The sequence below is a fragment of the Oryzias latipes genome, chromosome 14, assembly GCF_002234675.1.
Source record: "Oryzias latipes chromosome 14, ASM223467v1".
In the NCBI taxonomy this organism is placed as follows: Eukaryota; Metazoa; Chordata; class Actinopteri; order Beloniformes; family Adrianichthyidae; genus Oryzias; species Oryzias latipes.
Genome location: NC_019872.2, coordinates 8,098,892 through 8,317,775, shown reverse-complemented (window position 1 = coordinate 8,317,775; position 218,884 = coordinate 8,098,892). Strand labels below are relative to the sequence as shown.

Genomic DNA, 218,884 nt, shown 5'->3' with positions numbered 1-218,884 from the left:
CTTCTCAGTGCATTCCAGCAGAAAGGCTCCATGCACAGATATATTCACACAGTCAGAAACACTCTCCGTTACAGAGCCTAATTATCGACACCTCTCCCTGTCGGATGAAACAGAAAACTGCTCTATTTTCAGGCTGATGGATTCTGAAGACGTTTGCTTCTTCTCCCCCTCTCAGCGTCTGTTGTCATCTCTTTATGATGCAGCGCCAGCCGCCCGCCCCCTCATCTGATGTTTGATTCTCAACTTGTTAAATAAGACTCAAATTAAAACAGACAATGAAGAAAGTTTCCCTCTCTCAGCCACTTTCATTTGTTTTGATTTTTATTCAGAATCGCGGAGGGGACGTGTGTGTTTTCTGAGCGGTCGCTGAGTGAAAGTGACATCTAAGTCTTTGAGGCTCGCTTCATTAGTTGTCAAACAGAGCAGCTGTGCTCACCCCTGGCCCAGTTGTTCATTTGTGAGCAGCGGGTTCAGTTTGGGATCAAGTAGAGCTTCTGCTCTGCAGAATATGTTTCATGGGAGGTCAGTTTAACTTCATTATTTGTCCCTCAGGTGACTGTTTAACTAGTGCATCTTCTGCTTATGTTTGCCAGAGGCTTGCATTCTCAGTCAAACACAGGCTTATAATAGATTTATTTGTGACAAAAATGGTTTTGGCACAGACTGGATCATAAACATTTTCAATATGTAGCATGTCTTTATAGGAATTAAGGAATAATGTTTATTATGCTCATTGTATATGTTCTTTTAAAGCTATAATTTATTTTTATTAATTTATTAACCAGAAATTGTCAACAACATACTCAGAATTATTCAAAAAGGGGACTTTAAACAAAAATCTGTTTTGTAAAACCTTACAGAGCAAACATTTGTCTTAATGTGATTACTCAGTACAGGAAAAGTGGAGGATACAGTGCAACTGTGTACATGAAGGCACACAGGGAGAGTTTACATATTTGCTATACATTTTATCTGCAGTTTGGACCTCTGTTCATATAACATTCTCAAAGTTTGAACAGGGAAAAAGAGCTGTAGTCCATGGTATTATCTTAATGGATAAATGAAGTGCTATTTGAATGCTTTGGTAACCTTATTCTAAAATTCACATAGATTAAGCGTGGATTATGTCATTTAGAATGCAGACTCAGTTTTGTAACTTTAATTACAACATAATCAAATGAATACTATGGCTAAAAATGCAAGACCTACTACGGTATCAAAATTTTTACCAGTTCAACTAATGGGCAACAATTTTATTTTTTCCTCAGAGCCAATTTAAAAATTAAAGTACTTGAAACCAGATCAATGCAACAGGAAGCCCATGATGCTTGTAACCCCTTCATCACCTGAGCTTTAGCTCCAGTGTTTACATCGTTTTGACTTCCATAACTCGTCAACTGTTGACTCAATTAACCAAGGTCCAGTGGATTCTGAAGTGCAGGAAAGCCGCTTTGCGTCGATGTGCAACGCTTTATTTTAGTAATGTGTTGCATATTGCAAAGCTGATATGAAAAGTTTTCTCCACGCCAGAATCAGCGATTAACATTGATCGCATAAACGAGTGTTAAGGCCTGTTCACACCGGGACGAATTTCGCCGGCGATTTTCGCCGACGTTTAACGCCTCGTGACTAAACAAAGGGCACCAATGAGAGTGTGCACACCGACGCGAAAAAACGCCACGCGCCAAAGCGTCAAAAAAAAAAAACGCCTCGGGTTCGTTTTTTTTTTCGACGCGTCGCGTCGAAATCTATTCGACCAATGAGAATGGCGCTTTTGCACACGTGTCTGGAGCTTCTGAAGTTACAGTAAAACACAACTTGGGGGCGCTCAAACACAAAACTGCCTTGCTGAGCACACATACCAGCGAAGAAGATAGACGCCAAGTAGCGTCAACACTGCCGCAAAGAAATAATGACGGACATTCTAAAATATCCCCTTACCAAGTACCAGTTGGAGCTACTGGTGCTTGAAATATTCATGTTTTCTTTGTATGATTCTGACAAGCGCGTAAATATTTGCTCTCTTCTTCTGAGTGAAAAGCGACTTTAAGAATCGTAAAGTTGCGCAGCGCCACCTTGTGTACAGGAGTATTTCTGTTTACATTAAGCGCCATCTAATGTCAGGGAATGAAATTGCATGTTCACTCCACTCATCGTCAGCGAAAATCGCCTGGGTGTGAACACAAAAAACGTGGCGAAAAACGCTGGCGAATAACGCCTGGCGAATATTCGTCCCGGTGTGTACGGGCCTTTACAGCCCCGACAGGCAAACCTGTCCCAGTCTAGGGGAAATCACAAAGGGGCTATTATATATGAAAGATTGGACAACAATAAGTTAAGGAACATAGTTTATTGAGTGGAAGAACGAACCTGTGTCCTGTAAAGCAGAAAATAAACAATTACTGTGCTGGTCCCAACAAAAGACAAAACAGAGGGATTGGAGCCTTGGCCAAACATAAAATAAGTCAACTGACCACTGACCCAGCCACCATGACTGTCGGAGTCAGCAGCTCCCTGCTAAGGCTGCCTGACAAAATCGAGCTAATGAAAAGAAATAAACAAATCCCGCAAATAAAGACTACCGAGGTCCAACCCCAAACTAAAATAACAAAACCCAACAGTATAAGACTGCCGAGGACCAAGAGGGGATAAAAAGGAGAAACAAACCAACCAGCACGGCTCCAACTCAAACTAACAGCTCCTCAGCCTCCTGCTCTGCTCTCTGCATGCCTCTTTGGTTGAGGCCTCCTCTGACTTAAATACCTGGCAGATGCTGATCAAGATCATTGAGGTGGGCAGAATGATAGGGGATGCAGCAAAGCAGCAGCAGCAAGACATAACAACCAGTCACGGTTCGTCAAAGAGCGTATTTTATTCAGGTGTTGCCTGCAACAGCTTCAGTGTTAAAGGGTTAAGGGTGTCAGTCTACTTTTCCCCTACAGTAAAAAACAACTAAATTTGACATTAAAATAGCACTTTTTTTACTGCTTTAACCCGATTTAATATCCAAGACATTCAGGGATTACATTTATTTTATGAACCTGTCACTGTCAGGGTGGTAGTAATAACTTAAGACTTTGAATCATAATAACAAAAAGTCCAACACACTGTGGGGGGAAAAATCCAAGAATAAAACAACTGAAAACTCAAAAATCCTCAATGTGGTTGAAAGAGAAGACGGTGAGGGAACAAGTACAAATTGCACCAACAGCCTTTGAAAAATTAAAGCCTTAAACAACCTATTTAGTTTTCATTAATTAAAATGAAAAAAAGTAAATATTTGCAACAAAAACAAATTTCTTGGTTTCAAAAAGCTTTGTTGTCTCCATGGTTAAATTTTTGGTTTATTAGTACTAAAGCTTTTCTCCTTGCACGTTTTAAATTTTTTACTTATTTATTTTAATTTGCCATCAAAGTTTTAATGCTGCTGAGATCTTTTTATTTTGACGTGATGCCAGATTCTGAGCCATGCATGTGGGTGTGTTACTAACACACCCAGCGGTCATGGGAATTTCTTTTTTTAATTTCAAGGATTCTGTGATGTCATATCCTGTCAAAATGGCGTCAAAAAGGGAGCTTAAAAACCAACTTAAATTAGTTCTGACGTAACTGAAAAGGACAGAAACCAAAAGGTCACATGACCAAATCCTAAGTCCGTTAGCTTTATTTTGGTAATTGCTTTTAACATTGAGTAGATTGTATTGCCGCATTTTGTGGTCTGCTTTTAAAGAATTTTGTTTTTCTGAGAGGAAAGTTGTTTTTTTTCCCACTGACATCAGTGTGGTTGGCTTTCTCAGAGGCCTTTCAGAACTGCATGCGCTCAGTTGGATTTAGACACTTGGCTCATGGTCACTGGCTTCTTAAATCTCATTATTGAGTTTATACACTGATTTAAAGGCATGACAGGTTGAAATATGGGTGGACCAAAGCTACGTCACTTTGTAAGGATGCTGTAAGTTGGAAAGCCAGAAAGTGGTTCTCACAGGATGGAAGTTTAGCCCTCAAGCTCATTCAAACAGAGTCCAAGTGCTGCTTTTGCCCTATACGACTTTCCATTCCATTCATCACCCCTGCTCTCTGGTCCCACGCTGCTCTGCCGAAGTAAATAAATAAACAGAGGGAGTAAGGATTTTTGTAGAGGAGGAAGGTGATGAGGAAGCTGTTGAAGTGGGTGTTAGCTCAATCATTCACCAGCTCATGTATCAGATGGTCTTTCTTATTTATTTCTCTCAGCAGTAAACTGACGGACTGGACATTTTTTTCCATCTGAGTATCCCCCTTGCCTCTTTCCTGTTCTTCTCATCTGCCCAGCTTTTTTTCAGCCCTCTTGAGGATGGATGATAGTGAATGAGGAGCCAGTAAAGCATCGATCACTGCTGCATCCTCACAGCAGAATCACGGGCAGCTCAGCCACAGGAGGGGGTTTAACCTGTATTCACTCAAGACATCTGATCTCAGACCACTATAAAAAAGACGCAGGTACTTGGCTGGACTTCTTGAATAAGTATTTGTTTTTAGCTGCATTGCAGTAAGTAAGACTGACAAAAATGTTGCGCAAAAGAACCTAAACTTTTGGGTTTTTGAAATTTCTGATAAAACTATAATATAATAGAAGAAAACAGAACAAAACTTTGAAGTTTGTTTCATCGATTTCATGGTTGAACAGTTGTTTTTCAATCTTTTTTTTTCTTTGAAATCATGTTCCTTCATCTGCTGTTCATTGTGGGAAATGAACATTAAAATGTCAGCAGTGCTATATAACATTCCCTTTTCTCAGATCAGAAACTTTTTTTAGACCCTTTGGAAATTCTTTTTTCTTTTCTTTTTTATTGTTCAATTTAGTTTTTGCATTTAAAAGGTCAGATCTACTACACATTCTATTTCCTATGATTTCTTTTAAACCTCTGAGACAGCTCACCTGAACAATTAATGTTGCTTTACTTGTTTTTAAAATTGGGCTTTTAGTAAACTATGAAAGACTAAGATACATCGGTGAAAACAGAATCATTTTTTTTACCTTAATCATTCAAGACAGAATAGGGTCCCAGACCAGAAGAGGGCCCCCAAGAGTTAACCGACTTTGACTTCTTACTGCTGTAACAATACAGACTAGATTTAAATTTGAATAAGTGGGCGCACATGTCACGTGCCCGGATGGTTTATTTTGAATGTTTTTGAACCAGTTTTCCGCTCGCCATCTTGGTCTGAGGCAAGTTTTTTGGTAAATGGACAAACGGGCCTGACACTTGCTAGAGGAAAACCCAGTAAGACGATTGTTAAATTAAAGATTTCTAGGTCAGTTGTCGATCAAAAAAAAAACAAACAAAAAAACCCACATTTTGTTACTTGCTTACATTTGAACATGATTTAATCCGGAAGTCCAATTGTAGGCAGTCTCACACACTACATCTCCCAGCAACCTCAGCGCACACTTCCTGGATGCCGCACACCTGACTCTCAATTACACAATCAAGCACAGTATACTTAAACACTGCACTGAGTAAGGCTCAGTGCGAAATATTGTTTGTGCCACTCTGCCTTTCATACCGAGTGGCACATTTGGACCTGGTCTTCTGTTTCCTGACTTTTTTTGCCTGCCGCTTACCCCCTCTCGCCTGCATCCTGACTACCCCATCTCTCCTCTGATGATCCAATGCCTGTTGTTGACCCCTGCCTTCCTGACACTGATTTAGCTTTGTGGACTTTTAGCTGAGCTAATAAACCTGCTGCATTTGGAACCAGACTCTTCTTGTGACAATTATCAGTGTAAAGTAAAGTATTAAGGAATCAACTTTTGTTGGAAGGAGAACGTGTACATTTTTTCTTTATAAATACTCCTACTTCTAATGTCACGTGTTTCAATGTTTTTAAAATTCTGTCACAAGTTTAAAAATGGGGAAAATTGTCATGTTGGCCTTAAGTTGCTGCTTTGGTGTTTGTCCTGGTTTCATGTTCTGAGTCATAACTTTCTGTAAAGGACCGTGGCAAAAGAAAACTAACACTGTGCATAGAAAACAGAACCGGAACATCCTCTTACATATCTGGGCATACTTTGAATTATTGTATTAAAAAGAGGGAATATAACAAGGGTCCTTGCTTTTGGAGCCTTCAAGCACCTTTCTGGATTGAGGAAAAGGAAAAATCAGAACTAAAATAATAAAAGTTCTAGAGAACAACTGACTGCTCAGGAACCTAAAACTAAGTAAGACTTATATGAAAAGTATATTTTAAACAAATTAATTTTACTTTCAATTGATCTTCTCAAAACTACATTTGTATTTTAGAGTTCTTTTAATTAATTATCTGAGATTAAAGTGATGATGAAAATGGTGCACTTTGCTAACACATTTCTCTGTGTTTGTTGTTCTTTTTTGGCTGTTTAGTCACTTGACTTCCATTTGTCATGCACAGTGTTTCATAGATATTTCAGTTTTTTAAAAAGTAACTACCGATAGTCATAGTGGTTTCATCACATGTTTAAGTTAAGCAGGAAAAAAGAAAAAACCTTAAGTTGCATTGGTTTAGATGTATCCTGTGCTCAGCCACAGCGCAGCTGTTTGATAGAATACAGAACGCTAAATGCTAATCATGTTTACTTTGTGCACATATTACAAAGGAAGCAACTATGTTCATTTTTTGTTAGGTTGGTAATTAAGCATTATTTTCCCCTTTTTTATGTTTTAATTCTGTTTTTCCTCAGTTTCATGGATGCTTTCTATTTTCCTTTTTAACTCACACATGCGCTTTTGTACAGTGCAGCAATGAAGAAAGTAATGTAGTCCAGTTCTTTCTAATGCAACACAATTACAAGAGATTACTGAGAAATCGCTTCCACATGGGTCACAGAATGTCGGATCACCCACCCTCAGAGTGCAGTTGAGTGAGTGTGGTGGGTACTTTCCTAAGTGGCACCAGCGTGTGCCTGCAGTGGTGCACTGGCATGGCAGGAAAAAGACATGCAAGGGCACGTTAAACTGTGGCCCATCTTGCATAAAATTTAAAACATTTGCATTTATCATCTTGCTTAAAAATGGAAGCCAGGTCTGTGTCTGATGGTGATAGTTGCTGTAAGACAGCAGACAAAAGACAACCAGATCTGCAGTTGATGAACCACACTCAATATTTGCAAGAAAATTTACATTCTCCAGTTTAGTCCAATTTTTGTCCAAATCCGTTTCATGTCATCCGTTCACATCACAGTTTATAGATATATTTGCGAAACATAAAAAATAAAAGGTTGAGCAATGAAATGTCTTCATGTCTGCTAGATAGGTAAATGATGGATTAACCCTTCAACCAACCACAGGGGAGAAGATTTCACAAATCCATCAGCAAAGATGGCCAAACACCAATCACTCTGCAGGGTGGAAAAATGCTATCAACAAAAAAGAAAAGCCTTTGGAAGCCCAGCTTTCTCCTGGGAAGAACCTGTCTGCTTTCAGACTCCCCTTTTTTTCCCACCACAACAAACAAACAGACAATTCTCGACTAACTCCTTTTTTCTGTACTTTCTTGCCACATTCCCAGGCTGTCCCACTTCACTGCCAATGTTTTCAATACAGCTACATGTCGGATCTAACCTAAACCAGAACCTGACACTGAGGCTGTAACCGCAGGAGAAAAACAATGCTTGACTTAGGGGGTGCCGAGCACACATGACCCCTGTGTCCTTGCCAGATTTTTGTCTCTGTTCTGTCTTGCTGTTCCTCCACTCTTGTGTCTCTCTTTACCTTCTGGTGCTGATGTGTGGTAGACCTCAGACTATTGTGTTGCAAATGTGAAAGTTTTCCTGACCAGACCCTGGTCGTTTCTATTTATGGAGGAGGGCAAACCTCAGCGTGATTTTGAAATAAACGGCTCAGGTTTTTTGGATGCTTGTGGTGGGTATGGTGCGTCCTCACTGCACGGAGGTCCTGTTTAAATCTCAGAGGAGGCCTTTCTGTGTGAAGCATTTGCTCTATGTGTGGCGTGAGTTTCCTTCAAGGACTCAGGACTCAAGGACTAAAAACATGCCTGCTTTGGAGACTGGTGACTTAAAAAAAATGCCATTAGCGCCCGTTTGCTGTATGTGTATGTGGTCTGGTCGCGTGATGTTTAGGTTTTGCACTGGGCTGTTGGACAGTGATGGATGGAGCAGACTCCCCAATTTAAAATAGTCTTAATAGACTGTCATCAGACTTAAAGGTACATTTGCACAAACTATAATTAGTACAGTTTTTATTTCCTTATCGGCTATTTTGCGAAATTTGTATCTTACAAGCATGCTTAGTGTTTTTGCCCTTGCCTCCAGTGATTTTTATTTTTGGACAGCTCAAACCACAACAGCAAAATCAACACCTCCATCTTTCAGCAACTGAAGATAATTACAAAAGGAATTTTCAAGCTACAAACTACATGAGTGCTCCTGTCCTCCGGGCCGTGGACCGGTATCAGTGCATGGGACAGTTGTTACTGGCTGCAGAAAACAATAAGCACAACCTTTTATCCATCATATTTATAATCTGATTCTGAAAGAAGTTTTATTTTGACAAAATACAGGATTCTTTTCACCACATCTGACTCATTATTGATGCGTGTCAAGTTTTTAGGTCACATGTCGAAAATCCATCCACCATTTTCTAAAAGGAGCTGCTCTGACCGCTAAGTTGAATCCCCCAAGCTAGCAAATTTAACAAAAAAACAAACATGTTTGGAAATGATCTTTCTGCAGAAAAGATCCAGTGAGGAAACAGAAGAACAGCATTTGACGACAAAGAAAAAATAAATCTCCATTTAACAGACAAAAAAAGACATATTCTCAAAATATTGACTTATTGAGACAGTTTTTCCCTACACACCCTAATAATAATTCATAATATTCAGCAGTCGACTGTCTAATGTTATAAGGATGCTGCTAATAAAGTTGTTTAAATGGTGGATTCATGTTTATTATTAAAAATACCAGTTGTTTTGACTGTTTTTCTTCCAATTTCTAGCTTCTACTTTAATACTTATGGGTTAAGGGAAAATCTGTTCCCCATTTTAATTGTTCCATGAAATCTAGTGTACAAATAAAGTTTGAATTAGCTACAGATATATTTTACAGAGGATAAGGATAAACTTTACCCTCAAAGGTTAAGGGAAACTGGAGGCTACAATTATATCCATTTCAGCCTCATACAGAACAGTCCGTAATATTGTTTGACATCAAACCAATCTGATCCTGAAAAAGGAGCTGTGTTCTTTTATAAGGAACAAACTAAACCCCATCCAATAATATTTATAAAAGCCAGTACATTTACATAGCACCCATACAATGTAAACCCGAACAGTCCAATGAGCTCAAAAGTTTTATAATCTTGGAACTCAAAAGTGGCAACCAAGTCAAATCAGCTTAAATCCGCCTGCTCCTCCCCGCTCTCACCCAAACAAATATTGCACACAGTCACATAGGGCCCCGGGAACTGGATGGGAGGGTTATGCTGGCGGGGCTCACTGGGGATGCCCCTCTCTGGGTTCTCGTTGGCACCCGCCCTCCTCGCCGCTTTTTACTTGCATATTAGACACTCTGATTCATCTAGGGCCTTGTGGAGAGGGTCTGGTGGAGGGGGGCACGGTGAAACCTCAGTGCTCACCTTTCGCTGGCACCCCCCCACAATTTTAACTTCCTCTGTAGACACACACACAGCAAATACACACCACTCACAGAGGGACCCCGGAGTGGGGGGCTTTGCGGCTTGGCAGCGGTGGAGCCCCCCACACTGGTGACCTCCTATTTTACCTGCAGCACACACACAGCACTCCCACACCTCCATACATGGGTGGGGTTGGGGGGGACGGCCGGTCTTCAACTGCCTGGTCCTCTCAGGGCGGCCGGGCTTATGGGTATCCTGTCGGCTGCGGGAAGGGTCGGACATACGCCGCTGGAGGTCAGCCGGCTGGGGGGGGGGGTTACTGCGTGGCGGCGGGGGTAGGCAGGGTAACCAGATGATTGTGAGTATGTGTGTGTGAGTGCATAGGTAGGACGGACCTGGGGGCTGGCTCGCTGGGACCCTTTGGGGCTTTCCCTCCCCATCACAGAGAGGGGAGGGCACTGAGAGGGTTGGGGGCTCAGATATTATGGCGGGGGGGGGGGGGGGGTTGTAGTGTGTAGGGTTATAGGGTTATGGGGGGTGGCTGTGGGTGCGTGGCGATCCCTGGGTTGCTTAGGCCGCGTGCCGGGGCTGGCTTGCGGAGACGGGGCGCCGGTCGGGTGGTGGCCGGCTCGTGGGTTCCGGGGGCCCTGGCTTCGTCCCTGGCCTTTGTCTCGGTGTCCGGCGCCCGGTGGCCCCCATGGCTGCCGCCTGGTACGGCTAAGCGCCCCTGTCTTGTGGCCTGGGGGCCGGACACTGGGTTCGCTTGTGCCTCTGGGCATTGGGGGGGCCCCTGTAGGGGGGCCCTCTCTGTGCCTGGCTGGTGGGGTGGGCGGTCCCCTCCTCCTCCCCTCCCGGGCTGCCTGGGTCCGGATGCTGGTTGGGCTTCTGGCCTGGGGGGCTCTCCTCCCCTCTCCTGGTCTGGCTGGGTAGGATCTGGTTCCCCTTATGAACACACGGTTCACGTCGGCAGCATGCATGTATCTCCACCCCCACGTGCACGTGCACACTGCCACACTGCTCCCTGTCTGCTTCATCCCTCCTCCTTACCTACAGTATATTGATGGACAGATTTTTTTCGCTCATCTTAGTGTCAGATTTTCACCTTTGATGTAACATTCGTCTTTCCAGCAGATCTGGTATAATTGTTACAGCTTAAAATAATAACTTATTCAAATCAGTGCTTGTATCCCCCACCTTTTCACCTTTCTTCCTCTTACTCTCTTCCACCCTCCCCTCACATTCTTCCCCTCTCCCTCCCCACACACACTAAATGTAACAAATAAATAAAAAATAATACAACAAAAAGGGGTTTATACAAATCTACACTTTAGTTTCTTGAAGCTATATAACCTTTTTTTGTGATAGTAAAACCTGTCCAACACAAAAAGCCTTCAGCTCTAATCTGTTTGCTCAGCTGTTGGACAGAACAAGTAAAAAAAAAAAAAAAGTCAGCTTAAATCAGTCGATTTAACCTTGACTTGTTATATATTTATTGGACTAAAACATTTTGAGTAAATCAAACCTTGGTTTCAAAGCTTATAAGTAAAGAGATGTGATTACGTGCGTAAAGATAAAACTTGTGAAGATTCTTCAAGTTGCAAAGGCACAGTGTTAGTGCTCCTGTCTCAGAACAAGAAAGTCCCTGGATCAAGCCCTGGCCTGGATACCTAAAACAGCAGCCCTTTCTGTGTGGAGTTTGCATGTATTGGAACTCTGTCTCTCTCAATGTGTATGAGTAAAAAGTAATAGTTTAAATATAGTTAAAGTGTTAAATGACAACTCAAATATTCTAAGTTCCGATTAACTTATAATTTGTAAGTAAGATAACTTAAAAAATATGATGTAATCAGTTTCCTCATAACTTTTGAGTTGACTGAACCTATTCGGGTTTACAGTGTTACATCAAGGGAATTTGGTACATTTAGAATAAAAATGTTCCTACTTTTCATTTTATAAACACAGATTAAGACCAAAAGGCAAGAAAAAGTTACTATAAGGACCAAACACACATGTGTTTTTGTTAGTAGGCAAAAATGTGAAATATCTTAAAAAACAAAAACAAAATGCCCAACCCATAAAATATAAAGAAAAAGTTTCAGAATCTAACTGAGATTTACTCACTTTAATGCAAAGTCTCCTTTTATTTCTGTCACTCCTCAGCCCACAAACGTGTTGGAATAAAAAACAACTGATTGGTCCAAGAAATCTCTTGTCTTGTCCAATCAGAAGTTTTCAGAAAATTGGACTGTCAATAAATGTTGGCTTTTGTACTTTTATTTCAACCTAAGTCTTCTAAGTGTCAATGAAATTACGAGGAAAACAAAGACGTACATGGAGTGGATGCATCAGAATGGAGCGGAGCAGGGAGTTTGTGGCTCGCTGAAGTAGCTTATTCGTAACAGCTACAAGCTTTTTCCAATGGTATTTTTTCATTTGCTCCTGATTCACAACAATTTCAATAAAGACATACCCAGAAATGCAGTTTTTTTTTTGTTTGTTTTTTTTACTTTTTCTGTCCAACAGCTGAGCAAACAGATTAGAGCTGAAGGCTTTTTGTGTTGGACAGGTTTTACTATCACAAAAAGAGGTTATATAGCTTCGAGAAACCAGGGTGTAGATTTGAATAAACCCCTTTTTGTTGTATCATTTTTTATTTATTTGTTACATTTAGTGTGTGTGGGGAGGGAGAGGGGAAGAATGTTAGGGGGGGGTGGAAGAGAGTAAAAGGAGAAGAGGTGAGGATGTGGGGGATACAAGTGCTGATTTAAATAAGTTATTATTTTAAGCTGTAACAATTATACCAAATCTGCTGGAAAGACAAATATTACATCAAAGGTGAAATTCTGACACTAAGATGAGTGGAAAACATCTGTCCATCAATACACTGTGGGTTAGGAGGAGGGATGAAGCAGACAGGTAGCAATGTGGCGGTGTGCACGTGCACGTGGGGGTGGAGATACATGCATGCTGGCGAAGTGAACCATGTGTTCATAAGGGGAACCAGATCCTACCCAGCCAGACCAGCCAGACCAGGAGAGGGGAGGAGAGCCCCCCAGGCCAGGAACCCCCCCTGGCACCGGACCCAGGCAGCCCGGGAGGGGGGGAGGAGGGGACCGCCCACCCCACCAGCCAGGCGCAGAGAGGGCCCCCCTACAGGGGCCCCCCCGACGCCCAAAGGCATAAGGGAACCCGGCGTCCGGCCCCCAGGCCACAGGATAGGAGCGCTTGGCCGTACCAGGCAGCAGCCAGGGGGCCACCGGGCGCCGGACACCGAGACAAGGGCCAGGGACGACGCCAGGGCCCCGAGAACCCATGGGCCGCCGATCACCCAACCGGCGCCCCGCCCCCGCGAGCCAGCCCCGGCACCCGGCCGGAGCATCCCAGAGATCGCCGCGCACCCACAGCCACCCCCCATGACCCTACCCTCTACAACCCTCCTCCCCCGCCATATTATCTAAGCCCCCCTCCCCAACCCCCTTAGTGCCCTCCCCCCTCTGTGAGGGGGAGGGAGAGCCCCAGAGGATCCCAGCGAGCCAGCCCCCAGGTCCGTCCCACCCATGCACTCTCGCACACATACTCACAATCTTCTGGGGCCTCATTTATAAACGTTGCGTACGCACAAAAGAATGCGTACGCCACTCTCTACGCAATAGTTGAGATTTATAAAAAGCAAACTTGACGGGAAAATGTGCGGTCCTCCACGCAAGCTCTGACCCAGGCGTACGCACAAAAACGGGTGAAATGAGAAACGGCGACGCCGTCGGCAGATGGAAGAAACACGTGAAAGTGAAAATGACAATCCTGCCTCTCAGAAATAACATGAAGACTTCACAAAGCAAGTCTTACAATTAACAGCTACACAAACACCCGTTTGATCGATCAGCAGTGAAACAAAAAAAACAAACGAAAATTACAACAGAAATTCAAATGAACACATATTTGCAAAAAGAAAAGTGAAATATGTTCTGCAATATTGGCATGTTGTGCAATTCATAAATAATATAGTTAACAGAACGAAATAATGTACAAAACTGATACTCTCGTCAGTGTGTCCGTCTGGAGGAGCAGACAAAGGTGCGGGCGTGCGGACGGACGGACGTACTAATTGTCCACTGGGGAAAGTTATTTTCATATTAAAACATTTCTTCATAAGCTATGGAATTATGGTATTCATGCATATGCCTTTAGTTTGTTTTATTTTTGATAAAGCAATGTATGGCGTATGTCTCAGCCATTCAGAAAGCAACAAGAAATTACATTTGCGCTGATCAATTTCCCATTTCCACGTGGATTATTACCGACATCTGTAGCTTGTCAGATGTAATTAAATGGAGGGAAATAAAATGCCCCATCACAATGCGTAATGACGCGCAATGGCTGATCTTACGCTCTTAGATGATGTGGCAAATGGAAGAATTCGGAGTGAACGCATCTTTAGACAGCAAGAAGACGTGCTGGCAAATGAAGACGAGTGGCTTATGAGCCGGTTCCGACTTCCTCGAGCCGTCCTGTTGGACCTCTGCGGGCTTTTGGGCCCGGCGTTACAGAGGAGCACTCGGAGGAACCACGCGTGTCACCCGGTGCATCTGGCGCTCCGGTCCCCCCAGCGCATGCATCTGGCGCTCCGGTGTCCCCCCCGCCCCCCCCGATGGAGCGCTGTAGCCTCACAACCTCGAATGGTTGTGAGGCTACAGCATTTACGGCGTCCGCCACCGTTTGCCGCTCACGTGCCTTTTTGGCATTAGTAATGTCCACACTGTGCCCTCCAAACAACACTTTTCTCCTTTTTTCCACCTCGCCAACGATAACTTCTACTTCACATTGAGTGAAGTTACGTTTTTTTGATTTCCTCTCGGTGTTTGCCATGGTTCCGCAATCAATGAATATTCATTTGTGGGCGTTTCACGGACTATTTATGGGCAACTATGGGCGTGTCATGAAGCCGCAAAAAGCTGCGCTGCATTTAGAATCGGTTGTGATTTATTAAGGGAAAGATGCGTAGGATGTGCGTGCGCACGGTTTTATAAATCCGAATATTTCTTTGCGTACGCACGTCCCATGTTTCATCCGTACGCCATTTCTGACGCAAATCCTACGCAAAGCTTTATAAATGAGGCCCCTGGTTACCCCCCACCCCCCGCCGCCACGCAGTAACCCCCCCCGGCCAACCGACCCCCCAGCGCCGCACGCCCGACCAATTACTCCAATTACTGCAGCCGACGGAATACCCACAAGCCCGGCCGCCCTGAGAGGACCAGGCGGGTGAAGACCGCCCGCCACCCCCCCCCGACCCCACCTATGTATGAAGGTGTGGGTGTGCTGTGTGTGTGCTGCAGGTAAAATAGGAGGTCTCCAGTGTGGGGGGCCCCACCGCTGCCAAGCCACAGAGCCCCCCCACTCCGGGGTCCCTCTGTGTGTGGTGGGTATTTGCTGTGTGTGTGCTGCTAACATGCAGTGTGTGTGTCTAAAGTGTAAGTTAAAATTGTGGGGGGCACAGTGAAAGATGAGCACGGATGTTTCACCGTGCCCCCCTCCACCAGACCCTCCCCACAAGGCCCTAGATGAATCAGGGTGTCTAAAATGCAGCTTTAATCTTGTATATTTCACACATCAAATCCTGACAAAAATCCCACAATAACATATTAAAAACACCAAAAATATGATTTTTGTTAGATGTAATGTAAGGAAACTTGATTGAACAAGTAATTTCATTGTGTGCTTTTGTGTGTGTGTGTGCTGGTTTCTGCCTCTCCTGTCATCACTAACTGACCAGAGATTGTCTTTACCATCCCCTCTCATGTCCTTGTCCATGTCCGTCATTTCTCTACTAAATCTTCTGATGTCATTTGGGAGTGGATTCATGGGTGGAGAGGGCTTAAGGGAAAAGCACACACACACACACATGCAATCTGCATGAGTGTTAACACTGAATTATGAGTTTTTAATGTCTAACACTGTCCAATCCAGAGAGAAAAGTCAGGACAAATAGCTATCAATCAAAACATTTCTCTGCAACAGCATGTGCGTGTCCATTTGTCGAATTCATTCTTGATGCCTGCGTCTGCACAATGACTGGCACACATCAGGAACCTGTGCATGATGAATGTGCAACAAAGCTAAACACAAACAATGAGAAATGAAAAGAAGAGGGAACAATGAGGCTGGAAAGTCATAGGATGAGGGTGGGGGTAACTTAGGAGGTGAAGATAAATAGAAATGGAAAGTGATGTAAGTAATGACTTCCATATGAGAATGTTGGAGTGCTTTTCTGCTTGCTTCTCAGTGTAATCATATCAGCAGCATGGCTGTTTCCAGCTTTCTTAAATGTGAAGTATGCAGCAAGGCCCAAGATCCAAAATCCTTTACATAAACACTATTCAGAAAAAAAATCCTATCGGACGTGACTAAAAGAGTGTTTGAAAGATTGTTATGTGTTAACCTGCTGGCTGTGTATCATGTGCTGCTGCAAGAGTCTGAATGGTGATTGAATGTGAAGGGGGGTAAAGAGGTCAAGTTCCTATCAGGAGGTTTCTTCACTTCTGTGTCGGCAACAGATTCAAAAGTAACTTTTTGAAAGTTATCCTTGATAGATTATTCAAAGGGAGAAAATACAATATCTGCTTTTACTGGGAGAAATCACACAACTTTAAATAAAAGTAATGCAGAAGTCGTTTTGTAAAAATCCAAAGCAGCTTCTCTTCTCTCCCCGGGGGTGGTCTGTGGTTTTCGCAGCAGGAGGTTAAACCCACCTGTATCCCAGTTTTGAACACTTAAGAAATGACTTTTTGAGAGAAGCTGCCAGAGTCCTCTGCAGGGGCCAGCTCAAGAATGCTGCACAAGTGAGATTCTGAGAAATGAAAGTGTTTTCTTTGTCAGTTATGTAGCCCTAATGCCAAATATGAGCAAATATTAGAAATTAAATTACACGCATGCCACAGATTCCAATTTGCGACACTGCTATAGGGTGAATCTTGTGAATGAATGTTCTGTTGCATATTTGTCAAGTACATTACTGCTAAAATGATACCAATGGAGTCATGCAAAGAGTAGGCATAGAATAACGGTTGGTATTTCCACAAGCTTTTTTGAAGTGGGAAGTCTGCTGTCCAGGGTGCTGATCCTGAAGGAACTGCACGCAACAAATCTTCAAAATTCAGGTTATCAGAACATTATGCTAATGAGGATCCCTCAGGAAACCCTTGCTGCTCTGTCATACTGAAGAGGATTCCCCAAAAGTGGTCATGACCTTTGTTTTTTCTCATTTTGATGATTCTGATTTGACAGCCTATTTTGTACGGTGGCCCTTGAGTGTCAAATCTACGGAGCCCGTGTCCTGACATTAATATATAAAAATATATCTTGTTCCCACAGATTAATATCTTGATCCCACAGGTTATTATGTCGTTCGCACGAAATACTATTCCGTTCCCACAAGATACTATTCCGTTCCCACAAGATACTATTGCGTTCCCTCAAAATACTATTCCGTTCCCTCGAAATGATTAACTCGTGCGAACGGAATAATTATGTCGTTCGAAGGCAATAATGAATCCGTTCGAACGCAGTAATTATTCACGTCATAAGTCATTCACGCGGATATGCTCTCTGTACACCGGCAAAACTAAGCCGCTTTCAGCGGTAACTTCCGTGTCTCTGTGACCCATATTCGTTCAAAAAAGGAACATGAAAAACAAAAATGATCACTTTATTACCGTCTCAATGAATATAAGAAAAATATCAAAAGATTTATGATAACTAGGCTGCTTTGTCATACAATAGCTCCTGCTAGGCTACTACTAGCGCCGCCGCAGAGCTCTTTGATGTATGCCGGCATTTGGGCAACTGGCTGGTCGGTTGACAGACAGCTGATATTGTAGTTTAGGGTCGAATAGGAATAATAATATTCAAGACTTGTCTGTTATTAACTTTAGCAGTCAGTTGCTTTACATTCGAAGGCTATCAGGATACATGCTAACTGACTAGCCGATCATTGATCCTGTTATTAATTTACGTCATAGATTTACAGCAGATACCTTCACATTTCTGTCTGTGTGTGTCTCATTACATTACATTGCATTGAAGACACGGAGGATGTTTAGAGAACAGATTTATTTATTTTTAAAAGCACAGAAGCATCCATCGTATTCACGTTCACATCATCTGGTACGCCCTCCGGTCATCTTGCTGCAAAAGCCGCTTCCTGCCTCTACTTCCGTGTCTCTGTGAGCATTCAATAGGGGTAAAAATAAAAGCAAGAATGGTCGATCTGTTATTGTCTCAATGAAAATCTGAAAAATATCATATTAAGCTGGCTGCTTCGCCTAAAGCACTTACCTTTAGCTCGTAGCATATCAACAATAGCAGTACGTCACGTTTCCCAGAATGCTTTGCTGCGAATCATTGGTCTTGTTGTTAGACCTTGGTCACAGGGACACGGTGATTGGCCATCGAATGTAAAGCAACTGACTGCTAAAGTAAATAAAAGACAAGTCCTGAATATTATGATTCCTATTCGACCCTAAACTACAATATCAGCTGTCTGACAACAGACCAGCCAGTTGCCCAAATGCCGGCATACATCAAAGAGCTCTGCGGCGGCGCTAGTAGTAGCCTAGCAGGAGCTATCGTATGACAAAGCAGCCTAGTTATCATAAATCTTTTGATATTTTTCTTATATTCATTGAGACGGTAATAAAGTGATCATTTTTGTTTTTCATGTTCCTTTTTTGAACGAATATGGGTCACAGAGACACGGAAGTTACCGCTGAAAGCGGCGTAGTTTTGCCGGCGTACAGAGAGCATATCCGCGTAAATGACTTATGACGTGAATAATTATTGCGTTCGAACGGATTAATTATTGCGTTCGAACGACATAATTATTGCGTTCGCACGAGTTAATCATTTCGAGGGAAGGGAATAGTATTTTGAGGGAACGCAATAGTATCTTGTGGGAACGGAATAGTATTTCGTGCAAACGAGATAATAATCTGTGGGAACAAGATATTAATCTGTGGGAACAAGATATATTTTTATATCTTAATGTCAGGACACGGGCTCCGTACAAATCACACAAAAAAGCAAAAAAATAATTATAAAAAATAACATTACATTTAGGAAATACAAAAAAAAGAAGAAACTACGGACCCCGTGTCCTGACGTGGAAAAAATAAAATATGTCTTGTTCCCACAAATTAATATTCCGTTCCCACGAAATACTATTTTGTTCCCTCGAAATAATTAATTTGTGCGAACGAAACAATTATTCACGTCATAAGTCATTGATAAACATGGATATGCTCTCCGTCCTGCCGCAAAAGCTGCTTTCAGCGGGAACATCCATGTTTCTGTGACCCACATTCGTTCAAGAAAGAAAAAAGAAAAACAAGAATGATCAATTTATTATTGTCTCAATGAATATAAGAAAAATATCATAAGATTTAGGATGCCCAAGCTTTGTGCTTTGCCATACCGTCTACCAGCTGCGGAATGGGATATTATAGGAATAATAATATTCAGGACTTGTCTTTTATTAACATACTCGTTAGCAGTCGCTTACTTACAAAGGCTAGTAGGCCACATGCTACCTAGCCCATCGTTAACTTGTCATTCACATCCTAAGGCATTCATAAACACGGATGTGAGCAATATTTGGATTTACAGCAGACACCTTTACATTTCTGTATGTGTGTGTCATTACATTGCATGGAAGACATGGATGATATTTAGAGATTGAAATTTATCTATTTTAAAAAGCACAAAAGCATTGGTAATCACGTTTTCATGTCTGGGTTCATTCACATCCCGGTACGATCTCCGTCCTGCCGCAAAAGCCGCTTTCTGCCGCTACTTCTGAGTCTCTGTGCATTCGTTCAAGAGGGGGAAAAATAAAAATATCAATATCAATATCTACATACTAATAAAGTTTTATGATTAGTATGGAGAATATCCAGCAATGCTTTATGTTAAGTACTTTTTGGTTAAAATGATGGACAAACGTCATCATCCAGTATTTTAGAACAGCATCTACCAGTGTTGCTCCACAGACTTATTCGGATGCTCTCTGAATGGTCTCTTCCACCTGAAATATTCGTTGAGCCCTTGTTTCTGCCCTGCTTGATCCCTTAGTTTTTTTTTTTTTTTTTACCTGCTTCCACCTCGAAGTGAGTCAGACCAATGTTTTAAAGTTTACTGCCTTGATTATCTTTTCAAATTTTTGCATTTTAGAATGGATTTTATGTGAAGCTCTGTGAACAGAGGAGGAGGAACCAGAGAATGACTAAAAAAAAGAAAAAAAAAACTCCTTCCCCCCCAGAATTATGTTAGGGAACATTTTTGGACTTCCCTTTTTTTTCTTAATAATGAAGTTTATAATAATAATGAATGTTTTCTTAATAATGAAGCGCCGCTCTGGGTTAGCCATATTAAAAATAATGGACACACAGCATTGAGCAATACTGGGTGATATCATTCTTCACCATACTTGCTTGGTACACTTGGTCTTGGGGATTAGATCACTGATGTTGTCGCTTTCCTGGCATCAGGCGGTGATATCAGCAGGTAGTAATTAATGATGCTACAAGCAAAAATCTACAAAAGTCCACTCCTTATTGGAGATGAAGCAAAACTATGGACATTTAAAATAAATAAATAACTGTATTTAAGTTTTAAAACCCATTTTAAAAGAAAGGGACTCAATCTTTAACTTTTATAAATACATGAAAAAGTGTTTTCAGTAAGTCATCCTATTTAAAAAGCATGGATAAACGTCAATCATGAGAAACAGAATACACTAAGAAAATCCAGGAAATAACATTGCATACATTTTTAAAAATTCATTTATATCTGCATAATGATGTCCAGTCTTTTAAAGCACTGAATTTCTAATTGTGTTTTTCAAGCTCCTTCAGGGAGATTCAGGTTCGGAGACGGTGACTTTCATAGCAACCTTCTTCTTCTTGACTTCCATAACTATTTAATGGCTTATTCACATAATATTGCATCCTATTCAATTGAACTTTTTTCAAGTTTTCTTGGTCAGTGTTATGTATGTCCTAAATCTGTTTTTGCATCATAGCAATTAAAGTGCCTTTGGCAACTCTTATAGAATTTCATGCTTTGCTTCAAAACAAAATACCTTGTTTACTACAGCTTATGCATTTTCTATGCTGTTTCTCTTAGAGTAATAATCTTTGGCAGCACATGGTGCCATGGATTTTCCATTTATGTTCTGCCATGCCGAAGTGTTTCCACTGCATCCGTCCTTGTGTGCTCCTTCATGCTCAGCAGGTTTTCATCCAACGCTTCTGTTTATCAACCATCCAAATAAACGTAATTGCATATATTGCTGTATTATAAACCACAATACTATGGAACATACGTAACCTTGTAAATGTTGATTTTGAGTGTAGAAATAATTTTTTACTGCAATTTTAACATTGCATTACATTTATCATCAATTAGTGATGCATTTCTAGAAAAAGGGCAGAAAAGTTAGCGAGCTAGATAATAATTAACAGACTAAATGAATGTGTTGTCTAAAGTATTTTATAAATAAAGAATTCCAGAAGGTCAGTTTTAGATATTTTTTGTCATTATAAATGTTAGGAGGAAAGAAAAGGGATAAATAAAAGGAAAAATGAAAAGGCGGATATGAAAATATTCAAGAGAAAAGCATTACTTGGGGAAGAAGAGAAAGATGATTGTTTAGAGCTTTGACAAGTCCCAGCTCAATTTTAAACCCTCCACTTAAGTGAGTGTGCATGATTGTGGTGTGTTTGACTATGTGTTAGAGTGAGTGTCAGTAGTGGCTATGGAGTGTTATCAGTGAAGAGTGTCATCCCCTGTACTTAACTTCAGTGGGACTCATTCAGATGCATGGGTCAAAGCTTTAGCGCTCATGTTTAGTTGTATTATTTCTTGTGATGGAGAATCACACACATCAGCTTTCTGTTCAGGGAGATCCTATCAGCTTTCTCCTGAAACTGTTAATTTGTAGAATTTATCAATTGACTTTTTAGTCTATATTTGTTTCCTCTCAGAAAATAAAATTTCTCTTAATTTTCTGTGACAAAAATGTGCTCTGATAAGCCATGACTTGCTTGGCAATTTTTAAGCTTCACTGGGTCATTTTTACCTTTTGGGTAAATCCTACAAAAAAAAAAAAAACATCGATACTTTGTTTTTTCATACATTTCTCTAGCATAAAAGGTTATAGACTAGTCACCAAAGCAGCAAACAGAAAAGTCTAAAATCTAAACAAAGGACTTTTTTAATTCACAAACGCAACACACCTTTATTACCCTAAGATTATTCTGATTTTATTTTTACATTTAAAACACAGTTTAATCAACCAAAGTTAAAAAATAAGATGCACACAAGCTTGCTGCAGGTAGTTGTTGTTACAACCATACATTAAAAAAAACACTTATAATGTCTTTCCAAAAGAAACAATTATGTGACAAACTTCATTAAAAGGTTTGAGCGTTTTTTTTTAATCTTTTTTAACAAATGTTTCTTTTAAGGCCTTTAATTAGTATGATTCAGTGTTGCTAGTTTAAACATTTATTGAGTTTGTTTAGCTAAACAGGCATTTAGCCTTAACACCCTAGGGAAACAAATGATCCAACAGCTTTTTGCTGTTTTTTTTTATATTTGCATCAGGCAAATGTAATTTTTTTTCTGTATTTCAACAATTGTGGTTTAACCCTTGTGCTATCTTAGATGACCCCACACTTACTTTGACATGTTATTACTACCATGACAAAGGTGGATAAAGAAGGAGAGGATTTCATGTAATCCGTGGACACCAGTGAAGATCACAAATCATTGAAGAAAAAAGGTTCAGAGCACTGTCTAGTGGGTCTAGATGACCCAACTTCCAATGTTAAAATGCCTGGAATAGCACAAGGGTTAAACACCTACATTTATATTTTGCTAGCTTAATAACATTTTTATTCAGCTAATTTGGGAATTTCTGGTTCACATTCCAACACTGTTGGCTAATAGGTATCATACCACTTATAACAAAACTGGTGTTTCTTCTTGCTTATGTTCTAAATACCAGTTTATGGTTGTTTAATTTATTTTAGCATCTGCAGCAATATAACCAGACATGTCCGCATATAATGAGAGGAACATGCAATGAAAATATTTAACTGTAGTCCTGCTTTTGAGTCCAGTGGTGTTAGCAGAGCCGAGCCAGTTGTCGAAAGGGGGTTAGGGTGTGTATTTGTGTGTGCTCGGAGCTGTGTGAGCTTCTTTCTGATGGGGTTAAGTGCACCGGCAGTGGCGTGTAGTAATGGAGGAAGGATGAGAGGGATAAAAGAAAAAAAATGACGAGCGATCCATTAGCTAATGGATGTCTTCAGTCCGTGTTGGTCCTGGTTTGTCACACTCTGTATCATCCAGCAGACGTATGCACAGAGGCAAGGAGCCCCTGAACGATTAACACTCAGGCAAACTACAGGCCACAAATTCCCAATCCTAACTCAAGTGAAAACTTGGATAAAGCCAGACTACATTTTCCTCTTATGAATGTGTGTGTTTAATTAAATAGATGCTAATTGGTTTTAATAAGACATCTGTGGCTCCTCTTTGATTATGCCTTCAGGCGAGGAATATGAGTGTAACACCTCTCACTGTTTTTTGCTTCTCCACACATAGCCTGCGGTCATGCTGACAGCAAAATAAGACATGGCCTGATCTGGTTCATTAGAGCAGCAGGCCTCACTGGAGCGTTTGCATTGTTCACAAAGCCAGTGTGTGTAACCACATTGTTGGCAGTGTTGACTGCCTTGCTCAACAACAGAGCTGCTGGAGACAAAAAAGAGTTTGACATGACCCAAAAAAGAAAAAAATAAAGAAAAACAGACACAGAATACAAGTTGGAAAGTTGTGCAACAGACTGACCAGGAAAAACTGCACAATTCCCTCAAACTATCATGTTTTTAATTCTTCTTATGAAATTTTTTTTATTCTTTTTCCAAATTTGAAGTCATTGGTTTACCCTTTCTGAGCTTTATCGTTTGCAAGTCTGTGTTCTGAAGTTTTGCCACACTTCACACACACTGCAGAAACCCAAACCCTTTCCCAGCTCTGCTCCATTCTGATGCATCCACTTGCAGAAAAAATAGGTCCATTAACCCTTGTGCTATCCTAGGCCCTTTACCATTGGGAGTTGGGTCATCTAGACCCACTAGACAGTGCGCTGAACCTTTTTTCTTCAATGATTTGTGATCTTCACTGGTGTCCATGGATTACATGAAATCTTTCCACCTTTATCCATCTTTGTCATGGTAGGGAAACACGTCAATGGAAGGGTGGGGTCATCTAAGATAGAACAAGGGTTAATGTCTTAATTTTCCTCATCTGAGTTGGTATCTGTCTCAAAACTGTATGCTGGATGGCTCCAATATTGCTTGTTGATTTTGTTCACCGCTAGTGTTAGATTGGGGTTGTGAAGGGCTGTGAGCTAGAGGGAGAGAGTGTAAACGAAGGAATAATGGGATATCAGCGGAGGGTTTCTTTCCACGTCCACTCAGAGGCAAATTTTTGATGAACTACTGCTGCTCTGCAGAAACTTTGTCCTAAAAAACAACAGTTTTTTCTTTTAGATTGGCTAAAAATAGCATAGTCATTATTAAAAGACCACTGGAAATGCTTTAAAAATAAGTTTGAGCGGGAGCTTAAGAACTAAAAGATCTTTCACTGATAAGTTAAAGTTACAGTACCGTTATCTGTCACACACCTAGGTGTGCGAAATCAGGTCTTAAACTGAACAGTCATGTTAAGTCTGAATTCTTAAGACCTGTGATTATATATATTCTTTTTTTTCTGTCTGGTCCAGCAGGAGATGTTTGCAAACATAGTTACTATAAAATAAAAATAAAAATAAAAATATAAATACATATATAGTTAAGCCTCAAATACAAAATGGGTTAATATAAATATGCATCTTGTGTGTCTGAAGATTCATAACCCCCAATTTTAACAATAAAATCTGTCGGACAAAAGAGGCCTTCAGCTCCTATCTGTTTGCTCAGCTGCTGGACAAGACAAGTTAAAAAAGTTGTTGTTTCCCTTTCGGCTTTTCGCATGGTAAACTTGGCAATGTTTTACGTCGGATGCCCTTCCTGACGCAACCCTCTCATAGGGACTGGCACAGAAGCAGAGAAGGGACCGGGGAGCAGCCCAGAGTCGAACCCCAGTATCACAGACGGAAGGCGCCGCAAACCAGCACGAGCTTAACCGGCTCCCCCAAGACAAGTTAAAAAAGTAATGATGACTATTTCACAAAAATGTCAGTAAACTCCCTACAAATTGTGTAGACAAAAATGTAAGCAGTTACTGTGTCTACATTCACAATGCAAAAACCTTAAAAAAAGAGTATTTTTTTTAGATAGGACAGCAATTAACTGGAGTAAAAAAGTAAGAATAAATAAATGAACATTAATCGCACATAAAAACACAAGTCTCAAGTCAGGTTTCTGCACGTGAGACTAAAGTGCAACTTAAGTCTGAGCCTAAGGTCCAACTCCCAGTCTACAAAATGAGTGACCTTGGTCGTCTTTCAGGCAGATTACTCAGCAGTGTTTTACTCGGTTACTCCCCTAGGGCGGTTCAGTTAATCAACTCACCTGTTCAACGTCCTATTTAAGTTCAGGTGTGCAGTTGTTCACTCTCTTCCTTTACTGCAGTGCTGCGTTCGTCGCCTCAACCTCCTCCCCGGCTTCCACCTGTGAGCTCCGTTAGGGGTAGTTATTATTACCCAAAAGTTTTATGGAAATCTTATCTCATGGAATTGGATGGAGTTTATGCCAAACGAAAAGAATGTGAATGCCAAAACTAAAAGGATGTAAAATAAATAATTTTACTGCATGAGTTGTCTGACTGAAATGACCTGATTACAGATTTTGTGGGTTTCTCTGATGAGAAAAAGGTATGAGTGTGAATAGGAACAAAAATCTATGTCAGCACAGAGATTACACAGATTTTTTCTTTCTAAAAATGTTTTTTTCAGTTTTGTTTTTTTTAAATGTAAACAAAAAAGTATTTTCTATTTTGTGTCCATTAGGTTATGAATAGGTCATAGGTTTTTTTGCTTATGGATGAATCGCAGCATTAACCAGTGACTTTACCTCTCTATGGCTCTTTACATTTTATGTAATGCTTTGACTGAAATGAACACATTTTCACAGAAGATGAAAGAACTTTAATTAAATATAGTAAAAGTCCAAAAAGGTATTTTACACTCCAAAATAAAAAATAAAACCAAAATCAACATTGTAATCTTTACAGTAGTTTCCTCTTGCTGTCCAAACAAATACTGTGGATTTTAAGTGTGAATGATGTGTCGACATCTGTGAGCCTCAACACAAACAAGCCATGATAAATGACGGTATCTCTGTTAAACAAGTGTTCTTGATCTTCTTCAACAAAACCATTTTATTTACTCTTCCCTACATAAAGGCAACAGTTTCAAAAAATGAAAATCATGTTTCTCTTTGTGAGGAAAAACTGATGACGTATGCACATACACACACGCACACACGAGCGCTCTGAACAGACAAACAGAAAAAGTGGTCTCCAGAAAAATAAATAGGTGGCTCATTTTGAGGAGGAAAAAAAAAGGCAGAAACATGCTGGGCAAACATAAAAAACATTATAATAGCACAACAATGAAAACGTCAAATGTTAGGACAGAAAAGGCGAGATGTAAAAAGGAAAAAGTAAGGAAAGCGTTCCTTCAATACTTTGAGCCTTCATTGAAAAGTTGTTTCACCTTAAAATCCATTACATGGAAGGAAAAACACACATTAAAAACAAAGGCATGTTTGCATGTTTCTACATCTAAATGTTTCGACAAATGCTGATAAATGCAACCGAAACTATACATAATACAATATGAACAATAGAAATGATGATCATAGTCACTTAAAAAAAACACAACAAAAAGGGTTTTATGGTTTGTGAATAAGATCAGATTTCCAAGTATGGCTTTTGACACACAGACACCTTTGTACAAAAAAAAACTTAATAAACATTCAAGCCTGACAAAAGACAACTGTTGTTTTTGTTTGTTCTTGAGCAACAACCCTTCCAGCCATTGCAAGACATTCTGTTTTTCAGATTTCAGATTAGAACAAATTTCTTTTAACTAATTGTCTTCATGTAAGAAGTCTCACAGTTAAATGACATGGCAACATTGCAACTTTTGATTAGCAAGAAGAGTAAAGACCAAAGACTTTATGTCATAAGACTGTTCAGGTATTTTGTACTTTTGGGTTTGGCAAAATTAAAATGACTCTTTTTGTAAACTTCAAGCACTAAAAGTGAGTAACATCTTTTACAACAGGCCACTACACTGCTGGCATTTTTAAGACAATATCCAAACATAATATTCAATTAAAAAAACAGCAGCATGACATCATTTGTCATTTAAAAATATGTAACTTTATGGTAAGTTAGTTTTGCTCTTGATTTAAAAAAAAATAGCTAAAACTGGAACCCAGCATGTGTCCTTGGTATAAGGGAAGCTTTTTCACGTTTCATTATAATGATGCAAACAAGAATTTTGACATTTGTCAATTTTGGGAAAAGCAACTTTATTAAGAAACATGACCAGCTGAAGGTTTTTAGGATTTTTTGTGCATTAAAAAAGAAGTCCAATTCATGATCAATACTGGCTTTCCTCTGACAGAAGTTTGCAGTTTTTAATTCTTAATCCAAAGTTTATTATACCCCAAATCATTAAGCACAAAGCTGATCAACTGATAGAGGCAACATGAAAAATTTTTTCGCCCAAAGACGCAACAATGAAAGTATGACGTAGTTTTATATTTCTTTTTCTCAGATTTCTTGCATTTCAGTGCTGCCTTTTGTTATGTTAACTCTCCCTCCATCATCTATTATACACAATTAGTGTCTCGGATGCATTCGAGAGTAAGGTCACATGACCTGGCTTTTGAGGTGAGAGCTAACCTTTTCAACCATTGTCATAAAAATCAGGGTCACCTTTGGACATTTATAGTTTTTGACATCCCTCTGAAATCTCTAACGTTGTTCTTGCAAAACAATCACATATTCTTTAACTCTGAAGCAAATGTGTAAATTTTTTAAAAAGTTGCCGTTTAAAACAGAACAGCTACTTATCAAAAATAAAAACAGGCAGATGTCATTATGCTTTTCTGTTAGTGGCTGAATCAGATTATTTTTAGCTGACAAAATGACCAGAGTGATAGATGTATTTGAGTAAATGTCTCAGATGTTGCTTATGCATCCAGGTAATTGTACTCATATGTAAACTTTGAAACTTTGCTTTTCTAAATCTACTTAAAGCACTTAAGAAAATCTATTTTTGTGATTCCAGAATGTGCTGTTTTAGACATTTAGCACCTGGGAGCAGCAGATTAAAGAGGGAATTGGACTCCAAATAATGCCTGGAAATTCTTGATTCGGTGAGGCTTCTTCAGATGCAAAATGGATGGATCTGTAGGTTTAAACGAAAGGACTTAATGAAGTGGAGAAGTTCTCAGTTGGTTGAAGTTGAAAGTGAGATTTTGTCAAAGAGAGATTTGGCTTGTCTGTCTTGGCTGGACCGATTCTGAATAAATATTCCTTCTACACCGTTTTGACTCATTATCATTATCAGGTCTTCTTCACATTATATTCCTTCATTAAACAGAAAACAAAAATTCATAAATAGAAAAGGCTTCATGTAGGTTACAGTTTTAAAAAAAGATTATCACACATTAACTGTCACGCAAAAAACAAAAAACAAATCTGTCAATCACTCAAGAGGAAGTGAAGTTCATTTCCTGTGTCCATGGATAGTCATAATGTAGGCGTGGCCATTCTCCTGTAAAAGCATTATGGTGTACAAAGTCTTATCTTGTTTCCTTCCACAGAGTTTTTTGTTCTCACTGTGTTCTCCTCGCAGTTGTTCTGTGATACAAAGGGCCTGAGTGGGGTTTTGTTTCTTCAAATCGGGACAGTTGCTTCCATCCCTGACCGGAGTCCGACTCGCGCTAAATCCTCCCGCAGGATCGGCGAGGGTGTGCTTGTTTCAACTCACACACATACACACAATCATGCAGTCACAGCTTTACATGGGTGGGACGATCATTCCTGGGATGGCTGTTGGGTGGAGAGAAGAAAGACATGAGTGTGTGTAGGGGGCGGTGAGAAAAAAAAACTTTTAAAACAGAGCCAAATATTTTCCTCATCATAAAAAAATCCCCTTGTAAATATATCAATATGTTTTCTTCCATCTGCACAGCTGTGACTAAGGCAACACTTTAAAGGAATTAACAAAGGAATCAGTGCAACATGCGAGATGCCTCACAAATACGCACAGTTCATTCTACACAACACCAGTTGGTGTTACTTTATGCCATGGTCGTATGTGCGCCCGACGGATTGCATCACTGCATCTTTAAAACCTGCGGTAATGTGCAAAGAGCGAAGCACAGCACAGTGTGTCACACAGTCATGTTTCCATGACTACAAACTATACAACAATGATACACAGGAATTCCCTGCAGACTTAACTTACTGTAATCCAAATTAACAAAAAAGTGACCATTAAAGCTTATACACGTTACTTTGTAAAGGAGTGTTGAAAGCGGTTGCAGTCCAACAGCTGACATTTTTGAATGGTTCCCAGTTAGCTGTCAGTGCCCGATCACCCCGTGAGTGTGTGACAGAAGGAAATGTGTGCGTGTCAGCTGCGCTTTGAGTTCCCACACCCCCGCACATGCTCACTCCACACCAACAGCTAAACAAAGTCTCTGATGTTGAGAAGACCATTTTCCATGCCAAACGTCTGTTTTTGTTTACACAAATATATGACTTCCTTTCTTCCCAGCTTATCGCACAAGAAGGGAGGAGTTACCAGGCAACCTAATGGGTTGATGTGCAACATGAGATAGGACGAGAAAGTGGCAAAAGATGGCAAAGTGATATACAGGATTAAGGAGATCAAAAATGGATGGAATAGTAAAGCACCAGAAATGTCTGGTTATTTAGGAAACAAGTCTGAAATGTGACAGACGATTGGGTACATAAAAGGAGCAAATCCATGAACTTAAAAGCATTTCAAAAAGAAAGCAGTCGAGGAACATACTTCAGGTGAAGGCCAAGCCTTGTAGTGAGCCGGCCGTGGAGTACTTGCTAGAGTCCACAAATGTTTGATCTGGTAGAGAAAAGTAAAGGAACGAGAATGGAAAATGGTGAGGAAGGGCGAACAGGAAAAAGACAATTAAAGATAATTTAAATTCAAATCAAGTTTTTCTTTAATGAAGCACCAATTCAACACATGGGCTGTCTAGTAGCGCTACACAAAAGCAGGAAACATCAAACCTAGGAAAATGTATCCAGATTAATGTTCTCCAGTTTATTCCTAATAATTGAAGATCATTTTATCCAAGTATGCTTTGCCATATTCAGTCCAGATCATTCCAATAAGTAGTGTTTGAATGATAGCCCACAGGTAACCATGTTTTTCGTGGAATCCCAAAGGAAAATGTGATAGTAGAGAGAAAACTCCCACTAAATAGTAGATTAGGAAGAAACCTCCAGTAGAACCAGACTCAGCAAGAGAAACCATCTGCTGCGACCGGTAGATGTATTGTTCTGTTCAGAGATCAATACATCTACTACTTGTATGGCACATCCTGAAAGACCCACTCCAATGAACATTGTGTTTTTGGTATTTTTAACATGTTCTTGTAGCATTTTTCTCATGATGGAGGACATATACAAGGAAGATTAAGATTAAAATTGTGTTTCTGAGTATTTCTTTATTCAAGTCATAGTGAATGTAGACGACTAGATCCATGTAGGTCTTGTTTTCCTCGTCTAAGCGGACATCTGGCTCAAAACTGTACGGCTTGATAGCTCCAATATTGCTCGTCATTTTTCTTGCACCGCTAATGTTACCTTTGGTGAGTGAGGGGCTGTAAACTAGTGAGAGAGAGTGTGAACAAAGGGATGATGGGAAAAGAGCGCAGGCTTACTCCATGCCAAAATGTCCCGCCTACAACTTACAGGTACATTTCTATTGAACTACTGCTCTTTGGAAACTTAGAAAACAACACAGGTTTTTTTTTATTTGGTTATAAACAGCATAATCATAAATAGAAGACCACTGGGAATGCTTTTACAATACTTCAAGAGATGACTCGATCAGGACTTTAACAATAGTGGACCCATGTAATATCAGAACAATATTGTGGATGTAACACAAAGTATGAAAACCCCAACACCCTGCTCACCGCAATTCTCAAGAAAAAACTAACTTTAACTTGAAGCAACTTAAAACGTGTCTTAAGTTGACTACTCAGAGCAAAAGTCCATGCAAAAGCTCTACCATTTTTTAGGCTTAGCTGTGTAGTGTTCATCATCCTCAGATTATTTCATCGCAGGACCGATCCAATAGTTGGATCATATCAGAGACTATAAATAGGACTTGCTGCCTTCACTGCTTGGAACTGTGAATTACCTTGGAGTCCGTTGCCATTAGCACTTGTACATGAAGGCGGCGGAGAAGATGAGGGTCTAACCACCGGAGCAAAGGCAGATTTCTGCTTAACAGCTGCTGAAACCATGTTGGCCGGGGAGAAGGAGAAGACGCCAGAAGAGGAAGAGCAGTTGGAGGGTAGAGAGGTGGAGGAGGCCATAGTGGGACTGGATGGAACAACTGGAAGGAGAGATCCAAGAAGGTTGTTACACAAATAAAAACTTTTATGGACTCCACAAACACTTTCCACGAATCTGACAGTTATCTGTTTTCATCACCATCGATGGGAACTTTGGCAAACAAGTGATAACATCTGTCTATTCTGCTGTTTCATCTCTTCTTTCCTTGCTCTCTTCTACACTAAGTAGAAGTACGATGCAATTACCTAACAGAAGGAGAGGAGGTGTGGCTGTCAGATAAAAGGCAGTGAGGAAAAGGAGATGGACTGAAAACAAAACGGAGCTACGAGCTTTTGCTGGTGATTGTTTTTGAAGATTGCTCTGCAGACATACCCTTGGGACGTCACTTTTATCAAATGTAGGACGTATGTTTTGCTCATGGAGATTTTGTTTGCTTGCAGTTCAATATACACTCTTTTCATTCAACATATGCAAGTACAACATGATGTTTAATGACTGCTTTCATGCTGAAAAGTGCAGACTGCCAGTGAATAAGCTGGTCCTTGATGAATAAACCCCATTCATTCAATCTGTAGAGAACAAGAACAAATCTAGAACTTAACTCCTTGAGCAGACTCAAAGTTACCACTGTGTTGCATCACGCCTTATTTAATTAAACCTCCTGATCAATTAGGATCTGAGTGAATTCTAGATTACAGCTGTCATGGTCTGCAGTGAGGCCCGATGAGCACACAGCCTCTGTGCCTGAGAGTTCCTCAGAGTGGAGTTTGGCATTTTATTCCTCCAGGAGGACGTTTAGAGGATTAGAAAACCACTTGATGTTGGCAAAAAATATTTCTTTAATCAACAGTATCGACACCCATGAACCATTTATTCATCCCATGGGCATTGAATCCCCCAATTCTTGCACAGATGTTGGTCTTTGCACCTTTCACTGATAAAAACCTGGATAGTCTTTCTCATGGGAAAGTTGTCTTGACACTAGGATGAACTCATCCCCAGAGGTCTAATCCAAAAAAACCAGAGTTGCTAAAGGGCTTACTCTCTGCGTAATATGACCTGAAGTTTATTTCCAGTAAAAAGCACCAGAATGTGGTGTGGCACAATCGCTTTCCAAAGTACTCCCACAATTCCTTGTGGTTTTTAATAAGTTTTGTCATCAAATACAGTCAGAAGTCTTAGAAATGGCTTTGATCAACATTGGGATCTGGTCTTGGTCGGAAATGTTGCTAAATTAATGGCAGTGCAGATGCAAAATGAAAATGACTGAATTGTCTTTTTTGGTAGTTTTTCTGACACTTTGGGACAAAATGGTGTTCCTTCTTAAAAATTTACAGTTTATAGTCAGTGAAATTAGTTTAAACGTCTCTAATAACGAGGTCACTTGAATGATCTGAAAAGCTTCTCTAACATTTTTTGCTTCCATGAAGTTTGGTAGTTTGGAGATAGGAAAAAAAGTTAAAACATTACAGAAGAAGAACAGATTTGGTTCAGCTTTTGTTAATGAATGTTATGCAATGTGCATACACTCACTAGCGTAAGGCGAGTTAGCTGCAGAGCCATTGAGGAAAGTGGGTGAGCCTCCAAGGTTGGTCATGCCTGTGTTGTTGGTGTAGCCGTTCATGGTGCTCGTGACTGAGGAGTAACTGGTTTGCTGAGGTGTGGAGCTGGGCACGTAACCGTGAGGCGACACACTACTGCTGCTGCGCACAAACCCTGCAGGAAATGGGATGAAGAAGAAAAAAAAAGACACTGGTAAAAACTCGTGTTTTGTTGGCAGTAAAGGCAGTATAACTTGTGATTTAACACATTTTGCACCTTTTTTTATACTTCCTCATGTTCGGGGCCTCAAGTGAGATGGAAATTTAATTAATAATATTAATACATGACAATTTTTGATATTCAAATGAAAGCAAACAAAAATGTGCCATCTCATAAAAAAAAAAAACCTAACATGAATGTTATGACAGGGAGGGAGTCAGAGCATCTAGACGAAACCCATGCAAACTTTACAAAAAAATGATGTAATTATGTGAAATTATTTACAAATCATTAAAATTTAAAAAACAAAACAGACTTTTTGACTTTGTGCTTTTGCATTTTTAAAGAATTTTCTGTCTGGAACAAGTTACATTGCTGTCTCTTAGCAACCTTTGTTATCTAAAATGAAGTTTCACCCAAGAAAGCAAAGGATGAAAAAAATGTGTTTTTTTAATTTCCTTTACCCTGGTTGGCTTGAGAGGTTTCAGAGACGTTGACGGACAGCTGCCCGGTGAAGGAGTTGACTCCCATCATTCCAGTGTGAGCTGAGCTGGAGAGCTGGGTGTGTCCTCGAGGAACGCTGTATAAAGCTTCTGCAATATCGGCCGCACGCTTCAGGATGATCTCCTACAGGAAGAGGAAAACAATCATTGCAATAATAGCAATGGAGTACGGTTCTCCCCTTACTTTCCCGTTTGAACACTTGTACGTCTGAGTCCTTACCTGGTTATTATGAGGCATCCCATAAAGCGCTTCCACCAGATCGGCCGCTCTCTTCAGAATAACCTCCTGAGACAGAGAAAAGTTTAAAAAGTTATCCTTTTAATATTTAATTCAGACTTTTTCTTCAATGTGTTTTTGCAGGTATTGGAAAACACATTTACTTAAACTACTCAAGTAAATGCTGTCTTCTATTCCACTTGCAAAAAAAACAAAAAACAACAACCCTTCAACACATCATCAAGATATTTCCTTTTCACCACTTCATCATAAGAAAATAAATTGCTCGTCACTTCTTTTAAAAGTAGAGATTAGCTGCTGTCAGCCAGAAAGCTTTTATGGTTCTTAATGACCTCTTGAAGTGACAGGTGTTTAAAATATGCTTTAAAGTAAATCTAAAGTGCTTTGCTTCACTGCTTTTCAAACCAGCACATCGACTTAGAAAAATCCTGCTTGGTTTTGAGGTTTTGGCTTGTGTTAAGCAGCAATTAGTTCTAAATTTGAAGGATCTTTCCAGGATTTCATTGCAATTAACAATTAACACCTAAGCTTGTGTTTTATAACTTTATCACCTTTCATTCTGTCTCTATTGTCTTATTTACTGTTTGTCCACTGCTCCTTATCTTTGATTTTAGTCTTCTGACACTGTCCTTTCTACAAGAGTCGCTGCTTTCTCAACAGCGGGTCCCTTTTATCGTTTTACCTCTCTCTGGGAGCCCACCCCCAGGTTGAAGGTGTCTTGTTAAACAGGTAATGTGTTGTGTGCTGTTGACAGAGAGAAAACGACTCTGTTCACGCTGTTAACCTGCACCGCGTGACACCTTCATGCACATGCTTACGGTTCACTGCATGTGTGCTCCCCTTTGAGTTAGCGGCTGGAGGAACATATTGCCTTCCCATCAATATGTGTGTGTGTGTGTGTGTTTGTGTGCCTGTGTGTGAGTGTGTGGCGATATTAAAGGTCACAGATCCAGTCAGCAGTTTAAGTGTGCCTGTCAATGGAGCTAAATTCAATCTTTTGCACATTATTACGTTCCTGCTGGGTCTCTGTTAACCTCTCATTATTTGACCGATGAGCTGAAATTCACACACAAGCGTGCACGCGCGCACACACAGAAACCCGATCCTGAGTGTTGAAGTGGTTCCAGTAAGGCCAGTAGCTGATAAACGGGAAGGAAAGATGATCTGGTAACGTCATCATCATCATCATCATAATCTTGAAGTCTGCAGGCTTCTGCTGCCTCTGACTGCCAGAATCGATGCAGTTTCCCTTTGTCTCCTTTTGCTGTGAATTTATAACAAACACATCCGTGACCTTAGCTATACTTTTACAAACCTGCCCTCGCTGTTCATTAGTCAAAACGGTAAAGATAATCGGTCTATACACAAAGTAACTTCACCTTTTTGCAGATTTTGTGTGATGTCACAAAAAAATGTGGTTTAAGATTACAAGAATGCATCTACAAAATTTAATAACCTTATAAAAGGCCCTCAAGCATGTCTTTTGGAGTCATGACAGTTTAGACATCAGAAAACATATTTCTTTTTCTTCCTAACCAAACAGAAAATTGCAAGCATTGAATGGTGTAATGTAATAACAATGTAATAAGAGTGGGTTGGTTTTAACCCACCACCCCACACACATGTACTTTGTGTTCACCATAAAAGCTATTTATTCATGCTCATCCTAAACCGTTACAATTTCTCTTTTTTTTCTTAGTATCTAAAGAACTCAATCTGTCATGTTTAACTCTTTAACACCGCAACTGTCGGCAACAACAGCAAATAACTTACGTTCTTTGAACTATCGTTAGCAGTATTAACGTAATTTCAGTGGATTCTGACGCAAAGAAAAGCGGCTTTGCAACAAAGCATCAGCTGCTTTTCTCACGGCAGAATAAGCTGGTTTACGTTGATTGAGTAAACACTTCCGTGCTTCAGTGTTGCTTAATATAGTGCTTTTTTTACGCTTCAAGATCTATTGGAATTACGTTAAAAGGTGGAAATGGTTGAAGCATTACAGTAGTACGAAGAACCTTAATACTGGAGCCAAAGTTCACCATACTAAAACCAGAATAAAACTTTTGTAATGTTGACATGTTTTATTTAGAGTCGGTATCATGTGAAAATACAGAAAAAAAACATCCGTTGGGAGAATTAACAAGAGGAGGATGAAATAAAAGCGCATCTTGAGGAAAGATGGAAGAAGAAGAGGAATCGTTGATGATGCTTTTACTGTCTGAGTTACGAGCAGCACTAATTTCATAACCTTGCATTAGATACACACACACACTGTGTACATTAGCACTTGGGAAAGCTGGATCGGTGGTCACAATTGTGTGTAATGTGCGTGTGCCAGACCAGCAAAGCTATGACACACACATGACTTATTCCTCCCTAATGTTGCCACATTAGCTGCTTGATCTGCTTCTAATGTGCCATTAGGGATGCCTTACATGCACGGTCATACCTTACACAGAGATGATGTCATCCTAATATGTTAGTGCACTGGGTCATGGCGCCCAGTAGTGCACATATAAAAAAGTATCGACATGTATGCTTCCATGTCCTTTGGGGGAAATTGTCTCTCTAATGTGATGTGAGATGGTGGTTTCAGATAGCATCTCCTCTCAGCGGAGAAGTGAATTTAAGTCCCGTATAGGTTTGCGTATGACACATGCAGCCAAAGACGGTGTATAAAGCAGATGGTTTTATGTACAGTACGTGTTAATGCATCACCAGAAATGACTGATACTGCCGATGCCAATGACAAAGTTTTTTTAACATGTGATTTCGTGTGCAGACATGTCAGCTGCAGATACTTTAAGGTGGTTCAGTTTTTTTGTGTTTAAATGCAGTTTGCAAAATGCAGTTCCAGCTATCCATTCCAACGTAATTACTAATCAACAGATACTCATAAGAGCACCCTAATTTATAAGGTGTTGTACAAGCATAAGGTACGAAGAACTGAAATCTTCACAACCTGAAGGTGTGGACAGTTAAAACATATAAATGCAGTTTTACTTCTTGGATAAAAATGTTATGCATAGCTAATGGTATGTTTTCTTTGAATATTTAATCACAATTTTACCACCTGTTATGCTGCGTTCACAAAGAGCATGTGACGGTAGGTGTGAACGTGTGCGTATATGGTGTTCATGCTGGAAAAACCTTTTTTTCCCTTTCCACTGTTTACTAGCGCAAGTCCACTAAATGGTGGCAAGTGGCTCAGGCGGTAGAGCAGGTCGTCCAGTAACCGAAGGGTAGGCGATTCGATCCCTGCTCTCCCCAGCCAGCTGTTGTTTCCCGAGCGCAGCACGTCTGCAGCTCAGCGCTCCCCTAGGGGATGGGTCAAATGTTACGAATAATTTCCCCACTGCGGGATAAGTAAAGTAACTTTTGTTTATTTATTTTTTTGAAGTTGGAAGAGGCTGGTGCAAAATAAGTGATGCAAACCTGGCAAATCTATCTTCAGGCTTTTTCTTTCCAGGCTTCTTTCCGATACATGAAAGACTTGGTGTCATAGAATTCCAACTAGGCATAAATTAAAAATTTTCTCCTACCTGATGAATTGTCAAATGTTTGTCAAATCTTCTGTGAATTAGAGGGGATGCCATCCATTTGTCAGTGCCAAATCTGAGTCCCTGAATGGTCAAAGTTCCCTTCAATGACAGCGTGTTTTTGTATGTTACAGTAGAAACTTGCATTGCTTTGTGTGAATGCGAGAAGCCCGAAATGTGCATTTACACACGTTTACATAGACTTTTCATTGAAAGCTGCTGCTTGACTGAGAATTTCCAAGTGTTAGGAACCTGACCTTTGGGTTTTTAAAGAAGCTTGAAAGTGAGTCTTTGTTCCTGTTCCAGACTGGTATGAGGATCACCGCTCACCCGTCTAAAGAAGTTAAGCTGAAAGAGACAAATCCTCAACTCTTTTTGTAATATGTATGTGGTAAAACAGGAAAAGAGAATAAATCTGTTTTCCATTGTAATTATGTTTCTTTACCTTTCTCGTATCTGTACTAAGACTGATGGAAACAATGATTCCTTCATTTTAATTCCCATTTTAAAGGTATATAATTACTTTAAGGAGTTAAAAACATTTTTTTATTTCTTTTTGCAAGGCCTTGGCAGACCTAGAGGTTCATCTGAACTCTGGTTCACCTGGAAACCAGAGTGAGTAAAAAGTTATTCTAGGATGTGCACAGAGATAGACTGCTCACCTTGTCACATTGTTTTTTTAGTTAGGTATGAAAAGTCGATTGCTTGAAAAGCTGTTGCCTTAGGATTTTACAAAATATTACTTTTACAAGAAAAATAGTATTACTATATATATTTACATTCTTATAACATTGAACATTTGTTAAACATGATTTAAAACCAATAGCTTTAAGGAGATGGTGATGTTACTGGATGTGAGCTTCAATTTGACTATATTTGCACATATGGATGCTGAGGAGATCACAGTGGCGCAAACTGGCAGTTGAATCTGTGTGTGTGTGTGCGCGCGTGTGTGTGTGTGCATATGTGAGTAGTGAAATCCACTGAATGTTCAGTGAACATTCAGTGGATTCAGCTGTCCACTTGTAATCCTCTTACACAGTCCACTGCCCTGCCTGTCTGTCATCCATGCAGGTCTGCAAAGCAACTCTTAGAACTTCAATGCACAAAGTGATCGATACTCAATGAGCACCCAACAGTGTCTAAAACATGGCAAACATCTGTCACTCAACAAAACCAACGAACACTTTTAAAGAATCCAAATCAGGGGGGTAAAACACGTGCGCTGAAGCTCAGTCGCATTTTTCTAAAATTCAAGTATTAACCGTTGAGACAGCTAACATGTGTCCAGCTCACAGTTTAACTTTCTGACTTCTCTTTTGTCTACAAGGTGGCACTGATTAAGTTCTGGGAGGAGGAGTGTATGCGTGAGTTGTGCTAAGAAAAATGCAAACTCCACCATAGAGGCTGACTAATTCCTCTTTCTTGACACACTGGACGAATTTGATCTTTCATAAACAGAGTGAGGTGTTTGCAGCTGCAAGAACGCCTTCCTGAGAGCAATATGGTCATCTAGAAATCAAGACCTCTACATTGGTTGATGATCAAACAATAAGGAAAATCAGAAACGGACAACATGGTTAGGTTAAAGCAGGCGGAGAGGGGGTGAAAACAAACTAAGATACGAAAATGTGCGGACTTGAATGTTTTACCTCTTAAGTGAAAATAAACCAGAAACTTTAGAAAACTCTGTTATTGCACAGTTTGATCAGTCTTATGTGAATTTTTGTAGTCTTCGCAGGTTATGTTTGAGTTGGTTTACAAATTGAGGAGCACAGAGAAAACTTTTATTTGTCAACATTAAAAACAGAAAAACTGAAAAAGAATTGACTGTAAATAGTTTTGACATCCTGAAAGGTGAAAGGAAAAAGTCAAATAATTCCAGATTTGTGGTCAAATGTATGACTGAACCATTTAATTTAGCCTCTTTGTTGAGTTTTATTTTAAAAAGCTTCAGCCCTTAATAAACTAACAGTATGTTAGAAAGTGAAAGCAGCTCTTATTAGGTGTAAAGATGGTTATGATGTTTTGCACATGTTCCCGCAGTAATGATGCACATTGCATGCAATTGTTAACACATGTGCAGGATCCAGGGTGTCGGTACATTCATGATGACATCACATAATCACCAAAGTATCCCATCATGACCAGCGCCCATCGGTGAATGATGTCAACCCTAAATCAGCCAATCCTGGACCGGCTCCCGCAGGAACAGAAAAGTAGTCCGCAGCTTGTGATTATGAGGTTGTGAACCCCCCCCCCCATCCTTATACAGACGCAAACTCAAAAAGCCCACACTGAGGGGAGCGGCGAGCTGCCAGTTCTGCTGAGGATGGCAGGGCTTCATATCAAAGCAGAGCTCATCATTTGGTGCTAATTGTTTGCATCTGCTGATGTTTTAGATGCTGCGCTTGATCTGCAGCTGATAAACAAATAGTCAGATATGACTGTCTGATCTGGAAGGGATTGATATGCTCACCCGGTGAACGGGTGTTTTGCTGTATGAGGCTTTCAACACAAGAACACACAGAGGTCTGAAAAGAGAATTTCTGCTTAGAGAAAGTAGGAAAAAACACATTTTTGTCTTAAGCTTACGTAAGAATACGTCTGCGGTTGAAATGAAGAAAACCCGAAATATTCTGTGTAATTATAAAACAGCATCTTTCTAAAGTGCTTCTGATTGTCATAATTTGTTTGCCATCAAAGGCATCACATTTATTTGCAGGCGATTAAAGAATTGCCACCACACCTTTGGCAGCCTCTCTGGGTCCCCTGGGTGCCGAGGGATAACTTTCTGAAGCCTCTGGAAACCGTAGTCGATGGTTGGTTCATTCAGTGCTGCAGAAGAAAGAGAGATAGAAGATGAGAGTGGAGGAGTGATTTAAATAAAAGCTTAATGGAGTTAACTGGAAACACGCCTTGCATTGTTTTGAAAGGGTGTTTCATGTGCAGATGGAGCTGCAGAGCTTCCAGCTACAGAGCTGCCGGTTCATGACCGGCTTGTTGGTTTAATAATTTGTAATACCTAAGATTGGTGCAACAACTGACTTTTTAACCTCTCACATACTTTAGAACATCAGAGGAATTGGACTTAGTGGGCCCATTAAGGTATTTTTTAAAACTGTCAGAAAGATTTTTCTTTTCTTTTCTTTCTGCATTGTTTTTATCTAATAATTTACTTTCCTTATTGTTCATCTTCCACAAACTTTCACCTGCATTTATACTGTACAAATGAAAGGTTAAAAAATATGTATTTCCAACTATTTTATTTATTTAAAGCTTCTTTAAGCATTTGCAATGCTTAAAAAAGCTTGCATTGATGAATTCTTAATCTTTATCAATATTGATACTAATATTGACTTAAAAATTGGGGGCTAGAGTGAGCTTTTTTCTTTGTTGCCCACCTCCTTGCCCCACAGTAGCTTCGTCCCTGATTTAAGCCCAGAGTTTGTTTTTCCCAGACAGAACTGTTTGATTCTAGAAAATTCTGGTCTGCAATTGGTCTATAAGTTTTCTTGCATGTAAAAAAAAAGACAACTTTTTTTTTTCTAAATATAACCTATTATGATTATTATTTCATTTTTCAAATGACAGTTATAAGAAAGACAAAAGATAGAAAATACATAAAATAGAGAAACCTACAATAGAGAAAACTAAAATGGAAAAGTAGACTTAAAATCTAATATTAAATTCGACTCCTTTCAGGACTTAAAAAATATGTTCTCTTTGGCATCTTCTTTAGCATTTTTGTTGCTCAAAGCAATCTCTGATTTTCACAGACATATCAATGGTGTCTTATAACCTCAAGAAGCCTCAAGAGCAAAAAATCAATGATTGCTTCCTGTCCTTTATATTTAGGAAAATGCATGATTTTCCTTCAGGGTCTTCATTTGACAGATAATGTCTTCACATATTTTTTGACACAGTGCCTTATAAACATTGCTCAGAGCACCACAGAAAAACACATCACAAACCAATGACAACTGTTTCCTATCCTTGACCTTGCAATCTTTGCTAACTTGTGACTTTCAACAGACCTGCTCTAGAGCTTTTCTATCCTTGCTTTACCTTCATGCTGTCACTGCTAGTGTACATCATAAGCTTGCATACATGACATACAGATGCAAAATGACAACATCTGTAGGAGCCAGCAGGAGGGATTCAACTCATGAGGAGAGAGGCTCATTTTTCATTTTATGACACTTTGTTCCAAAGCACCATGCTGCTATTACGTAGGTCTCTGTGTGCAAAACTGGGTTGGAAAATAATGAGCCTGCTCTGTGTGTTCTCTAGCAGTTGACAGAAGCCTTCAGGTTTGAAAAAGTGACTTGTGACTGAAGGGTTGACAGTCCAAATCTGAATCGAACCCTGAAACAGCAACCGAGGAAAACTGTTTTCCCAAGAATTCCTTTGAGGAGCCTCAAAGCAAATGTTCACTCTGCAGATGAAATTATTTCCATTTCTGAAGACAAGCGGCCACTGTGGCTTAGTGGGTTCAATTCCTGGGCTTTGGTTTTAGTCTTCGTGGGGTAGATATGCAACGATTCCCCACGATTCGGTTCAAACCTCGATTTTTGGGGCAAAGATTTTGTTTGGGTCTGATGTAAGATTTGTGTATTACAAAACTATAATAACAACAAAAAAATCCAAGAAATCCTTTTTTTAAATTTGCTAATAAGCTGGTAACAATGAAGAAAAACCTTTCATTTGGCTTATACTAAGCCTGGTGTAATGTAATAAAACACAATAAAACATTATACATTTAGTACAACAAATTTTTGACTCTTTCAATGTAAATATATTCAAACATTTGCAGTACAGGGAATAAGGTACCAATATAACTAACATACGGCCTAGATTTAAACCGAGAATTGTAGCATCCCTTTAGTAGATACCCCTCAAGGTGCCACCAACTGTAAACATTTTGATAATAATTTAATAAAAAGCTTTGCAATGTATTTACAAAAAGTATAAAAAAAAGTATGAGAGACTGGAAGTCTGTTCTTCTTGCCTAAATGTGCAAAACATTACAAGAATCAGCAAACAACACTTGAAAATGAATTATTGGGAACTGGCACTAATCACTGCACTGAGGCATAAAGTCTTAAAGTGGACAATGATGGGAAAATCCACTTCAAGATGTTTTTAATCTTATCAAAAAAGTGGCAAAAAGGTTAAGAAACTGCCATCAGAACCCGTACAAGAAAACTTGACATGTAGAGAGAAAATGGGAGACAGATCAGTTAAAAAAAAGAGCTCAGTTGACACTGGGCTGTGAATTGTAGCATCTGGCTGCAGGCAAATACGCAGCAGAAAATCTTCATGTGATGCTCTCAAAAGCAATTACATGATAATAACAATGCAGGAATAATCTAAGGGGTTTTAAAGTGAGCTCAGAGTTCACTTTAATGTTCCAATTACTCTCCTCTACAGTTTTTACCCAATCAATACATCAATCAAGTGGCGCTCTGAAAGCTCTGTCACTCAGATGGGCTGTTTAAAAGAATGTGTGTGTGCGTTCCTGCATTTACTGATGCGTGCTGAACACGTGTCACATTGTTGAACCTTGTAATTTTCAGTGTGTGTGTGTGTGTAAGAGAAAAGGAAGTATAAAGTTATGCCAGATGCATGGATGTAGGTGTGGGGGGAACGGAGGGTGTGTTTGTGTGCATGATGTCCAAAGAGTGCAGCTGCACTGGTGATGTCTGGTACTTTCCACATCCAGAACTGATAAATTACTTGCAGCCAAATGTCCTGCGCAGCTTTGCAATTTCTCTTCAGCCTTTTTTTAGATTTTATTCTTTTAGATATATATCTATGTTTTATCATTATCTCACACCCTACTTTCTGGTTTCTGTTAGGTCCTGGACCACTTAATTTGTTAGCAACATAACTTCATAAATTGTAGGCTGTAAAAATTCCAGATGTTGAGAGGGTCCCGGACAATCTTCTACTCCGAGGAATGTTTCTGGGTGCAACATGATTTTACGATTTGTATGTGGTGATTATGTGAACATGACTGTGTGGTCCTAATGGGCAGATTATGAAGAATGTTACACATTTTTTTGCTTTGTGGGTTTGACTGTTTAGTACCATATTTTCTGCACTATAGGGCGCTCTTAAAAGCCATAACCCATTAATGCCTGGTGTCTCAAATTTGCGACAAACCACTTTGGTACCAAAATTACCTAGATGTAGCATCTACTTAAAAGCCGTAAGTGATTTTTTTTTTCATAGCTGGAAATAAATTCAGGCATTAAGGGGTTATTTTTGCCAAAAAATGAAATAAACCACAGTGCACCTATAGATTAATGCTGGTATGCGCCAGACTGTGTTTTTTTAGGTATTACAAACAAGGTTGGGAGTTACATGTATTATGAATACGCTAACGCAGCTAATGCTTTTAACTTGGCTAACGTGTGAAATGTTTCAAACAAGTTCTAGAGTTACTGTGTACGTAGTCAATAAAGTTTGACTGATTGACGGATTAATCTCTGACTCGCTCGCTCAATGCACCTAATAGTTCAGTGCACCTCATTCATGACAAAAGCTTGAAAATAGACTTGATAAGACTTTGATAAGAATCTGTCATTTATTTTGACTGACTTTTAGCTTGATTAGTGTAGAATAGATTTAGTGAAATGTTAGGTTTTCTTTATATTTTCTGTATGTTGCATGATGATGTTGCCTTGTTGTGATAAACTTGTGGTTACATGCTTGCTGCTTTCTCTGTATGCAGTAGATTCATGCACTTTTTACAGGTGTCTGGTTTTTCTTCAATGAAGTAGACTGTCTATTGTTTTAGGATGTATCTAAAAATCTGATGGGTTTAATATCCCACTCCAATCCTCTTTTGAGCTCTTTTTAAAGCATTCTCAGAGGTATTTTAATTAAGATTATTCAGATTTTAAGTCAAACTTAAACATAGTTTCTGCAGAGCAGCAGGAATTGATCAGAAATTCGCCTCTGAGTTGTGGTCGCATATGAGCACTCTTGGCGCTGAGCAAGTCTGCCCTCATTTCCAATCATCCCGTTGTTTAAAAGCTCTCCTGCAAGCTTAAACCCCTGACAACACTAACCAATATTACCGGTGCAACAAAAATGGCAAACAACATCGGAGCTTGTGGCCCGCTGATTGTTGCACTTACGAAACTGCTAAAACCTTTATCAAATCCCATATTTATTTGTCTGTAAGTTGTTAGAAGAAAGCCGTTGAGAAAAAATTGCAAGTAAAGTGAATGTGTTCAACAGGGACAAAAGAAAAGAAAAAAAATCCGTCATGGCTGAGACAAACAATTACAAAAACAGCTGCCTAACAGTCGGCAAGCTATCAACTGTCAGAATCAACTGCCAGCGTCAGATCAGCACTCAGTTCATCTCTGGAGACATAACTGATGCCAACACTAAAATTACACACACTCGTGCTCCCCACACACCTACAAGTTTGACAAATTCTCTGAGCAGGTTGTAAAGCCTAAGGATCTCCTGCGTATGAATTGTTTGTCCATGTTTTCTGATTCTCAGAGGTCGAATTTCTGTAAAATGTTTATTCTGGATTTTAAAACAGTAGTATTGGCTTATTCACTCAAGCATACATCTCATTTAAAGGCACTGGTGGAGCCAAAACACTGACCCCCGCCCACCAGATATAGTGAAACAGAGGGGTGTTGATGGGAATTGTTTGTATTCCAATTGGAGACAAGTGAAGAACAAAATGTTCCCAATAAAAAAGTTTGCTTCACAGAAATATTTATTATTTTATTTGTCAAGTTCAGTTGTTAGAGAAGACAGAACTTTTTGAGCAACTGCATAAAACCAAATCTGCCTGTCTCCATAACACTGCCTGGGCAGCAGAAATCGAAAAACAGCTCGGACACCTGAGCAGAGGAGATGACATGGAGGAATGAAACTGTTTCATCTCTTTAAATTCTGCCCCCCAAACACCCCCCACTGCTCCACAAACCAACCCAGCATGAATCCCTCCGGCTCTGTCTTAACTCCCCTCCTTCCTGTCTTCTGCTTCATCTCCTTCTTCCTCCTTCTTAACTACACCTTCTGCCACTTTCACCCACATTTCTCTTCTTCCATCACTCCTCCAGCTTTGCTCCCTCCCCTCAGAGTCCAGAGCCGCTGTTAGATCAATACTCATTGAAGTTTCATGAGGACACACCATCCATTCCTGTTTCACAATAAAATGTGAACAGAAGAAGGAGGGAGACGGACAGATGAGAAAAAAGGTGGCAAAGAGGGAAAAAAAATCGCAAATGATGTATGTTGGGACATTGTATGTGCATGTAAAGCACAATAATTATGTTTTTCCTGTCTTCACTTGGACGGGCCAAAACAAAGGAATGCACAGATGAGAAAAAAAGGAAGGGAGAGGCAGGAAAACGACTCAAGCTGGGTGAAAGGACAGACCGAACTGATGTAAGAGGAGTAGGAGTAGGAGGAAACAAATAGGAGGTGTGGTGGTATTGATTCTCTGGCCAGCCAGCAGTTCAATAGCACTGAATTATTGCTTCATTCTTCCCCTTATGAGATGAGATCTCTTTCTCGTGCTCTCGTCGGCTCTGCGACTTTCTGAATGATAGTATATGTGTCTACGTGCATGTGTGTATCTGCATGTGTGTACTGCTGTACTGTATGTGAGATCCACTTAATGCCAAATCAATACTTTACAATCTGGTTTTAAAAAATCCACACTGCTTCACAGGGTTTTTTTTGTTTCGTTTTTGACATTGTGTTCAACTCTATTTCTTTTTTTTAATCAGAACAACTATGTACAAGCCAGAAAAAGTAAAAATATCTGTAAATTTTCAGTTTTGTGCAGCTTCTCTATTGAGAAACCTACATGGAATCTAAAACAGCCTCTACATGAATGAGTGTTCATAATGTTTATGTGTGAATCTGTGCACAATCATCATTGATTACCGCTTTGCACAAAATAATTTTTAGTGGTGTTTATTGGTAAAAAATGTTCATTTCCTCCATCAAGCAGATGAAAGCTCCATATACAAGCATTTTATGTTGCTATGTTTTACAATTACCTTTAACTCCTGTTTAAAATCTGTGCAGTGGGCAAAATATAGTCCAGTTCATGTGTAGCTTTTTTCGTGAGCTTCATTTTTTAAGTGCATGCTTGTCAGCATGCTAAATTGCTTGGTCCTCACACCCAGAGGCTACCACAGCTGGAGCACAGCAAAAGTCACCGCAGTCAATCCGCTTTCATTTCTTTTTCTTTTTTTTTGCCAAAGACTTCCAGAAAGGAGCCAACCTTAAGGTGGGGTCAGGTAACCGCACTAACAGATTGTGTTTCCCGGGACACATTGAAACAATCATGCCAATCATGAGGTCACCAGGGTCTACCTCTGCCCAATAGGAGAAATAGTTAGACACCAGAAAGACCAATTACAAGTCGCCTTGCCTCGGGGTCATTGCAAAGATGTTTTGACTGAAGAACACAAAAGCAAGCTAGGGAGGGGGGGGGGGGTAGTTTTTGTCATACACAATTAAAAAAATCAAAATAATAGTAGTTTTCTGTTTGCTGACAGCTTTTACTGTTCATTTGTTTTGAAAACTACAATTTAAGAAAATTTTCCAAAATCTTAATGGTTCTTTATCTCATATCTCTTGTGCTAAGTTCACACCAGTCGTGTGACCAATCTTCAAGAACTTGCTAAAAGCAGAACGTGGACCCGGTTTCTGCTTTTGCACCTTCGCCATCTCTTATGACATCACAGATCTGCTTAGATTCACCATTTAGAGAAATACCACAAAAATCAACGAAACATCTCCTTTAAGCTTTACTTACTTATATATGACTTTTTTAATAGTATCTATTAACGCAAGTTTCACCTGATTTAGCTAAAAAACAAACCAAGTCGGCATTTTTCGACATCGCATTCTTGAACGCGCGTTTAGGATACGGTGTTCACACTGGACTGTCGCTACCAAATACTAGCGCATGTCCACGTCCTACAGTTGGAGGAGGGTTGGTGTGAAATGTTGAAGTGTTGCAAATCTCGCAAATCTTCTTCCAGGTTTTTTTTTTCACAGCTCTATTCCGATGAATGAACGAATGAAGCTGGTGTTGTATAACTCTAGCCAGGCACAAACCGCAAGTATATATTCCTACTCCATGATCTATTTTCAAACTGTTTGCATTTTTTTGAATCAAAAGGAACACCATCCATACGTGACAACTAAATCTGAGTCCCTGATTGGTCGAAGGTTTACCTGGTTTAACTAGCAACATGCGTTCAATGGCCGTGCATTTTGTACGTAGAGCCTGAAAACGTTCTTAGAAATGTGCATAACTATGCGTGAACATGAGAGTTTTGAACACGTAAGACCGAAACATGAATTTTTGCGTGTTTATATATAGACTCTTCCTTAAAAGTGGTCGTTGCAACGTGCGTTGCCGAGGGTGATAGCTTTATATCTAAGTTTCTTCCTGTTAGAGGATAGTCATTTATTTCCACTTTTGCATCATGCACGTTCAGAAAGATGTGTCTGATACTGATCTTTATAAATACATTTTAAGAAAACTTGAAACTTTAATTGAACTATAAAAAAGAAAGATTATTTTAATAACTTTTTTTTAAATTAAATATGGGTTGGATTAACCGGGGTGCCACCTACTGGTAAATAAGATCTCAATTACTCAAGTTTATGTCAGAACAAGTTAATAAATCAAAGCTGTTTTTTCAGTGACTCCCATTGCGTAGACATGTCGGAAAAAAGACTAAACAGAAAGTTCTATCATGTCTGTATGTCAAACCAAATATAAACTAAATCCACATTTAAATGCATATGACTAACTTCTACAAAGACACTGCAACTTATGATAAACTAAGAAAAATGAATAGATGCTATTTTTTTCAGGTGAACATTCATTCTAAAATGATTCTACAAAATAATGATAAAAGCACCTTTTTCAACACTTTTTACAGTTGTGGACATCGCACCTGGCACTATATCACATGATAAACCGCATAGAAATTGAATTAATGATCTAAAAATGAGGAGCTTTTCTTTGTCAACAACTAAAAATTTATTTTAGCAGCCATGTGATCTTTACTGTCAAAAAATAAATTAAGAAAAAGGCATTTTCTAAGGAAGCAGGATTGTTCTTTAGTCTATTTCTCGGTTACTCGTGTTAATGATCTGGCTTAAACACTGACAGTTCATTCGTGTTTCTTCCTCGTCATTGATCAGGTCCTTTATCTTCCCTTAATTACTGGCATCATCAAATTTTCCTGCCTCCCTGTTAACGACGTCATCATTATGGTGTGATGGAGCCACGACGAGCAGCAGATCAATACCAGACATCACATCACCACCATCCATTTCCACATATATGTGCAGAAATGACATACATGCTCTAACTTCTCCTCCTTTTCATCCTGTTTTCATTTCAACAGGAAAACACTTATTCCAGTCAGCAATTCATTCAGGAGTCCTCTTTTTTTTAAATCATTGTGTGTTTGTGGGTCTTTTTAGCCTTTGTGTATGTGTGTGTTGGTAAACTGAGTGTTCTGCATGATTTCACTAATAGTTCCAATATGTAGGGCTATAAAGAGCAGACTGTTTAATTGTACCTGGTTTTAATGAGCCACTGATTATGGCAACATTCTAACAGTGTGGCTCGTTAATGTTGACTAATCTACAGTCATTAGTTCAACACTGTCTGGCCTGAGAGTGAACTGCAACTCATGAACGCTGTGCACAGACGTGCACGTGACGGCAAACGCAGAAGTTTAAATGAAAATACAACATAGTTCTTTTGCTTTTTGTGTGTACTTTGGACAAACCTGTGTATATGAACCTTCCTGGTGTTCCTTTGCAGAACTGCTTGGACTTGTATGACAGAGTGACCTCCACGACCCCCGGGATGTGTCTAGGAGGCGTCTGCACCCGGATGGCGTGTGGCGTAATCAACTAGAAGAACAAGGAAAACTGAGTAGGTGCTCAGAAGAACTCCCTATTAAAAAATACATTTTTGTTGAAGCAAAAAAATGTAATTTACAGAAAGGGAACAATGTTTAACTGTTATTTTAAGAAATAAATCATGTAACTACATATTGGTTTGGTTATAGAATAGTTATAGAATGTAAAGTTAAATAGTGCTCAGCTTCAGAAACATTACTCTGCCATCCAGTCCAGTCTTTGTCAGACAAAGTACTCTATGTATGGTTAACGTTGATTTAAAACGTTTGCAAAAGTGTTGAGCTTTATTTAAATCTAGATTGACTAAACCAAAGGAAAATCTGTTTATGTAATCGCCTACAGAAAACGGCTGACTTTAAATAACATTGCACTGCAAAAACTGAATTTTCAAAGCAAAAAGATAAAGAAAATCTGACTTGCAAGAAAAGTTATTTTATCAAGAAAGTTTTTCAATAGCAAAGTAATCTTAGTTTGAGAAAACAAGTCTAAGGGTGTTTTCAGACTGATGGTCCGACCAGAGTCTGCTTATATTTGGTCTCTATTCGGACATTTCTTATTCGAACCAAAGCTTGTAAATGAAACCACATGACTAAATATCTCTTCAGTCGTTGACCAGGAATTACGACGGCAGGGCAAAACAACGATAGAAAGAATATTGTAAGTAACGCCCTATGCAATCCTCATCAGGATAGTTCACTTATTCAAACTGACCCATTTTGAATGTCTGTATCATGGTCCGGGTACAACACTTACATTTGCTATTTTGGTATGGCGGAGTCATGCTGCAAGGCAGTTACTGAGGAAACAGCTAAGAAGGTACGTTGATAAGTGTTTATGACACATAGATTGTCAGGAAAACAGTGCGAGAAGCAATGTGTATCATGTTGAAAGTTGTTTCAATGAGCCTTCTTTCATCCGATCACATTTCAATGAGTTGCTGTGTCTCATTGTTGCTTTGTTACTCTGTTTACATTGCAATGCCCGGCTACTGTGGCCGTTTTGGTCCAGTTGTTCCACAGCACGGAACGAACCTCAGCGAAACTCAGAGCGAACCAAAGCTCAGTCCGCGTGGAAAAGAATCAAGACAAAAAAAGAGACAAGAACTAGGTCAGAGTGCACCCGGATCCCGGACCAGTGTCCGCTTGGGTATATTCAGACCGAAAACATGTTCCGGATTATCAGGGGAAACCCTAATTCACTATAATTCTTTTCTTAAAATAATAATTCTTCGTAAGACATTGTTTTACCAAATTGGCAGATTTTTCTGGGCTTATTTAAAAAGATTTGTTCAAATTTTAAGAATGTTATACTTATTGCAAGGCCTGTTTTTGCAGTGTTTTATCTTTTCAAATTGCAAATTTATACACAAAGTATCAAGGTAAATATTTCAGTTTTTTTAATCTTAAAAAGTCTAAAAAAATAGATATTTATGTGACTGTACACAAACATTACATTTCTACAGCCTTTAAAAATGTAAAATGAATGTTGTTTTGGTTCAACTTCTATATTAAATATGTTTTTTTTTTCTAAATGAGGATTATGATAATCCTTACAGCTACAGTGGCCCTTCACCCTCATTCTGATGAATAACACTTCATAATGACTGAATATTCAACTTTTAACATTCTGTCATGGAGGTGATTTGAACAAATAACAGTTTGACCCAGATTTGTGAAAACACTGCATGTGGGACAAAGATGTAAACAAACTGAGCTTGCCAAACGTGCAGTCAGGTTCCACCAGAACAATATTTCAAAACGTGTTTTCTTGGTTCAAAATCAATAATCAGGTTGAGTGCAAATGAAACATTTGCTTGGCAAAACATTTTTCGGAGCCTTTCAGAGGAACACCAATAGAGCTGAGATGGATTGAAGCGAACTGAATTGAGAGTCTGTACACATGTTAGTGTGTGTAAGTGCAGCTCTCAACACTGTAAACAAACCCCTCAGCTCTTAACACACACGTACGCAAATTTCTGTATTGCAAGTATACACACACTCTCACACACAGACACTGTTGTTGTTGGAAAAGAGCCACAGTTGCTCGGCACACACGGTTAGTGGAGTCAGAAGACAAATAAACATTCTGTGGAGAAGTGGGACTGCACTGTGAAAAAGTATGATAGCTAAATGTGAGTTTGTATGTGCGGATCAACACGCACTGTTTGGACCTGCATTCATACATGGAAGCAGAGGCCCATTAGGTAAGAAAAGCTATGAGGGGTGGCTGTTGCTTGTTGGTGGGCTCTCATTAGATCAGTAGACATCCTTTTAACAAACACAACACACACATGACCATGCATTTGACTACACAAAGCTAAGAGGCTGTGCATGAAAAAAAGTATGTTTTAATTTCGAAGGGCTAAAACACACAGCGGAGGGGTTGAAACAACACGCAGGCAGAGCAGTGGTAGCGGCCAAACTCACCTCGCTCCAAACCAGCATGGTACCAAAGATAACTTGGAGACCATCAAAGAAGTTGTCTCCTATGATGATGACTGTTGCACCCCCTGTGGTCCACCCCTCACTGGGACTGATGGCTTTAATGCATGGAGCTGCTCCTAGAAAGAATGCATTTTTACAGATTGTTAGATTTGACTAAAACCCAATTTTTGCCATAAAAAGTTCACTGGACAAGTCATGGCACTGGCAGTCAGTTTAGGGAAAAAGCTAATCTGTTGGACCATCAAAAATATTCAACAGTGGTCCTCAACCCCCGGCTGACGGACAGCTATTGGTCCATGGGACAGTTGTTACCGCAACGCAGAGAATAAAAAGATTTTAAAGATAAAAAGATCGTCTTTAGGAGTTTCCATTTTTTCCATTTTATATGTACTATCTGATTCTGAAGGAAGATTTATTTTGAAAAACTACTGGATTCTAGCCACCACATCCAAGTCATTTTTCTCATTTTTGATGCATGTCAAGTCGCTCAATCATGTGTCCTAAATACATCCGGTACTTTCTTAAAGCGGTTACGCCAGCAGATGAATTGAACCCCCAAGCTAGAAAGGTCAACAAAAGACAAACTTATTTGAATGTTTCTTTTCATAGAAAAGAACCATTGAGGAAACAGAAGAAGAGCCTTCGACTTCAAAATAAAATAAAAAAACCTGCATTTAACAGACAAAAACCAAGAGTCATTACTCTAGATACGGATTCATTGTGGCAGTTGTTCCCACACACCATAATAATAATGTATAATATTCAGCAACCAGCTGTCTAATGTTACGAGGATGCTGCTAATAATTTTCCTTTAATGCTGGAATCTTGTTTATTATTTTATTAGTAAAATACAACTGTACTTTTTTAGGAGTTTTTTTTTAATTTATCTGTCCCACTTTAAAAGTCAAAGGAGGCTAAAGTTGGTTTAGTTTGCACTTGGACAGTTAAGGGGAAATCTATATCAGACTACTACAAATAAAGATTAAACTAGCTGCAGATATTTTACAGAGGATGAAGATAACCTTTATTCCCAAAAGTTAAGGGATACTGGAGGCTAAATATAAATTGGACGCCCACTTCTAACTCGTAGAGACAAGTCCATGATAATTTTGCCTGACATTAAAGCGGTCTGTGGCCTATAATAAGGTTGGTGACCACTGCTATGCAAGATTTAGTTGAGACATTTTCCATGCACAGTTAAATAATATAAGAAAATCATTGACAATCAAAAGTAAAAACAGATAATTGATCAGTCATCTCTCCAGTGTAGAGCAGGTACATGTTACTTTTAGTTTATCTAATTTTACAATATATATAAATATATAAATTCTGTGAAAATAAACACCTTAAACTTTTTGGATTTTATTTGCTTATATCTAGACAAATTACATTGTAATTCCTCTAGATATAAGCAAGGCAAGTACATTTAAAGCAAAAACTCTTAATCTAATTATTTAGATGTGGTCTAATCCAATCTAACATGTAATAACTCAATTTGCTATCCATTATTTTAAAAGCGTTTTGGTTTAAAAAGGATCATTTTGTGTTTTTCTTTGTCCAAAGCCTGATTGATATGAGATTACACAAACAGGCTAGTCAGTCAGTTAAGCTGGCATCAGAATGGCTTCAAACAGAAGGGATTCAGTCATCTTATGTCACTTCAATGCTGAAATGTGGTGAATTTAAGCTCATATGATCCTGTCCCACAGAAAACAACAAAAGCCTGTCTATCAAAAAACAACTCTCCCTGTAATGGAAGCCAATGATTATTAGAAGCTATCTGAATTACAACTTTCACCCCCAGTCTGGATTTGATTTTGACAAAAAAAAGCTTAATGATATTAGATCTAGCACATACATGCCCACGGAGCTTCATGCATTGTGTGTGGAGAGCTGGATTAGCCAGATGGAGGGGCAGGAATCACCTGATAGGATTAAACCATCAACCATCTGGCAGCCATGCTGCTTGCATTCACACACACACACACATATTTCTGTTACCGTGTTCTAGGTAAGACGGCGTTCCCTCCACAGGGTCGAGCCTTCGGGCCCGTCGGCCGTGTTTTGAGTTGTTGTGGACAAACATGTTGTCAGAGACGGAGAGGACATGTCCTTCCACGCTCACTGTCGTTGATACAACCACCTGAGGAGATGTGGGGGAGGAACAGGGAGCACACAAGTGATTGTGGGAGAGATGCGCAATAGGAAGGAAGAAAATGGGATTTGAATAAATGTGATTCAAGCAAAAAAAAAAAAAAAAAAAAAAAAAAACGACACTAAAGCAAAGAAGTACAACATCAAATAACCCCAAGGAGCTAGAGGGCATTAAACTGTGAAAAGCTCTTGATATGTAACCAGTTATCACTGCTATTACCATCATCTTCTGTGTTCTCTGTTCAACAGTTTCTGATGGGTCCAGCCTTTAATTACCTCCTCAGGAAACAGAGCTGTCTTTTTCTGGTTCCACTACAATAAAGCTGCACAATTAGGATCACTGATGCGGTCGCACTTTTTTACTATGAGACTGTCCTGTCTGTTGCACCCCAAACCCCCCCCCCCCCATCCCCCATCACACACATGTGCACCATGCATGCACACACACACACACACACACACAAACAAACATGTCACTGTAATAAAGCTGTCCATTTTTCTTGTACGTCAAGTATCTCCACTCAGCCTCAAGTGTTGCCTTCCTGATCTTGTTGCATGTATGGAGATGAGGAAGTAGTGGTGATCACTCTTCCTTTTAGTTATTTTGTTGTTCATATCCACTGTGTTTGCACCAAATGGAGAGACAAACAGTTCTATGTTCAAGTTTTTGTAACTTTAAATCAAAGTATTTTATCACACATGATGTCCACTAAAACTGTACAAAAACCCTCAGAAATGATTGTGAAAAGAGTAGAATGTGCATAAACACAAAAAATGTGAAAAGTGAAATTAGGTGAGGAAAATGATGACTGAGTGTACCTGAAACCTCCTCATGTCTCTGGGGTTTCCTGCATTCTTTAAACAGTTCTGGTTGCACTTGAGGAAAAACTTGAGGAAAAATCTGTGAATGACAAAGAGAAAAAGCTTGTGTTTAGGAGTTTATGGCTAACAAAGGATTGTGAATGAAAACACTAGTTTTTGAAAATCGAAAAAGGTCTTTTGAGGATATTATTCTAACAGAAAGGAAAGTATTTTAAGATTCACAAAAGTGTTTTTTTAGCCAAAAACAAAGAACCTGTGTGATGTTTTGGGACACTGTTTCTGCAGAGCAGCCGGAGTTTATTAGGAATTCGCTTTTGAGTTGTAGGTGGGACCATTGGTGCAAAGCAACCCCCCCCCCCCCCCCCCCAATCCCTTGTTGGAAAGCAAAGCAGGGAGCTTGTGGCCCGCCCAGCATAGTTTTATACATAATAAGCTCTTTTCCAAATTACATTTTTTTCGTCTGCTCCTGATTCACAACGGCTTGAATAAAGAGCTACTCAGAAACACAATTTTAAGCTTCTTTTTCATAATATTTCTCTTAAAAGTGGCAGTTGATAGCGCTCCTGCCTCATAGCAAGAAGGCCCTGGTTCAAATCCCGGCTGGGACCTTTCTATATAGAGTTTGCATGTTTTCCCTGTGCATGCATGGGTTTTTTACCGAGTTCACCCCACCCTCACCCAACAGTATCCAGGACAGGCTCTGGCAACCTTGTGATCCCAAAAGGGATAAAGCAGATGAACTAACACAGAAATGGATGGATGGATGAATTTTTTCTCTATCATCAAGAAAATGTTAAAACACAATCAGAATGGGTCTTTAAATTAAAAGTTCAAGATCAACACTTTAAACTTTAGAGTTTGTAATCGGGATTCCTGGTGATTCACAGTAAGTCAGAAACAAGCATAGGAAAATTCCCATTGGATGTTTCCAAAAGATGAGCATATGTCATGAATTCATATTACGGAATGAGTCAAACTCGCAGATGGTCATCAACGACAGCAAAACACATCCAGGTTGTGTTTTGCTGTGAGCCAGCTGGCCCGCCCGGCGAAAGCTACTCTCAGATGAAAACATAAAAATGTTCATGTTGCAGCTCAAACAAAAACAATATCACACAGTACAGCTGCATCCAGCAGGAAATGTTTACCTCACAATGAAGTTTGTGAAATCCGCAGTGCCAACACATTTATTTCAATATTATTCTGCTTATAAAGCTACATAAATGTTAGGAGCAAATTATCTTTTGCAATATTAAATAAATAAAGATGGTAAATGTATTTATTGGACTTTAAGATTCCTACAACTTTGTATCTTCCTCAGTCTTTCATGGCTGAAAGCTGTGTTCCACTGTTCAATAAATGACAGCTTTTGCACAGGACTACATTAACAAAGTAGAGGTGTGCAATTATGTGTGTGTCCGTGCAAACATGCGCTGTGCATGTGTGACGGTGCAGCACAGCTCAGTGGCAGGTCTGAGTGTAAAACTCTGCGTTAACGAGCTCAGGCTTCGTTAGGACGCCGGCACAGGGATACTGCATGTCTAATTACCTCGACCCCTCACCCTTGGGTGACAGCCTATCACAGCTGAGGACAGCCACGGTGACCTCTGCTGACCTCTCACTGTCTAGTCCTCCTCACAACACTAGCATAGCGTTAACACAACCACCTCGGCTGACCCTCCGTTGTAGATCTCAGTGTAAAGGAGGTGATTTGGAGGCTCCCACATTCATCCGCCTTGGTTATGACAAGAATACAGCAACAGCAAAAGTGGGTCTCTGATCTGTGAAACTGTTCTTTAATGTAAGTTGCAGTCCATTATTTGCACTAAAGAAAGTTATGTAGACAGCTAAAAGAATTTCTTCAGTGTTTTAAAACAAATCAAATCAGGGTTGTTGTTCAAAGTCTAATTTATGGTATGCCATTACATTACCCACTAATTTTGTTAACGCTGACAGTGTCCTACTTCATGTGCTTCTCTTTTGCTGGCACTTTATTGTCTTTTTCCACTTATGTCTGCCACTTTTCTGTACATTTTAAAAAGATCTGGACTATTAGAGATAGGAAGAACCAAAACCTTTTGAAAACAGCTCCAATTTGTCTTCAAAATCAGTTTAAAAAAATCTATCTTTTTTCTTTTTTCAAGCTGAATAAATGTCACTATTTTTCATATCTACCACTTAACTCCATCCTTCTATTTGCCATAAGTGTTTTCTCTCATTGATATTGGGGTTCGTCCTCTAAATTGTAATGCAGTCCTAAGCGCCACTCTTCCTCGTTCACTTGATCCCATCTGGCCTAATCAACTCTGGTATTAAAAAAAAAAAGAAAGTAAAAAGGCCCCAGTGGCACACATACAAACACACACACCTCAACACCTTGGGTGAACTGATTAGCTGTTAAAGTAACTGGTCGTTTAGAGCCTTCCAATTAAACCAGGCAATTATTAAAACCTGGATGGTAGAGGAGGAGGGACGCTCTCTGCCCTCCTATCCTCTTTTTTCACCCCCACCTTATAGTCGAATCATGTTCAAGTGATGACCCTTGTTAGGTTTTGAGGATCACCATTAGGCAGATCACCCTGTGGTTTGTGATTACACAGATACACAGGGGGATCCGATTTCAAAAGGAGTTTTAGAAATAAGTTTTCATTTTTACTTGTACTATTTTCTAATGGTGTCAAAAATCGCATGAAAAGGGTAAGATAAACAAATGTTTACCTAAAAAACAAAACAAAAAGAAAACTGATTTAATAGCCAAAATTACATTATTGGACTTTGGGGAACTTTTGTTGAGGAATGTTTTCTTTTCAAATCCACCTTAAAGTTATATAGAAAATACATAGATTATTATTAATAAATATGAGCCAGTTTTGGAAAAAAGCAAACAAACAAAAAAGTTTTTACACTCTTCTCTTTTAAAGAATGCTACAATAATTTTTCACCTCGCAAAAAACTGGTATGAAATGTTATATCCCCACTATAAAGAGTAATAAAAAGTTAGAACTATTGTCCATTATTATAAAGTTTGAAATCGTGTGAGCTGTCACAAAACAGGCAGACAGCCAGTTCCAATTGCAGCAGGTTTATTAGCACAACTAAAAGTGCACAAAGCTAAATCAGGGTCAGGCAGGCAGGAGTCAATAATGGGCATGGGAGCATCAGAGAAGAGACTGAGGTAGTCAGGATCCAGGTGAGATTCAGGGCAGGCGGCAGGCAAACGGAATCCGAGACAAAACAGGGTCAGGAAATCAGAAGATCCGATCCACATTAAACGCTCAGTTATGCAAGCAGTGGCACAAACAATACTTCACACTGAGTGATGCTCAGTGCAGTGCTTAAGTACACTGTGAGTGCTTGCAAATGAAAGTCAGGTGTGCTGGGAGATGTAGTGTGTTTAGAACTCTCGTAATGGTTCCCACCGATGACCAGTGGAGTAGGCAGAGCCCTGACTTCTAACAGTGAGTAGAAACAGAAAAGAAGACAACAATGAAAATGTTCTAATAAATTAGAATAATGTTCACATAAATAAAAAATATTAGGCTAAGCATAGGAGCTATAAGATAGTTTTGTGTTTAGATTCTAAACTGAAACTAAAGTTCTATTTGGAAGTGTTTGATAAATGTAAATGTTTCACATGTATACAAAAAAAGGCTTAGAGGCTTCTTTAAAATACCTGCATTAAATCCTATTTATTTTTGTTTGGATGCAAAACTAATTAAACACAACTTAATGTTTAGCTGATGTTAGCTGATAAGGAATATGTGGGCAAAATTGAGGCTATTTTTATTTTTTTAATTATGACAAAGTTTGTCAGCAAAAGACAAAACATTTTCTATCCTAAAGTTTGTTTATTTCTTTTTATTTTAGTTAGGATAATCACAAAATGGAATAATGTACATCTATTCTGCAAATATGATTGTAAAATTGTCCAGGCAGTCATAATGCAGAAAGTTATGGCTGAGTTTTAGTTTTTAGGCAGACATGGTGTAATTGGGCAAGTAGCATAATCACCCGTGGTCTTCCTATAGACTGTTAGCCACAGCAAACAACAGTTGGATGCAGCTTTTTCATCATGTTAGCCTTGGTGTAGTGGTGAACAGCAAGTTACATCTATTATTCAGAGGCCAGGATGGCAATTATGGCTCGGAGCACAACTGACATTAATATTTAATATATAGGTCCAACACAGACCTGAGAGAGAGACAGGAAGTGACAGAGTGAGGGGATGGAGAAGGCGCCGGGATGCCAACAGATAAACACAGTGAGGAAGAGGAGGGGGTGAAGAGAGTTTGTGAGGAAGAAACAAATAGCAGGAGAGTAAGGAGAAAAGATTGTGAAAGTTTATTTTGATCACTCTCCTGTCATTAAAGTAGTTAAAATGCAAACAGGGTGGGGGTGCCATCTGGCGGAATTCCAGTATCTGTGTTTGTAACGTATATAAAAAAGACTGAAAGAGTGTGTCCATTTTATTCCTTGTGGACCTGCTACTTTACTAAGCCAAAAATAACAATGCAGCCTTAGAAGGAAGAAGAAAAAAAACACAACAACTCAGGAACACACAAACACACACTCAGACAGCATTCTTTTAAGTTGTTGCTGACAGGTAGAGAAACTGCAGAAAGTCAGCTTGTGCAGACAAACTGTACAACAGATCAGTGCTTTTGCTGCTCCTACACTGCCTCCTCTGTGTCTCTGCTCCTGCTTGCTTTCTTTAACGGCCTTGTTTCACTTGCCTGCCAAGTTTCTTGTCGATGCTTTCTGACAAGATCATGATATTCACCATTTTCTATATGAGCACAGAGAAAAACAAGTCACCATTTGTGTGTCTTAGTAACTAATATTAACTGCTTAGATACTGGCAAGCTTTTATAGCGAGTGCAGGGCTGTGTGATTTCTTAATATTCACAAGCGTTTTCACAAATTTGGTAACAAATCCAGGCATCTTGATTCATCCAACATTCCTCGAGTGTTGACCTGTTAGTTGAAATTCTACATTGTCAGTTTATTGTGAGCTTTATTCAGTATGTTGACTTATTGGAAATCAACTTCCTGTTTCCTGTTTACGCTAACGTTGGTACTGTTTAATGTGACAGCGTCAGATCGCATTGCCGGACGTCCAAGTCCAAGTGGAAGTTGAAACAAGGTTATTAAATACTATTCTGTCTGTTCAGGCTCCCACCACAATAATAGTGTGATTATGTATTACTTCCTGCAAGGAAGACACTTGTTTTGCTCTTGAAGAGTCTTGTACATAAACACTACATGAGCGGCAAAAGTTATAAAACGGAGACAGTTTGAAAAGACTGTTCACCACATGCTGATTTATTCGTCATGGGGTGATTTTACGAGACCATAGAAAGAAAAGCTACAGACTAAAGCAACCATGCAGACCACTACAACAATAGTTTTTAGGTTTACTTTAAAAACTAAACTGTTATGTAACATTACTTTAATAGTGTCATGCCATAAAGTAAAACACACTCAGTACAATAAAAAAAAAAAAATTTTTTTTGGATCTCAGGTTCAAACAAACCATCAACTGACTACATGTTTTTGTGTGTTTCCTCTTCCTTCTCTGTTACCTGGTGACTTGTTTAAGTTTTACTAACTCTAATTTTCCCCAGTAATGCTTCATATTTGTTTTAAATTATATCTTCCATACCTAAAAAGCTTCAGAAACATTTTAGCAACTCTACGACATGCATCTAATTAGCTTAATTTCAGTATTTGAGTGAAACACGTAGAAGCGGATTTTATATTTTCATAATGAAGAAACATTTGTCAGAAAAAAAGAACTCGCAGATTATTAAAACTCACCAGGGATTGCATGTGTTCATGGGTGTGTGTACATGTATTTATGTACTTGTTAGGACCCACCCTTGATAAAAAAAAAAAAAAGTGAGGACATTTATTGTGGTTAAAGTTAATAAAAGAATGTTTTTTATTTTACTTTTTTTACTTTTTTAGGATAAAATTGTTTTAATGCTTAGTGTTAAAACTAGATCACAGTTCATGGTTAGACAGTCATTTGGGATGTTGGGGGTTAGAAGCCAGGAAATACTATTTGTGAATGTAAAAGTCACATGAAGATACAAAGGCAAGAATGTCTGTGTCTGTGTTTTCAGGCAACTCATGGGACGCTTTTGAAATACAACTCCTCTGACTGTCGCACACAAAACTAAACAGAGCCCTGTTACAGGAACCCAGGGGCAGGAAACTATTAAAAATACCAGACTTTTCCTGCAGATCTGCATATATTTTATAGTTACAATCAAAAAAAGAAATGATATGACAGATTTTTATAAGCAATTCAAAATTGCACGAGGAAAACACCAAATATTAGGTTTAAAAAATGTTGCTAGAGAGATACTTTGGGAAACAACTTCCCCTCTTCATACTGTGATCCAAAGACATCACCTTCCAGTGATGATTATGTAACTGTGACCTCACTCAAATCAACAATAGAGGACTGATCCGTGTTTCCATTTGCAGTCCCAGGCTGCATTGACTCAGTTCTATCCCGTGTGTGTGTTTTCTCTCTGCGCTTGAGGCACATTAGAAGTTTTTTTTTTTATATAGTTTAGAGTGACTTTAGCATTTAGGTCGTCCACACAAATCAGATATTGTGACTTAAATGTTGGAGTAAGAGGGGAAGGAGTCAAGAGTCTGAGAATTTAAGACAAAAAGAAACTGACAGCTGGGGGGGGGGGGGGGTGAGGGGGGGGGGGTGTTCAGGAGAGAAATGGAGTACGGAGGAAAGAATAAAGGATGTGGAGGAGGGAGGGGGGGGGGGAATTATGCGAGGGAAAAAGACTTAAGAGAACTGAGCAGAGCCGAGCGAAGCCGATGTATTTTACATAATGATGGTTGATATGCTGAGAGGTAATTGATAGCTGAGCTGCAGCAGCAAAAAAATAAAAAAAAAATACACCCAGCTAGCTGTCAATCAGGGCTCATCTCCCCAGAGATATGATAATGATGACGATGATGAGGGCTTATCTTCATATTGCTATCATTACTATTAATGCTGTCATTGTTGTCATCTCTGCATATTTAAATGACAGCACAGACCAGATTGGTATATTAGTAGGGGTGCATGATATCTGTGAGCAGGGCAATACTTTCTGCCAAAGCTGAGCTAGTATACTAACTAGTGCTGGGTGTCTTGTTCAAAGTTGTTATTGTCCTGTATGAGCATTATCTAAATGCATGATTGTGACACCTGCTGCACAGGTGTCTGTGGCGTCACCACCTCGGGACAAAGTAGGTAAACAACAACTGTTGAACAAAACGAGGAACTTCTTTGACAAGCTCAATAAATTCAACTATGAATTAAAACCTGAAATAAACATGTGCAAAGCATAACTTTCTAAATATGATTTTTTTTACCACAATACAACAAAAATACCTTTTAAACCTGAAAATTATTTTTCTATTTTGATAAAAGATCTACAAATAAAATAATCTTATTCAAGGGTTATAATTATTTATAAAACAGTAGCATTTAAAAGATTTTAGCTAGCATTTGGATCACTGCTTTAAATTTCTTCTAATTAAGACAAAAAAAAATTGTGGCGGGAACTTTACTTTAGTGTTGTTTGTAACTTTATCCAGCTGTGATTTTACCCTTTAAATAGGCAGAATATAGCTAAAGTTGATTGATTTGATTTACCGGTATTGGTTTATTTCAAACATTAAAATAATGAAAAAATTCAGTAAAAAAAAATAAAAATACAAAACACAGATATATCAAACCCATTCCAGATATTAAGTAATACATTGAAAATAATAAAAAAAAGATTAAAGAAGATGATGGCAGCGTAATTATTCAATATCATAAATAGATGTATTTGAAGTAATGCATAGAGTACACACATAAGTTACATTAGATTCATTAAATGATAATCAAATAAAGTCGAGTAGAATCAGAGTTGTTGCTTGAAAGGGAGTGGGTGGAAGTGATTTTACGTAATCCCACTCCTATTGTGTTTTTTTCTTTTATATGCATTTTTTATATCGTTGCCTTGATCTTTTCAGATCAAGTGTAGGTTTTTCATCAAATAACCTCAGAAAAAATTCCTACATACCTTCAATAAACATCAATATGAGTAACATTTCATGAAACAGATATGTAATACTCACTGATTATTATCAGATAAATGGTCAAACGTAGCGATTACTAATGTTTTAACTACTTGTCATGTATTAACTAGTTGTTGTGGTAATTGTATTGTAACCTAAGGTTAACCATATAAAAGTGAGTTGAATAAAACAACTTATATTCGTTGTAAAAGAAAAAAATCTGGTCTGATAAATTGAGATTTTCTCTGCCCTGCAAGCTTGTGGAGCTGTGATCAGGGTTTTTTTTTCTAGCTGGTTAGGTCTGGTTAGAAATGGGGCATGCCTGAAAACATTAGACCAGCTGGCTGTCAGATTCTTCTAAAAAAAGAAAGAGGATCTCTTCTGCTAAATTCCACAATGACAGTTCCAGGATTCCCCTGATTTGTGAAAGCGTAGGAGTTAGATACTTCATACTTTCAAAGAGTGAGATATCATTTCAGCTGGTACATTTTCTCCTAAGCAGTCCTTATTCAATCCCTCTGAGAATCTTAGAGATGTGCTCAAGTAATCGTCCAAATTGAACAACGGTGATGGAGGATTAGTCCTGTGGTCCTGTTCTACCATTAAAGACCACAAAACAGTTTCATTAATTTCATTTAAGAAGCCTGACTGACTTAAGAGAGCAAAAAAAAAAAAAAAAAAAAAAAGAGAGGAGGAAAAAACAGAGAAGCACAATGAAGAGGTGGGGGCCACAGATGAGGCACCAGACAGGGCGGAGGTTTCTGTGGTGTGTGTTTTAAAGGCTGAAGGCATACTGCTGAATTATAGATGAGTGAGATTGATTTGGAAGGAGAAAAAAGAGGGAGAAGGTGAAAGGAGGTAAAGAGGAAGAGAAGAGAAATGAAAAGGGGGAGGTGTGAGCATGGGGAGTAAAGAGTGGTCAGTGACAGGATCGCTCGCTCCTGGCTGAGCAGTTTTGTGAATTAGGAGATAACTGGCGAAGAGCAGCAGAGACCTGCAGAGCTGCAGATGGTTTTTCTTTGAGTGTGCGCTTCGTTGTATGCGCTCCTTTGTCACCGGTTGCAGAAATAATTCATAGAGGGCGGGGGCAAGTGAAAGAACAGGGACGGGAAAGTGAGTGATGAAGGAAGTGATATTGACAGGGACCTCTTTCTCCTCTCTCCTCCTGTCTCCTCCTCTCTCCGTCAGTCACTCACCAAACCGCTCTCTCTCTGCCTGTGAGAGTACATCTTTCACTCATGCACACACATGCTGACGACCTGAGGAATCTTCCATTTAAGCTGAAGCTGGTTGAGAAAAGCATTCATAAGACTCTTCTCTGGTGAGACAAGGGATTTTATGTTGCTTCGGGTTTTGCATTCTTGGTTCCCCCCACTTCTTTCGCCGAATCTCACTGTTAAGCTACGCTCACACCGAGCATGTGACACATGTTCAAGAACCTGCATTTAGCGTGTTCTTGAAATAGCTCATGGTGTTCACACTGGACAAGCAAGGAGGGGCTTTGTCTTTATCTACTTTTTACTAGCGCATATCTGCCACCTGTAGTTGGAGGAGGCTGCGTGCGAAATGTTGAAGCGGTGCAAATCTTGCTCATGCCTTTTCTATTCCAACATATAAAAGACTTGGTGTCACATATTCTAATTCCGGTAGGAAAAAATGCAATTATTCATTTCTCCTCCCTAATCAATTTTCAAACAGATGGCACTTCTGTGAATTAAGGGGATGCTATCCAAACGCCACTACCAAATCCAAGTCCCTGATTAGTCAAATTTTGACCTGGCTTAACTTTTACTGTGCATTCAAGGGCCGCTCGTTTTATACATAGAACCTAAAAACAGTTGCAGATACTTCAGCAGCTGCACAAGAACTTGAAAGTTCATTTACCGAGCGCATTCATGTGCATGTACGTAGACTTTTTATCAGAAGTGGCATCTGGAAGAACGGTGTGAACGTAACTCAAGAACATCACATCAAATTCTTTGTGTTTATGCTATTCATGCTGTTTTTGAGAACAGGATTGTGAAAGGATGAGACAAACATTTCATCACAAAATATTTTTTTAAACATTCCAGAAATCTTATTAATTTAGTATATTTTCAAAAAAATGTTTCCCGAAAAAGGGATTCAGCTGGTTTTGGATGGAGAATGGTGAATGGATGTCTCAGCTACAACTTTAATATGCGTCTGTTTTTATTGTTCAAACAGTGTCCAAATCTTGGAGAGTTTAGCAGCATTTCATTGGAGTACAACTCAAAACTAATCAATTTGGGTACAAATGTGCCAAATTTGGGGGAATTATGATTATTTTGTACTATTTTACCTTTCTATCAAAGATTTTTTAAGGGAAGTATTTCCATCTTAAAGAAGGTTGTTTGATCCACTGTATTGAATAACTGCTGTGACATTTTATTATCCTTGTACACATTTTTCTCTGTTTTTGAATTGGATTTAATTCTAAATGTCTTATCTACTTTTTGATTCCAATGTTGATTTTTAAGGATCAGCCTGTAGGTAAATATTTACCTAATTTCTTCAACCGTGTTACTACAATGAAATGCAAATGATTTGTTTGACAACTTTATTTAAAACCCACTGTTACATGCTTAGTGAAATGTCAAAACGCCAACATAAACAGAAAGTAGACTAGATTGGAAGAAGTTTGAAACCTTTCTTTACTTTGATTTTAATAAGGATGCCTTTTTATTTTGCATTATGTGAGCTCCAAGTCTTTGGTTGCAGAAGAAAACACATTTAGGTTTACAATTTGGGGAAAATGTAAAGCTATTAAAGTCGGAAAATGTTGAAAATATCTTAGGAAAAGTAGCAAAACAATAAAGGGATTCATTTAGTTTCAGCCAAAAATAAAAAAAAGTAAATACGCTGGAAATGCATGTGCATACCTAAGCATTTAGTATGTTTACAAGGTAAATTTCAATATATCTCTGAGAGAAAGTCATTAAGTTACAGTGTATATAAGAAAAAGTTACAGTATATAAAAATAAAGATAAATAAAACATCAAGCAAATCAAAGTTTCTGTATCTTATCAGAGCAGGAGCTACAGTTTGTGTCGCACCATAAGAGACTAGAAGAACTTCACTCGGATATCCTGTGTATTTAAAGGGATGATATTTTATTTACTCGCCACATCTTGGTGGCATAAAAAATTTAGTAAGAAAATGTCTTTCTCTTCTGAGGTCTGATCTGGATGCTGAATGTCCCATTAAGGCTGTCACTTTAAAATGAACAACTACAAATTACTTGTTTAATGCTATTTTTACATCAAATTACTGTTCCCTTTCAATTCAAATTTACAGGATGACAGAAGAACGAACAGACTACATGTAGCATCAAATATTCACTTGGATAAGTTATGCAATCATGCCATAAAGAACCAAAAGCTCTCTAAAAATGTCCACAAAAACGTTTCTGAATGGAAGATGATGAAAGGAGTTAAGGGAAAGGACTGGTTGAAACATTTTGCCCCCATCCCGTTTGTCAAACAAATTAATGTTGCTGAGGTTCCTCACCTGGGCGTGCATCTCTCTTAAACACACACATTAGCTGCCGCTGCAGTGTGCATATGGCTCACCCTTTCCAAATAAGGAAAATTGCATACATTACCATAACTAATGTGCAAACCACTCCATTTAATATGCTAATTCACTGAAATATTACTGAGCGCCGTCTGTTGTGAATGAATAAATTTGAATTGCAATTAGAATAATCCTTTATAATTAATGAAAACTGTCAACTTTGGTTCAGGAGTAATTTGATTAACAGGTTGATGGGGCACCAATTAAGTGGAGGATGAGGATGAGCGGGGAGGAGGATGAAGAGAAATAAGATGACAAGCTCTTCAGATAATCAGGACCTTTTTCAAGTCTAACGGGAGATTAAACCAAAAATGATGTAAGACCCACATTTAAGGACAAACTTGTCTTACCTTGGTGGGGGCAAAGGAGCAGCAGCGTGGCATCAAAAAGAAAAGATAAACAAGATCAGAAAGTGGAGCCAAACATGTTCAAGACCTTTAAAAACAATTTCTGCATATGCGCTTAAGAGTTTCATTTCAATATTTAATGGTGCTGCTGGGATTCTGTATCAAAAGCACCTCCTACCACTAATTAACCACATCCATGTTGCTGTTATTAGCTAATTACAAGACTGGACACATGCCCTGCTAATTAAGGCTATTAAATTTGTGTGAATGAAAACAACACAGGCTGTACATCAGGGTGCACGAGGAGTTAATGTTTTAATGACAGAATTTAACCGGGGCCTGCATTGCAACAAATCATGGGATCCAAGCTCCAGTATGAAAATGCCGCTGCTCCCACAATTCCCAAATCAATAGCCAAGGTCATTACGTGCAGCTGAATCATATGTTTCACTAAAGTTGCTGCGTGTTAATAATATTTCAACAGAGTTGCAGGAAAAAAAGCTTCTAATTTAGCTCGTTTAGTCAACACTGTCATCCATCATGGTGAAAACACAAAAGACCCCCCTGACTGATGTTTTTTTTTTTCTCTTTGGCTTCTCCCTCCTGACTGTTGTCTTTTCCTCCTCCTATTTTCCCTCGTCCGCCGCGCCTCCTCATTCAACGCTCTTCCTCTCCTCTCTTCCTCTCCTCTTGCCGTTCCTCATTTTCCTTTCATTAGAACAGCGTGTTTTCCCTCATTTGAGCCATCTAATCTTTCTGTTCAGACACTTGAATATTCATGGAATTGTTTTGTTTTGAATATTCAAGAGCCAATTAACATGCCGGGTATGAATAATTAATGATCATTATTTTCTCCCTTATACATTTTTAATAATTCAAATCTATAAATCTGAAAACAAAGTGGCTCGCTTTTCACTTTCTGTGTGCTTTGTGTGTCACTTTGACAGACTATTTAACAACAGCTCAGGAACTCTCCCTTTCATCTGCCAGCAGTCTTTCCTGTTGCCACAAAACCAAGGTGTGTGTGTGTGATTGTGTGTACGATTGTGTGTGCGAGCATGTTGGCTCTCATGAATAAATGAACTTGTTAAAGAGAGATGAAGGGGAAGAAGTAGACAGGTTCTGCTGTCCTGTTCAAAACTACCTGATCCAGCACAACGGCAAGTATGCAGAAACACACACTCACACGGAGGCAAACATGTCAACGCGGTCTCGCTGAAACATGAATCAGTGCTGCATCACCGGCAATACAGGGATGAGCCAGACAGTGAGATGGGTATTTAAAAAGGACTACGAAGAAAAGGGAGAGCAAAGAAGCAGGTGGGATAGAGTGTGGGATGAAGCATCGTCTTTAGCTTCCTTGACGACAGGCATCATTCCTTTTAATCAGAGTCGCTGCTGTGATCAAAGAAACACCAACTCCACCAAAAGAGACAGCAAGAGCTGCACTACAATGGAAGACACTTGGCTGCATGTTTGTGTGTGTCTGCAAGCGTGTGAACATCGCCTGGTGCCTGAACAACAGCAAAGCCATCATGTCTACATGCAGTCACATAACTGAGGTCTTCCAATGCAGTCGGGCTCACCTCCTCCTTCACTGCCTCCTCTCTCCCAAGCATGCAGACCTTCACAGTCACAGGGGGGGGAAAAAAACGGCGCTGACAACTGCCAAACTCTCAACTCCCAAATCTCACTCACTTCCCAACTGAGGTGCAGGTAATTAACTAGACAAAACAACTCAAAACACCTCAAAGATCAAGCACAACCAAGAAGAACTACAAGGAATACACCCAACAATAAGAAAAGGGAAAGATAGGGAGGCAAGAGAGGAGAAAAAACAAGGCGCTCCCACTACAAAACAAGCTCCTGCTCCTAAACAAGGAGCACCAGTCAGGAGCAGTACAACGGGGATGGATAATGATGGAAATAGATACAAATCTGCATGCTGCCACATATTCACCATTTTTTCCCGAAATACTTTAAATTTCCATCATAGTGACAGTAACAAACCAGAGTTTTTACAGGCTAGAAACAAGTTTAAGCAAAAATGAATTTCAGCTGCTAATGAAGGCCAATTCAGAAACCAACTACTGTTGGTAGTTTAAGTCATAAGTCATAGTTTTTGTGCATAATTTGGCCAAGAATTCGATTTATACTTTATGTTTTGTTAAAAAAACATAAACATGGACACACCCCTACTGTAGGTGTATGTATTGGTATTTGCTACTGACAGCAATGCAGAAGAAGCGCCGCTCAATCCGTTGCATCCACAGCGACACAGACAACTTAATGATTACGAGTGATATAAAGAGTTTAGTTGACTTGTTAACATGTTCTTAATACTTATCTGAAGAATTGTATACTAGATATACTAGATTCCTCATATGTTTCTTTAAGCTACATAAACATCAATATGTTAAAGAAGGGAAGCATGCATATAATCACTCTTTTTTTGTTTTCTGTTCCATTATAATAATTTCCCTGTTAAGATGAAATGTCTTGTTCCTGTATTGTGTTTAATAAATTTTTCCCGAAAGGGCGACGTATTTAAAAAAAAAAAAAATTCTTTATTGTGTGGTGTCTACGACTTATACTCCCGTAATATAATACGATGATGGTACTTTAGCCCAAAGTGATCCAACTTGGTTGATTTTTTTTTTTTTAACTGGAGAGTTTCAGGTCACAATGTTTGTAAAAAAATTTAATAAACCATTTCAAAGAAAGATTATTTAAACCTTGAAAGCCTTCAGAGCTGTCGCTGATCTTCTCAAAAGTTGTTATATTGCACCCCGTCACTGTTGAAACAGAACCTTAGGTTCAGCTCATAGCCTTTATCAAGCATGGGCATGGAGGTCATGGAGAAGCTGTGCTTTTTTAAGTCATAAGAATAAACTAATTAATTACATACAGATAAAAGGGTGTACTGTCACTTGAAAGGTTCACTTTACAGGGCGTGCAATTAGCTAAAATCCAGTGTGGGTCCTTATCCAAGGCTCCTAACAGGATGAGCTGAACGGTGAACAAGTCTTTTTTCTGCTTTTTAAAAGAAATAAAGTCACCCACAGTTGATGATTGAGAACTGAGTTTGAGCTTAAGGGTTTTATGTTGAAAGGACAGGTCCCTACCAGCTTTAAATTCAGTGTAGATGACCAGTACAGCCAGTAGAATAAGCAGAATAAATTCCCAAAACACTGTTTGTTTAACATGCTAAACGACATACAGTATATTACATTTTTAAAAATATTCTGAATTTCACTTACAGACATTGTGGAAGATGTATATATAAGGTTATTATTAAATGAAAACAAATAGAAGGAAAAAATTCTGAAGATACTGTAATGAAGACTTTATAAAAACATGAATATTTATTTATGGGTTGGTATTTCATTAAGTTACTTTCTTTTAGAAATATGTCTTAGATGTTAAGAACTCTTAACCAGCTGTCTGGAGCCCACACAGAATTATCTAGACTTTTTGAGGCTCAACTAAACTGGAAAACTGGACAATCACATGCTGTTTTTTGTCAGTGAAAACCTACCAAAATAGTGTATTTCAGTTATATAGATCATTTTTTTAATGTGCATTAATCTGTTCTTCACATACACATATATGGATATACATCATAAAGTGTGTAGTGACTTAATTTTGTCCACCTTTGATCAGAGTATTTTGAATAAGCATAAAGGCATTTCCACTCGTGTACGTGGTCACACATTTGTCTGAATGTGTGTGTGTGTGTGTGCATGTTCACACAATGTGTGAGTCCCTGACTTCTGCCAGTTGTTCCCGTTGTGCCAAACCTCCCAGTGTACAAGAATGGCAGAGCGTAAAACCTCTAATTAGCTCCCACTCAAACCAGGATCACACAAGCAGCATGTATGTTTTTTTTATTCTTCTCTATTTAATCTCTCTGTTGTTTCATATTTGTTTGGCTCATTATGTGATCAAAGACATTAACGTGCTTATGGAGCCCCGATTTAATGTTGAAGCACTAAAAAGCTATTTTTTTTTATTGTCACGAGACGTTAAAATAAAAATGCAAAGAGGCCAAATATGTGAGGAGAAGGTGCGTTTGTATCTATGCACATATAATTGTGCGTGTTTGACTGTGTAAGTGAATAAAATTTCAACTGAGGGGAAACTCCAATTGAGGCGGAAAAAAACGATGAGGAAGACAAGGGGTATTTCAGCTGCCTCTGCACACACACACACACACACACACACACACCCACACGTATATGGAAATACATACACTGGGGCAGTAACTGTTAAATAATTCAGCAAACACAAATACACACTGGAGGGAAGGTGAGGGTAAAAGCACAGCAAAGCTAACAGGCATGCCGAGTGGCCCATAGTGTCAACAACCAATCAGGATGAAGCATAGTGGCCAAAGAGAAAGATGTGACCCACAGTGACCCCAGACTCTAATGACTTATAAACAGGAGTGAAAAATGTGTGTGTGTGCCTGAGTGTGTGTCCTGCAAACCCTGCAGCTATTTTAATGTGGAGATTAATTCTTATTTATTCACACAGAAAAGGAGTGAATGTGAAGACCCCAAGGGTAAGGTTCAAAACAATACAGAGAGGGGGAGGCAGAGACGGATGGATATAGATCCGAGAGAGAGGGCGAAACAGAGAGTGGAGGAGATGGAAGAAGAGAGGGAAATGCAATGAAAATGCAAGAAGGAAGTTTAAAGAGGTAAAACTGCACTCACAATCACGTAGGGAGAGGAGGTTAGAGGGGTGTAAACGACCCTCTTTACGATCCTAAAGGGTGTGGGCATACGCATATTCCTCCTCCCAGCCCCCAGCCCTGCATGTGTGTGTGTGTCCTCATGCAATATTAAATAGTCAGTATGTGTGGGTATAAAGAGTGGTGGGGCTGGGATGCAGTGAATTATATATCACTATTGATTTGTGCTCACACACACACACACACACACACAAAACACACATGTCCTTGCAAACAGGTTTTATTAGATTAAAACTCGAAGCGAACAGCAAGTATCTTGAAGTGACGATGTGCATCTGCAAAAGCAGAAGTTTAAATCCTGAAAAACGACCGTTCAAACTTTTCAAGTTTACAAAGTTTCCACATGGATCAGTGGTTTTGGTTTGGGCTCTTCAGTTGGCATAAATCCTGAGCCACTCCACAGGAGCAAGAAAAACAATCTGTCCTGATGAGAAGCTGGATCTGAGCATCATGAAAAAAGTCCACTATTGTACAGAAAAAAATCTCACTTTTCTTTTACTTGTTATTCCTCTCTCTTGTATTTATGTTTCCCGAAGAAAATATTTTAAAACTCCGCTAATTAGCATTCCTGTGTAGCGCCAGATCAGTTTGCATCTGTACACGCATTGTGCAACATGTTTAACCCGCAGACATTTTTCATTGTTCTCTGTACAAAGAACAAAAACACAAGACAAAAAAAGCATGAGCCATATTTAGGTCAATGGCAAAAACCTTTGCATTTACAGTTTAGTCCAAATTGTCATCAGGGTTTCAAACACAATGGAGTCTTTTAAACTACCAACTGGGGTTAATTGTGGTTTATGAAACACAAACCTGTATTTTCAAGGACCCAGATGCCAAAACAAAACTTCTTGCTATTCAAATCTTTAATGATTGTATTTTTTTCTTTGGATTATAAAGTCCCCGACTTTGAGAAGGACAAACATTGAAATAAAAAAATCCCACCCATACATAATTTGTGATCTACAGAAACAAATACAACTGGAATAAACTGCTGTTAAAACAGTTACCTTGGTACATGATGTCCATTTCTCAAGTGCAAAAGTCTGGTGTCAAAACCTGCTTTAAAGACCCACTGTGATGACAATCATGTTTTGGGTGTTTTTAACATGTTCCTTTGACATTTGTGTCATAACAGAGAACTTGTATTGTGAAAATTCAGCTCAAACTTGCATTTGTGAGCATTTCTTTAATCAAACTGTGAATCAGGAACAGACAAATAAAATGCAGTTTTAAAACAACCCTATTTGTGACAGAAAAATGTGCTGGGTAGGGCACAAGCTCTTAGCAACAGGGGGGCAGGAGGGTGGGGTTGCTCTGCACTCATCAGGTGAATTCCAATGAACTACTGCCACTCTGCAGAAACTATGTCCTATAGGAAATGACATGTTTTGTTTTTTGCTTAAAACCCATAATTAAAAGACCACTGGGAACACTTTAAAATTAATCAAAAGATGATCAGAGTAGGACTTTAAAACACAAAATATTTCAGTTTAATCATTCACTTAAAAGTATTTACTTCATAACACCTAAATATTTCATTAGTACATTGGTCGGCATGAGTTTTTCGTTCCGGCAGCTGTTTTCTTTTGGATTTTAGTTTATAAAACTTTCAACTTGTACAATTTCAAAATGAAAGATCTAAAATAAGATGATTTGGAAATCGGCTCCTATAGATGGAAACATTTCTCTGAATTTTAACTCATGTGAAAAGTTTCTTGTTTGTTCGGCTTTGCACAGAATTGTGAAACATACCACCATCAAAGGATGAAGTCAAGTGACTAATTCATACATTATTCCCCCCATTTCCTACCAACCCTCTCATCTTTTCTCCTACTATCTAGCATTTTAATGCATCTATAGTCATGCTAATGGTCTTCTGAATTCCAAATAATTTCTCCTTTGTGTTATTCTGTCACTCAGCACTGATGGAGAGGAGGTATCTCTTCCTCCTTTCCTCTCTTCATCCTGACAGAATATGATTTTTGACAGAGTCCTGTCAGTCTTTCTATCACACTTATTGTGGGTGTCAGATAATGGAGGTGTGGGGTGGAGAGTGCTGACAGGGCATGTAAAAAAAAAAGAATCGGAGGAGGAGGAGAAGGGCATGCGTTTAACATTATGAGCAGTTTCAACCTCTTTTCATGCTGGTTGACCTTTCCATCAGTAGGTGATCGAGAGGAAAATGTACCTTACCATCAAGGGTGGATGTTAAGTCACGCTCCTTTCTGTCTGGAGTAGATGGGGGGGGGGTGATGTCACTGCTGATGTCAACACAGCTGCAGGTGAAATTGTGCAGGTGGTGGAGGTGAACGAAGGCCCAGCAGTTTGGGTGAGATGGATAGAACGCAGAGGATGCAGTCATAGCTATGGCAATGTATGCATGCCTGTGTGTGTATAAGGGAGTGTGTGTGTGTGTGTAGACGTGTGGGTATGTGTGTGTGTGTGTGTGTGAGAGAGAGAGAGGTGGGCAGGGAGCGGGAAAATATTGTTTTGCCAGTGCAGGTCATTGTAGGGAAAACATAAAACATAATCATCCATTAAAATGCAGCTTCACACCCTCCATCATGTCCACAGTGGGGCCGCTGCCATAAATGCTGTGTGTGGTTGTGTGTTTATGCACACACATTCACATGTGAGCCACGCAGCTATGATAGATCTACGCCGGAAACGACAGAGAAAACGTTGTTTCTGCAGGTTGGTTGAAGATTTGTCTGCATGTGTTTGTGGGTAGGAAAGCATCATGGAACCTCTGTGTCTTTCACTTCAAAGATTAATTCTTATAGTTGGCTGGTTTTTGATCTGTTTACCATAAATTGGTGCATCAGAGTAAAAATTAGAATGTGACGTGAATGAGAAACGTTTACTCTGGATTACCGGACCCTGAATGTACAGTTAAGGAGGCCTATACACTAATACAGCAACAATCCTTTCGTAAAAGCCCAGAAATGTTTCTATTTTTAAAAAAATGTCAAAGAACTAGAAAAACAGATGTTCAGAACTACATCTGGAAATCTGGATTCATTTATGTTCCAAGTGTATTCTGTGCAGTTAATCACTTGTTTGATCACTTATTCATCTGTTGTGATAATAAATCAAACAAAGAAGGTATTTTTTGCATTTTTCCTTTTTTATCCACAAATTCAGTTATTCATAACAGAACTTCATGAATAGACCCAAACTTTTTAAATACAAATGTTTACGTATGTTTGTTTGCTTGACATTCTTTACTGTGTTTAAATTAGATTAAAAAAGCATTTTTGTATGAACACTTTTTATAGAACCTAGAGAAGTGACAGCATATGAAAAAGCACCATCAAAGATATAACCATGTGGCCACTCTGAAAACCTGCATGGATTCTGGATGGGAATCAGTGTTTTGTGCCAGGGAGCGAGACGACAGCTCAACACTCCGACAAATTAATAGAAACAAACCATTAAGCAATGAAACAAGAAGCAAAGAACAGCATCCAAAAGCCAGAATATCCTGCAGAAAACATGTAAACCACTTAAGTAAACAATGACAATCGAACATAAGAAATTATTTAAACAGATTTTATCCTCATTTTCCATCCATCCATTATTAGAACCAGTTGATTCGCTTTCGGGGTCACAGAGCTGATGGAGCCAGCCCAGCTCCAGTTGGGTGAAGGCAGGTTACACCCTGAACAGTTCTACCGTCTGTCACAGGGCTAGACACACTCACATGCATACCTTTAGGAACAATTTAGATTCACTAACCTGTAGAGCATGTTTTTGGACTGTGGGAGGAAGCCAGACTGCCCACAGAAAACATGCATTCAGAGAACATGCAAACTCCTCACAGACATTATTCTAAAATAATGCATTAAATTGAAGTTTGGAAACAAAAATATAAAAAACACTCATAGATAGGGGAATTAATACCTATAGCATTTTTTGATTAACATAATCAATTTGTGCCGATTTAGGCTAATTTAAATATGGTTTTTGGGCTGTATTGACCCCAAAGTTGAGCTTGTTAACCCTTGTGCTATCTTAGATGACCCCACCCTTACATTGACCTCTTCTCCCTACCATGACAAAGGTGGATAAAGGTGGAAAGATTTCATGTGATCCATGGACACCAGTGAAAGATCACAAATCATTGAAGAAAAAAGGTTCAGAGCACTGTCTAGTGGGTGGAAAAACACAACGTTAACGTGCCTAGGATAGCACAAGGGATACAGAGCAGCCGTTTCCTTTTTCAAATTTGTGCTGACTCAGGTGAGAAGTTTCTTTGATGAGTCACTGTTGATAGAACTCGTTGGAATCGTCCCAAAACATGAATGCGATCTGTCACCTTTCTGGTGTGCATTTCAATATTGTCTCACCTTTATTAACTTTTCACATGATCACGTTGAAGTGTAGCAAAGTTGGGAAGAACTGTTATGGCTTTCTGAGACTCAGAGGGAAGCCACTGAGACAAAAACAAAACATACAACCAGTGTGAATAAAGTCCGAGAGCCAGGCTAGACAAGCAAATAATGAGCGTTAGACTCAGATATCCACTAACTGAGTCTATATTTTAAACTTGTACTTTTAATGGTGTCACAAAGACACCATCAAAGACTACACAAGCATGCAACTTCTGCAGTGACACAGTGGTACGCTGTAAATCTCCACTGATGGAGGCGAAGTGAGTATAACTGGCTCCAGCCCGGCAGATCAGAACTGCTGCCAGCGAGCTTACATGTTTGTCATCTAAAAGCTATTCACCCTCCACTTAGCCAAGAACACAACACAAAACAATGGATGGCCCGATCACAATGTGCCATTATCTAAAGCGCGAGCGGCAAGAGGGATGTTTTTTGGGAGGATGAAGAGAAAGAAAGAGGAGCGGCAGAGCAGGCAGTAAAGAAAAAAAAAGAAAAAAGGCAGATGGATGAGAGGGAAGACTGTAGAGAAATCCAACTGTTATTTAAACCAGGCAGCCTCGAAAACATCACAATAAAAAACTTGGCTGTTTGGTCTCCACCTCAGACACTTTGGGGAGGGGGGCAGAGCACAACATGTTCAGCAGAAGGAGGGAGGTGAATGGGGTAGAATTCAAGTAATTAAAGAAGGAATGAAGTGTCAGAAGAAAAGTGGGAGGGTTAAATAAAAACGTATTAAAAGTGTCGTCAGCCTTAAACAAATACCTAGAATCCCCTCTCCTCTTGACTAGAAGAGCCGCCTCGGCATCTAAAGTTCAGGATGATCTGTGCAAACACACTCAGATGCTTGCCAAGATGCGCACACGCTTTCACGCAGAGAACTGGGTCTTCAGCACCACTGTGTCACCGCCACATCGCTCCTCTCTGCTGTGACACACATTGCAGTGGCTCAGATTCTGCTTCCAGACAGAAAACGTAGTTTGATCTCCCCCATGTGTCAAAGTGTCCTCGGGCAAGACAGCGGACGCCACACCGCCCCCAAAATGCTCACAGGTGTGTGCTTTTACAGCTCCGCATAGGAGTCCACACATGCAATAGGAGGCACTGTGCCCGAATGGAGGTTAAAAGATGCTATGGAAGTGTGGAGCATTTACATGTGGGCAAACTACAGCTCAGTGCACAGAAGGCCTTTAGTCGTCCTCAGCAGAAAGACAAGCTCAGTGAGGACACCTTTGACTGCGCCAGCGAGGGCTGTTGATGAGAGGAAAATTGTGCTAATGCAGCAAGGAAGCTGTTCTTTCCCAATTAAGCTAGTAAAACACATGCTCCCCTCCTTCCTGTAACTGCCTAATAAGCCATAAACACAGCTGAACATTTATAATTCTAGCTAGTCTATAAAAAAAAAAGCACTTTCCATGTGTGCTGGGGTGAGCCATAAGAGGAGAGGGTGAAAGGGATGCCGAGCGCAGCCCAGGAAACCCAGGAAAGAAATCTTTTCTTTTTTTTTTTCAGTAAAAGCTACTTTTTTTCTGAAATTTTAAGGAGAAGCATGAGCAATAAAAGGACAGGTCAAGAGCAAAAGACCCTTTTCCTTCTTTTCTTGTATCTTGTGAAACTGTGTCAACAGAACATGCACACATGGCATGTTTCAGGAGCAGGAATAGCTGGAAAAGTAGTTAAGGAAGTTACAGTAATACGGATGAAGAGCCAGGAAATGGGGAAAGGGGGGGAAAAACCCAAGTTGACACTGACATGACAGAAAAAAAGATCAAAATAATAAAATAATGCTTAAAAGCAGTTGGAGCAGAAAGAAGTCACTTTATCAGCCCGAAAAAAGCAGATGGAAAGGAAACTGATTTTTGATGCATCCTGCATTTCTTGGCCTCTTCAGGAGCTGGCTTTGCTTTTCCTCTCTCGGGCAAGAGGACTCGTAAACACATGAGATTGCTGTAAAGGACTTTTACCCCCCCACACACACACACACACATTTTTCGTTTAGTGAGTGCTGAAGCTGTGGTCTAAAGGTAGAACCCCGGTCTAAACCCAACAGAATCTGAGTGAACATTATCACCCTGAACTTACATTAACAGCATTTTACCGCACTCATTCCACATTTGAAATCAAGTTTTTGGGTTTCATTTTTATGACCCATGTTGATTTGCAAAATACATATGTGAATGTGCCAGTTTGACTGTGTAACCTTTGTGCTATCCTAGGCACTTTAACATTGGGAGTTGGGTCATCTAGACCCACTAGACAGTGCTCTGAACCTTTTTTCTTCAATGATTTGTGATCTTCACTGGTGTCCATGGATTACATGAAATCTTTCCACCTTTATCCACCTTTGTCATGGTAGGGAGAACACGTCAATGTAAGGATCGGGTCATCTAAGATAGCACAAGGGTTAAGATGTTCCAGAGAATGGCATTTGAACATTTTTAGGAAACATTATTTTAGGTGAAACGTACAGCTAACTGGTTAATATGTAGCTTTAAATCCTATATGAAAAAATGTCAAGCTTTATTGGATAACTACTGTCTATAAGATTTACCATTTAGAAAACAATGTGCTGAGGGAAGTAAAGAATCAGAGAGAGAAAATCATTTGCAATCTGCAAATAAGAGCTGCCAAGATCTTCAAATGACTTGCCAAAAAGGATGCTGTGCAATGTCAATAAATTCTGGTGCACATTCCCAGTTTTAGTGTGTAAACAACAACTTGTTTATTGTTGTGTAAACAATAACTTGTTTACACTTCTGGCTGATAACGTGTTTACACAGTGACAAAAAAAAATATTATGAAAACAAAAATACATCAGAAGCTTTTTTCCCCATGTTGAGCATTAATGCTCTTTCCATGGCTGTAATTTGGTTTTCTTTTCGGCTTTTTTTGTTATTTTATTTTTAAAGTAATTGTCATGTTGACTGGCTTAAATTATGAAAATCTGGAGTCTGTTGAATTGATAAAAAGACCCACTCAGAGGAAGATTGTGTTTTTAACATGTTCTTGTGGCATTTTTTTTTAAGATGGGGGAATTTTATTGTTAAAACTTAGCTTAAAATTGCATGTCATAGTATTTCCTTATTCAAATCATTGCATCCTTGTGAATCAGGAGGAAATAAAATGCTGAAAAACGCTTGTTGCTGTGACTCAGATGCATCCTTCTTGCAGATAAATAGATCCATGTACATCTTTATTTTCCTTGTCGGAGCTGGCATTTAGCTCCAAACTGTACAACTGTTTGTAAAACCAGTGTTACTCGTCATTTTTGTTCCATCAGTAATGTTAGGTCTGGGGTGTGAGAGGCCGTAAACAGATGGATGACGGGAAGTGTGTGTGTAAGACTCAGCAACAATTATTTTGAGGAAGAACACAGTCTCTCTGATAACTTCGAAATGGGTGCGAAAAGTAATACACTTTCTAATGTTAGACGTAAAAAAACAACAAATACAAAAAACAAGAAGGAATTAATAGTCAATCAATGATATTCAGTAAAAAATACTTCATATTGAATCTTGTTTCAGTGTTATAAACTTTAATAAATTATTCTGTTGTTTGTGTATGTGGTGCCATGGGATTTCATTTGTTGCAGTCTGCGACATTATTTCATCTTAAAGAAAAAGATTTCTACCTCTGCTGCCCTTTCTTTAGTCCAAATTACTGAGGTATCTGGTATTTTTGTCAAGATGAATCACAGAAAGGTCCACGGTGGATTTACCGACAGCTCCAACAACAGAGCAGAACGCACAACTTTGTGTGTTCAATTGCGCACGAGTTTGTGTGTGTTTGTCTTTCCTGCTATTGTCAGACAGAGATTGATACCGCCTCTTGTTTCTTACAGACGATTGTCGAGGCTTCCTGAACTAATTATAAAAGGCAAAAACAGCATCTTACACACCCTGTCTGCCCGCCCGCATGTAAGTCAGTCTGTCATGTGTTTGTCTGCCTGTTTGTGAGGCCTCACATATCTGAAAGAATTTTTTACTTACTAAATTAGTTCTTCCCAAGGGGACAACATTCTGAAGCCATATTTCGAAGGGGGCAACATGGAACGTTTCATAATGTAAATCAGCATCAAACTAAACAGAATTCAATTCAATTCAATTTTTATTTACATTGCCCAATATTACAACAACAATTGTCTCAATTGGCTTCAATGGGTACCTGCTTTTACAGTTTATGTATTCTTATGAGCAAACTGAAAAAAGCGAACAGAATAAAATGGAGAGAGGGATGGGAAGTCAGAGGCCCAGACAGAGAAAGAGCTACAAAGATCACTTTGAACTCACCTCCTATTGTCTGAGTGTCTGGAAAAAGGAAACTGCATGCTGCATTTACACACACACTGTATACGCAGACATAAAAGCTACAAGTCCTATAAATCATGGCAGTAAGAATAAGCTCGTCAGGTACATGTTTACCGAGTAATGTGTGAGAGTTTGTGCGTCCGGGTGCATGTGTGTGTCCCCTCATGCATTGGAGCTGTATTCACAAACTCGGCGTTCTGCACAGGAAGTGGCAATGATCCACTTCCTGTTCGGATGGAAATCTCATCTGTTTCACAAGCTGCCCAGGGTGTTACCACACGCAAATGCACGCCGGCTGGAACACAAATATATGGAAGAACAAACACGTTCACACACAGAACACCACCCAGTTTATTTCGGTTTACCGAGTATTGTCACCTGAGTTCAGGGTAAATACTACCTCTTTGTTCTCAACCCAGCTCAGCACAAGGGGTTTTGTTTTTTTTGCTTATGCACTCCTGTGGAATAATAACAACAAACCCATTAATAAATGTCATCCTTTCTCAGATGTATCAACTAAAAGGCATTTGAACCATTTAAACACTTTGCCATGAATGTTTCCGATTTACTGCAAAGGGAGTTTTCAGCTAACTAAAAAGTAAAAAGCATCAGACTAGAATCATAAACTGATGGAGACTATAAGTAGTTTAAAATAAAAACATTTTATTTCAAGTAAAACCTGGTTGTCTCTTCAGGGCTGTTAAAACACATAAAAAATTAAAAAGTGCAACAAAGAAAAAACATTTTTCTCACATGCGCCGCAACTGCAGCCAAACAGCACAAAAAAGCTGTTTGTTAAAATACAAGAAGTGGAATTTTTTGGAAATCTTGCTTTTGCTACTAGCTACCTTCTGCAAGGTCTTTGTGATCGTAAGTTATGTTCACTGCATCTTTTACTAAAAGAGGGATTACCAAGAAAGTTGACTATTTATAACCGCTTTATAAAGCATGCCCCTGCATATTGTTTGCATCCTGACTGTATTCTTTAGCTTTGACCAGAAAACGTAATGGCTGCTATTCAAGTCTTACGGATAATGTTTTCTTTTACATCTGTAAAAACTCTGACAAGTTAGTGACAGAAACAACTGAAAGTCTCACTCCAATCATCTTCTGATCTATTGCTAAAGCGTTCCCAGTGGTCTTTTAATTATGATTATGCTTTTTTTAGCCAAAATGAAAAAACTGTGTCATTTTCTAGGACATAGTTCCCATCAGCCATTTGTTTACACTCTCTCTCCTGCTAGTTTACAGCTCGTCACAACCCCAAGCCATCATTTCCCGTGCATCAAAAATGGCGAGCTGTACTGGAGCTATCCAGATGAAAAGTCTTGAGCCAGATTCCTGCTCAGATGAGGAAAACAAACATATACATGGATCTGTTGGTCTGCAAGTGGATGCATCAGAATGGAGCGAATCACTGAGCATGTGACTTGCTGTTGTAGGTTCTTGGTCACAGCTATAAGATTTTTCCAACGGCATTCTTTAGTCTGCTCCGGACTCACCACAGTTTGAACAACTGTCCTCCAAAAGGAGAAAAATGCACACCAAAACACAAATAGACCACATTTATCACAACAGGTCCTTAAATGTTCGGAAAAAATAAACCATATTGTTAGGAATGTTAAATAAAAATACCTACTTTTGGATAAAGAAAGGCTGTTGACCTTTAAATGTCTAAAAAAGAGGTAGAGGGTGAAGTTTACATTGTAAAATATGAATATAACAATAAAACAACAAGCAAAACCTCATAGATATAATGTGATGTGGGGTAGTGTATCCTGTCTTTAGAAACATTCTCAGCACCATGGGTGCAGACCCAACCCACAACATGTTAAATTAAGTTTATTTGCAATAACAGCTCAATTATGCTGCAGGGGAATCACTAACCAAAGAAAGTCAAAACATTCTTTAATTGTTCCTCTGATGGCTCAACAGAATGCGGATCCGCCTCACAAATACGTGCGTTCTAAAAGTTAATTAAGAAAGAATAAGAGAAGGCGCTGTGCACTCCTTTCTCTACTTTCTCCAGTGTTCCCTTTTTATGAGGCAAACACACACAAGCAGTAAAGAAAGACACAACACTCGGGCTGTTCCTCCTGAGATCTAACCTTAACTCTAAGGGTGTTGCACAACAGCAGCAAAACTGTCAGATAAAACACAGGCCATTAGTACCCCCTGCCACCCAGCCCCTCCCTCCCAATTGTTCAAGTAGACAGCAGTACGCAAACACAGGGACTCCTCACTACGCTGATTTTACTGGGACTAATTACCGGCTGGTACTGAGTGTAGACAGATGGTCGAAAGAGAGGTGGAGACAAAGCGCAGGGAGCCAGTGAAAGATCTGTTTTATTGTCCAGAGTGCTGGTGTGTCAGTGTGGTGGTGTGGCCGGTCTCATTTGTGTCAATGATTGCACCCGGCAGGTCTCAAAAAATAGTAAACAGGCAATTTTTGTTTTAAATTTAAAACCAACTAGGACTGGGAAAACCAGTTTTTTCAGACCCAGTCCACTTAATTTGTTCCGGACTGAGCTCTGAACGATGCGTTTGGTGTGTATTCAGACTGCCATTAAGTGGCATTTCTTGATTCGAACCAAAGCAAGTAAATAAAACCACGTGAATAAAAATCTCTTCACTTATTGGTCAGGAATTATGAGGGCAGGGCAAAGCAATTACAGACAGAAATGATGGGTAGTTCTGAGGGTAGTTCATTCAAACTTCATATTTTGCTGACCAATTTTAAACGTCTGTATAAACATCAGGCTCAACACTTCTTACTGGCTTTTTTGGTCCGGTGAAGGAATACTGGATGGCGATACTGGCAAGAAGGTACACTGATTTGTGTTTATGACATATGGATTGTGGGGAAAACAGTGAAAAGCTATGTGCATCACGTTAAAAGTTGTTTTGATGAGCTTGTATTCATCCGACTACATTTCAATGAGTTGTTGTGTCTCATTGTTGGGGTGTTGTGGCATTGTTTTAAGAGAATTCTGTTGAGGAACTACAAGGTAACTTAGGATGACGTCATAGCAAAGAGACAGTAACAAGACACAGAAAAGCATGTTTTCAGCGGTGTGAAAATACACATTCTAACAAGTAAGGAGTTGCACTCTTTTTTTCTGTTAGATAACACAACAATTGTTGCTTTACTTTTGTCCACAGCTCATCTGTTGCTACATTTTAACTGTTTAGATCAAGTGACCACCTAAGTACGATTGCAAACGAACCGAGACCACCTTGAAAGAGGGTCGGAGAGCGGTTCCTGGTCCCAGGCACACAGTAGGTGCCTATGAAGACTCTCATTCATCCAGGTAGATACCATCATAGTAGTAGGTTTAAAGGTTGTCATCTGGACTTGGTTTTTAACGTTAAAGACGCTTCACCTCTTATCCAAAAGGCTTTAAAAACACAGCAGGTGCAATGTGCAGTCCTTGTGTTGTTTTTTGATTTACAAAAAAGAAAAAAAAACCTTCTTTCACTGTTGAGCTTCGGTTTTAGGGTCTGGGTATTGTACATGTTGACTAATTAGGAAAATCTTATAAAATGACAGTAATTTGTGGTCCTTTTCTTTAGTGTCTTTTCCTGCATCAAATGAATACAAAATACAGAAGTGAAATAACAAAGTAAGAAGGGATTTCTCAACTTAATTTATAAAGCCTAAAACAAAATGCAGCACAGATGCAAAAAAATCATAAAAGCAATAAACCAAAAGAAAAAAACTAAACGTAACAAATAATAAAAACAAAATAAAACAAAAAATTAAAACAAAATATTTTGTCACTGTTTTTTTTTGGTGCTGAAATTTATAAAGACAGTGGCTGTTCTGTTTATTCTTTGAATGTTCTGGTTTATTGGTTTGAACCAATTACTGCCCATTAGTTTACAGCAAAGAGTCACTCAGACCAAACTAAATGAAATAATTTGTGATAAAAAAGTAATAATAAACCTAAAGACCAATATATGCTCACACTACTCGTGCCAAACATGTTAGGATTGTTAACAATGCTGGTGAGAGAAAATACTGCAAGAAAAGGTACTTGGATTGATGCTAAAGAGCTGTGGCTTGATTTTAAAGTCCCTCTCCGATCATCTTTTGATCTATTAAGGGTTCCCAGTGATCTTTTAGTTATGATTCTGCCGGTTTTAGCCAAAATCAAAAAGGTCATTGTTTTTTGCAGAGCGGCAGTAGTGTCTTAGAAATTTGCCTGTGAGTTGTGGGAGAGAACATTGACGTGGAGATACCCCACCCCTTTCCCATCACCCATAGCTGTTTACATGCTCTCCTGCTAGCTTACAGTCCTTCACACATAACCTACTATTACTGGTACAACAAAAATGGCGAGCAATATTGGCGCTTTTCAGCTGTACAGGTCTGAGCCAGATGCCAGTTCAGACAAGGAAAATGAAGACGTACCCAGAGTATTTTTTTATGTCACAAATAATCTCCTTTTCAGACTTTAAATACTTGTAATACCAGATACTTGTATAATAAAAAAGTAACAATGATGAGACAAAATGACTGGTTGAGGGAATTGAGGATTTCTGAATACAATGGCTGATCTACAGCTCTGAGTGTCCTTAGATATTAATGCAAATAATACTTTTCATGACTAAACTATTTTTTGTTTTGTTGGCAGTGACAAATTGAAAAAATCTGCACAATTCACCACTTCAGGATTTTGAACAATCACACAAGCTTGACTCTATTAAAAAGTTGCTTCTCTGTTAGAAATGAAAAAAAGGTTCTAATGAAGCAAATCTGTCAACCAAAGCAGGCTGCAGAGTCTCTGCTGATGTTGGCGGTAAAATGTACATTTCCAAGCATCTCAGATTTCTGGTTGAAAGTATGCAGCTGAAGGACCTTATATAGGTTTGCTTGTGCAAATAAAAAAAAAAGTCTCAAACTCTTCCTCTGCTCCAGCTCAACCCCTCTGCTTTTTCCACCTGAGCCCACCTCCTCAGTTATTCTTTCCCTCCCTCCCTCGACACTCTCCCCACGCATTGCTCTTATTAGCTGGGCATAAATCTACAAAACTAACCCAGTAATTTAACCAATTAGGGTCTCAGATATGAAGGTGCCGCCTAAATATGCCAATGCAGGATGGTGATCTATGTAGTCCCGCCGTGTGAATTTACAACCTCTAGTTACATATTCAAGCTGTATAAATCAAGCGCTCCCCGCTGACACTCGGCCTTATGGGCCGGCACGGGCCGAGGTGCAGAAACAGTCTGAGGGATGCAAGTTAGTTAATCATGTGAAAATAAGATGCATAACCCAGATTCACATTCAGACAAACACCTTCATTTACATACGCATTATTTCATGTGGAACAACGGTCTATGGGCACTCATGGTGTTTCACACACACACGTTAGCATCAAACAGACCCAAACACCTCCATGAGCAATAGATTACATAAACAAACACAATGTAATTACGCATTTAAAAACAATGTAGCAGGGAATCTGAGCACCCCCTTCATCCTGCTTCACTTCCTCTCAGTCCTGCAAACACACACACACACACACACACAAATACCCACTCCTGCTTAAATGAGTGTTTCCGTGTCTTGATAAGCGAGAAAAAGAGCGCAGGCAGCGACTGCTGTGCATGTGTGAATGCTTGTTGGGCCTCCGGTGTTATCTCAGCACGTGGTTCCAGCGGCAGCACAGGGTGCCGGATCGTCGCGGTGACAGCCGGTGAGTGATGACTGTAGTAAAAGTGCAGTAAACAGACTGAGTGATGGCGACTGTCGGCGGGGCCAATTGAGCGTGTGACATCAGCCGTGACACATCAGTGGAGAAGCACAACGGTAATGACAGCATCACAACGCGGCGCGCTCAGGCTATCTGTTACCACTTAACAACCGCCTCACACACACACACACACACACACAGAAAATGAGCTTATTGTCACAGACAGGAATAAATCAGGCTTTCAGGTGCACTTACAATCCACAATTTCTCTAAAATCGTTCCTGAGTCACGAAAGGAAATTAGTCTTTTGCAGTGTGAGGGAATGTGAGTGGCAACTCAAAATATGTGTGTGGGGGGGCATCTTTGGTTGCCTGGTTTGAGTGTAGTTAGGAAGGGGAGAGGTCATAAGCCTGGGCCAGACGAGGAAGACAACAAACACTGCCGCTCCCAAAGGAAGAGGCTCGGGGAATCATTATAAAACACACACAGCAACTGACACACACACACATTCACACAAAGGCTCCATATATCAGAAATCATTAAAACATGTAGTCATATAATGAGGTGGTCACCTTCTAAACCTCCTAAAAAAGTAATCCCCTGATGTCTCCAACTCTCACCTAGCAGCCTCCCGAGAGACTCGCCAACAATGAGGAGATCATAATTAGACCGACAGGGAGGCTGGGACTCACAACATTGGATGGAGAGTCTGTTCCATTGTTAGACAATAATTAAAGCTAAAGTAAAGTTATACTTTTCTAACCTGCATGGAAGCTGGATTGCATAAACACACACCACTTGACTATGTTCACTGAGTCGTGTTGAATGAACTAAGAGAACATTTTTAAGGCTGATTAGCTCACCTAAGAAAAGCTTCATGTACAAGCTGCTCCTGCCTCATCAAACTTTTGAAAATTAAACTTAGATGCAAAGATAAACTTCTTTTTCTTTCCGGACAGACAGATAATGTGAAACGACAGAAACTAGACTAACAATTCTGATTGTTTTCAGCTTCTAATAATGTCTGTCTGTAATTCATTTTCTCATCAGGAAACACAAAACTTTTTTTTGTCAGTGCACTTCATTCACCAAAAAACATCAACAAACAAATACAGAGTATATCATCTACACTCCAAAAACGATTGAAAAACTCAGCAAATTAAAAATGTATCTTAATAATTCAAAACATTTTAGGGAAAAAATCAGTCAGAGAAAATCAGAGCATGATGATTTTGGTGTATGAAAACTGAACATAACCCTCCAAAATAAAAGGTTGCAACCTATAGCCTAAAAGCAGTGTTGATCATATAGTGTACAGAATAAGTTAGCTAATTTTTGTCATTTTTTTTAAATACTGCTTAATATTTTTTCTTCTAAACTGAATAATTTGTCACTCCATTTTAAGTATGATTTTTGCTATATATTTGTATTTAAGATAAGGGTAAAGGTTAGTGTTGAAGTATTTAAATAAAAATGTGATGTATATTTTTCCTTCTTTTTTGTAGGTGCCAGGCAGGCTTTAGGTAAGCTAATCTAAAAGTGTATCAGTTTCACATAATAAAAATATCTTTTGCTTTGGTTCTTTGCTATTTTTCTGGATATGGTTCAAACAGATTCAACAAATTCTTCCATGGACTTTTTCATCTTTTAAGCAATGCAGAGTCACATTTGGAAAACTTTATTTCTCTCTTGAAGGATGATTCATTGCAGCAATCTGTTTAGATACCATCAGGTGTCTTTGAGCAGCCCAAACCAGTACAACAAGATCAAACAAGTGAATGCTCTTTGTCGAACACACAGCTACAACCACAATTAATGCCAGTTTACACAATTTCTGTGACAAATTCTTTAAAATGGCAGGAAAAAGCTCAAAATGTAATTAACAAAAGTATTCAAGATTATGGCACTTAAAATGAAAACATGGCATTAAAAGTAATATTAAGTAAACATTTGCTTTAAAATATGCTATTAAAACAACAAGCAATGATAATAAAATGTTTTATTTCTCTCCATAATCATGGCTGGGGCAGCAGCTGGTGGACAAACTCTTGCCGTGTCTGTGTAATTCTGCAATCCTGCATTAAAGTCATCATATTCATAAGCAAATAGGTGTCAAAATGTTCTTTTTCTTAAATTAACAGAGGTATTCCTTCAACACAGGCGGAGGATGCATCGAGCTGCTGTCATCCCGTGGCTTCCAGGGCAGTTTCCCGCATAAGAAATACTCAGGAAAGAACAGACATGTCCATGCCAAAGCCACGGGGCACCAAGAAGAAAATGCAGATTTACAGAGATTGACTTTTATTTTAAGTAACGTCCCAAATAATAGCAGGAGGTTTGACACTGAGGATAGCTAACACCTACGCAGTGTAACCTGAGTTCAAGTGTTTCTATCTTACTTCCTCAGCGTGGAGGGAGGCAGAAAATGAGAAGAAGAGGGAGAGAGCGGTATTTAACCCCAGAGGGTCAGACCAAAAAACAGAAAAATATATATATATATATATATGCAGAAGTCATTTTAATCAATAAATCCAAAGGATACTGGCACCCACACAGCGATGCTGGAGCATGAGCACACTGATATGCATAATGTGTTTCTAATGGGAAGACTCAAGCAGAAAAAACCTAAACAATTTCAAAACACAGAGATGTGGACACAGCTGCACTCTCCTCTCAAGTGGCGCACTAACTAACGCCTAATCGATTAGTGCTAGGTGACCTCTGACCCGGCTGGCTTCCTGTCTGACAGATTACACCTCCACAGCTCTGTGCTCTCCTCTGCTTGTGCGGTTGTGTGTCTCACTCAGACGGACAACACAAAGACAACAACCTCAGTCCGCCTCATACATGAACATGCTCTTTACATGATGGACAAGAATTTTGCGGCCAGAGTCAAGCAGTACGTTGTGTTTGTTGTTGTTTGGGCGTGTGCTCTGTGTTACTATGGCAACGCAGACAGTGTGCGGATCAGACAGCTCGGTCTGGGAGAGGTAAAGCCCTGGTGTGTGTTCAGAGGCGAATAACAATGTCCCTCTCTGCGGGACACTGGTGCTCTCTTTTCCTGCTGTGCTCTACTCAGGAAACATTGCCATAGCACACACACATGCACACACACTTTCAGATATTTATACCTGAATGGGCTGCGATGACTTCACCCACCGTGCACAGCCCCCCAAACAAAGACAAACAGGACCTCATTGTGGAGTAGTGTGCATCCAGCACACACAGGACACTATGCAGCTTGCAGACTCAGCCGTCCGTTAGATCAGACAAGGTTGGCGATTTTATTCCGACATGGCTATTAATAATGAAATGATGCATGGCTGGCATATTTGTACTCCCCCTGCACACCCCCTCCCTGCCACCATCTCCTAGACCCCTCTGCAAATTTCTTTTTACAGTTGTACAAACTCTCATACAGTAAGTAAACACACTCACTCGGCCTCCCCAAACACCTTAACCACCGGTTCACAGTGTGGTAAAGGGAAAAATTCCCACTCTCATCAGTGTGTCTTTTAACGAGCATGTGTGCAGTCTGCTGGGAGTTTCCAGATAAACTAAATGGGTTTGCCTTTTCATGACAGAGCTTACCATATTCACACACACACCGTCGTCGAGTACCTATCGTGAATGAGCCACTGTACTTTCCCCCTTTAGCTCCAAGTGTGTGTGTGTGTGTGTGTTTGTGTGTGTTTGAATGTGAGAGAGACTAATGGTTGTCCAGTAATGGCGGTGGGGTCAGAAAAAAATTCTGTGTAGGAACCTAGAGGCATTTTACCACAAGCTCATCGCTCACCAAGAGGTTATCCCCATACCACATAAATACACACACTTGCACATCGGCTAGTCTTTTGTTAATTTGCCTGACAGTCACTTACTCTGGTCCAATAGTGGATTACATAATCACTCCAGGTTAATTTAACTGTAAATCCCTTCATCAATTAGCCAAATAAGTCAGTTGGAAAGAGGGAGAGTAAATTATTTAGGATGCCACAGCAATTAGTGGGCCGAATAAATGTGTAAAAAGCATAAATGCACTCTTTTTTTTTAATGTTGGTTAATCTGGATTTTCTTTATGAATATTTGCAGTTTTTAGCTTGTTTTATAATCTGTAATTCAGTTTTACTCCTTGGTTTGTTTTAGCCATGCTTATGCTTACACTTGATATGGATTTTTATTTAGGCCTACGGCAGCTGTTTCTATCATTACCCTTAGAACATTTGGGTAGTTTTTGTTGCGCGAATCCTCTGGTATTACAAATTTGTGTCTTCTATCTTGTTATATATCAGCTTTAGTCTTAGTCCCCCCCCCCCCTTTGTTATATTTTCCTGACTATACATCCATTTGCCTCTGGTTTCTCCTGCCTTTGGGTCCTCCAGTATTCAAATTCATAGCATGTACTGACAAATACACTAAGAAGTAAAGCCTTTATCTTTGATATTTATTATTATTATTATTTATTATTATTTAATCAGGTTTACAACTGTCGCCTTTCTGCACCACTTTTCTAAATAAAACAGGTATCAGGATTCAATTTCATGGTAGTTGGCTAAGGTAAGAAAAATGTATGTGTTGTTAAACTGACGTAGGGGTTTTGACTGATGGCAGTCCTCTTCATCACTTTGCACCTGAACCACTTTCAAATAGAAATCATTACTTCCTGCCTTTTTCTGCACTAAAAAAGGCAGAAACTTTGAAGGTAGAGAGGTTGATAAATGAACAACCACAGAGAAAAGAAATAAAAAATAATGTAGCAATTTTCCCACAATCATGTGTGAATATTTTACATTGACTAGTTAGACAACTATGTGTTTGTGCTGTTTTTGTTAACTTGTTGAGATCTTTCATGGAACAATCAAATATTTTTAGAAGGTAGCAGGGTTCACTAGGATACTGAAGACCTATATTGTGGATTCTATTTCTGGGCTTCTGCTTTCAAAGAACATGTACAAATCCCCTTTTCAAGGTTCCAAGTTAGGTGTTTTAGTTTTTTTTCTCACAGGTATGAGTCAAGTCTCAAAGTTAAAATACGCATACTATTGTTAAGATAATATAAAGAGCATCTCTGGCTGGTTTGAGGTCTCAAGTTCTTGGCCAAATCTCCAAATCTAGGATAAAGTTAAGCAAAGGCATTGGGTCACGATGGACAAAAAAAAAGTGTGCAAAATTGTGCAAGTGTGTATGAAGGGTATTAAGGCATAGAAGGGGTAACTATTTAAGTAGAAAACTTAGATACATGAAAACATATTTTAAAGACAATTTATCAAAGGTAAAAAAAACAAAAAACAAATAAACATGTTTTTAAGGATTTAAAAAAAGAAAGTGTTACCTACTGCTGCAAAAATAGCAAAAATAAAAGTAAGGAAACAACGAAATATAGATTTAAATACAAAAAAAAATAATAAAGCACAACCTGCATCTCCAAGAAAATGACCTTTACATTAGACATGTTTGAACATCCCAGTCCAAACAAAAGTAACACTAATTTAATACTAGAAAACAGCTTGACGGAGTTAATGAAATAAAATAACAGGGAATCAAACTAAGCACTTAAAAAGGCAATGTCAAAAGGTTTGGTGTCATTTCATCATGATTAAAATCATGCTTTGAGTCTACTAAAAAACCTCTCATTTATCCTTGTGCAGCCTGCATTTTGTTAATGGAACAGATTGCAAGTACCCACTGAGCATGAGATTCAAAACAAAGCTGTAGATCCTAGACGTAGTCAACTATTCCCTGAATCATTCAGATAAATGCAGTTTTTGACAGTTTCCAGTCCCTACAAGTACAGTAGACATGGCATCAACAGTTTCAACAGGAAAAGATGGGGAAGGTGAGCGTTGGAGGCCATTGTGTCAGTGTTTGTCACTTTCAGGGTAACGCGATCCCTGCCTGAGGGTGAGTGTCTGTTATGTATAGTGGGAGGCAGGAGTGGGAGTGGAGGAAGGGGAGGATGAGAGAGGTCAAAAAGAAAGAAACAAGGAGAGCAGAAAAAGGAAACAGGGATCTGTGTGTGTTTTTGGGAAAGGGGGTTGGGGGCACAAATTACACATCTGTGCAGACCCTCACCAGTCATGCCCCATGGCAGTTTCCTAATATTTCCCGCCTGATTCCCATACTGTGGAGTCATGCATATGAAGAAAGTGAAGGGGAAACTGCCATACGCTTAGCTCAATTGGTCGGCCTTTTCCTTTACGAAAAGTTAACGAAAAACAAACAGAACTTCGATTTTGAGGACACACCCTCAACTAGAAAAGTCTGGCCCTTGGTGGGAGATGGAACGGAAGATGGGATTAAAGACAAATACTTGCTCTAATACAGGGATACAAACAGCCAGAATAACAGCCAGATAATTAAAACAAGACAAACTGAGAGAGGTAGAAAAAGGAAGCAGAAAAAAATTCATTACTGCTACAAAAACAAACAACTCTATTCCCCAGCTTTGACCTGGAATGAGCTCTGCAGAGTTAGGTCAGACCCTTTGGCATCCAAATATGCCATTTGTGCATGCACACGTGTGTGTCCATTAAACTTGGCAGTTAAACTAAATCACCAAGTAAAGAAAATGTCGCGCTTCTAAATGCGAGGACAGGTGCACAATGAGACCCTAAATGAGAGAAATGAATAAAACATTCTCCTCTCTCTTTCGTTCTTCCCTTCTCATCTACCCAATCTCACATTCACACACCATCCACACACTCATACACACAAATACAGAGGGAAATCAGGCCGGCATTATGACACGGGTATGAATACGCTTTAACGAGCCCGTGTCTATGAAACCGCTGACCTTTATACCAGGAAGTAATATAAGGAAATAAAAAATACCCAATTTTTGCATTTAAATTTATTTTACTATTTAGCTGTAAAATAATGTTTGCATTAAGATCCAAAAGTGTGTCTTAAATCATTTTAGCAGAATGACTTCAGTAAAACTCTGTAGACTATGTCGTAAAGCTCAAAGTTGATGAGAGCGGACAGAGAAGACGTGCGTGTCAGAACATCATAAAGCTACTGAGGCAAGAGGGTAACTAGCAAAGTAAGGGGCCATTGTGGAGGGGGTTTATGCCAAATCAACTGGTGTAAACAGAGAAAAATGGCATAAATACACCATTACCATCTGACATTTACACTTTAGCCAAAAACAAAACTTAGTAAACCTCAATTGGATTCTCATAAAAGCTTTTAGACAGTGTTTCATGAAAGCCCTTATTTCAATAGTTAACCTGCTAACCAGTGTGTGCTGCTGTTCTTTGGTTTCAATTATGTCCCTAAAAGTTACTCATTGTGAGTTTGCAGAGTGATGAATGTGATATTGCTTTGATTTGGTCTTTCACAGACTGATGGAAAGCAATATTTCATTCAATTTACTTACTGTGTTTTCCGTAATAAAGAACGCACCAGATTACAAGGCGTAAGGCTCTTTAAGTGAGACAAAAGAGTCTGAGATAAGTCAGTCAGTCAGACTTTGTTAACTGCGTTCACAGTAAATATAGAACTTGTTTGTGACATGGTACGTGTTAGTCACATCAGAAAGCAGCTGGATAGCTCAGTTGGCTGGATGTCGGATTGGCGCGCTACAAACTAGGGTTCAAGCAAGGTGCAATGAGCCTAATTCTTTGTGGCAAGACCCTTTAAGCTACTGCCTAACTACGTACCCACAAGGGGCCCAAGTCTGGGTCTCCCTGTCCCGGTCCCCAGCCCAGGTAAAATACAAGGTTGTGTCAAGAAGGGCATCCAACATGAAAATCTCTGCCAAACCACACTGGGGCTACCCCTGACGGGATGTGCTGAAAGGTGAACAACAACACCATAGCCACGTTAGCCTCATCAACGTATTCACAATACCTGTAACTGTAACCTGTACATCTGAAATAAAACCCAACTCATAAAAAAACCCAGAGAGACACCACTACATTAAATGTTACAGGGACTACGCTAACTCCCAACAATGTTAGTAAAACATTAAGAAAAAATCATCCGCCACCCCTACACATTAGCTGCATCAGTTTTTTTTACAATAACAGCCAACCATTTACCTCTCAATCGCTTTGACATTAGTAAGCCCAGAATTAATCAATTTTCACGGCACCTCCGACTAGAAGGCGCACTGTCAATTTAAAATAGAAATGAAGGCTTTGTGTGCCTATAAGTGTGCCTTATAGTGGAGAATTGTAATTTTATATACTTTTGCCCAATTTAATTTAGTTTAAATCAAAACCTAAGGCAAAAATACCCCAAATGAAAACATTTTTAAGGTTAAAAATATCCGCTTTTAATGTAATATAGTTCAGAAAATTAAACCTCAATTAGATCTCTTTTAATATAATCAAGGTGATCAATTGGAGATCAAAATGATTAACTAAATCAACTATTACTATCAATTATGACTTTGCTTTAAATGAAACATTTGATAAGACATAAAAATGTTGTTAGCGTTACGCTTTGCATGATTTTTAACGGTGTTGTGGTGATAAACTTAAAAGAATAAAGAAGTGAAATGAAAGGAGGACAATAAAGTAAAAAAAGCAATGAGGACAGGTCAAAGAAAACTGAGCCAAATTATCTCTCAATCTATTTAAGATGTGTATATTTCTATGTGTGTGTGCGTGCAGGCAAACACATGTCAGACAGTGACAGTTGAGCGAACAGTGACATACCAGGTTGGCAGAGATATTTTGGTATCTAGGGCAAGTGAGGGAGAGAGAAAGACAAAGGCAGAAATGATGAAAAGATCGTTTAGAAGATCCCACCCACTCCCTCTGTCGCTTTTCTTCACCTCTTCCCCCTCCTCCTCCTCTCTTTCCTCTCCCAGCTGATTGATGGCACCCCCACCTCTCCTACTCAATCCTCTTTGATTGACAGGACTCCCCAGACTGAGTCTCTCATCCCCTGAAACAAACCGTGCTCCTCCGTTCCTCTCTTCTATCTGCTTCCACAAACCTTCAGCCTCCTCCTCTTCCTCTCTTACCTTTACTCTCTGTAAATGCTGTCTCATCATCACCACATCGGCGTTCTGCCGTACCCCCATTCCTTCCTCTTTCCCATCATCTCTTTCTCAAGCTCTGACCCCTCTTAACCCTATAGATTACACACAGACACACATAAACATGCACACAAGGGCGCATGTGCACAGGGAACCCTTTAAACCCTCAGGCTTATGTGGGCCCCTTTAGACTTTGGGGCGACACAAAACAATTCACATAACACCCTGTGCACGCGCACACACAAAAACTGCCCTCCTCCAGTCTTGACACTGATCTAAAGCCTAAACACACACTGCTTGAGACCATAACACCCTCAAACTACACACACATGCACACAGCCTGAGCTTATTAAGTCAATTGTGGAAGTCTAAACATGCAGCGAGCTGAGCGGTGATGTAGGTAACCCCCGAGGGCCACGGAGAGGCAGAAACAGAGTCAAAGAGGAAAGGAGGCGAGAAAAGGGAACGGGAGGGATAGTTAAGATGCTGAAAGGCATGGAATGAGGAGGAAAAGGACAAATGCAGAGGAAGGGAGTGGGCCTGGCAGAGGACAATGAAATGAAATAAGATCCAAAGCGCAAAATGATAAAGAAGAGATACAAGAGAAAACTGAATGGAAGGTAGACGCACACACTTGCTCAGAGATGGGGAGTGGATGTGGCTCTTTATGAGTCAAGCAGGCGTATGATAGGATATCATTGCATGTCGTTAACCCTATATTAACCCTGAGAAACAGTGAGACACTTACCGCACCATAACTAGGATTAACTGGGCCACACACAAACTCTCTCTCACGTATACACATGCACAAGGAAAGACGATCCAGCTGTCAGTCACCCGCACACAAACACACTTACAATCGCACCAAGCTAGGCCCCGTCAGTCACTCGTAAACGTTCTGTCTCTAATTTCTCAACATTTGAACAAAAGCCATTCTAGGATTTGTTAGAGTGCCCCTTATTTTTCTTCATAATCCTTTTTAAATGTGTTTAGATGGAAATTATATAATTCCTTTTTGGAAAACAATCTTTTTCCACTGGGTCAATTCTAATTGACAAGAATGTACATACGTGGAATATTAGATTACATCTGCAATATAATGTGTAATATACATGCCTGGGTTGAAACTGTCAGGGCATGAAAGTTGTCAGCTTTCAGAAACTCAGATTAGATGGGCTCACAGTGCATTTCACTGATTTAGATATAAGGATGACTGTGACACATCCCCTCAAAACTCAGCACGTAACCCCCTCAGTGTAGGCAGGGGGGCATTAGCAGCACCACATGAAACTGCAGGAGTTAGTAATGTTAATACTATTGCTCTATCAACGGCTCCAGCTGACCTTTGTCAGAAGGAAGTGTGTCTCCACCGCAACAGCTTCCCATGACTTCTTGGTGTCACACATAAGCATGGCATAAACTATTAACATACTGGCATAGCTTGACCCTGAGCGATGTAAAATGTTGCACTTGTATGTCAATGAAATTAGAAACTGCTTGAAATTTTAGAAATAACATTACAAAAAAAAAAAATTCCATTCATTCGTCTTCTTCCGTTTTGTCCCTTTCAGCGTCACGGGGCTGCCGGAGCCTATCCCGGCCACTTGTGGGCGAAGGCAGGGGACACCCTGGACAGTTCACCAGTCTAGCACAGTGTTACAATCACACATCCATTCACTCTCACACTCACACCTATGAATAATTGACCTATGAAGCATGTTTGCATGCACGGGAGAACATGCAAACTCCACACAGAAAGGTCCCCCATTGATGTTCTGTTTCAGGTCCCCCAGCCAGGACTTGAACCAGGGGCCTTCTTGCTGTGAGGCACGAGCGCTAACCACTGCGCCATCGTGCAGCTAACATTTAAAAAAAAAAAAATTTACATAAAAATTGAATTTACATGAAAAATGTAGTCAATTTTATGATGCATTAAACAGTAAAAAAGTATGAAAATGTGAAAGTAAATGTTTGGCTTTTGTGTAAGACCTTCCGACCAATTAGAGTGAGTTTACTATCCCAGCAAAAAAAGTTTCACTAATATTAGCTTGCATGCTAGTTAGCCAAATAGCTTCACAGTTTCCACACCACACACAACTACTTGTACTGGCAGCATGAAATGTGTGTTTATGGAGGTGAAGGAGTGTTTATGTTGGCAACCCGTCTTGCAGCAACAAGCTGTTTCACTCTTGTTGACATAACTTTTGGGATAGCCTTTTTCTTTTTTAGTTAATGTAAGCACACAGAATTTTCTAGAATAATAGATCTGAATTTATGATCCACTTCAAATCAGCGTGCAGACAACTAAGTGGTTTTAATGCAACAAACTAAAGTGTATCACATTCCAGCAGATCACATTTATAATTGCATTTGATCTGGATTTCAATAAACAGATCAGTTCACCTGCAAGAACACTTCAAGTACTTCTCAACCAAGAAATGTTAGTTAAAAAAAATACTTTAAATTGTTTGGATTGTTATATAAAATTGTGCTGAGGTGGTTATAGACTGGTTCATAGATTAGAAATCCTGTAGTCATGCCAGTGACTGTTTGTTATAAAAAAACCAACAATAGGTTGTTTAGCCTCCGGGAGAAAATGTCCAAATCCGTCAGCTTTTTGTGTATCTTTAAATAACATTGTATCAACACAAACATGCTCCAAGTAAGAGGAAAAACCTCCCGTGAAGCTTTTTCCAAAGACCTTTCTTCCTTGATACTCTTAAAAAGTAAGAAAGGAAATATTGTTTTTGACTACAAATGGTTTAAGCTGGACATTATTTGTGTTGACCATCATTGAGACACTTAAAGCTCTCATTTTTCTTGTCTTATTTTCCACATGTTTGGGTCGGTCTGCACAGTTCCAGATGTTGCTCCAAGAGGTTGTGAACCAGAGAGAAATGGAGGGGAGGGGGACAGGAAGTATCCCACGGTATCCACGGTAACCTTGACATTCCATCCTGACCAAGTTCCCTGAAATCTCTCAGAATTCCCTCTGTTTTTCTTCTTAAACTATAAATGCCTCCTCATCCCATTTACATGAACACACACCCACACGCTATAGCTGTGGAACATCAGTGGTTGTTTCCATTATCTCTTTTTTGGTTAATGTCTGTTCTATCAGATATAGTTTCGGCCTCACGATCCACAGCACAGCCATCCACACATGCACAGGCCAACACTAACACTCCTTCCAGGCATATTTATAATGAGCTGTAAGCTGAGATGTCCAAGATAGCCGACTAAAACAGGCTGGGGTGTAACTTTTCGAAAGTCCATTACAAACACACAGTCAACACAATAACCCGTATGCTGCCCTCAGACTTTTAAATCCACATGTAATACATCTTTTGCTTTACAGCAGAAGATGATAGTTGCCAATAAAGGCACTATAAAAAGGCCGTCCTAAAGCTGTATAAGAGATTCTTATTTCCTGGAAATGGAAAAAAACCTGATGAGGACTCATCATCCACTCAAGGATGTATATACTATTTTTACATACACTGTAAAGTCTCCTGATATTTTTCCATTTTCCCACTGAGTAACAACACAACATTGACCTTTTTGACTTAGAATGCACATGTGGTTTATAGTGTGAAATTACAATAAGATTAAATCACCAACCACCCAAGAAAGAGATAAAGATGTTAGAGAGTTGAAGAAGGGAGCAAAATAAAAAATTCAACTTTTCCATTTTTTTAAGAATTATGTCATGATTAAGGTAAGTTATTAATATGTGAGATACAAATATAGACTTGAATTATAATCATGATCAATAGTCATAATGACTACTGATTAATAGCCATAATCAATGACCTACCGGTATATACATAATATAGTAAACTCCAAAATGGAGACAAGGTCTATTTCCAGTTTTAGTGAATGTAATACTATTCTGTTAAAATTAAACCCCATTCACGCCATATGTCACTAATTTACAACATACTATTAAATCTTAATCATACTGTAATTTCACTTTTTGAGTTGGAATTACCAGCAGGTGTGGGAATATTATAATATTGTTTTTAATAACTGGAAATAAACTCGAGCACGAGGGGGTTAATCTTCTAATGAGTCAAATCATCTACTTCATTAAATTGAGTTACAAAAACTTTGTATTGAGCCATCACACTATCCATCGCACAATATTTTTTAGGCTGTGTGATGTCATAGTCTTCGTCACGTGATTTTTTTAGGCTCCGCCTCTGTCACACCAGTTTGTCACAAACTTCTTTACCATTGCACTAGTTTTGTAACCGTCCTGCCTCCCGTTTTACATGGATTGACCATTGACTGTTGACCACTGACCATAAGAGAACTGGACAGAGTGACACCCCTCCTCCTTGCATTCCTAATAAACACCCACTAGCTCCAAGAAGCCAAACTCCCATAGACTTCTATAGGAAAAAAGCTACTACTTTGATTATATTTTTCAGAATAACCCTTCTTGCTCTATTATCTTTTTTAACATCTTGCAAATCCTATTTTTTTCCCATTATATTGTTTTTTTTATTGCAAGTTATAAACTGGCCAATCAGATGCATCAATAAAAGCATGTGGTGCCCGCTGGCCTCCACCTTGAACATTGAAAATGTTAGACAGATTTTCTCCAGCTCGCTGGTTAGGGGTGTGAACTTGCTGGTTATCGACAGGGGTTTGAACATCCAACAAGCTCACTCTTGTTTGGCGACAGTATTCGCCGTAGAAACATAGATTCAGATCGACTCAGACTAATTATTGCCGCTAACCTTCCAAATGACGGTGTCTGTATCAAGAGAAAAAAGGCAACTGAACTGAGTTCATTAAAGTTCTATAGGTAACGTCACATTTTTCAGTGCACTGAGGTTTGCCTCAAGGCCCCGCCTTTTTATACATCAGATTTTCAACAGTCCTGCCTTCTTCACACCAATACCTTCACCTTGGTCACAATAGCATTTGAACTTTGGATATGTTGTATTAATATGTTGTATATGTTGTATTCCTATGTTGTAGCTTTAACCAGTGAATAGCCACTAAAGAGAAGACCTACTAGGGAATGCATTCAGGAAGACATACTCGTATCAAAGTGTCACACGCAAGTTTTGTCTTTCCATGAGATATAAAATAATTTTCACATATGTGCTGCAGTTCGTTGAGGTGTGTTTCACAACAAAAACCGGGTTAGATTGTAATGTGGTGACAGTGATGAGAATATTTTACCTGCTCGCCCTATGAATTACTCAAACGCTCACAGATGTGTGCACAGCCAGAAGCTCTGACGCAGGGTTAAAACAACTGCTAAGAAAAATGTGATTAAAATGAGACAGGAGGATCTCCTGTCAGTTTTTTTCTGTGACTTATTCCTTTGCTTTTGATCCACTTTTCTGCAGAAGGGGGACTGTGTTGAGAGAGGGATAAATTCAGCCCTTCAGTTTGACAGAAAAAAGAGACATAAAAATGCAGGAGAACGGTAGAGAACTCCTGCTGGTATTTTGCTCTATACCAGAGGTAACAAACATGACAGCCACTTGTTTGTGTTTAACGTACACATAAAACTTTATGTACTATATATTTGGCTGCTACCGTGCAATTTTGTCCCTGATCAATAACATAACCGAAGCACATTTGGACACACTGTAAGTGAAAGATTTATCCCTTTAATTGCTTGCTTGGGCACAGCTCAGTATTTAATTGCAGACTTTGTGTCTCAGATGTTTCACTGTCTCACATCAGTAGCCATTGATTCAATCTGAGAAGCTCGTGTTTCTGGAGACACAAACATAAGGTCCCATGCCGGCATTCAAACAGGTCACCATAGCTCTTCATCCATTGTGTGTGTGTGTCTGTGAGTGTGTGTGTGGCAAGGAGAAAGAAAGGGGCAAAGTGAGAGTCAGTACCTGTCGATGATAACAGGGTCTGAGGGTGTCTCATTACGGTTTCCACAGCTCTTCTTGTCACAGCACCGACTAAAAGAAAAGTCACAAAAAAAAGAAAGAGAAGTGAGTTTGACTCACAGAACATTTGGTACATTAATGACCCAGATTGGATGTTTAAAGCACAGCACTTTATATTCTTTGACAACACTGATATAAAATCTCTTACCAAATTTACATTTGATCAGAGCTGTCAGAAGCAGGCCAACAGGAGTGTTAGTGAAATGCTGTCGCAGATCTAAATGGAGTATGTGGCTAAAAATAGTTTTCTATGACAAAGAAATTCAGTATGTAGGAAAGAAACACAGCTAGCTTTAGAAGAACATGCCAGGTTTGGAAGACACGAGAGCTTCAGGAAAGGGACAAACCTGGTTATAGTTGTTGGAACTATCCTGGCTTCAATGCACTACAGATGCATCAGATCAGAAGTGTTTTGCTGTTTGTGGTATTTTTCTGATGATGGAGGACATAGAAAGAAAATTAAGTTGGGGTTGTGAGGGGCTGTAAGCTAGCGGGCGAGCATCTGGATGATGGGAAATGGGGGGGAGGTTGCTCTGTGTCAACGGTCCCACCCACAAGTCAGAGTCAAATTTCGAATGAACTCTGCAGAAACTGTCATAGAAAACGATATAGGTTTTTTTTAAATGTTTGCTCCGGTCTCCGCATAGCAAGCATAGCAAGCTCCGCCGCTCTCAGTGTCTGGGGACAAGCTCTGCTGCTCTACGGAGCGGACCGAGCTCTGCCTCCCTCTGGAGTATTTAAAGATGGATGGAGCTTTAATACTTGAGCTGCAGAACATAATGACGAGAAACTTGTGAAATGACGTCGTGCTTAGACCAGTCGACCAATCACGCAATTCAACTTTACTACCTCGTCTCAACCACTAGGGGCAGCACACCGTTTTAGACTATAATTTCAGGAATTAAACAAGTTTATTTTAATTTGTCAATCGGCCAAGACCAACAGTCAGCGCTTTTAAAGCCCCAATTGCACAGGTAAACAGCTAAAAAAGGATACCCTTTGAAAGACCACTGGGAACACTTTAACAATAGATTAAAAGATGATCTGAGTGGCACTTTAAAGAAATGCATGTCCATCAACAGCAGCTACGGTGCGCATCAGTCCCTCAGAAGTGGACCAACAGAGGAAGGTGGTCTACACTGATAAATAACATTACATGGGTGTTTAGGGTCATTCCGATAAAAGAAACATGGCAGAAGGATGTACAGGGAAAAGAAAGAAGCCAAAGGAGGCTGAGTGATGCTTTAGATAATATTTCACTGGAACTCAAACCCATGTGTGGGTCTAACTTTGACGACAAAAAAGCTGACCAAAGCAGCTTCACGCCACTGCGGTTAACAGGTCTGCAGCAGCCTCACTACTTATTTAAGGGCAAACAATTTTAAACCTAGCTGTAGTTTGCATTTTAGAAAAAGATCATAACATTCTCGCTTCCCACTCATAAAATATAAAAACCTTTTTAAAAAAAAATAACAGAATGGCTTGTTTATTAAACCTTGTTAAACTGTTTCAACTTTCAGATTTGTCAGGTTCGGTTTTAGGGGAAAAAAAGACAGTTTGAAATTTTTAAAAAAGCTATTTTAATGCTTTGACTTTGAAACATAGGCAGCAGTCATTAAAACGCTGCTAGAGTTTATTTTTTGAGGTTTGCTGTCACACCAGTATTGTGGTCGCGACCACACCAAGTGAGTTGAAGACAAGACCCAGACTCTGAGAGGTGGAGACTGAGTCAGGACCGCAGTGTGTACAAACGAAAGGTTGCAGAAATCAGAGCAATCGTGTTCCTATTTTTCTAGCTGACTCAAACTATAAACACGCTGACCAACGTCTCATTAAAGAGAGCAAAGTATTTAGGAAATTTGACAAATTGCAGCGTAAATGCAACCGAGTTTGTGTAGGGCGACACAACATATAAATCTGCTGTTACCGCAGCAGTCTCTCTATGACAAAAGTCTATCCAGACTACAATGAGAGGCCAGTTCTAATGTAAAAGTGCCATGTTCACATTCATCTGTTTGCATGATTCTCATTCTTTTATTTATTTTAACAGTGATATTTCATATTTTGTTAAGAATATTGAACTTTCCATGTGTTTCTCTGTGAATAATAAACACAAAGCAACTGAATCCTGTGGTTTCTGTTCTCCCATGTCTAGCAGATCCAGTGATGCTTTTTAGAGTTTATTGTGCTTATTGGCTTATACTGTTGTCTCAAGTTATGTTTTGTAGGTAAATGTGTTAAAAAACAAGTAAGATTCTCCAGTTATAACTGGTATAATTTGTTTGGCAAATTTTGTGTCAAAAGCATGGACAATAAGAATGGACACTATGTATTCTGTTAGACTCTGATTAGGGGGGTTATTGGTCATTGGATTCCTTTTTCTTTTTGTGATGGGGATGTATCTTTATGTATTGTGTATTTTGTTTTGTTTTTCAGTGTCATATAAGCCCGTGTGGGCTGGGCACATTAGTGCATGACACTTAATAAATCAATCAATCAAAAAAAATATATATATATAACCCCAGATTTAACTCTCAGTACTTCCTGATACAAAAGAAGTGTATTACGAAACCGTACAACCTATTTTAATTTACATTAAATCATATTTTGCGTCAAAAAAGTGTTTTTAAATGTTTTCCGTTAACTTCAAATCATTAATCATAATAGCTAAATTCATGTTTGGATATTTTCAGAAATCAGAGAAAAACAATTTTCAGCAAGCACATATATATTTCATATTGATTATTGTACTTATGAAGCTAATGATATAAATACATAAATCTAATCTCAATGATGAGTCTAGGGAGGGAATAGGGAAATTCAAATGTCACTACAATGTTAAAGATTTAAATATTACATTGAAGGGTGTAAGCTTAATTCAGCTACTAAAAAAAATACTTGTCTTTAAAAAATAATAATAACTCAAATAAGGCTTAATACAAAGCTAACATAAAGGATGGAGAATTCTCGAAAAGAGGAGCAGAAATACGTGCAGCACCAAGAGCAAAATAACTTGGCAGGCTTACAAATTTTCACAGATCTGTACTACACGTGTGTCAAAGAGGCTTTCTTTGCTTGCATCAATTATGAATAAAAGTGCACACAGGAGGGTGGAGAATAAAGCGGGGCAGACCTTCGGTAAAGAGTGAAAGCATGAGTGTGGGAGGAAAACTAAGGATGGGTTTGGGTGGGATGAAGAGGAAGGGGAGACATCTCAGGTTTCCCACTGTCACAGATGGCAGGGGTGGAAAGAAAGAGACTGACACGTTACACCATACTCATTGTCCCACCTATCTACTCGCTGTGCTGCTCTTTCTACCCCGCCTGTCAATTGTTGCGCCCAATGAACTGGGTCACTGCACGGAATCTTTCAGAGAGCAGCACAGCATCAGGGAGAGGTTCGAGAGGGATAAAAGAGGAGATGTAAGGGAAAGGAAAAATAGGGAACTGGGAGGCAAAGATCGAGGAAGGGAAGGTTAGAAGGCAGGTGAGGAAGGTGGATCTGAAGTGATGCTGTAGATGAAGAGATGAGATTAAGTGGGAGAAAGAGGAGAAAGGAGCAGAGTGGAAGATGTTATTAATGGAGAGGTGGTGGAAAGGAAAACGAGCAATTGGGGGGGGGGGGGGGGGGGGTAATGCAGCGCTTATTGCTTTGGATCTTGGTGATCTAATCATCCTGCCCCCCCCTTCTTTCTTTTTTTTCTTTTTCGAACAATAGACTCAACAGGATAAACTGGTGATACATCCTCTCCCCTTCTTTACTTCTTTGTGTGAAAGATGTTGACGAACACTTTGGTTTCTGGGGCAATTTGTCAAACTTGATGAGGTGTTCAAGAGGAATTAGAGAAAACTGTTTTTAAAATGATCATCCAGTGGAGAAAAATGAGCTCTTTACTCATTAGAAGCTGTTGGATTGCAGTTTTGTACTGTCAAACGTGGTATATGGCAGTGAAACAGAAACAGTGCAATAACATGGTTGACCTTACACGGCCTCGCAGTTTGGTAGATTTGTTTTGTTTTAACTAATTCCAGTGATTCGGAAGCGGAGAAAAGCAGCCTTGCAATGAAATGCACTTCACTGTAGTAAAGTGCTAACGCAATCAACAGAAATCAGATGATTCTGTCGCGAAGTAAAGTGATGCATATCGGGGCAAAGCTGATATAAAAAGCCACTTTTCTCTGAGTCAGAAATGGTCAAAGTGCTAAGGCTGGTTTATACTTCACAGCGATCAGCCAACGTATCAATCCTTAAATATGTTAGGGAGACACTTTGCCATGTTTTCTTTGATTCAAGCTGCTTCCAAATTTACACAGTGGCATTTTTTTGCAATTAAAATGCACCACGTTTGCTCTCTTAAGTTTACTTCCTCTCTTTGGTCTGTTGGATTGACCTTGCACTGTAGTTTAACCACACCGAGTTCACTTGCAAGTGAACTGAACTGAAGTAGATAGAACAGCGGTTAAGTTCAGATAAATATTTTATATTTTCCAAACAAAGTTAACCAAGAAAATGATTTCTGATGCTGACGCAAACTGTGTTGGAGTACAGCACTGAAACATTACGAAGCCAAAGTAAACATACCCTATTTTAGATGATCCACTGGGGAAACCATTATTTATAAGTTTACAGTAATCAAATTTAACAACAAAATTTTATTTATCAGAGGTAGGTCTGTTTAAAAGTAACTAGTCTAAAATGTGGTAATCCTGGCTTGTTAAGTCAAACAAAACATTAAACTCAATCAGTGCGGGTAGTCTGAACAGCGTGGGGCACAAACTAGTAATCAGTTTTATAGAAATCAATCATCTCATAAATGCTTACCTCATATTAAATCCTTGAATTCTTTTTAATTCTGCAAGTGCTACAGAATTTTTTGGGGATGTGACCATAATTTTGTTTTAAAACAGTTGCTAAAATTCATCTTAAAGAAAAAGAAAACTGTGACTGAGCTCCAACCAGGTTTTTGAGGTGACAGATTGTCTGGGAGCATATGGCTAATAGCAGCACCATGACAATGAGCCACCCTGATTAATGGACACCCAGAGTCCTTTGTATAAATGTACGTTTATTGTGTGTGCAGCTCTGGCTGCAGAATCAGCACATGGGAGCTTGACTGACCTCAGCTGCTGCTGAAGAAAGGCGCGTGTCCACGCCAGATGAAAGATTTGGAAAAAAAAACATCTGTATCTAAAATAATCAATTATGTCAGTAGTAACACTTTACCAAAAGTTTTCAATAATTTATTTTGCAAAACAGAGTTTCCTGTAAACCACTTAGGAATTTCACCTTTTTTTAATGCATGATAAAATATTAAGTGCTGCTGGTTTTACTGCTTAAATCCCTGCTTGTGCATAAAGATGAACCCCAATTTATATTGTTACAGTTAAAGTTGTTCAGCGACAAGGTCGAGGAATGGGAACTTAAATCGTGCTAAATTTGAATTTTTATAACTGCGGGTGTGCAGACCTGAGCGTGCATATGCACGCTTCTTTGTGCCTTCAGATGTGTGCATGCGTGTGTGTGTGTGTGTGTGTGTGTATGCATGCGAGTCCTGGCCTATATTTTATAGTCAGATTGTGGAGGAAGGCCCATTTGTTAGCCACAAAACAACAGAAGGACTCAGATTGACTAATGAGTTTCTCTGTGTCTTAATTAACCAGGCGTCTCTTTTTTACACACACACACACACACACACACACAGAAGTCATGCATGTTTCGCACACACATGTCCATTGTATATGTTATATTAGTAAAACGGCTCTATAAATAGAGCTCTTTGCCTTCAACCTACTTCCAAAGAAATTTATCTTTAGGTTCCAATTAATGTTGCAACTATGAGAAGCCAAACTCATCTTCCTTAACAGATATGGCAATCTCTGTGAGTAAGAGAGCAGGTATGTGTTTGGGAGAGGATAATTAAAAAATGAAAAATTTTAAAATAAATAAATAAATTGGTGATTTAGGTCTCTCTTTGCAGCAAAGAGACTTAAATGGGAAGGGTGTGAAACAGAGGGAGAGGGATATTCTGGTGAGATGTGAGGAGTCGTGTCTCACCTGCACATGATCTCATGTGTCAGCAGCACTCTGCACATCTCTGGGTTCTTGTCTTGGCCTTCATAAACAATCGCCTGGAAGAGACAGACGGGAACATAAGGAGGAAAAGATACCGAATTGTGAGCTCAATGGTTTTAGAGTGCATCATCACAGCTGATTGGAACCATAGAAACAAATCAACGCATTCCTTCTTGGACAATTGGCTGAAAAAAAATGGGTTTTTTTCAGCATTTAAGACACATTTATTACATGATTATTTGCTTGTTGCTCTTTTTGGGGGATTTGCCTTAATAAATACATAAAATATTTCTAGCTGCAGTTGACATTAAAAGGAACACTGTGAGAAAGGAACGAGGCATGACACAACTGCCAGATTATTGCAAGAGCAATGAAGCTCCACTGTCACTCAGACTTGTTGGAAAGTGCCAGTCACAGCCTGCAATGGAGTATGCATGCATAAAAGTGTTTTTGCACATTTTTTTCTGTACATTTTCTTAAAACTTACCAAACTACTGAAAGGAAATGTTGACGTCTTGAAGCACAGCACTGTTTGCAACACAGCGAGACTTGATTTTTGTTTTGTAGCTTTGCGGGTTTCTTTCTCTTTATTATTTTTTGTCGGTTCCCAGGAAAACGGAAAAGGTGTTGTTAAGGTAAGCAGGTGAGATTCCACTTCATTGGTGTGAATCCACAGTTCAGCAGTAACACTTTCAAATCACAAACGCTCGACTTGTTTGACAAAGAGAAATTCACACCAAAACCATCTCATCAGCATGTCAGCTGATGAGAAGCAAACGGGAAAAAAAAAGCGGAATATTCTCATTGGCCGATCTCCCTTCACCTGCATTCCTAGCTGAGGCACTGGTCTATGAAAGCATGTACCCGCTCCTGAGGAAGCTCAGAATAAAGCAGAGACATAAGTCACAAACTAAGCTATCCATCAATCAGCTCACACTCTCAGTGTGCCTTTGGTCTATTCCAGTCCGTTTGATCTGTCATTCCAAACTGCAGCAGATCTCACCAGGTGACAAGCTCACTTTTCTCAGGGAACAGCGAGGAAGTTTCTATGTCTTTTGTACTGATCTTCATCTCAGGCTCAGGCGACCTGCTGCCACCAAGTGAATGTCACTGAATTAAACTCCTGTGGTGAATGCTAACAGTGCTGCACAACACTACCCCTTTTAAGACCATGTCACACAGCCACTACGTACATTTTGCACATTTTAAATTTTGGTCTTTTATGGTACACACATTATATCTGTAGTTCATGAGTGTTTCTGGCGTTCGTCATTTGTCGATGTGCACAGACGTCCGTCAAGGGTTTTTGGCCGTTGGTTCTTTACGTGAATTTGGTTTTGAGCTGCTCAAAATTTTTGGTCAGTTGAGTACTACGCAGTTTATGCATATTTTATGTAGTAAAATCTTAAATCTTACGCAGTTGTTAGATTTTTGTAAGATGCATACGCAAATAAGTGACTTCCCATGACCATTGCACGCATCTCAATGTATGGCAAACTGACTGTTCATACATGTACCACCGATGTATAACTTTTATATCGCAGCACACACATCACTTTAAAAATACGTAATTCACGAACAAATCCCTGTTGAATTGCATATAAACAGCGCATTAATCACACACCTTTCATCTTCTACATTGAATGACGTGTTCTTTGTGTAGTTTTAACATTTTTCATTCATAATACATTGTAAAGATTTCACGTTAAGACCACAACCTTTCTCACTTTTTCCACATGTATGTTTAATTTTCATCTCTGCAATATGTGCAAAATGTACATAGTGACTGTGTTACATAGCCTTCATTAAGGCCATAAAAGGGAAACTGAAACATTACCCATCCTGAGTAACCCATTGTTTTTTTCTAAGCAATACATTTATCATAAAAATATTACATAAGGTCTGACTTGTGGGTTATGGCACACAATCATTACTCTTAGATTATGATTGTTTATGGTACTGACTGTTTGCAAAATAAGATGTAGAACCAGTTGTCTATAAGAAAGCAAACCACTGTTTACACATACTTTGGCTAGGGTTTTTTTTGCTGACGTCATAGAAAAGAAAAAGAAAAGGAAAAAAACTGTGATCTTCAATATCAACAACAAAGCTGTGAGAAGTTTTCAATAAACAAATCCTGCAGACATTGAAAGGGACTTGAGTCCCCAACAACTAAGCACTAAGTCCAACCAACAACTAAGCACAAATGTCCTTATCTGCAATAGTGGTTGTTTAAGATCCTCCATAAGAGAAGCTGAAGGGCTGCTGCAGCTCTATCTGCTCTATCTGTAAAGTCTGGGGGCCTCATTAGAGAAGCAAAAGCATAGCTACCATCACTGCCTCCAGGACCCCTGCCCTCCCTGTGTTTATGAACCAGGGGCACCTGTCAGTCACACTTCACTGTGCATGAGCATATCTTTCATTTAAGCTCCCCAAAGAAAAGGTATTGACACTTAAACCAGGAACCTGAAAGGCTTTTTTGAAAGTCTTGAACTTCAGGGATGTGTACACACCGGCCATACTGGCAAAATTTGCAACATAAAACAAAAATAATATAAGCTGAAGGCACAAAATGTAACCATATACAGGCTCAGCTAATGATAATATTTGTAAAAATGGTTAGTCCATCCAGAAAAGAAAAGAAACTTTATCCAGACTGAGAACATTTAAAATTACTTCAGACATAGCTAAAAAGCTCCTGTTGACACTCCACAGCCTCCACTCTGCCAACACTAGGAACATGAGCCTTCAGAACTATCTTATCTAGACTAGAACTGAAAAAGTGCCCTGATTTCCATCTGACAAAAGCTAACTCTGGTATGTGAGAATTATGAAACGCGCTCTTTCACCCAACAAATATGCATTTTTATATATTTACTGCCTTATCCTGCAACATCTTTGCACTTATTCAGTTGTTTTTCCTCTGCAACACCCACACATACTACTGCATAAAAGTGAACTTTCAAACCTTGGGTCACTTAAGTGCAATAAAGAACATAAATATGCATATGTAGAAGTTAATAATTTATGCATTTAATTAGTTTTTCAGAGGTGTTTTTTTTCATACAAATACTATAATATTTTTAAATGTTCAGAATGTATTCTTTACTCCAAGAAAATTTGACCTACTGTGCCTAAAGCATCCCTTTTTTCCCCCTTTCTCACGAGGTTTTTTCTTACAGACTTCTTGCAGTGATTAATCAGGTAACTTTTAACAACCATAACAAGTCTCTTTTAAAGATCCACACCTACAAAAAACGCAATTTGTTTTTTTTAACATGCTTTTGTGGTATTTTTCTCACGATGAAAAACATGACTGAGAAAGTTAAACTTAAAATCGAATTTCTGGGTATTTCTCTATGGAAATTGTTGTGAATTAGAGGCAGACGAAATAATACCATGTAGTGCTATCCTAGGCACTTTAACATTGGGAGTTGGGTCATCTAGACCCACTAGACAGTGTTCTGAACCTTTTTTCTTCAATGATTTGTGATCTTCACTGGTGTCCATGGATTACATGAAATCTTTCCACCTTTATCCACCTTTGTCATGGTAGGAATAACATGTCAATGCAAGGGCGGGGTCATCTAAGATAGCACAAGGGTTAAAAAAGCGTATATTTGTTAGAAAAAACATGTAACGGGCATGCCACAGACTCCCTGTTCATCTCCACTCTGAAACAGGGAGGAGAAGGATGGTGGGGTTGCTACATGTCAATGGTCCCACCCACAACTCAGAGATCATTTCTATCGAACTACTGCCGCTCTGACGAAACTATGTTTTAGAAAACAACACAAGTTTTTGGATTTTGGCCTAAAATGCCACAATCATAGTAAAAAAAAAAGCAAAGGAAACACTTTGAAAAAGCTCAAAAGATGATTAGAGTGGCTGTTTAAAGACATCCTCCTGTAGAGGGTTAGATCCGAAAAATTCTATCCAAACAGTGAATATAGTTTGTGGATATATAACTTAAAATGTTTTTTCTATTGTAAATGATAACCTTGTTCTTGTGAGAAAATACTTGATCATGTTTGTGTGTTTTCTTTGTATAACTCCTGAAGGATAAACACCTTATCATTTAAACTTCTGCAGAGAGGATTTGAAGTAAATATTTTCCATTTTACTTTGCAGAAAACTGACTCATATTTTCTTGTCTATTGACTCATTTTAGTCTTTAGCAACAATATTTTCTCTGTTTGGATTTTGGGAAGCATGCAGCTCTTTTCATTAATCCAAGGTACTTTTAATCAAGGTAATTTTCAAATGACACTAAGACAAACTCTTCGATTTGATGTCGTCTGCCACCCTGACTTACCAATGTTATCTTGTCTTTAATTTTTCCTGCGCTTTTTCATCTGTTAGTTTGATTTTCAACCCATTTCACCAAATGAATCAGTTAGTTCAAAAGGGGCCCAAGTCCAAGAGGTTTATTTTTTCCAGGAAATGATTTAATTGCATAGCTTAAAGGGAGGCTACACCAAATGATTACAGTAATACTTTATCCAGATTTAGCACCAGTTCCTAGCTTACAAATGCTATAATATGAAGCACCTCACTTTTATCATTTCACAGGACTAGCAAACTAAAGTCTCTGGACTTGGGCCCTTCTTGAATTAAACAGGGGCGCTGCCATATTGGATAACTAGTGCTGCCATCTATGGGATAAAGCTAAACCCATGCAAGAGAGGCCCACGTCCAGGAATTTTGCACTCAATGCATTTTAAATGTCAAGCATAGTCAATACATTACACAGACTTGGGACTTTTTTGCACATAATCAGATAGCATTTCCCTTGAAGACCATAGAACATATAATACCTCCATTTTGAAAATTGTGGACTTGGGCCCCTTTTAAACTAACCGATTCAATTTCAGTATGGAAGCAGCATGACATATGGAACATGTACACAGAAACTCTAAAGCAAGGGTGTTACTCGTTCTTGAATTAGGAAGTTAGTCTTGCATCCATGAAGACATTAGAAGAGTAAAAGAGGTTGGTGTTTGTATATTTTCTGGATATCAAAAAGCAAAACTAATAATTTTAATTTTTTTTTTACATTATTACCCCAAACTCGGAACTATCTCCTGCTCCAGTTTTCTTGTCTCCCTATAGAGTTCCTGAAGAAATGTACAACACTGTGGGTGCTAACTATTTGCATTCTGAGAGAAGTTTATCCAAAATCTCAGTTTGAGCATTCAAATCCTTCGAGATCCTGGCAGTTTATCCAAAGGAGCAGTGAGCATATTATACCTCATTACAACTGTTTCATGGTTATCCTCTGTTATCTCCTTCTATTTTTAGACTTTAACGGTCTTTAAGAAATCCATGGGGCATGCTGCTCTGCAGCCTTGTCTAGACCGGGCAGATTTACAGGTCCTCTCTTGTATCTGCAGCAACTTGACTGCTCTCACTGGAGGAACATAGAGATGTTCATCAGGTTTGGTTATGTGGGAAATCTTAAAAGATGGTCAAGGTAAAATATTAAATATATATATATTTATATTTATTTATATCATTTTTTCTATTCTAATATATATTTATGTCTTTTGTGTGAAATACCCTTTTTATCTATGATGGAAAAGAAGAATCTTTGTTTTTTGTTTGCTTTCCTCTTTTATCATCAGCTCTGTAACTGAATCAATAGACAGTGGTGCAGTCCCAGACTAATGTGTGGCTCCAGTGTAGCAACACACCAATGATGAGGAGCAATTGTGTGTGGTTAGAGAGACAGCAGCTATGACATCACGCAGCAGCTAAGCCTACCACACGGCTGTTTTGGGTTGACCACCTGTTAATTTCTCATTCCTTTACTGCTGGGAATAACATACAAAAACTTAGACCCAAGTCTTATTCGAACATTTCCAATCCATCTTCAGTCAAACTTTTTACTCCAAGTTCACAAGTTAAACCCCCTGAAACAAGGACCTTAAAAGTGACTGTTTTAATTGTGGGCCTCCAGAGAACACAAGAACAAGTATACGTGCGCACACATGCACACACCATAGTGAGCATCATTTCGTCAAAGTGCTTACTCATGCTGTAAGCATATAGCAACTTCAACAGACTAGTGAAAAAACGAATACATACAAACAACCCCCTTAACAGAACTTTCATGTTCTATCTGTCAGTAACCATGAGTGAACATGTTCCGATGCTTCCAGGATGTGAGGCCTAACTGTTGGCGCCCACAAGCTTAAGCTGAACGGTATTAGTAAGTAACAGTGTGTTCTTGCAGGCCTGTCTGAGGCACACAAGCCCACACGGTATGTGGTGCAGTGTAGCAGCAGTAATGTGAGATGCTGTCAGGGCCTGGAGTCCCATTAGCAAGCATTCAGTGCACAGAGTGGCTTATTGGCCCCTCGTACCCCACCACGCATGCACAGAAACCGCTACACAAGGTAGACTCTCATTCACAAAAAAAAAAAAAATCTTAATTAGGGGTGTTTTTCTGTCCCCAGCTCTCTCCATCTCTGTCTGTGACAAATGTACATGCAAACAAAAACAAAAGCATTAACAGCAAAATTGGAACTGATCAAAAGATGCTTGGCATTCAGCAAACCGAGTCCCAGAGGTGCCGTTACATCTTTCCACTTCCCACAGGGAGCAGCAGAATTATACTCCTGTTCCTCAACACCCGCCCGCTGTCTCCCTGCTCTAATCACAGCCAGGGAGGCTCAGGCAAAAATGCCATGTGGTGCTCATGTGTGTTTTTTTTTACACTCATACACACTGTGGAAACACCTACCAGCTAAATCACACACACACACATGAGGAGTAGGTTCTGTGTTTGCAGGTGCACGCAGGTAGAGGAAGGCGGCGGATCAGTGGAGCGGCTCATTGTCAGGGAGGTAACAGCAGAGGTGACAGACTGTTGACTGCTGACTGCTGTGCGTGTTTATATGTGTGTGTTTGTGTGTGTGCGTGCGTGCGTGTTTGTGTGTTATTTTACCTGTTTAGTCATGGAGTCTATGAGTCGAACATAAAAGTCCTGCTCTGTTCTGATGCCTGTTGGAGAACAGAGAACATAGACCGTTAAACGCCCATTTAGATGCATTTTAAAAATGTTGTCTCTTACAGGATTGTTACACTTTTAATGTAGGAGCTCACCCATATTTTAACAGGATTAAGATAAAAAAAAACAAGTCAGAATTACAGTTTGCATACATAAAAAAATTACAAATTAACCTTTTTTCCTTCCTATCATATGTGAATTTAATCCAACTGTATCCCCCCTCAGATACATTGCCTCTTACAGCTTAAAATATATAGCTGAATTTACTTTGGTGGAACAGTTTGCACACATCATTTCCTCATAAATACTGTAAAGTACATGTATAGTACAGTCGTACATACTTAATCATTACTATAAATAAAGATTTCACTAGAAGGGTGCAGGCCAAAACCATTGCATTTTGCAGCTACGATTATATTTGTACTTGTAACAAATTCCTACAGTGATTTTTTTTAACAAAGGTTATTGAAATTTGGATAGAAAAACGTTTACATTTTAAAAATTGTGGAGGATTTTTATTTGACATCCCAGTGGGACACTTGAAAAATCATTTTTGTATATTTTTAAATAAATTCTTAATTTAGGCCTATAGAAATACAAAGTAAATCTTTTCTTAAATTAAATGCAATAAACACAAATCTGATTTCAATGAATGGGCCAAAGATCTTTTCTGCTGTTAAAGATACAGTTTTGTTTTTTTATTTTGAAATGTAACTTTTCTTCTGAAACTCTATTTCTCCAAATAAATATTATTTATACTCTGTGGTTACGTGAAGTGTTGAAGACTATCCCTTTTTTTAAGTGTGGGATAAATAAAAATAAGTGATTGTCGTTCTCCATAAATAAATAAAAATGAATAAAAATCAGCACAGGTATTGCATCATTTCTGTGTTAATTTCTCCAGTCTCCACGTTCATACAAACTGCAGCTACAACTGTCAAAAAATAATTATTATTTTTTGACAATTATTCAAAAATGTAAGAGTGGACAACCTCATTCCGGGACAGTGACAGTGACGAACCACAAAGCTGCTGCAAATCGGCCGCAACAGCTGCGCTGAAATCTGACTGGATAGCATGAAACTCTGTCCTGCAGTTTGTGTGACATAAAGCACTTCTGGCAGCCTGTTGGTTCTCTGCAGCATCACATCTCACTGCTCCGAGGACAGCAGGACATTTTTCCAAATTAACTCTTCTAAAGACGCGCATCTTCTTTCAGCCCGCGCGCGCACTGGGGGAGGGAGGGAAGGAGGGGAGGGGGGAGCAAAAACTGTGAATGATGCGAGTTGGATCCACTCACCGTTGCTGTAAAGAAGCTGGAGCCGGTAATGAATCCCGTTGTTGGTCTTCTCTCCGCTGGTCTCCTTAGGTAAAGAAAAATGTATTTACAATTTAAAAAATGAGCTCTGAAGAGCGCATGTGCAAGATCATGCTACTGAATTATGTACAACCGCTGTATAGGTTCAAATAAATCAGTGATTTAATGTTTCACCCTCGTTATTATTGTTGTTGTTGTTATTTTTTTATTAATAATAAAATTATACTAATATTTTTTTGTTTAGAGGAAATGACTTTTCTGCTCTGACCTTCTCCTTTTCGATGAAGTCAACGAAGCTCGTCCTCTCGATCTCCACCGGCTGACCCTGCCGGTCGTACAGCGCCAGGACGAAGTGGAAGAAGTTGGACTTCCGCAGGTTGGAGGGCGGCTGCTTCTCAAAGTGAGCCCGAGCCAGACCCACGCCACTGCGGACACGTGAGACGCGTTTTAGGGGAAACTCAATAAATAAGATCTAAATATCTGTTGTTCTTTTCTTTTCCAAATACATGAGAAAAATGTTGAAGACTTAAAGAAAATCCAATGTGTTTGAACTTGTTCACTTATTGGAATTTCTTTTAATTTAAACTCATACTAAATGTTAATTTCTTCAAAGTAAGTTGCTCGATTTCTTTACTTAAAATCTATTTTTTTAATAGATTTTGACTTACCCATAAAAGCAAAATGAATGTTTATATTTTAAATAAGTATATTTTCACTTCTGAAACATGAATGTTAATCCAAACTGATCCAACAATCTATGAACTTGATGCGCACAAACACGAAGCGCTCAGCATCCTGTAGATCCAAAAGTTTCTCTCCGGACAGCAGCTCTCATCTGCAGCATCCCTGACCGCGTGCTTCCCCGCATGGAGGAGAGGTGGGGGTTTAGTGGGGTAGTGGGGGCAGCCTCACCTTTGAGCGGCCGTGTTGGCGTCCAGCACGCCGCCCCCCTGCATCCAGCTCCGGACGTTCATCCCTCCGAGCGGCTCCTCTTTCAGGCTGCTGCCGCTCCTCTGGATGCTCTCCTGAATTCCAAACATGAACAAAACTCCCCTGAATCCGCTCCGCTGCTCTCTCTGTGTCCTTCAGCCCGACTGATGTTCACTTTCTCTGCTCCGGATCCTGCGCTCTGATCCGCGCTGGTGCGCTCCTCAGCTGCTGCCGCGCGCACTTCTCTCAGAATCAGTCTTTACTCCAGTTCCCAAAAATAGGGGGTGTTTATTAAAACAGACGGAAAACCATGGCTGTAGGCTGAGGCCAAAAAAGTCCAAACAGAAGCAGAACCGGCCTGAGTCACTGTGGAGATGTTCAGAAGTGACTATTTGACTTCTGCGCGTTGCGCGATTTGAGCCGTCAGAGAGGGAAGAAGAAAAAAGGATCAAGGTGTAGCCGGATCAGATGTCCGCATTATCGGACACTTCTTTCCTTTTCTGGCTCTTTGCTGTGAATGCCAAAGCTTCAAAGCTTCAGCCCGGGACGTGAGGCACACGGGCGGGCGTGGTGCTGTCCGGAGCAGCGCTGAGTCTCCGGAGCTCTCAAGACTCCGCGCACTCTCAGAAGAAAATCGGTTTGTGAGTCTTCCCGGAGGACCCACTCTGAGAGGAAAACGCACAAGCTTCTCCCGCCCCGGGGAGGGAGGGGGGAGGAGGTGAGAGAACGAGAGAAAGAGGACGGGATGAGAATGGAGAAGAAGGGAGGGGATCGATGGAGAGGAGGGGATGGGACAAAACGAGGGTGAGAGCAGCAAAGCGGGCCCCCCACCCCTGCAGCTGCCACGGCAGGTTTCGGAACTCCTTCTTACTTTTTAAAACTGTTCCACGTCGCGACAAAACCTTCAAACACGCAGGTGAGGCTCTGCGCGCGCGCGCGGAAAACGGACCGCTGCAAGCACTTGCTCCACGCGGGCGCACGCTGAGGTTTAAAACTCAAAACCGAGCCACGTGCTGAAGAGAATCAAACATCCCAAACATTTAACAGAGGGTCCCGGGACTGTTAGCCAAACGGACCCACAAACTTTAAGGATCTATCACTTAAAAAAACTGTTTCTTCTATAAAATCTAACTTTAAGTTCTATTGATAAGAAATACAGGTGGAAGACATTTCCTCCAAACCGCAGCTTTTAACCGACTTTTATTTACATCACCGGCTTGGCTCCATTTAAAAGCCTTTTTTTCATCTTCATCATAACATATTCCTGCTCTCCATTGTCTTCAGTATGGGCCCTCGTCTTTTTTCAGTCTTGTGCCGCAAGACACACAAACAAAAGTGACAATAACAATAATTAGCTCAAAATAACAATGAACATAATTGAGGATAATTGCTACCAGATTTCCCCGCTTTGTCTGTCCGTCTGGCACCATCTGCTCCTCCAAACTATTTATCACGTCGCCCAGAGGGGAAACCAAAACATGCAAATATTTTGATGATGCTTTGATTAAAAAATGTAATAATATAATAAACATCTATGTTGAGGTGTGAAAGGTCAGCAACCTTCCATTCTGCTGGCTGTGAGAAATGATTGGCAGCGCGTTTTCTGGCTCGAAATCCCAAAGGTTGTTGAGGAAACGATCTTGACCTTGATTAGCGCGTAAAGGAACCTTTGACGCTCCTCTTGCTTATTGGGAAAGTGGCGCAAAGTCCTGTGCGGGATTTACGATGGAGATGAAAATAACAGACTGTGGAGCGCGATGACCAAATTCATCTATCATGTCCTTAATCATTGAAATAATAAACGATATGTTTTCCTTTTGATTTCAAAACTGCATAAATCAGTGTGAAAAAATGATTTCTTTTGATTGTTATTAGAAAAATTTAGGAAGACCATATTTATTTATTTTGATCATTTGTAGTTAGCTGCAGTTTGGAAAAACGAGGATACTGGAGAAATTAATACAGAAATGATGCAATACCTGTGCTATTTTTTTCTTCTGGATAATGACAATCACGTGTTTTTATTGATCCCACACTTAAAAAAACGATAGTCTTCTGGTAACCACAGAATATAAATACATTTATCTGGAAAAAAGACATAAAAATCACTTGTCACCTCAAACAGGATGCAAAAAGGTTTTATACAAGTATTGTTTGGAAGTCATTTTGATTCAGAAGAGCAGTTTCAATTTTATTTTAAGCATATTAGGCGACCACATTCAGGTGAATCTGGTTAAATTGGTGCCAAAACGCCTACGAAAAACGTAGAGACGTAAAGGAGGATCCGTCTAAAACAGAAATAATCAGGCAGGATAAATGAAAATAAACGTCAAAAGATTGGAATATTTCATAAAGTCACTAATTCCCCCTGTTTCTGCACAAGAATGCGGCTCCAAGAACGCACGGCGTTTTGGAGAAAAGGTTCATCTGTCCGCTGCCGCACACTTCCATTTCAGTGGTAAAACAACGCAACAGCACCCTCTAGTGTTTCACTAGTGCAACAGGATCATTGGGCAAACAAAGATTATTGCTAATCTGATTTTTGCAAAGTATTTTAAAAGCCAAAAATCTCTATAAATAGAGTGATGGGTGTTTGGCCAAACAGGGTAAAAATGCATGCAAAGTGAAGCCTCTTCATTTCAAAACTGACATCTCATAAAAGCTCAATGCCAAACTCCTTATGTTCTCACCATCCCACTTTCTTAAACTAAAATCATTTCAGGATTACACCTAAAAGGCCCTTTCCATGGAAAAGGAAATGGAATGACAACTTAAAGCTGTTTAAGTGCAATAGAAGTTTATCAAGTCTTAGGTCATTTCTTCACGAGTTCCAACTTTTCTTGATTACCTTCTCTGCCTAAATGACGGTGACGCTGGAACACATTGTGATGCCAAACCCTCATGAGCTTCAGTAAAACACAATTGTTCAGCTGAAAGTCTGAAGAAGATTCACTTTCCATTGAAAGACTACAGCAGATGTGTTCACATCTGCAAAAACTTGGAAATGATCAAGTAAAAATCTAGAAAGTGTCTTGGTTTATAAATTGATTCTAGGAATTCTTTGCCAATGTGCAGTTTTTTATTTTTATTCATACCATCTGATCATTTCAAATTGTAATATGATATTGCACTTTTAAATATTTTTAATACCTAAAACAATTACTAACCTTTAGCATAACAGTGTAAGAATTTACTCAAGAATTGAAAATTAAAGACATTTAAACAAAACAAAAAACACTAGTTTACCATTGAAATTTTGTTATGAAATAATTCAGGTACTTCCTCCAAGGGTTTGTTGGTGCTCTCTTTAGTTTTTATGCCTAACAAGCAAACCAAACATCAGCTAAAGTCCAAAGTACTGTGGGCTGTACCTGGGGAACAGTCTGCCTGAGGATGTGAGGGTTTCATCACTGTGGGGGGTTTTGAAGGAAAAACTCGAAACTCTTTTTTAGCTAAAGTTTTTCATTAGTTTCTAATTTGGTTTTATGGACAGTTTTTTGTTGGTTTGTGTAGAATGTCTTCTTTTTAACTATTGTTTAAATTATACGTGAAGCCCAGAGGCGTTCTCTAGCAGGAAAAGTGATTTAATAAAGTTGAATTTGAACTTGAAGTTTTTTCAAATTTGATTTGTGTAGATCATAAAAAGATGAGGCTTAAGCTCTAATATCTGATTATAGAAATGTAAAGGGATTTCTGTTTTTATCAGCTGACGTCATTTAACATTTTCAGAGTAAATCCAGTACATCTTACATGAAGGGATAATTAAAAAAAAAAGGCCCACTTATTATGTTTTCATGAACATGTAACCCATGTTGTGGATCTAAATGAAACACACTCACACCGTGTCTGCAGTGGATGGTTCATTTATTGACAGCTTCTCTTTTTCTTTTTCTTTAATTAAACCAAGGCGATGCCGGGTATCGAGTCTGAACCGGTCAGTCTAAACCAAACTGTTGGGGTGGGGGGGGGGGGGGGGGGCATTTGAAAGCAAACATTACTGGCACTCGTCACCAGATTTCATAGAAAACGTTTCTATCAAATCTGAAAAAGATCCCTGAACGTGACCTTCAATTCAGAGTGAAATCTGTCAGACAGGACCGATGTGGACAGCTGGTAAAGATGCTTTCAGCAAAGACAGAAAATCTGTTAACAGGGAGAAAGTTGGCAGCTGTAGATTCAGTTTCTAGATTTGCTTGACGTCTAAAACTGATATGCACGCTCTTCTAAATATTCACACACTTTAAAACTCATGGTAAAGAACAGAAATGTTTAACATTAGAAGCACCAATAATGAATCTGTTGGCACAGCACATAAAAAAAAAAGACCTGATGCATTTTCTACGAAGTTAATCCTACAGAGGACATCTCACCTATGCAACAAAATGTCACAATGCACTTTGTTAAGATGATTTAAAAACTGATGTAGATCAGTTTTAGTCAAATGAAGATGTGAAAAACTGGGCTGAGCTTTGAGTAGTCTGTGGAGACTGCAGCAAAAAACAAGAAAAACAAGCAAATGCAGGTGGAATCAACAGCTGACAAACTCCTGCCCAACAATATTCACATTTAATACTGAAATGCACATTCACAAACAGCTGCCAAAGACATTTATCCACTTCACACTTCTTTTTTTTATCTTGCGGGTAAATTTCTCGACTCAAAAGCCGGGAAATCATTAAAAAAAAAAAAAATTGCTGATGTTTTTCTTGGTACAAACACGTCATTAGGTATTTAAATCAAAGGATTGGAACTGAAAAGAAAAAAAAATACAAAGTTTTTCTGCCAGTCTTTCAAAAGAAAATGTGCAAAATGCATCAACCCCTACATTTCATTTTAAAGAAAAGAAATTGGCCAGGTTTGATCATACAGTCATGTATTCATTCTCAGTCCTGAAGCCAATGGTTTTACATGTAATAGTAAAGTAATATAGAGTAAAAGGACTGTTAATTATAGAGGAAGTAATACTTTAGGGGTTAAACAAACATCTCCAGATTGTCAGCACCGGGCAGATCCCACCCCTACCACTAGAGGGCACCAGAGTGATCACACCTGCCTGAACAATGCTTCATTCGGCCTGGAGAGGCAGCAACACTGACTGGTCTAGCTGATCAAGAAACCTCATCCCCTCAGAGCCAACGTGAAGCTGTGAGGAAGAGGAGGTTGGCCGGGTAAATATCAGCACTCGACTGGTTTAATACAGCTTCTTACAGAGTGACATGAGTACACGTTACACACAAACGGGTCAGGCTGTTTCCATCAGAGGGTTTTTGGTTGCCGACAGCCACATAACAGCTTTGGAGAACTGCTAGTATAAATGCCATTAGTGCAAATAACAACCACAAAGAAAAAATAAAAGGTAGAAAAAGATTGGTAAGCGAGGTCAGAGCACATTGACCAAAACGTAAGACGGGTCAGCGTGCATGCTCCACATACAAGCGTGAACGAGAAGCTCCAGCTTCAACTGATTCCTCGCCCCCAACGCCTTTCTGTCGCATCCCGCCTCGTTTGCCACCACAGCAGAGTGTGCGAGTGAGTGTGAAAGAGGCATATGTGGGATCCTAACGTGACAGAAAAGCTGCCAAACGGCTCGCTCTGCTGGCAGCAGCGTCTCACGCCTAGAAAGGAGCGAGAACGCAAAACCTCTGTGATGTGACTGGACGGAGCGAGGCGGCTCGGCTCTGGCTCTGAAGGAGGTTCAGTCGTCACGGATACGGAGTGTGTTTGTGCGTCGGCTGGGCTCAGGAGGAAGCAGGCCAGAGCGTACATGAGTGAACTCTTTTGAGATGCCACATTCCCACCGTTCCGTTCAGTCTAAAGCCACTCATCAGCGCCCTCGTCCAGTCCAGCTGTACAGTTCTCAACAAAGCGGTGCAAAAATCCCCTCAAAAATAAGATTTCTGTAACCGTATTACAAAAGCTTTGGCGGTGAGGGACATACGTGTGTTTGCTGGGACCAGCCTAACAAGTTGGTTTCATACATTGAAGCAGGAGAACAGTGACGTGTGAGATGAGTCATTGCATGTGAACCCGCCTCCTTCTCCCACACAGCAACATAGGAGTAGACCGCAGCATGTAAACCTGCAACAGGCTTCAGGTCATGTGATGGCCTCCAGACACATTCACGCTGTTAAATGTTTACTATGTACTAATACACAAACCTACAATCTGTGAGTTAAAAGCTCCAGAAGGTGTAGATTTTTAGGAAACGTGAGGACTGTGATGGTTTCCATAGCAACCATGAGTCCCACGGTCTCACAAAGCTGTCTCAACCTCTGATCCGTTCCTGAAGGAAGTCATGGCACATACGGGACGAAGCGTGCAGCGCTTCAAGTTAAAGCTGCACAAACAACAAGGCAGGAGGTCTGTCGGTAAAACGGCGTCGACGCTCGTCAAGTTCAACCTTTAGGATTTCAGACATGATGAATTCTTGTTTTGTTTTTTTTGCAGCGTTTAAATCAGAAAAACACAACAGAAGAAATGTTGACCTTTGACACGGAGCGATGTTACCATATCTGAAGGAAACTGCCTTTAACGTACCAAAAGCAATAACAACTTTCAGACCAAGTCAGGAAAATCTGCTGAGAGATCTTTTCCTCTTGGAAACAACATGACAGAGTTGGATTTTCTGCATGACGACAGAGCCAGAAGCTAAGACAGGTAGAGTACGGATGTCTAGATTGTGTTTTGATGTTCATGCATGGGCGGGGTTGTGGGCGGGGCTCAGAGGCTGCACGGCAGAGGGGAACATTCCTCAGAAAGGCCGGCGAGTTGGTCAGATTGCGTCGGCTGATCTTGGCGTGGCTCTGGTCTGTTCAGAGGACACACAGAGCCTGGCTGCTTCATCTGTGAGGATGACTGCTTCAAGGTGGAGGCGGGGAGCGGGTGGGGTCGAGATGGAGGAGTGCAGGGCATGTCTAATGTGTCTGGGGTGGAGGAAGAGGAGCACACATCATCTGTTGTCTGATGTGAATCCGTCTCACGTGAAGAAGAGGAACAAGCTGAAGCTGAAGATGCCTGACTAGCAGGGTGGTGGTGGTCAGGGTGCATGCCTGAGGGTCCCTCCTCTTCCTTTCTTGTTCCCTCTTCTCTTTCTTTTTCTGTGGCCTCATCCTTCTTAGCGTTGCAGACTGCTGCCATGTCTCCTTGTCCTCCAGGATTCTGATTGGCTGGAGGGACGTCGGCGGGGACACTGGCGGCTGGGGATTGGCTTTTGAGTTGTGCGTGACAGAGAGGACATGTTTCTTGGACATACAGCCATTTCTTCAGACAGCCAGCGTGGAAGAAGTGACTGCATGGAGTGATCACAGCACTCTTCATGTCCTGAAAGAATCAAAGGGAATTTAGGTCCAGAACTTTATGAGTTCTTGATTCTGATTGGTCAAAAAAACACACACACAACAGTCTACGAACCTGGAAGCAAATGGCACAGATGTCGTTGTACTGTTCCAGCTGAGCGTCGCTGGCTGTGGGGAGACTTTTGATCTTGTTTACCGCGTCTCTTCTGAGCAGGAAGCTCTGCCAGCCCAGCTGGGCTCTGAGCCACACGTTATAATATGAGTGAACCAAGATGATGGTGCTTCCCATGACGCTCCACTCCCCAAAGACAGTTTCTGAGACGCCGTAGCACACCACACAAACAGCAACCTGGAAAGGTAGAACGTCATCCAGCAACGCCTGGCTGTACGCTAGAGCTATTCATTGCCAGGACTCTGGGGTTTTGTGCGTTCATGAGTGTGTGGGCCATGTACCAGAAACTCCAGCAATCTGTAGGTCCCATTGACATAGTAGATGACCTCATCCATGTTCTCCACCGGAGCTTTCCGAAACTCCTCCACCATGAAAAGGACGTAGATCAGCAGAGTACCGAGAACCTGGAGGTCACAGAGGAGAAATGTCAGTTTTTATCAAATATTTTTTAGATCCACTCTGATTGTCTTTTAATCTATTTTTAAAGCATGCCCAGTTTTTTTTTTAATTATGACTATGCAGTTTTTAGCCAAGATAAAAAAAACTGTGTTGTTCCCTGAGACCATAGTTTCTGCAGAGCCGCCCCTCTGTCCCTCTTGTCCCCCCTGTTACTAAGAGCTTGGAGCAGGAAGCTTGTGACCCACCCACTGTATTTTCTACGTCACTTTGTCACAGCTTTTTTTTTTTCTTCTGCTCCTGATTTGAATAAAGAAATACTCAGGACTGCAATTTTGAGCCTAATTTTCTTTAGATATGTTTTCCATTATCAGAAAAATGCCAGAAAAACCGAAAACAAAATTACAATTTTCATTAGAAAGGATCTGTAAGGATATTTTATAACAATCAGTACTTTCAAAAGCATTCTTCTCTTTTCTTTTCTGTAAGAGTAACTAAAATAAAGTAATAAAGCAGATACATTAGAGGGATTGTTGCTGTTAGTAAGCTTGAAGTAGAACATGAAATGATGTGGGCTAAACTTTTGCATTTTCTTGTTTAGAAAAAAAAACATTTTTTAGCATTCGGGTTATTTTTGGACTTAAGTGCATTACCTGAAGAGAGGTGAGGATTGAAGAAGAGATGATGATGAGGAGCCAGAAATCCATATGGAAGAATTGACAGATCATGTAAGACATGTAGGCTGGAAAGATCAGGAGGAAGAGGCACAGGGACACGGCTCTGAAGTGCTTCCACAGACTCCTGTGGGGGGAAGAAAGAGTTTTGTATTTTGTCCAAATAAGGACAGTTTCTGTCTTTCTTATGCGTTTTGTCATAAGAGAGAGAAAACTAATATATCTATATATAAGGGCTGCACGAAATGAGGAAAACTCGCGATTTGCGATATAAGGGATCAAAATTGCGATGATGATATAACTTGCGATACATGAGCAAATAGCAAAACAACCCGAAACATAATTTACATTTCACTGCAACAGTTAAATTTAGAGTCAACACAACTTCAATTACACTCCAAATGACCATCGTCTACATAGGAGGCGAGCATCTAACATAAAAGGGCTCCATCTGATTGGTCAAATGCATGAACGGATTTGTTTGATCCGTTAAACATTTCAAGCTGCTTTAATATTGTTTAAGCACATTTAAGGTTATCATTTATCGCAGTTTTCGCTGACGTTTGCGATATATGTATTGCACAGCTTGATACTATACTTATTGTGTAGGCCTAGTATAAATATACAGTGTGTGGATCTTACTTGTCCCTGGAGGCCCCCAGCGCCAGGACTATGGGATCAGCAATTTCAAGCATAGACTGCAGGATGGAAGCAACCACAATGAAGAGGATGATAGAGAGAAGGAAGGCTCGATGGATGACCTGCAGCTCTATCAGGCCGGTTTGGACGGCGAGGATCAGCAGGGTGATGCCCTCCGTCATTCCTCTTTAAAGATTGCAACAACAACAAAAAGAAGAGGTATTAAAAAAACGACCAAAGCCATTTCTAGCAAAAAAATACTAATAAATAAAACGCCCACTCATTTATTGACCAACCTGTGCATGGTGTTGTCATTCATAAAGGCTCTGTAGCCCTGCAGGTAGAACTTGCATAAAGTGAGAACTCCAAGAGCGATGAAGGAGACTGTGAAAACTAGACCCAGCAGAGAGTACGGAGTACTGCAACATTCTGCAACGCTGCAGACACGCAGGAGATGGAGAAACATTTAACTCAACATTGGCAACAAGAAAGTTTTTTTTTAATTATTTCTTGCCTTCATGCAAAACATCAAAAATGTCCCTAAAGCAACATATTTTCCACATCATTTCAGTAACGCAAGATTCTCTCAATAAAATCTAATTTCACATACTTTAGAGAATAAGAACAAATCTCTTATTACTCCACTCTGATCATCGTTTGATCTGCTGTAAACGCATTCCCAGTAGTCTTTTAATTATGATTATGCCATTTTTAGCAATTTTAGGCTTAATTTTCTTTGTACATCTCCTCCATCATGAGAAAAGTTCCACTCGAACTTGTTAAAAACACAATTTTCATTGGAGTCTTTAGGAGATCTTTAAGCTGCTTTAGGTTATCTTGTTTATCTTCTATAGTTTTGATTTCTGGAGAATCCAAATGTATAGAAGGAACTAGGCTTCTCATAGGGAGAAAAATAGTCTTGATATGTTCCATACAGTTTGAATGGTGGTGTTCGAGTCTCACCTGGTGAGGAATAAGAAGAGAAGTCTCTCCCTTGAGGTTGGCTGGTCTCTGGTGCTAAAATATGTGTAGATCTGCAGGGCGAACAGCAGCAGCCAGAAACACATGAAAAGAACAGGAAGGACCAGCTGGTTCCACAGAGACATCCCCAGGGCCAGGAGACCGTACACTTCCACAACCTGAGAGAAAAAGAATCCACAGAACCACTTTAGAGAAAGAAAGGATGGAAAAAAATACCAAGCACCACCGATCAGCAAATAATAAAGTCGTTTCACAAATGGAAAGGCTTGCAGCATTTGGCCATGCTGATTATGTATTACCTGAGCAAGTTCCCTGTAGGCAGTCTTGGCTAGGTTGTATGGTACCAGCAAGTTTGACGCCAAAAAGTAAATGACCTCCAGGCCTGTGAAGATCATGGAGAACTTATTGATGAACACAATGGTCTCCGGGGGGACCAGACACAATCTGGCCACCAGAGGGAGGAGGTGAGCAGAGAAGAGCCAAATCCTCTTGGTTTGCATTACACAGGAACACAGTGTGCACACCACCAGCTGGCCTGGAAGACACAGGCACAGACATGAATGCACCATTACCAGAAAACCATTACAACTAATGCCCTAGGAGCATTTTAAACAGCTATTTATTAACCATAAAAGTGTTAGTTTCCTGATACTTCCATTTCTCTAAACTCAGTACAGCCTATTTAAACATATAAAGCAAAAGGTAAACATTAAGTCTAGTCTAGATTATGAATTAAATACTGGCTTTTTGAGGATTGGAAATAAAAGTTAAGCAGTAATTGTGACACTTTATGACAATTATGTTACATTTCAACTAGAAATAGGACAATTTTTCTTAAACACTAAGTTCAAACAGCTTTTAACTTCAAGTGTGTCAAACTAAAAAACATGTCTGAAAAAAAAAAACACAGTGATTTTATTGGCCAAGAAAAAGTGTGTTTATACGAATAATGTCTCGATAGTTCTGTTCAAGCTATGACTAAAAAGCCAGTGAGATAAGAGCCTAATGCTAAAAGCCTGGATCACACTGATGTGTAACAGTATACCTATGAGAGCCGTGGAGAACCTGTTCATAGAGAGCGGTTCCAGATAAATAGGTCCTTCATAACCAGAATCCAGTTCACTGCGAACATAATCCCTGAAAAAGAAAGTTCAAAAATAATAGACAGGCTTGAAAATCTGCTGAGAGCTGAAACACAACACCCTACAGTCACATAATAGGCTCTGAACAACACGCACCAGGAAACTTTGATTATATATGGCTCATTCTTTTCAGAAAGATCCTTGCATAGAATCAACTACTAGATACAAATATAAAACACTTATGTTAAAGTAGAATCAACTCAATATTAGTAACTTCATATGATAAGGCAAGGCTAAAAGATTTAAAACTTTTGTATCTGAAGCATAAAAAAACTGACTAAGAAACAGATACTGGAAAGCGTTTTCGGTGGGTTTAAACAGATGAGCAGCTATTTATACCTTGAAACCTGGTGACCGGCGAAAAGGAGCAGGGCAGTCAGAACGTACAGGTACAGTTTAACCAGGTGCTGACGCGGCAAAGTCAGGAGCACCAAGCTCAGGATGTAACCTGAAAGAAAACCAGGAGGAGTCGTTAGACAAAGAACAAAACATCCTACAGCATCTGTGCATGTTCTTGTTTGCAAACCTCATTCCATGCTAAGGCATGAAGGAGATACGCTCAATATCAAATCATTTGAACATGCAGAGTAGTGTTGTATTTCAATCAAAATATGGAACCACCTTTGAGCAGGTTTATCAAGCATTTGTAATCCCTAAAACACAGTCCAGACCCTCTTGGTTCAACAGTAGTTCTTTTATTTGCTCTCTGTTTATTGTACTGGTCCACTCAGTGTTTCTCTGCACAGACAAGTGTACAAATACAAAGCTATTTAGAAGGAAAAATAATAAAATTAAAGAAAAAAAAGGTGCCTCTTATTTCTCTTCAATTACATACCAGCTCACAACCTAACAATGCAATTTTACTGTTTAAATCTAAATGGTATTGGAATCTTGTTGGTCAGTAAAGGTGCAAACACTAGAGCTTTCTACTGTTTAATAACTGAAATGTTCATATTTGAATCCACAAAAAGTACTTCAAACACTACTTTCCTTTTTGACTGAACTGGATTAATGTTTAGAAAAAGTGTCCATTCACAATTTAAGAATTGTTTTGGTAAAGAATGAATGGTAAAGACAGGAATCGCTATCTTCACAACCTGGACCAAGCAACAAAATGTAAGCCTTCTGACAGGAATCCTGTATTTCACAAAGGATATGACAAAGAAGACGGCAAAACCGAATCCCACATTTGATTTAAGGAAAAGAAGAAAAAAAAAAAAATCACACGCATGTGCATGACGTTTAAAAACAGTTAGACCCTAGAGCAGGGGTCGGGAACCTTTTTGCCCAAGAGAGCCATAAACGCCACATATTTTTAAATGTAATTTCGAAAGAGCCATACAATAATGTAGTGTCCTTTTCCCACACTGAGACTTAACCTCTTTTAAGGTTCTTTATTCTGGTTAATGCAGGCTGTAACAAATGCCGTAAATTAATTCAGCAGCTCCTGAATCTCTCCCGCCGAGACGAGAGCGCTTCTCCCAACTTTATATTCCCCTGCTCCCGCTGCAGCCCTCCCATTTCCCTTATTCGGCCCATAGCTGAACCCCATTGGTCCAAATTAACTAACAACAGGCTGAGCGACAGAACTAAGAGCCAATCAGATCTCTGCTTGATGCGTTCAAGGAACTCCAGAACTTTTAACGCGGCCCAACAGCCAAGTTAAACTCAGTCCGCGACAATATGTTTAAAACTAAATATTCAAGTGAATGTGTGCATTTGATATAATTTCAACACTTTTAAAGGACAATAAGTCTGTGGATTATTTTTAATAACATTGTTATGCTGTTGTTAATAAATGATGAGTATTTCTCGTGGTAGTTTTGCTGATGGTTTAGTCTGGTTGATACGTGGTGAGTTTCTGCTTCATGCAGGCGTTGATACTTTAAACGTGATCATAGGTCTGAATGTTCTGTAAATGTGAGACAGACTGCTCACATGCAGACGGGGAGCCAAACACACACTCACTCGCTGTAGTGAGTGACAGGCAGCAGGTTTTACGTTTTTACAATCCCTGCGCGATTCACCTTACTGACCGAGCCCACAACTCCACCCCCACCCTCTGCTTTCTCCCTCTCACATCCCGTCCCCGCTACTGCGCGCTCTTTCTCAGAGACGGGGGCGCGCAGTTTTAGGCACGGCAATTCACAGGTTTCCGGGTGGTACAAACTCTGTGAAATAATAGATAATAGTAAAGTGATAGTGCTGGCGCAGATCCTTCTCTCCAAGCACCGCTACTACTGTGCGCCTCTGGCATCGCATCGCGCCCGAGAAGGACTGGTCTAATGAAAAATAAAAAAATAAAAATGTGTCTGCGAGCCACATGTGACCATCAAAAGAGCCATATATGGCTCGCGAGCCATAGGTTCCCGACCCCTGCCCTAGAGGTTATTCTGAGTATGAGTGGAAAAATAAAAGCCACCAAAATCCCAAACCACTTTGCAGTTCGTTTTTTTTCCAACAAGTTTTAGAACATTTGTGTATTGTTGTAAGTGCATGCGTCATTACTTTCTGTTTTCGTTTCTCCAGCACTGACCTACGTAATGCAGATAGAGTGCCAGGTATTTGTACTGAAACAGGGGGTTGTTGGACAGGCTGGAGCGTTGGATCTTCTGGAAGAAGGAGCTGACGTCCCAGCGGTAGAGGACATCGAGCAGCATGATGCTGGGAACACGCAGACCCACATTGAGCACAGCCTCGACGCGGTCCTTCACTGCCATGGCCTCAGGTTATTTGCTGATCTGCAGGCAGAACTGACCACTAAGACGTGTTGTTGGCAGTGGGCACTCTGTACAGAAAGATAATACAAAGAGAAAAATTGGAGTATTAAAATAGTCCTGGAAGGTTGGAGGCAGAAAAGAAAGAAAAGAAAAAGGGGAGGTGTGATTGGTCCAAGTCGGAGAAAGTTGCAAAGCCACGGGGGAAATAAATAGAGATGGCACAGGAGGCAAAACACACACAAAAAGTGTCTTTTTTTTGGGTAATATGATGATTCCAGGGTTTACCTTAAACACTGGCCAAATAAACCTCAGTCAGCGAGGCAGAAACTGGTGCCAGCTAGTCAACCAATCGCAGGCTTATTGAGCGCAATTAAGTTTTATTTGAATCTAAATCTGCTTTCTCAGCAGCACATTGTTCGCTTCAACAACAACAGTGCTGCTGAGAAAGGGGGGCTAAGCTGAGCAGATTTTATGGTTGCCTTAAATTCTTGTGAGCTAAAATGATCATGCTGACTCAGAAAAGTAATTAGAACACTGTTCAGTTTAAAGAAAACAAACCACATTATGAGGAAATGCTTTTGCTTTCTCTGAGTCAACAACCATTGTCTACTAAAAACTGTAGTACAGTAGTTCTCAAAACTTTCTCTTTGGGTAAGTTCTTATTTTCAAATCAATCACATAGGGATTGACACAGATACATTTCTGTGCAATTATCCCTGAATGGCAGGAAGCAACTTATACATCTGATTTTAAACAGACTTTTCTTCCTACTTTTCAAATGTATCTAGAAAACGTAAAGGAGAAGCACCAACACAGACGATGGAAACAACTGATGCTAAAGCTTCAGACCAAATCTCAATGTAGACACATTTAGGTGTTCTGACACCACAGTCCCGCTTGTACAAACAGCAACAGACGCAGTTTTGGTGACATGAAACCTGTGTCAGTGCTACACTTCTTAAAGAGCAGTCTTGGTTGTGCTTCCTGTGTCTCCAGTTTACCCCTTTTGCTATCTTAGATGACTCCACCCTTCCATTGACGTGTTCTCCCTACCATGACAAAGGTGAATAAAGGTGGAAAGATTTCATGTAATCTATGGACACCAGTGAAGATCACAAATCATTGAAGAACAAAGGTTCAGAGCACTGTCTAGTGGGTCTAGATGACCCAACTCCCAACGTTAAAGTGCCTAGGATAGCATAAGGGTTACAGAGTGGTCCTATCGTCAGCATCTTCATGCAGCAGAACCACTCAGCTGCATTCCAAGCAAATGTCTACCACCCAAATTTAGTCTTATGTGATCGAGTTCTCCTGGAAATTACATCTCCAAATAAAATATTTAATAAGCAATTATTAGTGTAATTTGAAATGTATAAATTGTATTTAGTAATGCTTATATTTATTACACAATTCCTTACTGATCCTCAAAGAGCTGAACTGTTATTTCAAAGACCCTGCTGGTCCTCCATAGCTGATGTCACTCTTAGTAAAAGGCCTTTTATTTAATTATTCCATGTATTACAAATCAATACTTTCATAAGCAGACCACTAGCTAAAGGAAAAACTGTTTGTGCTAATGCTGCAATTCTCTGCAGACAGGCAGGATTTTAAACTATAAGCAAATGTCAGCGCTACGAAGAAGATGGTGGTGTAAAAGAAGTAAAAGAGGCTGCAATTTAGAGGAGGGTGCCTTTATAGTAAACTGACAGGTAGGCCTGCACAATAAATCGCAAATTTATCATTAGCACGATATCAAGCTGTGCAACACGCATGCAAAAGACGGCAAAAATTTGTGATAAATGGTTTCCCTTGAATCTGCTAAAACAATCCTGTGGCAGCTTGAAGAATTCAGCAAATCAAATAAATCCATTTATGCATGTGACCAATCGGATGGAGCCCATTTCTGTTAGATGCTCGCCTCCTATATAGTATAGGGTCATTTGGAGTATAATTAAAGGTATGTTGACTCTTTAAATTAAACTGTTGCAGTGCAACTGTTTTTGGTTGTTTTGCTATTTGTTTGTGTATCGGAAGTTATATCGGCATCGCAATATTCATCACTAATATCGCAAACCGTGAGTTTTCCTCACATCCTGCTGCCCTACTGACAGGTTATGTCCAAGTCTGTCGCAGACTCAATGATGCAATCATGGCAGGTGCATAGACAGAGCAGGACTTCACAGGTAAAAACTATTATTATCAAAAATTAATGGCTGATAGGGATAGTGTTCAGTTTATATAACCATTTATTGATACCATATTGATCCGATGTCATAGTGTATCCCAACAATAAAAACTAATTGGCACCTAGGAATGTCAGGAAGACGAAGATCACAGGATAATAAATCAAGACCTACCAACTTTCTAGAATAACCGATAACAAAACATATCTAGATTGACCCACATTTAAAAATGTGACTTCTTCTTTCTATGATTGTTAAGGTGGAAGAAAGCTTTTAAGACCCACTCCGATAAAAATCATGTTGTTAGTGTTTGTCACGTGATGAGACATTTTCCTCATAATGGAGGACATATATAAAGCAAATTAAGTTTCAAATTGCATTTCTGAGTATTTCTTTATTCAAACAGTTGAGAATCAGGAGTAGATGGGAAAAAAGAATTAGTTACAAACATTTGTAGCTGTGATGTAGAAACTACAGCCGGCGGCCCACAAGCTCCCTGCTCTGCTTCATTCCTAAGCTTCTATTTGCAGACAAATAGATCCATGTATGTCTTTGTTTTCCTTGACCGAGCTGGCATCTGGCTCCAAGCTGTACGTCTGGACAGCTCTGATATTGCTGACCATTTTTGTTGCACCCTTAATGTTAGGTTGGGGGTGTGAGGGGTTGTAAGCTACTGGAAGAGGGTGTAAAAAGATGGACGTTGGAAAGTAGGAGCAGGCTTACTCCATGGCACAGTTCTGGACACAATTCAGAAGAAAGTTTCTAATGAAATACTGCCACCCTGCAGAAACTATGTCTGAGAAAATGATACAGGTTTTCTTATTTTTGCTACAAAACAAAAAAACATAATTACAATTAAATCCTTTATTTCTTATTTTTAAAAGACCACTGGCTTTTACAATGGATCCAAAGATCAGAGTAGGACTTTCAGAGCTTTCACTCAATAAAAATAATCTTGCTAGGTTTAAAAAAAACTTGAGCTGAGATGGACAATAGGAAATCCCAAAGCGAAACGCCCTCTTTCTTTTTTTGCTCTCAGTGATGAGATTCCACACAATAAAAGTGCATTTATATATTTTTAAGCCCTCAATTCGTAAGTATATATTTAAATGCTCAGAGAAAACACATACAATTGAGTTTAATCTTAGTATTAAACTCAGTATAATAGTTTCCTAAACAAAAAAATCTTAAAAATGATGTAATGGTGACATGAATAACAAAGTTCGGCTGCTCTTTGCTGACATTTTTGACTACATCTAAATTTTTAAAAAGTCATTTGGAAAAAAAGGAATTTTCTATCTGTAATTATTCCTGCACCACTGGGACGATACCTTATGTAACTGTGAATTCATTGGACAGAGATGGCTCCGCAGAATCCAACCTTATATAACAGAATTCTACCAAGGTATTTTTATCTATCCTAAGCCATTCATGGATACATTATTTACTGTAGTAAAACAAGGGTGTTCTGGGTAGCTAAACTGTTTGATTGCTTAACAGTGACATGAAATTATGTGTCGGAATTCACATTGGATTGAGATTTTGCTTTAAATTATTACAAAAAATGATATTTTTAAGATATTAACTGTTAATAAATAGGAAAGAAATTAGGCATTTTTAATGATAAACATGAAGTTGAAGTACAAACAGTGCAGTGCTTGTATTTAGGGTATTATTTGTGACTGCAGCAAACAAAATGAACACAATCAGGCTTTCGTGGGACCACAATCATGGATAGATTACCTTATATGTCAAAAACTGGATGGTTGAACCTCAGTCTGCAACACAAACATGTTCCTTCTAAGGAAATACTGAAACCATTGACTGTAAAGGGGGGCAGGTCTGCAGTGTTGAACTACAGTAACCCATTCATCTTTGTAAGAAATACTGTCTCAATACACTTTACGTACTGAGGGAGTTATCATACTGACGGGGCTAGGCAAATGCAGCAGTTATCCGAGAATAAAACACAATTTGAATAAATGACTTGTTTAAAATAGGTGAATTTGTTCAGGGGGGCTTGTTTGTAGTAGCACTAGTCCTGTATACGTTATTATGGGTGAGTGCTGCATCGGCTGCTCTACGTGCCATGATGAACTCTAGTAACCCCATCCGTCTCAGCCTCAACGGAATAAATATTTATTTATATCCGCTGCACCGCAAGAAAGACTGCAGCGCCTAGCTATAATTCTGGGTAAAACAATTAACAATCCAGTTGTTCGTGAGTAACCGGAGAGCAGTGGCTGACTTTGGAACATGAGGGGAATGCTCTGAAAGCAGTGACAGTAGTACGTGAGCTGCGTGGAAGGCATGATGAGCCGCACCGCGCAGGCAGCAGCAGCAGCAGCCAAGCGCATAGCCGACGGCTAAGAGGGTTAGCGTTGTTGTCAGTTAGCCAACTCGCTACAACATCAACCAAACACGCTTGGCCACAGCGCTAAGTGGGGGAAAATACGTCCTCTAGCAATTGAATGCTGCTAACAAACAAGCTAAAATATATAGCAGTGCAGCTTATTGAACAAAGTTCCAATAAGCCGCCGTGGCTAACGAGTCCAGAAGCTAACAAATAGAGAACCTCCGCTAGAACCTTCACCCGCGCACAGAAAACTAACAATAAACGGGTTTAGAGAGAACCTTACTTTTCGGAAACGATGTTCCCACGATGAAAACCTCTTTCGTGGTGCTTGACGAAACGTTTATGGAGCATGTTAACTCGGAAATGTCGATGATAACGGTCCCTTGCAAGCGAGCGCTCTAAAGTAAAAAGAGGCTGCCCGTTCGTTCATCTTTCCTGGCAGCCATTACCGAAGTACTGGAGGAGGCAGGCGGCTTGTGTGCATGCGCAACATGTCGTCCCGTTAAGTGTTTCAGTTTCGGCCCAACGGGGCTGATTCAACATGACAGAGTTGTTAAAAGACCTTACCCAAAAGTAATTGAAACTTACTGAAAGTGAAGCAGTATAGTTGAAGTTTACGTTTTAAGAAGTATTCCTTTAGTATACTTCCTATACAACACACGTGGCATAGGCCAACTTACTCTAAAATAAACATTGTGTTGACACTGTCAATAGAAGACACAACTTCATTAATCAACAATAAAATTGTAGTTCGAAGCTAAAAAAAAAAACCCATGAAGAATCTTTTTTTATTTAAAAAAAAAATCCATCCTCATCTAGCTGCCAAAAGTATCCTGAAGGTAAAAACAGCTTTTTCAGACCTCCCCTGAATCCGATTTCCCCCGCTCCCCACTGTTCTGTTACATTATGTTACGCTACAGTTTATTTTATTTTCCTATTTGGCGTGCTTTATTACAATTTCCCATTGCAATTTAAAGGGCTTATTCTATGTAAAAATCAGTTATTGAGCTTTTAAGTGTATTAAAATGTTTATTCCTCACAAAACAAAACCTCAAAGTGGTATTTTGATCCGTTCACACATTTCTGAGCAATCCTCTAAAAACCTTTGCTCTGAGCACCAGCCCTTCCAGCTCATGAAAACAAGCAGGTTCTCACGCGCTTGACTTAAGACACCGGGACGAATATTCGCCAGGCGTTTTTCGACACGTTTTTTGTGTTCACACCCAGGCGATTTTCGCTGACGATGAACCGAGCGAACATGCAATTTCATTCCCTGACATTAGATGGCGCTTAATGTAAAACAGAAATACTCCTGTACACAAGGTGGCGCTGCGCAACTTCACGCTTCTTAAAGTCGCTTTTCACTCAGAAGAAGAGAGCAAGTATTTACGCGATTGTCAGAATCGTACAAAGAAAACATGAATATTTCCAGCACCAGTAGCTCCAGCTCCAGTTCCAGCGATTAAGAAATTATTGTTGTGTTAAATGATGAAAGACGCCGATTTTGGGTACATCCCATAGTTGCGAGAAGAGAAGAACATGGGGAGTTTTATCGACTGATACAAGAGCTGAAACTGTATCATGAGCGTTTTCAGGGATATTTTAGAATGTCCGTCATTATTTCTTTGCGGCAGTGTAGATGCTACTTGGCGTCTATCTTCTTCGCTGGTATGTGTGCTCAGAAAGGCAGTTTTGTGTTTGAGCGCCCCCAAGTTGTGTTTTACTGTAACTTCAGAAGCTCCAGACACGTGTGCAAAAGCGCCATTCTCATTGGTCGTATAGTTTTTGACGCGGCGCGTCAAACCAAAAAAACGAACCCGAGGCTTTTTTAAAAAGTGACGCTTTGACGCGTGGCGTTTTTTTAAGGTCGGTGTGCACACTCGCAGTGGTGCCCTTTGTTTAGTCACGAGGCGTTAAACGTCGGCGAATATCGCGCGCAAAATTCGTCCCGGTGTGTACGGGCCTTTAGACCAGTGAGAACAGCCCCTTCCCGGAAGAGTCTGCGCTGCCAGCCTCGCCCCTCAGGTTGACAGACACTCACTTTCTCTGCAGGGCTAGCTGTGTTTAGCAAAAACATTTTCCTTTTATATGTACAATATGCACATCCATCTTTGCAAAAGTTTAGATATTTGTTTTCATGGGCAAGACGAAGACACACTGCCAATGCCAACTCTAGGTTGATGTCATGAAATGGGCAGCACCCACACGGAGGGAAAGCCGGTGCTTCAGAGGTCAAGCCGTCTTACTTCCGGCTAGGAAAATGAGTTGCGAAAATAACTAGTATTTCAGGGGTTTTTTTAATAATTCTTTTGTGTGCCAAAGGTAATCATATACATCATGTACATGTATCATATGCATGGATATTATTTACTACAATAGGCTTAAGAATAGTCTGGTTTAGGCCCTTTAACAAAATGTGACCAGTGACAGTCATCCAAGCAAGAACCTCAGGTATGAAAAACCGAACAGTACCAGTCCTAGACATGATACACCCCTACTGGCTAAAGAAACTCACTGCACTCCATGTGCGCCTTGCAGCACAAATTAACTAGCTGCTGAGAGATACAGCACAAATTAACTAGCTGCTGAGAGATAGGACTCAACCTGAAGGACAAACAATTATGATCCTGACGGATCTCTCAAAGGGTTCAGTCCCATCCAATTACCACCCAATAACTTGTCTCTCCAAAACATGGAAAATCATGACATGCATCATTGCAACCATGTTGAATAGGCAAATGAATCAATAAATGAGTAAAGCACAGAAAGGGATTGGTAGAGATACCAGAAGAGCCAAACACCAACTCCTGGTTGACCAACCAGTTTCTCAAGACTGGTGGTCACAGCACAATGATAAAAAGTAAGACTATAGCACAATGTCACATACATAGGTCACTGAATGCTTGGAGCTGTACAACATCAACAGGACTATAAGATCTTTTGTATCAAATTCAATGAAATCCTCATTTGAAGCCAATGGCAAGCCACTTCCATGACTGTCCATCAGATGTGGCATATGGGTTTCCTCTGTCCCCACTGCTGTTCTGCATAGGTCTGAACCCCCTAAACCAAATAATCCAAAATATTAGCTACAGATGCTGATTTAGGAATGGGGCCATTATAACTCTCTTCCTATACATGGAATATATCAAGCTAGATGCTTAGAGTGAGTGGATCCACACCACCAGGATCTACAGTAGTAACACTGGGATGTCATTGGGGGTTGAAAAATGGAGTCGGACGCTTACACAGAGAGACAAGGTAGTCCACATGGAAGGGGTCTCGCTCACAAAAAGAACAATGGCGGATATTGAGGACAGTTACAAGCACCTTGGAATTCCACAGGCAAATGGCAACTTGGAACAAGGAAAGCCATTACAGCCAAATACCTCTAACAAGTAATACAATACCGGCTCAATGGGAAGAACAATACTCGGGCAATAAATAGTTATACACTGGCAGTGATCAGATACCCTGCAAGAATAAAAAGGTGACCAAAGGAAGATATGTGGACCACATACGTTAAAACACAAAAGCTCCTTGCGATACGTGGAGGGTTCCATCGCAATTACAGCACTTTGGGACTATACGCTAGCCACAGAAAAGGACCCAGGGCTAGTGAGTATGGAAGGCACTATCCAGGATGAAACATCTAGGATCCATGAATACATCAAGTACATTAGCTCAACTGACAGAGGACAGATCATCATGAGAGGACAAGCCCCTTTATAGAATTTACCACCAGAACATAACTGAGGTGGCTGACATCAAGACGTCCTATTAATGGCTAGAGGGGGCTGGTCTACTGGACAGCACAGAAGTACCTACTCATCCTGGCAGGACAGGAGCAAACCCTGAGCACCAGAGTGATAGAGGTCTAGATCTGATACACCAGACAAGGTATAGGGTGTGCAAAGAGATGCCAGCACATAACTTTAGACTGGCAGGGAACACATGCATAGAGTGTTGCAACCAAGTGCCTGGAGTATTGTACAGGAACATGTGTGTGGATACTAAAGTGGGAAGCACCTCCAAATTTGGTAGAACGACAGCAGAGATCATGTGGGACTTCAATGTACAGGAACCTTAAACTCCTTGGCATCTGACAGAGGACCAGAGCTTGGGTGAGTAACCATTTACAGAGGGTGAGAAGAGATTTTTACTTTTATTTTAAATACAACATACCTTCATAAAGCCTTGAGAAAAAAAACTGTTCTTATTTTTATTTTATTCTATTTTTTGAATGGGGGAAAATGTGGTTAATAAACGCGATCAAACTCTCGTTTTAATCTGCCCCGGAATGGTTTCTATGGTAACAAATCCCCTATCCTACGTCACTTCCGGAAAGGTTAAATTCGCAAAGAAAACCACGGTGTGCGCCCGTGGATGAGTAAAGCTGAACTGTTGTCTTCATTCATTTCTTCCCTTACTTTGTCATTTTACAGTTGTCAGTGTGTCTCCACTTTTTTATGTTAGCTTTCCTAACAGGTAAGAAAGCGCTAACCGAGAAGGTGACGACATTATTTATATCTAGTTAGTTCGGCACCATGCGTACATGATTGTTGCTAGTCAGGGTTAGCCATTCCACGCTATCAAACTGTGTTCTTTGTTTTGTCATTGAACATTTTTAAAATATGCGACAGTAACGTATTGTCCCAAGTTTGGTAGTGGTACAACCCAACAAAGATGGCATCTGTTAAGCTATTTTGTGCGTGTGGAAACTCTGTGCAGCTTTTTCTCTGACAGAACGAGAACCACATCAGTGGATCATAAATCAAATCATGTAGTTTACTAGTTAAGCTAAAAATGTAGGTTATTATTTCTTCATCCTGTCCCATCTTAAATATTACACAATGAAATGATCTAATCTACATGGTTTAGGCACTCCAACCACAAATAAAATTCAATTTAAACATAATGCATGGAAATTAGAGTCAATTGATGCCTTTTGGATTCTTAGGACTACCGTTAACTGCAGTGTTTGTATCCTGACTCCCTTTTTCAATCTCTCTGCCAGGTGCATGTTGGTTTTGCTGTTGCTTGGAATAAAGGTGTGCACAAAGGTTTGCACACCCAACATCAGCTGGATGTAAATGCAGAGTCTGCACTGAGGCATGTCGATATCGGTGATCATCAAGTGGGGAGGACAGGAGTATTCCATCAGTTCTCTGTCTGAGGAGGACACTGTCATGGACCTGAAACAGTCCATTAAGACGCTGACCGGGGTGCTGCCAGAGAGACAAAAGCTGCTGGGACTCAAAGTCAAAGGTGAGAAAGCCAGACTTTGCCAATCACACTGAATACTGAGGTGTTACAGGATGCTGCAACCTTATTTGGGCTGTCATTTTATATGATTTGTATATAAATGCAATTTATTTGATTCACATTTCTACACTTTGACGATCCAACATCATTATCAACAACATTGACTTATTACTTTAAGTTCTTTTTAACGGTGCTTTAAAGCCACTGATGTTTCTGCCTCCAGGTAAACCTGCAGAGGATGAGATGAAGCTGGGTTCTCTGAAACTGAAGCCCAACACCAAAATCATGATGATGGGAACCAGAGAGGAGAGCCTGGTAAGTGAACGTTCTGTGGGTGAAAATGTTTAGAAGAAACTTGTGGAGCTGATCCATTGTCTTAATAGTCGGTTAGGTGATGCATCTTTTTAGAAAACAGCATAGGTGATGCCTCTTTTTTTGTCCATGTTTTTTTTTTTTTGTGAAGGAGGAGGTTTTAGCTCCTCCCCCAGAGAACGACGACGTGGTAAATGATTTTGATATTGAGGAGGAATTTATTGAAGTGGAGAACAGGTGAGAAATTGTTATTGTTTTGATTTTATTTAAGGCTTTTTTGTTTGGATTTTAAAATTTTACTCTCAAATTTTGAGTTAAGGGGAAAAAAATCATGTTAGCGAGTGAGTATAATAATAACTTTGTTGCTTTTAGAGAGGAGAATTTGGCTAAAATTGCTCGTAGAGTAAAAGACTATAAAGTGGAAGAGCTGAGCCCTCCCAGAAAAGGAAAGAGGCTGTTGGTGCTGGATGTGGACTACACACTGTTTGGTGAGTTTGGATCTTCTTGTTTTTCTCTGTGCGCGCCCGTGTTTGCAAGTATTATCAGAATTCTCTGCATAACAACAACTGCTGCATGTGAACCGACGAGCCGCTTGTCTGAACTTCAACACTTTGTGTGTTTAGATCACAAATCCTGTGCAGAAACGGGCCAGGAGCTGATGAGACCGTATCTGCACGAGCTTCTAACATCTGCCTACGAGGATTATGATATTGTCATCTGGTGTATGTCATTTCTCCATTATTCTTAAACAAATGTTGGAAAATACTGGTTGTTCCAAGATACTTTTGGTCCGATTAAGATATTTCAATCCAGGGGGTCCCCCAGTGATCCGTGCCCCTTTGCTGATCACCTGGATCAGGTGTGTCCCACTGGTAGGAAGCAGCAGAAGGGCAGAGGCAGTTGGATATTTGACACTCTGGGCTGATCAAGAGTAATCTTGGGGTCCAGAACAAAGGAAAAAAAATACTTTAAGATTACTAAGTACTATCTTTAGTGAGGCTTTATTTCTTCTGCTTCTCTTAATGCACATTAGGGTGGTCCTTCCAGATGGCTACATTTTTAAATTAATATTTTTTCAGCTCCAACCCCGGAAATTTGTTGGAATAGCTGAATAAACTCTCCTTGTACATTTTTTTCCAATTCCAACAACATTTACCCCTCCCTCAATGAGACTGGTATGGTGCGTCAGCAGAAGACTAAGGAGAACTAAGGTGGCTGCCAATAGATGGGCTTAGCAGTCTCAAAGTGAACACTAACAAATATTTGGGACAGAGACTGTAGATTGGATATGGAATATCCAATCTATCTTCATGGGTTGGGGCGGCCGTGGTGCAGCGGTAGGGCGGTCGTCCCATGATCGTAAGGTTGCAGGTTCGATTCCCGCCTTGCACACCCATGAGTCGAAGTGTCCTTGGGCAAGACACTGAACCCCACCTTGCCTCTGGTGGTAGGCGGGCGCCTGTGTTTGGCAGCGGAGCGACCACCAGTGTGTGAATGTGTGAGTGAATGTGTGTGTGACTGGGTGAATGGGTCTGTGACTGTAAAGCGCTTTGTCCTTGTAGGAAGAAAGGCGCTATATAAGTATACGCCATTTACCATTTACCATATCGACTTTTTAAGAGTTTTTTTTCACATTTAGAACAAACAGGAATACAAGCATACTCGGTTATATAATGGATGTTTTGAATGTTTACAATTTTCATCATCATTGATATTTGTTCTTTTTCATACATGTAGAATTGTAGATTACATTGTTTGAGATCAGTTCTGATGTTAAAACTTTCATTCTAACTCTAATTTGAATTATGATGTTTTTATTCCTTGACAATGTGGACCCATAGGGGCCGAAGGGGAAAACTTCAAGGTCACTGAGGGAGGGGTAAATATTGTCCAATTGGGACAAAAATTCAAAAGGAGAGTTTTCTCAGCTAATCCAACCATCTTCATGGGTTGGAGCTTAGAATTTCCAACTTCCACTTTTAAGGACCACCCTACTGCACATTGAATGAAAAAAAATGTATCAGCGATGTAATAAAAGAAAAGGGAAATAAACAGTGGGATGGTTGTACATTTATTTATTTTACTTATTTTTAAATTTTCAGCTGCTACAAGTATGAAGTGGATAGATGCCAAAATGAAAGCAAGTATTACAATTTCATTTTTTATTCTATTAAGTTTATTTTTTAATCCCATTGGCTAAGTCCAGCAGTTTGCCCCCTTTTTTTTGCTAAGGCCTTTAGAAATGTAAACTTTTTAATTTAGTTTTTCTGATTTCTCTTACTTATCTAAACCCATAAGATAAAGAAAGATGTCCAACCTTTCCCTGTGATGCTTTACCTTGTTTGTCCAAAAGGTGGCAGTGTTGAGCTTGCAATGCTGAGGAGTGGTTGGTTTGAATGTAACACTGCTGTGTATTTTTCTGCACTTATGCATAGGAGCTGGGAGTGACAGTCAACCCTAACTACAAGATCACGTTTATGCTGGACAGTGCAGCCATGATCACAGTACACACCCCAAAACGTGGAGTGGTGGAGGTGGGGTCCCAACATTTACTGTCCTGCTGAGAACAGCTGCATGCATTTTGGTTTTATTGTTTATAGTTGATTCGTCAGCACATACATTTTTGTTGTTGTTTTCTTGGCGTGCACGTCTGCAGGTTAAGCCTTTGGGTGTGATATGGGGAAAATACGACGAGTTTTACAGCAGAAAAAACACCATCATGATCGATGACATTGGTAGAAACTTTCTCATGAACCCGCAGAACGGACTGAAGGTACCACCAGCTCTCAACCCATCACGATCAGGACTGTTGCCATTGCTGCCAGGTTTGGTTGAAAGCCGCGATTGTGTTTCAGATCCGACCCTTTATGAAGGCTCACCTCAACAGAGAGAAGGACAAGGAGCTGTACAAACTGGCTCAGTACCTCAAAGAAATCGCCAAGCTCGATGATTTCAGCGGGCTCAATCACAAGCACTGGGAGAAGTACGTATGCAAAGTCTGTTTGTTTGTTTTTTTTAGAAATAGTAGGGCAAGCAACTATAGAGTTCAGAAATGTATTCAATTTTTACAGAATTTTATCTGAAGTTTAAAAAAAAAAGCAATGTGTTTGTGTAGGTACTTATCGAAGAGGCAGCGGCACTGAAGAAAGGACCGCATTACCCACAAACACCTGGAACCAAATGCTCTTTCAGCTGAAACACGAAGAACAGACTCATCTTGGTTTGGCTTTCACAATGTAAACACATTTTAAAGGAGTTTTTTGAACATTTATTGAAGTGGCTGTGACAACAGATTTTGAAAGGATAAAAATATAAAACAGGACTCTAATAAAGCCTTAGATGACCAGAAAGCATGTGACATCGAGTCTTCCAGAATATCTTTGAATTGATGTTAAAAGAAAAAACCAAAACATGTTTTAGTTTGACCACCATGCCCTGCTGCTTCACTAAAATAATCCAACCGGCATTTCTTTTTATGCAGCAGACTGAAAGCATCTTCTTTTTTCTGGATTATTGATTTAAAGCAGTGAAAATATATATATATATATATATTGTGTTTCCCAAAGTATTATATTAAAAAAATAAGTTGCATCAAATACAAAACTGTTACTGCAACATGCAGTTGGACACGCAGCACTGAGCAATAATTCCTGAACTAACTTAAGACTGAAATCTGCTTCTTTTAACTCAAGTTTCACTTCAATGCTTCCATCAAACAGCAAACTGTAGTAAATGTTTTTTTACTTGAATGCAGGCGTGAGGACGTGTTCTATACAAATAGTACATGGGCACAGTTGGAAGAGTTGCCAGTAGAGTGTTACTGTGTATTTGTTCAGTTTTTCGTTTATTTTTTTTTTATAAGTTAGTTGTGGTTGTGATAATCAAAGAACAAAAAATGTTGGTTTTTCCATTTTTCTTTATTTAAAAAGGTCAAGATGGGAGATGAATATCAAACAATTTCAAGTTTTCTTGGGACGTAGACGAAGTAGGGAAGGATTCTTGCCTGAGATTTCCAGATGTTGCAGAAAAATAAGATCCTGATTAATTCATGAGATGATCTTCTAATCTGCCAATGATTTTCTTTGTCTTTTTGACATCCACCTGTACATTTGCAATAAAATGCTTTTTTGTAAACGCCTGTCTCTACTCTTTATTTTATTGTACCGGCTGGTCAGTAGGAACAAGCAGACACATTTTTACACCTTTTAGCGATTATTAATATCATAAATACACCAAATTACTCAATATACATGTGAGATAGTAAATGCAAAACTCCTATCAGTGTCATATATGCAGATAATGTCAACTATTGTAAAATGTTAAAATTGTAATGTTTGAAATAACGTGCAGGAAAACGTAAAAGATGCACAATAATTAAATGTACAAAATTAAAAAATAAATACTGTACATGTGTGTAAATGTATTTTTGTGAATGGCTTAAGAAATATAAAAAAAAAGAATTTGACAGAAGCCTTCAGCGTTCCTTCTTGTTCAGTGACAGAAGTTAGCACTTCACTTCACGTTTGTTCACTCTGCAAAAAAAAGATAAACATCAGATGACCATATTTTGGAGCATTTTTACTTGAGAATGATATTTCAATCCACTTACGTGCACTGACTCCACTGGCTCCACGGGCCGTGGGTGTGCTTGTCCTGAGCGCGTACACAGAAAATATACTTCTTGGGTTTGAAGTTAATCTCATAACTTGTCTGTTCGGTTGTGTTATTCTGAAAAAGGATGGGACTTGTTACAAACGAGCTACCAGGAGTCAGCTTATGTGTGTAAAGTCTTTCTATTATTTTTTTTTTTTACCATAATAAATTCGCCACTGTGGCAGGAATGCCCACTCGGGACAACTTTGATCTGGAACTGGAGACCGAAGAAGGTGCAGGGCTTCTCCCAGGACTCCGGATAGTCCCAACTGAAATTCTTGCCCTGGGAAATGCGCAGGTTGGGGAGTTTTGCTGGTCTTACTGGAGTCATCAGGAGAAGAATCAGATAGACAAAGTATAAGAGCCACAAACAAGAATGGATATACATCTATCTATATTAGGGCTGCACGATATGAGGAATTTCAGTGCAACAGTTTAAATAAGAGTCAACATACCTTAAATTATACTCTAAAGGACCCTAGTCTACATAACTTGCGAGCATCTAACATAAAAGGGTTCCGTCTGAGTGGTCAAATGCATTAAAGGAAGTATTTGATTCATTAAATACCTAAAATCTGCCATAAGATTGTTTTAGCACATGTAAGGTAACCATTTTATGCTGTTTTTGCGATTAACGTATTGCACAGCTTGATTTCGCGATAACGATAAATTTGCCATTGTGCAGGCCTAATTTATATAATAATAATAATAGAATAATAGAACTAATAATTGAACAAAGTGTACCAATCTCTCTGAGGTAGAAGGACTTGGTGTAGGCCTCCAGGAGAGCATAGCTGTGGATGTAAACAGTGAGGGAGATGCGGTACTGCTCTTCTTTGTAAGGGCAGGCAGCATCCTGACAGTGAACGCCCAACCCATCAGCATCCAGCACACAGGGGATGCTGTCCAAATATCTGCAATTTGGAGAAAGACGTGTTAGATGACAACGCCTCGACTCCTTGGCTTCAATTTCACCTGCAAGGCAGACTTAAAACCCACTGGGGGGGTTTAAGGTGACAAAAACGGAAGGATTTCCTCACCGTTCTGCCTTAACCAGGAGCACAGAGGCGTGGGACCTGTACTTTGTTTTTTTCCAGGTGCAGTGAAAGGAGCCTTTGTAGTTTGGTGCTGAGCAGTGGATATGATCTGGAAGGATTCAACACGTCAGTTACCTGGACTCTTCTACTTCCTTTTATTGCTTCTGAGCTCTTCGTGTAGGACTTCAGAACAATCTGTTCAAAATTCCTACTGCTTAACAAAAGTAAAGGCATGACTCACCCTGTTAGAATCAAGCTGAGGAAAAAACAAGAAGCTGGACACCATAATACCATCAACTTCTCTTTACAAGTTTACTTTTACAAAAAAGGAAGATTTCTTTTTTTCTTCTTGTTAAAAAGAAAAGAAATGCAATTAAACATTTTGATTTTTTTTTTTACACAAGCTTCATTCACATCGACTACTTTCCTTTATATCACCTTCTTGTTGACCTATTTCTGTTCATTCCATCAGTCCTCTTGTTTGATAAACCTCTGCCCACTGAATAATCCCACTCCCTCCATCATTCTTATCACAACGATTCAGTGACATCTACTGCATGTCTTCTCTAATGAAAGTTGCCCCATCTGATACCGGTACTTTAAAAAAAGGGCAAATCTTTATCGGTTTTCTTTCCTTATATCTTCTTTGATCTCCAACCTTTCTCTTCCACCCTCTTTATTCTTAACCACCAGATTTACAGCAAAGTTCTGACCTGCAGAAAACGCTGCTGATATCAGTTGAAGAAGGAAAAGGACCCTAATCTAATGTCTGCAGACATAACATCGAAGAGAACTATAAACTCTGTTTAAACCCAGAAGAACAGCTGTTAATCAGCAGAAGACGGAATACAGACTTTCGTCATTTGACAGAATATGGACCCTTTTTTATCTTATTTTATTTTCACAGCATTACCTTATTAAAAAAATAAATACATAAATAAATAATAATGCTTAATCAATTATTGAAAATTGTTAAATTGATTGATTTCTAATGATATTACTTTAAAAATTGATTCATGATTTTTCCTAATGTGATTTTGCGCATATTTTAATTTTGATACTTGAGCATTTATTGCTATGAAGATTTTTGAAACAGTGTTATGTCTATTTTACCGATATAGTATTATTTTTTAATCATATAATGACTTTTATAAGTAACATAATCTGCATATATTTTGAATAACTAATTGGCATTTGCCATGTTGATTTCTAAAATAGTTATTTTTACATAATAATTGAGTAATTCTACCCTGCGACAGACTGGCGACCAGTCCAGGGTATCCCTTGCCTACGCCCAAGTGGCCGGGATAGGCTCCTGCAACCCCGTGACCCCGAAAGGGAATAAAGGGTTAAGAAGATTGATGAATGAATTAAGTAATTCATCTTTGTTATGTGCTTTATTGATACGGAAGAATTCTTAATTCTGTCTGATAAAAGTTATGAACCGGATAATGATAAATACTGTAATAAAATGGTTACGGTATAACGGGGGAGATTATTTAAGTTCGCTTCCTTCCACTCCCTTTCAAGCAATATTTAATTTTATGTCTAATTATCCTCAGTTTGATACATCATTGTATGATTGTATAACCGATGATTGTATTGTTTTTGTGTATTATTCTTATTTGATTGCTTGAAATAAACCATTTCATATCAAATCAAATCAAAAAATTCAATGTCTCTTATCTCACCTTCTTCTGGGGACTTCTTTTCCAATATGACAGTCCTGTTGTCTGGATCTAGTTGGACCAGGATCACTGTGTGGTTAAGGTACTCTTTGCTTGGACCCAGGTGACAAGTGTAGTTTCCTCCATCCATCTCCTTCACCATGACTGTTACCTGGTTGCCCTCCAGAGGCGGCATAAACTCCTCTCCTGAGACACAGATTCAGTTCAGTGTTGCCATGGTTTCAGAGAAATTGGCAAAGCCAGATGGATTACCATTTTTTCTCCAAAAAATTGGCTTGTTGTCATTTGCTTGTCCACAGGTCAGAGGGACTCTGGACACGATGCCGTGATCATGAGGGACCCTCAGGACCACGACTGTAATAAAAACAATCTATTAGCACAGATGTGATTAATAGTGGGCAAAATGCGTAAAATAGGAACAGAGAGGGGCGATACCGTTATCCGTCAGGGTCTCCACGTTTTCTTGATGAGAATCAGAACTGGCCCAACATATGGCAACACTCAGAGATATGAGAAGCAATACTTGCATCTGTGATAAATAAAAAGAACAATAAAAATTAGACAAACAGAAATGATGGACAAAATATAACATTTAAATATTTCAAAATCTGGTTCACAATACTAATTTCATATATTAACAAAGTCTTAAATACTTCACACATTTTAAGAATCATTTTGAAGTTATGTTTGAAAATAAAAAAAGTTCTCCCCTCTAGATAGTAAATGTAGGCAGTCTTACCTTGAGTTGGTGATTCTTAGGTTTCCACACCTGGAAGCAGATCTTCTAACAGAAAAGTGTCAAACCTGTTGGTTGCATGTGATGTGTGTTGTCTGTCTGCCTTCAGCCAGCCGCAGCAGTATTTATATTGCCCAAAAGCAGAAAACCCCTCCATCGTAAAACGGAATTACTAAAGGTGCGCGTGCGCGTTTGTTTGTGCTCAGGAGTCCTAAATGGTGCGAGAAGGCGAGAGTCGCTGGCAAATATCAAAGGACAATGGAAGGAACAACGAACCCTGGCGAAATTATACGAAATTAAGCGAAAGGCAAACAAAATGTGCAAGCTGATACATTGTTTTAGTCACATGGAAAATGACGTCGACTTCCACACAAAAAACAAAATAAAGGGGAAGGAATAAAAAAAAATATGAAAAAGTAAAAAAAAAAAAAAATTCCAATTTCAACCAACTATATAATTTATGTGACGTTGTATTATTTCGTAACCACAGTGTACGCTGTAGGAAAATAATCCAAATAAACCGACAGAAACTGCCAAACCAAAATGCAGATGTGCGCACGCGCATGACATACCACATTGTGTACAACAGGTACATTGGTGGGGATGTTTCCAGGATCGCACCTACATGTGTGTGTGTGTGTGTGTTTTTAGTTATCCTACATTTTATAATAGTTTTTGTATGCTTTTTTAAAATCTATATCACCCCCAACAAGCAATAAAAGCCATAAAGAAAATACACAGGGAGTTACCTGCACACACAATTATGAAGGAATTTCCTTACAAATACCAGCCACCACTATAACAGCTTTGAGATTAGTCTGATGGATAAAAATAACCTACATGTTCAAGCTTAAAGATTCTTGGTTTAGGGGGGGATAACTTTGCACCTGATGAACAAAGGAAACAGATGACTATTGATCGAGGAGAGCATGGTCTGTGGTTCACCTCTGATCTTAACTGAAGCTCACTTACTATAAGTCGTTTACACTGAGAAGAAAGGCCAGTCATTGGCCTTTTCCCAAACCAAAAAACTGCACCATAAAAACAACTGTTTTGAAGTCACATCTTTTTTTTCTTTCTTAAAATACTTTTGTCAGGTGAAGAAAGCAAAAGCCATGAAACACGTCTGACTCTGTTTCCTTCATCAACCGAATCCCCCCCCCCCCCCCCCGACTCTTTTGCAGACTGAGTAAGACTTTGACTTCCTTTTTTCCCTACCATTATCTCATGCACAACATTTGACTTTCCAACACTAAGCAGGTGATTAAATCTCCCACTTCCTCATATTTGGAGCTTGGTCTCTGGACAACTTCTCTGTTACAAGTTCAGTTGCAGTTTCATCTTCATCACATCGCTGGCTTGGAAACGTATGATTGCAGCACTCGCATTTCCAGACCAAATATAAAAAGAAGTTTGCCATTTAGGACCATATGCTGGAATTTACCTTGTTCTGTTCCTTGGAAAGAGATTGCTTTAAAAAAATGAAGTTGTTGTAGGAAAAAGGAAGGGAAAAGGAGTTATTCTGTAATTGTGCGACCACAAAAGTCTCCGGATTCTATTCTTATGAGATTCAGGACTTTAAACTGGGGGTTGATCTAGAAGATGTTTTGCTGGCTTAGTGTTAAAGATCAACTTATAAAGTCCTACTTCTCTGAAGATCAGAATTCTGTGACCTGGATGACTGAAGATCTTCACTTTGACAAAAGACAGGCCAATCTTTGAAATAAAATAAAAATAATCACTCATTCTAAATCTAAAGAAGAGAGGATTTAAACAAATGAAAAAATCAAAAATGAAAGCTGTGAACTACATTGGTGAAAAAGAAGATTCATTTTTTGAATCCTTATATGTTAGAGACGCAAGTGATTTCTGCACATTTTTGTCAAAATTGCAACTATAAGTGCATTAAAACCTAATAAATTGTAACAAAAAAAGCTACACTTTTGGTTTGGATTTGGACTTTTATTATATTAAACCATCTGTTTGTCTCTTGCATAGTCCAATTGAAGGAATTAAAACTGAACCAGATCACAGGATTAAATTATAGGGGTGTAATGATCCTTTACCTTAATCAATGAATCAATTAATTTTCTATGATCCAACCAGATCGATCTATTGGAGGCAAGGTGCTCATCAAATTGATCTCTACCATTATAAAATCGTTTCAAAAGAAAGAGAATGGAATATTGTAAAAATACCATTTGGATTGAGACACAGTAGGTTTATTTTACTAAGACGTAAAGTGCATCACAGCAGACAACACTCATGATGGCAGCAAGAAATGATCAAGCCATCATTCCAGTCCAATGTGTGGAAACAATTTGAATTTAGCAAAGACATTTGATCATACAGTGTGGTATCATGTTCTAATAATGTTCCGTTGTATTGATGTGGGAAAACAACAGTGGGCTGAAATGTATGATACTAAAATGTTAATGTATTTGCCATTAATTCTTATTTACTTTTTTTTTGTAAACATATTTAATTTGCACTTGGTTATCTTACAAGAGATCCAATGGATGTGAGAAATTTCACCTGCACCGTTCAGTACCCAGGTATTTATCTCAGTCACACTGGTTGAATTTTTGCCAAAAGATGTCCTGGATTGATTTTAGGTCAGTGAATTGGATCATTCAAAATGAACTAATATCCACTATGAATCATATCACCAACAACACATCATGATATGAATCAAATTGTTGTTCAAATAAGTTGTTACACCCCTATGAAATTGTAATAACCCAAAATATTTTGGATAATTAAATTAGGGTATGTGGGAGATATTTCAAACTAAATGAGAAAAATATCTCATTTAGTTTGAAATATCTCCCACATACCCCTGAAGATCGTTGTTTTTGTAAGGTAAAATTATTCTTAAATGGAACTTAAAATATGAACATTTATTACAAAACTGGTACGTTTTTTTTTTTTTAATCCACATCCAGATACTTAAAAATAAGAAACCAGAAATAAAGACAAACAAAAATGCAGACAAGTTTGAATTAAAAACATTTGATTTTTAATCAAAATATTCAACCGTTTCTGACATCTATCCTTTTCGCCACATGGATAGGAGCGGCTGAACAAATGGGCACCCACATGTGCACGACCTTTAACCCGTACCCACAGGCTAGCTAGCCGTTTATTACCATGATTCATTTGATTGTTCCGTGATGTGAAGTATTGAATCCAGCAGCAGCAGCAGTTCGGTACAACATCCAGTCGTGATTGACTGAAACCTCCAACCCTTCTAGAAGAAACAGCCTGCAATTCCAGCCTGTTAGCTCAACAGTATAATCCTCTGACTAAAATCCTCTTTATTTCATTTGCACATAGTTAAGGGAAAGGCCTGCAAGTCCGTGGGGAGTGCTGCTTTGTCCTTTTTCCCCTCAAAAGTTTCAACTTATATTATGCATTATATAAAAATGCACTTTAAAACCCTGTAGCCTTATAAACTGAGTTTATTCTGCTGACAGCAGAACTTGAATGGAAACTGAAAAACATAAAAGTTCAGTGTTTCAAAGAAAATCCTTTAAACCACTTGATAGAGTTCTTTTTTGTAGTTTAGTTTCCATAGGAACAGTTAAAAATATTTCAAAAAACGGTCACCGTGTAAAACAACAAAAAACAGATTTTTTTTTTCAATAGAAGAGTCTTTGACCTCTGGCAGACAGCCAGCCTCTACTCAGACAAAGCTTTTTGGCAAAAACAGCTGAGAAGAGCAGAAATGAGAAGAAGAGTTAACTTCATTCTATTATGTCTCTTGTCCTTCTTCTTCTTCTTTTACTCCAAGGCTCTCAATTCTCCACAGGTGTTGGTTCTGGAGACAGTGCTGCCACTCCTTCCACTGTCACAGGCACAGAAGCCTCTGGCGAATGTCCTGGTTTGGATGTGGGCTCTGTTGGTGGACGCTGGCTGAGGATAACCTGCACCACATAGTCCCTGGAGATGTTCAGCTGATCTAAGCGAAGCCTGTCTGTCAGTGGCCGTCCTGAGAAAAACCAGCGCTGGGTGGCGGCAGGAACGCCTTCCTGACTTTGCAATCGGCGCTTCATCATGCCAACTGTGTCCGTTGAGCGAACTGCCAGGCGAAGGTCCCGCCCCGTGGAAAGCCGGAGCCGAAGCTGGCACTCGCTTCCTGAGCCGGGGTCACCGGAACTGACTGCGGATGGGTCTGCCGCTCCAGAGTCTGGGTCTGAACCGTCAGGGTCATCAGAGCGTTCCTCGATCATGTTGACGGGAGGGGAGAGGCAGTAGACCGGCAGCTGGTATCGATTACCCAGCTCATCATAACATTCGGTCAGAGCTCCTGAAAGTCAGAAGAAATTAAGAAAAACAAGTAAACACTTTATTGTTTTACCAAAATGACAAAAGCTTTAAAGACTTTTTAAAAACCCTTAATCAACCCAAGGATTTCTCAGACTCAACACTGTAGGTAATTTAGAGGAGGGAAGTAGTCATTGCTGAGGTCACTTTATAGGGAACTTGTGGTAATAATCTATTGTGCAGCAATATCAGTTTGCATGCATGGTGTGTGTGTGTGGCGTTATGGAACTCAAGCACACGTACTGGAACTAATAAACCATTGTCTGCAGAAAGTTACACGTGCAATAACTAACATATTAACATAACTAATACAGGCAAGCACATGAAAAATCCACATTACCGATTGGGATGTTCCAGTCAAAGTTGTTAACAGCTTCCGTAAACAAATAAATGATTTATTAAGTTTACAAAGGATCTGCATGGACACCCAATGTCAGATGAAGGTATTAAAGCTAATTTCCTGAATTGATTCTATTTGGGTTCACAAGATAACCATTTAGTTCACTTTAAGGTTCCCACCAATTACATTCTGTTAGGAAAAAGGCTTCACGTTTGCATTTTAAATGTACTTTTAGTTTGGTTTTAAATGTGTTTTAAACTAAGGAAAGTAGGGAACTTTCAATTATTATTTTAATTTCAACCAGCAAAGTAGTTTTCTGTGGCAGAAATACATGAAAATGACCCTAACACCCTTTGACAACTCAACCAAGAAAAACAAAATCTATCAAGAAAATGTTTTTTCTGCTGTTTATTGCCTTGGGTGAGTATATATCGGTGTATTTAGAAATGGGTTTTTGAATTGTGCCCTCTCATTTGGTTCAGCAGGCAGTTAAAAATGAATATAAAAAGTCAGACCTAAGTAGTAGAAGGGTTTTGCTTTGAGGGCATCATACCACCATCTCTGCCCTTTGCTGCTGATGAGTTTCCTTTAGTTTCCTCAAGCCATGACTTCCAGTTGTGAGTGTGAAGCAACTAGGATGTAAATTTGTATTTCCAGGTGAGAGGCTATGATTCAGAACCAGAAAAAGATGGGACAATCCCTATGGGTTGGGAGTAAAAAGCAAAACAAAACCTCCAGACCGATAAGTTTCAGGTTTTGAGTGTTCAGCTCAGAAGTAAGGAAATGATGGCGGGTGAGGCTGACCAGTGGGTCACCACAACAGTTTGGAACTGTTTTGAAGTCAAGAAAGTCTTTAGTTTACCTATACAACTACTTTCCTGACCTCTGCTAAGGTCTTAGGTTATGTGTTCTGAAAGGCTGGTTTGGATGAGGACTACAGGTAGTGTGTGACAGAGCCTCTTCATGCGGTGGATGAGGAAGCAATTGAGATAAGGCACAAAGCTCAGTCACTACTCTCATTCTACACATCCTGTAGAGGTGGTTTGAACATGTGGAAAGGCTGCCACTTGGATGTCTGCCCATTGAAGTGAAGATCTTTTCAATACAGATCCATTTGACTGATGCTTTTTTAAAAAAAAACTAAACCTAAGAACAGGAAAGAATTGATACCATTCCTTGGGGTTACCATTGACAACCCTCCTTTTCTTGTACCGTAGTATAAAATATTAAAGAGCAAATCCAAAACCAAACCCATTTGTTTAAAATAACTTTTTCATCACTTTGTAATCTTCTTTTACTTGTGTTTGTCTGCGTTCTTGGTTTTATTGCTATTTTTCTAATTTTGTTTGAAATACTAATCTGTACTGTGTCCTTGGGTGCTTTATAATGTGCTTTTAAATAAAAACCATTATGAATATTATGAAGATTATTGCTGTTATGGGACTGAACCTCCTGAAATTGTTGAAAAACATGCTCCAGCAGACAGTTTTTACCCCAAAGCCATTGCTGCACTTAGCAAACACATCCTAATGTTTCTATCTGCATCACACATCAACTCTGCATTATTTCAATACAACTCAACACAATATTTTTAACCTACGTGGTCTGGGTTTAAAAGATCAAAATGCAATACTGATGAATTAAATCCATAAGTATATATATTTTAAATAAACTTCCTTTTGTGCTTTTTCATGGCAGAAAACATTTTTAGTTGATTCTTAATGTGAAAATTCATAATTTTACTTACAAAAGTTCTACTTTTGCTCAGTTTTTAAACTGTTTTTATAACTAATTTGACTTTGGACTAAATAAAAATTAGATTTTTAATCAAATTGTGTTAAATTGTAAATTTAATAGTAAAAGTTTGTATATAAAAAATCAAATAGAGTCAGCATTTTGGTAGTGATAACCGACTGGATGGACTTTAAAAATATGGCAATGCAGTATAATTCAACCACAACTTAAAAAGACTACGTACCTAATCTATATAAATACTATTTCTTTAAATTTCCAACACAGTTAAAAGTGTTTTTTTTAAACATACTCCAACTATAAAATGAAAGTGACAACTACCGCTTTTCTAATTTTATAGTCCGAAAGGCCTTAAACTAAGAAAAGAGAAACAGACTAGAACAATAGAGAGGAGTGATCAAAGTGAAAGTAGGAAAAAGGGAATGTTGAAACACACTGCTACTTGTGACCAGTTGTGATTCAGACCCTAAGAATAAAAGATGGTGGATGAGGGGAAAAACTACATGTATTGCAGTGGAGAGGTTGTCTCATTCACATGGGGGGGGGACCGCCCCAGGGATCCTCAGGGGGAATTCAGATAGATCTGCCTCACATAGCAGCTCAGGGTGACAGGTTTCCTCACCTTAAACTATCAGGCAATTTGACTGTGGTAATGTGTTTTCTGCTCACAGTTTTGCCTCAGAACAGGTTCAACTCCAGAGGGAAATTAAAGAGAAAACATCACTCATCTTTTTTCAGTGTTTTATGATTTACACTTTTGGGGGAAAATGTGTCTATGAATGTTTACCTCAGAAATAAAAAACACAAATTTATCATTATGTAAAGATATTCCAAGCTTTATCGTTATCTTTTTTTGAATAAAAATAAAAAAAAAAGTATTACAAATTGAAAAACAAGTATATTCTTTTGTTATTTTACTTTCTGTATGGTTGTTGGTTGGACAGAGCACATTGGCAAGTGAAAAAGATCTACAGCTGTTCAAGAGGAACCATTAAGGATCCTCTCAGGTAATTTTCTGATCTATCTTTTAAGTGTTCTCAGTGGTCTTTTAAGTATGATTATGCCTTTTTTTAAGCCAAAATCATTTTCTAGGGCATAGTTTCTACACGGAGCAACCCCGTCCCCATTCCCCTCCCCATCGCTGAGAGGTCTCTGTTTATGCACTTTCCCGCTATATCGGAGTGTTAGGCAGAACTGTTGGTAGGGAGTTAGCCTGCCCTCATTTCCCTTCATCCCTTTGGTCGCAGCTCCAGCACAACCCCTACCTAACATTACACGTGCAACAAAAAAGGCGAGCAATATTGGAGCTATCCAAACATTGGAGCCAGATGTCAGTACAGACAAGAAAAACAAAAGACATACATGGATCTATTTGTCTACATGCAGATGCATCGGAATGGAGTGGAGCAAGGAGCTTCCTTTGTAACAAATACAATCTTTTTCCAACTGCATTTATTTGTCTGCAGCTGATTCACAACGATTTGAATAAATAAATAAATACCCAGAATGTAATTTGAAGCTCAAATGTGTTAAGACGTGTCCTTTATTAACATAAATATGCCACAAGAACATGTCAAAAACACTATTTCCATCAGATCTGGTCTTTAAATGACTTCTACAGTGTGTTTCAGCGAACTTTATCGGGGAGGGCCCTAATCCAATGGTAGTGGTGAGAACTTTCTTTGCAAAGTCCAACTCTCCAATTTAAACATCTCTAAAGGTCACCCCATTGCTGTGTTTTTTTCTGACTTATCCTGAACTGCGAAGCTCTCTCAAAGCAGTGAGTTTCTGTGGTAAGTGAAACTGAGATGAGTCAATCGGTGCCCACAGAATGTAGCCATCTATTCTCTGGTTTAAGGCTGCTGCAGGTCAAGGTGAGGACTTCAGAGCAACACCCGGCTAAAAGAAACATTTGCTGGGCTTGTAGTGGTTAGGGTTCAGGAGACTTGGTGATCTAAAGGCCTCAAATTACTTTTCAGGGAAGCACAAAGATGTTTGAACATGTGGAAACACATGTCTCCAGTTTAGAAAAAGAGTTATAACATGGAGTGTTATAAGTGGGATTTATGCTCAACCTGCTTCACTGACAACATATAAAAATGATATGGGAATGCATCTAGAGCTCTCTGGTTTTCGGTTTTCTATCTCTCAGTTGCAGAATGCCAATTGATTCCAGGTGACACTACCCCCCCCCCCCCCCCTTTTTTTTGCTTGAGAGGTCAGAGTGGGGAAAAAAAAAGTATAAATTCAGTTCTCAAGGAGTGATCAAACGTGTACTACATTTAAATAATAACAGAAAGAAAAACAATTGCCTAAATTTCTGCTAGTTTTCTGTGTTGCTCCATTTGTGAGAACAGCAAAGCAAAGACTATAATTAAAAGAATCAATGAACATTTGGTCCATACTGAATCAAAGGTGCAGTTGGCTGAACTCATCCTGATGAGCAAAAATGTTGAACTGGGGTCCCACTTCAGTATTTAAAAAAGAACAATTGGTCCATTCTTAGTGAGCACAGGCTCCATTCTGAATGTTTCTGGAGGAACTCTCAACACTTTGTTGCATTTCCTGAATGGAACAAGTACTGAGTTCAAGCTGGTAAAACATTTTGTTGACATGTCACATGTAATGCAGTTTTCACTGAAACTCCTATTACTTTAGGATAGAAATACAAGTATTCAGAGTTTATATCTATACTTCTGATCTCAATAAGTTAGGGACACGACTGATTTCAAATACACTTAAATTCTTAAAAGACCCACTCTAAAATTCCTTTGATCTGTTTTAAAAGCGTGGTCTTTTAATTGTGATTATGCAATTGTTACCCAAAGTCTAAACACCAGTCATTTTCTAGGACATAGTTTCTGCAAAGTAACGGTAGTTCATTAGAAATTTGCTTCCGAGTTGTGGACTGGTCTATTGGCGTGGCGTAAGCCTCCCCCTACTTCCCGGCATCCAGCAGTATACACTCTCTCCTGCTAGCTTACAGCCCCTTACACATCAAACCTAACACTACCGGCAAGAAATATCAGAGCAATCCAGGCTTAAAGTTCTGAGCCAGATGCTAGCTGAGACGAGGAAAACAAAGACGTACATACAGTAAAAACCTGTGTTTTTCCTGGATTTTTATCTGTATTTATCTGTGTTTTCATCTGTATTCCTTTTTTTAATCTATATTAACTGTGTTTTTATCTTGTTTTTTTTTTTTTTTTAATTTTTTATCCATTTTACTGGTGTACTTTGTTTTTAATTTGTTTGGCAATCTTTTGTCTGGTTTTTGGTCAGTGTACAGCACTTTGGAAACTGCCAGTTTGAGAAATGTGCTATATAAATAAAGTGGATTGGATTGGATAGCTTCTATGTCACAACCACAAGTTTTTTCCAACTGCTTTTTTCCTGTCTGCTCCAGATTCGTAACAAATATATACAGTCCCTGACAAAAGTCTTGTCGCTTGTCCATTTTGTAGAAACAAAAGCGTATAACCTCACTTTTAATGAATCCATTGGTTTTAGAAAGGTCTCATATGAAAGCTAAAACCCTCCCAAAGTATGTTCAATATACTAAAATAAAATTGCTTCACTGAAGAAATATTGATCATTTAATGAACACAGAAAGGTCACATTTTGGCAAGACAAGAGTTTTGTCGACTACAGAGAGTAATGTGAAAATGTAACAAATAATTTACTTCAAAAAAAAAATGTTGCATAACATCAGTGAATTAAGTAGTGCTACTGTGAGATCCATATTTAATATCTTGTATGACTTCCATGAGCTTGAAGGACAGCATCCATGCGGTTTGACAATGATTCAAAAAATTTATCAATGACATCATCAGGAATAGCAAAGAAAGCAGTCTTCCATGCCTCCCAGAGTTCATCAAGATTCTTTGGTTTCGTCTTCCGTGCTTCCTCTTTCATTCTACCCCAGACATGCTCAATGATGTTCATGTCTGGTGACTGGGCTGGCCAGTCCTGGAGCACCTTGATCTTCTTCGCCTTGAGGAACTTTGATGTAGAGATGGAAGTATGCGATGGAGCACCATCCTGCTGCAGAGTTTGACCACTTTTATGGTTGGGAATGTAAGAGGTAGCTAATACTTCTTGATATTTTAGGCTATTGATATTGCCTTCCACCCTGTAAATGTTTCGCACACCCCCATACTGGATGTAACCCCAGACCATGATTTTTCCGCAACCAAACGTAACTGTTTTCTGGGTGATTCTTGTGTCCATGCGGGCTCCAGTTGGTCTCCTGCAATATTTGCGGCGGCTGTGATGTAATTCAACTGAAGACTCATCTAATAAATCCACCTTCTGCCATTTTTCCAGCGTCCATCCTTTTAGCAGGCTGTGGGCCTTGGGAAATGCCACACGTTTTTTCAATTGCCTTTTGTTTAGTCCTGGTTTCTGGACAGTGATTCGACCATGGAGGCCATTTTGAGACAGAATTCTACAAACTGTTCTGGTTGACACAGGAACTTGAGGTGACCAGGCCTGGTGGAGCTCTGCTGCAGTGGAAAAGGGGCTGGCCTTGGATTTTCCAACCAACAAACGGTCCTCCCGAGCAGTTGTCTTGCGGGGTCTGCCGGACCTGGGCTTGTCAAAAACATCTCCAGTCTCTTCAAATCTTTTTCTTATTCTTTGTACTTGACGCTGAGACACATTGAAGGTGTCAGCCACATCAGCAGTGGATCTGGTCTACAGCCTCTTGATAATCAACGCTTTGGTCTCAGGGTGAATCTTAGGCATGTTGTCAGAGGTCAAGTTGCAGTTGATGTGAAGGCCTGGTGTGCTGGGGTTCTTTTTATACACACCCACTAATTGATTGATCAGTAATTGATCACAGGTGAGGCTGTAATCTAGGATTGGGTGCATCATATGACAAGGCGACAAAACTCTTGTCTTGCCAAAATGTGACCTTTCTGTGTTCATTAAATGATCAATCTTTCTTCAGTGAAGTAATTTTATTTTAGCATATTGAACATACTTGGGAGGGTTTTAGCTTTCATATGAGACATTTCTAAAACCAATGGATTCATTAAAAGTGAGGTTATACGCTTTTGTATCTACAAAATGGAAAAGCGACAAGACTTTTGTCAGGGACTGTATATATATATACCGTATTTTCCTGACTATAAGTCGCGGCGGAGTATAAGTCGCACCAGCCCAAAAATGCATTATAAAGTAGAGAAAAACACAGATAAGTCGCACTGGACTATAAGTCGCATTTTGACGGAAAATTTATTTGACAAAATCTGAGACCAAGAACTAATAACTTGCACAACCTCACATGACACAATCATAGCAGACTGTTTATCTCATAATTTCACAGTAATTCTTTCTCATTCTTTATTTATTTATTCCTTTCGTGAAGCATCATTGGCCAACTAAAACTCTGTTTTCATCCTGTTTTTGTAGAATGTAGTCATTTTATTGCATTTGTGAATCTATGAAATCATTAGAAAAATAGAATATTATGTTTACAGCCTTCCTGTAAAAAAAAGTTTGCCGATTCTCTTAACACTTAACATACCTCATACATCAAATTGACCCAGGAACATCATCTTTGTTCCTCACAAATGAACATAACAGGAGGCTTAACAATGTATTTATTTCAATTTAGTTATAATAGAAGTATATTATATATATATATATATATATATATATATATTAATAAGTGTCTTTATATTACTCCACTTGCTCCAAAAATTGATTCATGATTTTTCCTAATAAAACATAATTTGCACATATTTTTTACTTTTAATACTTGATCAACTTATGCTATGAAGGTTTTTGAAACAGTGTTATGCCTATATTTCTGATATAGTTTTGTTTTGTTTTCTAATTAACATAATCTACATATATTTTAGATAACTGATCTGCATTTGACATGTTGATTTCTAAAATAGTTATGTCTATTTTTTACATAATAATTAAGTAAATCATCTTTGTCATGTGCTTTATTGATATCTAAGGATTCTTAATTCTGTCTGATAAAAGTTATGAACTGGATAATGATAAATCATGTAATAAAAATGTTTACGGTAGAACAGGGGTGGGATTATATAAATTTGCTTCCTTCCACTGTCTTTCAGGCAATATTTAATTTTATGTCTAATTATCCTAAGTTTGATACATCATTGTATGAATGTATAACTGATGTTTGTATTGTTTTGTGTATTATTCTTGTTTGATTGCTAGAAACCAACCATTTCAAATCAAATCAAATCAAACGTATGTCCTCCATCATCAGAAAAAGGCCACAAGAAGATGAAAAAACACCAAAAAGCCTATTTCATGGGAAAAGGTCTTTAAGAGCTGCAGCTGAGTATCACTGCCAAAGTACTACATTTATTTGAAATGGTTTTCAAACTCACATTTTAATGTAAAATTCAACATGACTGATTTAAATATCAATACATTTATATTTAAATATTATGACAGAGTTCTAGGGCAACCCAAAAAAAAAAAAAAAAAGTAAAATTAAGAGATTTTATCTCGTAAATTTAGGAGATAAAAATTGTAAATTTATGAGAGAAAAAAATCGTAAATTTATGATTAAAGTGGGAGTGAGCATAAAGAGCAGCAGGTGAACGCCGCGCAGCAGCAGAGCAGACCGACTAAACTTTGTAGAACAGGTGATCTGAATTTTTATTGATAACGTTCCAAATGTCTGGAAGCTCATTTGTTCGATATACAAGTTATTAAAGTTTTATTTATTGATGGTTGGTTTGCAGGATCTCTGCAGCCGTTGATGAAGCCATCGGTGTCCCTGCAGCTGTCCACTTGAATCCTTTCTTCCTCCACCAAAGACCAGGGGCCTCATTTATAAAACTTTGCGTAGGATTTGCGTCAGAAGTGGCGTACGGATGAAACATAGGACGTGCGTACGCACAGAAATATTCGGATTTATAAAACCGTGCGCACGCACATCCTACGCATCTTTCCCTTTATAAATCACAACCGATTCTAAATGCAGCGCAGCTTTTGCGGCTACATGACACGCCCATAGTTGCCCATAAATAGTCCGTGAAACGCCCACAAATTAATATTCATGGCTTGCTAAATCATGGCAAACACAGAGGGGAAATCAAAAAAACGTAACTTCACTCAATGTGAAGTAGAAGTTATCGTTGGCGAGGTGGAAAAGAGGAGAAAAGTGTTGTTTGGGGCACAGTGTGGGCATTACTAATGCCGAAAAGGCACGTGAGCGGCAAACGGTGGCAGACGCCGAAAATGCTGTAGCCTCACAACCTCGGACGTGGCCGAAATAAAAAAGAAATGAAAGAAATGATCGGACATCAAAGTCGAGGCAAAAAAACGTCTAGCGCTGCATCGGCAGAGTGTGTCCGCCACGTGGGGGGGCCGGAGCTGTCCCCTCTTGATGAGAAACTGGCCGCTATTATTGGGGAATCCCTATTAAGTCCCCCTTATCGGCGTACTCCGATAAGGGGGGTCAGGGTGACACAGGTAAGAGAAATAATTCAAATGAATGCAGTCAAGTCACATGTATGCAGGCTACACAATTACAGATTATTAATATAGAAAAATTTTATTTTAGTTGCTGGGTGTTCCAGCGGGGCCAGTGGTTACGATGCTGCAGCTGAGCAGCCGTCTGGCCCCAGCGTCTCCACGGCACGCGGCTCTCAACCCTCCAGCAGTGGACGCGTCCTCACCGATGTAGTCCTTGAAATGCAGAGGGAAGTCAGTAGTTCAATCAGAGAGGTGGCCAAGGAGTTGGGCGAAATCAAGATCGCCCTGACTGAAATAAACTGCACGATGAGGGAATTCTTAAATAAATAATATTTTCCACACCCCTTTTTCTTTACAAGCGACGCATCACTTCTAAACGCTGGCGCACAGCAGCAGCAAATGGCTCAAATGCGTGGGGATGGGGTTCAGGGTCGGGGCCAACACAGCAATCAGCGCCAGGGGGTAGAGGCACGTTTTTAAGCTGTGCCACATTGTGTAGCACAGCACATGCCAGCACGATTTGGCACACACTGTCACTTTCACGTGTTTCTTCCATCTGCCGACGGTGTCGCCATTTCTCATTTCACCCGTTTTTGTGCGTACGCCTGGGTCAGAGCTTGCGTGGAGGACCGCACATTTTCCCGTCAAGTTTGCTTTTTATAAATCTCAACTATTGCGTAGAGAGTGGCTTACGCCTTCTTTTGTGCGTACGCAACGTTTATAAATGAGGCCCCAGATCTCTACGTTTGTGTGACGCTTCCGTCCGAGGAGGAGCACTTTTGCCTTTTTCAACGTTCTAATGCTAATATAACAGACTATTTTCATTCATCTTTGTTGTTTAATGATCAAACGGGACATTTCCTCTGGAGGGGGCGTATGTAACACTGTTTACTTCCGCATTGGTGTTCGGATGACAGGTTCATGACGTAAGGTGAGAGATGAACTTCAGGTTGTGTGAATGAAAAGGAAAAAAGAAGCTTCAAAACTCTGCTTTGCCGACACAGAACCCCGGAAAGCCGGCTCCCCTGACATTAATCTGATTTTGAATCGCCAAAAGGTTCAGAATTTCCTCGTTTTAAACCTATAATCCGTAAATAAAGCTTCACAAATGGCTCCACGTATTTCATCTTCAAGCTAGGCTCCGATAAACAGACAACTTCTGTGTTTTCTTGTTAATCTATGACTTTTTTCTCGCAAATTTACGAGATTTTAAGACGTAAATTTAGGAGATAAAAAAATCGTACATTTGCGAGTTTTTAACAAATAAATTTAGGATAGAATCTCGTAATTTTACTTTTTTTTTTTGGTGGCCCTAAAACTCTGTCGTAAAATATCAATTTTCCTTCTAAACAGAATTTTCTTTGGTTAAAAAAACTTTTTTGCATGAATAGCTATTTAAGAAGAAAAAAAGACTTTATATACCAATATGTATTCCCATAATGAAAGTATTGCCCGAAAAAAAAAATTCCTTTAAAAATTGATTGAAGGGTACTTAAATGCAGTTAAATTCTGCATCTTCCAAGTTATGATTGTTCCTGTTCTGATTGAGAGAAACTCGTAGCTAAAGGATCATCAGAAAAAGTGTGTTTTAATTCTATTATTCTTATTTTAATTCTCCGAGGTTGTTTTTTCTTTTACTTTTGTGACAAATAAAAGATATAAACAGTACCAAAAAGTTCTTAGAATTCTTGATTTCAATGAAAAACTGTTGTGAAAAGTAAATTGTGGACTGATCTGCCTGGTGTGCAGAGCTGTGTAAGTGAAACAGTGATGTCAGGTCTGGGGAATCCACAGCTGCAGCCCAGCAGGCCCTGCTCTGACAGATCCAAAGAGGTGAGAAGAAGAATTTCAGATGAAATACCATGGTAACCAACACTGGTATTTAAATATCCTGATGCCTTAAACCCAACCTGTCTCAGTTATCTCATGTATTTCGTTGTTCCACCCATTCCAGCGACTTTAAAGAGTTTACGGCTCAACATGTATGATCACTTCTCTGTTGTAGGGCAGAGAAGGTGAAGCAACTCAATAACTGAGGTTTGTTCGGAATCTTTTCTACAACTTCCACACAGCATTATTAATGGCAAAATTCCTCTAGAAACATTTGCTGAGCCACTCAAGTTTTTTAACTCTTTTACTTTGAATATCTGTAAAGATGCATGCAATGCTTTGACACTTCCCTTCTTAATTCACAACAGATGCAGTCCTATGGGTGGGACTGACACCCAGCAGATTTACAAACTTCTTCTAAACACTTTTCTTTTGTAATTGAAAAAGGAAAACGTGGCAACCAGTGGAAAAAAACAAACATAATGACTTTCAGTCCAATGTGTCGTCTCTCTACACATTTCTAGTTTTAGCTCAGAGCAGAGCACAACCACAAAGACTGCAGCTCTGGGTTGCTCCACATGAGCTGCAGCAAAATGAATGCTGCAGAGCACAAAAACACCCTACTTGGAGTTTCCCGTGGTACTATAAATTAAAAGGGGCGCTGCACACTGCCACATGGGGCGTTTTAATCTACAAGAAATATCCCTCAGATGAACTAAAAGGTGAAAAGTTTGATTTTAAGGAACTTAAAAAACATAGGAACAGAGATGCTTAAGGGTTTTTCTTTTATAGAAATGCATTATACTGAGACTGGAACCAGAGAAAGCACAGCAGCAGTTTGCATCAAACCTGTGTCCATTTGGAAGTGTCTTTAGTTCTGACAGGAGTGATGTGTGAAGGCACTGAAGTCTTATTTTTAAGACATGCTCTCAGCCATGCATGTGTGAATGATTACTGACAAAAAGTCTGACTTTAGAGCTCCAAGAACACACCCTTTTCATTGAAATTATGGTGGTTTTCCAGCAGTACACAGTGGCCTTCCAAACAACTAAAGTCTCCATAATTTGCTCATAAATTCACTTGTTTAGGGATCTCAGACTCCAGGCCTCGGGGCTGACATACTGCTGGGTTTTGAGAAATCCTGCCTCATCTGCTGCCAATTATCTGGTTTAGGTGTGTTTAGCCAATAAGGAACTTCAATGGCATGTTAGTTTTAAAACATGTAGGACACCGGCCCTCGAGGCCTGGAGTTTGAGACCCGTGACTCCTATCTTACCCATCTATCCATTTTCTTATCTCTTTCTGGGTCACGGGGTTGCTGCAGCTGGTGGGTGAAGGCAGGGTAAATCCAGGACAGGTCGCCAGTCTGATACACACACTCACACATGTACACCTTAGGACACTTTAGCCTAGGGGTGGGCAACTCCAGGCCTCGAGGGCCGGTGTGTCTGCATGATTTCCAGATAGTCTTGCCCTTCTCATGGCTGATTACCTGGTTCAGGAGTGTCCAGCCAATCAGAACATGCCAAAGCAGGGTATGTTGGAAAACATGCAGTGCCCACCTCTGCTTTAGAGTAACCAATTAACCTACACAGCATGTTTTTGGACTGTGGGAAGAAGCCAGAGTGCCCATGCATGCACTTGAAGAACATGCAATCTTCATAGAGAAAAGACTAAACCAGAGCCTTCTAGCTGTGAGGGAAGAGTGCTAACCACTGCGCCACCGTGCAGCCCACTTATATCCTATGCGTCTTCTATTTAGTGAATATTGCATTCAGTTGCATGAAGCTCTTAGTCACATGCACCCATACGGGGTGATCAGTACAGGTGCTGCAGATTTTTGAGTTGTCTGGAACCATAGAGGGTCGAAGACACGGGCGGCTGCAGGTGTGTCTTGCAGTTTCCTTGCGGCTTGAACAGCCACATTAAGGGATACCATGAAAATGAAATGTGTGATTGTCATATGTGTGGTAAGTTTATTTTGAAGTATTTTTAATGATGATGTAAGGTGCATGCACCTACGACATGCAGATGAAACTGACGTACGGTGCCTTTAAGCCACACTCTGCTCATTAGTAAGGTGCCTGTTCTAGCTCTTCACTGATCGCGTGCAAATGCTTTATGCACAGAGCATGCATAAACTACTCTCCGATTGTCTTTTTTCATTTCTAACAGTCAGGCTGCACTGATCTTTCACTTGAAAATGTCTGTGTCTCACCCACTTCACCCTTACTTACCCTCACGTATTAAGTGTGACCTGTGACCTGCAGCATGCCCGTAGCAGAAAGCGTGCATGAACATTTTGGCTCTATGAGCTCACCGAGCAGTCTATATCGTAAAAATGTTGTGCGGGCCACTAGCGTGGCTAGTACAAATTTGCCCAATTTCCCTCAGAGACAACCTGGATTTACCTGTACGCGCAGTTGCGACAAAAGTCAACAATGCAGCAAAAATGGCTCAACAAAAAAGGGTAACAGACACCAAGCAGAAATTAGCAAACAATGTATGGCAACTTCACTTCCTGTTTAAGGTATTAATTGTTACAATGAGGGATTAGTGTCACAATGTATTTTAGTGACACGGTAGTTCCTTAAAAAGGTTTCACTTTTTCAGCATCACATTTTCTGGACTATAGGAAACATCAGGTTATAAGGCATACGCACCATTGATGTATGGTCTACTTTAAACTTCTTTCACATATAAGGCACACCGAACTATAAGGAGATCTAAGCGAGACAAAAGAGTCAGAGATGAGTCAATCAGTCAGTCGATCAGACTTCCGTAACTCTGGAACTTGTTTGTAACATGCTACAAGTTAGCAAATTCACATTAACTGAAACTCCCAACCTTGTTTGCAACTTGTGAAAAAACAGACTTCTAAAACAAACAAGACTACGCCAACTCCCAAACTTGCTAGTAACATGGAAAAAAACAGACTGACCTCTTAACAGAGCACTGTGTACCTCTCAAAATCACTTCATCTTCAAAATCACAACATCAGTAAACAAAACCAGAATTAATCTATATATAAGGATCTCCAGACTAACTTTTTTCACTAGGAGCACAGTGGCCCCCAACTGAAAATTTTAGGGGCACAACCAGAAAATTTAGGGGCGCATACCGTAAATCAACTTGCTAACCAAATCTACTAATTTCCACTGTATTACTAATAAATACTTTAATAGATGCAGAAATTACAATGTGCTGTTTCAAATTCAGTGTCACATTTTAATCTGCACTTTTGAAGATGCAACAAGAAGGTAAAGTGACAGCACCATCGCTGTCATGACAGTACAAATAAGTAAAGAAAACGGATGGAAATTTATCTTGGTGACACCAAATAAGTGCAGCCAAGATGCACAATAATTTGAGATCACCCAGATGGACGCAATGCTGCACAGATCACCTGGTGTGAGACATATATTTTATACAGACTACAAAACAATGCATTATGGGGCATGTGTCCTGATGGTTTTTTTGTAGTTCCCTGATCAATTAAAATAATTTAATACCAACTGATTAAAAAAGGCTACATCTATTACAAAACATTAAAATAATTATAAAAGATGTAATATCACAGATCATACTTAGGGGGAGAGGCATATTAAAACTAAATTGAATGTTAAAGACAACTCCTAATTCCTGTTCTCCTTCAGTCTCGCTGCTGTAGACTCTGGCACTGGTACACTAGCTGCAGGTCGGAAGAACGAATCAATAGTTCGCTTGCTCATAGCTCAGACGCACATATCGGGTTGTGATGATATTTGTCTCCGTTTCCTTCCCACAGGTGTTTACGCGCACTCGATTGTCTCTAGGCCCCGCCCACTCCACATATTTTACCCACTTGCAGTGACTTTCCCTATTCTTCTCACACGCATTGGCCGCCTCAGGCATCACTCAATGACACGCGAGTGTGTGTGTCTGTCTGCGTGTGCGCTCGCGTCTTATTGATGATTTCATTGCTCATTTCATCGATCATTGATGTGCCCCTTCCACGTTTAATGTATAAAAATACGGAGGGTGGGGGAGGCAAATGTACTGGTAGCACATGTGCGACTGGATGTAAAATTCAGTCGCACACTCTCAAATTTTGGTCGCAAAATGCGACCAAGTGGTCGCAGTCTGGAGCCCTGATAAGGATCTCCAGATTATAAGGCGCACTGTCGTTTTTGAACAAACATTCCAGCTTTTGTGGCCTTGTAGTGTGGAAAATCTGGTCATTGGTTTGGGCATCATAAATGCAAATAATAATTGTAAGTAACTATAGAAAAGCTGATAGAAGGAATGTGTGATGAGCAGTCAGGGCCGTATCACTGCTAACCAGACACACAATCTTCCTACATCCTGCAAACTATGACCCACAGGCTTTCTGACCTGTCAAAACAGGAACGGTCCAGCTCCATCCAGTCTTTCTGTGCGCTTTGAGGAGAGGCAGTACAAGAAAAACAATGACGTAACATGAACCACAGGGGAAATTGCTTGTTACCATGAGGCAGTGTGATGCTGGCACCGTCCAGGATGGCCTGTGCCAGTAGGTGGTCGTTGCTCTCGAAGGCGCTGGCTGCGGCCCGAAGGGCATCCCAGATCTCCTTTCGGCCCTCGAAGGCTGGCGCCGTGTCCCAGAACTCATCTCTCTTGCTGCGCAGCTGGCCTTCAGTCATCGGGTAGTCACTTTTCCATTTAGGCCGCTCTCTCTTCAGGGGCTGGTTACGCCCTAGAGCTACTGAAAGTGAAGAAGAGGAATTAGAAGAGAGGGATTTAGGGAGGAAAAGGATGAACGTGGAGAGGAAAAAAAGGTAAGCAGTGTGGGAAAAGAAAGACAAGTGCAGAAAAAGAAGAAAACCCAAAGCAAATGTAAAGACAGTCATAAAACATTTCTAAAAGATAGCATAATGCCTGTCCTCTTCTTTGCTGGTGGAAAACTGAGAACAAAACTATAGAGGAGTGGGTGCACACAGTGTGAGCGAGGCATTTTGAATTAATGAGCCTAATAAAAGCCAGCGTAATTGTGGCATCATACAGGGCTCCATCTGCAGCAGAATGGCTAATGAATAATGCCATCTGGATCACCACCGAAGGGTACGACAGGTACAGGACAGCGCGCACACGTGTTCGCGTCAGAGTGTGCAACTCAGGGACAGACGAGAAGTGTGTGTGTGTGTGGGGGGGGGGGGGGGGGGGGACGCCAGCTCAAGGCATTGAGTTACACCTGCTGCTGGTACACATGTACTCTGATCACATGGCTCAGGCGGATGCTGCTCACCTTCCACTGACTGCTTATAGTAAATAAAGCCTCTGATGCTCTTCACAGCACAAGATAAGAACTGCAAGAGACCCAAAATAAACTGTTAAAATGAATAGAATAAAATGATCAGGTTCAATCAGGGACAATTTCCATGCTGGTCAAAGGATGATGAAAGTATGGAAAGAAATGGGTGCAAGTACTGTACACAATTACAACTACACTTACACTAACTGCCTTACAGCCATTATTTAGCCATAATCACCTTCTAGAACATTTTTTTTTAATAAAAAAAAAAATCTCCATCTTTGGCTTCAAATTGACATCCTTGTTTGACATTACATTCAGAGTGCAGGATTTGTTTAGGTGCTGGTATAATGAGAAATACACAGAAGTGGCATGCATCCTGTTTAGGGTCACGGGTGAGCTGGAGCCTATTAGGTTGCCACAGGGACACAGAGGGACAAACAAGACTAAAAGCCATCTATGGCTTGCATTTACTGATGCAAACTATACAGTAACCGTAACGCCAAACAACCTGAACTGGAAGAAGTTACAGTAACTGGACTCAGAAAAGCTCAGAAGAACATAAGGGGAATAAACAAACTTTGAAAATAAAACACACAGGAGGTTGTTTCTACCAAGAACCTGTGAAGTGAAAGATTGGCTCATCAAAGTTTTAGGGTTGTAGTTTCAAGATTCCCCTTCAAATAAAAGATGGACTGTAATGGGATACAGACGGTTCAGTTTCAAAGCACATCCTGCTTTTTAGTCAATGATGGATGACCCAATAAACGCTGCAAAAAGCTGTCAGGAGGATATGCAGTAAAACTTTTAGCCCTCCATTTACGCTAAGTTTTAAAATTCTTCTTAATCAAATGCAAACTCTTGTTTTTGCATAAGCCCAATTTTCCCACTCAGGTGCTATGTAACAATTTACAAATGTATCTTTAAACATTAGCCTACTTGGCTGACCTGCATTAACTCAGAGATCCTTGAGGATCTATTTAGGGCATTGTGGGTAACATTTTTACTCTCATTACGTCCCACATAGATCATGTGCGCCTTTAGATGACACCTGTTCTATTAGGACATAATTGTAGGCATTTTTAGGTCTAATCGCCTTGTCTCTTCCATTAACCGCGAAGGTCCCAAGTACCAGCTGCTTGACTCCAATCGTTTTGAATTTTAACTACGGGTCGACTCGTTTCTTTATGTGACAATCAAGTTTAATGCTAGGCAGTTAAGGCAAAAGTAAAAAAAGTAAAATTAAAAACACACACAGGAAATCTGCCTTTATCATAGCATCTTCAAGTACTCTGTTCCCTTCCCACCCCTTTCACTGATCTATCTCCCAGTCTGGAATTAAAATGACTCACTTGCCAGCAGCAGATCCCCTTCTCAGACCAAACAAACCAGGAAACAGCCCTAAAAAGACTTTAACAACACTCTGGCTTGATTCAAAATTTTGTGAAAACTCCCTCTTCGTTAAGATAAATACCATTTAAAACCCACAACTCTCCCAAGTGCTCTCCCCATGTCTGCTGTTCAAACAGTGTCCTCTGTCATGTTTCATGCTTCAAAGAAAAATGTGACACAAAGAAAAAGCTTGTGGAGTTGATTCAGGGAATCCATCTTCTTCAGAAAATATATTTTTTGTTTGGTGATTTTAATCCATAAAGCTGCACTAATGATCGCCTGAAGTTACTTCAGAATAACATGTATTAAGACTTAAAGAAAGTTATTCCATTAAAATAGGCCATTGCCTGGAAATACATTTTTCAACAGAATGGTTTCAAAAAAACAAAACAATGCTTGGACCAAAAATGAAAAAACAACTTGCCTATAGGGACAAGCTAAACTAAGGTGTGTCCTTTTAATTATCATCACTGGGGTTTTCAATGCTGTGTTGAGTCAGTCTGCCTGTTTAAAGGGCGACCAGGTCACATTGCACTGATGATGTTTGAGCTGAAGTGGAATTCATGGGAGACAACCAGGAATAAGTCCATTTTTGAAACCATAATCGGAACAAAAAGAATGGAATTTCTCATAATGCATATTCAAAAGCGCTAAAACTTAAATCCCTTTTGGATAGACAAGACAAAGCTGGAGCTTTAAGGCGAGGCTCATCAGCCCTTTGCTCACAGTTGGAAAACTGATCCAGACAAAAAAAAAAGGTATTGTTCCTACAGTGAAACATGGACACAGCTCAGCTGAGGTCTGGTGCTGCTTAGCTGCATCTGGAACAGGTTGCAAATAAAACTGTGCAAGTTTAAAGAAATCTCAAGACTATCAAGGCATTCTGGCATGACTTATATACTGCACAATGTCAGCTAAAAGACACCGGACCATAATACCTGTTGGCAGGTGCAGATTATAGAAATAGTTTGTGGCCATTGCAACAAAATAAAGAAGTTAAGGCCTCCTCACTTCTGTCCAGGCTTGTTTCATTCGTTTTTATGACTACTGTATGACAAATCAAAGCAATTCTTCAATTATTTTCAAACTATTGTACATTTCATGGTATTTCAGATTATCTTTAAAGTCCCACTCCAATCATCTGTTGATTTAGTTCAAAATTCCTAGTGGTGTTTAAAAATAATAATGCTGTTTTAAGCCAAAATAATAATAAATAAAAGTTATTTCTTGGAACACAGTTTCTGCAGAGTGGCAGAAGTTCGTCAGAAATTCGCCTCTGATCTGAGGGCGGTACTGTTGGCATGGAGTAAGCCTTCCCTTATTTCCCATCATCCCTTTGTTTGACACTCTCTCTCCTGCTAGCTTACAGCCCCTCACAATCCCAACCAAACATTAAAGATGCAAAACAAAAAAATGGCGAGCAATATTATTGGAGCTCTCCAGCTGTGTAGTTTTGAGCCAGATGCCAGCTTGGACGAGGACACATACATGAATCTATTTGTCTGCAAGTGGATGCAGTGGAATCGAGTGGAACAGGGAGCTGGTGGCCCACTGCTTGTAGCACCTACGTCACTGCTACACGCTTTTCCCGTCATCTTTTCGTCTGCTCCTTAGTTACAACGATTAGAAAGAAGAAATGCTCAGAAAAATGCAACAAGAACACTAAAAAGATGCTTTTTTTAGCACATAAATAAAAGAGATCCTGCAAAATTACTGAAACAATTAGATTTTTTTGGGTGAAGTTTATGTATAAAATATTCGGTTATTTAGTTACTGATAACATTTTTGCAGACATTCTTGCCTACAAATGCCATTTCAGACAACAGTTGCAAAAATGCTGCAAAAACTAATGCTAACTAATGATGCTGCGCATTTTTAAGTTGACACCTTCAGTTCATCGACACTTTTTTTTAAGAACCGCTTTTAGCACACCCGATGGCCATAAACAGAAGTAGGCAGCGGGGAAACAGAACTTGAAGTTGAGCAGCGTGGGGGGCAAAATTTAAATCCCACTGAGCGACCCCCTGTTCGCCTGTGTGACCCATATTTACGTAGGGAAAGCTAGCAAGCTAACTAGCTACGGTTTAGCCGGCTAGCTTAGTCAACACTACAAAACAAAGAGGGGGGCGGTGGGGAAAAAAAGACAGAGAGCAGATTCTAGTTGGTCAAGTGACTAGCAGAAGGTTTTCTCCTCCTTCGGAAGCCCGCTGGGGAAAAAACAAAAAAGAGAGAGACACCCTGCAGGCCTGTTCTGTCTGCGCGGATATGAACAAGGAAGACCTCCAGTCAGTCAGGACGGCATGCAGAACCCCCATATAATAAGAAGCCCTTTAAACGGCCACGCTCAAACGCTCCCCCCCCCTGCACGAAACATTACCTCCAGTGCCGTCCGAGTTCTCGTTCAAGCTTCCCGAAGAGTCGTGGTGGCTCCCGACACAGCCACCCATGGATGTTTCAGCGGAGCAGCCCGGGTTAGGTAGCTCACCCCCCGGCACACAGCTACATCCACCAACACCTCAGTTTGCTCTCCCCCTACCCCTCCCCTATGCTTCCCTCCTATCCTTTTTTTCCCCCTCCCTCGCTCCCTCCCTCCCTCCTCTTCCTCCTCCCCTTTCCTCTCAGGATTTACGGGACGCAGCAGGAGAAATGCTCCTTAAACGGAGGAAGGAGAAGAATGATCGGAGAGACAGAAAAGTTGTTACAAGGTCATCCAGACGGAGAGAATGACAGTTTAGTGAAGGAGGAAGAAAGAAAGAAAAGCAAAGAAGTAGACCACTAGAGTCTTCAAAAATCTGCTGTGGGGCAGCAGACGTTTGCTGTCTGTGGTGCTGATGAGAATGATGAGAATGACTTTTGACACATCTGTTGTCATGGTTTGTGAGAAGCTGTTTCCTGTCTTTATGAAGACACATCAGAATACTAACCTTGTATCCACAACTGTCAAGTGAGTCCCCTGCTGCGATCTGCAGCTCTAAGTGGCTCAAATCCATGTCAGCCAGAAATGTTTGTTGTTAAATGTTTTGATTTATCTATGCTACTTCTGCATTTCAGGCTTTGAAAACAAACACAACTGGAAAAAGACAACAAATTGATTCTAAGTTTGTATTAAAATTCATGTTAACAATGCTAGACAATAACATGTTCAGCTCATTTAGATGTTTTAGATAGATGGATAGATGTTATTGTGTCAAATGCTTTGCTTTAAAGCTTCATTTTTGTGTGAGCCAACTATTCAACCCCATTTTGTTCCTTGTTTATCTCTGAGCTTTCACTGTGTGAAATTCGTAAGTGTTTCTGCTGTGCTGCTTAGTGAGGACGGACCAACGCTACTTCAACATTTTTATTCTTCATTGTTTTTTGTCAAAAATAGTCATTTCTCATTCTAAAAGGATATTTAATGTCCAACTCAGATCATCTTTTAATCTGCTTTAACCAAAATCCAAAAACATGTGTAGTTTACTAGGACATAGTTTCTGCAGAGCAGCAGGAGTTCATTAGAGTTGTGGGTGGGACCATTGGCATGAAACAACCCTGCTCAGGAAGGGTCCCCTTCCTGTTGCTGAGCGGTCTCTGTTTACGCTCTCTCCCACCAGTCTAAAGCCCCTCACACCCCCAACCTAACATTACCGGTGCAACAAAAATGACGAGTAACATTGTAGCTATCCAACCGTCCAGTTTAGAGCCAGATGTGAGCTCAGACGAGGAAAACAAAGACGTACAGAAGTCTATTTGTCTACAAACTGATGAATCAGAATGGTGCGGAGCAGGAAGCTTAAGTCCACTCAGCATATTTTTTATGTCTCAAAGAAGCTTTTTTCAATTGGTATTTATTTGTCTCTTCCTGATTCTCAACGATGTGAATAAAAATTACTCACAAGTGCAGTTTTAAGCCTAATTTTTTAATATATGTTCTCTATCATCAGAAAAATCCCACAAGAACACTGTAAAAACATAATTTTCATTTAAGTGGGTATTTAAGCCAGGCAGCAGTGGATGCAGTTCACTGTTTTCCAGCCAGAGGTACTGCTGGCTTTCGCTCCACTTAAAATTATTTTTTTAAATTTAAAAGTCATAATGAAAAGGATTGAAACAAAATGACTAAAAACCTCTTACTTCAAGGCTAAAATGAAGCCAGATGAACAAGATGACTGGATGACAAAATGAAAATGAACTATTTACATGGCAAAGTAACGCTGTGTTTAATGGTTAGATGCAAAGCTTACATTTGTCAATTGAACAAGCTCACACAGCTCCTGCTTTGTATCAACATTTTATTCAGTGACCGCTCTGATGATATTGATAAGATCCACAAGTAAACTTCATTCCATTTTCTCTGAAATATTTTGAATTTTTGGGAGATAAGAATTCATGCAAATAACAAATAAGCAAAACATTGGGATCTATTCTACTCTTTTTTTCTCTTTCAATTTTGTAGCTTGCAAACTCTACTCTAGTCTACCAGACAAACATCTCTATCTTTAGAATTGCACGGATGAAACTTGAGTGTAATTTGACACTCTGGCACTTGGGCACATGCATTCTCACACACAGTCACTTGGATGTTTAGGAAGACGTGTGCACAGATCCTCACACGCAGTCAATCACACACATACAACAGCAACAGGATAGCAAGGGTTATTTTACAACAAAGCTGTCTGGAATTACAGTTATTTCCCATTGCTGAGAATTCAGAGGAGACAATCACGCAGGAAAGTCTGTTCTAAGAAACCACTCCATAAAGGAGTCTGTGACATGGCTCCTTTTCTTGGATCCGTGTAAGAATCGGTTGTTTTAAACCAAGAATTGTGGCATTCCTAGTTGGCACCAGCAACCCTGTGACACCAAAAGTGATTCAAACCTCTTCCACTTCAAACAATGACCTGGAAATTGCTACAAAAAATATAAATAGTAAAAAAAACAAAAATACAACTTATTTTAAAATGAGTCCAAAATAAAAAATGGGACTTTATATTTATATAATTATTTGTTGTCTGTTAGAAAAAGCATTAGAAGTGATTTGAAATAGTGCCAGTTAAAAACACATTTATTATCTACATTAATCTCAGATTCTGGTGCGTCCTTAGGCTCTTGTAAACTGTGTAGCATTTCCCACAGGAGTACCGGTAGTTATTTGAAGGGGCACATGGAGTTTTAAAGGTTAACTTCAGAAAACTACAGTGACCTCTAGTGACTTGGTTTCACCTGAGAATGATCTGTCTCTGAGTCCTTTTGTGCTTGTGTGCTGCTTTGTCAACAGATGGAGCCAGAGTCAACAAACACAGTCTGAAGACCTGCTCAGGCTATAACACATTTGTTTTTGTGTGTTTGCCAGAAACCCCCCAAACCCCGTTCAGTTTATTACACCACAGAGACTTAATGGTTGGGGGTTTCATGGTCTAAATAATGTGTGTAGTTAAGGAGGCTAAATGGCACTTTGTGAAAACAGAGAAGTGGCGTAGTGCCTGCTCTGTTGTGGTAAGTTAAGCACTAAGATGGTTGCAGTTTTTACAAGAAATTATGAAAGGAAAGCAAAATAGAATTGTGGTTGTTGAGATGGTAACTCACATTTGAAGAGGATTATGCATCATCTGCATCATGCAGACCTTTCTGTTCCACAACCTGCTGCTACTCTTCGTATCTGCATTTTCCTGTTCATCTTCTTCAGCAGTCTGTCTTCCTTCCACTTCGCACATGTGACTAATAGAACAGCTGACACGTGGATCAATAGGATTACTATTGATTGGGTCATTCTTAACGGCCTAGCTCACGTTGGGGCTCAAAGTCACATCTGGCCTTTTATCTGTTGCTGCTGTTCCAACTGTCAGCCGATGTTTAACGGTCTCATCTGTGTTTAAGATTGGGCTTCGCCTGCACTGCACCCACTGATCATTTCTTATCTGAATCTTTGACTGTTTATCAGATACTGACTGTCAGGAACCGGTAATGTATGACCCAAAATGCAGAAGACCCAACCTGATTACAGGAACTTTGAAAGAAAAAACCAAAACAAACTTCAAAAACATGAACAAATTGTGATAGAAGGGAACAAAAATGGTAATCAGATGACCTGAAAACCAGACACTTAAATACTCTGAGGAGGATTAACTAAATTGAAGACAGTTGTGAATACTCAGTAAATGAAACCAGGTGAGACTGACAGAAGAAAAAAACAAGGCTGAAAATGGAACATTACAAAATCCAAGACTACATAACAGAAAACAAACCAAAGGAAGGGGCCCAATCCTCACACTTAAAGTCAGAGAGAGTGTTTGATGATGAGCAGACAGATTGGACAGTTTCACATGTTGGTCATCTTATCATTGATTTACAACGTACTGTTTTGTCCAAACCAAATGACTGACCAAGATTTTTCTCTTTCCTTTCAAAACAAGAAGACAGAAAAAGAATAAACATATTGACGAGCAACAGAAAAGCAGAAGGATATAGAGCCAGAGAAAAGAAGGAGGTCAAGCTGATCTGAAGGAGAAAAGTGTTATTCAGCATGAGATGTCCAAGACGAAGGCAACACACACACATGCTGTTTGCTCTACTATATACTGAACAAAGTAGTGCAAACTGTATTGTAAGAGGTTAATCTGTGCATTCCTTTAAAACTCTTGAGGTTATGTGAAGTATTCATGCAGAAAAATTTATAAATGAATGTGCACAAATAATACAGTGCGAAAAAGTAAGTGTTAAGCTACGTTCACACCACCCTCGGCAGTGCGTGTTCAAGCGGCCACTTCCTTTTGAAAGTAAATGCGCGTTAATGTGTGTTTCAGGTTTCTGCGTTGAAAACTCTCAAATGGCTATAACGCAAGGATTTATGACTTTTTTGGGGCTTTACGTACAAAACGTGTGGCCATTGCATGTGTGTTGAAAGTTAAACCAGGTCAACCTTTGACCAATCAGGGACTCAAATTTAGAAGTGAAATAGGAATGGCGTCCCTTTTAATTCACAGAAGTGCCAACCATTTGCAAACTGATCACAGAGGAGAAATTCATCATTGCTGTTATATGACACCAAGTCTTTCATATATTAGAATGGAGTTGTGAAAGAAAAAGCCTGGAGCGAGATTCACCACTTCGACATTTCGCACTAAGATTCTTCTGACAGTAGGTGGTGGACATGCACTGGCAAACTATAGCAAAGGAAAAAGAAGAAGAAGACGTCCCTCCCTGCTTGTCCAGTGTGAACACCATGGGCTAAATGCGAGTTTAAAAACTAGGCGCGTTCTTGAGCGAGCGTCAGATGGCTGATGTGTCCGTCGTTTCAGATGCTGATTAGTGTCTCTTTCAAAAACTGTTTATTTTTTGCTCTCTACACTACTGACATGCTGTGCACCTATGGTAGAGTAATTGATATATTAAAACATAAATACTTAATGGTGGTCTGGGCAAGAGTTCATCAAATAGTTTGTTTGTTGTACAAGGAAAAGAAGGAACAGACATTTTCTTTCATGTGATTTAAGAAATTAACTGATCACAAGTGAGAAATAATGGGGGGTAAAATAAAAGATGCTGGAAAGCTAGCAGAGGATCTACAGGAAAGAGCAACACAAAAATAGGTATGACAGGTCAAATATCAGTGTAAAGTTATGGATAAACAGGCCTTCTTATTAATGAGCTATTTTCTAAAGTATGACAGGAATTTGACAAGAAGTAATGGAAGCAATTTGAAGATCACCTCAGGAGATGATTTTCAAACAAACAAATAAAAAAAAGGAATTTGAGGTCAAACGTATCGTGTTTGAGCTTAAAAAAGTTTTTTACAAGTTGATTAATTTTGTTGTATGAATTGTGCAGCACAAGAATTTGCCATGTCGTGTTTGCCGTTGTAATAGATGCTGTTCTGGACTCCAACTCTGTAAGTCATCAGCATTAACATCGGCATAGACAGCAGCTCTCAGTCATGTTAGCCTAACAAAAGTCTGGCGCAGACGAGTGCTGTATTAAATACATCAACACGCCTGCAATTAAAGGCTAAAATACCAAAAGTGCTGTGGAAAGGATTGGAACTGAGTTCAAAGTAAAAGATGGATGTGAGGGCAGAGGCTCAACAGGAGGAAGAATGAACCTCCTCTTATTATTTTTGGACATTTGTCCTGCATACATCCTACCAGAGACTGTCATTCTCTGATCGTTTGGGTTTCTGCAAAGTCTGAGACTAACTAAAACTAAAGACTATGAGGACAATTAGGAATTATTGAAGATATGTTATTGGTATTAAACAAATGTCATACAAAAGTGGTAGGAGTGTGTTGAAACTGTTGAGCTCTCGGTGGTCCTCTCAATTTCCATCCATTCCTTATGGTTTACTGTAATTCATTGCTTTCATATCAATATGGACGGCAGTGAGTTATGGTCTGACCTTCACAGAGCTGAGAGGATTCTAACCCCTTGGTCAGCTGGAAATACTGATAATGGTTTCCTCTTTGCAATCATCTGTGTCGCTCGTTCCATTAGGAAGCTTGTCTGCCAGGTGATCTCCGCTCGCCTCTGCCGAAGAAAACAGATTTGGGAATCAGTTAGGAACCTTGTGTGCTCAATCCGTGTAATGCATCCTTCTTTTAGTTTAATAGGCAAAAGAAAAGGGACACACGTGTGTGTCACCACATGAATGTGCTCCAAATGAAAGCAGAATTCCCCTTTTTCGTTAAAGTAACCATCCCACATTTGATTTTAGTTTTATAGCTTCTACTTATTCTGAAACCTTGTGGAAACAGAATGTTTGATTTCTTTTTTTTACACAGTTAAACAATTTAGTTTTAAATATCAAATACAAGTCAAAGCATGTGATGTTGTTCCTTTGCAATTTTATTTAAGTGACTTTTAAACCTCTTAGGCAACGTTTTTGACCCATTTTAAGTTCACGATATTTTCTTTGACTTTCATATAAATAATTAGCTAAAATAATGCCACTTTATTTGTTTAGAAAAGTTATTTAGAAAAAACTAAAAGGAAATACGTCTTTACTTTTTTATTACAATTAAGTTATCATTAAAAAATATTTTTCCATCTTTGAACTAATTTGACTTCTTTTTTAATATAAATTTACTGAAACAAATCCCTTACATTTGTTTTTTACATTTTCTTTGTAAAAATGTAAATGTTGCTGCACGTCTGTGCCGCCAGGATTTGTTCTGTTTGACAAGCCCAGGAGTTAAACCAGCAACCCTCTGTAAAGGTTTATATTTATCACCATGAAACCCTTTTACATATAAACTAGTCATAAAAATGAAAACTTTAAATCCAAACATTCTTAAATATTACATATTTAAGGCATGGAAATTAAATTAACTTGAAAGTTGTTTGGAATTAGCTTTTTTAACTTATAATCAAACCCCCTTTTTTTTTTACACCTTTTTCCTGTCTGTTTCAAATTTTTGGACATAATAAATATTTTTTATCTACACAAATCCTCACAGAAACATCTTTTCATTCAGTTGGCTTTTAATAGATGGACCCTAAATCTCTTGTGTGAACCCCCTTCCTACGCATGTTTACTCAGCCATTTCACAGCTGGATTCTCTCCGGGCGACACTAAAATGCCTCCATAAAAAACCCTGAGACACTTTCATATCTTGTTTGGGTTATTCTGCAGTAATGTAAGTCAGAAAAGCTTTGTGTGTTGGAGAAGTCTCTCAGTGAATCCACTTAACACATCCTGGCTTGATTGGATCATCAAATTTAAACAGGCTGTACATATTAAAGCAGAATGCCTTCTTCATCTGTTCCTTGATCTATCTGGCTGAGACGGTGTCGGACTGATAATCCTATCCTAACCTTATTACATCTAATAGGACTAGACGTAATGCGATCCATTAAGGTATCACGATTAGATTCGTTTAAATGACATGCAACTTTCAAGTCCCACAAGGCAATAAATGAGAACTCAGATGTGTGGGGAGGTATTTCTCAGCAGCCTTTATTAGCCTCACTTCAGAGGTGATTTAGACAGCGTTTAAAGGGAGTCTTGTGTCTGAAATGAGTGGGCGGCTCACTGAGAGAGCGGTGCTTGCCAAATGTCATGTAGACCGTCAGCAGGACAATCAGGGAAATTTAGCTCCCTGTGCATCTCTGGAACAGAACCACAGACTTGCATGCAGTTATAGTCAAATGGTACAAGCATTCACACTCAGAGAAGAGGCAGTAGATGCACACTTCCTCTGCTACACAAAGATCGGCCTGTCAGCTGGTGGGATACCATATGTCTCAGTGTTGGCTGCACTGTAAGTTATCTAGAAACCAGTCAGAACCAACAGAAACAGACACATTGCATGGATGCTTTAATATCTGCTTTTATGCCAACAAAACAAAAATCCTTAGTATTTCATTTTAGGTGCATTTCCTGACAGCTCTATGACGTTACGCCGTACAGCTCATACAGATATTACAATAATTTAAAAAATATATCCAAAGCTATCAATTTTAAAGCTGATTTCAGGATAAATTCCTTTGATTTCTGTCATTCCTGTGAGTTATAGCTTAATATATTTTTTTAAATCTGAGACATATTGCAGCATTCCTACCTCCTTCAGACTTTCCGGAGTGGGAGCTTGTGTATTCATGAATTTATTACTACAGATGAAAAACCTCTACTAAAACCTTCAGGAAGGGAACACATTTGCTAATGGATACACTTTAGCAAAATAAAAGAAATGGAATAATTAAACCCTTCACAGTGAATTAGGATTTAAAGAGTCACTATTAGCAAAATAATCTTTTTTGAGTTTTTAACATGTTCATGTGGAATTTTTCTCATAACGGGGGACATTTGTAAGGGAAATTAAGCATAAAATTGCATTACTAAATATTTCTTTATTCAAATGGTTGTAAATCAGGAGCAGATGAAAAAATACTGTTGGAAAAAGCTTGTAGCTGTGACATAGATGCTACAATTGGCAGGCCACAGACTCCGTGCTTCGCTCAGTTCAGATGCATCCACTAGACGACTAGATCCATGTACGTCTTTGTTTTCCTTGTCTGAGCTGACATCTGGCTCTAAACTGTGTAGCTGTAATATTGCTCACCACTTTTGATGCACTGGTAATGTTAGTTTGGAGGTCTAAGAAGCTGTAAGCTAGCAGGAGAGTGTGTAAAAAGGTTGATGATGGGAAATGGGGGTGGGTCTGCTTTTCACCAGAATTTCTAACTCCTGCCACTGTGCAGAAACTATGTCTTAGAAAACAACACTTTTTTTGGATTGGACTAAAAATGACATAATCATAATTAAAAGACCACTTTTATATTCATCAAAAGATGATCGGGCGTTTGTCTTCAATGTTTATCAATTACTGCAAAAATTGGTTTGATAAATAGATAAATAAACTAACATGCTGACCTTCTGCAGAGTTGGTGCATAAAGTACCTATAATGTCTTATCTGCAGGAGATAAAGGCAAAGTTTAGAGACCAAAGAAGACATTAATTTCTACCAGTAAAGTTTCAAAGCAGATTAAGTGAACATTTAATTGAACTGAATTACTAATTACTAATCTGGGCTCTCTTTAACATTGTAACTCACACCCTGTTCCAACTTACATGGAATGCAAACCATACAAGACTCTAAGGAGAGAATAGAATATAAAAGAGATAAATGCAAAATCCAATAAATAATTATAAACATTAGCAGTGAAAGAGTAATAAAACTTGAACTAATTTACACTTTTTAGTCTTAAGTCTCTTTAAAGGATAAAACTTGATCTTTATTTTGCCTTCAACATCAGATTAACTCTGTTTATCCTCACAGAGGCTTAAGAGAAGGAATTTAATGACTTTAAACAAGAAAAAGGGGACTGTGTGTGTTTTTAAAAGTTTTTTACTCTACAAAACTAATTAGGTAAAATATGTCTTGATTACAAAAAAAAACTACTTTGCTTTCAAGGGTGCAGCTTTTCAGTCCATGCACTTGCTTTCACAATCACAAAATCATTTCTAGCTAATAAAATAAATAAACAGTGAAATTTAGTGGTCTAATCATGAGAAAGGTTTTTTATTGGTCCAATAACTCATTTTAAGAGAATTGCATCTTGTAAAATCAACTAAAAATTTGCATTGTTCCATTTAGGAAAACATTTGGTTTTATGATTCTATTTTCACTAGTTGGATGGGAAAAAATGTTCTAGATATTAAGATCAGAAGTTCAGTGTGTTTATTCAGTAAATAAAGCTATGAGGCCTGTAGACATTTATTTTCACTCTGAATCACGTCTTTTTAATAGTCAACTCTTTTTAGTGTTGACCTGTCATGCAGGTGGCTAAGGTCATTCTCACTGTGTAAAATATGGGTTGTTTTGGTCACATGATTGCACGTGTGAACGGTTTTAAAACTGCTTGTGGAATCAATGTTTCATAGGGGATAAAGATCTAGATTGTAGAATCCACATATGACGAAACTGAAGTAAGGTACTTGCATGACAAAGTACGAACTGCCTGTGAAACTCTATATTTTTTTGCATTGTAAGTACATTTCATGCACACCAAATTAGCCTCTGATAAAAGGCAGACTGCTATTCAATCACAAACCCTGCAAATTTAACTACATACTTTTAGAGATCAAATAAATCTACAATATTGAATTAGGTTGTATTAAAAAACACAAAACTCCAAAATGGTAAAATTCAAGTTTTAAACATGAGTGAATCAACATTTTCTCTGTAAAATTGATGCATTCCAGCCAACTGTTTTTTCCACAACCCTCATTGGAGTTCATCTAATATATAGATGCAACTGTTTTATTTTGCAATCAAAAAGGTAATTTAGCTGAACAATAAAGTGCAATTTTCATTTAAAATGTAAAAATAAAATGTATGTATTTTAGAAAGTATTTCGCCTTCTACCCAAGAACAGTTCCTCTTGTTAGGTGTTTAGATAGTGGATTGTGGAACCAGATTCAACACAACTGAATACTTTAAAAAACGTTTTTTTAATTATGCCTGACAGTCAACAATGTCACTTTTGGATCAAGAAATATTTTAGAATAAAGTCCTTGATCTCTGCAAGGGCTTTTGTTTGAAAAAAATAAAAAGATTGGACTGAACAACCCTTACAATAAATATCTTGTTTTCTGCAAGTTCTAACATTGTTTACTTTGAAATTTGTCTGCCTGGCGACCTGTCTGGGCTTTACCCCGCCTTCGCCCAACAGTAGGCGGGACAAGCTCCTGCAACCCTGTGACCCTGTAAGTGATATAACGGGTTCAGAAAACGGATGGGTATAAGCTGTCTGCAACTTGTGAGTCTATGAAATGATACTTTACATTATAACACAACAAGAAGTCAGTAATTTCAGCTTTTGTCTTTATGTGAGGATTTTTAAGCAGATAATGCACATTGTTCATCACAAATTCAGTTAAATATTATGCTAAAGCTATTTCATTTTTAAATTACTTACTACAAACAACTTCTCTTGAACAATATGTCTTCACAAAGCTGTTCATTAACAAAAGTTTAATGTGTTGATCCACATAAAGATTTGAAAACGTTTAGCTAGGAAGGCCGTGGAGTTATCCTGTCCGTACAAGCAGCACCCGCTGGGGGGGCACTGATTCTGTAAAGCATCTCCTTCTTCACCTTTCTCTCATCACTGGAGTTCTGGGAGGACACTTTCATCAAGTGACTTCAAGTTGTCTTCGACCCAGCTTGTAAAAATTATGTAACGTCTCCATGCACGTGTACTTTAACTCTCGCTTTGCACATTCCACATGTAGTCATTCCTTGGAAGGAAGCGGACACCGCCATGGCTAGATGTTCTCACTTTCTACTGTTTGAAACTTCAGACTTTGATTTTTTTTCCCATTGACCTGTGTGTGACCTTCAGGTTGTGTGTGTGTGTGACTAAAACATATGGAGCTAAAATCTTAAATATAGACCATTGGATCCCCAATGACTGCCATTATTGATGTTTGAGGTGAAAGATCACTGAGGTGTGGTGCTGCTCAGCCCTCTTTCTCCCACAAATCTGCACACATACAGAAAGTACTGGCTTTTAGCTTGACCCTCTCTCAGAAATGTGATGTCTTCATTCAACACTTAGTTTGATATGTTATCAACAAATGCAGATAGCCTGAATCATGGGCGGAGTTTGCACGGGCCCCAGTAACGCAATCTCACCAACTATAAACTCTCTGTGATCACAAGACACACTTGGCACAACATTCCCTCCTCTGTAACACACACTCCCTCAGGACATTGTGTTTCTGTAAAATGCATGTTCTACGTGGACAAGCACCTCATGCTCTTGTGTTGCCAGTGTGCTTGCACATCTGTAATGCGACACGTATGTTTGTCTAAGCAGGTCTAAGTAACTTTAAGATGCAGCTTTAGTATTTGAAGAAGACTCCCATATATGTTTGTGTGTATTTATAGTTATGAGCTTGATGCAGAAGGGTTCAAGATGCTTCAAGGCGTTTCAATTTATAAATGATTATAAGGTGTGTCTGCTCCGTATTTGTCGATACATATGGATGCTTTTTGTGTAACTGGTTACACTTCAGCTGCGTGATTGCCCACAATTCCATTTAACACCCCATAATCGGATAAAGTCTGGCACACCAAGATCCGAATGTAACAAAGAAGTGAGAGCAGGTACACAATTGTGGAAAAGAAAGCTAAACATGAGCCATGTGAATGTGGTCCTCGTTTTACATTTGTTATTTAAAAAGTGGGAGATGAAATCAACAATGGGGATCCTCACTTAAACCCGCTTGAATTCCAAATTTGGATTTGAAAAGTGGTACCTGATTACAAGGGACTGGATGTTCAGATGTTCATTTTCAATGTGATGCAAGACTATTCTTTACTCACACTCAGAATAAACTTTATTAATTCTTTAGTCTAATGCAATCTGAGACAGCAGTTCACTCAGGGATTTCTACCCTTAAAATGTCAGTTATGTAAACAAAAACTGACACTTATTGAGATTATTGTCTGCAGTCAAGATTTAAAAAAAAATAAAAAAAATAGTTGTAAAGTCCTGATAAAGCACATGTGTCAAACTCAAGAAGAAGAGCATAAAAGTTTTTCATTTCCTTAAATAAAAAATAAAAATTGGTGTGTATTTATTCATATCTAGGGGGAATCGGGCTTGAAATATCGGATTGGGCAACTATACATTAGGATTTAAACCCTTTCCATATAACCTGAACTGACAGAATCAGTTTAAAAAGGATTTATGCTAAAGTAACAAGCAAACATATGTTTTCTATGCAACTGTAATTGTCACTTTAAAAAGTTATAATAAATAAATAACGAGATATTTAACATTAAGGAGTAGTTACATTAATTTTTCATTACATTTAGTTACATGTATAAGTTATATCTGGCCCTTTGAGGACAACCACTATGCTGATGTGACCCTCTGTCAAAATAAGTTTGACACCCCTGTGTTAAAGGAAAAAAATTAAAAAAGCCCAATGGATTATTGTACGACAGTTAATCAATTATCGATAAATAGCTAAATCTGGAGAACAACCTTTGCACACCCACACAATGCCCATTCTAGTAGAGGATGTGTGTGTTGCAGCAGTTTATCCTCTTGTAGTTCAAACTCCAAATCAGTTGAAGCCCTTTTTTGATCAAAGCACCACCTGAATGCCACTTAAGTAAGTAATTTTCAAAACTTAGTTGTGAATTTAACTGAATTTCTATTGTAATCAACCTGTATTTAGATAGAGTTAGATGAATAGATTTGTCTATGACAGGGGTCTGCAACCTCTTGATACTCTTTGGCTTTAAAGAAAAAAGTTTACAATTGAATTGGACAATAGGTTTGTAGTTTTGGTTAGTTTTACCGATACGAAGCCCATCAAGACGACTGATGTTGTGAATTTGGGCTATACAAATAAAATTGAACTGAATTGAATTGAAGTGTTGTTGTAGGATGTCAGATGTGTAAGATGATGGTAAAAGGTATTATCAGTCAGCATGGTTTGTTATTAAAATAAACTTAGATGAAATATTTTTATCTTTTGCAAAAAAAAACCACTTTTTTTTTGCTGTTTAGAGGTACATTTCTTAAAGTACATAATTGCAATTACATGTACAGATAAAAAAAATGATTCCACACCACTGTTTTCATTTTTATTGACAGAAAACTAAGTGCAAAGATGATCATGCACCACAGTTATATAGATTGAAAATGGCATGTTTGACTTGGATTTCTTACATTTTTCATTAAAGTAAAATCTGCTTCAGCAGAAGGTTGTGTTTTATTTTAAGAGAAACTTGCAAGTGCTGCTGTCAGAATTATAGCAACCTAAAGTTTTTATATATCGGAAAATGTAAGGTATAAATTCAGTTATTGTAAATACTACCTTTTATAAATGAATGTCCAAAAATAAAAATAATACAACATAAATTAAGTTTATTTAAGTGGGACTCACTGGTTTTAGGCAGTAACTGGCCAAAATGACTCTTTTGGTATTAAAGGTTGCAGACTCCTGGTCTATGAGGAGTATGAAGCTTACAAATTTTATTGTGGAGAAGATCACTATACCCGAAAGTCAGATTCCATTAAAACAAACCCAAGCAGTCACTCAACCCCTCACGTGGCTCCCTGCAGAGTCAGAAGGTAAAACTGTGTGTGCGTGTGTGTGTGTGTTACACTGCAGTGTATCTGTCTGTATTTCCTCTGAAGCTGATACTGACTCTGCTGGGACTCCCAGCACCTGTCACTGCGTATCACACATTTACACCAACTCACTCTACAGATCTACTCCTCAGAAGAGCTGACTCTTACTGAAAACACGTCTCATGGCTTTAAAGGAAGGAGTTGCAGAGCATTTCAAACTGCATTGGTTTTGAATAGACTTACCAGTTTACGTAAATTCAGATTTCTTCACAGCAAACCAGACTTTTATCCGCTTAGGTGATGTCAGATCCTTTTTCTCTTCTTCCTCTTTTTTTCTCTGGCATACTTAAAGTAGTTAAAACACACATTTCAAAACAAAGACTGCACTTTATTAAGTCGTTTGGAACTAAAACATGCACCACGGTTTATTTTAAAAATATTTACAGTGATGACATTCACTAGACTCTTGTGGAGGTAGAAAATGAAAAGCATTTTTAGTTTAATCAAAATAAATTGCAGCTTTTTTCTGTAAAATTCCAAAATGTTTATTAAAAATTAAGAGTTACCTATAAACTGTTTGAGTTAGTTTATGCGCGGTGAAATAAGACAAAAATGTGACTCAGTTTTTCCACTTTATTAATCCCCTAAAGTTCTGGATTAAGTGATTTTTGGACAAGCATTGGATCCTCACATTATGTATTTAAGACAGTAAGATTTGTAGACTTAATTTTACACTTAAACGTATTTCTTTTCAGCACTTTATTTTTAACAGCACTTTGATCACTTATACAGAAAAAGCAACACAAGAATGTAATTCTTGATGTATTTATGTTCGGAACACTTGCCCTACTTTATTTTGAAAAGATGATCAAACATTTCTTTTGACTACATTTCTATGTTGACTATCTTTTCTCACAGCAGTACGCTGCATCAAGTAAGCTCGAGAAATATGTGTAAACCGAGTGCTGTGTTTTTACAGTGGACGTAACAGACGACATTATGTAAACAGCAGACGTAGCTGCATAAAAATGACCTCTCCAGCTCTGCCTGACAGGCTGCAGTGTTTGTGGAGCTAAAAGAGAAGAAATAGAAAGCAGAATGTGGATTCCTGCCGTTGTTTGTGGAGACGAAGATAGGTTCCAGGGACTATGTGATGAAAGAAAGTGAAGTACAAGAAAGAGCATACCAGGGAGTCACAAGTTTGGGCCTAACGTCTTTATCTTTTAAACAAATATGGTGCTTTTTTTCCTTTTCCATATCACAAGGGAATTTAGAAAACAAGCTTTTTGTTTTTATCTCTATAATAAAAAGAAAAGGGAAGCTTTGAGTAAAAAAAAATAGCTTCAGGGAAAACTAATACTCCTGCTGCTTCATGCGTGGCTTTTGCTGCAAATGGAAAACACTATTAGTAATACAAACTGCACATATTTCCTGGCTGAGCCTCCTATTTCTCCATTTATAGAGTTAATTAGTAACCATGTGTAAAGAGTCTTTCAAAAAGGACTCATTGCTTTTGCATGTATTAGTTTTTATGTTGTTTTCTATAGAAAAGGCGACAGCAACATTATTAGGTAGTTGGGTTTGGTTGACTTCTTTGACAGACTTTAGGAAGAAATGGAAGATTTATCAAAAGGAAAAGTTTTCAACTTTATTAAAAGTGAAATGTGAAAAAAAAACAAATTAATGATGTAAAGTTTGAGGATAAATCTTTTAAAAAAAAGAAGAGGGGAAACACGAAAAGTGGTTTGAATCTGTCCTGCTACGATGACAAAAAGACTTTTCTAAAAATGAAATAAGACTCATGAAAGATAAGACATAGAAGGCCAACATGACACCTAAACTATTATTTAGAGTGTGTTTCCTATTTTGGCGAATTTAAAGCATCAACATTTCATGTCAAAACTGCAGCAAACGCTAAACTCCTTCAATTAAATCAATTATATACACTTTAATAACAGAAGCAGTGAGACCTGATTGGATTGTGATCGGTGGATCTGCAATCCAGCCATTAGCTCCTGCTTCTTTTGCTCATAAATAACATGTACAAGTCACTCGTTTTTACAGGTAGTTGTGACGTGTTTAGGTCGCTGCCTTTACACCTTCTCTTAAATTAAAATGTGCAGTAGTACTGGTAAATAGGGGAAAAACAGAACATTTCGACATTCTGACCATTGACTGTATTTGAGAACTGGACCGCGTGATTGTGATGTGTATGTTTTCTGTCATGTGATCTTCCTGTGACGTCATTTCCGGGTGAGCTATTCCCAGTGCTAGTTGTGTGACTGCTGTCCTCTTGTTTGGCATTAGCCTTACTACTATTGCTTACTCTAAGGGTTATCTGGGTTAATATTCACATCTAGTACCTTTTATTAGCTAATTCACCACTGTTAAACCGCTTTCTGTTCACTTTTCTCATTTTGCTAAATAAACCACTTCTCTTTACTTAAACACCGCTAGCCTTAGCTTAGAACCTAGTATGGCCACCACCACTCCTTCCGCCTCTCCTCCTCTCTCCTGCCCCATGTGCCATATGTTTAGTGATGATCCTGCCTCCTTTAGTGAAGATAGGGGTAGGTGTGTTAAGTGTAGTCTTGTGTTAGACTTGGAGGCCAGGCTGGAGCAGTTAGAAGCGCGGCTCCGCACAGTGGAAGCTAAGCCGGCTAGCCAGGTCGTTACTCGTAGCGCGGGCCGCGCTACCAGGGCTAACTTAGCTAGCACCCCAGCGCCCTCCCAACAGCCGGGAGACAGTCAGGGGTTTGTACCGGTTGGGAGGAAACATAGTGCTAAACGCAAAAACTTAGAGCACCCGAGACTCCACGTTAGTAATAGGTTCTCCCCCCTCAGCGACACACCCGCTGAACACTCAACTCTGGTTATAGGCTCTTCTGAAGTTAGAAACGTGGAGCTCCCAGCGGCTACAGTCAGGTGTTATCCGGGGGCCAGAGTTGGTGACATCGAGGGGAACCTTAGGATGTTAGCTCAGAATAAGTCCAGGTTCCGTCGAGTCGTGATTCACGCAGGCGGTAATGATGCCCGACGGAGACAGTCAGAGGTGGTTAAGTTAAACGTAACTTCGGTGTGTAAACTGGCTAAGACGATGTCCGACACTGTAATTTTCTCTGGTCCCCTGCCGAACTTAGTCAGTGATGAAATGTACAGCCGCTTTTCATCATTTAACCGCTGGCTTTCTAGATGGTGCCCAGAAAACGGCGTTGTTTTTGTGGATAACTGGAGCGCGTTTTGGGGGAAGCCCGGTCTCATGCGGAGAGACGGCGTCCATCCCACCCGGGACGGTGCCGCTCTTCTTTCTAGAAACATTTCTGCTAGCCTTAGTCTGTTAACCTGACAATCCAGAGACGAGACCCGGGCGCAGAGCAGCAGTGTAAAACGCTCCTCTGAGCCTCCCTTAGGGTTAGTGCCGGTGCAAAACCCATGCAGGGAAAGTCAAGCAGGTCCGAGCTTTAGCTTATGTGCTGAAAGACAAATGAAAGGAGCGCGTCATAGAAACTTAAAAGTGACAGACAGCAGTTCTCACAAGCAGAATTATGTCATTAAATGCGGTTTATTAAACATTCGATCCATTTCCTCCAAGTCCCTCTTAGTCAACGAGTTAATTACTGATAACAATCTTAGTCTTTTAGCCTTAACAGAAACTTGGCTCCATCAGGATGACTATGTTAGATTGAATGAAGCAACCCCCCCCACTTATGCTAACTATCAGAAATCCAGGATTTCAGGGAAAGGAGGTGGTTTGGCAGTAATATCACAGTCTAGCTTACTTCTCAGCCCTAAAGTTAAAAATGCTTATAATTCATTTGAAAGCATCATATTGTCTTTAAGTCACCCAAACAGGAAAACTCGAAAACCTGTTTTACTCATAATTATTTATCGCCCCCCCGGCCCATATTTAGAATTTTTAACTGAGTTTTCCGACTTCCTATCGACTATTGTCTTAGATTCTGATCAAATTATAATATTAGGGGATTTTAATATTCATGTTGATGACCCCAGTGACTGCCTAGGAAAGGCTTTTGCAGCTTTATTAGATGATGTTGGTTTCACCCAAAGTGTGAATGAACCCACTCACTGTCATAAGCACACCCTGGACCTTGTTCTAACCCATGGGATAGAGATCAGCCAGCTGAGTGTCCTTCCTCTTAACCCCATCATTTCTGATCACTTTCTGATTACCTTCCAGTTTACACTGGAACATCCTTCTGTCCCAGTGAATAAGAAACAACTTAGAAGAACCTTAACTGACCGTTCTGTGTCTGAGTTTAAACACACAGTTCAGCCAGTACTTAGTGATATTCTGAGAAAATACTCTGAGACCAGCTCCCATAGTATCAGTCCTAGTATAAATGACCACTTTGTTAATGATGCCTTACAAGCCCTCAGGAGTACACTCGATGTTGTTGCCCCCTTGAAACCTAAGTTCGTCAGACAAAACCGAGTAGCACCGTGGTTTAACGCTGAAACTCGTTCTCTTAAACGAGAAACCCGTAAGTTGGAAAGAGAATGGCGCCGCTCCGGTTCAGAGCAGTCTCTGGATATCTGGAAACATAGCCTATTAAATTATAAAAAAGCTCTGCGTAGAGCTAGAAGCCAGTACTATTCAACCTTAATATCAGAGAATGGAAACAATCCAAGATTTCTTTTTAGCACTATAGCTAAATTAACTCGCAGTCAGAGCTCAGTAGAACCACATGTTCCTGTTTCTCTCAGCTCTGATGATTTTCTTACATTTTTCGATAGTAAAATCTCAAATATTAGACATAAGTTAAATCAAGTTATTCCTATTATCAGCCCAGAACAGGCTGAAGCGGTAGAAATGGAGGCATCCATAGAAACCTCTGTAACATTAGACTGCTTCACTGCTGTGGATCAAGCGGAAATAACATCAATTATTACGTCCTCCAAATCCTCAACGTGTCTGTTAGACCCAATTCCCACTAGACTTTTTAAAGAAACTTTTCCCCTAATTAATGATCCCATATTAACAATGATAAATGCCTCTCTGGAAACGGGTTACGTGCCACAGTCTTTTAAATATGCAGTTGTTAAACCTCTTCTGAAAAAGCCCAGTTTGGATCCTAGCATCTTGGCCAACTATAGACCGATATCAAACCTGCCCTTTATTTCTAAAATCCTAGAAAGAGTTGTAGTTAAGCAGCTTTACTGCCACCTACAGGACAACAGCCACTTTGAAGACTTTCAGTCGGGGTTTAGACCTCACCACAGTACGGAAACTGCACTAGTTAGAGTCTCTAATGACTTGTTATTGGCCTCAGAAAAGGGACTACTTTCTATTCTGGTCCTGTTGGACCTCAGTGCTGCCTTTGACACTATCGACCACGGTATTTTACTCCATAGATTAGAGCAGGACATAGGGATCAGAGGATCTGCTCTCCAGTGGTTTAAATCCTATCTGTCTGATAGGTATCAGTTCGTTAATGTAAATGGCCATTCCTCTCAGTGCACTCGAGTCAACTATGGAGTCCCACAGGGCTCAGTCTTGGGACCGATCCTGTTTATGCTTTATATGTTACCCCTAGGAAACATAATCAGGAAACACAGCATTAATTTTCATTGTTATGCCGACGATACGCAGTTGTATTTATCCATGAAGCCTGACCAGAATGACCAGATAGAGAAACTGAACGCCTGCATCAGTGACATCAAGACCTGGATGACAATTAATTACCTCCTCTTGAACCCAGAAAAAACTGAGGTCATTATACTTGGTCCTAAAAACCTCAGAGATGCTCTGTCTGCTCAGATAGTCTCCCTGGATGGCATAAGTATAGCCCCTAATTCCACAGTTAGAAACCTTGGGGTTTTACTTGACCAGGATTTATCATTTAAGGCTCACATATCTCAGGCATGTAGAACTGCCTTTTTTCACCTGCGAAATATTGCTAAGATCAGAAATATACTTTCTAAGAGTGATGCTGAAAAACTCATCCATGCATTTGTTACGTCGAGGCTGGATTACTGTAACTCCTTGTTAGCAGCGTGTCCTAAGAGTTCCTTAAGAAGTCTCCAGCTTGTTCAGAACGCAGCTGCTAGATTGTTAGCTGGAACCAGCAGAAGAGATCACATCACTCCTGTGTTAGTTTCGCTCCATTGGCTCCCAGTTGATTCTAGAATTAAGTTCAAGATCCTCCTGTTAACCTATAAGGCCTTACATGGAATGGCCCCGTCCTATATTAAGGACCTCATAGTCCCTTACCAACCAATCAGAACACTTCGCTCGCAAAATGCAGGACTGCTTGTGGTTCCTAGAATTAGTAAAAGTACGGTTGGAGGTAGAGCGTTTAGCCACCAAGCCCCTGTCTTATGGAATAAACTCCCAGCTCATGTAAGAGAGGCCGACTCAGTTTCTACATTCAAAGCTAGACTGAAAACATTCCTCTTTGGACAGGCTTATTGTCAGACTAGCTAGTATTCAGAGATTATTTAACTTAATGTTAGTTTGTTTAAATTAAACTTAATAATAACTATTTCTTTTAAAAGGCTGCTAGAAGTTGAAGCTGGGGTAACTATGGTGCACTGGGGTTCTGTCCTCTTTCCTTTTTTACTTCTACCCTTCCTCTCCTCTATTCTTGATCATAATTTATCATTTAGTTCTCCATGCCTCTGTTTGGTGCAGTGCGATTCATGTATTGTCCCTCTTTTCCTCTCCCCTCCTGGGGAGTGGGAGTGCTTCCAGACTCCAGTTGGCTCATCCGTGCTCCAGTTCCTGACCGTTTACCTCGCCTTTGCTCCTGCTCCTACACCTGGCTGTGGATCCTGCCTCTGGCTCATCTCTGGCTCGTCTCTGCTCTGTACCTGACCGAGTACCTCGTCTCTGCTCCTGCTCCTACACCTGGCTGTGGTTCCTGTCTCCGGCTCGACTCGCGCCTTTGACTGTCCCCACAACCACGGCTGGATGAAGCTCGTCTGCTGGACTTTTATATATGTAGTTGTAGATTTAGATAAGTTAATTCTTCTCTAAGATTTCTGGTAAATCGCCTGTCCGTCCTGGGGGAGGATCCCTCCTTCATGTGGGCACCCCTGAGGTTTCTTCGTTTTTTCCGGAATCCGATTTTTTTGGGAGTTTTTCCTTACCGCGAAGGGGGGTCTAAGGGCAGGGATGCCAGTATAGCTTAGTCAGTTTGTTAGTTCATTTTAGTATTTTTCTATTGAACTCTTTGTATTCGTGATCCTTTTGATTTCATGTTTTACTTCGAAGCCCATCGAGACGACTGTTGTCGTGATTTTGGGCTATACAAATAAAATTGAATTGAATTGAATTGAATCTGAAGAAAAGGGCGCACTTCTGGCTCCAACGAAATTAAGTCAACGTAGGCGACATTCTTTCACTATGCAGACTCCGCCATGTTGAAACCAGAAATTGTCAGTAAGCAATGATTGGTCTGAATCAGTCATTCATCATTTCTATGGCAACCACTCTCACCATTCAGAAGTGAGCTTATTGGAAGGTCATAGTCCTACCATTTGTCAATCAAATGTTTTAAATGTTTGCTGTAATACCACATTTTTTTATTGAGCCATCTGATTGGTCAGTTCATACCTTGATTAAATTGCGCCACAAAAAAATGTTGTGAAAAAATTAGGACTAGCAAAAACTGTATTAAAAAAGGTAGCTCATTAAATTCTGATAAATATAATCAACTGTTTATTTTGTAGTAGGAGTTTATGGGATTTTGGCTTCTTGGAGCCATGGTCAATTCCTATTTGGAACTCCAGGGGGTGCGGTCACTCAGTCCAGTTCTCATATACAGTCAATGTTTTTTTTTTTACATATTTTTGATGCATCCTTGTCATGTGGCTTTACACGAATAACTATACAAACCTCTGGTTTAGTGTTCCACAGGGATTCTTTTATTGGAACAAAACTTTTGCTACTTTAAGCCATGGTTTGGTTTGATTTTAAATGGATTTGTTTTCAGAGTCTGTTTGGTATTTTTAAGATGATACTCATGTTTTATTGTATTCCAAGAAATATTTTCTGTATTAAAACATTAATCAAATGTTGCAAATCTACTTTGTGATGCCAGCTTGTCAACAAGATTTCAAGAATCTTTAAAATTGTTTTATATAATCTTGCAGTATTGCCTAAAAAGTTATTTTATGGTTTTGTGTTATTAGGAGAATTGCACTAAGACACGTTCAGCAGCACAGAGGAACAGCAAAGAGATAAAACCCCAATAACATTGACAGGTTCAACGATGCAGCTTCATGGAAGTCAGATAGTTGAGTCAATGATGCGTAGAAAACTTGTGGTCACTGAACAATTGTGCACAATCTATTGATCAACGGATCAAACCACTGAAGCTTTATTTTCCGTACATCTCCATTTTGAAGAACTGTTCGTTGGCCAGGTGGACATGGAACCTGGAGCGACATCTAAAACCTGCTCAGAGCAAGAAGTTTGTGCAACCTGAGTAAGTGACACAGCTTGCTTGGAGGTGTGCGCACTGTCACTCCACAGAGAAATGTTTTGAGTGTCCAGCCTGCTTACTCCATCAGTGTTTAAGCTCCCGTTGGGCCTTTGTTGAAGGTTCAAACGTCGACTTCTCTTGCTGCACCATCCCCATGCCCTCCAGCTCCCTCCTTTGCCCCTCAGGTGGAGTATTTCCTGGAAGGCGTGCCTGAAATCCGGGCTGCGGCAGTAGATGAGCGGGTTGAAGGCTGAGTTGGAGTAACCCAGCCAGTTGAGGAGTCTAAACGGCACATTTATGCTGTCCCCTTTGTAGTAGGCCATGACAATGTTGAGGATGAAAAAAGGCAGCCAACACAAAGTAAAAGTCCCCATGATGATCCCCAGAGTTTTTAAAGCTTTGTGCTCCTTCAAGGAAAACTTAAGACGTTTCGCAGCAGTATGCTTTCCTTCCTCCTTTTGTGTGTTAGCTCTGTTTTCTTCGTTTTTCTCTCCTTTGTCGGACTCTCCGTCTGCCAGCTGTTGCATGTTTAGTCTGTCCTCTGCCATTGGCTCCAACACCCGATTATCTGCCCTGCATGCATTCATGACTGGGCTATCATCCGGGCAAGCGAGCTGTGTGGAGTAATGCATTTTATAGAAGTGGCGCTCTCTACCTCTGATCTTCTTCAGCTGCTTTTGAGCCTCCTGAAATACACGGCTGTACAGGAAAATCATCACCACCAGTGGCAGATAGAAGGACACTATTGAGGAAATCACTGCGTATCCTTTATTGGTGTGGAATTCACAGCAGTCTTCTTTTTTCATGCAATCTTGAGCTTTCTGTTCATCTGACAACCACAGCTTCAGGTAGATGGGCAGGAACGAGATGAGGGAGGCCACCGCCCAAACTGCGAGTATCGCCGCAAAGGCTCGAGCCCTGCCCAGGGGAGGGAGACAGGACAGAGCGTGAGGAGAAAATCAGTAAACAAGATTGTAATTCATTGTGGCCATAAAGCACATACGTACAGAAAAACTTTAAAACCTTAATTATTAGCAGACCAACAATTTCAACAGTTCTACTGTTTAAATTGATTTGTCTTGCCTGGAAAAATCCCTCTTTTTAATCTCAACATTTGAGAATAAGTACAAGGATCATGCTTTACTGGTTACAAAACCACTCATTTAAAACAGAAGATACAGTAAAACTTATTGTTTTACCAAAAAAAAAAGGAAAACTTCAATATCTATTATGTTTATCACAAAGGTATTAATAGTTTTGAACTTTAAGCACTAAAAGGAGAGGCCTTTACACATTCTTTGGGATAGTGGTTTATCTTGCAAGCAGCAGTTGATAGGAACCATTTTGGTTCAAGGGTGTGGTCAAACTACCCAACAACAAATGTCAAAGCATCCGAGAGGTGTACGACCAAGAATTAGTACAGCTGAATTTTATACATTTTATGAATATATCCAGCATATCATTGGTTTTTCAAAATTAAAGCACCATTTGCACACTTCGCCCGCTGCTTTTAGATTTGGAAAAATTCAAATATAGTAAAGGATTTGCCAGAGAATATCTTAAAATAAATATATGAAATATTTAAATGTCATTTAATTTATTCAGTACCAAACATAAAATGCACTGATTGCTTTATTGAGATTATTATCATTTCATATTTACATGGTAGAAGTTGAAGTCCAGGATAGAAGGGGGAAATCATCTCACTGCTGATCTATTCATCTGTGACTCAGCGTGATCCAGAAACACACCCATGTAACATACCACTTGGAAAAAAAAACGGCTTCTTTTTTTAGTTGTTCAGCTTTAGAGGCCCAAGCTGGCCCTCAGAGATCTGCTGAGGTCACGTCTCTGTAACTCTGCACCTCTACATTCATTTCATTTTTAAACTTCTGCTCACCCACATCCAAATCACGACGTGACTGTGATCGGGGGACTCCAACAGGATTATACAGATTTGTCAAACAATAAAAGTAGACGCATCAAGAACAATTTCTCCATCAGAACGGCTTTGGAAACAGGTTTTTCTCAATTGCTTTCACACATATGAAAGACAAGAAACAGAGCTCCTTCTGCAGAGGGAGGAACAAATATCCAAGCTGGGTTTTAAATGGCTAATCATTACCTCGGCTCTTTCCACCCATCATGACCTGATGCCGCTCTGTGTGCATTTAAATGTAAAGTGGGGCTCAGGTCCCTCATGGGTTAATGGGTTTTCCTGTGTGATGCACCTCTTAGCAAACTTGTGATGAGATGGTTTCAAAGTGGACTCACAACACCTGATGTGACTTCCTGCAGACGTGCATCTTAATGTGAGTCATGCTGCTGCAACAACTTTTTCATTTGTGTTCTGCTGAAACTAAAACCGTGAAAACACTCCTAATGGAACATGTACCTGGTGAGCAGGGTTGGGTAGCGCAGAGGCAACGTGATGGCGAGGTAGCGGTCCAGAGCGATCACACACAGAGTTTCGATGCTCGCTGTCACACAAAGCACATCTGCGGCTGTCCAGAATTCACACATGAAGTTCCCAAACTTCCAGGATCTCAGTAGGATGTTACTGGAACTAAATGGAACCACAACCACTCCCATGATGAGGTCAGCCACTGCCAGAGAGGCAATGAAGAGGTTGGTGACGGTTTGGAGTCGATGGAAGCGCAGGATGGCTGAAATTACCATCACATTACCTGCAGAGAAGAACATTCCTGCTGTCCTGAAAGTGCAAGTGGATTTGATCTGACTCTTTTATGGAGAGCAAACAGGAATTCAACTGACGGCTTTGTTACTTACCAAACACTATGGCCAGTACCAGAATTGCCATGGCAACAGCTAACAGCACCAGTTCTGCATCACTGTATTGGGGATTGTTTAAACCTGAGAAGCTGCTGTTTGACGCAGAACTCTCATTTGCCATGATCTGCTGTCAAAAAACAAAAATCCACACAAATCAAATTAGAGTGGTCATAATTGGATTATAGGAATTTACCGAAACAAACTTCCATTTAGTGACACTTAAAGCCTTAGTCCAGGCATGTCCAAAGCCCGGCATGTGGGCCAAATGGGAGCTGTGTCAAATTTCTACCGACCTGCAGGCTCCTGTCATAAAATCATTCAAATTTGGCCCCCAAAACTTTCTAAGAACTACAATTTCTTGATTGCGTTGGGTAAATTACGTTGTAAACCTGAAGCAACAACATGTGGCTACGTGACCTCCAGCGAACTGAGTGCCAAACGAGAGGGACAGATTTATTTGTTTCTGTGATCAAATCCCCAGTGGTTTGTAATTCTCAGTAAGATAAATATTTGTGTTATATTCCTGTTCACATAATTTACGTTTAGAAGTTTACAATGAGCACTTAATTATGAATAATAAATAACATTTCCCATGATCCCAGATTTAATGTTGACAAAGAAATTTCCCCCAGACACTATTTTATTTCCTGTCTTAAAATATGTAATTTACAGTAATTTGGGTAAAAATGTATTTAGATATGACATGATTCTATGAGAAGAAATTATAAGTGACCAATTGCAAAATAAAATTCATCAAATAGTTAATTTGCATTTAATGTTATAATTAGAGTTAAATGAATGTACCAGAAGGCTGATTGGTTGGCCCTCACACATTAAAGGCCCGTACACACCGGGACGAATTTCGCGCGCGATTTTCGCCGACGTTTAATGCCTCGTGACTAAACAAAGGGCACCAATGAGAGTGTGCACACCGACGCGAAAAAACGCCACGCGTCAAAGCGTCAAAAAAAAAACCGCCTCGGGTTCGTTTTTTTTTTTCGACGCGCCGCGTCGAAATCTACTCGACCAATGAGAATGGCGCTTTTGCACACGTGTCTGGAGCTTCTGAAGTTACAGTAAAACACAACTTGGGGGCGCTCAAACACAAAACTGTCTTGCTGAGCACACATACCAGCGAAGGAGATAGACGCCAAGTAGCGTCTACACTGCCGCGAAGAAATAATGACGGACATTCTAAAATATCCCCGAACCAAGCACCAGTTGGAGCTACTGATGCTTGAAATATTCATGTTTTCTTTGTTTGATTCCGACAATCGCGTAAATACTTGCTCTCTTCTTCTGAGTGAAAAGCGACTTTAAGAAGCCTAAAGTTGTGCAGCGCCACCTTGTGTACAGGAGTATTTCTGTTTACATTAAGCGCCATCTAACGTCAGGGAATGAAATTGCATGTTCGCTCGGCTCATCGTCAGCGAAAATCGCCTGGGTGTGAACACAAAAGACGTGGCGAAAAACGCTGGCGAATAATGCCTGGCGAATATTCGTCCCGGTGGTGGAATGTGGCCCTCTTAGCTAAACGTTCGGACTACCCAGCCTCAGTCACATGCACCAGTGGTTGTTTGGTGCATATTTTAATTTTATTTAATTTATTTTGTCATGTAGGTTAAAGATGTTCTTCTGTTCTTCACACTGTTGAACTGTTCTGAATGTCACTTTGTTTGAATGTCTTTGCTGCTGCAGACAAAAGAATTTCCCCATCTGGGAAAATCTTAAGTCTTATCTCATCTTATCTTCACAGGGGGCTGCAGGTTTTTGGGTTGGTGTTGTGTACAGACCACCTGCCCATTTGTCACCTAAAGGCAGTCTGTACCCAACTGTAAGGGCAGTTGTGACCAAGGCTTTTAGTCAGTAACAACAATTTCATAAAAGTCATTTTCAGGCAAAAACACCAGTTTCGTCTACAAAAAGTGTTTCTTCTTGGAAGAGACAGATGTTATTATGTCGCTTTGGACTCAAAGACGGGTTATTCAATCAAACGAAAAGTATGTTTGATTAAGTTAGTTTCACAATAAAATGTAGAAGCTTAATGAGATGTGTTACGCACAGCTCCTTGTGTATGGTATAAAATTTCACTGATGGGGAAATGCAGAAACATCTGGATGAATGGGTTAACTTTACCAACATCAGTTGTACTTTTCATTCATAATCCCAGCCAGCAAGACAAAGTGGGCCCCATATGGTTTAAAATTGGGCAGAAAATGTGGGCCCAGAATAGGTTTGTTTGGAGTTTCTGTGGTGGCCCCACCTGGGTTTGTCCACATTGACTCAAGTGGGCACTCAGAGGGCTGGCTCGATATGCTAGCCAGCTGCCCGGTGGACAGTGTAGCGAGCGGTGCTGCCCAGGGGCCAGGAGTGTTGGGTAACACCCAGGGCGCACACTTTTAGGCCAAATCCGAATTCCTCCACTATTCTGTGAGTTCTTCCTACACCTCCAAGTGTAGGGGCCTTTGGATGGGTAGGGTTGTCCGAAATAGTTTTTTAAGGGCTAACCCTCGTGGCGGAGGGATGCCAAGATCTCCGGCGTGAGGTTGTACCTCATCCCGCTGTGCCGTGAAGGAGAAGGGCATTTCTTCATAAGGGTGTGCTCTGATGAACTGGACCAAGTTACCCCTCCCATCTGGGGTTCAAAATAAGAAGTACATCCTGGTTCCAAGGAGGCAAAATCCTACAGATTTCTCTATAAAAATGAACTGCTATTACTCAATCATTCTATTCATCAGACTAACCATTCTTGCTCTGCTGCCTTTTTAAACATCTCATCTTAATTTTGTCATGATATTTTTCTCTGTAGTTCTAGTTATAAACTGACCAATTTGATACCACAGTAACAATATGTGGTCTTAAGTCAAATATTTAAAATGTTGACAGATTCTCCAGAACCTGCTTTCAATTGGTAGGGGTGTGGACTTTTACTAACATTTCTAGTAAACATTTTTCACTAGAAATGTTGACTCTGACCGTCATGGACCAATCACTACTTGCTGACATTGTCTGGCTCCAACATGGCGGAGTTCATATTGTGAAAAAATGGCGACTGAATTGACTTCATTTTGTTGGAGCATTTTCTATGATGACGAAACAGGCGCTTGGTCCAGTCCTCATTTACAGTCAGTGATTAAGACATCAAATCAAAGGATGAAAACGTTACAAATCTACAACATCCAGGATGAATCACTAATAAATAGCAAATTATAAATATTTTTTGTGTATGGCTTACTTTTAGCCGGCTGAAAAGTAAAATCAGATGAAATAACCGAAAATGCTGAATGTCAATCTTATTTGGTTTTCGGTACTCCTTCAGTTAATTAGCGTTTTTTGTGACTTATTCTTAATCGCTTGCATAAAAAACGACTGCTTTTTATGAAAAAAGTACATTGTATACGAATTTTCTATTTGTTTATGTTCAACTAAATCTTCTACAAACCCCAAACAAGCCTTTAAGTAAAGATTTTCTGGAACAAACAGAATATAAGTAACATTTATACATTTTCGGAGGGGGTCCACAGGAAGAAATAAACAATTAGTGTAAATAGATTGACACAAAGAAAGTTTTATTCGTCTTTACTGATCTCCTGCAAAGCAACACAAACACATTCATTACAGTTGAGAGCCCAGGTCATGCTATCTTTCCCACATACTCTCACATTGTGATGGCATGTGTATAAAGCATCAAGCAAAGTTGTTACAATAGAAAATTTTCATGTGTTAGTGAGGAAGGGTGTTTCCTGTAATAAATGTGGCGAAGCCAGCTCTCGCCCAAAATACTACATTTGTTTGTGCTCTTGTCTGCATACAGACTGATAAGCATGTCTCTATCATGTCATTAAACAGGTTGAAGTATACACTGCAGTTGAACTATTTGTACATAAAGAGATAAATCTCCCCTGAGCAAAACTCATGATTTAGAAAACAGTCTTATCAGACAGAAATACCTTCCACTGCAGCCTGCAGGTCAGTGGGAAAGAGCCTCCTCTGCATCTTCATAGAACATAACATATGTGGTCTCTCACAGAGGGGGAAGTTAAAAGCGTTTTTGGTTCACCAGGTTCAAAGGTGTTTGTATCTTTTTCACATGGTGATAACCTGAGCTTAGAGGCAGCATTTTGTTTTAAGGTGGTATGGTGTTTTTTTCTGTGTTTTTATGCAAACTGAGTGACTGCAACCAAGCAGGAAGTAAACAGCTAAACCCCAAAGCCACCAGGATTTTTACAAAAGAAGCTTGCCATGCGTCTTCAGGACAGATTGTACTGTTTGATTTAGAGCTCTGACCTAATTGCCCGACTTATGCATTCACAAGGTGCACCAGAAGTTCCCTTAAAACATATGCAGGATGCAGAGGTCTTTGCATAAAAACCAAAGTAGAAGGTGTAAACCGTTAATCTAAGCACATTTATATATCAAAATATATTTGTCAGCTGAGTACAGAAGCCATTTTAAACTGACATCCCTGTTTGTAATTATTGTATGTCAGCAGGAGTTGGATAATTATGCTAAGTTTAAGGCTGTAACTCCTTTTAAGGTGTATTTTTTGTGCTTCTGAGTTCATACTTTCAGAGCATCTGTGTTTATTTCATTTGACATCATTACACTTTCTTTTAAATTAATGCATTTGTAAAGCTGTTGGTTCAAATTCTGGCCCGCTTGCCTTTACTTTGGCTTTAACGATTTTCCAGCCCATGCGGGTGGAGACTTTAAAAAGGAGCATTGATTGAGGTGTTTACCTTGTTCTCTGCTGGTCAGAGAGCACAGTGTTGAATTTTGGGATGCACCTCAAAAGGTTCGGGTGTACAAACATGACAAGTTTGTTGCTATACGACAATCCAGTCAGAATTGAGGCAAACTGCGGTCCAGAGTAAGCAGAGCCCGGCTGACTTTCAACAGTGCTTCTGCATTAAGAGTGTTGGAAAGCGGATCATTCTGTTCGCTGAGAATTTGTCATCATTTGGAAAATGTGCCAGCTTCAGCACATTATCCACTGGTGATGGATTAGCCAGAGAGTTAACTGCACACTCATTTTTAAAATCAATACTTCATTAAATGTACTCAAGGGCCTTTTTTTCTTTGACTAAATGATTACGGCCACATTTGTACAGACAACTGCTAACCTTGAAAATGGCTTCAGTGTTCATCAAGCCATAATGTCCAAAGCTGACCTTCCTGGCGTTCTTACTGGTCACCCCTGTACATGGATTTGTGGCAGTTCAGTGCTCCACTGATTAGATCAATTGTGTTCTTAGGGGTTTCCTGCATGTCTGAGCTGCTCAAAAGTGCACATAAATTATGTAGGGACACCTGCTGTCATAAAGTACAGAAAACACAAGGACAGAAAACACCCAGGGCTTGTCAAGCTTAGCAGAATAAACAGACGACAGCGAGCCAGACTTCGAAAGGCACAGACGCTCCAATATCAAAGGCTTGTATGATAAAATAAACTATGCAAGAAAAACTCATGAGCTTGGAGTCTGACCTGTGTCTTAAGATTGAGCAGCCAGAGTTGCTCTGCAGATATCAGCTGTTACAATAAAGAAATGATAGTAAGAACCTTTGCTCTTGCTCCAAGACCTTTAGACAAGTCTCTTCTTTGTAATGTGATCTGTGTGACTTGAAGATTTACGACTAAAATATATGTAGTATATTTAAGGGTTGGGGGTTTGGAGAGCTCACAAAATTGTCAAAAGATATCAGAGACATAATTTATTTTTAAGCTTGTATGTTTTTATTCACAAATTTAATAATTTTCAGACCAGTTACTGCACCACCCAAGTCAAACTCAGTGACAATTTCAGTACCGAAAATAGCCTGGGTGTCATCCTTGGTAGATGGTGGTTTTGAGTGTGTGCGAGTCCAACCTTAAGAGGGCAGTTTGTGCATAAAGCCTAACTCACGTGAGCATGAACCATAATTCAAGTTTCAATAGTCTTACCTCCAAGTTTCGTTTCCCTTTCAGTCTTGTGATTTCATATTCCACATGTGTTTAAATCCAAAACATCCCTTCAATGATCTTGTCAGCAGCTTTGAGCTCCACTTTTTTTTGTGCTGAGCTCTGAATTTCCACTTTCATGTGTGTTATGTGCACACACACACACAGTCCGTCTTGCTCTTCCTCTTTGTTCTCTGACATGTATGTGAACACTCATTCAGGCCCCAACCATACTTAGAGCAACAGCTGAGCCTCCCACCCTCTTTATAAGCAGGGCCTGATGACATCAGAGCTACAAAGCAGCCAATCAGAGGGACAGAGACAGGCTGTAGTGGATACAAACAGCTGGACAGGACCCAATGTACATTAAGCATTAAGAAAAAGACTTTTTGATTTCAAAAGTATCTCTTTTGACTGCACTACCTATTTGGACAAACTGCAAGTCTAAAGCAAAAACAACAAACTTCTCGTTTTTTTGCAAGCACCTCAGCAAAGGGCAACTTACATTCAGTCAAACTCTGTAAGACTATATATTTTACTTAAAGACCTACTCAGATGAAAACTATGTTTTTGGTGTTTTCAACATGTTCTTGTGGAATGTTTTGATGACAAAGGACATGTATGAAAAAAATTAAGCTCAAAACTGCATTTCTGAGTTTTTCTTTATGTACATCTGTGTCATTCAGGCAGCAGATGAAAAAATTACAGTTTGAAAAACATTTGTGCAGAAAAGATTCGCTGGGACTCCAAAAGCCCCCTGCTCCAAGCTCTTAGCAGCAGGGAGTGGAAGGGGGAGCGGGGTTGCTCGATGCCAACTGTCCCGCCCACAACTCAAAGGGGAATTTTTTATGAATTACTGCCGCTCTACAGAAACTGTATCCTAGAAAATGACTATTTTTTTCTTTTTTTTTTTTTTACAATTTTAGACAAAAGGGCATAATCCTAATTAAAAGACTACTGGAAAAAGTTTGAAAATAGAGTATTGCAGTGGGTCTTTGAGTTCAGTTAGGTCAGCTGGTTAATAAATTGGTAAATAAACTGACAAACACTTTTCAAAAAAAGAGGCAAATTGCTGTTTTTAGTTTGCACACCCTCTTTTACGTTTTAATCTCAAATTCGCAAATAGTAGTTTTTTCAAATAAAAAATTATTGTTTGCACGATTTTATTTGGACATACCAATTATTGAGTTTGCAGAAAAAAAGGGAAGTACACATCAAAACAGAGATCTAGCCCAGATATTTTTTGTCTTGGTCACAATCCAGTAGGCCATGTTGTGTTTAGCTATTTTGTAACCTTGTAATGATTTTCCTTGCGTGTATTGACAGCAGGCAAATCCAAATCTGGACTAAAGAATGGAAGAAGGGAGCAGCAGAAAGTGTAAATAAAAGTTGCAACCCTTTTCAGGAATCAACTGAACCTTAGTTTCCTCTTTCGGCTATCCTGCGATATGCCTCCGCCCCATCTGCTCATGCAGAACCTGTGAACGGGCTTCCTGCTTTGATCATGTGGTGTGCCAGCACAGACAGAAACAATTTTACAGCGACACAGGACATCCGAATAAGGACGAGTTGCAGGGCATGCTGCCAAAGTGTAGAAGCTGCCAAAGCTGGCCTAAAAAGCGTCAGAGCAGCAGCTAGTGGGGAACGTTAACTTTGCAATCACGTCATTTGATTTAATTGAATAAAATCGGTTAACAAGAACCGGTTGATCCCCACAGAGTCAATTTGATTGTGGATGAAGTGCTATTCTGTTTCTGGCATAAAAAGTCTTTGTTGATGAGCTTAATTTGAAAGCGTTTGCTCCAGCACTGAACTCTTCCCCCGTTTGTAGCTTGCAATGCGGCCCAGCACACAAACAAGTCATGGCTATCTGATGATGTGAGCATCGATGCCAGCTGAGTCATGCTTTGCGGCTCGAGGGGAAACGGGAAGCAGAAAGTGCAGCAAGTTCTAACCCACTCACGTCTTTGTCCTCCTTTAATAAAATCGTCCCTTTTTACGATGTTCTTGAGGATATGTCTTTGCAGTTCTGCTGCAAGCAACCCCCATGACGGACGGTTATTTTCTGTGTGACCTTTCTAAAGCGGATGAGTCATCTTCTGAGCTTGTGCTGGTTTTGTTTGCATGGTGTTCTTTGAAGAGCAAACCACGGCACGAACAATGTGGCACCACCTTCACTGCTTACGTACTTTTGATGCTTGTCTTGTTCACACCACGAAATGTCCTTTTTTTTTTTAAAACAAAGTCTATAGAGGACGGCAATATCCTGTGGTCCAACACATTCTTCTTGGTGCCTCTTCCCTTCCATGAACTTCTCCTTCCTGTATCCCCCCTCCCCCCTTCTAATAGGATGGAACCATATTTTCCTTTTGAAGTCCACCATGAGATGCCACCATGTTGTTGCCACCCAAACTGTTTCTGTCTCTCAGTAATGTTTCTTTGTCTTGCATCAGCATGGTGGAATCTCTGGATTCAAGCTTAATAACCTAAACTAAAATGAACTTTAGAGAAATATTATTTGAAAAAAATACAATACTAAATCAGCTATCACAGCTTTAAATATATTTCAGCATTTTATATTTAATAAAGTGAAGATTGCACCAGTACACTGCAAAAACAGAATCACAATAAAGTAAAAAGACCTTGTTTAAAGAAAAATTGACTTATTTTCTGATAATTAATGTAACATTTCTTCTGACTAAGAATTCTTGGTAAGACCATTTTTCTTACCCCACTGACAGAATTTATTTCTTGCTTATTAAAATAAAAATAAAATAATCTTGACTGTTTGATTTAATTCTAGGGGTTTGTTTTTGTAGTGTGCTAACTTTGATAAAAAGGTTTGTTTTTTAAGTAAGACACGGCACCAAAATGATGCAATAGAATGCTTTCATTTAAAAAAAAAAAAAAAAAAATCAAACCTGAAGCTGTGAGTCTTAACTTTCACCATTAACTGTCTGAACATACAGAAATGACAGCTTTTTTGTGCAAGATGAATCTTTTTTGCACCATGACACATTTATGTGAATTAAAAAAATGTTTAGCAAGCTCTTGATAGAGGTAGTTTAAAAACCTGAATAAATGTTTCTATAAGTTTTTATATTTGAAGAAATTCCAGTATTTTCACCAAAAAAATAAAAAAAAAAAGACTAAAAGTTTCTTTTATAGTTGTGTTTGTATGCCCGAGCCTTCGCTGGCGTATAAGATTATCTATAATTCTTATAGACACAGGCAAAATGTATAGCTTTTATTTTTTTGAGAAATATTCTGGTCAAAAAGAAAATACATTTCTTTAAAAAGATAAATATTGACATTTTTAATAACAATTTGCGTTTACAGCCTGATAAGGAGTTATTTGAATATGACAACAAAGGTTAAAAGCCAGTTTTCTTTTTAATTTAAGAGGTTGAGGCCTTTGAAAAACTTGTTATTGTTACACCTGTGATCATTAAAAAACTTTGGCAGAAATAAAAGAAGTAAAATCCTCTGATTTAAGAAAAAACTATGAATTAAAATCAGTTATAGCTCACCTGGCAACAATTAATAAAATAAACATAATTTTTTTTTAGCATCCGCAAAATTGTTTATTTCTGATCTAAACATGAGTAAAAACCTATATAAAAAAAGATCTGGTGTTTTACTCATTTATATCACAGTCATAAACAAGTTTTTCTGCAAAAATAATGCTAGAAAAAAATCAATTAATTCTGTTTTCTGTAATGACGATATGTCTACTACTTTCACACTCAGCATGGTAAAAAAGGCATTCCTGGCACTACAGTGCTGCTATATTGTCCAGTCAGGAAATAAAGTCCCAGCCCCAGGTAGGATGTTGATGTATTCCTTCTTCAGAGAAACGCCTGATCTGTACAGCACAAGTATATCCTGTTTTTGACGCACTTTGGGACCACTGAGACTAAGAAAACAGCTTCCTGCTGCTACATCCTATAGGTAACCTGCTTCTCTTGTTGATGTTTTCATAAAACCGAGAAGGAGGGTCAAAGGGCGGGGATGCCCTGTTTAGATTAGTCTGTTTAGTTTAGTTTAGTTTAGTTTAGCAATCAGCTGTTGGATTTTATAACTGATTTTGTTTTTCACAATGAGTGAAGCCAGTGAAGACAACTGTGTTGTAATATTGGGCTACATAAATAAAACTATTGGGCTACATAAATAAAACTGAATTGAAACTGAATATTACGTTCACAAGAAAAGCGGTGTGGGGATACCCATGACCCCATGGCACCAGTAGATGGTTCCCACAGCCTCCTTTTTATAAAAATGAACTCAACCCAAACTGAATGTTTTGATGTGAACGGCTGTTTCAGGTACACAAAGTTTAAATCAAGGTGCTGTTCTCTTACGTTGTTTCATTCAGTTTAAATTAATTTCAAGTAACATTAAAATATGACTTGGAGGCGTTTCAAGGCAGCTTATATTTACGGTGCCTGAAATGTTTAGATTTTTTTTAGTAAAGTCAATTTTTTTCTGTTTTTGGCACCTACATAATACACCAAACTGCATTAAATGTTTATGTACATAGGGATGTTTTAAATAACTCTTTAAAGTACTTTAACATTTTGGAGCCTGCATAACAGAAAGATTAAAAAAACAAAACAAACTCAGGGTCCAGTTTAAATAATTTGGGTAATTATTCAAAAGGGAATAGCCTGTGTTACTGTAGACTGCAGTGCCATCACATTGTCCTCAGGTTGAGGTTAATTATCCACACTTCAGCCATTATTTCAAGCACAGCAGCACATTAGCTGATAGTATGTAGTCTTTTTATTGTTTTCTATATCTATCTATCTATATACCCAGGCTGTGTCCCACCACAGTGGGGTAGCCTAGACAGGGCACACATTCTTAACTCCCTTCTTCTCTCCCCCAAACCCTCCTCCTTCAGTGTGTGCGTGTGTGTGTGTGCGCGCGTGTTTATTGTTTTACTGCCAGTAAAATCAAATAAGAATGGGTAAACACTTTAGACTTAGATTTCTCTTTAAAAAATAGTTTGGCTCCTTAAGTGTTATTTTTGAATGTTCTGCAATGTCAATATTTGAGATGTTTCTTTGAGAGCGAGGTAGCCTTTAATCTTGTGTACGTTGGGTTTTATATCAAATAATTTTAAACTCGCCAGCAACTGATTTGGTATGTAGCATGACTGAAGCAGAATGTGATGAATCCTCTCACCATCTGTTTTACAATGGTTTCTAGAGCAGTGAGGATCACCTACTCCAGTGAAATTTGATAGTGGTGGGCTTGCTGGTTTCCACAATGAAAAAAGACAAAAAGGAAATACAGTTTTAATAAAATATGTATTAATACAATGTTTATATAATTATAAAATGATCAATAATTTTAGAAATTTAAATGTAGCTGCCCTTAAAACTAGGAGGATTTTTTTCCAATCAACAGGAAAACACAAAAACTTTAAGGTTAGATTTCTAGAAAATCCATTAAAAGTCTCAAGACTCTGTGTGAACTGAACACAGTTTTTAAATCTCGAAGTGAAATTATAATAATAAAAAAAAAAGCATAAAACACCAGAAACATCTCTTTTTTTTTCTAAAGGATACCATGTAGATTTCTGTCTCCAACTAAAGGAATAGGAAACCACAGGTTAACATGCATCTCAATGAAAACCTTTGGCACAACATCTTACGGACAACATCAATGTGACGTTGAGGGAAATCTAAACCTTTTCCGTGACGACGAAATGACCTGCTAATATCACCCACAGGTTTGACTTATCAGCATCTGTAAAACACCTCATTCATGTGTTTTTCCAGAAGTGCTGACTGATGGGAGCAAAATGATGACGTGAAAAATGTGAGGTCCACAGAGAAGGAATTGATGAGGTGGGACCCAAATGGAAGACTAGAAGCAAGTTTGATTAAAAAGGAAATTAAACTTTTGAATAAATAAACTGTAATAAACCCAGAAAAAAACAAAAAACATTTAAAAGAAGTCAATCATGACCTGAACCAAATCTGAGAGAAGAAAAAAAAGGATCTAACAAAGAGCAACTGAAATCATGGAGATAATTATGCTGAGGGACAATCAATCAAACTGAAAACAGCTGGGCTGATTACAAACTGCATCCAGGTGTGATCATGGCAAAAGGAAAAAAAAACATCTCACTGAACAAAAAAAAATCAACACAGAAAGCCAAATGAAAACCTCTAACTTTCATTAAAATAAGGGAAAACAACCATCGGGATTTATTTGACATAAAATGACCATGTTTTTTCTGAAAGGAAAGGGTAAATAAAATAAATTACATACCTACTCATTGTTGCCCCTCCCTCATGGTAATATGCTTGGCCTCTTTCTCCTGCCTCATTTCCTGTCATCTGTTGTCCTGATCTTCCTGTCTGACTTCACTCTTCATTTCTCCCAACACTTCTTTTCTTAAACAGCGTCTCTCGTGGAACTGATACTCTCCACTGCCATCTTTCATCTGCTTCTTCTTCTGTCTGTGTCCAGTCTTTCTTTTTGTGTCTTTGTATTTGAAGGTGCTGGCTGTCAGGCATTTCCAATTTTCCTTGGTGAGGATGAAATATTTTTGGGATTTTGGATCAATATCTACTGCATTGCTAGAAAGAGATTAAATTCATCTGCACCCCCTGTACTTATTATTCACTGCATTGATTTCCTGTGGAAAGTAAGAAGATTGCTTTTCGATTCTAGTTTAGTTGATCAAACATTCACCCTGAAGACACATTTGTTCATGTTGCGCCATCGTTGTCCATGGAGCACTTTTGTATGACCCTGCACGGTGCGTATTTGTCACTCTGGAGCCAACTGAAGAACACATCAGGAGCACTGTCAGGTTAAGTGACTCATCCTAGAACGCGTTAGGACAAAACATTTGAAAAAATATCAGGAATTGTTTTGGCAAAGCAGATTCTACCTACTGAATTCTAGTCGATCCATAATATGGTCTTTTGTAAAACACAACCTTTGACCTTTTCAATGGGAGTTAATAAATGGCAACAGATTTTGGACGGTCGGATCTCCCAGGGATTAAAACTGTCAATTTTCCGTGTGGCCTTGATGGGAAACCTGAAGGGCAGATTTCCAATCTCAAGTTGTCATATGTAGACAGCCCGTATGTAGCTGTGAGCTATAGATACGGGTTGATTTGTGACTAATAGATTTAGATTAGATTAGATTAGATTAATTTATTTATCCCATGATGGGGAAATTCACTTATCTGTGGCATCAAAAATAACATTTATAAGTAACAGCAAAAAAAGGACATCAAAAATGACATTCGCATTATAAATAAATACAGCTACGAAAGTGGCGTGTGATGCACTGCAAATGTGATACAATTTTTTTTTTATATACATCCAAAAATAAGTAAGTAAAAAAGTACACACCAATCAAACAACCGTTTAGGAACAAGGACATTTGAAAAACAACAACGACAACAAAAGTGAATAAATAAATGAGTGAATGAAAAACACCCCGTGGGACCCTGGTGTGTCACTGTAACACGGTGTTGTACAGTCTAATGGCCTTGGGGAGGAATGACCTGCAGTAGCTCCTTCTTGCAATGTGGGTGCAGCAGTCTGGTGCTGAAGGAGCTGGTCAGCGCCTCTACAGTTTGGTGCAGGGGGTGGGAGGAGTTATCCATGATGGATGTTAGCTTAGCCAACATCCTCCTGTCCGCCACCTCCTCCATGGACTCTAGTGTGCAGTCCAGGACGGAGCCGGCCCTCCTAACCAGTTTGTTAAGCCTCCTCCTGCTCTGTCTGTACTGCCCACCACCCAGCACACAACTCCATAAAGGACAGCTGAAGCCACCACAGTGTCATGTGTCATTCTGCACACGCCAAAAGACGGAACAAACGGAATGAAACAGCCTCTCCGATCGTCTTTTGAGGTACATTAAAAGCGTTCTCAGTGGTCTTTTAATTATGATTATGCTTTTTTATCCGTTGTTTTCACGGACATAGTTTCTTCAGAGCGGTAGGAGTTCGCTAGAAATTCGCCTCAGAGTCGTGGGTGGGACTGTTGGCGTAGAGCAACCCTGCCCCTCTTCCCTTCCCCATTGTGTAGCGGAGAAGGCAGCTTGTGGCTAATGTATTTCTAATGTAATGTATTTTCTTTACCCGGAATAACTTCTTTGCCCAAAAGCGTCTTTCCGTCTGCTTTTGGCGGCAATTGCTCAGGCCATTGGGCAGGTCGTCCAATGATCGAAGGGTCAGCGGCTTGATCCCCGCTCCCTCCAGTTTCCACACCAGAGGCTGATTTCCTCTGGTGTGGGAACGTGTGAGTGATGGTCAGAGGGACTGTAGGTGTGAACTGGCAGCCATGCCTCTGTCATCACCATGTATGAATGAGGAGTGAATGAAAAATGGACAATGGCGCTTTGAGCGCCTGGAAAAGCACAGGTAAATCTAATCAATATATTCATTTATTATTATCCACAGCAATTTGAATACAGAAATTCTCAGAAATGCAATTATGAACGTCATTTTCTTGATATTTGTCCTACATCATCAGTAAAAACAGAATACGTAAAATGCACCAAAAACAGCATCCTCTGTGGAGTGGTTCTTCATACTAACAGAAAACAGCTGCACTGAATGGAGAGCATCAGTAGTCTGCAACAACAAACACCCAAAACATCACAACTTGAGACACCGACAAGATGGACAATTAAAATGAATAAACAAAACACCCATGACATTCCAAAACTAAATCACATTTTTTGCACAGTTATAAACTATTAAGGTTTTTCTCGGGTGTGTTTAATCAATTAGTTGACTTCAAACAAGTAGAGTTTAACAGAGGGTGCTGCCAAGCTGCTCTCCCATATCATCAGCATAATTACAGTTTGGATCATAAAAGTTCAGAGGTGAACTAATCTTTATAGAATGAGAAGAATGAAATGAGGGGACGATGCCACTGCTGGCAAATTCTATTTGAATGGTGTGCACATGTAAAGATTCTGTTTTATTTAAAGCAAATTGATAATCATTATAAGGAGAATTGTAATAAAGGGCATCAGAAACTATAGGCAGAAATAAAATAAAAAATTTTTTATATGTATAAATGCCCCTCTCACCCTCTGCGGGTGGTTTCTCCTCCAAACTCGGGTCATCTACCAGAGTCCTGGGAGCTTAAGGGTCCTGCAGTATCTTAGCTGTTCCTAGCACTGCGCTTTTCTGGACTGAGAGGTCTGAGGTCTTTCCAGGTATCTGTTGTAGCTACTCCTCCAGCTTGGGGGTTACTGCCCCGAGTGCTCCAATTACCACAGGCACCACTGTCACCTTCACTTTCCAGGCTTTCTCCAGTTCTTCTCTGAGTCCCTGGTATTTCTCCAGTTTCACATGTTCCTTCTTCCTGATGTTCCCATCGCTTGGCACTGCCACATCCACATCCACCACAACGGCTTTCCTCTGTTCTTTATCCACCACTTCAATGTCTTGTTTGGTTTGCCATTACCATCCTATCGCTCTGGAAGTCCCACAGGATCTTTGCCCTCTCATTCTCTACCACTTTTTGAGGTGTTTCCCCTTTTGACCTTGGGGTTTGGGGTTGCTTATGACATTTACTGAGGGGAAAAGCTAAAACAAAGCAAAAGGAGAAGATATTGATACAAATGTTAGTTATAGCATTTTCTTTTTTTTCTCAGCCCCAACATGCATTATGATTTTAATTGTAAATGTCATTTCAGTAAAAGAAGACAACAGTGCCCTTTAAATTGAATTATGTCTTTTTTTTTTAAATAAAATTGTATTTAAAAAAATACAGAACAAGGTTTATCTCTTTTCACACACAAAAATGATGGTTTGTTGTAGGTCATATTTAAGTTCTTTCTGATGTATTTTTATTTAACAGATTACATTACCTTTAATAAAAGCAAAAAAGGGCAACAGTTTGCAAAGTGTATGTGCACTTCAGGTCGAGATAACGCCATCAGTTCTGGGCACAGCTGAAGCTCAAGTGCTTGCAGTTCCTGCAGGGGCTCATTATCTTGCAGCAATCAACGTTTGATTAAAATCTGCATCTCTGATATGTCTCTAGTTTAAGTCCAACCTGAGCGCACAACTGCATGATTCTCCACAGACACCGACGGTGTGAGCTGCCTGGCTCGCCACGTTTCATCTCTGTCAGATGCGTAGAGGACACAGAGATGACATTTGCAGGACTGTGCTGCTACTTATCAGTGCAGAAGAGACTCAGAGAATTCCTTCATGTCCAAACACAGCTGCTCCAGTTACTTTGGACAAGAACCAAAGCTGGGAGCGTCTGGCTCGACACTCATGTTTGAACAATGTGAGACAAGGAAGCCCCAGTCTGCTGAGGGACATTAAAAGCTTTAGAAGTCTAAGTGAACTCTGTATGCTTTAACAGTTTCTAAATTAGAGATTTGAAAGTAGAAGTTTCAGATTTCTTTCTTTTTTTGTTTGAATATACTGTGGCGAGCTTGAAAAAACACATACGGTTCACCTCTGGGACAAAAGGACAGAAAATGTGTTTTAGATTAATTTTCTGAGGCTTCAGAAACAAGATTTGATTTGTCTTTTGTTTAAAATAAAGGGGTGAACATATTTTTGATTTGTTAGCAGCCCTTTTCTATTTTTTATCAATAAATCTAAAAGTTTGTAGGGTGTGCTCTCACCTCTGACCTGTGGACTTGCAGTTGTCAACAACAAATCTTGCAGTAAAGAACAGGATCCTGACAAGGAGAACCCACTCATTCCTCTTTAATCATAGGAAATGGAGGACGATCGGTTCATCTGAACACACACAATGGCTGTGACCTCACCTTCAACTTCATCGCTTCCTGACGGGCAATTTGCAAACACGCTCACAATGCATATCAAGACCTTTGCAGTCTCTCCAAGTGCAAATCATGTCTTTAAATGGTAGGAGAGACTCTGATATGTAACTCAATGGGCAGGGTTGTGTTTCCTTAAGCTATAAATACACAGAATGCACAATTATTGTGCAAAAAATTGTCTTTGGTGTCTGTTTGGGTTAGTGATAGCAGCAAAACTGAGAAAAAAATGAACATATGAAGCTTTAAATCACTAAAATGAAGCTATGATAAACATCTTCAACATAAAGTAAAGCAGATTTAAGGCTCAGACCTATCTGAAGATATCTGAGGAGAAGGTAGCTGCAAATTCTGCTGTCTTTCTGTTTGAAAATTAAAGTCCAGGTCACAAGTTGGTCGTTTCTTTAATGAAATTATGCTACTTTTTGTTGCATCTCTTTTTCAGAGCTCAAAAATCACCAATCCTTTAACTTTTTGTTGTTGAGTGCAGTGGTTTCATTACTGTTTGAAATAACTTTATTGAACTTAGGTTTAGCTGACTCCAGCACAAACTAACAAAACGTCAGGGTGAAGATCCTAATTTACTGACACTAGAATACTGAACCATGAGGATGCTGAGACAGCTAATCTTTTCTTATAGTAAAACCATGAAAAAACGTCAGTTCAGCTTTGTGTGTCAAAGTTGCTGCTTTTATTCGTAAAGCTATTATTATTATTATTGTTGTTGTTATAATCATTTAACAAGAAGGTTATTTGAAAGTTTTCTGGACAAGAGGAGGAAGCAGTTCGTGTCTGAGCCCCTTATTAGGGGCTGCATGGTGGCCCAGTGAGAAGGCTCTGGTTTGAATCCTGGCTGGGACCTTTCTCTGCGGAGTTTGTATGTTCTCCCCAAGCATACGTGGGTGTTCTGTGGGCACTCTGGCCTTCTCCCACAGTCCAAAAACATGCTTCATGGGATGATCGGTGACTCTAAGTGTCCCTTGGTGTGCATGTGTGAGAGTGATTGTGTGCCCTGTGAAAGACTGGCGACTTGTCCTGGGTGAACCCCGCATTTGCTCAATGAAAGTCTTGACAGGCTCCAGCATCCCTATGAACCTGATAGGGATGTAAGAAAACTAAGAAAATGGATAAATGGATGGATGGATGGATGGATGGATGGATGGATGGATGGATGGATGGATGGATGGATGGATGGATGTCTTATAAGACGAGGCTCAGGTGTGAATGTGAGTGGGTGTGGTTTTCTGTCTCTGTGCTGCCTGCCATGGACTGGAGACCCATCCAGGGATAAACCTGCTTTTGCCCAACATGGGCTGGGACAGGCTACAGCAACCCAGTAACCTTAAAAGGGACTAACCAAACTTAGAAAATTGATGGATGGATGGAAAATATGGTCAATGAGTCAAAAACCTGAAAAAAATGAAACTCTGCAAAGTCTTTTTCTGCAACTTAACAAACCTCATTAGGTTCAGGAATTGAACATTGTCAGTAGAGAACAAAACTGGCTCAATATCAGTTTGATAAAACATTTTGAACAATGCATATTTTACTGAAGAAACACAATGCATGAAATTCTTACAAGCTCATGTATTTTCTGCCATTTTTTCCCTTTGCATTCAAAATTAGTGAACTGAATAGCTGACCGTTGGGCGGCAGGTAGCGATATTGGGCCAAAAAGACTTCAAAATTTGCATTTTCCTTACCACAAAAAATAGATGAGGAGGCATACCATGACAGCCTCATGAACATGGATCAGTGATTCTTTTCATTACTGTGATAGAAATGAAGGATTTTCACTGCAACGTCCATTTGGGCCGCCTCTTCGATCAGAATGTGTCATGCTTGGAAACCCTTGGAAAAATGCCTAACGGCTCCATCTCCTGCACACGGGGCTCGACAGAGGAGGAACCGGCTCACCTCCAGAATATATAGTCATCATCTTGACCTAATGTCAGCCTTCAGTGTGCAAACTGAAACCTCCAGGCAGCTCTCTTTGATGTGGAAGGTTACTCCTGGACATTCCTCACTCAGATTACAGCACTAAAGGTGAACTGATTTTGGATTTCATCTCAGGACCCTCAGCCGTATAAAAAAAAAAAATCATGTGAAGGAAATCTATCAGAATAGCACTTCTTTTGAAAACATAATTTTCCTTTTAGTCACCTTTGTAGAACTCTCAGAGTTTACATTTTGTAGGGTAGAAGTGTCATAAAAACTGAAATACTGAGCGGAGCCAAACCATGGCTGCAGAAATGATCAGAGTGGAGGTCTCAGTTGGGTGTATCATCTCTTTATAGATATATATTAAAATTATTTTAAACATAGTTGTTTTAGGTGACAAATGTGGCTGTAATGGACACCAACTACTAATTTAATTTAAAATTAAAATGTAAAGGGTGTGTGTTTATCATCAAACTACAAACAATTTCAATTAAGGATAAGCTGTTAGATGAACTAGAATTGACCAAATCCATTGTATTTCTGTTAGTAAGGACAAAAAAAGAAAGAATTTGCATGGAAAGGTGATATACATCCTTTGAAGAACTGCTGCACCAATAAAAAAATAATACTACACAGTACAATATTTATCTAATCTATGAGTAATTGTTGCTTTGCTGCAGCTGCAGAAGGTAAACCTGTAGTCATTGTGATCGGTGGAGTCGCTGCAGGGATGTTTACAGGCTGGTGCTGTGCCACATATTGTATCCTTTCCAAGAGGACATGACTACTTGTTGCTTTGGCAGCACACAATTTGGGTTTGTTTGATCAGATGTATTTTTACTCTTATTTGAGCCATCACATAAACAATTTAGTAAAAGGGCAGGAAAAGAAGTTTCAGAGGTTAGATAGCAAAACTGCATTTGTGGCATGAGGCCATAGAGGATATTCTGACACTCTGTAATCTCAGTTTGTGTTCATGGGAATGTGATTTTTGAACCCTAAAAAAGTTACGCTTTCCTTTAGAAAATAGTGGGATGATTAGAAATGCCATGACAACAACACAAAGGCTTTCCAGTTGTTTAAAGTAAAGATAATTGCAGCAGCTTTTTGAATTTCCCTTGTTTTTTTTGTTTTTTTTTACTAAAGAAATGTTCCTCTTGATTCTGCCCAAAGTCAAATTATCCCTGAAAAATTCTTTTGAAATTACAATTTTAACCTAAAACTATTTTTTCTACAAACATCAAAAGAATAATACTGTTTTAGTGAAGAATTTTTGTTTAAAAGTACATGTACCTTTGCCTCTCTGGGCCTTTGTGCAGACAGAGTTGACAGCCAATCATTAATCAGACCCACACTGACTGCAGCCATCAGTCATTTCTCTCAGTTTGGACACAGAGCTTCAGAAAAGGGCTGTCAGAGGCAGAGAGGTCACGCTGATTTGACAGTGATTTTCCTGAACGGTTCAAGTCTCCTCCAGCTGATGTTTGCAAGTAAAACAGGTCAGCAGATCAGAGGTCAACACGCTGCTGTCAGATAGATTTATTTTTTTCCACATTCCCTCCTAAGCTTGTTCATTATTGGCAAATGAAACCTGGATGATGTGTTTGTTGTGCAGAAACACCAGCAGGAGGTGTTTGGACGTGTCTCAGCAGGGTTTGCCAGCGTTT

At 39.4% G+C, this 218,884-nt stretch overlaps 6 protein-coding genes across 9 annotated transcripts; 1 reads left to right on the top strand and 5 right to left on the bottom strand.

The window, feature by feature from the left end:
* Positions 1-26,038: 26,038 nt before the first annotated feature.
* On the bottom strand, positions 26,039-116,807 carry LOC101175674 (transcription factor COE1). Its single transcript, XM_004076149.4, has 17 exons — positions 116,088-116,807; positions 115,444-115,600; positions 115,158-115,221; positions 113,796-113,851; positions 106,829-106,902; positions 100,717-100,785; positions 54,679-54,760; positions 53,707-53,848; positions 51,688-51,821; positions 49,126-49,252; positions 40,062-40,150; positions 33,756-33,821; positions 33,497-33,659; positions 32,805-32,987; positions 31,114-31,311; positions 29,737-29,805; positions 26,039-28,748 (listed from the first exon to the last, which is right to left on the bottom strand). The coding sequence occupies exons 1-16, from the start codon at positions 116,213-116,215 to the stop codon at positions 29,738-29,740; spliced, it is 1,800 nt and encodes a 599-aa protein (XP_004076197.2). The 5' UTR covers positions 116,216-116,807; the 3' UTR covers positions 26,039-28,748; position 29,737.
* A 3,145-nt stretch (positions 116,808-119,952) lies between these two features.
* Positions 119,953-135,175, bottom strand: rnf145 (ring finger protein 145). The gene is made up of 12 exons (XM_004076254.4): positions 134,947-135,175; positions 129,941-130,192; positions 127,744-127,852; positions 127,308-127,399; positions 126,562-126,797; positions 126,245-126,420; positions 125,578-125,718; positions 125,285-125,467; positions 124,622-124,769; positions 123,854-123,976; positions 123,516-123,749; positions 119,953-123,425 (listed from the first exon to the last, which is right to left on the bottom strand). Exons 2-12 carry the CDS (start codon positions 130,122-130,124, stop codon positions 122,826-122,828), a joined length of 2,226 nt encoding a protein of 741 aa, XP_004076302.1. The 5' UTR covers positions 130,125-130,192; positions 134,947-135,175; the 3' UTR covers positions 119,953-122,825.
* A 3,824-nt stretch (positions 135,176-138,999) lies between these two features.
* ublcp1 (ubiquitin like domain containing CTD phosphatase 1) lies at positions 139,000-144,374 on the top strand. Its single transcript, XM_004076146.4, has 11 exons — positions 139,000-139,151; positions 139,681-139,931; positions 140,152-140,243; positions 140,392-140,477; positions 140,613-140,728; positions 140,864-140,962; positions 142,343-142,380; positions 142,676-142,774; positions 142,897-143,013; positions 143,096-143,223; positions 143,356-144,374. The coding sequence occupies exons 2-11, from the start codon at positions 139,778-139,780 to the stop codon at positions 143,381-143,383; spliced, it is 957 nt and encodes a 318-aa protein (XP_004076194.1). The 5' UTR covers positions 139,000-139,151; positions 139,681-139,777; the 3' UTR covers positions 143,384-144,374.
* Positions 144,139-148,795, bottom strand: LOC101175425 (interleukin-12 subunit beta). The gene is made up of 9 exons (XM_004076147.4): positions 148,358-148,795; positions 148,054-148,147; positions 147,871-147,972; positions 147,622-147,804; positions 145,934-146,039; positions 145,638-145,807; positions 145,054-145,214; positions 144,850-144,968; positions 144,139-144,772 (listed from the first exon to the last, which is right to left on the bottom strand). Exons 2-9 carry the CDS (start codon positions 148,145-148,147, stop codon positions 144,745-144,747), a joined length of 963 nt encoding a protein of 320 aa, XP_004076195.1. The 5' UTR covers positions 148,358-148,795; the 3' UTR covers positions 144,139-144,744.
* Positions 148,796-151,350: 2,555 nt separating this feature from the next.
* On the bottom strand, positions 151,351-173,279 carry ubtd2 (ubiquitin domain containing 2). 2 transcript variants are annotated; one of them, XM_004076145.4, is made up of 3 exons: positions 173,111-173,279; positions 168,559-168,795; positions 151,351-152,663 (listed from the first exon to the last, which is right to left on the bottom strand). In XM_004076145.4, exons 1-3 carry the CDS (start codon positions 173,178-173,180, stop codon positions 152,152-152,154), a joined length of 819 nt encoding a protein of 272 aa, XP_004076193.1. In that variant the 5' UTR covers positions 173,181-173,279; the 3' UTR covers positions 151,351-152,151. The 2 variants fall into 2 exon arrangements, with proteins under 2 accessions (XP_004076193.1, XP_011481537.1); XM_011483235.3 differs by having other exon boundaries at positions 168,559-168,792.
* Positions 173,280-195,167: 21,888 nt separating this feature from the next.
* Positions 195,168-204,720, bottom strand: LOC101159524 (beta-2 adrenergic receptor). Of its 3 annotated transcripts, none has more exons than XM_011483234.2 (4): positions 204,485-204,720; positions 198,541-198,670; positions 198,146-198,437; positions 195,168-196,668 (listed from the first exon to the last, which is right to left on the bottom strand). In XM_011483234.2, the coding sequence occupies exons 2-4, from the start codon at positions 198,662-198,664 to the stop codon at positions 195,630-195,632; spliced, it is 1,455 nt and encodes a 484-aa protein (XP_011481536.1). In that variant the 5' UTR covers positions 198,665-198,670; positions 204,485-204,720; the 3' UTR covers positions 195,168-195,629. The 3 variants fall into 3 exon arrangements, with proteins under 3 accessions (XP_011481536.1, XP_020564384.1, XP_020564385.1); XM_020708725.1 differs by having other exon boundaries at positions 198,541-198,667; XM_020708726.1 differs by lacking the exons at positions 198,541-198,670; positions 204,485-204,720 and adding an exon at positions 198,438-198,528 and having other exon boundaries at positions 198,146-198,356.
* Positions 204,721-218,884: the final 14,164 nt, after the last annotated feature.

Excerpts from the sequence above, each read along its gene's own strand:
- LOC101175674 (XM_004076149.4), bottom strand. The coding sequence starts at position 116,215 with ATGTTTGGAATTCAGGAGAGCATCCAGAGGAGCGGCAGCAGCCTGAAA. Across the intron at positions 100,786-106,828 it reads ACACATGAGATCATGTGCAG|TCGGTGCTGTGACAAGAAGA; the intron begins GTGAGACACGAC and ends CTTTTCTTTTAG. Across the intron at positions 29,806-31,113 it reads TAATGGCAACGGACTCCAAG|ATCAAACATTTGTGGACTCT; the intron begins GTAATTCACAGT and ends TTTCTCTACCAG.
- rnf145 (XM_004076254.4), bottom strand. The coding sequence starts at position 130,124 with ATGGCAGTGAAGGACCGCGTCGAGGCTGTGCTCAATGTGGGTCTGCGT. Across the intron at positions 125,719-126,244 it reads CTCTTCTTATTCCTCACCAG|CGTTGCAGAATGTTGCAGTA; the intron begins GTGAGACTCGAA and ends GCGTGTCTGCAG. Across the intron at positions 125,468-125,577 it reads AATGACAACACCATGCACAG|AGGAATGACGGAGGGCATCA; the intron begins GTTGGTCAATAA and ends CAATCTTTAAAG.
- ublcp1 (XM_004076146.4), top strand. The coding sequence starts at position 139,778 with ATGTCGATATCGGTGATCATCAAGTGGGGAGGACAGGAGTATTCCATC. Across the intron at positions 143,014-143,095 it reads ACCCGCAGAACGGACTGAAG|ATCCGACCCTTTATGAAGGC; the intron begins GTACCACCAGCT and ends ATTGTGTTTCAG. Across the intron at positions 143,224-143,355 it reads AATCACAAGCACTGGGAGAA|GTACTTATCGAAGAGGCAGC; the intron begins GTACGTATGCAA and ends GTGTTTGTGTAG.
- LOC101175425 (XM_004076147.4), bottom strand. The coding sequence starts at position 148,147 with ATGCAAGTATTGCTTCTCATATCTCTGAGTGTTGCCATATGTTGGGCC. Across the intron at positions 147,805-147,870 it reads AATTTTTTGGAGAAAAAATG|GAGAGGAGTTTATGCCGCCT; the intron begins GTAATCCATCTG and ends TCTGTGTCTCAG. Across the intron at positions 145,808-145,933 it reads CTCCTGGTTAAGGCAGAACG|ATATTTGGACAGCATCCCCT; the intron begins GTGAGGAAATCC and ends TCCAAATTGCAG.
- ubtd2 (XM_004076145.4), bottom strand. The coding sequence starts at position 173,180 with ATGGGTGGCTGTGTCGGGAGCCACCACGACTCTTCGGGAAGCTTGAAC. Across the intron at positions 168,796-173,110 it reads GAACTCGGACGGCACTGGAG|TAGCTCTAGGGCGTAACCAG; the intron begins GTAATGTTTCGT and ends CTTCACTTTCAG. Across the intron at positions 152,664-168,558 it reads CAGCATCACACTGCCTCATG|GAGCTCTGACCGAATGTTAT; the intron begins GTAACAAGCAAT and ends TCTGACTTTCAG.
- LOC101159524 (XM_011483234.2), bottom strand. The coding sequence starts at position 198,664 with ATGGCAAATGAGAGTTCTGCGTCAAACAGCAGCTTCTCAGGTTTAAAC. Across the intron at positions 198,438-198,540 it reads GGTACTGGCCATAGTGTTTG|GTAATGTGATGGTAATTTCA; the intron begins GTAAGTAACAAA and ends TCTTCTCTGCAG. Across the intron at positions 196,669-198,145 it reads TACCCAACCCTGCTCACCAG|GGCTCGAGCCTTTGCGGCGA; the intron begins GTACATGTTCCA and ends TCCCCTGGGCAG.